The sequence below is a fragment of the Schistocerca cancellata genome, chromosome 8 (genome assembly GCF_023864275.1).
Source record: "Schistocerca cancellata isolate TAMUIC-IGC-003103 chromosome 8, iqSchCanc2.1, whole genome shotgun sequence".
NCBI lineage: Eukaryota > Metazoa > Arthropoda > Insecta > Orthoptera > Acrididae > Schistocerca > Schistocerca cancellata.
The window spans coordinates 220,490,051-220,778,408 of NC_064633.1; the positions used below are offsets into that span (position 1 = coordinate 220,490,051).

The 288,358-nt window shown below is 41.2% G+C and overlaps 1 protein-coding gene and 1 pseudogene across 2 annotated transcripts; both read left to right on the plus strand.

The window, feature by feature from the left end:
• Positions 1–83,467: 83,467 nt before the first annotated feature.
• On the plus strand, positions 83,468–221,224 carry LOC126094719 (multidrug resistance protein homolog 49-like). Of its 2 annotated transcripts, none has more exons than XM_049909259.1 (24): positions 83,468–83,582; positions 139,666–139,751; positions 147,472–147,532; positions 151,628–151,821; positions 152,181–152,325; positions 159,115–159,215; positions 159,312–159,483; positions 165,069–165,193; positions 170,734–170,923; positions 171,540–171,764; positions 177,939–178,064; positions 181,439–181,642; positions 181,790–182,141; positions 185,135–185,286; positions 185,449–185,613; positions 185,719–185,823; positions 190,647–190,808; positions 197,061–197,264; positions 199,820–200,061; positions 204,488–204,650; positions 217,023–217,220; positions 219,588–219,794; positions 219,977–220,123; positions 220,253–221,224. In XM_049909259.1, the coding sequence occupies exons 2-24, from the start codon at positions 139,675–139,677 to the stop codon at positions 220,454–220,456; spliced, it is 3,921 nt and encodes a 1,306-aa protein (XP_049765216.1). In that variant the 5' UTR covers positions 83,468–83,582; positions 139,666–139,674; the 3' UTR covers positions 220,457–221,224. The 2 variants fall into 2 exon arrangements, with proteins under 2 accessions (XP_049765216.1, XP_049765217.1); XM_049909260.1 differs by having other exon boundaries at positions 147,475–147,532.
• On the plus strand, positions 127,433–127,550 carry LOC126095793 (5S ribosomal RNA; annotated as a pseudogene).
• Positions 221,225–288,358: the final 67,134 nt, after the last annotated feature.

The window sequence follows — 288,358 nt, forward strand, 5'->3', positions numbered from 1 at the left end:
TCATAGAATTCCTGTGCTGTGAAAATGAGACAGTGGGAAACATCCACAAGTGGTTGAAAAAGGTGTATGGAGATGCAGCTGTCGATCGCAGTACAGTTAGTCGGTGGGCAAGCAGGTTACGTGATGAAAGCGGGCATGGCAATATTTAGGATTGTCCTCGCAGCGGCAGGCCTCGTACTGCACACACTCCAGACAATGTGCAGAGAGTTAACGAATTGGTGACCGCTGACACATCGGCAAAAGCAGGACGTTTTGCTGTTGCACGACAATGCACGTCCATATGTCAGTCAAAAAACCATGGAAGCGATCACAAAACTCGGATGGACAACAATGAAACACCGGCCTTACAGTCCTGACCTGGCTCCATGTGACTATCATCTCCTCTTGGGAAACTGAAATACTCTCTTTGTGGAACAAGGTTTGAAGATGATGACTCCCTTGTGCACGCTGCCAAACAGTGGCTCCAAGTTGGTCCAGAATTTTACTGTGCGGGTGTACAGGCGCTGGTTCCAAGATGGCGTAAGGCAGTTGAGAGGGATGGAAATTATCTGGAGAAATGAAAATATTGTTCCTACGGGATGTATCTACACACTGTAAAACTTTCAAACATGTAGAATAAAAGATGGATTTTTAGAAAAATAGTGTGCATTTCTTTTGGAGTGACCCTCGTATGTTTGTTACTAGTTTCTAACTGAAGCGTTGTCATTAAAACAGTGCTGATCGCATCTCCCAACTTCTAAAATAACCCAATATTTCAAAGCAATGGAAATTTTACGAATAAACGTCACTCGTTTCTAAAAACAAGTTTTATTTAAAAAACCAAAATTTTTAGCACTGCACAGATGAGCTGGTTTTTTATCCGGTTATTAGTAAAAAGTGAAAAAAAGTCATAATCGATACCAAAGAAGTATCGAAAAATACTGGCTATTCAGAACTAAAATACCGGTATCGGTTTTAACTGGTCGGTTTATTCCATCTCTAGCATACGACGAAGAGGGTCGAATCACATAAGCAATCTTGAGCAAAGCATTTGGACATCCTCAGTTTACGGACACACCTAAACTTGCTCGATATAATCTTCGATATTTGTAACGCTACAGACAACGTGAAGATAGCAATAATTGATCACTCGAAGAAGAAAATTGCAACATCCTCTGCTGAAAGTGGCTCTGAACTTTATAGGAGTGATGACTGTGATACTGACACACGTCTGACCGATCTTGTTGAAAACATTTCTGGCTGTGAACATGCAGGTGATGACAACATCCACCAGTAGTTTAAATAGCGATGCCTGTTAACCGGGATTTGAGCGGGTAAGTGATGCACGTTGTGAACAAAGTGTGTTCATTGGAGAAAGAGAGCAAAGACGAGGCAATCGAGGAATCCGTCATTGTATACACCGATACTCTAAAATACATTAACCCACTAACGCATGATCGGGACTTTTCCGTTTATCCTGAGTTTGCCTCCCGCCTGCTTCCCTTCATGCAATATCTACTTCATTGTTCATTGTACGGTAAGGTTGCTATCAACGGGCCGGCTCCATCGATGGCCCCGCTCAATTTCCCTGTGGAAACTGACATTAGGTGTATGACAGCAGTCATTAAGTGTACCGTATGCTGCCAAAGATTCGCTTACCTAGTGGTGAGTTGATCCACGATGTCAAAAAGCAACAGCGTAAAATACGCTGTTGTATTGTTAAGTGTTGCAGTGCGAGTTGCGCTGAATGGACCACCACGATCCTTGTCTGATCTTAGGCCTAAGTAGGTCAGTATGAACAAAATTTAAGTACTGGTTTCATTATACTGTATGTCTTCTAGTAGTTTGTGTTTTGATAATCGACCTTTTTTTTTTCTTCGAAGGTGACATTTCTATTTTTAGCCTCGGTAATGCATTGATACTTATTTAGATGTGTGTAATATTTACGAGCTATTACACCATAGCCTATAAACGGAAACTGTGGTGTCACCGCCAGACACCACACTTGCTAGGTGGTAGCCTTAAATCGGCCGGGGTCCGTTAGTATACGTCGGACCCGCGTGTCGCCACTATCAGTGATTGCAGACCGAGCGCCGCCACACGGCGGGTCTAGTCTAGAGAGACTCCCTAGCACTCGCCCCAGTTGTACAGCCGACTTTGCTGGCGATGGTTCACTGTCTACATACGCTCTCATTTGCAGGGACGACGGTTTAGCATAGCCTTCAGCTACGTCATTTGCTACGACCTAGCAAGGCGTCATATTCAGTTACTATAATTACTTCAAGAATGTATTCTGAACAGATAATATTGTGTATCATATTCAGTCAAGAATGTATTCTGAACAGATAATATTGTGTATCATATTCCGTCAAGAGCGACGTTCATCATTAATGGATTAAAGTTAAGTATGAAACTAATTACGTCTGCTTTCTGAATTCTCATTCCTTGTCATGTTCCAGACCTCACGTCAGTATGGTTCTTCCCTCCTCACGCCAGCCTGCGTGAGCTAACGCGTGCATTTCGGCCTCCACTCGCAACACGGTGTTGGCTCTTCTGCTAACACCAAAGAAACTGCCTAGGCCAATGAAGTAAATCAGTCGCCTTAATTGGGCCGATGAACATTTTTCAAATATTTCATTAACCCATTAAGTCCCAAATTAATTTTTTTTAATTGAATTTTTTATTCCTTAATTATAATGTACATACTGTATGAACCACAATAAGTACAAAAATAGCCAAAGAATATTTATACATGCTGATATAATGGACGTCCTCAAAATAGGACGCTGGGATCTAACAGTATCGTATAGCATACTAAACTGTATTCAAGTCTTAACTATTTATTTCCTGTGAAATGGTACAAAACACTTCACACACAGTGTTACACGGCATTTAACACAATATGTTTGTCAATCATACGAGCAATTCCATCAAACCTGATGTCTGGTATCACTCTCAACTGACTTGATGGGTATTCCATTGGACGTCCAATATTTGGTCTTCCAATGTCCAATTTCAGGTATGTAACTGTAACAGCACGTCTGAAATCCAGTAAATCCAGTACATTTTTCCCATGTACTAGTTTGTAGAAGAGCCAGGCATTTACGAGGGCCATTTTCGGCAGACGTGTAAATAGGACTCAGTACCATTTATTCCCTCTAATTACCGTCACACATTTTCCAACTAACCAGTAATGGTGGTCAACACCGCCCATGTACGCGTTATACAACTTCAAAACGGCAGGTTGTTGGACTTGTGTCTTCTTACTTGCTTGTATACTGTATCGCGTAGCTGCTCCCAAAGGTTCAACTTTTTCAAAATTTGTACCAATTGTAACGCATCTGTTGTCGTGCCATCGAACAAATAACACTTCACCATTCCTGTCGAACTGGTAGTCATAGTTTCCTCGAACTGTCTTTTTCAGTTCGTTGCTGCTCAGTAGTGGACAGTCACCAACTCGATTCTCTCTGACAGTCCCAGTTGCACGAAAACCCAAATTTCTTAGATGAATCAGAATATCTCTCCTAGTGAAGAAATTGTCAAAGTACACACAGTGATTCTCGGGTTTTTCAATGCAGTCCAGTATGTGTAGGACTACTCTTGATCCCAATAGTAGGTCATCCCTTGCAGTATCTTCTGGATCCTTTCCACAGTATAAATCAAATTTGAAACAGTAGTCACTTTGTCCACAAAGAGACCACAACTTATAGCCAAATCTAATAGGCTTGTCTCAGATAAACTGTTTCAGCCTATTTCGTCCATAGTGTTTGACTATCATTTCGTCAGTTGACGAATTTTCCTTAAATATTCCAAATTTTTGAAAATTCATTTATCATTTTTAAGAGAGGTCTAATTTTGAATCCGCGATCGTGTTTGTTTTCATTGGCGAAGTCATTATCTTGAAAATGAAACAATGTTTTCAACTTCTGATATTTATTCCTTGGCATAGCTGTCTTTATAATTGGTATGCCAACATCTTCATCTTCAGACCAGTATAGCTTTTCAGCAGGGAGCTTATGGTAGCCAGCAAAAAGAAGAAATCCGACAAAGACCTTCACTTCTTCAACTGTGAAGATAAAATCCTGCATATTCTTCATATTTACTGCATATCTCACAGTTTCTTTCACTATGAACTCGTATATGTTTTCGTTCATCAGTTCTTCAAACATCTCCTTCAGAGTCAAGGAAGAAAGTTGTTCCTTCAATTCCTCTCTCTTTGTGCTGATGTCATGCTCACTAGTTTGAGACAGCTTTGCATAAACTGGAGGTGTCTTTTTCCAATTGCTTTTCTCATCAGTAAGATGTCTCTTCCTCGATTTACTTCTGGAAACTTGGTATGTACTTGGCAGTGAAGTTTTACATACAGTTTCTTCGTTATTCTCTGATGCAACATAATGTAATTCAATAGCCCCTGGCACATCTGAGACTTCCACGGTTCCAGTAACATCGTCTGGACCTTATTCTTCGTTGGTCATACAGTCTACTTCAGGAGGACATATGGTGATATTGATATGGTCCTGATCATCTGACACATTATAGAATGCGTCACTGTTTATTATTTCCTCTATTTCTTCCTTAGTGAGGTATCTATCTCGTCTGAAGGCCATTATGTTGTTGTTGTTGTGGTCTTCAGTCCTGAGACTGGTTTGATGCAGCTCTCCATGCTACTCTATCCTGTGCAAGCTTCTTCATCTCCCAGTACCTACTGCAACCTACATCCTTCTGATCTGCTTAGTGTATTGATCTCTTGGTCTCCCTCTACGATTTTTACCCTCCACGCTGCCCTCCAATGCTAAATTTGTGATCCCTCGATGCCTCAGAACATGTCCTACCAACCGATCCCTTCTTCTAGTCAAGTTGTGCCACAAACTTCTCTTCTCCCCAATCCTATTCAATACCTCCTCATTAGTTACGTGATCTACCCATCTTATCTTCAGCATTCTTCTGTAGCACCACATTTCGAAAGCTTCTATTCTCTTCTTGTCCAAACTAGTTATCGTCCATGTCTCACTTCCATACATGGCTACACTCCATACAAATACTTTCAGAAACGACTTCCTGACACCTAAATCTATATTCGATGTTAACAAATTTCTCTTCTTGACAAACGCTTTCCTTGCCATTGCCAGTCTACATTTTATATCCTCTCTACTTCGACCATCATCGGTTATTTTACTCCCTAAATAGCAAAACTCCTTTACTACTTTAAGTGTCTCATTTCCTAATCTAATTCCCTCAGCATCACCCGACTTAATTTGACAACATTCCATTATCCTCGTTTTGCTTTTGTTGATGTTCATCTTATATCCTCCTTTCAAGACACTGTCCATTTCGTTCAACTGCTCTTCCAAGTCCTTTGCTGTCTCTGACAGAATTACAATGTCATCGGCGAACCTCAAAGTTTTTACTTCTTCTCCATGAATTTTAATACCTACTCCGAATTTTTCTTTTGTTTCCTTTACTGCTTGCTCAATATACAGATTTAATAACATCGGGGAGAGGCTACAACCCTGTCTCACTCCTTTCCCAACCACTGCTTCCCTTTCATGCCCCTCGACTCTTATAACTGCCATCTGGTTTCTGTACAAATTGTAAATAGCCTTTCGCTCCCTGTATTTTACCCCTGCCACCTTCAGAATTTGAAAGAGAGTATTCCAGTCAACATTGTCAAAAGCTTTCTCTAAGTCTACAAATGCTAGAAACGTAGGTTTGCCTTTTCTTAATCTTTCTTCCAAGATAAGTCGTAAGGTCAGTATTGCCTCACGTGTTCCAACATTTCTACGGAATCCAAACTGATCTTCCCCGAGTTCGGCTTCTACCAGTTTTTCCATTCGTCTGTAAAGAATTCGCGTTAGTATTTTGCAGCTGTGACTTATTAAACTGATAGTTCGGTAACTTTCACATCTGTCAACACCTGCTTTCTTTGGGATTGGAATTATTATATTCTTCTTAAAGTCGGAGGGTATTTCACCTGTCTCATACATCGTGCTCACCAGATGGTAGAGTTTTGTCATGACTGGCTCTCCTGAGGCCATCAGTAGTTCTAATGGAATGATGTCTACTCCCGGGGCCTTGTTTTGACTCAGGTCTTTCAGTGCTCTGTCAAACTCTTCACGCAGTATCGTATCTCCCATTTCATCTTCATCTACATCCTCTTCCATTTCCATAATATTGTCCTCAAGTACATCGCCCTTGTATAAACCCTCTATATACTCCTTCCACCTTTCTGCTTTCCCTTCTTTGCTTAGAACTGGGTTGCCATCTGAGCTCTTGATATTCATACAAGTGGTTCTCTTCTCTCCAAAGGTCTCTTTAATTTTCCTGTAGGCAGTATCTATCTTACCCCTAGTGAGACAAGCCTCTACATCCTTACATTTGTCCTCTAGCCATCCCTGCTTAGCCATTTTGCACTTCCTGTCGATTTCATTTTTGAGACGTTTATATTCCTTTTTGCCTGCTTCATTTACTGCATTTTTATATTTTCTCCTTTCATCAATTAAATTCAATATTTCTTCTGTTACCCAAGGATTTCTATTAGCCCGCGTCTTTTTACCTACTTGATCGTCTGCTGCCTTCACCACTTCATCCCTCAGAGCTACCCATTCTTCTTCTACTGTATTTCTTTCCCCCATTCCTGTCAATTGTTCCCTAATGCTCACCCTGAAACTCTCTACAACCTCTGGTTCTTTCAGTTTATCCAGGTCCCATCTCCTTAAATTCCCACCTTTTTGCAGTTTCTTCAGTTTCAATCTGCAGTTCATAACCAATAGATTGTGGTCAGAATCTACATCTGCCCCAGGAAATGTCTTACAATTTAAAACCTGGTTCCTAAATCTCTGTCTTACCATTATATAATCTATCTGAAACCTGTCAGTATCTCCAGGCTTCTTCCATGTATACAGCCTCCTTTCATGATTCTTGAACCAAGTGTTAGCTATGATTAAGTTATGCTCTGTGCAAAATTCTACAAGGCGGCTTCCTCTTTCATTCCTTCCCCCCAATCCATATTCACCTACTATGTTTCCTTCTCTCCCTTTTCCTACTGACGAATTCCAGTCACCCATCACTATTAAATTTTCGTCTCCCTTCACTACCTGAATAATTTCTTTTATCTCGTCATACATTTCATCTATTTCTTCATCATCTGCAGAGCTAGTTGGCATATAAACTTGTACTACTGTAGTAGGCATGGGGTTTGTGTCTATCTTGGCCACAATAATGCGTTCACTATGCTGTTTGTAGTAGCTAACCCGCACTCCTATTTTTTTATTCATTATTAAACCTACTCCTGCATTACCCCTATTTGATTTTGTATTTATAACCCTGTAATCACCTGACCAAAAGTCTTGTTCCTCCTGCCACCGAACTTCACTAATTCCCACTATATCTAAATTTAACCTATCCATCTCCCTTTTTAAATTTTCTAACCTACCTGCCCGATTAAGTGATCTGACATTCCACGCTCCGATCCGTAGAACGCCAGTTTTCTTTCTCCTGATAACGACGTCCTCTTGAGTAGTCCCCGCCCGGAGATCCGAATGGGGGACTATTTTACCTCCGGAATATTTTACCCAAGAGGACGCCATCATCATTTAATCATACAGTAGAGCTGCATGTCCTCGGGAAAAATTACGGCTGTAGTTTCCCCTTGCTTTCAGCCGTTCGCAGTACCAGCACAGCAAGGCCGTTTTGGTTAATGTTACAAGGCCAGATCAGTCAATCATCCAGACTGTTGCCCCTGCAACTACTGAAAAGGCTGCTGCCCCTATAATCTATATAAAATGAAACAAAATGTAATAAAATAAAGTGAAATGAAAGAATAATACATTAGCACAAACTACAGAAAAGGGAATGTGTAAATACCTTTGTCCATCTGGAAATGTATTATTTACTAATATATATATATAACAGTAGTAGAGTTTCATGTTCGAACGTGCAGCGATACAAATAACTGAAATGATAACACCAAGTCCCAGTGTCCTATTTCGAGTACACCAAATTTTATAACAATGGAAAACAATGAATATAACTCCAATTGAGCTAACAATGCAAGTAGTTTAAAAGACACATTGTTGACTATAAATAATCACAAAAAGATCTTTGCCACATATTTGAAATATTACTAAATTGTCGATAAAGTAAATACCTGTAATAACGAAAAGTGTGCCTTAGTATTCAATAATCAATTAATGGTAGGATTTATTGCTTTTAATTTCCTGTAAGCATACATTTGTTATAAAAAGCATCAACAAATGACATAGAACAGTAATAGTTGCAAATTAATAATTTATTGTGTATTTATAAATAACTATGTGCTCTGTGCTCAAACTAGGAAACTGGCACTTAATGGGTTAACATTGCATATTTATAACTTCTGTCTACTATAGTGAAACACAAAACATTACATTCAAATTATAGTGAAAATAAAATATTTATTACAATATCCGAGAATTTTACTACACATTTTCTTTAGGTGGCTCATCGATAGCAACCTCCCCCTACTTACAGTCAGAAACCTCAACCGTTTGCAGTTCAGCTTTCCTTTTTTTCTTGTTTCACATTCAAAGAAGATTTAAACGAGTGAACTGCAGTTCGGAGGTCATTCCAGCAAAATATTGTATTTTATCTGATTTATTTAATCGTAAGTCTCAATACTGCAATAGTATAGTTATATTTTTGGGCCTAACTGCGAAACTTGTATGGCGGAACCTTATTTGAAGAAACAGGTTATTTTCAAATATATTAGAGGCACCAATTTTGTTGAAGGAACGCCAGACGACAACGCAAAAGTTCCAAAACTCAGCTTACCCTAGATCACATATCATAATAAATTAAAAATTCAAACTATGAAAATACTAAACCAGTGGCCTTTTGAAACGTATTTTAACAAATAAGCATTAACATCATTCACACAGGGACGAAGAGAGCCGGAATCTCGCAGCAGACGGTAGCATTGAAAATACGTGACAGTTATTGACGGCCAAATTGGTGGTGTAATCATCGCGGACTTGACTTAACGGAGAGAGGATTCGAGGAGATGCCGATTCTGACACCACTTCCTTGAGTGAATCTGACATTTCGGCACATACTGAGGAAATATAGATGCTACTAACGGACAAATATTTAATTCTGCTGCGTCTGGTTATCAGACTTTCTGCTGATGAGGCGTCGCGCAGAAGATGACTGAACATGAGAGTCTGATAAGCCTGGTAAATTTCAATGAGAGAATGGAACGCTTCTGTTGTGCCTTCGTAGTTGGTAACCTTGATTATCCCAAGGACAGTATAAGGAATTTCAACAATGTACAGCCGTCTGAGTTGGTCAGTATGTCGACTGCGATTTAAAACCGAGAAAATAGAGTTCCGTGCTGTTATTAAACATTTTCATTTGGGGGGGTTGGACAGCTGCACAAATGAAAGTAGAATTGGACGATGCGATTTTGTCATATGATGACATGATGGAGACAGTGGCTGTTGTTTGAAGACAAATGTTGATAGTGTTAGGACAGCAACCAGCCACAAATTTACTTTCAGTTCCTTTATTCAAAGGAAACCGTTACCGGTTTCGAATCATTGTGATTCATCCTCAGACGGTTTACACGCTTTCGACATTTAGTGTGTTTTTACAGATTAATTGTCGTGAAACGTCGGTTTCGAGTGTTTGTTTTCATAACATTCGTCCAACAGATGTAAATGCATTCCCACTGCATCCTCGTTGTGGAACACGTAAATAGTTCTCACTGTACACTTTAGATTTGTCGCTGAGATCATTTCAACCACGCACCACATGTTTTGATACATACAAAGAGCTTAAAAACATATTCATATGATGAGCACGATATGATCATCACGACAAAATAAGGAAAATCAGGGCTCGCACAGAAAACTTTAAGGGCTTTTTACTGCGCGCTGTTCGAGAGTGGAACGGTTGAGAGACAGCTTGAAGGTGGTTCATTGAACCCTCTGCCAGGCACTTAATTGTGAATAGCAGAGTAATCTCGTAGATGTAGACGTAGAACAGAGTTATTGCCCAAGCGCATATGCACAAGAAGATATGATTCGCAGTTCAAGATTTGATTTCTAAATCTTCATATGACCATAATATAGTCCAGCTGATATCCCCCTGTCTCTCCCGCTCATTTCGAAACGAAGTTAGTTATTCCTTGATGTACAGTTATATACAGTTTTGTGATTTAACGTGGACGATTTCAAAGATACGGCAAAGAGTTAGCTGGCAGATTCCAATTCTACTTCGACCATAGCACCAAGGTGCTTATCGTCGATAACCCAAACACCGAGCATGCGGCGCCTTCCAAAACTAATAACTCGCTCAAGTTATTGCCAAAAGGTAGTTTTTGGAAGGCGATACAGCACGTTCCGCTAAGCGCTCTGTTTTTCGACCTTTGAGAAGCATACTGTTGCCACAGGACAAGTTGTATTGGCGGCTACTAGCTTATCCTTTGTCATGTGGTTGTAATTATCCACGTTTAATTGCTCGAATATGAAGGATGAATCCACCGATACTGGTAGCAATCAACAAAGAATTCTGTGGCAGAACAGTTGTTATTTAGCGTAAAATGGGCAGTCGCGTCTCAGTTGCAGAAGCAACGAAAAATGCATGACAAGTTTAAAAGAAAGGAAAATCTCCAAGACTGACGAAGTTTTACAGAAGCTTGAGCAGACTTCAACGCGAGATGCTTTTAATAATTTCCACGAGGAAACTCTGTCTCGAAATCTGGCAGAAAATTCAAAGAGATTTTGGTCGTATGTAAAGTACATCGTCGGCAAGGGACAATAAATACCTTCACTACGCAGCAGTCATGGTAATATTACCGATGACACTGCCAGGGGTTGTTCCGAAATTTTTTCACCAAAGGACGCGAAGTAAATTTCCAGAATTCGAATCAAGAACAGCTACCGATATAAGTAACTTAGGAATAGATATCCTCGGTGTAGCGAAGAAACTCAGATTGCTTAACAAAGGCAAGTCTTCGGTCCAGACTGTATCCCAGTTAGGTTCCTTACAGAGTACGCTGATACAATATCTGCAGACTTTACAGTTATATACAACCGCTCGACTGAAGACCCGCACCTAAAGATTGGAAACTTGCACAGTTCACACCAATTGTCAAGAAAGGAAATAGGAGTAATCCGCTGAATTACAGACTCACATCAAATGGCTCTGAGCACTATGGGACTTCTGAGGTCATCAGTCCCCTAGAACTTAGAACTACTTAAACCTAACTAACCTAAGGACATCACACACATCCATGCCCGAGGCAGGATTCGAACCTGCAACCGTAGCAGTCTCGCGGTTCCGGACTGAAGCGCCTAGAACCGTTCGGTCACAGCGGCCGGCAGACTCACATCACTGACGTCGATTCGCAGTAGGATTCTGAAACATATACCGAGTTTCAACAGTACGAATTAACTCGAAGAAAACTATCTATTGACACACACCCAGCACGGATTGAGAAATTATCGTTTTTTGTGCAACACAAGGAGCTCTTTATTGTCATGAAGGGCAATCGATAGGGGATGTCAAATGGATTCCATATTTCTAGATTTCCAGAAGGCTTTTGATACCGTTTCTCACAGGGGCTTTGTAATTAAGTTGCGTGCCTATGGAGTATCGTCTCAGTTGTGCGACTGGATTCGTGATTTCCCATCAGAAATGTCAGAGTTCGTAGTGAATGACGGAAAGCCATCGAATAAAACGGAAGTGATATCTGGCGTTCCCCAAGGAGAGAGTTATAGGCCCTCTGCTGTACCTAACACATATAAACAATTTAGGAGGCAATCTGAGCAGCCCTCTTCGATTGTTTGCAAATGATGCTGTCATTTACTGTCTCATAAGTCATCAGAAGATCAAAACCAATTGCAAAATGACTAGACAAGATATTTGTAAGGTGCGAAGAGTGGCAATTGTCCCTAAATAATGAAAAGTGTGTGGTCATCAACATTTCGCTTCCACGAGAAGTCATACACATGTAAAGTATGTCAACTCAACTAAATACCTGGGGATTACATTTACGAACAATTTAAATTCGAACGATCACATACAAAATGTTGTGGGTAAGGCGAACCAAAGACTGCATTTTATTGGGAGAACACTTAGAAGAGGCAACAAATCCACTACAGAGACTGCCTACACTACGGTTGTCCGTCCTGAGCTACGACAGCGTTTCTCAACCTTCTTTGCTTTAGCACACTAAACACTAAAATAATTTCCAAACTTCCGTGACACCTGTACATGTGATTTTTTCGTAGGTGCAAAAAAGCAAACACATTAAGTACACACAATACTTTTTTTTTACTATGGAACGACTATGAGATACGAATCTTACAAATTAATTACGTAACACTCTTGAATAGGAACACCTATATAGGGAGAAATTATCATCGCAATAAAATACGAGAAATCAGAGATTTCACGGAAAGATTTTAGTGTTAGTTTTTTCCTGTGCGCTGTTAGAAAATGGAACGGCAGAGAAATAGTGTTAAAGTGGTTCGATGAACCCTCTGCCAGGTATTTAAGTGTGAATTGCAGAGAAGTCACATAGATGTAATTTAGCGAGCAACTTGTCTGACTACTGTATGAGGGGCCCGGTTTCGAGTCCTGGCACTACAAAGGAAGTATCGTTGATGGGAGGATCGGAAAGGGATTTTCTCTGCCTCCTAAGACCCATTGAGGGTCAGGCAGCAGCAGCAGCCGGCCGAGACACAAGCTGCATCTGGGTAGTACCTGATTTTGTGACTGTTACGAATTCCTAACCAGAAGCGAATCATACAGTTTCATCTGTGTGCTTTCGTTTTTGAAATTCTGCTTGTTAATTTAATATGTAATAATCTAGTTCTCACGTTTTCATTTGTGTCAGAAAGTAAACTGATGTTTTGTCATATCACAAGTCCCTAAGCAGGAGCGAATTATTTAGTCTCACATGTGTTCTTTGGTACTTTAGTCTTTGAATCTCTACATGTTAATCTAATTTAACTGACACACTTATTGCTTTTTCGTCAGTGTCTACAGGAGAGTTCTGTAACGCATGTCGATAGTCGTTTGTTTGTCTGTGTAGTGTAGTTTTCCATGTTCTTTAGTGTGGGTAGGGACTGTGACTGCTGTGTGCAGATGCAAGCAGAGCTGGTGACACTTAGCTCTCAGCTCCAGGCTGTGATGGCTTCGGCTACACAGCTTGTAGGTGCAGTGGATGGGCATCACTGTGTCCTGGCTGTGGGGATGCAGCAGACGTCCATGACGAATGGTTCAAATGGCTCTGAGCACTATGGGACTTAACATCTATGGTCATCAGTCCCCTAGAACTTAGAACTACTTAAACCTAACTAACCTAAGAACAGCACACAAACAACCAGTCATCACAAGGCAGAGAAAATCCCTGACCCCCCCCGGGAATCAAACCCGGGAAGTCCATGACGACTCACGAGTCTGACGATCAGTCTGCACCAGTGACCAGCCGAGTTACTGCTCGCCCTGAGGTTGACCCCTCACCTGTGGTCGAGTGGGAGGTCGCCTCGGCACGTGGCAGGCTGCTAAAGACTTCCTGGAGGGCAAGACGAAAGGCCTTCCTGGTTAGCCTGACAAACAGGTTCCAGGTGCTGTTTGTGGCTGACACTATCCCTCAATCAGAGGCAGTCACTTGTCCTGTTTTAGAGGAAACCTCTCAGTCTGCAAGATCCGAACAGTCACAGAGGGTAGGATTATTGGTAGTTGGTACCTCCAATCATAGGCGCGTTATGGGGCTCTTTAGGGACGTGGCGGCCAAGAAGGGGAAGAAAGCCAATGTTCACTCCGCATTCATACTGGGTGGAGTCATTCCAGATGTGGAGCGGGTTCTTCTGAATGCTGTGAAGGGGACAGGGCGCAGCCAACTACAGAAGGTGGCTCATGTCGGTACCAATGATGCGTGTCGCTTTAGATCAGAAGAGATTCTCTCTCGTTTCGAGAGGCTATCACAAGTGGTAAAGACTGCTAGTCTTGCTTGCGAGAAGCAAAGCTCATCATTTGCAGCGTAGTCGACAGGACGAACTGCGGACCTCTGGTACAGACCGAGTTGGAGGATCTGAATCAGAGGCTCAGACAGATCTGTGACTGTGCACGCTGCAGATTCCTCGACTTGCGCCAGAGGGTGGTGGGATTTCGGATTCCGCGGAATAGGTCAGGAGTACATTACACGCAGGAGGGAGGCTACACGGGTAGCAGGGGCTGTGTAGCGTGGTCTGGGTGTTTTTTTAGGTTAGACGGTCTCGGGGAAACATTGAAAGACCTTCAGTCTCAATGGGTGCAGGTCGAACACAGAAAGTAGATGTGGGAATCATCGGTATAGCAATAGTAAATTGTAGTAACCCTGGTAGGAAAGTACCAGAGCTCCAAGCACTAATAGAAAACACTGTTACTCAAACCGTTATAGGCACTGAAAGCTGGCTAAAGCCGGAGATAAGTTCAGCCGAAATTTTTGCGAAGGACCTAACGATGTTCAGAAAGGATAAGTTACTCACAGTTGGCGGTGGCGTGTTTGTTACTGTTAGAAGTAGTTTATCCTGTAGCGACACTGAAGTAGATAGTTCCTTTGAGTAAGTATGGGTAGAGGTCATTCTTGGCAACCAGCATAAAATAATAATTGGATCCTTTTACGGATCTCCCAACTCAGATGGTACAATTACAGAAAGACTCAAAGAAAACTTTAGTCTAATTTCAAACACGTATCTGACTTATACAATTAATGTTGGTGGTGACTTCAATGTACCGTAGGTATGTTGGCGAAAATACATGTTAAATCCGGAGATACGTATAAAATATCATCCGAAATTGGGTTAAACGCATTCTCTGAAAATTATTTCGAGCAATTAGTTCATGAGCCAACTCAAATAGTAAATGGTTGTACAGACACACTTGATCCTTTGACATCAAATAATGCCGAGCTAAAACGAGCGTCAGAACGAATACAGGGATTAGTGAACACAGGGTTGTAGCTAGACTGAACACCGTAACTCCAAAAACCACCAAAAATAAATGAAAAATATACCTATTCAAAAGGGCACACGAAAATTCGCTTGACACCTTCCTGAGAGACAGTCTCCATGCCTTCCAAATTAACAATGTAACCGTAGACCAGTTCATGAGCCAACTCAAATAGTAATTCAAAGAAGTAGTATCGACAGCAAATGAGAGATTTATACTAAGTAAATAAACTAACGACGGAGCTGATCCCCCGTGGTAAACAAAACAGGTCAGAACACTATAGCAGAAACAACGAAGAAAACATGCCAAATTTAAATGACTGGCTAACTGCTTATAATAGTCTCCACAACGGAATTTTACCTCGAAAACTGGCAGAAAATCCAAACAGATTCTGGTTCCATGTAAAGACATAATTAGTTCCTTCTCTGCGCGATAACAATGGAAATACTGTTGATGACAGTGTTGCTAAAGCTGAAGTACTAAACACAACCTTCCGAATTTCCTTCACCAAAGAAGACGAAATAAATATTCCAACCTGAGTAACTTAGAAGCACATATCCTCGGAGTAGTGAAGCAGCTTAAATTGCTTACCCCCTTTCAGACCTGATTTTTTATTCACTTATAAAAAAAAAATGTCCAACATGATTTTTACATTCAGGTGAGTCTCCTGACAACATTTTTCTAAGAAAAATTTTCATATTTTCTCTAGTCTTCTAGATATTTCATGTACACAATTGTGTTCATCAGGTCTCGAGCTTTATGTCATACATTAAGGAGGTTAACAGTATGGATCAAGTATGCCACTCTTTATTTCACTTTAAAGTAGAAGAAACAATAAAAATATTCCAAATTACAGTTCTTATTTAAACAACAATGGTCAACACACTGAGTTTAAGGTTTAGCATGAAACTGCAAAAAACAATTTCTGTCCTTTAGGAGACACAAATGTACTTTACATTTTCTGCATTGAATTCTAGAACTCCCCGTATATTTTACAAATTTGCAGCGACTACATCATGCAAAGGCAAATGGTCAATGGAATCAAACTGTATCTCTGTAGCTGATCATAATTCTCCTCTTTTTCTTGGTATGACTGTCATGTCTGAAGCCAGTCCTTCATCAGACGGACGCCCCCTCTTCTTTTCAGTCACTTTCTTCTGGCACAGTATCAATCCATCTGCTACCCTGATACGAAAGGAAAGAAGGTCCATTTGCTTCTTCTCTGGGATAGACAGGTTGTTTGCATCTCATCTGTATTCCAACCAACTTTGCATGATGGCAAAGTCAACAGCATGAAAAATTATACGCAAAGGCCATTTTCGAGATCTGATGAAAACTCTGTAGTAGCTTATCAATTGATCTAATAGATCCACACCATCCATTGCATGATTGTATCTTCTTACTATTTCAGGTCTTTCTACTTTCACATATTTATGGTGCTTTTTGTCCCAACGCTCAACTTCATCCACTGAGCCTTTACCAATAAAGTTTGATAACAATACAACTGGCCTATTGTCTAACCACTTACACATGGTAATGTCATCAGCACTAGTGATTTCTTCATAGTAACCTCTGGTTTGTTTTATTATTGTTTTATCATCTGAAAATGGCAAGTTCCTTCCAAATCTGTTTTGACGGACAGTGCCTGCTGCATTGATGCCTTGAGATTTCAGAACTCCCACACAACATAAAGACTTTGATTCCTCATGGACTTGGTTTCCCCTTGACATACTGCTTTGCAGAAAACTTCCCAGTGAAAGGAATGATTCCTTCATCCACACAAACATTCTCTTCTATATGAAGTTCACTGCAGCATTTTCGAATGGCTTTGTAAATTGGCCTGACTTTGTAAAATTTATCTTTATTTACAGGTGGCTTCTCCAAATTGTTCACCTAGTGTAAATTTGTTCGTAATTTAAAAAATCTGTCTCATGGCATGTTCTCCCAACACACATTTACCTTCAGGCTTGTATCCCAATACATTCGTAATCTAGGAAATTTCAAAGTGCCAGTCAATATATGCAAACCAAATAGCACCTCTAGTTCTTGAGGAGTTGTCTGCTTGAATGAGGATTTGCCTTGTTGTAATGCATAATTATTAGTATGTGCTGCCATGCTAGTGTAAAAACCATCTGGTATATATCTTTTGAAGTATTGTATTGGTGAACACAAGACAGATTCTTAAAAATTTGGAGCTTTGTATGTTTCCCCCATGGTACTTAGAGACTTGCGTTTCCATTTTATGGATTTTTAAGTGTCATCAATATGTTGTCACACAGGCTATTCAATTCTGGGTTGTTTTCATTGTATAAAAAATTCATTTCCGCATCCACCACCTCTCCATCATCATCAGATATGGTGTCTCTACACACATCATTCACGCCCAATTTATCTGCTCCAACACGTTCCACTATTTGTGGAGCTTGCCTTTCAATAAGTGGTACACTGTCATCCTCAGCTCCACTCAAATTAATATCAGAAACGTCACTACTTTCAGTTATGTCCGTAATCAAGTCCCAATCATTCTCCACAGAAAGCTATTCCTTATCCATACTTGTAAGTGAAAAGCCAGCAATATAAAATAAAATCATATGTACAGGTCAAGTTATTCTCCTCCTTGCACCTGGTACTGAAATTACTGAAAAAAATACCACATATAACTACCATAGCCATGCAAATACAGCTGAGGCACATTTTAGGTTACGTTTCCTAATATACAGCATTAAGGACCTGTTGTACACAAATGTGTACATCAAACTTACTTGATACATAACACAAATATGAACTGAATAAAATTGCTGAAAATTCCACTGAAAGAATGTCTAATGTTTCCAAAAGAAGAAAACCACACAAAACATTCATTAACAAAACCCGCAACGTGACTATTATAGCAATAAAGTCAATGAGTAATGGCTTCCCATCGAGAAACAACACCAGAGAGTATATTTTACCATGTGGTTCACAGACTGCTCACATGAGAGCAGCAGCTACTGGAGCACGGCTAAAAGAAACATACACATATGTGCACTGCGAGTTTGGATGCACCTGACATTTCTTGTCAGCAAAATATTAGTGAACAAACTTAATATACACAATTGCGACCACCAGGTCTGAAAGGGTTAATAAAGGGAAGTCTTCCGATCCATACTGTATACCAGTTAGGTTCCTTTCAGAGTATGCTGATTCAGTAGCTCCATACTAAACAATCATATACAACCGACGAAAGATCCGTACCCAAAGACTGGAAAGTTGCAAATATCACACAAATATTCAAGAAAGGCAATAGGAGTAATCCACTAAATTACAGGCCCGTATCATTAACGTTGATATGCAGCAAGATTTTGGAATATTGTGTTCGAACATTATGAATTACCACAAAGAGAACGGTGTATTGGCACAGAGATTTAAAAAACCTCGTTCTTGTGAAATACAACTAGCTTTTAACTCACACGAAATGTTGAGTGCTATTGACAAGGGATTTCAAAGTGATTCTGTATTTCTAGATTTCCAAAAGGCTTTCGACACTCTGCCTCACAAGCGGCTTGTACTCAAATTGAGTGCTTATGGAAAACCGCTTCAGTTATGCGACTGTATTCGTTATTTCCTGTCAGAGAGGTCGTCTCTTGTACTAACTGACGGAAAGTCATCGAGTAAAACAGAAGTGATTTCTGGCGTTGCTCAAGGTAGTGTTACAATGCTGTTTCTTATCTATATAAACGATTCAGGAGGTAATGTGACCAGCCGCATTAGGCTGTTCGCAGATGTTGCTGTCGTTTATCGCCTAGTAAAGTCATCAGAAGATCAAAACCAATTGCAAAACGATTTAGATAAGATATCCGTATGGTGCGAAAACTGTCAATTGACTCGAAACAACGAAAAATGTGAGGTCATTCACATAAATGCTAAAAGGAATCCATTAAACTTCGGTAACACGAGAAATCAGTCAAATCTAAAGGTCATAAATTCAACTAAATAACTATGAATAACAATTACAGACCAAAGACTGCGATTCATTGGTGGAACACTTAGAAAATGCAACTGATCTACTGAAGAGACTGCTTACATTATGCTTGTTCGTCTTCTTTTGGAGTACTGCTGCGCGGGGTGGGAATTTTACCAAATAGGACTAACGGAGTACATCAAGAAAGTTCAAAGAAGAGCAGCACGTTTTGTACTATCGAAAAGTAGGGGAGAGAGTCTCACGAACATTATACAGGATTTGGGGTGGATGTTATTAAAACAAAAGCGTTTCTCGTTGCGGTGGGATCTTCTCAGGAAATTTCATTCACCAACTTTCTCCTCCGAATGCGAAAATATAGGGAGAAACGGTCATCATAATAAAATAAGGGAAATCAGAGCTCGCACTGAAGGATTGGAACATGTACGTTTGAAATATGATTGAAATGAACAGATTGATTGGCGTCATTGTTCAATGGTGGGTGGCCGTTCAATCGCGTGCATTTCTTACAAAAAAATATTGCGTAATGCAATGAAAATGATGGGTGGAAATATCTCACGAGTGTTATAGCTTCCTTTAAGGAATCAGTTAAGGAAAGAATGTGAATAGTGTTCGGTCATTCACGCCGAACAATCCGCCTGCAACCTCCCTTATTTTGCCGCTGAAAAATACATCCAAAACGCAATAGTTATTTGTATTACAAGGAGGTAGGATAGCGATCACGTTAAAAATAATTAACATGGCTAAATAAAGTAAATAAGATAATTATTGAGCCAAAAGTTACAGACAGGGTAAAGTTACATGTTGTCAGCACAAGCTCAAACAGAAGACAAAAGTAAGGAGGCCCGAAGAAGACAAGCAAACTGACATTTATCGCCTGTCTTCAGAGACATAAACTCCCTTCGTAGGCAGTGCTGGTAATTTCGTTAAACATAAACGTCCACCATGGTCATAAAACTGTTCGCCACCATGGTCATAAAACTGTTCGCTGATTTCTTAAGAAACAGCAATCCAGTAAAATATTTCAGCGAATATATTCAGGAACAAATTGTCTTTTCTTTATACAAAATCAGTTTGAACATCAGTTAAACAAAAAATAAAAGGTATCGCTTTACGGACCGTGATTCGGAAATCTGACAAAGGCTGGGAAAGCTGTGTGCTAACCACATGCCCTTCCATACATCATTCAATGACACCGTAAAGAAAGGGGGTGAGGCGTTGGTAGGTAGGGCTAGTGACGCGCAGTCGTCAGGGCCTGCGTGAATTTTATTTGATGGCACCAATGATCATAAAAACCGCAGGATGGGGCAAATATAAGTGGTCCGGAAATTTTGAAGCCTTTTTGGCATCATTAACGGAGGAGGAAAAGACCTACAGTTACTGCCAGAAGGATGGAGCGACTGCCCATACAGACGGCCGAACCTTGGAGCACGTTTACACAATCGTCACGCCTGACAGAGTTGTTAGCAGAGGTCAGTCTGGTGGCAGCCATTGCTAGTCACCCAGGTCACTTGATATTTCAGCGTGCGATTACTTTGTATGGGGAGCCCTCAAGTCTGAGGTGTATCGTAAAGAACCTCGTAATCTTAAAGAACTGCAGCACAACATTTCGGATGAGACTGCAATAATTCCAGCAGTCCAGCTTCAATCCGCCTTCAGCAACTTGCTGACCGTGGCGCCAAGAGATGAATAACGGTCACTTTCAACATCTGCTATAGTCAGTTTAGTCCTGTATTTTCTTTCCTCTGCTGTGTTTCTTTGTAACCTGGAACTCTGTTAACCGACCCACTTTTATTTTCCCTATCCTGTATAACTAGTCCACCATATTCCGCGCCAGGATAATGCACAGTGAGAGACGGGTAATCCTCAAATAGCAATCAGCAACCTATATGCGTCCACTGTACTCCCACCAGGTACATAGTGGTTGGTCACTCAGCATGGTGTTCTGCGGTTGTTCTAGAGAACAACTCGACACCGCTGTAACCGGCAACGAAAATTCAGTCTCGTGATGCTGGTTACTGTTCTGCTGTTAACCTACGGAATCAAAGTGCAGACGTCTGTCGCATCCTGACGTCAGTTGAAAGTGTGTCGCAGTAGCCTCTGACGTTGCATGCCGGTTTCTCTTTTCCTCGTGTCGAAGGCATCGATTATATTTGCCAATGCTTTTGACACCTAACGTTGAGGATGAACATCAGCGCTTACCTGTAATTAATGAACGTGATATTTGTCTGAATGCTTACGAGCAAGTTATGCAAATTATTGGTCATTACAAGAACGGCTCTTCCAAAGGCCCTCAGCTCTCTTTGTGTGTCCATTTCGTCCGCTGTAGGGCGTAAACATTCCTAACGAACAAGCGTGGCTGCATGCACTGTGTCTACGAATACATCCGAAACGTTTTCCAAACACTGTACTTCAGTGTTTGCGGCTCCCTTCGTGCGTCTATTTCGTCCGCTTCAGAGCGTAAACACTTCTAACAAACAAGTGTTGCTGTATACAACGTGCATACGAACACTTTACAAGACGCTTTCAAACACCGTGCAACGGCATTTCTCAAGTAGTTTACTTAATCTCTTACGATTCGTTACCGATTGCTCCTACGCTGAAAAACATGCAGATTTTGACTTTAAAAGTAAATGCTACTCAATAAGCTTAGAAGATTGTAATGTCATCTATGCAGGTGTAGATAACCTAAGGTTACAAAAAAAATTGTATGAGGTTCATAGGACAATATAGTAACATTTGTTTACATTACAGTTTAATATCCGTTCTGCTGCTGAACAGAACTCGTAGTTTACGCAAGCTGTTCAAAATGTCACAGTCAGCCATCACGATCACAGTAACACGTCACAGGCTGTTGAAGTTCTATAGTGATCTACATCTTTTCTGTGTTTTGCGTACAGACGACGCAAGCAGCACGCTACGAGACTGGGGTAAACTTCTGACAGTGTGACGATCCCAACGAAGTATTTTGCTTGAGTCGCCTGAGTATCGTAAAACGAGGTCTTCAGAAGTGCCCCATGTAATATAGATGACTGAGCTGGCTCTTGGACAGAACCACGGCACAAAGCGAACAAAATGCAAATACTCTGTTATGAATCATTGGAGATCATGGACTTCTTACGTCAAACAACTCAACCGACATCAGTCGAAGCTAGCTGAAAATTTGGAAATTTGTGGTAAGTTCCTATGGGACCAAACCGCTCAGGTCATCGGTCCGTAGGCTTACACACTACTTAATCTAACTTAAACTAACTTAACGCTAAGCACAACACACACACCCATGCCCGAGGGAGGACTCGAACCACCGACGGGGGGAGCCGCGCGAACCTTGGAAAGATTAGATTAGATTAATTATTCATTCAATAAACCCACAAAAGAGGGGATCCTCCTGTGTGTGCAACATATCAGATAAACACATTACAAAAATGTAGTAAGAAAAACTTGAGATTCATTAATTTTAATGATCCTCAGTCAACAAACATTAAAATTATGTACATGAATTAAAATTAAACTTCTAATATTTACAGGTGTAATGCTCACATCTGCTTTCATTAAATCCATCATCCACACAGTAGCTAGTTACTTGGCTATTACAACCAAGTATTGTCAAAAATTAAAGTAAATTATTCATTTCAATGATCCTCAGTTAAGAACAGTCAAATTATGTACAAGATTTAAAATTAAACTTCCTCTATTTACAGACTTAAGACTTACATCTGCTTTCCATACATCCATCATTCACACACTAGGTAGTTACTTGGCTGTTACAACCAAGTATTGTCAAAAAATAAATTATAATACATTTTCATTGAAATGGTCTACTGCACTTGTTGAGAAATTCATGGATGGAAAAGAAGGAGTTGGCCACCAAAAATTCTTTTAAATTATGTTTAAATTGTGCCTTGTCTGAAATGAAACTCTTAATGGTTGGTGGTAACTTATTGAAACTATGCGTTGGTGAATACTGGACTCCTTTCTGGGCAAGAGTAAGTGATTTTAAATCTTTATGTATATTGCTCTTATTCCTAGTATTGATACTGTGTACTAAGCAGTTAGTTGGAAATTAGAGACGTATTATTTATAACAAACTTCATTAAGGAATAAATATACTGAGAAGCTGTGATTAGTATGTCCAATTCTTTGGACAGGTTTCGACATGGTGTTCTTGGATTTAGACTACACATTACTCTTATTATACGCTTCTGTACTCTAAAAATTTTTTCTCGGTTTGTGGAGTTACCCCAAAATATTGTACCATATGACATAATGGAGAGAAAATAAGCAAAATATGTCAGTTTTTTATATTTACATCTCCTATGTCTGACATCATTTGCATTGCAAACACAGACTTCTTTAGGAGCTTTAGCAGTTCGTTAGTATGTCGCTCGCAACTGAATTTATTATCAAGTTGTAATCCCAAGAATTTTACACTCCCAACTTCTCCTATTTCCATGTCATCATATGTTATACACACACTAGAAGGAAATCTCTTGGAAGTTCTAAAATGTATATAGTGGGTCTTTTCAAAGTTTAATGGCAGCGAATTGGCTATGAACCACTTATTAATGTCAGTAAAAATTTGATTAGCTGCCCTTTCTAAATTTATAATTGATTTACTATTTATTTCAATGTTTGTATCATCTGAAAATAGGATAAACTTGGTATCTGGTAATGTAACAGATGACAGGTCATTAATATACACAAGAAAAAGTAGTGGACCTAGTATGGAACTTTGGGGAACACCAGATGTAATTTCTTTCCAGTCAGATGAAGTTAAAAAGTATATCGGCTCAACCACTTGTTTATAGTGTAAAACACTAAGATTGACGCGTTTCGGAAGTCAAGCTTCCATCATCAGAATAATAAAAAGTAAAAGAACCTGTTAAAACTCGCTAAAATGGAACATGCACCAGGCACAATAAAACTGATAATAAAATTAAAACATCGTGGCTACTTCCCTTGTTCCAGCCGTGTCTTCCAACAAGGGAAGTAGCCACGATGTTTTAATTTTATTATCAGTTTTATTGTGCCTGGTGCATGTTCCATTTTAGCGAGTTTTAACAGGTTCTTTTACTTTTTATTATTCTGATGATGAAAGCTTGACTTTCGAAACGCGTCAACCTTAGTGTTTTACAGCATAAACAAGTGGTTGAGCCGATATATTTTTTAACATTGACATTCACAACTACGACCTCTTATCCAGTATGGATAAAATCACAGTCAGATGATGTCTCATTGCCTACTGCTGAAATGTTACGTAACGACAACCTTTGTTTTCTATTACTGAGATATGACTGCAACCACTTTGCAGCACTACCAGTGATGCCATAATATTTTAATTTACTTAAAAGAATGCTGTGATTCACAAAGTCAAAAGCCTTTGACAGGTCACAGAATATGCCAGTTGTCTCTAATTGTTTGTCTAATGAATTAAGGACATTTTCACTGTAAGTGCCTCAGGAAGCTAGCAGAGCTCACAGATACCCCTACAGGCCCTAGAAAATCGTTTCTGATCTTTAACCTCCTCACTCGTTAAGTAACATATGTGCTACATGCAAGTTTTATTATTTTCTAGACCAGGGAATAAACTAAACTCGCTGTACCTGACTGTAGCAAATAACTTACACCAGGTGCTTTCAGTGAATCACTTGTTTCCGTTTCTGTATGTTCCCAGTAAGTGACAGCATCTGCTTAAAGGAAGCTGCTCATCACAGCGTCGCATGTCTTCGAGAAATAAAGTAGTTTCTCTTTGTTTTTAGTAATTTTGGACTAGAGTGTGTCAGGAACATGCCGTAATACGCTAATATACCCTGCATTGTCAAATAAGTGATTTTTTTAGTTTATCATAGCAATACAGCGACACACTACCCATCGCATTAAAGTGACCAGCTGTCAAAAGCCTGAATAACCGCATTTTGCACCACGGATCGCTGCGAGACGTGCAGGAAGGGATTCAGTGAGGTTCTGGAAGGTATTGACAAGGATGTGGAGCCATGTCGCCTCCATTGCTGAGGCCAGCTGCGCTAGGTTAGTCGGTTGAGGATACATGGCCCGAACAGCTCGGTCGAAGTCGTCCCAAAGATTCTCGATTGGGTTTAAATCTCGAGAGTTTGATGGCCATCGGAGAACGGTAAACCCATCCCGGTGCTCTTCGACCCACCCACGTACACACATTGCATTGTGCTGCCGGTATGGGCCATCGTGCCTAGGAAAAGCAAACTGCATGTAGGATAGATGCATACTTCTGCTGATCCATTGTGCGTTCCAGAATAGCAAAATCACCCAGGGAACGCCACGAAGACATTCCCCAGACCATAACTCTCCCTCCACCATCCTGGACCCTTCCGATGTTTGTTGCAGGGTGTTTGCTTTCAGACGTTTCACGCCTTAGGCGCGAATGGCCATACGTCCGATGGACCTTAAAACGTGATTCACCTGGAAAGGTCACATGTCGCCACTCAGAGGACGTACAGTTGCTGTATTGGCGTGCAAATTCCAGCCTTCGTCGCCAATGAACAGAAGTCAGCACGCGTGCATGAATCAAGACACCTGCTGCACAGGCCCATAAGCAGTAATGGTCGTTGAGGAGCCACTGTTGGCAGCTCCTTGGTTCATCTGGGCATTCTGTTGATCAATGTCCGAAAGAGCAGACACCAAATCCATATAAGTATATCGTTCTGGCAATACCGGCCGTGACCTTCTTCTGTGCGGATGAACACACATTACGCAAACTCTTACGGGACTTGGTAAGAATGTCTTCCACGAGTAATGAGTGTGTTGGGTTGGGACACTACGAATGTAGTGTGTGGACATATAAGGTGAGAACGTGGGTCTCGCGGGAGGCGTGAGCGAGATATGGCTCTGAGCACTATAGCACTTAACTTCTGAGGTCATCAGTCCCCTAGAACTTAGAACTACTTAAACTTAACTAGCGTAAGGAAATCACACACATCCATGCCCGAGGCAGGATTCGAACCTGCGACCGTAACGGTCCCGCGGTTCCAGATGCGCGAGATAGTCCCTGCAGTCGCACTATTCTCTGTGCCCTCGTTGGCTAAGACGGACGCCGGCACGGTAGCTCAGCGTGTTCGGTCAGAGAGCTGGTTGGCCTCTCTCATAAAAAAAAAAAAAAAAAAAAAAAACGGAGTGAAAGGATCAACAACGAAATGAACGGATGTCACGTGACGTCCGCAACGATCAAACACAACGTTCAACAACGGAAAAAAAAGTCGGCGTGGTAGCTCAGCGTGCTCGGTCAGAGGGTTAGCTCCCCTCTGCAATAATTAAAAAGAAACTAAAAAAAAGGATGGATAGAGCGTCTGCCGTGTAAGCAAGAGGTCCCGGGTTCGAGTCCCGGTTGGTGCGCACATTTTCACCTGTCCCCGTTGATATATATCAACGACCGTCAGCAGCTGAAGGTATTAATATATAATTCTAATTTTGTCCTATCATCTATGGCCCAGCACCATAACTGCCACGACGCCGATTTTATCCACGGTATACTTTAACCACCACTACGTGCGATCAGTTTACAAACTTAGCCGATTCGGAAATGCTTTCAGGCTTGGCTTGAGAGCCACTGATCATGCCCTTTTGGAGATCAGATAAATCGCTCCGTTTTCCTATTACGACAACGACTGCACTGTATTCCGCGCCCTCCCGACACGCTTTTAATACCCTCCACTGCTAGTGCTGTTACCAGTCGTCTGTGAGTGGTTGTTATACGATGACGTCGAACATAGGCGGTGCTCACTTAACGTGACTGGACCGTGTGTGTTTTACCGGTGTAACACTGTGTAAGTAGGCTGTTTATGTTTTCTTTATGTAAGTAAGCTGCTTATGTTTCCTTATGGACAACGTTACGTAGCGCTCTGTATGAAAATCACTGGCTGTGCTGTGTGCAGTCTGTGACTTGTTTGCATTGTTGTCTGCCATTGTAGTGTTGGGCAGCGGCAGCTGGATGTGAACAGCGCGTAGCGTTGCACAGTTGGAGGTGAGCCGCCAGCAGTGGTGGATGTGGGGAGAGAGATGGCGGAGTCTTGAAATTTCTAATACTGGATATTATGAACTGCTATGTATATTATGGTTTTTCAACACTATTAAGGTAAATACATTGTTTGTTCTCTATTAAAATCTTTCATTTGCTAACTATGCCTACTAGTAGTTAGTGCCTTCCGTAGTTTGAATCTGTTATTTAGCTGGCAGTAGTGGCGCTCGCTGTATTGCAGTAGTTCGAGTAACGAAGATTTTTGGTGAGGTAAGTGATTTGTGAAAGGTATAGATTAATGTTAGTCAGGGCCATTCCTTTGTAGGGATATCTGAAAGTCAGATTGCGTCGCGCTAAAAAAATATTGTGTGTCAGATTAAGCACAGTCATGTATAAATTGTTCAAAGGGGACGTTTCAACTGGAACTACATTAAGCGACAACCTATACTTTCATATTCCAGTTGTATTTTTTCATAATTTTTTATGTTTAATATGGGTTTTCTGATATTGCAGATATTTCAGATATCTTATACAGTAAATAATATTCACTTTAACGTGTTCTAAAATTTTGCTGACTCATGCCAGGTCTTTAAATTTAGTAATTTAATCTGGTATTGTCTGATAACAATGCACTGACTACAAATAGAAACTTTTCATTCTAAAATCTAAGCTCAGGACAGAAGATTTTCTTTATTTAGCATATGGCTCATAACATCACACTAAAAATTACAGAAACAACATGATTTTAAAAAAATCACATATGTATAAACAGAACAATAAATAACAGTTTGTATATAAGGACACCGACAATTGTATATTTACACTCACAGAAGAGCAATCACAAACAAACGTCCAGCTTAGATAATATATAGTCGATTGCCTCTTGGGTCGCCATTAGGAAATCCTGTGGGTCACCCTCATATGCCCTTGGTAGGCATTCCTGCACGATGTGTGTGACCGTCTGTCTCTCAGCGCCACAGTCGCAAGCGGCCGAAGGAAGTTTACCCCATCTGTGTAAGGAGTCGGCGCATCTCCCACAGTTGGTTCTGATGCGATTAGGAGTTGACCAAACTTTGCGAAGGCAATCAAATCCTTTTGGTTTACTAAAGATGCATGGCATACTGTGGCAGTTTACTGCTGTTCTGCTCTACCATTCCTCTTTCCATCGGTCTTTTATTTTAAAGTTGGTTTGGTGCAGCGCCTGTGCGGTCTTTAGTGGAGGATGCCTCGACCGGAGATTAAGGGATACGGAAACTAAAACTTGACGATCGTGCGGATTATGCAAATTGATGTATTCACATGATCTATTTGTCAGTGAAGGTGTTATCAGTCATGGCCTATTTATAATCATAATTAGAATGCTTCACTCTCACGCACTCTGACTGATCAAGATGTAGCTAAATTCAGAAATACACCATGTGATCAAAAGTATCCGGACACCCCCAAAAACATACGTTTTTCATATTAGGTGCCTTTTTTCTGCCACCTTCTGCCAGGTACTCCGCATCAGCGACCTCAGTAGTCACTAGACATCATGAGAGAGCAGAATGGGGCGCTCCGCGGAACTCACGGACTTCGAACGTGGTCAGGTGATTGGGTGTCACTTGTGTCATACGTCTGTACGCGAGATTTCCGCACTCCTAAACGTCCCTAGCTCCACTGTTTTAGATGTGACAGTGAAGTGGAAACGTCAAGGGACACGTACAGCACAAAAGCGTACAGGCCGACCTCGTCTGTTGACTGACAGAGATCACCGACAGCTGAAGAGCGTCGTAATATGTAATAGGCAGACATCTATCCAGATCATCACACAGGAATTCCAAACTGCATCAGGATTCACTACAAGTACTATGACAGTTAGGCGGGAGATGAGAAAACATGGATTTCATGGACGAGCGGCTGCTCATAAACCACACATCACGCCAGTAAATGCCAAACGACGCCTCGCTTGAAGCATTGGACAAATGAACAGTGGAAAAACGTTGTGTGGAGTGACGAATCACGGTACACAATATGGCGATCCGATGGCAGGGTGTGGGTATGGTGAATGCCCGGTGAACGTCATCTGCCTGTGTGTGTAGTGCCAACAGTAAAATTCGGAGGCGTGGTGTTATGATGTGGTCGTGTTTTTCATGGAGGGGGGCTTGCACCGCTTGTTGTTTTGCGTGGCACTAACACAGCACAGGCCTACAGTGATGTTTTAAGCACCTTCTTGCTTCCCACTGTTGAAGAGCAATGCAGAGATGGCGATTGCATCTTTCAACACGATCGAGCACCTTTTCACAATGCACAGTCTGTGGCGGAGTGGTTACACGACAATAACATCCCTGTAATGGACTCGCCTGCACAGAGTCCTGACCTGAATCCTATGGAACACCTTCGGGATATTTTGGAACGCCGACTTCGTGCCAGGCCCCACCGACTGACATCGATATCTCGCCTCAGTGCAGCACTCCGTGAAGAATGGTCTGCCATTCCCCAAGAAACCTTCGAGCGCCTAATTGAACGTATGCCTGCGAGAGTGGAAGCTGTCATCAGGGCTAAGGGTGTGCCAACACCATATTGAATTCCAGAATTACCGATGGAGAGAGCCACGAAGTTGTAAGTCATTTTCAGCCAGGTGTCCGGATACTTTTGATAACATAGTGTATTAAGGCTGATTGGAAAACTGTTCTGGACTAGCCATTGGAAATTATTCTTTATAATTCTGTCAATTCATTTATGGTCTTAAAATCACTGGATGGAGGAATTTACTTGTGGGAAATGAAATTCTTTACGTAGCTCGTGTAGAAAATAACTTTTCAGTAGTGCCTAGACCTACTACACCTAGAATCTTTGATATTTATGGATAGAGATGTTCTACAGAAGACCACATATTGCATGTTCTATCCTTATTTACTTCGCTATGGAGGGTGCTCGTTCTCCTCATGTTTCATCCACTGACAACAGCTCGTCATGGGTTGCTAAAAGACTGGCATACCATCATTCGCCAGCCGCTACGATTGAAGAAGTCTGGTATAGCGTTACAGGGGCATGGAATGACTTATCTGTCACCTCACATCTTAGCTCGTTTTGGCTCGATACCACGTCGCGTCAGAGCCGTTGTTGCTGTCATAGATGGCACCTATGTGTACTAGATTTTGCTGCACGAATATCCCCATCCCCCCAAATCATTTATATATTTAGTCATGTATTCTTCCTGCTGTGCTGTATACCCACAATAAGTGAAATTTCATTCTTATCTGCTCCTCCTTGTGTTTCAGTTGCACCGAACGAGGTGGCGCAGTAATTAGCACATTTGACTCGCATTCGGGAGGACGACAGTTCAAACTCGCGTCCGGCCATACAATTTAGGTTTTCCGTCAGTTCCCTAAATCGCTCGAGGTAAATGCCGGGATGATTCCTTTGAAAGCGCACGGCCGACTTCCTTCCCCATCCTTGACCCAATCTGAGCTTGTGCTCCGTCTGTAAAGACCTGAATGTCGACGGGACGATAAACCCAATCTTCCTTCCTTCCAGTTGCAATGGCCAACAGTTTACAGGTTCACGTCAAATATTACTCCAGAATTACACAAAGTAAGAAAATAAAGTATGCAGCTGAGAACCTCACCTGGACTGCAAACTCTCCAATATATGAAGGGCGTTCAATAAGCAGTTCAACCCTTTTTTTCTCGACTAATTTCGGTTGGAAAAATTCGTAATTTGTTGTGGGACTTTCGTGTAATATTTCCGCTTCAACCCCTATAGTTTCATGACGTTTCGATGGGTGCCGGCGCTAAACGTAGCCTTCAAAGTGGCGTCTGTAACGGAGGTGCGGTCCAAGCAGGGAGCTGTCATTGAGTTTCTTTTGGCGAAAAATCAGAACATCGCAGGTATCCATAGGCGCTTGCAGAATGCCTACTGACAACTGGCAGTGAACAAAAGCACGGTGAGTAGTTGGACGAGGCGTCTGTCATCAGCGCAACAATGTCACGCAAACCTGTCCCAATCTCCCGTGTGCCGGCCGGACGCACACAGCTGTGACTCGTGCAGTGGAACCCTCAGGAAACTGAGGAAACGACTTCAGCGTGTTCGCCACAAAAAAGCAATCGAAATCCTCCATTCTCCGTGACAACGCAAGGCCTCACACAAGTCTGCGCACACGAGAGGAGCTCACAAAACTTCGTCATCCACCCTACAGCGCGGATCTCGCAGCTTCCGACTTCCAGCTGTTTGGCCCAATGAAGGATGCACTCCGCGGGAGACAGTACATGAATGATGGGGAGGTTATTCATACAGCAAGACGTTTCCTCCAACGTCGGCCACTGGAGTGCTACCATACGGACATACAGGTCCTTCCAGTAAGGTGGCGTACAGCCAACGCATTGAACGGAGGTTATGTTGAAAAAGAGGGTTTTGTAGCCAAAAGAGTGGGGTATGATATGGTGTATTGGAATCCCGAAAAAAAACAATATGCTTTCAGAACAAAAGTGTTGCATTACTTATTGAATGTCTCTCGTACAACAGACTTTGAGACTGTTCTCAGGCGATGCAGTTTATTGCCACAGTGAACACAGCCCTTCAAAATTGTCGGGAAGTGTAGAAACAGTAGTAAACATTCAGCAATGAATTTTTTTGTTTTATTTAATTAGTCAGTCTAGTTCAGTTCCTGGCTAATATCAATGAACTGTGACTGATCAAATTTGAATGTATGTAAGCCAGTGTGACAGTCATTTCACGTGTCATTTACTGAATCGAAATCGAAGTTGAGAAAATGTATCGTATAGGTTTTCTTTGTTTTTGTCCACTTTAACATTTCGGAGTTGGAGAAAAACATGGGCCGGTCGGAGTGACCGTGCGGTTCTAGGCGCTACAGTCTGGAGCCGAGCGACCGCTACGGTCGCAGGTTCGAATCCTGCCTCGGGAATGGATGTGTGTGATGTCCTTAGGTTAGTTAGGTTTAATTAGTTCTAAATTCTAGGCGACTGATGACCTCAGAATTTAAGTCGCATAGTGCTCAGAGCGATTTGAACCATTTGAACAAAAACATGGAAACAGCTCGAGAAATGCATGTTTGAAAAACAAATGAATATGTTAGCCAAGCCAGCAAGTTGTGTTATTGTTCTGACCTTGAACGACACCTGTGTAACTGTCAGTCGTGGCCAGAACAGAGTTCTGTGCAGTTATGAGTACATTATGTCGGAGATGAGTGACTTTGAACGTGGGCATATTGATAGTGTTCGTATGGTGGGTGCCGATGTGTTTGGTGTTTCAAGAGGTACTGTATCGAGTATTTACACCGCATGTAGGGTTCAAAATGGTTCAAATGGCTCTGAGCACTGTGGGACTTAACTGCTGAGGTCATCAGTCCCCTAGAACTTAGAACTACTTAAACCTAACTAACCTAAGGACGTCACACACATCCATGCCCGAGGCAGGATTCGAACCTGCGATCGTAGCGGTCGCGCGGTTCCAGACTGTAGTGCCTAGAACCGCTCGGCCACCCAGGCCGGCTCGCATGTAGGGAAAGCGGAAAAACATAATCCGCTAAATCGCAATGCGGACGAAGGTTTGTATTGAGTGATCGTGACAGATAGTCAATGACGATAATTGCGACGAAAAATAAGAGGACGAAAACTTCAAAAGTCACTGCAGAACAGAATATCGCACTCACGAACTACGTCAGCACAAAAACAACACGAAGGGAGCGCCGTAAGCAGGGAACTGCATGGCGATCTAGGATTCCAAAAAACTCATAAATTATGCAAAAGACCGTAACAGGAAAACATGGTGCTGAAGGCATTAAACACGAACTATGGGACAATGGAAGAAAGTCATTTGTTCGGATGAGTCTTTTTTTACACTATTTCCAACTTCTAGCCAAGTTGACGTCCCAGGAGCGAAAACATGGCGGCGGTTCGGTGGTGATTTGGGCATCCATATCGTCGTACTCGATAGGCTCCATGGGTACTCTAAAGGCCACATAACTACCAAGCATTATGTGATGGATGATTAGGTCCATACTATGGTACAATGTTCGTTTCTCAGTGGTGTTGCTGTGCTCCAAGACGACGGGGCCCCAGTTGACAAGCTCGCATCGTCTAGTTCTGGTTTGTGAGAACGAGGATGAATTGTCGCGTGGCCACCACAAGCACCAGATCTCAATATTACTGAGCCTTTGTGGTCTACTTTGGAGGGACGGGTGTATGATCGCTGTCCACCTCCATAATGGTTACGTGAACTTTCCACTATTTTGCAGATGTCGTTGAAAACTATATAGGAGCTGTATTTTCCATTCCGAGAGGACTTCAAACTCTTTTAAATGCCAACGTGTTTCCTACGCAGTACCACGAATGGTAATGTGTGCTTTTGATGTTACTATATTTTTGTCCAAACGCTGTATGTGCTACTCTGACATTGTTCCAATTCTCAGTCGGATGACCCTTTCTGACACAGAAATAAAGCAATAGGTTTTCGCTATGTTCACTCTGTTTCAACTTATGTTACTACTACACTCCTGGAAATGGAAAAAAGAACACATTGACACCGGTGTGTCAGACCCACCATACTTGCTCCGGACACTGCGAGAGGGCTGTACAAGCAATGATCACACGCACGGCACAGCGGACACACCAGGAACCGCGGTGTTGGCCGTCGAATGGCGCTAGCTGCGCAGCATTTGTGCACCGCCGCCGTCAGTGTCAGCCAGTTTGCCGTGGCATACGGAGCTCCATCGCAGTCTTTAACACTGGTAGCATGCCGCGACAGCGTGGACGTGAACAGTATGTGCAGTTGACGGACTTTGAGCGAGGGCGTATAGTGGGCATGCGGGAGGCCGGGTGGACGTACCGCCGAACTGCTCAACACGTGGGGCGTGAGGTCTCCACAGTACATCGATGTTGTCGCCAGTGGTCGGCGGAAGGTGCACGTGCCCGTCGATCTGGGACCGGACCGCAGCGACGCACGGATGCACGCCAAGACCGTAGGATCCTACGCAGTGCCGTAGGGGACCGCACCGCCACTTCCCAGCAAATTAGGGACACTGTTGTTCCTGGGGTATCGGCGAGGACCATTCGCAACCGTCTCCATGAAGCTGGGCTACGGTCCCGCACACCGTTAGGCCGTCTTCCGCTCACGCCCCAACATCGTGCAGCCCGCCTCCAGTGGTGTCGCGACAGGCGTGAATGGAGGGACGAATGGAGACGTGTCGTCTTCAGCGATGAGAGTCGCTTCTGCCTTGGTGCCAATGATGGTCGTATGCGTGTTTGGCGCCGTGCAGGTGAGCGCCACAATCAGGACTGCATACGACCGAGGCACACAGGGCCAACACCCGGCATCATGGTGTGGGGAGCGATCTCCTACACTGGCCGTACACCACTGGTGATCGTCGAGGGGACACTGAACAGTGCACGGTACATCCAAACCGTCATCGAACCCATCGTTCTACCATTCCTATACCGGCAAGGGAACTTGCTGTTCCAACAGGACAATGCACGTCCGCATGTATCCCGTGCCACCCAACGTGCTCCAGAAGGTGTAAGTCAACTACCCTGAGCATTTTTGGGACTGGATGAAGCGTCGTCTCACGCGGTCTGCACGTCCAGCACGAACGCTGGTCCAACTGAGGCGCCAGGTGGAAATGGCATGGCAAGCCGTTCCACAGGACTACATCCAGCATCTGTACGATCGTCTCCATGGGAGAATAGCAGCCTGCATTGCTGCGAAAGGTGGATATACACTGTACTAGTGCCGACATTGTGCATGCTCTGTTGCCTGTGTCTATGTGCCTGTGGTTCTGTCAGTGTGATCATGTGATGTATCTGACCCCAGGAATGTGTCAATAAAGTTTCCCCTTCCTGGGACAATGAATTCACGGTGTTCTTATTTCAATTTCCAGGAGTGTATTTTCGTCGCCTGCTTGTTATAGCTTCTATTACAACAACAATATTTACAACCACATAGTGTTACCGCAACAATAACCACTACTCTGAATTTTGAAACTTTCTTGGGTATTTAGCCGGGTGGCGTCATCCAAATGGTACATTTCGACAAGGTAACTTGTTGACATCTTCAGGCAGGCCTCAGTCATCAGGATAGCCTGAGGATGGTAACAAGTCAGCTTGCCGAAATTTACCATTTGTATGACGCCATCCGGCTGAATATCCGAGAACATTTCAAAATCATCATACATCGGAAAATCGTAAAATGACACAACAATTACTATTACAAATATTTGTCGGCCCTCTTACTACTACCTCAGCCTCGACTAAGCAACAGGAATTAATACACTAAAACGTATGCTACTGTTCCTAATACGAATACTTGTACTATGCTTCTAAAACCGAAACTGCTGACAATGCTTCACTCAGTGGACCTCAGAGCACAGTTAAGAAATATATTTTCTCGTATCACTGCATTCATTGCCTCTTCACTAGTACATGAGATGGACGAACACACTTAATTTATACTCTATTGTACCTAGTTTCAAATGGCTCTGAGCATTATGGGACTTAATATCTGAGGCCATCAGTCTTCTAGAACTTATAACTACTTAAACCTAACTAACCTAATGACATCACACACATCCATGCTCGAGGCAGGATTCGAACCTGAGACCGTAGCGGTCGCGCGGTTCCTGACTGAAGCGTCTAGAACCGCTCGGCCACACCGGCTGGCGTACCTAGTTTCCAAGTTTTCTTTGTGCGTTCTGTATAAGACTGACCGCACTGCCGGGTCCACCTGCAACTTACTGCCTCCAGATCGCATGACGGTGGAACAGAACGGATCACTTATCTTTACACGGAGGGCAGAAGATTCTTCTCGGGTACTCCTGTGCCTGCTGTAATATTACTTAGTAGGTGATAAAACTTTTGTGAAAAAGGTCATTCTAAAAATTTGTAAGAAGAAGCGCATGTTAACTAAAGAAACATAACTGAAACTTTATGTAACACAGTCTAATCACTTAAAATGTCAGAGAATCATTAATGGAAAAGGAAAAGTGAGTCTTTATGATCTTTTCTTGTTATCTTCTCGAGATAGTTTGAGCTATGCAAAACTCTTGATTTGTAAGAGAAAATGGAATAGTATTTTATAGACGGCCGAGGTGGCCGAGCGGTTCTAGGCGCTTCAGTCTGGAAACGCGTGACCGCTACGGTCGCAGGTTCGAATCCTGCCTCGGGCATGGATGTGTGTGATGTCCTTAGGTTAGTTAGGTTTAAGTAGTTCTAAGTTCTAGGGGACTGATGACCTCAGATGTTAATTCCCATAGTGCTCGGTGCCATTTTGAATTTTGTATAGTTTACATAAAAAATATACAGTATAAAATATACAAATGTTGGTGAATTGGGGTGAAATACACAGAACTACCGAGTTTGCGGTACTGTTGAAACGCGTGTTGTGCACCAAGATCCACTGCACTCGCCGTATGTGACTCTGTGGTGTGGATTCACAAGCACCTTTATTCTCGGCCAGTTCTTTGAAGAGAATACACCCGGAGGCCCAGTCTGATGAACCGCAACGCCTCCATGTTACGTTGACCTACTTGTAGAGCATTTGATTCCTGCTTTGGGAGAGTCCAACTGAGTGGAAACAACTTTATTCATGCAAGGTGGGGCAACATCTCACGTCGCTCGCCCAGTGAAAGATCTACTTAATGCAACTTTACACGAACGTGTCGTCTCCAGATATGCATGGCCTGCAAGACCGCCTGATCTCAATCCATGTGAAGTTTGGCTCTGGGGGTATCTAAAAGAACGACTTTTCCGGGGACACAGTTCGGTCTCTACCTGATCTGAAGGACAGTATACAGTAATATGTTACTCTGATTCCTTTGGAACTGCTGTGAGCAACTGTTGACCACGTCGTTTTACGGATGCAGCATCTCGTCGACCTCTCCGGTGTTCGTACTGAACAAATTGTGTAAGCGGCTGTTAATAATAAAAAACAACATTACGCCTTTTTCACTAGTTTGATCTTCTTTTCCCGGGTCCCGTTCCTAATCCATTACATATGGAAACATTTCTAGACGTCTTTCTTCCATTCACAGCGCCACGTTTGCATCTGGCCGTCAAAATTGGTACCAATTTTTTGCCAGCGTACCATTAGCATATCTGCCAAGTTTCGCTGCCGTACGTTAATTACAGCCCATACTGGACTTCCGAGAGTAGCTGCACCTTAAATGTAACCACCCAGTACTTTATACGTACGACCGTCACACTCACCTACACTCTTAAAACGCACAAGTGACGCACCTCTCACATACCCACAAGGAAGCGGGCAATGTGAGCCGAGGAAGAACACCCTTTCCGATATGCGGCTGAACTCAACCGTAGGATATCCCAGTCAACAATACAATACATTATTCATATCTTACTTCCGAATATATCGGCAGGATGCCATCACACTACCGCCGCACACTCTCATAAATAAGAGATATTGAAAACGAACACCTGAAATTGAAAGGCAATTAAGACTACTCAAAATGAACAAAACATTAGATTTTATATTGAATACGTTGCAGAATTAGCTATTTTCCTTGCACATGACTATCAAGGATCTCTCGCTTACAAGAGGAACGTATGGACTTTCCCTGACCGTTTGATTCATATTGACAGGGTGTGTTGGGCACGACTAGGACTTCGATATATGTAATCAGTCAGACGCAAATGTCAATCGTTTTCCAGAAAATCCAGTCTGAAAATTTTAGGCATCTTTCTATACTTCGTATGGTCGCTAGTATTCAAGGAACCGAGGGTGTAAGCGCTTAGTTTCGTAAGCGCGAGTTCTTCGTATAGATCGAATACGCTGCCAGTACACTTTGTCTTTCCACACCCACGTAGTTCTAACAACAGATACGCGTGGTTCACCATAAAAATGTGTGGTATCCGAAAACCTTTTGTGAATGTAAGCCAAGTTTGTTTTGCAATAGATACATTGAGAAAAAAGATGCATCCTGATTCGTGCAGTGCTCCATACGTTGCACATTATACTTGTCACAGATACAGGTGCAATACTATAAATAAAATGACTGTACTTGTTTGACAGAAAGTTCTCTTGTATCCTTTTCTTATTTCCAGTCTCTTTAGGAAATTTTTTTATTAATTTTTTCAGGATAAATGTAGTAAGTGAACCATTAAATATTGATAATCGGCACAGTCATAATAAATCTGTAGTTAGAATTATTCCGGAATAAAGAAAAGAAGTGACAGTAGGGCGATTCGATCCAAAGATCTCTCGCTTTTGAAAATAAGCGCTTACTAGCTCAGCCGGTGACTCCTTTAATACTAGCGACCATGCGAAGTGTATATATGAGCATACGTTGCATTTTCAAGCTCTATTTACTCGGAAACGGTTGAGAGTCGCGTCTTGCTGTTTACATACGTTGAAGTGCTAGTCGTGCCCTACACAGCCTGTCAATGTCAGTCTACCAGGTGTAGAAGTATGAAACTGGAATTTACCTATAGATGGTGATAGCCGCCAATGTAGAACCCGTGATGTATGAAACCGGAATTTACCTACAGATAGTTCTAGCCGCCAGTGTAGGGCCCGTGAGACCGCGTCTGCTGCGCCATCTGCTTCCTGTAAAGCCCGTCTCACACGGAGCAAGATTCGCTGTAAGTTTCCTTGCTGGCTCGCGCGACGGCTACCTTGCGGGCTCCGTTGTCTGCTAGCGGGCTACCTTGCTGGGAACCTTGTAAGATTTCCAGGATAGGTCCGGTGCTATTTTTCTTGTAAGGTTCCCTGCGTGCCACCTGCGTTGGCCAATCATGAGACGTTTCGTTTGTGACGTCAGTCGCGGAAAGCTTGGGCGGAAAGCCTTTGTTGATAGTCGCTTTTCTGCTGTTGTGAGGTGCGGTAGGAAGTTCGTATAATTATTAAATAAGGGCACCGCAGTGATCCAAGGAAGCGATTGAAGCATTGATATGTACTTATAGGGAAGAACAGTGTCCGTACGTCATGTAAAGCGCAAACTATTATAATAAACACTTGCGTGCTGAAGCACTCGGAAGAGTTGCAAGTGACGTGTGTTCTTCGACCATATCCATACGTATAAAATTTGCAAAGGATGTACGATCTTCTATCCTATAAAATAAAGTCGTATATAACAGTCATTATTGGTATATTTTTAAAGTCAAACAGTAATGGAATGGTGATACTTTTCAAACAAAAGTAGGTGTTATGCGAACTAACCTCAACTCTTTATGAAGCATGGAGAGCACACCTTTTCCAGCGTTTCTCCTCTTAATACAGTTTTTCGTCAATTCTTTCTTTCTTCTTCTCTCATTAGCATGCATTTCTGCATCGTTTAGCACCAAAACAGCTAATAACGGCAGTTTGCTCTGAACATCTGTACCTGAAGCAGCCGTCTTCGTTCGATACAACATGCAGCGGATCACAACACAACTAGCTGACGATCTTGCACCGTGAGAGAGCTTCGGAATGGGAGACAGCCGGCTCCCTTCCCTGCAAGCCGGCGAGCATGCACGCCATCTCGCAAACTTGCGGCGAACCTTGCTCCGTGTGAGACGGGCTTAACGGCTGACGACGAATGTTAATACACAGTAACCCAAGTTCCATACTTTGGTATTTGTCCCAACCCTGTAAACATAACGAGTTTCGTGCCTACGAACTACGATTTGCGGACAGCATTGATTTTCTGTTGTCATTTGAAGAAAACTGTTGCAGAATCGCATCGAATGCTTGTCGAAGCTTTCGGCGGAAGTTTTCGTGGGAACACACAGAGTTTCGAGTGGTTCAAAAAATTCAAAAGTGGTGATTTTGACTTGAGAAACGACGAGCACGGGAAACCATCGAAAAAGTTCGAAGGCTTACTGGATGAAGATGACACTCAGACTCAACAGGAACTCGCGGAAAAATTGAATGTGACATAGGAAGCCGTTTCCCTTCAGTTGAAAGCTATGGGAAAGGTGCAGAAAGTGGGAAAATGGGTTCCACATGGACTGAATGAAAGAAAGCAAGCAAATCGAAAGACCCTGTGTGAAATGCTGCTCGCTAGATACAAAAGATAGTCGTTTCTATGGGTGAATCCAGGCAAACCATCGACATCCTCTGCAAGACCAAATCGCTTTGGAAAGAAGACAATGCTCTGTGTTTGGTGGGATCAGAAGGGTGTCACCTACTATGAGCTGAAACTTGGTGAAACCGTTAACACTGATCGCGAGCAACAGCAAATGATCGATTTAAATCGAACATTACGTGAAAAACGGCCAGAATATGGAGAAAAGCAACACACAGTCATATTGCTCTATGAAAACGCCCAATGACACACAGCAAAACGGGCCAGGGAAAAGATCGAAGGCGTTCAGTTGGGAAATACTAGGGCATTCGGCTTATTCTCCAGACTTGGCTGCGTCCGATTATCATCTATTTGCATCACTAGGGCACGCTCTCGCTGAAAAACAGTTTCATTCGTATGAAAATGTACGAAAATGGCTCGTTGACTGATTAGTTTCAAAAGAAGAACAGTTTTATTGGCGTGATATTCATAGCCTGCCGGAGAGGTGGAAGAAATGTATAAACAGCAATGGAAATTATTTTGAAGAAAATATTGTTTATCAGTTTCAAACAACAGACGTGTAATTATTGCAACCAAGTCCCGGTTTCATACTTCTACACCTTAATCGTCGAGGGGAAGTCTGTAAGGTACCTTTGTTAGCAAGATTAGTCCCGCGCGATTGGGAAACAGTGTAGACCATCCTTGTTTACAAAAATAAAATAAAACCGATGCACATAATTATACCTCAACACGGCTGACGTCAGTCACTTACAAGTTCCTTGAGCATATGTTAATCTCTAGCGTTATGACGTTCCTGGAGGAAAAGAAGTCTCTCTCCGCAAATCTGGCTTGGAAATACCACCAGTGTGAAGGACAGCTTGCTATATTCACGCACGATCCAGAATTTGCAAATCACTGACTTTTGCCCCATTGATACAGTATGGTATCACATCATGCAGCTTTTGGGCATATCATCTCTGTTGTAATGTTCGTCTTCCGATTAGTATCGAATAACCTAATAAAAATTTAAAGTAATGATGAAAAACTACTATTCAAGGTTCCATGTGATGCGTTCAGCTGTGAAGGGTACAGGAAAAGAATGAGCTAAGACCATTTTTTTCATTTTTTGAGTTTTCACCAGTATATGAAAGTATGGAGCAGAACCAATATTTTCTAATGTACTAAGTAGGCAAAACCAAGTTCAGTCATACTGTAAATGGGGTTTGAAAAAATGCAGTACAGGGAAAGAAAGAGCTCCGTCCATATGAAACAGGGAAATAAAAGGCTTAGTCCATTAAGTGCTGGTCTTCAAATAATATGGCTTGCAGCTCTGATAAACAGCTTGTTCTAATTATGTGAAGTGTTGGTACATTAAACAGGTGCAGGTCTTTGTATAGTGCACTAAATGTCTGCATATTTGAGAAAATACGGATATGGAACGTGAGTCATTAAGTGATGCCTGTAGTGAAAGTATGGCAGGAGGTCAGCAAGTAACGAAGAAAAGAAAAAAAGATCGTCACTTATCTGAGGTAAATAAAAAGATTAATTTAATGTCTCATGAGATGAGATGTAGCCAACAGTACTATGACAACGTGCCTGAAGAGACAAACAGAATATTTCAAAAGAATCCAACTTGATAAAATCTGTAGATCTGCAGAATGCTTATGTGGTCTCATTGCTGTACTTCCAATAAACGTAGAAGGCCAAACAAAGACGAATGTGAAGCAGGATTTAATAATGCACCTTACAAGTACAGAGTTTGAGGACAAATAGGGGATGGGGTAAAGAAGTTGTAGTTTGTCGTAAGGCATTTATGGCAATGCACGGCATCTCAAGAAGTAAGAACCAATATTTAGTGTCTAGTTTTCGAACTGCTGGGAATGCCACTATAGATAAGAGAGGGAAACACGGGAACAGGCCTTGGAAATTAAGTGATGAAACAGTTAATACCATTAAGCAGCATATTGCTTCCTTTCCGAGTAGACATAATCATTATGGGCTAAAAGATACAAGTAAGGTATACCTCTCTCAAGAACCAAACATAAGTAAAATACTCAGTTTATTCAAAGAGGCTTACCCCGTAGTTAAGGGATCTTATGAAACACGTAGACACATATTTAATACGAACTTCAATCTTTCCTTTGGATATCCCATTACAGATACACGTAGTACCTGTGACGAATATACAACCAAAGTGAAATGCCTGGAACTGGGAAAACAAAAGCGCATTGAAGAAGTAGAAGTAAAAGATATTGAGACTCAATTGAAGAATTTGAAAACTTTATACGATTATCACAAAATGTAAGCCAACACATTTTGTGACAGGAAGAAAAAAGCTAAGAAGGAAAGTCGAAAGGCCGTGGAAAAGGAAGCCATATGTATGGATTTTGGAAAGACTCTGCCTCTGCCTAACATTACAACTAACGTCGTGTAGTATAAACGGCAATTATCTATGTATGCTTTCAACATATACTGTTTATCAAATGCAGAGAGTACATTTTTCCTGTACCCTGAATGTGTTGCCGAAAAAGGTAGTAATGAAGTCTGATCAATAATTCATACATGTTGTTACAATTACCTTGGCATGACCGTGAAATATCTGGTCATATTTTGTGATTCATTTTCTGGCCAAAATAAGAACTACACACTTATTCGATTTTTGCACAATTTAGTTACAGTTGAGAAAGGATTTGATATTGTAAAAGTAACGTTTCCAATAACAGGGCATCCTTATTTTGAATGTGATAAAACCAAGGCACTTATAAACAAGAGCTCATACAGAAGTTCCCAAAGATTGGACAGAGATAATAGTATCAGCTCGGTGAAAGCCTTCACCATTTAAGAGAACTCAAACAGAAGTTCCAAGGATTGGACATAGATGTTCGTATCAGCTCGGACAAAGCCTTCATCTTTTAATATTGTTGAACTACATGTGGAACTTTTCGCCAGTGGACAGCATTCCTGAAGTCCTTGTACAAGCAGAAGTGTCCTTTTTGTACACGTCCAGTTAAAGAATTCGTCATAGGCAGAACTCACCCAAGGCTTGTAAAATTCAGGTCGACATATAATGGAGCATGGGGGGATTGCTGCTCTGAAATCGGCTCATCCAGCTTAAGGATCCAATGGACAAGAGTTTGAGTTGCCTGAGTTTTCTTATACCGGTAAGACTGTGAGATAATCTCCAAACCTTGTTGATGTTTTTACTATGGTATAGTTTCAAATTATAAAATGTTCTACTATGTATTTGCAGACCAACTACCTATCTCTTATGATAAATACCGGTATTTGCAAGGTTTGGAAAATATCTGTGGGTCAGAAGCACAAGAATATTATGACAGTCTTCCTGTTGCTTGAAGTTCTCACATTCAGAACGGGCAATCTTGAATTGCTTTCTAAATATAGTTTGATTCTTACTTCAAGTACTAAAGGAATAAGCAATGCTTATGCTACCTTGAATTCATGGACTCAGCCCCTTCTTTTATTGAATAAGTTACTCTTACTCAACTTCTTAACATGTAGCAACGACAGGTTGAATAAATATGTTATGATATTGTTATACATTTACAGAATATTGCTAAAGGTCTGTAATTCTGTAAAATAAGTGTATAGTGTTACAGAACTATAACATCAAGAACAAATTTAAAACAGAAATAGGCCTATTAATGTCCTGTAAAATTTATAAAACTGGACTTAGCTCATTCTTATGTTGGACCCTTCATATGCGAAGGTATTTTAACAAATAAAGCAACAAACTCACCATGTACAGGGTGTTTCAAAAATGACCGGTATATTTGAAACGGCAATAAAAACTAAACGAGCAGCGATAGAAATACACCGTTTGTTGCAATATGCTTGGAACAACAGTATATTTTCAGGCAGACAAACTTTCGAAATTACAGTAGTTACAATTTTGAACAACAGATGGCGCTGCGGTCTGGGAAACTCTATAGTACGATATTTTCCACATATCCACCATGCGTAGCAATAATATGGCGTAGTCTCTGAATGAAATTACCCGAAACCTTTGACAACGTGTCTGGCGGAATGGCTTCACATGCAGATGAGATGTACTGCTTCAGCTGTTCAATTGTTTCTGGATTCTGGCGGTACACCTGGTCTTTCAAGTGTCCCCACAGAAAGAAGTCACAGGGGCTCATGTCTGGCGAATAGGGAGGCCAATCCACGCAGCCTCCTGTATGTTCCGGATAGCCCAAAGCAATCACACGATCATCGAAATATTCATTCAGGAAATTAAAGACGTCGGCCGTGCGATGTGGCCGGGCACCATCTTGCATAAACCACGAGGTGTTCGCAGTGTCGTCTAAGGCAGTTTGTACCGCCACAAATTCACGAAGAATGTCCAGATAGCGTGATGCAGTAATCGTTTCGGATCTGAAAAATGGGCCAACGATTCCTTTGGAAGAAATGGCGGCCCAGACCAGTACTTTTTGAGGATGCAGGGACGATGGGACTGCAACATGGCGCTTTTCGGTTCCCCATATGCGCCAGTTCTGTTTATTGACGAAGCCGTCCAGGTAAAAATAAGCTTCGTCAGTAAACCAAATGCTGCCCACATGCATATCGCCGTCATCAATCCTGTGTACTATATCGTTAGCGAATGTCTCTCGTGCAGCAATGGTAGCGGCGCTGAGGTGTTGCCGCGTTTGAATTTTGTATGGATAGAGGTGTAAACTCTGGCGCATGAGACGATACGTGGACGTTGGCGTCATTTGGACCGCAGCTGCAACACGGCGAACGGAAACCCGAGGCCGCTGTTGGATCACCTGCTGCACTAGCTGCGCGTTGCCCTCTGTGGTTGCCGTACGCGATCGCCCTACCTTTCCAGCACGTTCATCCGTCACGTTCCCAGTCCGTTGAAATTTTTCAAACAGATCCTTTATTGTATAGCTTTTCGGTCCTTTGGTTACATTAAACCTCCGTTGAAAACTTCGTCTTGTTGCAACAACACTGTGTTCTAGGCGGTGGAATTCCAACACCAGAAAAATCCTCTGTTCTAAGGAATAAACCATGTTGTCTACAGCACACTTGCACGTTGTGAACAGCATACGCTTACAGCAGAAAGACGACGTACAGAATGGCGCACCCACAGACTGCGTTGTCTTCTATATCTTTCACATCACTTGCAGCGCCATCTGTTGTTGAAAATTGTAACTACTGTAATTTCGAAAGTTTGTCCGCCTGAAAATGTACTGTTGTCTCAAGCATATTGCAACAAACGGTGTATTTCTATCGCTGCTCGTTTAGTTTTTATTGCCGTTTCAAATATACCGGTCATTTTTGAAACACCCTGTATCTTTCGTCGTGTTCACCTGCAATAATATGTTTCACTGCTTGGAATTTTAGGAAGCTGAATATTCTTCTGGTAATCCTTAAATATGCTTCCTTGATAACAGATATTCTGGACTTCAAACATTCGGAGCCTATAATCGCGTAAAATTTGTCTGCTGTCCTCTTATGTACGACAGCGTGCTGAGAAGTAATGTCTCCGAAATTTTTATTCTGTTCTCAATATCGGTTGTGGTATTACAGGTCATGCATATTACTCGGTCGACTTTCCCACTTCGCTGGCGCAAGTTGCAACACACTGTCGGTACAAGCCTCCGAATTGTAATGTGTAACATGGAGGTGTGTAGGTGTGTAATGCCCATACGGCAGAAACAGCGTGCTGTAACAGAGATTCGGATTCGAGGAGCTCGTTCAAATACGAAGCACCCTCTCCTCCATCATCACAATGACAGACCACACACAATCGCTGCGACATCTGCAACGACACGACGCCTTTGTTCACCGCCACCGATCAACCTCCATACAGTCCCGACTTGGCCCCACCCGATTTTCATCTGTTTCCAGAACTTAAAGAACACCCCGAGGACTTCACTTTGACAGTGTTGAATCGCCGCAAGCAGAGATGATGTTGTGGCTCCATCAACAAAGTCAAACAGTCTACAGCGACTGCAACAAACTGGTCTCTCGTTGGAAGAAATGTATTCGTTGCCAGGGTTACTGCGTCAAAAAATAAATATTTAGACACGAAGAATAAAGATGTATAATTTTAGTAATTTTTTATTTAAAAAGCTTTAAAAGTTTTCACGTAAAAAGATTCTGAGACATTACTTTTCAATACGCTCCCCTAGAGCATTTGAAGTCGTTAGATGTTGTTTCTACGAGGGTAATCCCAAAAGTAAGGTCTCCTATTTTTTTATAAGTGCAGAACTCTGTGTGGCAGTCGGTCACACTGTTATGAAGAGTACTTCACGCGCTGTATGTAAACATGCGCACACCGCGCTTGGCGCTTGGCAGCCGTTGAGAATCGAGCTCCCATTGGATGTTACCGCCAAGTGCGAATTGCGCGCAGTTATTCGGTTTTTGAACGCAAATGGCACTGCGCCGACTGAAATCCATCGCCAATTGACGGCACTGTATGGTGAGTCGTGCATGGATGTCAGAAATATTCGTAAGTGGTGTAGACAGTTTGCAGTCTGCTGGTAAAGTCATGTCAACCGTTGTTTGGGATCGGAAAGGGGTATTTTTGGTCGAATTTATGCCCACTGGGTCCACAATTAACTCTGAAATGTACTGTGAGACTCTGAAAAAACTTAAACGGGCAATTCAGAACCGGAGAAGAGGAATGTTGAGCAAGGGCGTACACATTCTCCATGAGAACGTGTAACCTCCCCACAAAATTCTTTCTGATTTAATCTACCCACAAAATTCTTTTCACATTAACCTCCACACAAAATTCTTTCACACTTAGCCTCCCCACAAAATTCATTCACATTTAACCTCCGCACAAAATTCTTTTCTCATTTAATGTCCCCACAAAATTCATTCACATTTACCGTAACCTCAAAACACAAAAATTCCTAAACTTCTCAACAGTAAAAATTATAATTATGTCGTTCACATTCAGTGTAACGTCCCAACAAAAAATAAATTCAGTAACGTGGTGATAATACAATGTAACTAACCTCTCAATTAAATTGTCACTCACTTATGACTTTTCAATAATTGACTGTGAATTTAACCTGGTAAATTTTGGACGTCAGCAGTGCTGCATCATGGCCCTGAAAGATCATTCTGAATTAAAAAAAAAAAGAAAAATTCTTATCTCAATGAAGTCGCCGGATAACGCATATATATCTGCTCTTAAAATAATGTTTTCTGGCACAACCCTGTGCAATGCTGGCCGATAGATTTGTCATTTATGAAAAGGAAACAACTGATTTTTCTTCCTGGCAGATTAAAACTGTGTGCCCGACCGAGACTCGAACTCGGGACCTTTGCCTTTCGCGGGCAAGTGCTCTACCATCTGAGCTACCGAAGCACGACTCACGCCCGGTCCTCACAGCTTTACTTCTGCCAGTATCTCGTCTCCTACCTTCCAAACTTTACAGAAGCTCTCCTGCGAACCTTGCAGAACTAGCACTCCTGAAAGAAAGGATATTGCGGAGACATGGCTTAGCCACAGCCTGGGGGATGTTTCCAGAATGAGATTTTCACTCTGCAGCGGAGTGTGCGCTGATATGAAACTTCCTGGCAGATTAAAACTGTGTGCCCGACCGAGACTCGAACTCGGGACCTTTGCCTAACGCGGGCAAGTGCTCTACCATCTGAGCTACCGAAGCACGACTCACGCCCGGTCCTCACAGCTTTACTTCTGCCAGTATCTCGTCTCCTACCTTCCAAAGGTCCCGAGTTCGAGTCTCGGTCGGGCACACAGTTTTAATCTGCCAGGAAGTTTCATATCAGCGCACACTCCGCTGCAGAGTGAAAATCTCATTCTGGGAACTGATTTTTCTTTTGCAACATTCGGGATGATCATGGATGGGAGAAATTAGAAAATTCTTTAAATTGAAATGAATGGTTGTTAAAAGTTACTTTTTATGAGAAAGATTATTATTACGATATTTTTAAACCATTTACATGGGACTTGAGATTACATTACTACATATGCGCGAGGCTGCTTTTTACCTTGTACAATAATACTCAGGCTCCGTCATCGCTGCACCGCGACCGGCCCAGCCAACGCGATACACCAGACCAGACCAGAGCAGACAGCTCACTAGCAACAACGTACTGCTACAGCTACACAGTTCCTACTGCAGTCAACACTGCTCTCTGGTCAGAGATTCTCTTATACCTTGCATATCGTAGGCAGCGCATGAGCAATACATCGAAATTACATCTGCTCGGACCTCTTACAAACGCTCGCCCGCACTTCGCTCGGCAAACCGCTCCTCTCCTGCAACTATTTCAATGGAACATTATCACCCACCCACCCTATACTCCTGCCTTGGCGCCCAGTGACTATCACCTGCTCCCTAGGCTAAAAGACCATTTTGCCGGAAAGCGATTCAGCTCGGACGACGAGGTGAAAGAAGAGGTTCATAATTTTCTGAACAGCATGGTGGCGAGCTGGTATGACATGGAAATACAAAAACTGCCACAACGTCTACAAAAATGCATCGACAGAAATGGTGATTATGTCTAAAAACAGCTAAATGTTCAAGCTGTAAACTGATGTAAACGATTGTAGAGATAAACAGGTCTATGTACTTATAAAAAATAGGACACCTTACTTTTGGAACTACCCTCGTACTTATTCAGAGTCTGTACCTGAGTTGCATCTTTCTCGTTGTTTATCTGTAAATCAAGTTTAGAAAAGTAGCATCTAAATTTGTCTCACACTGAGCATGTGTCGCCGGCCGGAGTGGCCGAGCGGTTCGAGGCGCTACAGCCAGGAACCGCGCGACCGCTACGGTCGCAGGTTCGAATCCTGCCTCGGGTGATGTCCTTAGGTTAGATAGGTTTAAGTAGTTCTAAGTTCAGGGGCCTGATGACCTCAGAAGTTAAGTCCAATAGTGCTCAGAGCAATTCTGAACATGTGTCATTTCTGAGGTGCCCGAAAATTGTGTTGTAGTCAGTTGCAAAAATCCGTCGATTTTGTTCGTATGACACGCGATTTTTAAGCATGACACGCAGTTTTAAGAATTTTTCTCTACTTGTAACAGGAATACCTTACGAATGTTAAGTTCTTCTGGTAAATACAAAGTCCAGTCACATTAATATGACCACAATCTATTTTCGACGTCAACATTCAATAACCACTTCCACACGGCAGGTGGACGATTTATATTACGTCCAAAAGGGCATGATCATTGGCTTTCGGACCAAGGGTGGAGGCATTTCCGAAACGGATACGTTCATAAACTGTTCGCGTACCGCCGTGCTTAAATTACACCGTGCAAGGCAAAATGGCGCTATCCAAAACACGCGCCAACAGCTGTGATACACCACGGGCCATAGATGACAAGTAGGAGGATGGTGGCAGAGATGTGTACGGGCGATCAGACGTGCAGCTGTTGAGCACCCAGAAGAAACAAGGGGCTACCACCAAGAGTGTTTTCTCAATAACCGTTCAGCGAACGTTGCTACATATGGGCCCCCGCAGCAGGCACCTGGTTCAAGCGTCAATTTTGACTGCTATTCGTCGGCGACGAGGGCTGGACGTCCACTGACAGGCGACAGGTAACCTTTTTAGTTGAATCACGTTTTATGCTCCATCGGGCAGAAGGCCGTTGGCGTGTACGGCGTGGGCCAGCCGGAGTGGCCGAGAGGTTCGAGGCGCTACAGTCTGGAACCGCGCGACCGCTACGGTCGCAGGTTCGAATCCTGCCTCGGGCATGGATGTTTGTGATGTCCTTAGGTTAGTTAGGTTTAAGTAGCTCTAAGTTCTAGGGGACTGATGACCTCAGAAGTTAAGTCCCATAGTGCTCAAAGCCAAGCCGTGTACGGCGTGAACGTTTGAAAGCAAACACCCTGCAACAAACCTCGTCACGGTCCAGGCCGGAGGAGGGAGCGTTATGGTCTGGGGATTGTTTTTTGGCATTCCCAGGGTGATCTCGCCATTCTGGAAGGCTCAATGGATAAACAAAAGCATGCATCTATCCTTGCGGACCATGTCCAGGCTAGATGCAATATGTTTTCCTCGGCACGATGCCATCTACCAGCAGAACAATGCGACGTGTCACACAGCTCTCGGTGTACGTGCGTGATGCGAAGATCACCAGGATGTGTTTACCGTTTTCCCCCGAATTTAAATCCAATCGAAATTCTATGAGACTTCCCCGATGGGACTGTTCGCGCAATGGATCCTCAACCGAGAAACCTAGTGCAGCCCGTCACGGCACTGGAATCGGCATGGCTCCACATACATGTCGGTACCTTCTAGAATCTCACTGAATATCTTTCTGCACGTATCGCGGTGCAGAAGTTGGTTATTCAGGGATTTGACAGGTGGTCACATTAATGTGGCTGGACTGTGGATAACCATCTGCTGTCGTTGTTGTTGTTGTTGTGGTCTTCAGTCCTGAGACTGGTTTGATGCAGCTCTCCATGCTACTCTATCCTGTGCAAGCTTCTTCATCTCCCAGTACCTACTGCAGCCTACATCCTTCTGAATCTGCTTAGTGTACTCATCTCTTGGTCTCCCTCTACGATTTTTACCCTCCACGCTGCCCTCCAGAACTAAATTGGTGATCCCTTGATGCCTTAGAACATGTCCTACCAAACGATCCCTTCTTCTGGTCAAGTGCCACAAACTCCTCTTCTCCCCAATTCTATTCAATACCTCCTCATTAGTTATGAGATCTACCCATCTAATCTTCAGCATTCTTCTGTAGCACCACATTTCGAAAGCTACTATTCTCTTTTTGTCTAAACTATTTAACGTCTATGTTTCACTCCATACAAATACTTTCAGAAACGACTTCCTGACACTTAAGTCTATACTCGATGTTAACAAATTTCTCTTCTTCAGAAATGCTTTCCTTGCCACTGCCAGTCTAAATTTTATATCCTTTCTCTTCGATCATCATCAGTTATTTTGCTCCCCAAATAGCAAAACTCCTTTACTACTTTAAGTGTCTCATTTCCTAATCTAATTCCCTCAGCATCACCCGACGTAATTCGACTACATTCCATTATCCTCGTTTTGCTTTTGTTGATGTTCATCTTATATCCTCCTTTCAAGGCACTGTCCATTCCGTTCAACTGCTCTTCCAAGTCCTTTGTTGTCTCTGACAGAATTACAATGTCATCGGCGAACCTCAAAGTTTTTATTTCTTCTCCATGGATTTTAATACCTACTCCGAACCTTTCTTTTGTTTCCTTTACTGCTTGCTCAATATACAGATTGAATAGCATCGGGGAGAGGCTACAACCCTGCCTCACTCCCTTACCAACCACTGCTTTCCTTTCATGTCCCTCGACTCTTATAACTACCATCTGGGTTCTGTACAAATTGTAAATAGCCTTTCGCTCCCTGCATTTTACCCCTGCCACCTTCAGAATTTGAAATAGAGTATTCCAGTCAACATTGTCAAAAGCTTTCTATAAGTCTAGATATGCTATAAACGTAGGTTTGCCTTTCCTTAATATATTTTCTAAGATAAGTCTTAGGGTCAGTACTGCCTCAGGTATTTTGCAGCTGTGACTTATTAAACTGATAGTTCGGTAATTTTCACATCTGTCAACACCTGCTTTCTTTGGGATTGGAATTATTATACTCTTCTTGAAGTCTGAGGGAATTTCGTCTGTCTCATACATCTTGCTCACCAGATGGTAGAGTTTTGTCAGGACTGGCTTTCCCAAGGCTGTAAGTAGTTCTAATGGAATGTTGTCTACTCCCGGGGCCTTGTTTCGACTTAGGTCTTTCAGTGCCCAGTCAAACTCTTCACGTAGTATCATATCTCCCGTTTCATCTTCATCTACCTCCTCTTTCATTTCCATAATATTGTCCTCAAGAACATCGCCCCTGTATAGACTCTTTATATACTCCTTCCACCTGTCTGCTTTCCCTTTGAAACACGTATGTATTCAGTGTATTCATTGACAGCGATGGCGAGGCATGACAGAATCTCTGACCAGAGAGTTATTTATCGTGGCTAGTCTGCGCTTGACCGCGCGAGAGTTGTTGCGTGTAGACAGTCGGATACAGTAGTAGCATGTTGCGAGTCGGCAAGAGCAGTTGCGAGTTGCACTCTGTCGGCAGTAGTTGTAGCGAGTGGACGGTTGTACTGAGCGGGCGTCGCCATGCGTCGGCGGCGTGCTCTCCCTCCATCTCTGGTCACGGTTCGGGACGAGGTATTTTGTTATAGAAGGTAATGAAGCAGCAGTGCGCTCAGCTAATAACATATGTTAATTGTAATTAATTTGTTCAAGAATTGCCCCAATAATAAATTTTTATAAAGTAAATCTTTTAAAGAAAAGTAATCATTTCAATTTAAAGAATTTTTCCACCCTTTTAAGAAGAAGATTCATTTCAATTCAAAGAATATTTCCTATGCATTTTCTCCAAGAATCAGAATTAAATATACGCAAGCATTGCACGAAGCTGTGCCAAAAATAAGAGCAGATGGAGTTTTACTGAAGTAAGAATTTATCAGGTTTAATTATTTCACAGGGCCGTAGGTCAGCGCTGCTGTACCTATAAAATTTGTCAGGTTTAATTATTTGTGTTGAGATGTTACAGTCAGTTCATGGTTCATTATCTAATTAACATTATTGTGGGTTTAATGAGTAATTTTCATTTCTTAACGTTAATTTTGTGGGGAGTTGACATTTGGGCCATTATATTCATTAATTTTGCAAGGAGGTTACGCTTGGCTCATTTTTATTATTCAGTTTTGTGGGAAGTCAACATTTGGCACACGTTTTCATTATCATTGACATTTAATTACACACGGGGACGTTACACCTTCTTTGCTTAGAACTGGGTTTCCATCTAAGCTCTTGATATTCATGCAAGTGGTCCTCTTTTCCCCAAAGGTCTCTTTAATTTTCCTGTAGGCAATATCTATCTTACCCCTCGTGAGATAAGCCTCTACATCCTTACATTTGTCCTCTAGCCGTCCCTGCCTAGCCATTTTGCACTTCCTGTCAATCTCATTTTTGAGACGTTTGTATTCCTTTTTGCCTGCTTCACTTACTGCATTTTTTATTTTCTCCTTTCATCAATTAAATTCAGTATCTCTTCTGTTACCCAAGGATTTCTACTAGCGCTCGTCTTTTTACCTACTTGATCCTCTGCTGCCTTCACTATTTCATTCCTCAAAGCTACCCATTCTTCTTCTACTGTATTTCTTTCCCCCATTCCTGTCAATTGTTCCCTTATGCTCTCCCTGAAACTCTGTACAACCTCTGGTTCTTTCAATTTATCCAGGTCCCATCTCCTTAAAATCTCCTTAAATTTCCACCTTTTTGCAGTTTCTTCAGTTTTAATCTACCATCTGCTGTCACGAATGTTATAATGTGCTATGCTACCTCTCAGTGACTGTGTATACTGATGCACTTTAGAGACGGTTTTTTCTTCAAGCTAGTTTTGCCTTTTGGTATGTTTTCCTCTGGTCTCTGCAAATGCTTTCCCAGTAGCAGCCGGTGCCTTTTTAAGAGTAATAAAATATATGTTGGTGATGCCATGCAGGGCCAAGAATGCTGGTTGACATATCTGAGGATCCTGTATTCTCTATCTCTATTAACTGCACATTATATACAAAAGAAAAATCATGACTTGCAGCTTCATCTGGACTTTCCTTGATCTTCTTCGCATCACAGGATTTACACTGATAAGTCCTGTCAGTTAAGAGTTTTGTGTATCATGGGAAGTATTTGACTGAATTCTGTCTTAATGTATTCCTTTCTATAAACAGAATGTTCTGAATACATCTGTCTCGTAAGCACATAACGTGACTGTTGGCCCGGAAACGTCTTGAAGAATCAGAAAAACGCCCCATTAGTTTTCCTTGCATTCTACGCAAGACTGGAATGTTGATCATTCTCCGTCATTTTTTATGCCTTCATTTCACTTCAGAAATAGCGTTATGCACAATTTCGGTAACTGTAAAACAGGATTTTTATGCTCAACTTACCGAGAAAAACTCTTTTTCTAGCCTACTTTGGATGCACAATGTGGCGCAATTTTATAATGGTCTTTGCTTTATTACTCAACAATGTAACCGTTCAAATTTTGTTTACCATGCTTGAGCGACTGGCAAGTATTGTTGGTATGCCAGTAACATGGAATTACATCTTATAAAGACAAAAAACAAACGGAGAGGAACTAAGCTCTAAGTAGAAAATGGATCATGATCGCTCTTACTCAACACCGAGTGCACCCTTATCGTTTTTTTCAAGTACATCAAAACATTATCGAGCATCTTTATCGTTTTTACAAAAAAAAGGAATCTTACCACACTACAGTACTTCCATTCCTCAATATAAGATGGCATTATGACTAGATTTTAAATTTTGATGGATTTTAATCGTTATTCCCGTATACCCTCAATATAGAATACAACAATGGCTGTTATGGATCAGGGTTGAAATTGTTGAAGGCAACAGCTGGTACACGACAGATTTCCAAACGATGGATGTGTGTGTAAGTGTGTGCGTGCGGCGGGGGGGGGATGCCGCTGACTATTGTCAGTGAGTACAGGTTCACTTCACTTCTCGAGCACCGTGGCAAATGCACACGCATGCAGTGTGCGTCGCATATTTCGTTGAAAGGAAAACGTTTAGATTTGATGATGTGGGTTGTCCCTGTAGTAGATTAGCATATGATTTGAATAATATCCATGTTTCTTAACGGTATGAAAGTACAATAAATATAGAGCAAATTTAGGAGTATGACCTGTGAGTCATTACTTTTGTGATAAAAGGAAAAAGAAAGTAGTATCCCTCCATACCTCGGTGTTAGCTTCGGTGCCGCCAAGAAGACAGTGATCAGGAAATTCCGCTCTCCAAAATCCCCCAAAGGCTTTCGATATTTATCTCATTGGCAGCTTATAATAAATATATTAGCGTGCAAAACTTCACTATGAAAGTAACTTTCACACGACGTCCACGACAAAAGTAGCTTGCACACGACGTCTCACTGACAAGCAACATAGCTCGATGTAACTTCGATCACGTAGAGAAAGAAGTGCTACAATATACTACAGAAGGTAACTGAAAGAAATTCGCATGAGACCAACAGAAATAATACTTTTATTCGGAGAATAATTACGCTGAAGTGACCGCGATTTATGGTGGACTTCTGGACATTATAAATGGTGGGACGTGTTTCTTAATAGGCTGTGCGATCACCACGGACGGCCATGCATGCCCAGCGACGTGCTCCACGCTGCCCACAAAGTTTGTAAAGAGGTCTAGGAATAGGGCGTTCCATTATTCCACCAGCGAGACTGACGGTCGTTGGTGCATGTGGATGTGCTACAGTACGTCTTCCTAACGCACTCCACACGTGTTCGATGAGATTTAAATGGGAGGAACGGGTAGGCCATTCCATCCGCCGAATATCCTCTCATTCCAAGTGCGCCTCCCCATGCGCTGTTTTATGCGGTCGCAAATCGTCATCTATAAAGAAAGTGGACAAGTGTGAGTAGGACTAGAAATTGGACAAGTGTGAGTAGGACTGGCGCCCTGATGGTTTATTATGCATGTACACTACTGGCCATTAAAATTGCTACACCAAGAAGAAATGCAGATGATAAACGGGTATTCATTGGACAAATATATTATACTGGAACTGACATGTGATTACATTTTCATGCAATTTGACTGTACAGATCCTGAGAAATCAGTACCCAGAACAACCACTTCTGGCCGTAATAACGGCCTTGATACGCCTGGGCATTGAGTCAAACAGAGCTTGGATGGCGTGTACAGGTACAGCTGCTCATGCAGCTTCAACACGATACCACAGTTTATCGAGAGTAGTGACTGGCATATTGTGACGAGCAAGCTGCTCGGCCACCATTGACCAGACGTTTTCAGTTGGTGAGAGATCTGGAGAATGAGCTAGTCAGGGCAGCAGTCGAACATTTTCTGTATCCAGAAAGGCCCGTACAGGACCTGAAACATACGGTCGTGCATTATCCTGCTGAAATGTAGGGTTTTGCAAGGACCGAATGAAGGGTAGAGCCACGGATCGTATCACATCTGAAATGTAACGCCTACTGTTCAAAGTGCCGTCTAGGCGAGCAAGAGGTGACCGAGATGTGTAACCAATGGCACCCCATACCATCACGCCGGGTGATACGCCAGTATGGCGATGACGAATACACGCTTCCAATGTGCGTTCACCGCGATGTCGCCAAACACGGATGCGACCATCATGATGCTGTAAACAGAACTTGGATTCATCCTAAAAAATTACGTTTTGCCATTCGTGCACCCAGGTTCGTCGTTGAGTTCACTATCGCAGTAGCTCCTGTCTGTGATGCAGCGTCAAGGGTAACCGCAGCCATGGTCTCTGAGCTGATAGTCCGTGCTGCTGAAAACGTCGTCGAACTGTTCGTGCAGATGGTTGTTGACTTGCAAACGTCCCCATCTGTTGACTCAGGGATCGAGACGTGGCTGCACGATCCGTTACAGCCATGCGGATAAGATGCCTGTCATCTCGACTGCTAGTGATACGAGGCCGCTGGGACCCAGCACGGCGTTCCGTATTACCCTCCTGAATCCACCGATTCCATTTTCTGCTAATAGTCATTGGATCTCGACCAATGCAAGCAGCAATGTCGCGATACGATAAACCGCAATCGCGATAGGCTACAAACCGACCTTTATCAAAGTCGTAAACGTGATGGTACGCGTTTCTCCTCTTTACACGAGGCATCACAACAACGTTTCACCAGGCAACGCCGGTCAACTGATGTTTGTGTATGAGAAATCGGTTGGAAACTTTCTTCATGTCAGCACGTTGTAGGTGTCGCCACTGGCGCCAACCTTGTGTGAATGCTCTGAAAAGCTAATCATTTGCATATCACAGCATCTTCTTCCTGTCGGTTAAATTTCGCGTCTGTAGCACGTCATCTTCGTGGTGTAGCAATTTTAATGGTCAGTAGTGTAGAAACAGTTCACCTGCAGGTTTCGACGAGTGAGCTTGTATCAAAATATGTGACATTAATGGGAATATCTTTTGATTTCATTGAGTTCTAGCTTAGAGTTTTTACCCTTCTCCCATCCTCCTCCCAAGGAACCTTCGATTTTACTATTTGACATAAATTTCAACTTGATACCTCTACGCGTTCCTGAGAAAAAGGGGTCTTAACAGACGGACAGCAAGGTGATCCTATGAGAGTTTCGTTTTTTACAGATTGAAGTACGGAATCCAAAAAATGAAACAAGGACCGAATGCACCCCTGTAAAGACGCTCTGCGTAAGGAGCAAAGTGTCACAATAACGTTGATCGGTGAGTGTGCCATATTCAAAGATTTGGAGGTCAACACGCTCATGCAACATTATGCCTCCACACCACCAAAACGATCTTGTTCTACAATGTTTCAAGGTGCATTATGTGCCCCACTTCTTGCCGTATGAGAGTACGTAATGCACACAGGAACATTATTGCACATGATCGTTTTAGTGGTGTGGAGGCATTATGTTGCATGAGCGTATGGACCTCCTAAACTTTGAACACACTACACTCACCGGTCAACTTCATTGTGACACCTTTTTCCGTTCATATGTGCGTGTTTTCAGGGGTGCATTGGGCCTGACTTCATTTTTGTGGGTGACAACACGTGACCGCGACGAACAGCACAGGTGGAGGTGCTCTCGGAACGAAAGGATATTCGGCGAATGGACTGGCTTGCCTTCTTCCCCGATTTAACTCCCATCGAGCACGTTTGGGATGGTTCGGGAGTCGTATTGTGACAGCTCCACATGCACTAACAATCACCCAGCAGTTGTCAACCACCCCCATGTTAACAACTCCTTACCAAAGTTGTGGCCAGCATGGGAGCGCGTTGCAGAGCGTTCAATATCGTCCGTAATGTTCAAGCTCACTATTAAGAACCACATGCCGCCCTTTTTAATGACCAAGAGACTATCATTAATCGCGGTGACTTCAGAGTAATTATTGTCTTTGAATGAAAGTGTCATTTCTGTTCGTTCCACTGCGCATTTCTTTCAGTTAGCTTGTGTACTGTATTGTAGCAGTTCTTTCTACGTATGGTCCAAGTTTCATCGAGCTATGTTACTTGGCAGTGAGAAACCATGCGAAAGTTATTTTCCTCCTTCAGTTCTACACACCAATGTATGTGACGGAACATAGTGTCCCCGCACACATGCGACTGCCTGGAAGAATTTTCGACTAACCAACGCAGTGTATTTCACTAAATGGTGAACGTTCAACAAAAATAACACAGGATATACGCCATGGAAACGGAATAGGACTGCAAATGTTCTCAATATATAGACTTGAGATTCTTCGCCGATTATGCTCTTTTCTACGGAAAAATATTACTGGAACAATCGTTATTAACATTCTACATATTTATTTCTCAACATATAAATAACACAGGATATACGCCATGGAAACGGAATAGGACTGCAAATGTTCTCAATATATAGACTTGAGATTCTTCGCCGATTATGCTCTTTTCTACGGAAAAATATTACTGGAACAATCGTTATTAACATTCTACATATTTATTTCTCAACATAGTCACCCTGGCGACGAACGCATTTGTCACAAGGAGAGACCAGTTTGTTGATGCTGTCATTGTACAACGTTTGGCTTCGTTCACGCAGCGAAAACCTCACCTCTGTATTCACCACTTCATCACTATCACTATCAAAGTAAAGTCCTCGAAGGTGTTCATTAAGTGTGGTGTGGACTGTCATGCTAAAGGAAATGGTGTTCCATGTGTGGAGGAGCTCTTCGAATTCGAAACTCATTTACAGCAAAATAATTATGAAAAATCCGCCTCAATTGCACAAACTACCTGGTGTCTACCTAGGTTTCAGCGTGGGTAACCACGCCTTCTTCACAACAAATTTAAAACAGCTTGCCTAAATAGGCATAGTCATTTTTTTTTTTTTTTTTTTTTTTTTTTTTACAAATACACGGTACACATGTACCAAGTCAATAATATTACTTATTTCAACCCTGTGTGTGCTGCCTCGCCCCAGCCAACGTACGATGGTCACAGGCTCTCCACCGAACTGAGGCACCGCAGGCTGCTCACATGCGCGGCTATCGAAATCACTGCGCATGCACGCGGCCAGCAAACGCTCTTCTTACGCATGGGAGCGTGATTACAAAGTTAAAACGGATCGGGACCTAACTGATTGCCAAAAGTTGGCGTACAAGTAGCAAATTGAGCAAATGATAAAAGCGATGATGCGGGAATTAAGACATATTAATTAGCAACGCACGACAAACTTTGTGCACGGATGGTAAATCAGCTACAAGCTAATATGGAGGCCCTAGAATTAGGTAGAAATTACAACTAAACTAAAAAGATAGCTATGCTAACGATGTTATTGTTAGCGGATGAAACCGCACTAATAATATCTGCAGAAGAAACAACCATAGTCGCTACATCGCCATAATACTAAGCGGCCGACCAGGCCGTAATCATAAGACGTTAAAGGTTTATAACATACCTTGGCTCCATGATCTTATAATTACATAGAAGCCAACGAAAATACATAAAATACTTCCCAAAAGCGCGCAGCAATAAGAAAATACAAATGGTGTTCTTCTTGGCTATCCAAACCCTCAACACACGTTGGCTTCTATGTAATTATAAGAAGTCGGACGTAGTAGGCTGCGCAGATTGGTAAAACACAACAGGCGGCGCACTGCTGTGAAACTAACATCAGACTTCAATGTTGGACAGAGTACAAGTGTGACTGAACACTCAGTGCACCGAACACTCCTAACGATGGGCCTCCACAGCTGACAACACATGTTATGCGCCAATGTTAACACCAAGCCATCGGCAACTATGACTGGAATGGGCATGACCTTCGGCCCTGGCAGAGCGTTGCATGATCTGATGAATCCCGGTACCTTCTTCGTCATGTCGATGGGTGTTCGTGAATCCGTCGTCTTCCAGGGCAACAGCTTCTTGACACCTCTACTGCAGACGGAGAAAAGCTGGCGGCGGCTCCATTATGCTCTGGGGAACATTCACGTGGGCACGCGTAGGTCTAATGGAGCTCATGCAAGGCACCATGACGGTCAAGGTGTATCGTACGCTGGTTTCAGACCATCATGTTTCATCATCAGACGATCATGTTTCCCGACAGCAGTGGCATTTTTCAACATGATGATGCATCATGTCACAAACCCAAGAGAGTGTTGGAGTGGTTCAAGGAACACAGTGGCCAGTTCCAATTGATGTGCTGCCCCCCTCCCCCCTCCACCAACTCGCCAAATCTGAATCTGACTGAATACATCTGGGATGTAATTGAATGTGGCGTCAGAGCTCATCGCCCCTATCCCCAGAATTTATGAGGATTAGGTGACTTGTGTGTGCAGATGTGGTGCACACTCCCTCCAGCGATCTACCAAGACCTCACTGCTTCCATGCCATGATGTGTCACTGCTGCTACCCATGCCAAAGGTGGACATCTGGAAATTAGACAGAATAGAAGAAGTTCTCCAGAAGAAATATTTTTAAATTATATTTAAAACTTGCGTCGCCTGTAAAACCATCAGTCCCATAAAACTTGAGTTTAACTGAAAGAGTAACACGTACACAATCAAACATCTTATTATTTAATGCTTGTACTATTTGATGAGTGAATATATAAATGTGAGTAGCAATCGTAGTCGAGGAATCCTTGTGGAATCCAGACTATGAGTTCCTAAGTAAATAGATTCTACTTAAGTGTGATACTACTTAACTTAGAAAATATGCATTCGAGGAAAACTGCGGCAATGTTCGATTACCTTCATCGAATGCATTGTATTGGGATCGTGAGAATAGTTTAAGTTCGGTTAGAACACACACTTAATGTGTAGACAATCATATTGTGAAATACTGTGATGAGCCAAACCCCTATGACCACTGCCCCCTGCAAGACTGAACGCCGCGTGGTAGCGTGGTGCGGACACGTGAAGTGTTAAGGAATATAAGTAAGCGGAGCAGAGACGAATGAGGAATCATTCTAGCGACGATACAGGACGGAAAAAAGGAAACACGTTAACAGAAGCGACTTTGACAAAGGGCATATTATTATGGACCAGGGCCGAAAATAACATCGGGAATGGCGAAGCTGCTCGGCTGTTCGTTTGCTATTGTGACGAGTGTCTATGGACTGTGGCTGAAGGACGTTGAAATCACAGGTAGGTGAAAAAGTATTGAGCGTCACGACCCAACACAAAACGTGGAGTTCTGAGGCTTGCCCTCTCTGCGAGGCATGGCAGACGGCAACTGTGGCAGATCTGACGAGAGAGTGTAATGCTGGTGCAAAGATAAGTGGTTCGGACGACAGTTTTTTCAACAGCGAAAAAATCAGTTCCACCGGAAAAGAAAATTTTCTGGATGTTATTTGGTACATGGAAGGAAAACAAGATACAAAGAGAGTTAAAAAAAAGTGTCGAATAATTTGAGAGATGGTAGTACTCATTGACACAAGAAATATAAGTCCAGTAAACATGGGTCCGAAAATAATACTTTCTGGGATAAACACGTGTTTACAGGAGGTGTTCAAGGTGGCGTCCATTCATGGCAGTTCACCTTTCTGTCCTCCGGCGTAAGGAGTGACTCGCCGTTTGAAGAATGCCCGGTGATTGTTGTACCTTCTTGCACGCTTTGATGACGCGACTCTGTAGTGTTCAGACATCGTTTACAGGCGTGGCTTAGACCAATTACCCAATGTGCCCCCATAACCAGGAGTCTAGGGGACTGAGGTCTGGGGAACGAACAGACCAAGATTTGCTCACCTCTCCTGCCACCCCTTCCCCAATGCAGCGGTCCTAAAACGCTTGCGTCAGATGTTCGCGCACATGCATCATGCATGAACCACATTTGTATTCGTTGTTGCAATGGCACAGCCTCCAGCAAGGTAGGCAATACATTAATGAGAAAGTCCAGATAAAATGCCCCAGTTAACCTTTGTGGTAGCACCTATGGCCCTAATAATCTATAGTCAAGTACGCCTGCCAATACTTTGAGAATCGATGTTGATGCCCTCTTTTCTGAATAGTCGGGGGATTGGCATCTCTCCACACATGTTGGTTATGAAAATTCAAAACACCTCTTGTGAACCCTGCATTATCGGTAAATAAAACCTTGGATGTAAACAGAACCGCCATCTGCCATGCTGGTCGTGAACGGGCTGTAGATGATGTGGGTACATCAATTGTTCAGGAAGTACTCTCCAGATACGACAGTGAGACACGCCTTCTGCTGCTGCTAACAGCCGCACCCTAATCTCACAGGTTTCTTCCACCGAACGTAGCGCACCCTCCAAGTCAAGTGTGAGTTCTGTGCAGGGCCTTCCACTGTCTGTCTTCTGAGGTGCAAGGGTACGTGTGTTCCTCAAACGCTGGAAAATTCTGCCGAACAGCTTATTAGAGGGTACCCAGTGCTGTGGATATTTTTCAGCCTAGAGGGCACTGGCTCACAGGCTACGTCCATTTGCTAAACCACAGCAGATTATCATATTCGTCATTTCACTTCTTCATTGCTAACAAGTGGTGGAAGAGATAAAATGCAAATGTCCTACACAATTTGTACGTTCAAATAGCGAAATAACAGTAAACACTTAAATGAATCCGCGTTTGAAAGAAGGTAATAAGCATCATGATACGTACCCAGGGTTGACAGTATTGTACAATAAGGCACACAAACACGACGAAAACTAACGTAGCTTACAACACGACTCGAACTACACAACTGACTGCAAACTACCTAACGGTAGGTAGATTACTGTGAGTAGGACATCATAATTGTCGACATATGTGACGGAGCGTCAATGAAACCTCTGTGCTAATATGCGCACCCAAGCGTCACGCAGACCTTCCTATAAACCCGTGTTTGGAAAATATTTGTCTCTGGACCCTTGTTTACTGGACTAATTTTTCTTATTTCGATGAGTACTATCACCTCTCAAAGGATTCGACACTTTTTTTTGAAGACCCTATATATATATGCAAGGGCGATGTACTTGAGAACAATATTATGGAAATGGAAGAGGATGTAGATGAAGATGAAATGGGAGATACGATACTGCGTGAAAAGTTTGACAGAGCACTGAAAGACCTGAGTCGAAACAAGGCCCCAGGAGTAGACGACATTCCATTAGAACTACTGACGGCCTTGGGAGAGCCAGCCCCGACAAAACTCTACCATCTGGTGAGCAAGATGTATGAGGCAGGCGAAATACCCTCAGACTTCAAGAAGAATATATTAATTCCAATCTCAAAGAAAGCAAGTGTTGACGTATGTGTAAATTACCGAACTTGCAGTTTAATAAGCCACGACTGCAAAATACTAACGCCAATTCTTTACATACGAATGGAAAAACTGGTAGAACCCGACCTCGGGGAAGATCAGTTTGGATTCCGTAGAAATATTGGAACACGTGAGGCAATACTGACCTTACGACTTATCTTAGAAGAAAGATTAAGGGCCAGCCGGGGTGGCCAAGCGGTTCTAGTCGCTACAGTTTGGAACCGCGCCACCGCTACGGTCGCAGGCTCGAATCCTGCCTCGGGCATAGATGTGTGTGATGTACTTAGGTTGGTTAGGTTTAAGTAGTTCTAAGTTCTAAGGGACTGATGACCTCAGAAGTTAGGTCCCATAGTTGTCAAGAGCCATTTTTTGAAAGATTAAGGAAAGGCAAACCTACGTTCCTAGCAATTGTAGACTTACAGAAAGCTTTTGACAATGTTGACTGGAATATTCTATTTCAAATTTTGAAGGTGGCAGGGGTAAAATACAGGGAGCGAAAGACTATTTACAATTTGTACAGAAACCAGATGGCAGTTATAAGAGTCGAGGCGCATGAAAGGGAAGCAGTGGTTGGGAAGGGTGTGAGACAGGGTTGTAGCCTCTCCCCGATGTTATTCAATCTGTATATTGAGCAAGCAGTAAAGGAAACAAAAGAAAAGTTCGGAGTAGGTATTAAAATCCATGGAGAAGAAATAAAATCTTTGAGATTCGCCGATGAGATTGTAATTCTTTCAGAGACAGCAAAGGACTTGGAAGAGCAGTTGAACGGAATGGATAGCGTCTTGAAAGGAGGATATAAGATGAACGTCAACAAAAGCAAAATGAGGATAATGGAATGTAGTCTAATTAAGACGGGTGATGCTGAGGGAATTAGATTAGGAAATGAGACACTTATAGTAGTAAAAGAGTTTTGCTATTTGGGGAGCAAAATAACAGATGATGGTTGAAGTAGAGAGGATATAAAATGTAGACTGGCAATAGCAAGGAAAGCGTTTCTGAAGAAGAGAAATTTGTTAACATCGAGTATAGATTTAAGTGTCAGGAAGTCGGTTCTGAAAGTATTTGTATGGAGCGTAGCCATGTATGGAAGCGAAACATGGACGATAAATAGTTTGGACAAGAAGAGAATAGAAGCTTTCGAAATGTGGTGCTACAGAAGAATGCTGAAGATTAGATGGGTAGATCACATAACTAATGAGGAGGTATTGAATAGACTTGGGGAGAAGAGGAGTTTGTGGCACAACTTGACAAGAAGAAGGGACCGGTTGGTAGGACATGTTCTGAGGCATCAAGGGATCACAAATTTAGCACTGGAGGGCAGCGTGGAGGGTAAAAATCGTAGAGGGAGACCAACAGAGGAATATACTAAACAGATTCAGAAGGATGTAGGTTGCAGTAAGTACTGGGTGATGAAGAAGCTTGCACTGGATAGGGTAGCATGGAGAGCTGCATTAAACCAGTCTCAGGACTGAAGACCACAACAACAACAACAACAACATATATTGACATCTGCACTGCCCGACTTGACGAAGTGAAGCACCCAGAAGAGGAAACCAAGTCAAACTTCACGAGCTGAGAGCTCTGTGATGTTATTTCAGTGATTACAAAGTCGAGTCAAATTTACAAAGAACTTGGGAGTTTGAGACTACTCATTAGTGTGATTCTGCACCATCTAGAACCTCGATGCATATACTGATTCGATTGGGAAGGGTGTCATAAAGCCGCTGTATCATCACCTGAGGCAAGGTGGACCACAACTGTTCTAACTAATCCTGAATATCCTGGATACTGACACTAGTATGGAGTTGACTATTAATCTGGTTTCACACATGTTCTGTCGAGGATAGATCTTGGGATATTGCTGACCGAGGAGGTACCTAAACATCACGCAGACAGTTCACGGAGACAAGTCCCATGTGTGGGCATGTACTATCCTGTTGAAAAATGGCACCGTGATACTGTCGCATGAGAGGTGACACATGAGGGCGCAGGATACCAGTGACGTACCATTGCGACGTCAGAGTTTCCTCAATAACCAGCCGCGACCTGGAAGTCGTCACCGACGACTCCCCCCTCTCCAAAACATTATAAGAATGGGACATGCCACATGTTGTTGCCATACTCGCCGGCGATGGTCATCGGGGGTAGTAAAGAACCACGGTTCATCACTGTATATAATGCGACGGTATTCATCAGCATTCTTTGCTCTCCTGTAACACTGCTCATACAGGGTGGTGCACGAAATGTGTTACCATTTTGTTTTCGACTATAAACTTTATTGTCAATACAACCTGAAAGGAACATAAACTGCAATGAAGAGCCGTCCATGGAGATTTGTTCTAACTCAACACATGCTCAATATGTCCACCATTTCGTTTCCTAACTTCCTTCAAACGAACACTGAAGTTAGTGATTACCCTACGGCACATGTCTTCCGTAATTTCACTGTAATCTTGAAGAATAAGTCTTCTGAGCTCCATTAAATCATGTGGACGTTTCGGGAAAATTTTTTCTTTTAGGTAACCCCAAAGAAAAAAGTCACATGGATTGAGGTCTGGACTATTGGGGGGGGGCCAACTTTGTCCGTCATTGAAGCGACCTGGAAACCTGAGTGAAATGATCCGCATGTTGAAATGCTCGTGTAAAAACTCCAACACAGTGTTTGCAGTATGTGGCCTTGCTCCATCTTGCATGCACCACTGCGTGTTGATGGGCAAGGCAGTAGCAAGAAGCTGTTGAATGAAGCTATTGCGAAGCATGCTCAAATAACGCTCACTGTTCACGGTTTCTTCAAAGAAAAAGGGTCCAGTAAGTCCGTGACTGGAAATTGCTGCACACGCTGTGATCCTCGAAGCATAATCTCGTCGTTCATGAAGCACTTGTGGGTGTTCAGTGGCCCAAAAGCGCACATTTTGTTTGTTAATCCCACCGTCTAAATGAAAATGCGCCTCGTCTGAAAACCAAACGTTGCTGAGATTTTCTTCCCTATCCTCCGCCCACTGACCAAACAGTAGTCTCAGCTGCTTGTGTTCTTCAGTGAGCTTCTGTGCACATGTCATCTTGTATGGGTACATATGGAGGTCACTTTTAAGAATGCGTTGAACGGAGCGTCTGGATATTCCCAGTAGCACTGCTGCCTTTCTGCACGATTTCCCGGGACTTCTTCGTACAGCAACTCGTACCGCTTCAATATTCTCCGGCGAACAAACAGGCTTTAGGCCGAGGTCGCTTCGCTTCTAATACTGTTCCTTCCTGTACAAATTTATCGTACAATCTGTGGATGGTCTTCTTGCAAGGGACGCATCGTGTGATAAACTGTTGTCGAAAACGACTCTGAGTCACAACAAGGCTTTTCGTTTCATCAAAAAGTAACACAATTGCCAACCGTTGCTGTGTCGTCAGTCTTCCATTGTCAGCCATTGCTGCTTACTAGTCTCCTAGCGGCAGTATCGTGAATTACACGTCATTTCGTAACTCATTTGTTTTTCCAAGCTCTGCTGGTACTGCTGTAGAGATCCCAGCGGGATATCTGATGTGCATCGTAAATTGTGAAAGAAACAATTGGTAACACATTTCGTGCGCCACCCTGTATGTTAAGTTTTGAATTCGTATCTTTTAGTAACAATGACACAGTTCCTGGTTTATTCCCCATAGTTGTCACAACAAAGCGAAGGGTCATTTGAATGACGAAAACAAACATTTCCCTTACTCCTGGCGCACCTGACGAAAGAAAACTAATTGTTTTCAGGCACGTTTTACTTAGAATTGCAGTGGAGTAAGAAATGGTCCTGGCCGTTGCTCTGCATTATGCACTGCTTAGCGATCATACTTAGAGGAGTTTGTAAAATTTGCCGATGCAAACTGATGATGCACAAATGGCTGAAATTTAAGTGTATTGTTCTACTGATAAATATCAAATGACACGCAGCTATCGGATTATATTGTCCAACAATTTCCTTAAAAATACTTTCTACAGTCGAAAAAATTCTTTATCGAGATTTACGTTGGCTGTTCCGCGTGGAATCAGAATTATATGAATTGTCTTTCCGTCGTCCTGAAAGACAGAGGTATCGTTATGTCGAGGCCAAGATCCATCAAAAGCAATAAATTGACATCTGCAACTGATTGCAAGCCGTTTCGAACGAAATGTTAATAATTCTTTCCTGTTTTTCCATATGACCTGAGACCCCTGAATATAAAGTCCCGGAATTAGTAATCCACTCATACTTATCACCGTCATTGTTGTCTATGAACAGTCATAGCATCAATCGATTGCGCAACAGATTCTGTCTTTTTTCGCCTCGAAATGATAAAGTGCGGTTTGCTCCCGATTCTTTCACGAAACTTGACTCATCGTCACTAGACGCAGTAAATGTGGGGATGACAGTAAAATTCATCTTCACGTAATCTACGATTTAATGGCATCTCCTCTACACTTTTACTTGAAGTAAACTTCGTTGTTTTGCCACTTCTTATGTTGTATGATTCCTTGAATGTACTTAACCAGATCGAAGACTTGAAGTAAGCATGAAGAACTGTTATTCACGTTATTTATTCAAGTTTTAGGAGTTTATGTTGGTTGTTTATGGGGGTAACAGTACTTGGTGGCCGCACTGTACAATAAACCTTTCGTATAGTTTTTGTTTCACAGTTTTGTGGTTTCATTTTGGCGCGCGTTTATTACTTCGTATTAGCGTTTCTTTCATTTATACACTCCACGGTCAGATTTTACAAAGCAGTCCCCTACAGTTTCGGTAGGAGTGGACGTTTCTACAGCCGTGTAGCGAGCCATGAATCTGGTTTTGCAACTATTTTTTTTTTAATACTTGCAGTGTGTCTTCGCAGCCAAAATTTAACACAGTCTCGCTTTCGCTGTATAAAAAATTTCATGGTATGTTTTGACATGGCAGATTGGACCATTACCTTTTCACTTTGCCGGAGTTACTCTGTCCAGTATATTTCACACTACTGGCCATTAAAATTTCTACACCAAGAAGAAATACAGATGATAAACGGGTATTCATTGCACAAATATATTATACTAGAACTGACATATGATTACATTTTCACGCAATTTGGGTGCATAGATCCTGAGAAATTAGTATCCAGAACAACCACCTTTGGCCGTAATAAAAGCCTTGATACGCATGGGCATTGAGTCAAACAGAGCTTGGATGGCATGTACAGGTACAGCTTCCCATGCAGCTTCAACACGATACCACAGTTCATCAAGAGTAGCAACTGGCGTATTGTGACGAGCTAGTTGCTCGGCCACCATTGACCAGACGTTTTCAATTGGTGAGAGATCTGGAGAATGTGGTTTCGCAGGGATCGAATGAAGGGTAGAGCCACGGGTTGTAACACATCTGAAATGTAACGTCCACTGTTCAAAGCGCCGTCAATGCGAACAAGAGGTGACCGAGACGTGTATCCAATGGTACCCCATACCATCACGCCGGGTGATACGCCAGTATGGCGATGACGAATACACGCTTCCAATGTGCGTTCACCGCGATGTCGCCAAACACGGATGCGACCATCATGATGCTGTAAACACAACCTGGATTCATCTGAAAAAATGACGTTTTGCCATTCGTGCACCCAGGTTCGTCGTTGAGTACACCATCGCAGGCGCACCTGTCTGTGATGCAGCGTCAGGGGTAACCGCAGCCATGGTCTCTGGCCTGATAGTCCATGCTGCTGCAAACGTCGTCGAACTGTTCGTGCAGAAGGTTGTTGTCTTGCAAACGTCCCCATCTGTTGACTCAGGGATCGAGACGTGGTTGCACGATCCGTTACAGTCATGCGGATAAGATGCCTGTCATCTCGACTGCTAGTGATACGAGGCCGTTGGGATCCAGGACGGCGTTCCGTATCACCCTCCTGAACCCACCGATTCCATATTCTGCTAACAGTCATTGGATCTCGACCAACGCGAGCAGCAATGTCGCGATACGATAAACCGTAATCGCGATAGGCTACAATTCGACCTTTATCAAAGTCGTAAACGTGATGCTACGCATTTCTCCTCCTTACGCGAGGCATCACAACAACCTTTCACCAGGCAACGTCGGTCGACTGCTGTTTGTGTATGAGAAATCGGTTGGAAACTTTCCTCATGTCAGCACGTAGTAGGAGTCGCCACCGGCGCCAACCTTGTGTGAATGCTCTGGGAAGCTAATCATTTACATATCACAGCATCTTCTTCCTGTAGGTTAAATTTCGCGTCTGTAGCACATCATCTTCATGGTGTAGCAATTGTAATGGCCAGTAGTGTATGTGCACAAACAAAAGCAGACTAGAAGTAAAATGTCTACTACTGGCAAGACGAGAAGGCGACAGCCATGTGTGTTAGGGATGTGTGACGATTTTGTGAAAAGCTCTATGGGATAGAAGGTGCATGTATGGGATATGAGTGGCTTCATGGATGGCATTGAGTTTTTACACTGCACAGATAAAATATCCTACGTTTGCGACAGGTTTTTCTGTTGCTCTTTCACTCCTATAGCTTTCGCTTTTTGTCTGGTCTCATGTGAAGTGTGTTGAGTTGATGGATAGTAATAAATGAGCTACACAACTGCTCTCGAAGGAGACCAGCGTATGAGACTTGATGGATAATAAACGACGAAGTAATAGCTGTGACTTTCCTGTTAATTTCACAAAATATTGTTCAATAAACTTATAGGTCACGAGTTCCAATCTGCAACAGCATGAATAATAAATTGTATATGAGAAAATCACTGTTTATAGAGCCTCTGAAGGTGTGGTTGGATTTTTAAGTATTAGCTATGCTACTGTCTAGGGGCCAAACAATGCATCCGTCAAATAAATGCAAGCAAGTATTTTCGTTAAAAGTAATGTTCACTATTAATAGCGTTTTAAATTTTACAACTGAGTTTATTTCCAATAGAGTAACGCTTACCACAGTTAATAACAGTTCATCAATGAAATAATTATCGTCTGAGCGAGGGCTTCAATGAAACGGAACAATACGTCACGTTCGTGTAAACTTCCGGGAAGTAATCAAAGTTCCTTTAGCATAAGTCTAACGTTAAAGTGGCACAACTACGTAGTAACTATATTCTGAGTGCAGATCACCCCAGAAATAACTGAACTATACTGAAGTTCAGACTAGATAGCCTAACGCGAAATAGTTTGAAAAGGTTTTGGAGCATTCTACTATCTACGACACAACCATTTCACCTGATGCGAATCATTCTGAGTCTCAAACTTGAAAATATCTCAGCGTGTTCACTATCGACATGCGTAAATATTAAAATTCCACGACTCAATACTTAGAAATATTGCAACTCACGCGGAAGCTGACCTGTTGTTGTTGTCTTCAGTCCTGAGACTGGTTTGATGCAGCTCTCCATGCTACTCTATCCTGTGCAAGCTTCATCATCTCCCAGTACTTACTGCAACCTACATCCTTCTGAATCTGCTTAGTGTATTCATCTCTTGGTCTCCCTCTACGATTTTTACCCTCCACGCTGCCCTCCAATGCTAAATTTGTGATCCCTTGATGCCTCAGAACATGTCCTACCAACCGGTCCCTTCTTCTTGTCAAGTTGTGCCACAAACTCCTCTTCTCCCCAAGTCTGTTCAATACCTCCTCAATAGTTATGTGATCTACCCATCTAATCTACAGTGTTCTTCTGTAGCACCACATTTCGAAAGCTTCTATTCTCTTCTTGTCCAAACTATTTATCGTCCATGTTTCGCTTCCATACATGTCTACGCTCCGTAAAAATACTTTCAGAACCGACTTCCTGACACTTAAATCTATACTCGATGTTAACAAATTTCTCTTCTTCAGAAACGCTTTCCTTGACATTGCCAGTCTACATTTTATATCCTCTCTACTTCAACCATCATCTGTTATTTTGCTCCCCAAATAGCAAAACTCTTTTACTACTATAAGTGTCTCATTTCCTAATCTAATTCCCTCAGCATCACCCGTCTTAATTGGACTACATTCCATTATCCTCGTTTTGCTTTTGTTGGTGTTCATCTTATATCCTCCTTTCAAGACACTGTCCATTCCGTTCAACTGCTCTTCCAAGTCCTTTGCTGTCTCTGACAGAATTACAATGTCATCGGCGAACCTCAACGTTTTTATTTCTGACCTACTGCCGCTCATATGTAAAGAGCCTCGCGCAAAAATGGCCGCCGCTACGTAAATCCTTCCATTGATGTCAGTCAGACTCACACACTTCTGACTTCCGAAACATAATTAAAAACTATAAATTTAATGTTGTTGAGTATGACTAGATTAGTGAACAAGTAACACAGCAAACTGAAGATTTACTTAACTTTTATTTCTCGAAACAAGTGACACAGCAAACAGAAGATTTACTTAACCTGTATGTCTCCAAACGTACGAAGACTCATGGCAAATAGTGCAGCAAGAAACAGAGTCCAGCTATTGCAATGTGAACGAGAATGAAGAACGAACGAAGGTGTCATAGTGTAGTGGCTCTAATTGCAAGTGGGGTAAGCGGCTGCAGCCAACAATGATATACATTGAAGCGCCAAAGAAACTGGCATGTTTATTCAAATACAGAGATATGTTAACAAGCTGAATACGGCGCTACGTGCGACAACGCCGATCAGTGTTGCCAAGTTAGCGGAATTTCCGCTATATTTGACGGATTTTACACACTATCAGCAGGTTCAATTTTGCATTTCGCGGTCAACGGATCTTTTAACGGATTTGTGGATTGATGTCTGCAACAATATTTTTCCGTTTAATTCAGTCTTTCCAATATACTATTTTAAATTACATTTAGCGTAAAAAATCCTAGTGCTCGGAGCCATTTGAACAGAAAAGTTCCTCATCTTGTCTTAATTCCTTGTGTCTGCCATTCCGTGCAGCTGGCGGTGTCTTCTGCCGCAGCTGAAACTTTGCCCCGGAATTTGGAATTTTTGTTGTCAGAAACGTATTCTTGGTTTTCCAAGTCTTCATCTCGTCAGATTGCTTAAAGAAATTCATTTAGTGCAATAAATGACGGAGCTAATCCACTGAAAATAGTTCAGAAGTGCAATAAACGTCGGATGTCTATTTTAGAGGCTGTTTCTCGTGCTTTGTCTCGGTAGCTTGATCTAAAAACCCACTTTGAGATAGCAGCGCTTCAGTAGAAGTGCTATACAGCCAAGTCCTCCATAATATCTACAGCGATGACGTAAACAAAATTTATCTTACTTTTCTGAAACATTATTTGGAAGGGATTAGCCGAGCGGTCTCAGGTGCTGCAGTCATGGACTGAGCGGCTGATCCCGGCGGGCATGAGTGTGTGTGTTTGTCCTTAGGATAATTTAGGTTAAGTAGTGTGTAAGCTTAGTGACTGATGACCTTAGCAGTTAAGTCCCATAAGATTTCACACACATTTGAACATTATTTGGAAGAGTGTCAATTGGTAAATAAGGAATTTCAGTCAAATTCTGCAGACCAATCACGGCTTCTAAACGATGTTGTTTTACTAATCAGTGGGGTCATAAGGAAAACTGTTGTCCCAAGATGTAGAGGAGATCTTTTAACAGCAATTTTCGCAGATATAAGTCGCCAAGAATATGCTTCGGACATGAAGTCGCAGTCTTACTGCAGGATATGAAGAATTTCAACAAAATTTCATATGAGGTTGAGAATGCCATAAGGAAAAGATGTGAACATTTTCTTGTTTCCCTTGCTTCTGAGCTGCAACGCTGCGTGCTCCCAAAAGTAAAAGTGTTGCAAAAAGTATCCTTAATTGCTCCAAGAGAATGCTTGAGAGTGATAAAAGAACCAACAATATCGCTGGCTAAAGAAATGTGCTTGTCAGACAGTACAGTGACAAAAATTGATTTTCAGTGGTCCAAGCCCACTTCTGTTCAATGGAAACAAATCAACAATGCTACGGTGTTCTGGAGCGAAATTACACTCCTGGAAATGGAAAAAAGAACACATTGACACCGGTGTGTCAGACCCACCATACTTGCTCCGGACACTGCGAGAGGGCTGTACAAGCAATGATCACACGCACGGCACAGCGGACACACCAGGAACCGCGGTGTTGGCCGTCGAATGGCGCTAGCTGCGCAGCATTTGTGCACCGCCGCCGTCAGTGTCAGCCAGTTTGCCGTGGCATACGGAGCTCCATCGCAGTCTTTAACACTGGTAGCATGCCGCGACAGCGTGGACGTGAACCGTATGTGCAGTTGACGGACTTTGAGCGAGGGCGTATAGTAGGCATGCGGGAGGCCGGGTGGACGTACCGCCGAATTCCTCAACACGTGGGGCGTGAGGTCTCCACAGTACATCGATGTTGTCGCCAGTGGTCGGCGGAAGGTGCACGTGCCCGTCGACCTGGGACCGGACCGCAGCGACGCACGGATGCACGCCAAGACCGTAGGATCCTACGCAGTGCCGTAGGGGACCGCACCGCCACTTCCCAGCAAATTAGGGACACTGTTGCTCCTGGGGTATCGGCGAGGACCATTCGCAACCGTCTCGATGAAGCTGGGCTACGGTCCCGCACACCGTTAGGCCGTCTTCCGCTCACGCCCCAACATCGTGCAGCCCGCCTCCAGTGGTGTCGCGACAGGCGTGAATGGAGGGACGAACGGAGACGTGTCGTCTTCAGCGATGAGAGTCGCTTCTGCCTTGGTGCCAATGATGGTCGTATGCGTGTTTGGCGCCGTGCAGGTGAGCGCCACAATCAGGACTGCATACGACCGAGGCACACAGGGCCAACACCCGGCATCATGGTGTGGGGAGCGATCTCCTACACTGGCCGTACACCACTGGTGATCGTCGAGGGGACACTGAATAGTGCACGGTACATCCAAACCGTCATCGAACCCATCGTTCTACCATTCCTAGACCGGCAAGGGAACTTGCTGTTCCAACAGGACAATGCACGTCCGCATGTATCCCGTGCCACCCAACGTGCTCTAGAAGGTGTAAGTCAACTACCCTGGCCAGCAAGATCTCCGGATCTGTCCCCCATTGAGCATGTTTGGGACTGGATGAAGCGTCGTCTCACGCGGTCTGCACGTCCAGCACGAACGCTGGTCCAACTGAGGCGCCAGGTGGAAATGGCATGGCAAGCCGTTCCACAGGACTACATCCAGCATCTCTACGATCGTCTCCATGGGAGAATAGCAGCCTGCATTGCTGCGAAAGGTGGATATACACTGTACTAGTGCCGACATTGTGCATGCTCTGTTGCCTGTGTCTATGTGCCTGTGGTTCTGTCAGTGTGATCATGTGATGTATCTGACCCCAGGAATGCGTCAATAAAGTTTCCCCTTCCTGGGACAATGAATTCACGGTGTTCTTATTTCAATTTCCAGGAGTGTAGAATATACAGAGATGCCAGCGACTTAAATCCTTCCCGAGAACTCTCAGATCTGGCTATTATGCTTTTAGTTTTACCGTGGTCCAATGCAGAGGTGGAAAGGGCCTTTAGCCAACTAAATTTGATAAAAACGTCTCTCCGGAGCAGACTAACTACTATTATGGTGAACGCAATAATTACAGTAACAGTTGGTCTTAATCGTGTTGGTAAGTGCTTTCACGACTACGAGCTCCCAGAGAATGTTCTCCAAGAAATCGACACCATGAGACCATAGGCCCCAGGAAAATCTTCACTCGGTCCCAGTGCTTCAGCAGTGGACACGGAAGACAATCTACTGCAGGATAAGGAGGAAAATGAAATACTGTGGCTTGAAATACATTAATGTGGTCCAGTGCTTCAGCAGTGGACACGGAAGACAATCTACTGCAGGATAAGGAGGAAAATGAAATACTGTGGCTTGAAATACATTAATGTGGTGAGTGGAATCTGAAATTAGTAAACTTCCTTTTAGTAATAATAATAAATAATAATACTAATAATAAAATGCCATGACGATGACAAAAAATTTCTTTGTAAGTTATCAGTGCAATGAAATTTCGTTTTTAGGTGGGTAAATAACAATAATTAGCATTTAGCGGAATTTTAACTTCAGTTTAGCGGAATAAATTTTTCTGTGTTGGCAACGCTGACGCCGATATAAGACGACAAGTGTCTGGCGCAGTTGTTAGATCGGATACTGCTGCCACAATTGCAGGTTATAGAGATTTAAGTGAGTTTGAACGTGGTGTTATAATCGGCGGACGATCGATGGGACATAGCATCTCCGAGGTAGTGGTGAGTAGGGATTTTCACGTAAGACCATTTCACGAATGTACTGTAAATATCAGGAACCCGGTAAAAGATCAAATCTCCGACATCGCTGCTGATGGAAAAACATCCTGCAAGAACGGGACCAACGACGACTGAAGAGAATTGTTCAACATGACAGAAGTGCAACCCTTCCGCAAATTGCTGCAGATTTCAATGCTGGGCCAACAAGAAGTGTCAGTGCGCGAATCATTCAAAGAAACACCATCGATATGGGATTTCGGAGTCGAAGGTCCACTCGTGTACCCTTGATGACTGCATGACACGACATTTGGCTGTTGGCTGGTAACATTTTGCCTGGTCGGACGAGTCTCGTTTCAAATTGTATCGAGTAGATGGGGATGTACGGGCATGGAGACAACGTCATGAATTCATGACCCTGGCCGGCCGGGGTCGCCGAGCGGTTCTAGGCGCTACAGTCTGGAACCGCGTGACCGCTACGGTCGCAGGTTAGAATCCTGCCTCGGGCATGGATGCGTGTGATGTCCTTTGGTTAGTTAGGTTTAAGTAGTTCTAAGTTCCAGGGACTGATGACCTCAGAAGTTAAGTCCCATAGTGCTCAGAGCCATTTGAACCATTTTTTTCATGGACACAACATGTCAGCAGGGGACCGTTCAAGTTGTTGGAGGTTCTGTAATGGTGGGGGTCGTGTGCAGTTGGAGTGATATGGGACCCCTGATACGTCTAGATACGACTCTGACATGTGACACGTACGTAAGCATCCTGTCTGTGTGCTTTCCGATGGACTTGGACATTTTCAGCAGGACAATGCGACACCCCAAACGTCCGGAATTGCTACAGAGTGGCTCTAGGAACACTCCTCTGAGTTTAAACGCTTCGGCTGGCCACCAAACTCCCCAGACGTTAACATGATTGAGCATATCCGGGATGCCTTGCAATGTGCTGTTCAGAAGAAAGCTCCACCACCTCGTATCCTTACGGATTTATGGACAGCCCTGCAGTATTCGTGGTGTCAATTCCCTCCAGCACTGCTTCAAACATTAGTCGAGTCAATGTTGCTACGTCGTGTTGCGGCAGTTCTGCGTATTCAGGGAGGGGGGGGGGGGGGGGGGGTTCTGCACGGTGTTAGACTGTGTACTAATTTCTTTGGCTCTTCAGTGTATATATAAATGTACAGTAAAATGTGCGATACGTAATACCTCAACGAAGGTAAGAACAAAATAAAAATATCGGAGGCATTAATTTTCAACGCGTCCTTGTTTGTTTCCTTAAGAGTCAAACGGCTCAAATGCCTCTAAGCACTATGGGACTCAACATCTGAGGTCATCAGCCCCCTAGACTTAAAACTACTTAAACCTAACTAACCTAAGGACATCACACACATCCTTGCCCGAGACAGGATTCGAACCCGCGGACTGAAGCGCCTAGAACCGCTCGACCAAAGCGGCCGGTCCTTACGATTCTTCCAGTGAATGTTAGCATGGAAATTGCTTCTACGATTTATTTCATGTGGTGATTCCACTTTGGATCTCTCCATACAGTCTCTCCAAGCCATTTTACGGAAGACACTTTTTCCATTGTTTTGTCGCAAATAGTGCAATTGTACAGCAGTGGATTACTGCGCCTATTTGTGCCCCAAACGATAAATTTATTTACGATCACTTTCAACTATCAGTCACCCCACGATTCTCTGCAGATCTTCCTGCAATTCGCTAATGTTTTGGCGTTGGTACCTCCTTACCGACAACTGCAGCATCTGCGAACAGCGTTATGGAACGTCCGACATTCTCACTAGAGCATTTATATATTTTGTAAACAGTAATGGTCTCATCACACTTCCTTGCGGTATTGCCGGCCGTAGTGGCCGAGCGGTTCTAGGCGCTACAGTCTGGAGCCGCGCGACCGCTACGGTCGCAGGTTCGAATCCTGCTTCGGGCATGGATGTGTGTGATGTCCTTAGGTTAGTTAGGTTTAAGTAGTTCTAAGTTCTAGGGGGCTGATGACCTCTGCAGTTAAGTCCCATAGTGCTCAGACCCATTTGAACCTTGTGGTATTCCTGAAGTTCCTTTACATATGTCGGTTTTAGCCCGTTAAAAGTGACGTGTTGATTTCTATCTGCAAGGAAGTCTTGAATCCAGCCACAAATCTCGTCCTATACTGGGGAAGTTCACATTTTTTTTTCACGAAATGACAGTGTGGATCTGCATCGAATGCCTTCTTGAAGTCAAAGAACACAGCATTACCTGGGGCGCTGTTGTCTACAGCGCTATGGATCTCAAGGAGAAACAGGGCGAGGTGATGTCGCAAGATCTCTGTTTGCAGAATTCATGACGTCAGCGATATAGACCTAAGACGGGGCCGACCTGCGCGTTTTATTTCCAGTCGTTACTATGCCAATGCTAGTAGAGCAGCATATTCTATCGTCCAGTCACTGTAGAACCTGACAGATATCTTGTTCGGTACCGATACCTTTCCATTATCATGGGAGAGTCGCGAAGTATCGTCCGGCTTCAGTTTTTTGTCTTTACCGTGTAACTGTGTTGGTTAGTCGGATGGCTATTCTCTTACCTCAAGCCATGTTCCTCGAGTAGCACAGTGTAATGATTTTTATTTGTTATTTATAGCATTTAATTACATTCACAAGGCTTTTGCAGTAACGACCATTTTCTTTCCTGTGATAGGTAATATTGGTTGTTAATGATAAATTGTACTGATACTTATTTAATAATAATAGAACACATAAGCCTGGGAACTTGTTGTTGCTGTTTCAGCTCAATTCACCGATATTTATCTCGCTGTTGTACAGAGATCGCAAATAAAACACAAAATACTATCCTCATCCACACATCCAACATATTCCCACCCTCTACTCATGGTACACAGCACCCAGTCTTCTCCAATTGACTCCAAACATTTAATGCACATTTCATTCTCTTCTATTGATACATTATTTCTGTAAATTCCATTTTTCTTCGCCGCTTTCTAACTGGCTTTCCATGGCACCCTTTTGCCTGTTTATTCTATTTTGGAACACCTGACTTAAGTTCGGCTTTATTTAGGTATCTTTCAGACTATTTTTTCTGATTTTATTCTCTTCTCTTCGGTGGCAATCTTTTTCTTTTCTAATTGTTCAAAACGCTTCAGTTACATGCATCGCGGTCATTTTGTTAGAGATAACCATTCACTGGAACCGCGGGACTGCTACGGTCGCAGGTTCGAATCCTGCCTCGGGCATGGGTGTGTGTGATGTCCTTAGGTTAGTTAGGCTTAAGTAGTTCTAAGTTCTAGAGGACTTATGACCTAAGATGTTGAGTCCCATAGTGCTCAGAGCCATTTGAACCATTTTAACCATTCACTCTTCATTCCATTTTCCTCCTACTTCACTCTAACTTTCCACCACTTAAATCTGGGAAGCACTAGGAGGAAATATAATTTAAAAATTGAAATTACGAAGCCTGTCTAAAAAGTATCCGACGTTTGGCCAGAAAAAATAATTCGAATACCGGACGGGGTTGGGACCCTAATCCACTTCAAATTAGGCCCCTTGTGCTTGCACACACTTAGCCCACCGATCCTTCCAGTGCTGGAACACCTCTGGAAGTCTTCTTTTGGAATGATGTTCACCTCCGTCGTCGTGTTTCGCATTATCTCTTCTCTACTGTCAAAACTGGATCCTTTCAGTGGCGTCTTCAATTTCGGAAACAACCAGAAGTCGCAAGGAGCCATGTCTGGAGAGTAGGGAGGTTGGCGAACGGCTGTAATTCCATTCTTGGCCAAAACTTTTTGGATCAAGTGGATTAATGTGGGGGGGGGGGAGGTGCATTGTTGTGATGCAGTTGCCAGCTTTTCGCCGTCCACATGTCTGATCTTTTGCGCCGAACTGCGTCACGGAGTCGCCGGAGAACATCTTGATAGTACTCTTTTGTCACTGTTTGTCCTTCCGGTGCGTATTCGTGATGCACAATTCCACGGACATCAAGAAGACAGTTAGTATCACCTTGGTTTTGCTTCGCACCTGCCACACTTTCCTCGGCCTTGGAGACTCGGTATGCTTCCATTGTGACGACTGTCTTTTTGTTTCTGGGTCGTACCATCTCCAGTTATCACGGTGTTCAGAAACCCAGGATCAGTGTTGCTGGTGTCCAGAAGGTCCTGTGCAACGTCAAAACGGAGGTCTTTTTGCTCCGGCGACAACAACTTGGGCATGAATTTCGCAGCCACTCGGTGCATGTTCAAATCATCACGAAAAATTGCATGTGCAGAATCTTTACTCATTCCAACCTTTTGGGGAATCTCCCGCACGGTCAAACGACGATCTGCCACCATCAAATTTTGCACCGTCTCAACAACAGCTGCACTCCGTGCAGTTTGGTGCCTGCTAGAACGTTGGTGACTCTCCGCTAACTGCGCCCATTTTTGAATCGGTTGAACCACTCCTTAATTTGTGCTACACCCATCACATCTTCTCCAAACACCAGCTGAATCTTACGAATTGTTTCGCTTTGAGAGTCACCAAGCTTTTGACAAAATTTGATGCAGTATCTGTGCTGAACACGTTCAGTCATCTTGAGAAATCGGTAATCCGACGAACACGTTGTGTAGCACCTCACTCAGCGACCGACAGGCAGCGACTGATACGCTGGAGGGCGGGGACAAAATTCACGCACGCGTAAAAAGGTCTCTTCCTTTACTGTGTACAGTGGCGCCGCGCTATCGTCTCTATTTTGCGCGGGAAAATCAAAGGTCGGATACTTTTTAAGCCAACCTCGTACTTCTGGTCAATACTGAAAGACAATCTTGTGGCTAAAGTGCGCGTCATTTACAACGGCGGCCGAGTAGGTTCGTTCTGCGCATCTGACGTCACAAAGCACAGTCAGCCAATGAACAGAGAACGACGTTGCCAGAGCTCGACTGCAGTGCAGAGCATGGACAAGTGTCTTCAGTTTTAAAACGTTCAGTCATAAATAAAGTAATAGAACAAAAGCAATGTCTTGATAGCAGACTTTCTTTTATAGAAAGTTTGGAAAAAGTATTCTTTATACCAATTGCTTCATATTCTATTAATTAATTAAACCAAACAAGCAATAAGCCTCCTAATTCTGGCGACAGCAAGGAAAGGTGTTTGTATCATTCTCACGAACCGCTTTTTCGCAATAAAGAACAGCGGTAATTGTTTATTTCCTATTGTACTTCGACAAAACGTGAGTAATCCATGGTCATACCAACAGTGTTTGTTAGTATTTTGCGTGATATTTTAGAGTCCTCCAGGAGCCCCATTGAAAGACGAGCTGCGTTAGCGTAATGGTGAAGGTGATTGGCTGCTAAGTGAAATGTACTGAGTTTGAACCTTATTCGGTCCTTAATATTTTCTTCATTTAAAAACAATATCGAAGTGTCTTACTTCATGAATTTTATTCGTTTGAATGTAATTTTTTGAAATTTCTAGTGCTTTGTCTCTTCATTATAACCATAACAAGTTTTCGGTTTTTCTAATTTTGTCCAACAATATTCTTTTCACAGCAATTAAAAACAATGAAAAGGCACACATACAATATTTATGTTACCTGTTTTGTTTGTATATCTTCTCTTCCGCAGTCGCTGTTTTACTATTCATATTGAGATATATTCTTTTGTGACAGAATTAAAAGTATTATTTAGAGTAGAATTTGAAATATATTCCTCTTCTGCAACTGTAATAAGTGTTTTATTGAGACCAGACGCGTTTTTCTCCTTTGAAGCATCTTCAGTGGACAGTATTTTGTTTCCTCCATTGCCAAGTCACCTTTCGCAGTTTTGTGCTGCGGTAACAATATTCAACGTTTGTGTCGGCTGATCAGTGTTTTAGCAAATAAATAAGATATCAGAAATAGAGCAACGAAATTAATCACATACCTTAAAAACGGGTACTACAGGCCTCAAAATACCTTCCGTGCGCTAAGAGATACAGCATCATCAAGCACTCAGAGCAGAGAAAGTACTGAAGAGAGGAAGATATCCGGACCCCCAGTGCACATAGATAAAAAGCCTTCCTTCTGGTTATCGTTTAATTCTGCCATTTGGACGCGCTAAGAGAAGTGAACTGCCGACTCTTCCCTAAGCGGCTGTAGTTGCTTTTCTATTCCTTGATCACTAATCTCAATATCCGCTGTTTCGGTGTTCGAGCGATGACTGAAAGAAGGAAGCGTATTACAATCTTCCGCGGTGAAGATTTCGGTAGGCGAAATACAGTATTTCGGCCTTCTGTCTGCCATATAGCGTTTCGATACCAATATCATCAGTCTGATGTACCGTAGGTCTCTAGAAGAGCGTAGCGTTCCAAAGGATTGGAAAAGGGCACAGGTCATCCCCGTTTTCAAGAAGGGACGTCGAACAGATGTGCAGAACTATAGACCTATGTCTCTAACGTCGATCAATTGTAGAATTTTGGAACACGTATTATGTTCGAGTATAATGACTTTTCTGGAGACTAGAAATCTACTCTGTAGGAATCAGCATGGGTTTCGAAAAAGACGATCGGGTGAAACCCAGCTCGCGCTATTCGCCCGCGAGACTCAGAGGACCATAGAGACTGGATCCCAGGTAGATGCCATGTTTCTTGACTTCCGCAAGGCGTTCGATACAGTTCCCCACAGTCATTTAATGAACAAAGTAAGAGCATATGGACTATCAGACCAATTGTGTGATTGGATTGAAGAGTTCGTAGATAACAGAACGCAGCATGTCATTCTCAATGGAGAGAAGTCTTCCGAAGTAAGAGTGATTTCAGGTGTGCCGCAGGGGAGTGTCGTAGGACCGTTGCTGTTCACAATATACATAAATGACCTAGTGGATGACATCGGAAGTTCACTGAGGCTTTTTGCGGATGATGCTGTGGTATATCGAGAGGTTGTAACAATGGAAAATTGTACTGAAACGCAGGAGGATCTGCAGCGAATTGACGCATGGTGCAGGGAATGGCAATTGAATCTCAATGTAGACAAGTGTAATGTGCTGCGAATACATAGAAAGAAAGATCCCTTATCATTTAGCTACAATATAGCAGGTCAGCAACTGGAAGCAGTTAATTCCATAAATTATCTGGGAGTACGCATTAGGAGTGATTTAAAATGGAATAATCATATAAAATTGATCGTCGGTAAAGCAGTTGCCAGACTGAGATTCATTGGAAGAATCCTAAGGAAATGCAATCTGAAAACAAAGGAAGTAGGTTACAGTACGCTTGTTCGCCCACTGCTTGAATACTGCTCAGCAGTGTGGGATCCGTACCAGATGGGGTTGATAGAGGAGATAGAGAAGATCCAACGGAGAGCAGCGCGCTTCGTTACAGGATCATTTAGTAATCGCGAAAGCGTTACGGAGATGATAGATAAACTCCAGTGGAAGACTATGCAGGAGAGACGCTCAGTAACTCGGTACGGGCTTTTGTTGAAATTTCGAGAACATACCTTCACCGAGGAGTCAAGCAGTATATTGCTCCCTCCTACGTATATCTCGCGAAGAGACCATGAGGATAAAATCAGAGAGATTAGAGCCCACACAGAGGCATACCGACAATCCTTCTTTTCACCAACGATACGAGACTGGAATAGAAGGGAGAACCGATAGAGGTACTCAAGGTACCCTCCGCCACACACCGTCAGGTGGCTTGCGGAGTATGGATGTAGATGTAGATGTAGATGATTGTCTGCGTGGCCTTTACGGCGATGTCAGAGGTTACAGCACAAACGGACCATAATACTCGTACGTACGCCAGTATATTCGGCAGGGTTTTACTTACGTTCCGGGGGGACTCAGATTCCAATGAGGTAACAACAAACGCGGAGAAATATGCAGCGCAGTGTTATTTCCGTGTTAAACTACGATGAGCAGTGTCGATGGAGACAGGGAAGTCGCCCGAGAAAGGCGCTTTGGGGTAATCGACAGTGCGTAGGTGCCCCGTTACGCAGGCTTTTCGAGACGGTGCGTGCGTCACAGCAGTGAAGGCGCGTGGGGTGGTTCCCGGCGGCTACGCATTCCGAGATTCTGTGGCCGAGTCTGTTGTCGCCCTCTCCCCGCCTCCCCTCCCCACCTCTCCCACTACTCTCACAGCTGGCTACTCGCACGCTTGGTCCCATAAGTAGCAGAGAAGCGGCTGCCCCTGGTCATTCCGTATCTCATCACCTGCATCGCTGCCGGTGCAACAACAGCCCCGCCACTCACCACAACATCCGCCAGTCTCCACTGCTGCCATCTCCCGTAACAGGTAGGCATATGTCTCTGTTGCCAAACTCGATATCAACAACAGTGTCGCATCCTCCATCCTTAATAGTGGGAGATGTTCCAATGTGGCGTCCAACGCTGTGTGAATGTCGTCTTAAAAGTTAAAATGCGGTACCATGGACGGAGTGTTACAAACAGGTACGAAGCTGTTTTCTGTAGTGGCTCAGTGTAATATATCAGCGGTACCGATCTTCTCCGTGCCATTAAACTGGACAGGAAGTATTTAACAATAATTCATCCATTTTACTAGTTGTTGAGTTTCGTGGCTGTGGATTATATTATTTTAAGAAATACAAGCAGCCACCTTTCTTGTACTTTTTGTTTAAGCTAATCCGCATTTCGGGCTTTCACCCATCATCACTTAGCTTAATACATATTTGAGTGTTCTGTTGGTACATCTTTACAACAACGACAGAAGGATGTTGTAGTTGTCCCGTGCAAAATAACAATTCTGTTTAGCTACTCCACTTCGCGTATTGATATTTACGATATATTTAGGGTGACCAGACGTCCGGATTAATCCGGACATGTCCTCCTTTTTAGCTCTTTGTCCGGGGTCCGGGCGGATTTTTAGTGTCCGGATTTTTCGCATAGTTGAGCGTAATACAGTTAAATTTACAATTCGCCCCGTTCTATTGCTCTTTTCTTAAATACTTGAACTATTGGCACGGCCTTCGTGACAAACACACACGAAGGCGGCGTTAGTAAGTAGCACCAGGATCGTCGATGACATCGTTGAGCTACCTATAAGCGAATGCAAATATCGATTATTTAAAATTTTCGTTTCGTATCTTCGCTTTGTATTGGCTTGGTTTCCTGTAGCGCACGTGTGATTTGTGAGTATAATTTTTAACCGAGTGAGTTACGTAAAATATTTGGCTATGCCTAAACGAAAGTATACATTTTCTGATGTCCTTTCCTGCAAATATCCGACTTTAAGAAAGGGAGAAATGAATTTGAAGCGGAATGTAAGATATGTGGAGCTGGAACGTATGTCTCAGTGGCCAATGAAGGTAAGAAATAACTCGACAGATTAACTGTCATGGCTTTATTTCATTGTTTCATAGTCATTCAGTTTATTTGCATTCGGAAGGTTAAAGTGCAGTTTACATATCGTCAGCTGCTGCTTGAATTGTAGTTGTTGGTAGCGGTGCGTCGAATGAAGGGAGGTGAATGGTCTTACGTTTTTCGCTTTGCAAGCAATTCCGTGTTGTTGACATAAAAAACAATTGACGCCACACTGTCACCACAATCAAGGTTTTTAATTTTTTTTATATTGCTTAGTTAACCACCACCTGACCATCAGTAACAATTAACTACCAGTTTTACCGGTGAAACCCGGCAATCACGTGACTTGACCAAAGCTGACGGGTGGTATCCTCATCTGCAGTTCACCCGTTTGATGCGTCCTCTTTTTTCTTCCTTTGCCCTCCTTTTTCAAGCTGTTTGCCCTCCTTTTTGAACAATTATATCTGGTCACCCTAGATGTATTGCTGTTTAGCTATACTTACTTTCTACCCTGCTGCTCTCCGATTTTCGAGTCTATACATGTTACTCTACTTCTATCTTGCAAACTTGTGTGTGCCACATCTATAAACGCGAAAATCGGACAACAAGCAGAATAGACCATATGTACAACTAAACAGCAATGTATCGTAAATATACAATTCGTGAAATATAGTAGCTAAACAGAATTGTTATTTTGCGCAGGGCACCTGCAGCATTATTAACTGCTGTCGATGTTGTAACGATGTACTGACTGAACGTTCAAATATGTATTACGCTAAGTGAAGGTGGGTGAAAGCCCGAAACGCGTATTAGCTTAAAATGATTCAAATAGCTCTGAGCACTATGGGACTTAACATCTGAGGTCATCAGTCCCCTAGACTTGAAACTACTTAAACCTAACTAGCCTAAGGACAGCACACACATCCATGCCCGAGGCAGGACTCGAACCTGCGACCGTAGCAGCAGCGCGGTTCCGGACTGAAGCGCCTAGAACCGCTCGGCCACAACAGCATTAGCTTAAACAAAAACACATAAAAAAGTGGCTGGTTGCTGTATTTCGTAAAACTGCAAGAAGTATTTATTTGGTTAGAGATCACTTAGACAGGCCACCGCAAATTTATCCAGAACGGGATAACACTAGGTGAAATGTTCGCAAAGTTATAGCGGACTATGTGGCGATGGTCTGACGTACTAAGTACTTTGCAACGTTTGTAGCTATCGAAATATGATGCTGATTTATTTGCCTGTAGCGCTGGAAATAACCTTCGAAGAGCACTTCAATGACGTATCTGCGGAACTTGATTAAATAGTAACTAGATAACAACGCCGCAAACCGCTGTACCGATTTTAAGCAAATAGTAACTCCGGTACGGTTCGTGTGTTTATTATTATGACTTTCATACCATATGCTCAAAATGTTGACTTGAAGCGTTGATAGGCTGTAACGCGATTCAAGACAGATATTACTACACGTTGAATTTTATCTGGTCTTCGCAGTACAGGCCCGTGTTAATCGAAATTCCGTTTTCCACTTTGGCTCTTATACAAACACTGTCGATCACATTACTACCCACAATTTTCGACAGTTTGCCATTTTCAAGTGTGTAGGCCTACCGTCGTAATTTTGCACCGTCACCCTGCGTGGGTGTATAGAAAAGTGCGTCGTCTATCATTATAATACGTAACCGTTGTCGTAGTAAACACTAGCGAGAACAACATTCCACATTCATCAACGTTTTAAAATAACGTTATTGGCATGGTAGCATACATACGTAAACTTAAAAACTCATAATACTCGTATATCGCACAGAACATTGCTCTACCCGGGTTGATTCGACAGTGCGAATGTTATTCTCATTTCTAGTATTGATTCTGTGAAATGAGCTGTTGCTTTGAACAACAGTTGGTTTGAACAACAAATATATAATTTATAGTAAAATTTCCCTAAGGAATAAACGTACTGGGGTATATAGACCCCCAGGCCCTTGAACTAACCTCTACAGTAAATTCTTAAGTGAACCCCAGAGATAACTTATGTTACTTGCTTTTGGACTCGGCAAACTTTAGCTTCGCTTGATGAGTTGCCCCATAAAATAATACTGAGCGGTATTATGGAAAAAATTACGCGAGGAATGTTAGCTATGCGTGGCAATATCCGTTTGGCCAATAAAGATTTATTTAGTCGCTTCAGTGTTTTTGTAGTATGCTCCTCTCAGAAGAATTTGTAACAAAGTTGTAACCTCAAGACTTTAATAATGTCAACCACTTCTGTCTGCCTGTTGTCATATTTTAAACATATAACTACTGGGAGGAAACATCTTACAAGTTCTGAACTGCACGCTGTGCATCTTTTCAACATTTAGCGACAAAGAGTTGGCTAGGAATTGTTTATTAACGTACATATCGTCGTTGGTGTTGATACCTCTAAAAAAATACACACAGTCGTTAGTCTTGTAACAGTAATTCATTTGCGAGACGTTTCGAGCCACTGTTGCTCATCATCAGTCTTCGAGGCATAAAAAATACTCAAATATTATTTACGTTGCTAAGACTATAAATTAGATTATGGCTAGTTGAGATGCCAGCGTCTTCATTAGGTTCAGATCGTGTGTCTCCTACATGTACATAAATGTGCAGAGTTACAGCGTCACATAGGAAGGGTATTTGGCCTTACCTACCACTAACATTGCCAAATCCAATACCTAACAAGCCGACGCGGTAAGATAAGGTATAAAGATCAGGAAAATAAGAAGGACGCCAATGTTCCTATTCCACGTTGAAATAGCACACTTACCTAAGATACTACTGGGTTTCTTGGGACTAAGCCAAAGACATACCAGTTCAGATAAGAGGAGCGGATATCCGAAGTATCTATAGTCGTGAGGCTGGAAAGCGTTTATAAGTCTGCTGTGAACATCATTTGATAAAACTGGTGGCCAGCTTACGTCGAATTTTAACCTAGCATGAAAATACTACCTTTGACACGAGCAAATTTTATTCGTAAAAATAGAAACTGATAAATTACCATTTATTCAGTTTTCAACATGGTCTCTCTCTCTCTCTCTCTCTCTCTCCCTCCCTCTCTCTCTATACACACTATATAAAACACCATAAGGATTGTCACAATTTCACTAGGAAGTCAAGCGATTCAAGTTACAAGAGACGAAAAATAATCTTCATTCAAAAAGACTATACGGATAGTACCCATGTCCTGATCCGCTCTGTCCAAGGTCTTCGGGAAGTTTCCCTTGGTTATCAGCCAAATGTCTGAACCGGCAGTCCGTTCCGAAATATTCCCGGTTGGAAACCCTTTGTTGCACTCCTGCTCCAGTGGAGAATTTCGCTGAAAGGAGCAAACTTCTGCATTAGCTCGCTCAGATCTCATGAGTAAGAAATGGGAGATGAAAAAAAAAAACTTTGTTGCACGAATTGCGAAAAAGCAATGGCTGTTTACAAGGCAATGGCGTCGTCGTCGTTATTACCTAGTACGTAAGTCTTTGAAGGACGTGGTATATCTTTGAAGGGTTTTCCTGCTCATAAACCTATTACCGAAGCACCTCGCGTTTTTCGAGAATGTCATTTCGGCTTTTCTGTATTCATAAAGAGTGCGTTTAGGGGTAATACGTGGCTGTCCGTAGCTGTTGTAACTGGTTCGCAAGCTGAGTATGTCGGTTTGGACGTTTTGACTCGTAATGAAATTTATCTTGGATGGGATTTTCTGAGGTAAGAGATACCTAGAACTATTTTCTATACTTTTTAATAAAACCATTTTAGAGAATTATTCGCAGTTGTCGATAGCTATTGCGTACCAAAACCAGCAGAGTAATTATTCTATAAGAATCAGTAATCCTGACGTAATTTAAAAAATTCTTTATAATGTACCTCGTCGAAACTGATGGCAAAGTTAGTTCAAAACGTAATCGATCGTTACGGAGGTTTGTCGAATGTAGTAACGACGCTAGGGCTACCATAATGAGTTTGTAAGGGGAATGAAAATTTAGTTCAGTTTCTCCATGAGAAATCGAGAGGTCAAGTCATTTAAAAGAAAGTCATTCATCGTATGCAACTGTTCAGATTGGAAAATACGTAAACAGATCCTAGTAACCAATGTTTCTTTGAAAATAATCACGCATTTCAAACTTTCAGACCAGGTAACGGGTGCTGAGTACGGAGAAAGTTGAATCCGATCTGACCCAGACCTCCTGAGTCATGCTTCCAGTCGCTTCGCGGAATCCCTCAAGGTGACAGTCACGGCTGGTCCTCAGTCGAGGCCACGGTCCTTCTGACGCCCCAGCGGATGCCACAGAGTCCACTCTGCGTTGATTTCGTCTCGATGCAATGTTGGTTGCTGAAATAGCTACCATCCACAAGTGGACTCTGAACTAGTATTTGTGAGGGACGCGGTTTGAAACCCCAACCGGCCAAACTGTTTAAGACTTTCTGTTGTTTACCTAAATCGTATTTTCGACACGCTCACGTCCGATTTACTTTCCCGTATCTTAACAAGTAAAACCTTTGTCGCCAATGACCTTGACGTTGGCGCCAAGTAAAGATGCAACTTTCCTTTCTGTCTTTCCTTCGTGTATTGCGAATAAGTCTCATGACAACAGTTACAGAGAGAAGGTCGGATTCGGACGCATGCAGCTACATTTTCTTCTTCACTCTATGTACGAATGGAACAAAGAGGGAAGACTGTAATTAATCTAAGACGTACTTTCTCGCTGCGTATACACACTAGCTCCCATTGTACAGAGTGTCAAAAATGTTCCTGTACTCCAAGATAAAAACAAAATACATTACATCAGAGCACTTACGTATAAAAACTGTGTATCCGGTGGACGTGCACCGTCGTTCCTTACACAGAGATCTATGTGTGTCATTGTCTTCCTTGACATTTTACGGAGCATCTCAGGATTTATACTTCGAAAGGAGTCCTCAATACTTCTGAATAATGTTTCTTTAGTCTTTTAGCGACGTCGAGTCGCAAGTGATTTCAGTAATCCACGTAATGAGTTTTGTAGAGTTGTAAGATCCGGGCTTCGTCGTGGCCATGTCAGTGGGGCTGGAGATGTTGCTGAACCACCCACCCAATCCAGTGGCCCCTCAATTGCTCGTCAAGGATCTCGACAACTGAACTGGCAAATGTGCAGTAGTTCCGTCCTGCTGTACCCATGATTCCTATGCATTTGAGCTGGGGTTTAAACTATTTTTGCAACATGTCCAAATAAGAATTTCCATTCTCGTAATTTTCTTGAAATATAATTGGTATCATGATGACAATTCAGTATCATGATGACATCTCAGGTCATACCAAAACATGAGAAGTTCCGTTTTCTCTCTTCCTTATAGTGGAAATTTTTCCTAGACAAGAAAATCTCATTCCTCCAGTGTGAACTGTGATATATAGCACATGTTTCAAAAACTAACACTCTTGAGCCAGACTTAGCATTTGGAAACTGTTCTAATGGAGAGCGATAGGCTGCAATTTGCTGCTCTTTTGCGACTTACAATAATGACAACAATGATACTTTTCATCGGCATCAAAGCAGTGACACCAGTAAAACAACTATGTATTTCCCCAAAGAAAGTCAAGAGGAGTAAGAGAAATTCTCGGACACCTGTATATGTTGTGGTGGTGTTCAGTCCAAAGACTGGTTTGATGCAGCCCTCCATGCTACGCTATGCTGTACAAGCCTCTTCATCTCCAAGTACCTACTGCAACCAGCACCTTCTGAACCTGATTACTGTATGAATCTCTTAGTCACCCTCTACGATTTTTAACCCCCCCCCCCAACCAACTCCACCCCCACCCCACGCTTCCCTTCAGTACTGAATTGGTGATCTCTTGGTGCCTCAGAATGTGTTCTACCAGCCAATCTCTTCTTCTAGTTAGGTTGTAACACAAATTTCTCTTCTCCCCAATTCTGTTCAATACCTTCTCATTAACTACGTGATCTACCCATGTAACTTCAGCATTCTTGTGTAGGGCCGCGCGGGGTAGCCGTGCGGTCTTGGGCGCCTTGCCACGGTTCGCGCGGCTGCCCCCGTCGGAGGTTCAAGTCCTCCCTCGGTCATGGGTGGGTGTGTTGTCCTTAACGCAAGTTAGTTTAAGATAGATTAAGTAGTGTGTAAGCCTAGGGACCGATGACCTTAGCAATTTGGTCGCATAGGAACTTACCACCACCATTCTTCTGTAGCACTACATTTCAGGTGCTTCTATTCTCTTCTTGTTTGAACTGGTTATCAACCACGTTTCGCTTCCATACATGGCTACACTCCATACAAATACTTTTAGAACGGACTTGCTGACACTTAAATCTATACTCGATGTTAAGAAACTTCTCTTCTTCAGAAACGCTTTTCTTGCCACTGTCAGTGTGCATTTTATATTCTCCCTATTTCGACCATCATCAGTTATTTTGCTTCCCAAACAGCAAAACTCACCTACTACTTTAAGTGTCTCATTTCCTAATCCAATTCCCTCAGCATCACCTGAATTAGTTGGACTACTCTCCATTATCCTCGTTTTGCTTTTGTTGATATATGTATATATGTAACAGAAATTATGTTATAAACAGTCTTGCGTTTATTAGACTTAAATACGACGAAATAATGTACAGCAATCATGTTATGGATGTCTGAAGCCCCAACGGACGATTCACATATAACTTTAAGGATGATTACCACCCAACAGAAGCACACGCACATTCCATAAAATGCTGTAGCAACGACTGTTAATATCTGTATCTTTAACGATTTCGTGATAAACAGGTCTTTTTCATTATACACGGTGGTTGTTTAAACATGAGACAACTAAATATCTCGACAACACCGCACCGTACGGAAAAAACGCTCTAGGAGAAAATATTAGCAAAGGGGACATCCATCTGTGCTACAACTGGCCACCGCCTAACCAAACCTCCTGCGTGGGCGGGGTCAACTTTGCCTGTTTTTGGAATTAAGGATCGACGCATTGGATTTAACTTTACTTTACTTTTGCAAATTTGATTATACAGTGCAGCATGGTTAGCCGTTTCAATGTCTAGTTAGAAATTACGTTTAGCGTGATGCAGGGACAATGACGTGGTTGTATTAGTTTTCTGTTCCCATTGGGATGCTTGATTTTGGTGAATCCCCTTGACTGTCACTTGGTGTGCTTGATTTCGGTGAGTATGCATGGCAGTTCGCGTGTCAATATCACTTAATGGACATTTCACCTTATTAGAATGGTTGTGTTTCATTTTTCGCCGGTATACGCGTAACGGTAAGAGCAGGAGTTACAGCGGTTGGAACAAAACCATGTCGAAATAAGTGGACCGAAGTAAGTATTCTGATGGTTTGGGAACTCACCATAATCAATCCCTTCGGGAACAAAAAATCATGTTACCATAATACAAGTAATTTATTTGTCAGAAATGTCAATGTCTAGCCTTATTATCTGTATTGTACGATCACATTTACAACGCTCGAGTAACGTTTGAACATCAGTATTTACATCGTTAACGAAATGTGGAATCAAATTCGTCGGTTCTTAATTGCAAGAAGAAATGCACTTGAAATTTGCGATTACAGCGTCATCCACCACGAATGGGAAACAATAGTTTGAGTAAATCGTACGTATTTTTGGCGTAGAATCCAAATGTATAATAAAATGGAAGGTTTTTGTTTTTAAAATAAAAGTTGACCCAGCCCACGGGAGGTGCGGTTAGAAGATGGCCAGTTGTATCACAGACAGATGTCCCCCAACTAAGATTGACATTCCACTTTGAACATTTTTTTCGTAAGATGCCTCGTCTTCGAGATACTTAGTTGCCTCAAGTCAAAAACATACACTCTGTAGGAACAAGGCCTTATTAGTTTATGGATGAAGCATAGACTTGACGGCTGTGCCTAACGTCCAGCAAACATTCACGAGGACGCTGAAAGCTACGCTGCGCCATTGACGAGATACGAAGAGATAAATGTCTGAATGTACGATATTGGCTACCCTTTCCTCACGCCATATCCAGTCAATAGGCCTCGGCTTCTAACGACTTCAACAGGATATTACCCACAGTGCGTGTAACGGAATACCGCGACTGGTAATGGCATTAGTACTTACGCTCAAACTTAGGGCTAAAAGCATCCGGTACTGCCAGCTGAATAATACAGACATCGTTACGTTGCTTACAGTATGGAAGGTTGCCTGAATAATACAGACATCGTTACGCTGCTTACAGTATGAAAAATACGGATAGCATCTATAGTAGCGACAGCATGACAAAAGATATCTTGGACCCTTTTCTGGACTTAGTCTGCAGAACATGGCCAGATGGTCAGAGGACACAGCTGTAATAAGTGAGTGCGAAAGATTTACCAAATATACTGAGATTAAATGTTTCAGATCTCACAGTACGATGGAAGCATTACAAACCTCAGCATCCAGAAGGGAGCAAGAAGACTGGTCAGCCTCATTTCCAGAAGTGGATGGACGATGAAAAATCGTTTCTGGCAAACCACCACTCCTCTATCGACACCATCGTTATAGAATTCCGAATAATGTGACTGTTTTCCTAACATCAGGTACTGCTTTGTGTGAATACAGGATACTGAATTTCATGGTCGAATAAAAGTACGCACAAGCCACGCTGAATACTGACAGTTCCAGGGGCATTGATTTAATTATGTTCCCGCGTAAACAAACGTGCACTCCAAGACAAAAAGAAAGACAAATCACAAAGGAATTATCTGAATGGGACGGAAATCAGTAGATCTGATTTACATGTACAGACTAACAAATCAGTACACAATTTCAGAAAAATTGGAGATTTATTCAAGAGAAAGAGCTTCACAAATTGAGCAAGTCAATAACATTAGGGTTTTCTGCAAGAATTATGCATAGAGATACTGGATGACATTCTGAGGTATATCGTGCCAAATTCTGTCCAATTGGGTCAATGGATCATCGAAATCTGGAACTGGTTGGAGAGCACTGCCCATATGCTCCAAACGTGAGATTGGGCGACCTTGTTGGCCAATGTAGGGTTAACAAGCTCGAAGACAAGCAGTAGAAACTCGTGCCGTGTGCGGGTGAGCATTATCTTGCTGAAATGTAAGCCCAGAATGGATTGCCATGAAAGGCAACAAAACGGGGCGTAGAATATCGTCAGCGTACCGCTGTGTTTTTGGGTGATGCAGGTGGCAGGCAAGGGGTCCTGCTATGAAAACAAATGGCGCCGCAGGCCATCACCTCTGGTTGTCGACCCCTATAGCAGGCGACATACAGGTTGGTATCCCACCGTTGTCTGGGGCGTCTACAGACACGTCGTCACTGGTCATCGGACTCAGTCCGAAGCGAGACTCATCACTGAAGACAATTATACTCCAGTCGTTGACATTCGAGGCCACAGATGTGTCTGGAGGCAACTCTGACGTCGGTGAGATACCAACCTGACTGTCGCCAGCCATACGGACCGCCAGCCAGGAGTGATGGGCTAGGGTGTCATTTATTTCAATAGCAGAACCTGTTGGTTGTCATCCGCAGCACCCTGGCAGCACAAAAGTACGTCGATGATATTCTACGCTCTTTTGTTGTCCTTGGTGGCAAGCCATCCTGAATTTACATTTCAGCAAGATAATGCCCGCCTGCACACGGCAAGAACTTCTATTGCTTGTCTTCGTGCTTGCCTAACACTACGTCGACCAAGTCGACCAACAAGTTCGCTGGATCTCTCCCCAACTGAGAACATTTGGAACATTGCGGGCAGGACCCTCCAACCAGCTCGGGAGTGAGACGATATAACGCGCTGTTGAATAAAATATGGCATGACATCCAACATCTCTGTCAGCCAATGCCAAGCCGATTAACTGCTTGGATAAGGGCTAGAGGTGGACCAACACATTATTGACTCGTTCAATTTGTGAAACTCTTTCTCTAGGTAAATCGTCCAATTTTTATGAAATAGTAATAATTTTTTTTGTCTGTACGCATACATCACAACTACCGATTTATGTCCCATTCGGATAATTCCTTCGTTCGTCGATGTTTTCCTTTTTCTTCTCTTAGAGTTATGTTTGGTTCTTGCACTGCCACATGTTTCTCATCCTCATCCTGATGTCATGTTCATGATTGGAATATCCGCTACAGCTGCACAGTTCTTTATTGATTGAAGTCCTTATACTATCGGGTTTCAGGATTCGGCCCTAACTGCAGGTATATCTATAAATAGAAAGTGGAATCGCCCATGCCAAAGCTAGATTAAAAAGAAAAACATCTGGTGTACATGGTTTATCAAACTGAACACCCAAAGCTACCCGCGCCACGAGCAACGCTAGTCATCATACTTATCCTGAAAACGCCTGCGAGAGGGCACGGAGTGAACCGAGGCCTTTCTCTCGGGCCTCGGAGTGAACGGACCAACCGATAAAACGTTTATATAGCGTTGTTATTGGAAGCCAGCACTTGTACAGTGCGCCAGTGAGTTCCATCTGCGTTATCTGCATCCCGCCTTCTAATGTCAACGCTATACAAGAATTTGATCGCTTGGTCCTTTACTCTGTGCCCTCTAGCCGGCACTTTCAGGATGAGGGTGGTTTACGTCAGTTACATGAGAAAGGTGCTTGTTACGCGGTCAGATTTGGGTAATCAATCTGATAAGCCATGTACGGCAGATGTGTTGCCTTGTAAGTTAACTTTGACATGGACGCTTCGACCTAATATACGAAGGCCTGCTGAAAAGTAATGCCTCCGAATTTTTAATGTAAAAACACATAAGGCTTTTTAAATAAAACAAACATTAACAACATTCTGCACCTTTATTCTTCATGTCTACATATTTATTCCTCAACATACTCACCCTGGTAACGAAGACATTTCTCCCACAGAGAAACCAGTTTGTTGATACCGTCACTGTAGAATGACGTTGTTGATGGAGCTCACCTCTACTTGCACCACTTCTTCACTATCAAAATCAAATCATCAAAGGTGTTCTTTAAGCTTTGGAAGCAGATGAAAGTAGGAAGAGGCCGAGTTGGAACTGCATATGAATGATCGATGATAGTTACCCAAAGCGTCAGATTGTTGCAGATGTCGCAGCGCTCGTGTGTTGTCTGGCAATGTCGTGCTAAAAAATAAAAAAATAAAACGTTCTCCATGTGTCAACACATTCGTAGAATGCTCGAATGCTAGACTCTATTATAGCACGCTGTTTCTCAGGCATAGACATAGTTACGTTACACACCGACATGTCAAACTCTTCAATTCCGAGCACTATAGCGGCAGAGGGCTGCAGACATGTAGACATGAATAATAAAGGTGTAGAATGTTGTTAATGTTTGTTTTATATAAAAAGCCTTAAGTGATTTTACATAAATAATTCGGAGACATTACTTTTCAGCACGCCCTCGAATTTACAGATACCCCTGAAGATGGGGCTGAGTCCCTGAAACCTCGTAGTGTAAAGACGTCAGTCAGTAACTAACTGTACAACTGTAGCGGAAGTTTTAATCACGAACATTCTTATGTCTATCTCACAAAAGCCAAGATCCTGACCATATCACAAATTTCAGCTGCAAATTGTTCGTCATATTTGCACAGGTGCCTGACTTTCGTGAGATACAGAACTGAAAGTAAGACAGTCTCTAACGTGAAGGTTTGGGTACTAGAGAAGTGGTATGTTATCAGGAACAGTAGTGATGAGTTTCAGCCGCGCGGTTGGCCGCGTGGTTAGAGGCGCCATGTCACGGATTGCGCGGCCCCTCCCGCCGGAGATTCGAGTCCTCCCTCGGGCATGTGTGTGCGTGTTGTTCTTAGCATAAGTTAGTTTAAGTAGTGTGTAAGTCTAGGGACCGATGACCTCAGCAGTTTGGTCACATAGAAATTCACACACATTTAAACATTTGATGAGTTTCTGTAGAGGTAGACAAAACTATTTATTACTCCCCAGGTGAGCCTCAGCGATTGTAGCAGTACATAGGGCTCTGACCTAGGATGTGTTGCAGCGGTCAGTGCGCCAACGGAATGTCTTCGCGGAACAGAATCTCGTCTCACCAGTTATGTAGGAAACTTTGCTGAAGCGATGACGTAGTTCGAGGCCCGCAGGGAGAACCGAAGTGAGAAATACTTTATTTACACAGTGGCTGTACTGTCTGCTGGGTTCTCCGCTGCTCATGGATCTTTCTACAGAGAAGAATTTCATGTCGTAACATTCTTTCATTAAATTATTCTGCCAGCTTTACGTTAGTAACTAGCATTACCGAACATACTATTGTAGGCTCGCTGGACCTGTTATTAGTGATCCCCCTTAAAATAGCAGACTGGTCGCTTTGAAGCGCTGTAGATGACAGATAACTGGTAAATTTGTGTTTCGTAAATTCTGTCTTACGCAAAATACAGTTTCTTACTTTTTATTCACCTAGATATGTTTCGGCACATATGTGTCATCTAATGTGGGTCAAATTTATTTCTGTATAATATAATAAAAAGTTATATTAGAACAAATAAGCCCTCGGTCACAAATACTAAGTCAAAATTGACCAGGTTTCGACGCTACTATGAGCGTCGTCTTCAGAATCAAACTAACTGTTCTAACATATTAGGTATATAATACATTAATAAAATTAAAGTTTGTACTGACTGGAAGGAGATGCAGTACTTACAAGTCACATTTAAAAAAAATCTAAGCCGGAAAGGCGACGTCATGAATAGTTGTAAATAAGATGGCGAGCCGCTAAGGGCTGCTCGTACTTGAGTGAACAAGGGTTGCAACAAGACTGAGGTGCCCACGTTAGAAAGCGTAGGCAAGTAAACATGGTGTTGCTACGAGCGCCATCTAGTAGCCGCAGAAACAACTAGGCTACTGTACATTCAAATTTAGACACATGAAATCGTGATGCAGCTGATTCAGGCATAACGTAAGCACTAATAATAATAGGATGAAGTTACATATTTATCTGCTTTAAACAGAGATACATTTTGTAACGTAAAAAAAAGTCAGTTATGACATACAAGAAAACAGCAAAGATGTAACAGGAAAACAACATTTCGATAAACTGCATGAGAAAATCTGAATCAAAGATCAAGCAATGGCTTTATACAGTCGAAAAAGTTTTTATTTCGCAGCTGCAGCTGTTCGTTGAGAATGAGGCCATCATGATGAGAGAGATGTTTGAAAATCTCAAATTCCTCTAAAACATCTAACCTACGCCCCTTCTTTTCGGTATGTAGAATATTTCTATCGCCTATGGCTTTAGGCACGTGTCCAGTAATTAAGAGATGATCGGCAAAGGATGAATTTAAGGGACGGGTGCCGTTCTTTCTCAAAAGATGATCTTTATATCTAATGATGAAAGCACGTCCAGTTTGCCCTATATAATAGGAGGAGCAGATATCACAGATGATCTTATAAACGCCAGAAATTTCTGTAGGGGAGAGAATGGATTTCAAATTATGAATGAAGTTTCTCTTCAGATTATTATTAGTAGAAAAGGCAACATTGCAGTTGTATTTGTTGCGAAGCATGCGCTGAATCTGATAGGAAATGGGTCCTATGAAAGGAATAGAAAAACGTTTTTTTGGGTTAATTTCAGTGCATGAGGTGTTGAGCGTGGTAGTTCTTGCAGTTTTCTTTTTTAGGATATCGTCCATTATGTTAGGCGTATATTCATTATTGACTGCTATGGTTTTAAGTGAATTAATCTCCTCATTAAACTTTTCTGTTGAAAGTGGTATAGAGGTGGCTCGGTGGACGGCAGAGTGAAAAAAGGCCATTTTTTGAGACTGTGGATGAAAAGAGGAAGCAGGCACTATTTGGTCAGTATACGTTTCTTTTCGAAAAATATTGAAAGTGATGTTATTGTCTTCTATTGTAAACGTCAAGTCTAAATAATGTAATTGGCGGTTTTCGTTTTCGAGTTCAATAATGAAAGAAATTTTTTCATGGAGGTCGCTAAAAAGTTTATATTAGTTCATATACTACTGAAGGCATAAAAGATATTAAAACGTGCATTTTGTTCGGTTTATTTCGTTGTTCACCTGAAAATTATATGGTCCAGTCACATTAATGTGATCACCGCCTGTGTTCGACGTCAACATGCAATAACCACTCACAGACGGCAGGAGGAAGCACTAACAGTAGAGGAGGGTACGTAAAGTATGCCGGGGGGACGCGAAAAACAGTGCAATCGTTGTCAGAAACGTAGCGAGCTATCTGATGTCCAGAAGAGCATGATCATTAGCTTTCTGGCCAATTGTGGAACATTTCCGAAACGGTTAAACTGTAAACAGTTCGCGTACCGCCGTGGTTAAAGTATGGCAAAATGGCGCTATCCAAAACCGTTGCCGAGGCAACTGTGGTGCACCACGGGCCTTAGGGATGAACGACGGCTGCGGAGAAGTGTACAGTGAAAAGACGCGTAACTGACCACCAGGCGAACCAAGGGGCTACCAACAGTGTCTCCTCAACGACCGTTCAGCAAACTTTGTTGCGTATGGTCCTCTGCCTCAGGCGCCTTGTTCATGCACCCATGCTATTCACTGGCGACGAAAGCTGGAATTTGCACGTCAGTAGCGCAACTGGACGCCCACTGAATGGCGACAGGTGATCTTTTCAGATGAATCACGTTTTATGCTCTGTCGGACGCATGACCGTTGGCGTGTATTGCCCTGCAACGATCGTCGGGGAGGTCCAGGCCGGAGGAGGAAGTGTTTTGGTCTTGGGGATGTTTTCGTGGCACTTTCTGGGTGACCTCATTCTGGAAGGCACGGTGGATCATCACAAGTATGCATTTGTCTTTGGGGGCCTTGTCCACCCCTATATGCATTTTGTTTTTCCTCAGCACGATGACCAGCAGGACAATGCAATGTGTCACACATCTCGCAGTGTACGTGCGTGGCTCGAAGAGCACCAGGGTGAGTTTACTGTACTCCCCTAACCACCGAACTCCTCTGATTAAAACCCAATCGAGAACATATGGGACCACCTCGAGCGGGCTGCTCGGGCCATGCATCCTCAGCCGAGACATCTAGCGCAGCTGGCCACGACGCTGGAGTCGGCATGGCTCCACATTCCTGTCGGTATCTTCCAGAACCACATCGACTCTCTTCCTACACGTCTCGCAGAGGTCTCCGCTGCAAGTGGTTATTCAGGTGTTTGACAGGTTGTCACATTGTCACATTAATGTCACTAGACAGTGTATAACTCAGAGCTCGCACGGAAGGATTTACGAATTCATTATTCCCACGTGCTGTTCGAGAGTTAAACAGTCGGTCAAGAAGGCTAGGAGAGTATTCTCACTAGAAAGAGCAGATAAGCAGTTGTTAGCATCCCACTTAGTAAATGAATCGACTTCATTTACTTCCGGTACGATGGACGTGGAAGAATTATGGGCAGATTTTAAACACATTGTAAATCACGCATTGGACAAGTATGTGCCGATGAAGTGGGTTACGGACGGAAAAGACCCACCGTGGTTTAACAGCGCAATTCGGAGAATGCTCAGGAAGCAAAGGCAGTTGCACTCGCGGTACAAGATAGATCGGGAGAATGACAGGCAAAAGTTAGAGATTCGTGCTGCTGTAAAAAGTGTAAAAAGAGCGATGCGCGAAGCATTCAACCACTACCACCGTCATACCTTAGCAAAAGATCTTGCTGAAAACCCAAGGAAATTATGGTCTTATGTAAAATCGGTAAGCGGGTCGAAGGCTTCCATCCAGTCACTCACTGATCGGTCTGCCCTGGCAACGGAAGACAGCAAAACGAAAGCTGAAATTTTAAATTTAGCATTTGATAAATCTTTCACGCAGGAGGATCGTACAAACATGCCGCCATTTGAGTCTCGTACAGATTCCCGTGTGGAGGACATAGTGATAGACATCCCTGGTGTTGTGAAGCAGCTGATTGGGTTGAAAAATAAATAAATCGCCAGGTCCTGATGGGATCCCAATTTGGTGTTACAGAGAGTACTCTACTGCATTGGCTCCTTACTTTGCTTGCATTTATCGCGAATCTCTTGCTCAACATAAAGTCCCGAGCGACTGAAAAAAGCGCAGGTGACGCCTGTATATGAGAAGGGTAGAAGGACGGATCCTCAAAATTACACACCAATATCCTTAACATCGGTTTGTTGCAGGATTCTCGAACATATTCTCAGTTCGAATATAATGAATTTCCTCGAGACAGAGAAGTTGCTGTCCATGCATCAGCACGGCTTTAGAAAGCATCGCTCCTGCGAAACGCAACTCGCCCTTTTTTCGCCTGATATCTTGCGAACCATGGATGAAGGGTATCAGACGAATGCCATATTCCTTGACTTCCGGAAAGCGTTTGACTCGGTGCCCCACATAAATGATCTTTTGGATAGGGTGGATAGCAATGTGTGGCTGTTTGCTGACGATGCTGTGGTGTACGGGAAGGTGTCGTCGTTGAGTGACTGTAGGAGGATACAAGACGACTTGGACAGGATTTGTGATTGGTGTAAAGAATGGCAGCTAATTCTAAATATAGATAAATGTAAATTAATGCAGATGAATAGGAAAAAGAATCCTGTAATTTTTGAATACTCCATTAGCAGTGTAACGCTTGACACAGTCACGTCGATGAAATATTTGGGCGTAACATTGCAGAGCGATATGAAGTGGGACAAGCATGTAATGGCAGTTGTGGGGAAGGCGGATAGTCGTCTTCGGTTCATTGGTAGAATTTTGGGAAGATGTGGTTCATGTGTAAAGGAGACCGCTTATAAAACACTAATACAACCTATTCTTGAGTACTGCTCGAGCGTTTGGGATCCCTATCAGGTCGGATTGAGGGAGGACATAGAAGCAGTTCAGAGGCGGGCTGCTAGATTTGTCACTCGTAGGTTTGATCATCACGCGAGTGTTACGGAAATGCTTCAGAAACTCGGGTGGGAGTCTCTAGAGGAAAGGAGGCGTTCTTATCGTGAATCGCTACTGAGGAAATTTAGAGAACCAGCATTTGAGGCTGACTGCAGTACAATTTTACTGCCGCCAACTTACATTTCGCGGAAAGACCACAAAGATAAGATAAGAGAGATTAGGGCTCGTACAGAGGCATATAGGCAGTCATTTTTCCCTCGTTCTGTTTGGGAGTGGAACAGGGAGAGAAGATGCTAGTTGTGGAACGAGGTACCCTCCACCACGCACCGTATGGTGGATTGAGGAGTATGTATGTAGATGTAGATGCAGAGAGTGGAAAGGTAGACAAATGTCTAAAAGCGATTCTATGCACCCTCCGCCTAACATCTAAGTGTGAATCGCAGAGGAGGTAACCATGTAGAAGTATCACTGTTGAAATGACGCGCCATCCAGCACTGAACTCTGCAGACGCACTTCTTGCCATCGCTTGGGTCGTGACTCGCGTTGGAAAAGGTGCAGAAAAACAAATGAAGGGCAGACAACGCTTGCTGGCCATTGTCTCGTTTCTTGCCACTGCAGGTGTAGCAGAACGATGCTTTGTTAGCGCCGATTTGCAGACCCAGGGCCTCCAGATCCGGTGCATCCAACGCCTTCACCACTGGGCAGAGTCTAATAAGACTATTTTAAATACAGAGTGCACCACTGTCGAGGCTCTGTAAGTGAACGTGCAATGTTGAACATTTTTTATGTGGCGATTCCATTTTAATTTGTTCGTAATTGCAATTCCTAGGTTCTTAGTTGGACTGACGACTCTTAAATTTGTGCTTTATCGAGTAGCCGAAATTTAACGGCGTTTACTTAGTACTCATGACCTTTCTGACAGGAAATCACGCATAAGGCGCACAACTAAGACCCTACTCTATAGGCCTACGCACGAGTTTTAATTAGAAGCCGCTTTCGAGGCTCGGTCTCAAGAGCCTATGGACAATCGTAATCTACAGTATGGGCTTTGCAACGACTCTTCGTTGCGCAAAGAATGAGGTAGAGAAACATGTCTAACGTGCCCGATGTCGACCTATTTTCGTGCTGTCGGAAAAGAGTCTTCCGTTCACAGAAATCTATCTGGAAAATGAACTCATCGCTCTTAAGACACAACCCAGACAGAAGCTACATAATGTTTTTCTCACTCGTGCTGTCATCTGGGTTGGTTGAGTACATTCTCACAGAATGTCTACCATCGTAATCGTGTATTCTACGTTGTTGAAGGCGTGTTGTACATGAGTGTTCAATTCTTTATCTCGAGAAATGGCAACGCTTCATTGCAAAATTTTGACTCCTTCTTCTTCTTCTAATTGTTTTAGGAGGTGTAATAGGATTCCTGCCTTTTAATATTTCTTAGCCTAGTTCATTTTGAATTAAAAATCGACGCTATCAACTGCATACTTTTCGAGAAAAAATATTTAGTACCCAAAATCACCGACGTGACGTTTTTGTTCGATTCTATAAACTACGCACTGCCAATTATTATGCGTTGTTGGTAGCACTTATTGTATGTGCCGCTGCAGTGTAGATGTGAAACTGTAAGTGTGGCATCTTTACCACCAGTTAGTTCACTTGCCAATGAAGAGACGAAAGCTCATGATGGAACAAAATGGGACATAGTTCCTACTAATATTAGAATTCCTAGAAAGCGTGGACAGCAAAATGTTCTTCGGGAGAATTTTGGTCCTCCGTACAGGAATAGGTGTGATATTAGTGATTTTCTCTCGAATCTTTGGTGTTTGTTTATTCATAAACTCATTTGCAAACAAATACAAAAATGTACTGAACTATAGGCGCGCATTGTGGTGAGATGAAGAATGGTCATTACCGTTATAAAAGCTTAACGTCATTAGGCGTGGCGTCATTAGGAATACGGGAAGCGAGAAGCGGGAGACAAGATCACTACGCGTGCGTTGTTAATGCAAGCAAGTTGCCAAATCCATGTGTTTAAATAAATATAATACAGTTGTTTATCAGCTATTTTTCCTTCTGATCGTTTTGTAGTACTATGAGCAAAATTAGAAATCACTGTGCTATTACTGAATGCAAAAATGCTCCATATAAATCTGCGAATGTCGTTTACCACCGATTTCAGAAAGACAGGACAGCTATAGGGCAAACAGGTCTCACGCTGAAGAAGAACTGATCCTATTAATGTGAATAATGCTTGATTTGACGACATAATTGCCTTCCTGAAGAATGTGAATGGGACTTAAAATATGAGCTTTTGGGGTTTCCTTTGAAAAGTACTTATGTTAGAATAAAAAATGAGAAACGAGTTGAAATTGTTGTATTAGAGGAGTACAAAATTGTAATTTATGAAAATTAATGCAGATTAATCTGGAATACCAATTAGGTACAATTTAAGGAACACAATTTATGAAAACATTGAATCACAAATGGGCTTATGTAATGTAAGAATACTTTCCGCCGAGGAAAGGGATTAAATATGAACCTACCTTATAGCAGATATTACCATTTTCTTCCTGTACGCTGCAACGCAAGAAATTTCCGTGATATTTACAATCACTGTAATAATAATAAAAAGTGTCTGTTTCCTGAGACATGGATGCATGCATGCATGTCCACCGGGCGAGGTTCCGCAGTGGTTAGCACACTGGACTCGCATTCGGCAGGACGACGGTTCAAACCCGCGTCCGGCCATCCTGATTTACGTTTTTCGTCATTTCCCTAAATCATTTCGGCCAAATGGCGGGATGGTTCCTTGCCCATGCTTCCCTAATTCGTTGGGACCGATGACCTCGCCGGTTGGTTCCCCCCTCCCAAACTAACCAACCAACCATGCATTTCCGAAGGATATTTTAATGTAAAACACAGATACTGTATATACACAGACATTGTAACAATCAATTACATTAAAAATTACTTTCAGCTACCTTATGTACGAAAAGTTTCAAAACTCAGAATGTGACGCTCTTCTTGAATGACCCGTGCACGCCTGCCAATAGTAACATGCATTGACACTGTTCTTGCCGTGGCGAATCATGCACGAACCCACAACAAAACTGACAGAACTGCCCTGACATGAACAAACTGTCAGATAGAGATGTGACTTTTTCGCACACGTTGGGGCACCTCTCACGTATTTTTCAGTGGCAAAAGCTAAAAATTGCCGTTTTTTTTTTTAACTTGTATCGCTTTTCTTTCCCGGGTGCGATATGAAATCACTGAATGAGAAGACATAAAATATATCAACAATTTGTTTCTCTCCAAGATGTGGGTTAACTAGGTCGTTTCAAGAGTTCCAAGACATGTTTTTCAGTTTAAATTTTCAATCAAAAATTTTGCGATTTTGGAATTTCAACTTGGAAGCATAGGAAATCTCAAGGAAATATTTTGATGAAACTCTGTGTAAGTTGTTTCTCTTTTGTATTGGTTCATTTGTTTCAAGTGCGTAGTTGAAGTATTATTGGTACATATGGCCCATATTGTAGAACTTACTTTTGAAATTATAGTACATATTTTCGCCCTCTGCCCATAATCCTAGGCAAAAAGGATGTTTCTGCCATCATTTCTTGACCTGCAGTTGCCACAAGTGGAATGCTACTTCGCAATACTTCCAGTAGTTACTGGGCAGCGCCGCGAGAACTAACAGCTGGTGTCGTCACTGATATGTACCTTGAGTCGTAGTTGGAAACACTGAGTTGTTCTCAGAAACGGCAGCGATGTTAATTCACTGCTACCACGTGTGGCAGGGATCGAGTGCATGTTAGGGTTTACCAGTCGCCAGGTTGTTCCCCCAACGCGGGACAGCATACCGATGCGTCGCCCGCTCACCTCGCAGTTTGCAGTAGCTGCCCACGACTTATTGTGTGGCCGCAGAGAGCCGCACCTCTGACCGGGTATTCCCCGGGATCGGCCTTGGCTTCACTTCTTGTTCTCTTGACGTCATCGTTGGAATGAATCAATTTTTGTGACCGTTACTACTGCTACGGCAGAGCTCAGGCGCTTCCATTGTTCCTCTTCTGCCTTGTCATGCTGTGGAAGTTTATTATCAACTACTCGCAAAAAGAGCTTTGCAATAGTCCCTATCTGGGATGGAGTTTGGGCTTAGATTCAACGGCAGCAGAGAATGAAAGGCTAAGCCTTGAGAAACTAAGAAAGATATTTACACTGAACAAAAACAAAACGGTAAACAAAAATAAAGGCAGTTAGTTCAAGAGTGCACGTTTGTGAAATTAAAATGTGCAGCTGGGTAACAGTATCCTGTTGCTACACCCCATGCATAGCCTGGAGACATACCATTAGACTTTCGGGAAATATCACCCACACAATTGCGAAGACAGCAAGAGCAGATACGTGCGAGAACTATGGCACAATCAGCTTAACGGTCATTCGTCTAAGTTGCTGACAAGAGAATACAGAGGAAGAAGTACAGAATACAGAAGAATAGAAAAGAAAATTGACGATCTGTTAGGTAACTACCAGTCTGCCTTTCGGAAGGTTGGATGGGTTGTTTGGGGGAATAGACCAAACTGCGAGGTCATCGGTCTCGTCGGATTAGGGAAGGATGGGGAAGGAAATCGGCCGTGCCCTTTCAAACGAACCATCCCGGCATTTGCCTAAAGCGATTTAGGGAAATCACGGAAAACCTAAATCAGGATGGCCGGACGCGGGATTGAACCGTCGTCCTCCCAAATGCGAGTCCAGTGTGCTAACCACCTTTCGGAAGGGTAAGGATACCAGTGAGGCAGTTGCTGTGGACCTCCCTCCTTGCTAGGGAGCTTGTGCTGTGTGCTGCGTTTATTGTGATGCAAATACGGCAGAAAAAGAAAAACTTTTCACTGTAGCTAAAGAAGTATCTAAATAACAGAGGTAGGAGAAATGCAGTCACAACGACGTTTTGTTTGCAAATCGCAGAAGAAATTCACAACGAGATTTTAGATTATCAGCTCGGGAATCTGCAGCCATAAGGCGTGCAATAGTATTTCGTTAGCTGGCAAGCGGCGACGCATTTACCAGTTTGAACTATTTATTTCGCGTTTCACAACAACCTATTTCAGCGATTATTTGTGAAACAGCGAAATACTTAAGCGAGGTTCTTAATCTTCATATGAAGGTTTAACTAATCTTCAATGCCTAATTTGTATTTTATTTTACAGAAAAAGTTGTTTACACAATTGTTATCTCGAAATATTACAAGCTATGTAGATTAACATCTTCAGCCTCGACAAATTTGCTAATGGCATAGACGACAGAATCCACTCGGACGGAGGTTGTATTTTCCAATTTTGTATTCTTTTGCGTCATCAGTGTCCTTCATTTTTATTTCTAGTTGTTTGTTGAGGAGCTACACATACTCCATCATTTGTTTTGTTCAGATGTCAGGCTCGTCAGTTTTTCTATTAAGTCGCCATAGCGTGAATATTCGTCCACAGTTTTCGTAAATTTCTGGCTTATTCTTCCCTGTGTTCCTACTTCGAAACTTAACGATGTTCTGTTCTTTCAAGTAATATGATCCGAGACTTTTTATCCTATACTTGACGCTCTGAGCATCACATCTAAAAATTTTATTCAAACAATCTTTTAGCGACGGTATTCCATACGACTGTAACCATCCATAAATTTAAGCGTGCTTCCTTTGGAGGCAATAAATATTACTACATGGAAATCGCTTCATAGCATAACCTCAGCATACACAACGAAACACACAAGGGCCACAGCTGCCTGTCTGCTAAAATGCGCAAGGATTCCCACCGAAGCTGGGAAGCAATGCGCTATGCGCACGGCCTCCATTTCTAGTTGAACAGAAAAAAGGCATCGTGTGGGCGCACCTACACGGTCAGCAGGGATTCACCTTCGATTCGCTACCTCGTCATTAGTCACTCAATCTATCCATCTAATTTTAAGCATTCTTCTGTAGCACCACATTTCAAAAGCTTCTACTTCCTTCTTTTCTGAACTGTTTATCTTCATGTTTCACTTCCATGCGAAGCTACCCTCCAGGTAATTACCTACAGAAAAAAACAGTTCTTAAAGTTTGTAAATTCATGTTCAGTGTTAACAAATTTCTGTAATTTCAGAAAAGCTTTCTTTGCAATTGACGAGTGTATTTTATATCCCCTTTACTTAGACTATCTTCAGTAGCTTATTTTACTGCCCGAGTAATGATACACGTCGACTATTTTGAGTGCCTCTTTTCCAAATCTAATTCCTTCGGCACCGCCTCATTGAGTTCGACCACATCCCATTACCCTTGTTTTACTTTTGTTGATTTTCATCTTGTAACCTGTTTCAAGAAGGAATGTTCAGTTGCTCGTCCAACAACCTTGCCTTCTCTGACAGAATTACAATGTTACCGGCAAACTTCGAAGTTTTTTTCTTCTGCTTCAGTTAATTTTCGGCAATTTATCCTTGATTTCAGCCGGCAGCTGTGGCCGAGCGGTACTAGGCGCTTCAGACCGGAACTGCGCTGCTGCTACGGTCGCAGGTTCGAATCCTGCCTAGGGCACGGATGTGTGTGATGTTCTTAGGTTAGTTAGGTTTAAGTAGTTCTACGTCTAGGGGACTGATGACCACAGATGTTAAGTCCCATAGTGCTTAGAGCCATTTGAACATTTTTTCTTGATTTATTTTTTGCTTGTTCAATGCACAGATAGAGTAGCATGGTAGATAGGCTTCAATTCCGTCTCTCGCTCTCTTCTCAACTACTGTCTTCCTTTCATGTAATTCGACTACTGTGACTAAGTATGATTTTCGTACAAGATGTGGATAACCTTTCGCTTCCTGTATACAGGGTTATTACAAATGATTGAAGCGATTTCACAGTTCTACAATAACTTTATTATTTGAGATATTTTCACAATGCTTTGCACACACATACAAAAACTCAAAAAGTTTTTTTAGGCATTCACAAATGTTCGATATGTGTCCCTTTAGTGATTCGGCAGACATCAAGCCGATAATCAAGTTCCTCCCACACTCGGCGCAGCATGTCCCCATCAATGAGTTCGAAAGCATCGTTGATGCGAGCTCGCAGTTCTGGCACGTTTCTTGGTAGAGGAGGTTTAAACACTGAATCTTTTACATAACCCCACAGAAAGAAATCGCATGGGGTTAAGTCGGGAGAGCGTGGAGGCCATGACATGAATTGCTGATCATGATCTCTACCACGACCGATCCATCGGTTTTCCAATCTCCTGTTTAAGAAATGCCGAACATCATGATGGAAGTGCGGTGGAGAACCATCCTGTTGACAGATGAAGTCGGCGCTGTCGGTCTCCAGTTGTGGCATGAGCCAATTTTCCAGCATGTCCAGATACACGTGTCCTGTAACGTTTTTTTCGCAGAAGAAAAAGGGGCCGCAAACTTTAAACCGTAAGATTGCACAAAACACGTTAACTTTTGGTGAATTGCGAATTTTCTGCACGAATGCGTGAGGATTCTCTACCGCCCAGATTCGCACATTGTGTCTGTTCACTTCACCATTAAGAAAAAAAATGTTGCTTCATCACTGAAAACAAGTTTCGCACTGAACGCATCCTCTTCCATGAGCTGTTGCAACCGCGCCGAAAATTCAAAGCGTTTGACTTTGTCATCGGGTGTCAGGGCTTGTAGCAATTGTAAACGGTAAGGCTTCTGCTTTAGTCTTTTCCGTAAGATTTTCCAAACCGTCGGCTGTGGTACGTTTAGCTCCCTGCTTGCTTTATTCGTCGACTTCCGCCGGCTACGCGTGAAACTTGCCCGCACGCGTTCAACCGTTTCTTCGCTCACTGCAGGCCGACCCGTTGACTTCCCCTTACAGAGGCATCCGGAAGCTTTAAACTGCGCATACCATCGCCGAATGGAGTTAGCAGTTGGTGGATCTTTGTTGAACTTCGTCCTGAAGTGTCGTTGCACTGTTATGACTGACTGATGTGAGTGCATTTCAAGCACGACATACGCTTTCTCGGCTCCTGTCGCCATTTTGTCTCACTGCGCTCTCGAGGCAGAAACCTGAAGTGCGGCTTCAGCCGAACAAAACTTTATGAGTTTTTCTACGTATCTGTAGTGTGTCGTGACCATATGTCAATGAATGGAGCTACAGTGAATTTATGAAATCGCTTCAATCATTTTTCATAGCCCTGTATTATTCTACCTATCTTCGGTATTTCACCCCCTGCGTTTTATCTACATGTACGTCTATATACATACTCCGAATGGGACTGTAAGGTACATGCCGGAGGGTATCCTGTACCACTACTAGTTGCTTCCGTCTCTGTTCCACTCGCAAATAAGGCGAGGGAAAAACGACTATCTACATACAGTACCTCCATACGAGCCCTACTTCCTCTTATCTTCGTGATCCTTATGTGAAGTGTACGTTTGCGGCAATAGAATCATTCTGCAGTCAGCTTCAAATGCAGGTTCTCTAGATTTACTCAATAATGTTCCTCAAAAAGAACGTCGTCTTCCCTCCAGGGATTCCCATTTGAGTTTCCGAAGCAACTCCGAAATACTTGCATGTTGCTCCAACCTACCAGTAACAAATCTAGCAGCCCGTTCCCGAACAGCTTCGATGTCTTCCTTCAATCCGACCTGGTGGGGATCCCAAACACTCAAACAGTGTTCACGAATTGGTCGTACTACTGTCCTATATGCTCTCTTCTTTACAGATGAACCACACTTTCCTAAAATTCTCCCAGTAGACCAAAGATGACCATTCGCCTCCTTACTGTCGGCCTTATGTGCTCGTTCCATTTCATATCGCTTTACAACGTTACACCTGGATATAAAATCGACGTGACTGTGTCAAGCAGTGCGCTACTATTGCTGTATTCTGACATTACCGGATTGTTTTTCGTACTCATCTGCATTAACTTACGTTTTTATACATTTAGAGCTAGCTCCTGTTCATCACACCCAGTAGAAATTTTGTGACCCCGTATACCACAGAATCTTCAGCAAACAACCACAGATTGATGCTTACCTTGTCTGTCAGATCATTTATGTATACAGAGAAAAACAGCGATCCTATCACGCTTTCCTGGTGCACTCCTGACTATACCCTTATATCTGATGAACGTTCGCTGTCGAACAAGGTAATGCGTTCTGTTACTTTGGAAGTCTCCGAGCCACTCACATATCTGCGAACCTACTCTATATATTCATACCTTCGTTAAGAGTCTGCAGTGTGGCACCTTGTTAAACTCGTTTCAGAAGTCTAGGAATATGGCATCTACTACTTTCAGAAATTTAAAGAGTGCACTTCAATCAACATCATCAAATTCTTTCTCCAGATCTACAAATCCTATAAACGCAGAGTGGCCTTTCTTTCATCTGTTGTTGTGGTCTTCAGTCCAGAGGCTGGTTTGGTGCAGCTCTCCATGCTACTCTATCCTGTGCAAGCTTCATCTCCCAGTGCCTACTGCAACCTACATCCTTCTGAATCTGCTTTGTGTATTCATCTCTTGGTCTCCCTCTACGATTTTTACCCTCCACGCTGCCCTCCAATACTAAATTGGTGATCCCTTGATGCCTCAGAATATGTCCTACCAATCGATCCCTTCTTCTAGCCAAGTTGTGCCACAAATTTCTCTTCTCCCCAATTCTATTCAGTACCTCCTCATTAGTTATGTGATCTACCCATCTAATCTTCAGCATTCTTCTGTAGCATCACATTTCGAAAGCTTCTATTCTCTCCTTGTCCAAACTATTTATCGTCCATGTTTCACTTCCATACATGGCTACACTCCATACAAATACTTTCAGAAAAGACTTCCTGACACTTAAATCTATAGTCGATGTTAACAAATTTCTCTTCTTGAGAAACGCTTTCCTTACCATTGCTAGTCTACATTTTATTTCCTCTCTACTTCGACCATGATTAGTTATTTTGTTCCCCAAATAACAAAACTCTTTTACTACTTTATGCGTCTCATTTCCTAATGTAATACCTCAGCATCACCCGATTTAATTCGACTACATTCCATTATCCTCGTTTTGCTTTTGTTGATGTTCATCTTATATCCTCGTTCCAAAACACTGTCCATTCCGTTCAGCTGCTCTTCCAGGTCCTTTGCTGTCTCTGACAGAATTACAATGTCATCGGCGAAGCTCAAAGTTTTAATTTCTTCTCCATGGATTTTAATTCCTACTCCAAATGTTTCTTCTGTTTCCTTTACTGCTTGCTCAATATAGAGATTGAATAACATCGGGGAGAGGCTACAACCCTGTCTCACTCCCTTTCCAACCACTTCCCTTTCATGCCCCTCGACTCTTATAACTGCTATCTGGTTTCTGTACAAATTGTAAATGGCCTTTCGCTCCCTGTATTTTATCCCTGCCACCTTCAGAATTTGAAAGAGAGTATTCCAATCAACATTGTCAAAAGCTATCTCTAAGTCTACAAATGCTTTCATCTATCTTCTGGTATAAGTCGTAGGATCAGTACTGCGAATATAAAAAGTGTAATTAGGAGGCGAATGAACAAGCAGTAATTTGTTGGTTAGCCGAGATAGATTGTTTGAGGTCAGCCTTGGGTTTTTCCCAGGCCGGTAGCCGTTTCGTGGGAGAGCTATCCACTGGGTGACGCTGCAGTATACAGCAGCGGTAGGCTTTCCCGTGAGGTAAACGGAACACGGGAGTCAAAAGAGGCTGCTACCTTCAACTGGGGCAACTGGAAGCAGTTAATTGCTTCCCAAGAATCCACTAACGGCTAGAGGCTCTGAACAGGCCGCCGGGCTACGAACAAACACGCGTCACTACGCATGCGTCACGCCGCAAGGTCGACAGCCGCAGGCTATGTGCAGGCGCCGGACACAGTGACGGACCGGGCAATCACGTGACTGATACATTAGGTGTGCGATGTCTTTCACAACAGCCGACCCACACTTGAAGAGCAGGTATTCCTAGTATGCGCTACGATCAAACGTATCCGGACATGCCTACGTAAGGAGAAACTGACCACTAGATGTCACGACAGGTGGACCCGCCAGTATAAAATGTGGCTGGGAATAATGTATTGTCAATATTCAGCAGAATGGTTTCGTCAGAAGAGGTCAGTTACCTCGAACGTTAAGTAGCCATTCATTGCCACCTGAGTAACAACTCTATCAGGGACAATTCAACCCTTCTAAAGCTGCCTAAGTCGACTGCTAACGTTCGCAGCTCGTGGTCTAGTGGCTAGCGTTGCTGCCTCTGGATCACGAGGTCCCGGGTTCGATTTCCGGCCGGCTCGGAGACTGGGTGTTTGTGTTGACCTCTTCATTTCATCATCATTCATGAAAATGGCGAGATTGGACAGAGTAAAGATTGGGAATTTGTACAGGCGCTGATAACCGCTCAGTTGAGCACCCCACAAACCAAACATCATCATCGGCTGTTAATAATGTGATTGTGAAATAGCAACGCGAAGGAACGAACACAGATAATACGTAAATCGAAGGTGGGAGGGGGGGGGGGAGAAAGGAATGGAAAGGGAAGGAATTACTAATGTCAGCCGCATTGGGACATTACGCGGTATCAGCGGCGATAAGTGAAAATATGTGCCGGACCGAGATTCGAACCCAGTACCACCTGCTTGTTAGGCAGGTGCATTAACCACAGCGCCACCCGGGTACAGTGTTCATCACAATTGCTCGAACTACCTCGACACGCCTCACGGCTGACCCACATTCCCACCGAGCGCTACCTATCTGTTGTCCCTGTCCATTTCCTCCATGCTCCCTACTCTGAGATTCCCGCAGGAAGTCGGACGTACTTGTGCATCCGCACTGAAGAAGGTGGGTCCATTGCTCATCTAGGCAAATCAGGTATATGAGTGCGTAACGTCTATTCTTTCGGACATGTGGGCAATCTATTCATTTTCTTCACAGCTGATGCACAAGTACGTCCGACCTCCTGCGAGAATTTCAGAGTAGCGAGCGTGGAGGAAATCGACAGGGACTGCGGATAGGTGACGCTCGATGGGAATGTGGGTCGGCCTTGAGGCGTGTCGAGATAGTCCGTGCAGTAGTCTCGACAGGCTCTGGACGATCCTGCATTTGTCGACATCCAAAGCGTACTGGTAGATGATTCTCCTTGCATCATCTTCTGACGAACAAACAACATTCCGGTTGCTATTTCTCAATGAGAAATCCGCCGCGCAATGTTTTCTTGTAAACTGCCGGTAGGTTTTTTTTCCTATCTACTTTGTGCTGTTACGCTGAAATTCTAATCTGCTGCACATCCAAGCATGCAGCACACTTCGTTTGTTGCATACCGCGCCTTGATGGTATTGAAATTTTAATGGGCAACGATGTAGTCTCAAAGACTGAGAACCACTGGTGTAATACAATTTGCCGGAAGGTATGTTCGAACATGATACTAAAACATCCTCATTTAAGTATTCTCTTGGGCACACATATACTAACTAATCAAAGGAAAGGAAAGGGAAGGATTACAGAATCAGAAGCAAAAAGTGAAAATGTGTGTCAGACCAGAATTCGAACTCGGGGTCTCCTGCTTACTAAGGCAGGTGCGTTAATCACTTGTACCGGTACAAGGTACCCTCCGCCCCGCACCGTACGGTAGGTTGCAGAGGATGTACGTAAATGTAGATTTAAAAAACTACTACTTAAGAGAGCAAATAATCATCAGCGATAGACATTAATATAACTCTTTTTTTTTTAATGCGTTCTCTGTCAGTCTGCTTCTGTTACCTGGCACAAGAAAGTTAATTAAGGAAGCCACACTTTCGGACGAAACAAAAGAGCCTTAGTATATTAAGTATTTTTGAGCAATTTTTGACGAAGTAGTTGTGAAATGACGACTATCTATCCAGAACCTTACAGAATCATTTGTGGTTGATCGAGGTATTATTTGAGCTCTCTGGGCACAGACTCAGTGATTGGAATTTCTTGTGTGACTCAGCATTGAAACAACAGCTTTTCATGTCGTGATCAAACTGAAGGCTTGTTAGAGTCTTCTTGTGTTACAAGTGAAGTTCTGTGTTCAGGAGACAATTGACCCATCCGCCTATGCTCGGAACGAATTTCCTTAGTTATTTTCGCTATAGCAGTTGACACTGCAAGGGAGAGTCAAAGTAAATGCGCTTGATCCGGGATCTCCAGAATTTTAGCTGTGGCCAGATGGGTATTTGTTTCCAGAGGAAGTAGTCTGTCTAATACTCTTGTGAGTGGAGAACTTTTTACAGACGCCTCTAAATCAGTTGAAGGAGTTGTATGCTCCATTCTTGTCGGAGCAGGTTTGTTATAGGAATGTCTAAGCTTGCAGTCACGTAGTTAGTGCCACCGTTCTTGCGATTACTGTTCGTGCTAGACATGCCTGACATACAACGGGTCAGAAGCGAAATGGCCGACTCGAGAGAAGTCTTGGGAGTGAAAAGTTTGTAATATGTGTTCTGAGCACGAAATATTGTACTTATGATTAAAATTTTAGACAACAGAGCCAATTTTCCGTTAAATACCAGTGCAGTAGTGTGTGTGATTTTTGTGTCGAGTCTACGTTGCTTTTACAGTGCATCCATCTTCTTTTGATTTAGGCAGTTAAGGGGTGAGGGGAGCGCATGTTCTGCCTCAAAGTCGGGAGCAGTGAGTGGTAATTTCCACCATTCTCATACAGCGTTACCACCAAACGTGCATTTTGCACCTCGTACCTATCATTTGGAATGGGGAAATGAGACACGGAAGTAAGAAGCTTTCATGAATATGCAGTAGGCTATAGATTCCATTCATGTTCAAACTGGAGCTCATTTTTAGCACTGAATATGAAATTAAATTTAGCCCATTGTAAGGCAGTTACTGTCGGGTTACAAAGATTGCTAGTTAGTAGCTGGAATAGATACGAAATCTGCCGAAATCTGCCTATAATTCAAGAAGAGACAGACAATAAAAAATATAGCCTTCGAGATTCAGTATTTAATTCAAATAACCGATGTATCGATTATTTAAATATCGATAAAGAGTATATATCAATATTAATATGGGAAGGTAGCGATATTTCGATATTTTTGCCCGTGCCTGGCTAGGAATGATGTACTCGTACCTACCATCCAATTTCGGTTGGTCTCGAAACCCAGCCAGGTAAGAGCGGTTGTTTCTGTCTGAGATGGCAGCCTCGTGTGCTAAATTTAGGACTCGGACTACCCCCGAATACCCTACAAATTTGAACATCTATTTTTTCTACCACACTATATACATGCACAATAAGCAAAATTGCGATAATTGCTATCCTTCCTGTGTAGCAGTTCTAACAGGCGACAGTTATCACAGCTGATCGATATCAGTATCAGATTAATTAATTAAAATACTGAATACTGTTATTTTCAGAAAAATACAATATGGTCAAATAAATACAAGTAGTATTCGGATGTTTTGGAATCAAGAAATAATGTCAGTGACACCGGTGGTATTGCCTACGTTTTGCAATTTTTGAATTCGGACTGGTCTCAGACAATAAAAATCTTAAGTCGAGTTCATAGTTCATACGGTTCTTCACTTGTTTGTGTTCGCTGTAACCGCAATGCGCTCTAAACTGTGGCAAAATGAGTTAGCATTCTTCGGACGACAGTATTTCCAGACGTCAGGTATCATCTCTCGCTGTACAAACTGCAGCCAGCAACGTGGATCGATGATTTCTTAGTAGGGAGGACGCAGCATGTTATCTTGGATGGACAGTCATCAATACATGTACGTGTAAATTCCGCTGTATATTAATGACCGGACATATAGTTTTAATAGTAACTTCAGCCCTTTTGCACGTGATCACCTATCTGAAAACACTTGTTTGTGTTCGCTGTAACCGCAATGCGCTCTAAACTGTGGCAATATGAGTTAGCATTCTTCGGACGACAGTATTTCCAGACGTCAGGTATCATCTCTCGCTGTACAAACTGCAGCCAGCAACGTGGATCGATGATTTCTTAGTAGGGAGGACGCAGCATGTTATCTTGGATGGACAGTCATCAATACATGTACGTGTAAATTCCGCTGTATATTAATGACCGGACATATAGTTTTTGCACGTGATCACCTATCTGAAAACACTTGAACAAATATTCACTCAGATCTCAATAAGATTTCAAAATGGTGCAGACAATCACAATTGCTTTAAATGTTAAGAGATGTAAATTTTTGTATACAGATACCAGGAGTCATTTGGACTCAGTCACTCATACAAATACGTGATTATTTTAATGTTGGATCTTGTGAACTCCATGGCTGTTAATGACAACTGGTGAATGACGCAATCAGCCACAAATTCTTTTCAAATATTTTATTTTAGTGACATAAGCGGTTAAGCGGTTTCGGGCTATCGTAGCCATCTTCAGATGGATAAAATTTTTCTGCGGTTAATTTATGAACTGCAGTGATAATCAAATATCTGTATGTATAAATTTGTGTACACGTGTCTACTTTATAATATGCAGTCGGTTGGCTTTGAAGTATTTCGTCAATAATTTCCACTGACAGAAAAAAAGGTACTGTCTTTTAATAATAAGTTTATGCTTAAGGTGCAAACATTTTTCTGTTATTAACATGTTACATTTTGCTCATCCCACACATCATCTTTGCTCTGCTTACATCCTTGGTCAATATTTAATGAATAATATCTATGTATCTTTGCTTAATGATAACTTTGCATTGTAAATAAAAACATTAAGTGTATAACACATGTGCGATGCTTAACACGTATTTTAAGAATATTAATATATTAGTAACATTTACAATAAGTGTGTTGTGGTGGAATTCAAGAACATATACATCGAGCTAGAAAACCACATGGACCACAACAAAATAAATTTCCATCTACTGGAACGTATGCAAGTGAACACAACCATTAGTGTATTTTTATTAATGAAACAACAGATAAGTGGCACTAAACACTCAAATATTCTTTCGCAGTGTGGAGCAGACGACATGATGTTGATAAAAACATCTATGTAAGGAAAATATTAGATATCTGAAGATGGGCATGGTAGCCCGAAACCGATTTTGACACTAAAATAAAACATTTAGAACGTATTTGTGGCTGGCTGTATCATTCACCAACAAAAATACGTGATTGTAACAGTTTGCAAAGTTATAATAATAATATAAACAATAAACATAATATTTATTATTATTATTATTATTATTATTATTATTGTTATTAGCAGTAGTTGTTGTTCTCTTAGTAGTAGCAGTAGTATTGCGTGTGGCTCGATGACCAGGTGCAAGTCTTACAACTGGACGCTCCTCCGGCGATTCGAGTGTCCAGTTATCCAACTGGGGAAAGCAGACCTACAGTTTAACATGGAATCTGAACCACGAATCGTTCCTGGCGATTCCTTACATAGTTCAAAGGTGAAGGCAAGATTAAAGGTACACTGAAAACTTCCGAGTTCCGACCGGGATTTGATCCCGCGACCCGTCGGTTTCTAGACGTGCGCTTTAGACAACTATATCCGACCGAAAGGACTGTGAAGACTTCAAATACGCATCTATAAATTTGTGTAATACACTACTATTGACTTCTGTGTCACTCTTCCTGTCTCAATAATAAAATACTCTACTGCGAACTTCAGGGGAACTGTTCGGAGACGATGTTTGCTTTACTCAGCATGACAATGCACCCAGTCACAAAGGAGACAATAATTTGTGGACTATAACATCGCCGAAATGGACTGGCCTACCCACAGTCCCGATCCAGTGGAATAAAGTTTGGGTGAGTTAGAACGTCGACTTTACTGCAGACCCCAGCGTTTCTCACTATCTTTTCTCGTTTCGGTTCACGAGGAAGAATGGGCTGCCATTCTTCGACGGAGATACAGACTCCTCACTGAAAGTGTCCCAAGAAAAGTTCACACCGTCATAAAGGCGAAAGGTGGACACTAATAGATGTCCGGATACTTCTGATCACATACCATATACATATCGGTGCAACGATGTATGAAGAAGGCAAGATTGATCGTTTGCAGCAGTCAACTTTTCCACAGAATACCGGCAAGGCAAGCAAACATGAGACGGGATGATATCTGTTCCTTACCGAAAACACTTTTTTCCATGGTCCGGTCAAAACGTAAACCCTATAAAACTTCCTAGTAAAAAACTGTATGCATGAGTGGAGTCGAACTCAGAACCTAGCCTTTTGCGGTCAATGGTCTTACCGATTAAGCTATCCACTCACGGCTCACGACACTTTGTTGCTGCTTCGCTTCTCCCAGTACCTCTCTCTTTCGTTTCCAATCCTTACAGAAACTGTCCTGCACTCTTTTCTGCCAGGAATGCTGGTCCACCAAGGTAGGCGCGAAGTTCCTGTAAGTTTAAAACCAGGAGAGAGGAGCCGCAGCCCAGCCCACAGTTAAAATCTACCAGGGAATTTCAAACCGCTCATACTCCGCTGCGGAACGAAAAATTCGTTCTGGGATATTACAGTAAGCCATATGAGATCGCATCAGCTTTGTTGCCGAGGTCAGAATGTGCGTCATTTCTTTACCTTCCCAAAAGTGATATCAGTAGGCATCTACAGGATCTCCTTGAGAACAATCGTCCCAAGAAGGCGAAGCGTGGAGTCTCCGAGGGAAACAGGAAGTAAAAATCCATCGAAATAACGGATTTTTTAGTGTCTTAAGTTATACCCAAGTCCTTCCTGAAGTAGAATATGTATATTTTTTCTCTGTTTGGTATATATTGATATGAAAGAGAGAGAATATTCCAAACGACACGCTTTCTTTCCTCAATTCAGCTGTGTTTATCCCGGTTGTAGTACACTTTCTCTGTCTTCACTGTATTTATTCTTTGAGCACTGCTTTCCAAGCTGGTCGCCCAGGTGCTAAGTGAATGACGGTAACACGTAAAAAACGGTTCAGCGTTCTATTTATTTATTAGTCGTCGTAGTGATTTGAAGGTGATGCTTGATTTCAAGAAGTAATCGTATTGTGTGTAGAGTTATATTAGCATAACTCCCGCTGTTTTACTCGCGTAGACTGTATTGCCTGCAGAGATTTTTTTATTTTTATTTAATCGAATTTTTATGTTGTTCACAAACTGCGACACCTTCTAAGCTTTTCACGCTAATTAAAGCCGTTTAAGCATGGTCTTTCCCGAATGTACTCCTGATCAAAAGTCGGTTTTGGTAACTGGAGTCCAAAGTTTTTATTATTCGTGCCTTTTGCAGTGGAGTCTTTTCCATAGCATCTTTCACCCTCTAAAAATATTTCTTTACATCTAACCGCGAAGTGAAATACCAATGTTCATAAATTTAGCTTTAAAATTTTTTAATGTAGCGAAATATTTTCTTAAAATATATTAGCCCGTATTGTACCCTCTTAGAGCTGGATTTCCAGAGACACTGAAGCAGTTTCTTGTTTTTTTGTTTTGTTTTTGTTTCTAACCGAGAAGTCAAATACCAGTTGTCATAGATGCAGCCTTAAAAATCGTTTAGCAGTTCTTTAGTAATCATTTATTAAAAAAAAACTTTCACCCACTATTTTACCCCCTTAGTGGTTGAATTTCCAAAAATGCTGAAACAAGCATTTTTAATTTTCTGATTGAAAAATCAAATACCAGTTTTCGTAGTTCTAGCTTCAAAATTCCCTTTATAGCGACAAGCTTTCCTACAAAGCCTTTCATCACCTATTTCACCCACTTAGGAGTGGAATTTCGGCCAATCCCTTCTTAAACGATTCCTACAGTATAAGATCCACACTTTCTCCATACTTCAAGTTTCTGTCCTTTGGGCTGGGCGATGATGAGTCGGTGAATCAGTCTGACACTATTTCACCCCCTCAGGGGTTGAATTTCTAAAAACAGTGAAACACGTATTTTTTTAATCTTTAACCGAGAAGCTTTGAAAATACTTGCACAATGAAATATTTTCATAAAACGCTCGACCCCCTATTTCACCCCCATAGGGGTTCAGTTTCCAAAAACACTGAAACACGTACTTTTTTTATTTGTAACGGAAAAGTCAAATACCGATGTACATAGATGGAGCTTTAAAATACTTTAGTAATTCTTCTAAATTTCCAGAAATGCTGAAACACTCATTTCTTTATTTCTAATCGAGAAACTAAATACCAATTTTCGTAGGTCTAGCTTCAAAATTGCCTCGCTAAAGACATTTTTCAGAAAAAAATCCTTCATCCCCTATTTCACCACCTTAGGGTTGGAATTTCGGAAAATCCCTTCATAACCGACGCCTACAGTATAAGATCCGCACCTCCGCCAAATTTCAAGTTCCTATCCTTGGCGGTTCGGGCTAGCTGATGATGAGTTAATCAGTCAATCAGGACATTGCCTTTTATATACAGAGATCTTGTCCGTGTAGGCTGTATGCACAGAATAAACGGAGAAATACTAATAATTTAGGAAAAATGAGAAAAGCTGTGTGGGCCACCTTCTCTCACAGCACTGCTATCTGCCCAACGGACCCCGACTCACTGTGTAAATATCAAGGAGGTAGTGTAAATGGTGATGTATAAAGATACAAACATCCTCTTATCAATGTCAATAGTAAATGTTATAAAACCTGTCTATAGAGACTTAGACAACAAATGTTGTAAAACCTACCTACAGAGACTTAGCTATCACACATTGGCGAGATAAATGCATTCATGGGAGAACGTTTGCCCGAAACAGAATTTGTGGGCCTCTGAACTATACAAAATGGTGTCATGGACACAGTGTTGTGTTTCAGTGATGTGTCAGTCAGCAGGCTGAAAGTTTTCACTGAGATAGACATAGAACATGCGGTGAACATGAAGAATGCTCTGCTGTCAAGCGACCATCTGAAGGTAGGGAAAGCTGAGAAAAGTACCCTACAAATGACAAAAGAGGCCAGCGTTCGAAACAGGGCCTCCAAAGGTAAGCTGGAGGGTACAGAAACCCGCAACAACGCCAGCTAAGGATCTCGCGTGTTTTAACTTCGAATGTAGATTGAACAGATCTTTTCAAAAACGTTATCTGCATTTTCCCGATTGTATTACATTTTTAGCTTTAGCTACATTTTTTTCTGAAAATAATACATCTACGCCAATGAAGCTTGTCACATAATTTAATCATATCTCTTTCATTGAGATGTACTAGAATTAGGGCAACCAAAAGAAAGACGTGTCAAATATTTAGATATTATCTTTTTAACTTCGAATTTTTTAGGTCACATACTTTCAAGTGAATTTCTAATGTGATAGCAATACTACCGTCATGTAAGTCATCTACTTTGAAGGATATATGACAAATTATGCACGTTTCAAACTTGGCTTGATTTAAGCAAATAGTTTTTGATAAATGTGTACCGACGTTAGCACGATCAATCATAGGAAATACGCTCACGATCAAGTCTCCTTAAGAGGTTACAGACGATGCACAAGTGTAAACGCCGTAAATTAGAATCTATAAGAAGTTGTCAGGGTACTTTTACGTTTTCGGAAGCGCAGCATTTGACATTACTCATTGAAAGCCTTCTGGGCGATCTGCACAGACATCTACTGTTGCAAGAATTGACTTTTTTTCACTTTAATAATGTGTAAATTCGGATATATGTGGAGGGTTAGTGGCAGGTTGAAACTTCGAGTCAGCTCATCAGCTAGTGGTCAAAGCTCCCGACAAGAAAATCTTCCACTGTGTGCCACTGGTTTTCCCAGATAAGGCCACCACACGCACAATAACATCAGTCTGCCGTAATGAGGCAACTCGGCTCTCTTGTGCGCGGATCGACATGTTGAGACACGCAAAGGAAACCGCGTTTGCCATTATACGAGGGGACTTCAAAAAGTAAGTTACGCCTTTATGGCAGGCCAAGTAACTTTTACTGAATACTACACTACACTTCAAAGTGACACATATGCATGACACTAGTTTTCGACATAGTCACCAGGTCTCGCTAAAAAACGCTCGGAACGTTCGACTAATCGTTCAGTTCCGCGACGGAAGAAATCCGCTCCTTGCTCACGAAACCATTCCGGAAGCGGAACGCCCCCCGCGTTGAAAAATCTATTATTGCTGCATATCAGTGTCTTGATTCTCTGGACATTGTTGTCGGTGGTCAATGGGTTTCCAACATCAATAAAGCCGATAGCGATCGGTAGAGCGCCATGGTGACCACATGCCCCTCCGTACCGATACCAGTGGCGCAATTGCCGGAGGATGAAACGGCGGTCGGTCGGAATCGATTTGTCCGCCTAGGGCAGTGGTCGTCAAACTGCGGACCGCGAGCCGCATGCGGCCCTAATCAGGTATTCGTATGGCCCTCGGTTGTCAGCCCTAATTTATAATAATATGCATCTAGCAACGAACAGCCGAATCCAAACACGTCAACTAATTTAGAGGTGTAATTTTCCTGTTCAGTAACAAACAGAAATACACCCATGTTCAGAAGAAACGGAACATCTTGAATGACCAGAGGTGGGACGTTCATATTCACAGGACATGTACATTAGTATGAGAAGATTAGCATTTGAACCATGTCGGCCCGCGGATTCAAGTCAGCATCGATATAGTGGCGGAACACCACCTACCGGTAATATGTGCCTGCGGTAACGGATCAGTGGGACTTCAGCAGAAGTGCAGATTGCGCCGCAGATGTATATGTGATCAGTAATATTAAATCATTGAGCTTGAAAGTGGGCGCATTATTGGCATGAGAGAATGTGATGCATCCATCCGGGAAATTGCTGCTCGTGTAGGACGAAGTGTATCGGCAGTGCAACTGGTGTATGCAGAATGGTACATGGAAGGCCGTAGAACACGACGCACCACCCAGACACCCCCCCCCCCCCCCCCACGCCGAGAAGATTGTAACATCATCCCTATGGTGTTGCAAGACAGATCTGAAGCCTCCTCAACGTTGGCGCAACAGTGCAACAGTGTATCACATCGTACACTGTAAGGGGTGACAGTCCGTCCCCATTTATTACGGCGTAGGTTACGTGCGCGTCTTCCGCTTTACCGCTTACATTTGACGAATGTGCCAAAACATGCTAGAGGCAATAGTGTATGGAACGGCGTCATAGGGGACAGGAATGGCGCCAGATAGTGTTTTCAGGCAAATGCGTTGCATTATGGTTCGCCGCAGACAGGAGGAGCGGCATCACAGTGACGGCAAAAAATGCCGTGTGAAATCTTATGGCAGTTAACTGCTAAGGTCATCAGTCCCTAAGCTTACACCCTACTTAACCTAAATTATCCTAAGGACAACCACACACACCCATGCCTGAAGGAGGACTCGAACCTCCGCCGGGACCAGCCGCATAGTCCATGACTGCAGCGCCCTAGACCGCTCGGCTAATCCCGCGCGGCCAGTGACGGCATTTGCTCAAGAGATACAGCACCAACTCGAGGCCTTATGGTGTGGGGTGCTGTTGGCTACAACCACAAATCACGGTTGATGTGAGTCCAGGGCACTGTGACTAGTGTGACCTACGTGAATGACATCCTGCAACCTGTAGCACTTTCTGCACAACACCCCGGACCGGACGCCATTTTTCATCAAGATAATGCACGGCAACATGTTGCAGTACAAATACGTGCCTTCTCGGTGTCACAGGACGTCAGCCTTTTGGTTCAAATGGCTCTGAGCACTATGGGACTTAACATCTGTGGTCATCAGTCCCCTAGAACTTAGAACTACTTAAACCTAACTAACCTAAGGACACCACACACATCCATGCCCGAGGCAGGATTCGAACCTGCGACCGTAGCAGTCCCGCGGTTCCGGACTGAGCGCCTAGAACCGCTAGACCACCGCGGCCGGCGTCAGCCTTTTGCCCTCGCCCCCCAAATCACCGGACTTGTCACCAGTCGATAATATGTGGGCTATGATTAAAATGACGAGTGCAACGCTATGACCCAATGCCAACCACCACAGGTGAACTTTGGAACCAGGTGAATGCAACATGAAAGGTTATGCCACAGGACGCCATTCGTGCCTTATACGGATCGATGCCATCACGTATGGAACAAGTTATCAGGGCCAATGGCGGACCCTGTGCCAAATAAGTAACAGGGCACATGCTGAACCGAGGTGGCTGAAATGCTGATCATTTCTGCAGAACATACTAATGTACATATCCTGCGAATATGAACGTCTTATCTCTAGTCATTCAAGGTGTTTTTCTGAACATGATCGTACTTACAGAGACAGTAGCATCTTAAGATATGTTTAATTGTAACTGAAGTTGGTGAATCCGGCCGTGAGCTACGTGAAGTTGGCCTAACCTCAGGGGCAGAGGGGTTGCAATCGCATAAATTTTGACACAGAAGCAACATGGATTCGTGAATGTGCATTACGGAGGCGGTCACCTTCAAATGCGATACATATTTTTAGCAATGAATATGAAAGTAAATTAAGTCTGTTGTAATGCAACGCACTGAGTGGAAGAGTAATTACATTCATAGCATTTAGAAATTATTTGTGACCGTGATTCACATTGCATAAAGCCTTTAAATAAAAGTGTAATATCACTGTTACTAAACAATTAATCATTAGCTCATACAGGCAAAACAACAGCACTTCGTCAGGCAATTACAGCGTCACAACTTTCTGGTCACTGAAGGGGGCAGCAATCCGAAACAGAGGACAGTCGACGCGAAGTTGGTTGGTTGGGTTGAGGAAGGAGACCAGACAGCGTGGTCATCGGTCTCATCGGATTAGGGAAGGATTGGGAAGGAAGTCGGCCGTGCCCTTTCAGAGGAACCATCCCGGCATTTGCCTGGAGTGATTTAGGGAAATCACGGAAAACCTAAATCAGGATGGCCGGACGCGGGATTGAACCGTCGTCCTCCCGAATGCGAGTCCAGTGTCTAACCACTGCGCCACCCCGCTCGGTTCGACGCGAAGTGTTCCGAATGATGCAGACTCTTAACGGCCAGCCGTTACTACAGCTAGTCTGTTGTGGGCTCACTCATTTAAATATGTTACCAATTAATAATAAAATCGATACACTTGCTGCCCGAGGTACTACTCCACATCAGTATTGGTTCTTTGACGGACACTGGTCTACGGCCAGAAGGCGGAACTTGATATTTACATACCTATCGATATATTTGTTTATGAAATGGTGTCCAGTTTAGCTTCTTGCCTATGGAAAAGTCCGCTGAGCTATTAGACCGGGAGTAAAAATATTACATTAGTAAGGAACTTTGTACAGCCATTTAAGAGTGTAAGTAAACAACTACTCCGTGATCTTCGGAAAACCGACCTGAAAATTGCACTGAAACTACTCCACAAATCTTTTCGTTTTCAGAAGCAAAGCCCCGTAACAGGCAATAAGTTGTCCCAGAACAAAATATGTGCAACTGCAGGACTCTTGGTGGAGAAGATTTCTTGTTCCCACTATGTTCGCTTCTCTTCCTGCTCGCTGCAACCGAACAGTAGGATCGTACGTGAATCGTCAGTGATTTTAATTCCCCTGATTTCCTTTCTCTTGACGTATAGAGACGTTCGATACAGTTCCGCTATGTCTCATAATGTGCAAAATACGGTCGTACGAAATATCAGACTACCTTTGTGACTTGATGGAAGAGCAGACAGAGCACAGCGTGGAGTTCTTAACGGAAAGAAATCTTAAGACGTTGGCGTAACTTCGGACGTATCCCTCGGGAGAGTCATAGGACCATCATTTTTTTGCAACACTTAATACCTGAAGTGCCAAAGAAACGGGTATAGGCATGCGTATTAAAAGACCGATACACGTAGATAGACAGAATACCGCGTTGCAGTAGGTAAACACCAATCTAAGACAAGTGTCTGACGCAGTTGTTACATCGGTTACTCCTGATACAATGGCAGGTTATCAAGATTTAAGTGAGTCTGAACGTAGTGTTACAGTCGGCGCACAAGCGATGGGACAGAGCATCTCCGAGGTAGCGATGAAGTGGGGATTATCCCATACGACCATTTCACAAGTGTACCGTGAATATCAGGAATCCGGTAAAACATCAAATCTCCGACATCGCTGCGGCCGGAAAAAGATCCTGTAAGAACGGGACCAACGACGACGGAAGAAAATCGCTCAGCGTGACAGAAGTACAATCCTTTTGCAGATTGCTGCAGATTTAAATGCTGGGCCACCAGCAAGTGCTAGCGTGTGAACCATTCAATGAAACGTCATCATATGGGCTTTCGGAGCCGAAGGCTCACTTTTGTACCCTAGGTGACTGCACGACACAATGCTTTACTCCTCGCCTAGGCCAATCAACACCGACATTGGACCGTTGATGACTGTAAACATGATGCCTGGTTGTATAGAGCGGCTGGGCGTGTACAAGTATGGAGATAACCTCTTCAATCCATAGACCCTGCATGTCAGCATGGGACTGTGCACACAATATAAATCTCTAACACTATAGCAATTAGCAGATAACATAACAAATTTGATATTGTCCAATGCAAAGAAAAATTTAGTTTTCGTATCCAAGCTATTCATGAATCAATGACTGTACTCGCTCCAGATCGATTGTCCATTTTTGTCTGCCAAAGCAACCTGGGAATATAATGTTGGTAAGATCATCTACGTTCATAAAACGCCTTCACATTTGATTGATTACAGATGCGCAAGGCGTATTATGTACGCAAATGATCTCACCAACACTGTATTCACAGGCGACCTGAGAATGGCAATGAAAGCCGAAACAGATCTGTCGTGAAATAAAGATTGGTAATTACATTGCAGGTATTCTGCATCTTCCTTAAAATAATATCATTGTCTGACGTATGGTAAGTTACACACCCAAATGAAAAAATAAAAAAAATGTTGCAGGGTTAGATGCCTGTAATGCAGGGAGAGATGGAGAAAGGGTTTGTTCTGAGCCAAGTTGCTGAACGAATGACATCGTTCACCGCATTCATGAAATGATAAGTATTTGAATTGGGAGGAGAGGTGATGAGGAAACTGGTTACTAAAATGAGGAACACGGAGTGTGTGAAAATCAGGACGCCTGTTCGGTCGCATTTATGACTAGCACGAGTCTTCTGGTAGAGTATATATTTGTCTCGCGTTGTGCTGCGTCGCCAACGCCCATGCCGCAGTGATAACACCGGTTCCCGTCAGATCACCGAAGTTAAGCGCTGTCGGGCTGGGCTAGCACTTGGATGGGTGACCATCCGGCCTGCCGAGCACTGTTGGCAAGCGGCGTGCACTCAGCCCTTGTGAGGCAAACTGAGGAGCTTCTTGACTGAGAAGCAGCGACTCCGGTCTCGGAAACTGATATACGGACGGGAGAGCGGTGTGCTGACCACATGCCCCTCCATATCCGCATCCAATGACGCCTGTGGGCTGAGGATGGCGCGGTGGCCAGTCGGTACCGTTGGGCCGTCATGGCCTGTTCGGGAGGAGTTGTGCTGCGTCACATAGTAAAGATTAACCAGAACGAGAGCACAGCAGTAAAGATTCAGGAGGACTAAGTACTAAGTACTGGTCTAGACTTTATTTTACTTTATTCAGCAGTCATTTTCAAACTTCATGCGGTATTCCCCAACGGTCTCCGGCAAAACATTCTCGTTCCAATGGAAGCAGCAGACCAATCGAGTCTGCGCCGAGTTTTGCTGCTTCATTGTTTTCGTCAGTGTGTTCGGTAGCCGGGTGGCCCCGTGTAGACGCTTTGGCCGCGCCTATCATCGCAGCACCATTCGACACCTCTTGCAGACTCCCCCCTCCACCACAGAATGCCGGAAGTCACACAGCTGGGCTACGATGGGGCACGGTTCCAGGAGCAGGGGCGTAGGATTGCTCATTGTTTATTCTCTGCGTTTGCGATTGTTATCGTGTGTTACTTATTCAATTTCGCATTTAAGAAACGATGATGGGTGTCAGTTTTACTCCTGACCGTCGTAGTCATCGAAAGCTCGGGTATCGTATCCGACATGTTGCGACTTAGCTTTCAGAATGACTTTTATCATTATCTTAGTTCAGCGGTTACCAACGTTTCTGAGACCATTACGCCTGAATCTCATCAGATATTATACAAAATACAGCTACAATGCCGCACGCCGCGCCTCCATCAACATCAACATTCCTCTAAAGCGACCTCTAGACGGTCAATAAAATCGACAATATTCTTCGGATGTGCAATAATATTGACAGTGTAGGAATGAGACTCAGAGGTTGCGTACTAATATTGAGAATATTAAAAAGTTCGGAAATATACTGCACTGTCTGTAAATATTGTGCTATCTGTGGGCAGTATACAATTAGCACTTCTAATAAGCTTTATTTTACTGTACTGGAACAAGTATGGGGTGGGAAGGTGGAAGAATCAGCAATGATCAACGGCACGAGGATACACAAGGTCAAGGAAACCACGACATTAAAGACACATAATGTGTATCCACAGGACGTGTGGCCTGTACTTGAAAAAGTGTCATGATGATCTCTCCATTGGTAAAAGATTACGGCATAGTCCCCCACTGGTATCTCCGGGAGGGGCCTGCCAATGGGGAAGTGACAATGATCTTTTTCGATCAAGTAACCAACAAAAGGATAACGCTCTACGAGTTGGGTCGCGGGAATATCAGAAGTTTGAACGTGACAGGGAAGCTAAAAAATATAGAAAGGAAAATGCAAAGGCTTAATCTAGACATAGTGGGGATCAGTGAAGTGAAATGGAAAGAAGAAGGATTTCTAATCAAATGAGTATTGGGTAATCTCGATAGCAGCAGAAAATGATATAACGGGAGTAGCATTCGTTATGAATAAGAAGGTAGGGCGAGAGGGTGTTACTGGTTCAAATGGCTCTGAGCACTATGGGACTTAACATCTGAGGTCATCAGTCCCCTAGAACGTAGAACTACTTAAACCTAACTAACCTAAGGACATCACACACATCCATGCCCGAGGCAGGATTCGAACCTGCGACCGTAGCAGTCGCGCGGTTCCGGACTGCAGCGTCTAAACCGCGTGGCCACCGCGGTCGGCAGAGTGTTACTGTGAACAGTTTAGTGATAAGGTTGTTCTCATCAGAATCGACAGTAAACCATCACTGACGACAACAATTCAGGTATACATGCCAACGTTGTAAGGAGAACATGAATGATAGAGAAAGTATATGAGGATATTGAACGAGTAATTCAGTGTGAAAAGGGAGGTGAAAACCTAATAGTCATGGATGATTGGAAAGCGGTTGCAGAGGAAGGAGTAGAAGAAAGGTTTCCAGGAGAATACGAGCTTGGTAATAAGAATGAGAGAGGAGAAAGTCTAATCGAGTTCTGAAATGGCAGTAGATATGAGAGAGGAGAAAGTCTAATTGAGTTCTGAAATAGGTAGTAGGTATGAGAGAGGAGAAAGTCTAATTGAGTTCTGCAATAAATTTCAATTAGTAAAGTCTGCTAAAGAATCACAAGAGGAGGAGGTGTACTTGGAAAATGCCGGGAGATACGAGAAGATTTCAATTAGATTACATCATGGTCAGGCAGATACTGGATTCTAAGGCGTACCGAGGACTAGATATAGACTCGGATTACAATTTAATAGAGATGAAGAAAAGGCTGAAGTTTAAGAGAGTAGCCAGGAAGAATAAAACCGTGAAGAGAGACGCTTGAAGTTTTCTAAGACTATAGATACTGCGTTATGGACTAGCTCATTAGGCATTTCAGTTGAAGAGGAATGGACATCTGTAAATAGGGCAATCACAGAAGTTGGAAAGAAAAGCAAAGATACAAAAATGGGTAACTGCGAAGAAACAGTGGACAACAAAAAAAGGATGGAAGATTGGAAAAAGGAAGTGCAAAAATGTTCAGGCATATAGAAATAAAAGTTGCTCAGAAATGAAATCAGTGGGAAGCGCAGGGAAACTACGACGAAATGGCTACACGAAAAATGTGAAGAAATTGAAAAGAAATTATTGTTGGAAGGACTGACTCAGCATATAGAAAAGTCCAATCAACCTTAGGTGCAATTAAAAGCAAGGGTGGTAACATTAAGCGTGCAATGACAATTTCACTGTTAAATGCATAGGAGAAAGTGGATAGATGGAAAGAGTATATTGAATGCCTCTATGAGGGGGAAGGTTTACCTGATGTGATAGAAGAAGAAATAGGAGTCGAAATAGAAGAGATAGGGGATCCAGTAATAGAATCAGATTTTAAAAGAGCTTTGGAAGACTTCAGATCAAATAACGCAGAAGGGATAGATAACACTCCATCAAAATTTCTAAAATCATTGGGGGAAGTGGCAACAAAACAATGCATGAGTCTGGCTACATACCATCTGACTTTCGGGAAAATGTCATCCACACAATTCCGAAAATCTCATTCTGGAGCCATGAACTTCTTAAAAGTTCATTGTTTGTTGTCCCTATACTCAAAGGATAAAGCAAAAGGCTGGGAGGTGAGGGGTGTCGGATACTTTGAACGGAATAACAATTTCATCCGAACAGCTGGTAGGGTATGTAAAATGGAAAAAAAAATTAATAAAGATAACTTCACGAACAGCATGTACCAATATGTCCACCACTGTAACTGAGTGGAGCTGGTACATTGTGTTTAGTCAGAGAACTGGCCAATCTCTGTAATAGTAATTAGAAAACTGAGTTACGTATTCATAGGTGGAGTCTGAGAGGTTTCATACGTTAACTGCACAGAACTGCCGACGAAAAATAGCTATGAAACAGACCAAAAAATATGGGGTTTGCGCGGCTGACTGCCATGCGGAGAACGCGGGTTCGATTCCCGGTAGTGCTAGCGATTTTTTTCTCGCTGGTAATATTGGAATGGTGCCAGTTGTGGAACTACTTCATCGAGCAGTAGTGGCTCCGGGTCACGAAAACACAAAGACCGGGAAGGCGGTGTGCTGAGGCCGCGCTCCACCGTACTGCATCAAATGACGCCATTGGCGGAGAGTGACGCAGCGGTCGGTTAGGACGTTGACCTTCTCCGTTGTTAAGTGGTTAACAACGGACCCACCATTGCCTGTGGATGGGGTTTATATTTATGTAATTTTGTGCAGCGTTTTACACTGAGGTCACAAAAGTCGTTGGTTCAAATGGCTCTGAGCACTATGGGACTTAACTTCTGAGGTCATCAGTCCCCTAGAACGTAGAACTACTTAAACGTAACTAACCTAAGGACATCACACACATCCATGCCCGAGGCAGGATTCGAACCTGCGACCGTAGCGGTCGCGCGGGTCCAGACCGTAGCGCCTAGAACCGCAAGACCACCACGGCCGGCTCACAAAAGTCGTGGGGTAACGATATGCACATTTACAGATGACGGTAGTATCGCGAACACAAGATACAAAAGGGCAGTGCATTGGCGGAGCTGTCATTTCGACTCAATTGATTCGTGCGATAAGGTTTCCGACGTGATGATGGCCGCACGACAGGAATTAACGGACACTGAAAGCGCAATGTTACTTGGAGCTAGACGCATGGGACATTCCATTTAGGAAATCGTTAGGGAACTCAATATTCCGAGATCCACAGAGTCAAGAGTGTGCCGAGAATACTAAACTTCAGGCATTACCCCTCACCACAGAAGCCAAAGTGGCCGACGGCCTTCACTTAATGACCGAGAGCAGCTGCGTTTGCGTAGTGTTGTCAGTGCTAACAGACAAGCAACCTTGTGTGAAATAACGTAGAAATGAATGTGGGACATACGGCGAATGTATCCATCGGGACAGTGCGGCAAAATTTGGCGTTAATGGGCTGTGGCAGCAGACGATCGATGCGAGTGCCTTTGGTAACAGCACGACATCGCCTGCACTGCCTCTCCTGGGCTCGTTACCATATCGATTGGACCCTAGACAACTGGAAAACCGTAACCTGGTCAGATGAGTCCCGATTTCAGTTGTTAAGAGCTCATGGTACGATTTGAGTATGGTGCAGACTCCACGAAGCCATGGATCGACGTTGTCTACAACGCACTGTACAAGCTACTGGAAATGATTATGTTCGGTTACTAGGAGACCATTTGCAGCCATTCATGGATTTAATGTTCCGAAACAACGATGGAAGTTTTATGGATGACAATGCGCCATGTCACCGGGCCAGAATTGTCTGTGATTGGTTTGAAGAACACTCTGGACAATTCAAGCGAATGATTTGGTCACCCAGATCGCCCGGCATGAGTACCGTCGATCATTTATGGGGCATAATAGAAGTCAATTCGCACACAAAATCCTGCATTCGCAACACTTTCGTAATTATGGGCGGCTATAGAGGCAGCATGACTCAGTATTTCTGCTGGGGACGTCCAGTCCATGCCATTTCGAGTTGCTGCACTACACCAGGCAAGGATACGATAGCCTATCAGGAAGTATCCCATGACTTTTTTGACATCATTGTATATTTTGCGCTCCCAGTCTGGAACACACACGTTCAGTTTTAAATGAAGGTGACGCTTTGGTGTAAGTGTAAAGTTTCAAGAGTTTGGCAGGTTGTTTCTGGTATTGTAGCTTTTTCAGCGGACGCTATAAACGAGGAAGTCTTCTACTGCTGGCTCTTAAAAGAACATTCGGACTTTTTTTCAAGTAAGCTAGATAACAACATGACATGCGAGTTGCTTGAGTTACACGAATTTCCCTTATCGTAGACATGTTTATGCAACAAAGCAATAATTCTTAATGATTTGTTACAACTTACGGAAAACTTACGAAAGTACGAAAGTTGTATACACAGGAAACATAAAGTCTTCGCCACCCGCATGTACTGTACTTTAAGCAGTAAGAATTCAACACCTGTGTTCGCGAGTTTTTGTCGCTAGTGTACTATGGAGTTGCCAGACGTCACATTCGAGAAGTTTTATTAGAGCAGAAATAGTTTATTTAAGGCGCCTGTTTACATAGACATTAGATTTGGAAGAGGAAACAGTTTATCGACGAGGTGTGTGTTTTGGAGGAATATGAGGGAGAGGAGAGGCTCTTAACTTCCTGACAATTGATAACGTTTGTCAGGTCAAACTTAGCTGTTACAAAAACACAGTTAAAGAGGAGCGTAACGGATTTATTCGTTGTTAATTCCTTCTCTTCTACTGAAGAATTTCCTAGCAACACCAACTGATGTAAATATTATTAACTAGCGGTACATCACACATACTGTAACATGAATGTTATGTAATACTGTACTTAACTTCGGTACAGCATCACTGCAGTCATACGATCTGCGTAAGTAAACCTTGATAGCTGTTTTTGTTTTGACGTTACTTAGTCATAATAACCTAGGATTTATGTAATGCAAGTTAGTATGTTACCGGTACATTAAAGTTTGTACAGTAAGTTTTTTAATTAACGTATAAACTAAAAATATATCAAATTTTTACCGTATTCTTGAAGGCTATTTCACTCAGAGTCTGTTGACGAAACATTAATGTATGTGCTCTTATCTAAAGTTAGATTCTGAATTTCTATTTTTATGACTCGTTCTGCATTCTAGGGAATCTTCTTATTAACGGTCTACGTAGTAAACAATATATCTGACCTAATACCTAGCTGTCATTTCGAGAATAAAAGATTGGTATAGTAAGTCCTGAAACTTAAAATTTCCAAGACTTCACGTGCTCAAAAACTAATAATCACATATATGCAGTATTTGTATTTTTTTTACCAAGGATTGTAATTCAAATGAATAAGTAATTCAAAAACTGATACTCTCTCGCGCGCATCAATAATTAAAGACAGCAGGAAAAGAATTAATGAATTTCATTAATTGTTCCATACCAATGACAAAAGTTTCGATATCAGTCAGGAGGGTCTGAGTTAAGAGCACGTTAGCACCTACCTCACCGTAATGAAACATGTGTTTCTTTTAACTTCTCAAGCTGTCATAGGAGAGGCAATGGCTAGTTCTCATTAAAAAAAAACAGTGAGTGATGGCCAAGGCCGGATATACGCAGAAGTCAAGGAGATCCAACTCACACAGACGCGGCGGGGCCCAGACGTCTGGCGAGGACGTGACGCTGTTTCATGGCCCCTCCACGCTAATAAATGAAGCAATGCCCATAGAGATGTGGCGGAGACGTGTCGGTTCGTGGTCTGCGCCACATCCATTTGTTGCCACGAAGTGCCCCGTTGCGGACACGTTCAAGTAGCACGTTGCCGTTTCCACTAATCTGAACCGTCAAAATGAGAGATGATTTAAAGCTTAACATAAAGTCTTATAGGATAACAGAAAACTATCCTCAATTATACGATCATAATCGTGCAGACTATTGCGATCCCAACGCGCTAGACAAAGCAAGGCAGAACAGCGTTGGAGAATTAAATGAAACAGGTTAACCAATAAATTTCATTAATAACAATATTTTACGTGATGATGCATACCTGAGTCTTCCATTCGAACAACACTGGAACTTACCTATTTGCGCCTTCTTGACGCTAGCAGTGTAGGGCAAATATGACGTAAAACGCCATTCCGCATATCTTTGTAATAATTATTACGGAACTGGTTATATTATCTTTGAAAAAAGGCACTATTTTTGATTTTCCAGAACGAACAACGTAGTGTATCCGCTGTTGTAACGTTGCACTGCCGAAACACACCGGTTTTTCTGTGTTACTTACTGCAGAAATAGAAAGCGTATTTTGAGAAAGTGTAACAAGGCAGGCAAACCACACAGTGTCTAATGTAATACCAATCCGCACAGGTAGCAGAAAAAATTTCGGAAAAATTTGACACTATTCTTATTGTAGTTACACTAAAGATGTAGAGTCTAGTAGTCACAGACAGAAGTTGCGTTTTTCATCTGTGATGTACTGCGACACATCAAGCAAGGCTGCCATCTTGGCACATTTTACTGGCAGAAGTTTATCGCGCAAATTAGCAAAAACTGAAATGTTATCTGGCAGATTTCTTTTCCCGGTACTTCTCGGCGTCTTTACAATGCTTTGACAAACCCACGGTTGCAGGATATTATCACTGTTTCTTCCCTTTAGCTTGGTAGGGTCATCGTATGAAGTTTGTAGCCAGACATACACAATTACGAGTATTTTGATTGTGCCTCTGTGCAGTTCGTGGTCTAGAGGGCAAGACCTCTGAAATTCTCTGGTTTCGTCTTGCAGAAAAGGAATCCATTGTCCTCGGCATTAGCAGTGACTGTAATCAGAGTTGAATCCAGGATTTTAGTCTTGGCGGACCGCCTCCAAAATCAGTTTTTTTGAACCGCGAGGACGTACTGCTGAGCAGTGCCTCCGAATCTTTTGTATTGAAACTCTTAAAGCTTTTTAAATAAAACAAAATTTACTAACATTCTATATCTTTATTCTTCGTGGCTACATATTTATTTCTCAATGTAGTCACTCCGGAGACGAACATATTTCTTGAAATGAGAGACCAGTGTGTTTATACCGTCACTGCAGAATGTCTGACACTGTTGACAGCGCCACAACCTCACCGCTGTTTGCACCGCTTCATCACTACCAAAGTGAAACCCTCGAAGCTATTCTTTAAATTTTGGTAACAGATGAAAATCGGATGCGACCAAGTCGGGACTGTATGGAAGATGATCGATGACAGTGAACCCATGACGTCGGAATGTTGCAAATTTCGCAGCGCTCGAGTATGGTCAGGTATTGTCATGCTAAAGGAGAGCGTGTTCCATTTGTGTACGAACTCTTCGAATTCGGAACTCGATTACAGCATGCTGTTTTTCACGCACCGACATAGTTACGTTACATACCGCCATGTTGCACGGTAAAATTGGGAGCCCTCTATCGACAGAGGCCTGCAAATATGTAGACATCGAGAATAAAGATGAAGAATGTTAATAACTTGTGTTTTATTTAAAATGATTTTAGAATTAGTCTCTTTTTTTCTGGTGGAATGGCCTTTCTCATAGCAGCGTCTTTTCTTCGAATCATGTTACTGATTCCAATAAAATTTCTTGAAACGAGTTGTTCTGCATACGAAAATAAGAAAAAAATTGTCATCATTATATTGTATATCATCTAAAAATGTATGAAAGGGTCCACGATTGCATCTTTTTACAACCAGTGGACGAACCCAGAATCTTCTTCTAATTCGGTGATTCCTGCGAATCAGAAGCATAGCCAGAATGAAATCAGCTTCCATGTCCATGCGACAGATTTTACGCACGGTGAGCAGAATTTGAGGCCTCACTAACTTTCGTTTGCTGTGCCACTAAGGCGCGTTTGGAGCGCCACATAGCTTTCCTGTCTGAAAGATCACAGTTCTTAGTAAAAAAAAATGGTTCAAATGGCTCTGAGCACTATGGGACTCAACTGCTGTGGTCATCAGTCCCCTAGAACTTAGAACTACTTAAACCTAACTAACCTAAGGATATCACACACACCCATGCCCGAGGCAGGATTCGAACCTGCGACCGTAGCAGCAGCGCGGCTCCGGACTGGAGCGCCTAGAACCGCACGACCACCGCGGCCGGCAGTTCTTAGTAATAGATGGAAAGTCACTGAGTAAAACAAAAGTAATATATCGCGTTCCCCAAGGAAGTGCCATAGGCCATCTGCTCTTCCCCATCTACATAAGGGATTTAGGAGACAATCTGAGCAGTTCTCTTAGACTATTCGCACATGATCCTGTCATTTGGCGTCATGTAAATCCTCAGATTGTCAAAACGAATTGCAAAATGATTTAGACAAGATATCTGCATGACGAAAAAAGTAGCAGCTGACTCTAAATCACGAAAAGTGTGAAGTCATTCAAATGAGCAATAAAGAGAATCCGTTAAATATCTGTTTCACGATAAATTGCACAAACCTAAAAGCTTTAAACTCAACTAAATACTTAGGGATTAAAATTACGAATAATTTAAACTGGAACCAACACATAGATAATTTTGTGGGGTAGGCCAACCAAAGAATGCAATTTATTGGCAGAACACTAAAATGTAAATGTCGTGTGACTAACAATAAGGCTTCCCATCGGGTAGACCGTTCGCCGGTTGCATGTCTTTCGATTTGACGCCACTTCCGCGATTTGCGCGTCGATGAGGATGAAATGATGAGGATTAGGACAACACAACACCCAGTCCCTGAGCGGAGAAAATCTCCGACCCAGCCGGGAATCGAACCCGCGCCCTTAGTATTGACATTCTGTTGCCCTGACCACTTCTTCTTCTTTTTTTTTCTTCATTTTGTTCGGTATTGTTCGTTGCGTTTGGTCTGGGCGGACGTCGCAAGACATCCGTTCAAGGTGATCGTTGCTTCCTTTACCGAGCTACCGTGCCGGCAAATCCACTCAGCTACCGGGGGTGGACGGCAGAACACTTACATTAGAAGATGCAACACGTCTCCTACAGAGACTGCCTATACTACGCTTGTCCGCCCTCTTCTGGAGTGCTGCTGTGCAAGTGTGGGATTCGCAACTGATAGAACTGACGGAGGACATGGAAAAAGTTCAAAGAAAGGCAGCTCGTTTTGTATTATCGCGAAATAGGGGAGAAAATGCCACGCATGTGATAAACGAACTGGGGTGGCATCATTAAAACAGAGACGTTTTTCGCAGCAGCAGGGCCTTTCATGAAATCCCAGTCTTCAGCTTTCTCCTCGGATTGAGAAAATATTTTGTTTGCGTCCACCTACGTAGGGAGAAATGATCATCATAATAAAATAAGAGAAATCAGAGCTCGCACAGAAAGATTTAGGTTTTCGTTTTTCCCGCGCGCTGTTCGAGAGTGGAACGGTAGAGATGTAGCTTATGGTGGTTCGATGAATCCTCTGGTGCCAGGCACTTCATTGTGAACTGCAGAGTACTCTCATGTAGATGTAGCAGCGCCACAAATCAGCGGAAGCACAGTTAGCGAACCACTGACCGACCAGCACTGTGAAGTGGCCCCCTGTGAAGTTGCCCTTCCGTTACTCAAACGCTTTTACATTCAGCTTGTTGTTTGCCGCAATAAAGCATTTTTTGGTTCGAGAATGGTAACGCGGCCGGTGTGCGTGTGTCTGCCATCGCCACTTCAGTGTTAATTGCTTACGTCTCGCCCACGTCACGTCTGTGCCTCGTCGCTGCCAGGTGTCCGCGCCACGCCAGTTCTGCGTGCATTGCGCCGAAGGCTTACGCATCGGGCGCCGAAATGGAAAGAGGTGCCACGTCCTTCACCGGCGCTTTACTTTCGGTGGACATCCTGTTGAAAACAAAACAATGTCACTAACGTAGCGTTTGGTTCATTGTTGAACTGAGTTGTACGGCGATTGTGTCTTTAGTCGCATCTACCGTATAGTTATTCCTCCTTTCGATCCGTGTGTAAGTTAACGTTGCTTTGGTTATTAGTTGCCATTATTGGATGCGTTAGCTATTATTCTGTATTAAAACGAAGTCTGTGTACTATGTATGTTCATTTTAAATCATTCTATTATTGATTACATATTTACAAAATATGCATGAAAACAGAAAACTTCGAAAGTCCCAAAAATGTGATGCACAACAAACAAGTCCACCAGTAAAAAAGGCTGATGTCAATAAATTACTTCAGAGCTGCTAACCTGGTTGAAAGTAAATTCACTGTCAATCAACCTGAGAAAAAGTAATTACATCCAGTTCAGCTCCGATCACACAATCCCATTGGAGATACGTTTTGCACATGAAAATCAGCAAATACAACGGGTACTCTGCACCAAATTCTTAGGGCTCCACAGAACTGGGAACATCATGTCCTCCACATCATAAAAATGTCCTCAAGTACTTTTTCCATTCAGATTGGAGACATTGCTGTTACAGTCTTCTTTCTTTGGGCACTTTCACTGTGTTGTGTTCTATAGAATTATATACTGGGGCAACTAATCCACATCAATGAAAGTTATCTTTCTGCAGAGGAAGATTGTCCGAAATTACGTGCAGGGTACCCCTGAGAATCGCCAGTTCCCAATATATTTACTCCATTATGAGTCTTTCTCTAGAGACATCAATGTCGATAGCATATTAAACCCTAATTTCCTTCCCTTCATTAAGGGCAGTACAAACCAATGAAATGTATCATGATCACAATACAAGAAGGACAGCTGACCCCCCATTGTGATGTCAAAAATCTAACTCATGCACAGAAAGCTGTACAGTCTTCCTGAATTAAAATACTTAATTCATTACCAATCGCATCACTGGCCTACGCATTAACAGTGCGTTACTTAAAAACATAACAGGAATGCGTTTACTTTTTATTCATTAGATGAATTCTTTAACAGGTAGCTTATAGACCTTTCATGCATGTATTTCAACTGTTTGTTTGTTATGTTTTCCACTTTGCTTCAGTTTTGTTCTAGTTTTATGTTTTTATTTTCCTTGCAACTGTGTATGTCTGTTTACTGGTTCAGCATGAATGTTTTTAAACATTACAGGAAAACCCAATGAAGATGCGAAAGTACACAGTGACACAGCTGGGAGGGACCGTAAGTCCAACCAAAAAAACTGGAATTTTCCCTGTGTGAGTATATTGCCTTGTAGAAAAAGTTATTCTATTTGTGCCAAAAAATACCCCCACTAACATGTTTCCCACTGCCTCTACTTATATTTTCCCATCCGTATTCTGTCCACACCACTCCTTCCCCCTCCAAATTGTATACTGTCTTCTCCCACTACTCTTCCCCCCCCCCATTCTCTCTCTCTCCCCCCTTTCTCTCACCACTCTCTCTTTCTCTACTCCTCTCTCTTTCCATTTCTCCTCCTTTTACCATTCCTCTCTGTTTCTTACTCCTCTCCCTGGTCTTCCTCTTCATCTCCACCTTCCTCTTCTTCCCCTCCCCCCTTTCTCTTATGTGTTCTAACCTCTGACATCCTTTACTGCATTGTGTAGCTACTGAATCATCTGTTCAAAGACATGTCCTGCTCCATACCACTAACCCTTCCTTCTCTTGTGCACCCTTCCCTGTTCCCTTCCTACATCTGTCAGCTCTCAGACAACTTCTTACAATAATTGATAATCAGTAACCAGTCTTGCCATGGCTGCAGGAGTGAATGTTTTGGTGTTTGTGTGTACTTTTATTGGAACAACAGCAACCTCATAAGCTAGTGTGTACCTATTGTTTTCTGTAGTTTTTTCTGTGCTCCACGCAGCAGTCTGCTATTGGTGAGTGGTTGCCTTTCCCTTATTTTATGTAAATGCTCAGTAAGAATCATTTGTGTGAAAGTGAAACAAAGAAACAGGTAATTTGACATGATAACTGAGTTCTAACATTGCTTGCATTTCATTAGTCCCACAATTTTTTTTACAATAATTTATTTAAATTTTGGCAAATCTATTCATTGAAGATTATTTTTTATATGTGTGATAACTCTTCATTGATATCTTGCCACAACTTGTATAAGATATCATAACCATAGATACCGTTCTTGTTTCAACTAACAAAAGAACCATCTTTGGTGTATTTTTTTCAACAATTCACACTTCTGGTACAAATCTTCCATTGTGGTCAGGTCTAACATTAAACACTGAAAAATTAGTATGATTCAGTTCATGGCATACAGAAAGCCATTCAGCACCACACACTTCTTTCACTGCAGCCATCTTCCTTACAACCACAGGAAAACATTAAATTTTGTGGATCAATTTTTCAAATCAATATTGTTTTGGATACTTTACTTGCTTTCCTATTCCCATACATTTTTAGTCCTAGAAGGCCTGCTCAAATGATCATCTCTGACTGCAACCCACAATTCACATGAAATATATTCAAATACTGTGAAACAAAAATAGCTCCCACTAGAGGTGTTTACTCACGCCTGGAGATATTTAATCATTCCACTGTCAAGGTGGTTGGTAGAGGTAGCACCTTTGCTTGGGGTTGACTCAGTACTGGTCCTCACCACCCCAGGGATGAGCTGAGGAGGTATGCAAGACCTTTGCCTCCGAGGAAGCTACGTCCAAGACCGTCCGTGCGTGGTGAAGAGCCACATCCTACACGAGGTGACCCTGTTAACGCAGAACACGGCGGATCTATAGGAGAAAACCTTGAAAAAAAATCTCACATTCCAAATCCTCAATGCGTCTGTACTCGAGTCGAGCGGCAGCGAGGTCAGCGTCTGTCCATCTAGTAGGTGCGGCTGTATTATATGCTCCAGGAACTGACAATCCCTGGTTCTAAACACCCAGTGGAAACACTGGACCAAAACTTACAAGCTATCATGATTCGTGAGAGTAATGACAGAATTACCCCAGGTGGTAACCAATCCACTCGTCGACAGACGACAACTGGGTTTTCGGATTCTGGCGAACCCAGGCCATCACGATCAGAGTTCTCAAGCAAACTTCGTCCCAAGGTTCCCATGTACATTGGTACCTTTAACATTCAGACCCTAATTCAACCTGGAAAATTACACAACTTAGTAACAGAGCTAGACCAACAAAAAATTAAGATCTTAGCGTTACAAGAAACTAGATTCACGGATGAAAATACAATAGACTATGGAAACTATCGCATCTTCAAGAGCAAGACTGACAAACGAATTGCCAATGGTACGCCACTCCTGGGCATGGCATTTGCGGTGCACAGAAATATATTAGGCTCAATTAGAGAGGTCTCTTCCATAAATAATCGCCTCATGACCATGCGTATCCAGTGCGCCAACAAGAAATACACATTGATAAATGTTCATGCACCCACAAACATAGACAACAAAAAACGCCAACTACAAACTGAAAAATTCTGGACTAAACTTGAAGATGTCATGGCCAAAATTCCCCGGGATGATATCAAAATCTTAATGGGAGATTTCAATGCACAAATTGGCAGAGAGAAAGAACACCAAAAAACTGTAGGAAAATATCCAGCACACAGATTCACCAACAGAAACGGTCTAAGATTTATTGAACTATGCCAACAAAATAATCTAAAAATAATGTCTACATCTTTGAGAAAAAAACCTAGAAAACAAAAGACCTGGAGGTCCCCCATACAAGAGATCGGCGAATATCAGATTGACCACATTACCATCTCCTATTTCGTACAGAAAGAGATACATGATGTCCAAGTCCGCAGAGGGGCGAACATTGACTCAGACCACTACTTAACATGCATTAAAGTGAAATTCACCCCAAAAAAATTCTATCCGAAGAAAACACACATGATGAAACTTGACACACGAACAAGCAAAGAAACCAATCTGAAGGAGGAGTGGGAAAAGGAACCAGCTGACTCTTGGGAAAAATTTCGAACAAAAATTACAAAGAAGGCAAAAGAACTGATCCCATTGAAAAAGAACACAAAACACCCCTGGTGGGACTCTGGATGTGAAAAAGCGCTGGAAGAAAGAAAGAAAGCCTTTCTAAAGTATAACAGTAAAAAATCCCCAGAAAATCTAGATCACTTCCACAACACCAGAAGACAAGTGGCAAAAACAATCAGACAAGTCAAGAGGAAGTACCTCAAGGAACAGTGTGAGTCTATTGAAGAAAATTTCCGTAACTATAATGTACGAGACTTCTATAAGACCTTTGCTGGGAGAATCAATGGATACGGCTCACAAAATCTATGTTTCAGAAAACCAGATGGAAAACTAGCGCTCACAAATCGGGAAAATTGTGAGGAGCTGGCAAGATACTTTTCCGGACTCCTCAATTGCCCTGAACCTTCTTCAAGATTCCCTCAAGAAACTGCTATCTACACAAATCCAGAATCCCCACCACCTACACTAGAGGAGATCCAAAGACATATTCATAGACTGAAAAACAACAAGGCATTCGGAGAAGATAATATCACTGCAGAACTACTTAAAAATCTTGGACCAAATTCCCTCAAAGAACTCACTCAAATCATCACAGACATTTGGCAGACAGAAGATTGGAAATGCGCCCTAATTCATCCACTGCATAAAAAGGGAGACATGGCAGATATAAACAACTATCGAGGAATCTCCCTTCTCCAAGTCACTTATAAAATCCTCTCAGCTTGTCTTCTTCAACGAACACAAGAACAACTCGAACACAGTATTGGTGAATACCAAGCTGGCTTTCGCCCTCACCGATCCTGTGCAGAACAAATTTTCAATTTGAAGACAACACTAAAATACAAAGCAGTCAGAAACAGCCCGATCATTTGTTCCTTTGTTGATTTCGCAAAGGCTTATGATTCAGTCGATAGGCAATCTCTCTTTATTATCCTTGAGGAGCTAGGACTCGATCAGAAAACCCTAAACCTTATCAAAGAAACGCTCACAAACACAACTTCTAAGATAAAATTCCTGGGTGAAATATCAGAGCCCTTCCAGATCAAAACCGGCGTCAGACAAGGTGACGGCTTGTCTCCACTCCTCTTCAACCTTGTCTTAGACAAAGTCATCCGAGAATGGGAAAAAGAACTGAAGAATCAAAATTACTGGAAGCCTATACAACTAGGAAGATCTAAAGATGGTATTAAAATTTCATGCTTGGCATTTGCAGATGACGTGGCCATTCTAGCAGAAAACGAGACCACAGCAATTAAACAGATAGACATTCTCAAAGAATGCGCCGAAAAAGTTGGGCTACAAATTTCCTTCCAAAAAACCAAATTCATCTGCTCAAAATTTGAAACTCAAAAACTGACTACAAAATATGGACAAATTGAGAGAGTTCCATTCTTTAAATACTTAGGCGAGGTCCTAGAACCCACAGGGGGAGAGAAAACTGCACAAAAAGTTCGACTGCAAAAACTGAAAAGAGCATACTGGAAAACCCACAACATCTACAATAAAAAGTGTCTCTCCATTCACTCAAAAATACGACACTACAATACAGTAATCAAGCCCGAAGCACTATATGCCAGCGAAAAACTCACACTCCATAGAAAAGGCAACCTGGAAGGCATCCTGAAAGAGGAACGCAAAATTATCAGAAAGATTCTTGGCCCAAAAAGAACGGAAGATGGATACAGGTTACAGTCTCGGAAAACTACAGAAAAATTATCTAACCTCGCCGCAGACATCCGGAAAAGAAGACTAAAATTTTACGGTGATATCCACAGACTCCCAACACCCAGACTCTCCCACAAAATTTTAATATACATTGAAAAATTGAAAACCATACCCTGGATACAAGAAACCAAAACAGATCTAGCAAATGCACAAATAAATTCTTCAGAAGTTATAAACAGAAATGTATACAGGCAAAAAATCAATAGTTGGAAAGTACAACCCGAGAATGAAGTTTGCAAGAGATAGGGGACAAAATGGACAGAGGAAAGAAAGAGAATTCATGGGGAAAGAATGAGAGAAGTTTGGAGAATTAAAAAATTGAATCGGAAAAGCTTTGCGTGATCCGTATGGGTCCAATCGCACATAATAATAATAATCATTCCACTGTCAGAGAAATGTGAAGTAGTGTGCTCAATGAAAATATTTACAGAAAGATCAGTGAAGTTGCTGCATGGCAAATGCTGCTCTCTCTTCCATGTGCATGCCTTGCATGAAAGTCTGAAGGATATCCATGTTTTCTGAGTATGTCCCCAAAGAGGGACAAACCATCTTCCAGGTGCCAGGTTAAATACCCTGCATGTTAGAGGCCATGAACAGTGACCTCATTTAAGCTGTGAATGCTAGGGATGGTGGTATCCAGGGCCAATACAGTGAACTGTTTTTTCATGCTCCCACTAGCACTACTGGCACCATCTTGTTCAGGAGGTACAACTCCAGCATTCCACTGCTTGCACTGCAGCTCACAGACCTGAGATCCTTGCATCAGTCATGTGGGCACCTGGGTTCAGAAAGACTTCAGGGGCATCACAACCATTACCATCAGGTTCCCACTTTTCTGCCACGTAGAGGACTGTTGACACGTAGTGAGTAACCCAGTTACATTAGTTTGTACAGACACAGACACATTCTATGTTGACATGACATGACATGTGTGATGATGCTACCAGATGACAATAAATGGACACTGTTGCATGCTTCCATGATGAACAACTGGACATTTTTCAGGGAGAGGTAGGAGGGAGGCCTTACATGTATGATATGATATATGGCCCCATATGACAAGATATATGGCCCAAGATGACAAGATATATGGCCCCAATGCCCACTGTACTCAACACAGACAATCTTGTCACACATGGATTATCACTTGGACTATGACTCTTCATGTAGCCATTCCATAAAGAATTACAGATCACCTCACTTTAGTTTGAATACAGTCTTTATGGACTGTCAGATGGCTCTATTTATGACAAACCATTGCAGTTTTTGGACTTTGCCTTCAGACTCTCTTCAGCCTGCTAGTGGCCATGCTGCTGTTGCTTCAGACTGTCCGTAGGCTACAGTGAAGCAATGTTGTTTTCAGAGCTCAGAAGTTTCCTGACAAACTTTATGTTAAGGTCTGAGAACAATTGCTCTAGGCCAGATTTTTTTGTAGCGTCTTCTGTTCATGATAGTTCAGAGTTTCATTGTGGATGCAGCAGACTCCGGATGGGACCATGAATAACTAGAGGAATGTGATAGTCCCAGACTAGTCCTGTTTCAGTTTGCAGAATATTTCTCATTTCTCAAACGCATTGAGCACAAGAGGATATGCAAGTAAATCACTTCTGTGGCAATGAGGAGATATTATATTGGATGAGTGTATAACACTTCATTTCTTAGTTGTCATCAGTGACAGGAGGAATACTACTATTGCCTAGAGGAACACTGTAGAGACGAGTTTTGCATCCACATGTGACCTTCCAGGTGTGCAGTTCATCGAGACTTCCTCTTCACACATCACGATACTTGTGAATGTCGAGCCACACTGCTGGATGAATGTTTTGTGTGCAGTAGCCAGTGATGTGTCTGTTTGTGAATAATAGAGAGTATGCATGGGTCATTTGAGGGATGAACTGCAGCCCTTCAATTGTCACCAATGACTCTTCCAGACTTCCTCACAGCTCTGTTCCAACAGTAGGAACAGCTTCTCTGTTTCAGGAATAGAACTGATTGCCAGTAGAGCTCCTGAACCAACTCATAGAGAGTGATACTATTTCACAGCTTTTCTTACATATAAGAAAGCATTTTTTACATATAAGAAATGTGCTCAGATTTATTGAGTTTGCTTCGTTATTGAATAGTAATTTATATGGAGTGACTAAAACATCAGTGCCAGTATATAGTTTGTCAGAAATAAGATCAGGTAGAAAGGCTTTCACATTCATACTATAGTTAGGTGTCCTGTGTAGCTTGTCTCAGCCTATACACAATCTTTGTTTCTGTAATGCCATATGTTTAAAGTTAATACCTCCCTCATACCAATTCAAAGCACTGCAGGCACAAAAATTCCTGTTTACCATTTCATTTTATTGCAACAGTCATATTGTTTGAAAGTTTTGTGTCAGAATTCTGTTGTCCGTGTCTATCACACAGACCAGATAGCCATGCACGTTAATGCGCCACTTCTGGGCTGGAGAGATGCTGGCCCCACATCAAAGCTGCCTGGCAGATTAACGATGAGGCTTGGTATGCTGGCCACCCTGGACTTTTTTTTATGCATTTTCACACACCCGGTTAAGTGAATATCGGACTGGCATGCAAGTCCTACCTCAGTTTTATGACTCGCAAGCATTTAGAAAACTTTCCCACAGTTTCCAAATGACACTACACACAAGCAGTTGTTGGGGTACAAACAATTCATCTTGGAAGTGGGAGGGGAAGGGCAATGGGGTGGAGACAGGAACAGCATCCAGTCACCTCTTAAATTGACAGTCCAAATCCATTAATCACCATATCGACCATGCACAATTGTGGGACAAGGGCACAAGAAAATGAAGAAGGCTCTGTTGTCTGGGTCTAATCCTCTGAGATAGTATACTCTGAGTAACATGATGATGTTGTGATGGGTAAAGTTAATAACTTTGCCTGTCTGTCAGGACAGAAAACTAATGTAAATATCGTGGTCACATTGGCAGTCACTAGCAGAACCCATTATTTTTTAACTGGGCTGCCCTAGGATATGTATTTCATATTCTTTTTAGGTTGAGATCTATCATCAAAATGTAAAGTTAAGCCATCAGTTGGCTTACTAAAAATGTTACAGAAATATAAGGAAAGGATGACAGTACTTTATCTTTGTTTACATGTGCTATGACCATTTAAACTCCACAATTTAGTGAAAAATGCTCATTACAATCTTTCAGGACCTAAGTAAATTGTTTAATAGAAGCTATTGAGATTGACAGTATCATTAACAAACTTATTTTTTTTTCCAGAAGCTTCACCCCACCTAAAGAAAAGCAGGAGACGTATACACCACTAAAATATTACCAGCTGGTAAGTTGTATCTGTTTTAAGATTTTTGTGTTCTACTCCTGGTGTAAGACAAGCAATAGAAACAGGAGACAAAGAAGTTTAAAGTTAAAAGTAGATCAGAGAGAGAAACGGAAAGAGATTGATGGATGGATGGATGGAGAGAGAGAGAGAGAGAGAGAGAGAGAGAGACTTTCCAGAGCTGACTTAAGGCCCAAGTGACACAGGTGTTGACTTGGGGTGCTGGAGGTATCCTTAGGACACAGGTGACTGCAGTAAACATGGGTCCGCAAACAAACTGTTTGCGAGATAATTCCAGATGTGTGGAAATGAGTTGCTACTGACATCAGTATCAAATATTGTCCTGGTTAATACAAATGTATTTGCAATGTAAACTTTTCTGTAAGTCCCCATCTAATTGGATTGAAGTCTCACTAATGGCCTATCTTACCTTGCAAAATGTAGGGGAATATGGTACATGGATGAGATTTCACTGAATACAATTGATATTAAAATGTCTTAAAGAGTAAGCCATCTGGTTTCTTACATTGGTATTTCTGCCACATATTGCTCTATGTTATCATGAATCACAAAAACTTCAATTTGGTTGACCAATGCGGACAGTTTAACAACTGAGTCCAGCACATTTCTGCCAGTGATACATGTTACTTCTCAGGAGTCACTATCAGTTGTTAAGACTTAAAGAATAAATACCAACATCTCATTAAAACACACACACACACACACACACACACACACACACACACACATACATGAGTGTGTGTGTGAGAGAGAGAGACAGCACATTGCCTACAGTAGAATACTGTTTCATATTTCCATAGTGTGACTTGCCCACTACTTCTCAATTTGACTTCCATGAAGAATTATGCACCAGAAAAACATTGAGCTCTCAAAGGAGTTACTGAAAATAGGGGTTTTTATTTTTAATTGAGTACTCTGTAAAATTCTGTTTGCAAAAATAAAATGTTATGGAGTGAATGGCACACCTCATTGGGCAGCAAGGGCACCCATACAACAGTTTGCACGAGGGGCGAGGGGGGTACCATATGTAGACATTAATAGCCATACATTGAAGGAAACAGTATTTTAAAAATTCCTTTGGGTGCAACTGGCTAAGAAGATAAAATGCTATAAACCCATAGACAAACTAAAAAAGATGCTGCTTAAAAGATCATGGCATTCTTATTCTGAATTCCTATTATACTTACTCTAAAAATAATGTTTTTGTGCTAATAAAATGGAATCTGTTTCAGTTGAATTTTGATTTGCACATCCACAGTTCAAGACAGAAATATAATTTCCATAAGGTTAAGAGTATGGCTCTATATTTTGGGATAAAGATCTTCAGCAAACTTCACCTTACATGAGACAAGAAATTGAGATCTCTGTTAAGTTCAAAAGAAAATAAACATCACACTTTATTAACCACTCCTTCTACAAATTACCTGATCATCTAGATTCAAGGATCAGAGAACAATTGTTCACTGATTGAAAAAGTTAGAGAGTATGATTTTGTCAAAGGGTTTCAAATTCACTTGAACTCAAAATTGACTTGGAGTACACACATGAAGCCGTGTGTACCAAACCCTCCAGAGTGTCATTCCTGTTGCATAATTTAAAAGACATAGGTAATGAACATCAGCTGATTTCCTATTCCTATGTATTCATCCATCCAAATTTGGTGTATGGAGTTATCATATGGAGTGACTGGTCTGTTGCACAGGTGTTGTTCTTAGGACAAAAGAAAACACTCAGGACAACAACATGTATTCATGCTTTGTGGGATCTTGTCTGCTATTTTTCAAAGAAATGATTCTATTAATTATACTTTTACTGTACGCTAAAGCCTGCTTTCCTTCATTATAAAAGCAGGCACAGAACTTACCACACAGAGGCACTGTCTGTGAGTGCCATTCTAGAAATAAAAATAACAAAGACATCAGACTGCCCAAATGCATAAACAGCATTAAATATATTGGCATAAAATCATACACAATGTACCACTGCGTATGAAAATATTTTAAGGAATCTGAAAAGAATTTGTACAGGTGTTGTCACTGAACAAAAGTATGTATGAAACAGAATAATTTTAGCAAATTTATCAGTGTGCATGATGTAGAAATACTTTCGTGTTTGTAAGAATTATTATTGTACTCATTAAATGTGTATATTTACTCTGTAAACTCATCTGCATTTTAAAGAGAAGTTGTACCGACTGCTAAAAATTTTAATTGCAAATTTGATGCTTCCTCTTTCAACAAGAGTTGGCTAATGAGAATGACAAATAATGACATTCTATTCTGTTCTTGTGCAAAATAAGTAACAGTCATTCTAAATGAGTTAGTCAGTTTTCAGATGTGCCAAGCCAAAAGAACTAAATTTTTTAGCTGACACAAAAGAACATTATATAATGAATCAAATCTCAGTACTTTAAATTCCAAATGGCATTGGGGGGGGGGGGGGGGGGGGGGGGAGGCAAGTGCCCTCTTTTGCAGATGCCTATAGCCATTCTATCATATAGATATTAAGCTATCAACAGGAAATAAGGAATTGTTATTTGATGTAACCTCTTTTTGCAGAGTCAGGAAATATCTATTAATTTTACTACATTAATATAGTTTCATTACTCACAAATAGTTTATAGAATCAAACAGTGGGGAACCCAGGATGGAGTGTAACAATAGTATATAAAATAATGAATGGAGCTTAACAGTAGTTACAAAATTGCAGGGACACAGAAAGTCTGGTATAGTTACCTTAAGAACATGAAATTCTAAGAACTACCTATAAGCACATATAAAAGAAAAAGAAAATTATCTTAGCTTTCAGAACTGTTAGTTCCTCAGGAGGATGTTAGAAGGGAGGGGCAGGACACTCAGAATCTGGGTTGAGTGGGATCCACCTGTTGTGAGGATGAGAAGAGGCAAAGAAAAGTGAATTTATGGAAGTATCCTCTCATCCTCTAACAGATGGATCTGTCTCAACCTGGCATCTTTGTGACCTATTCCTCTTTTCAAATCTTTCACAATCCATCCCTCTTTTTCTTGCTAAGGGAGAAACTACAGGTACAACAATAGTTACATACTATGGCAGTATTTAATAGCTGCTCATTTATGGACTTTAACCTCAGTCCATTTTATCACCACAGATCTTCTGCTTCATCAAGGGAACACTGGAATGAGGTATGATGTAATGCCTGAAAAGTATATAATTTTATTTGCATATGGTGACTATTAAAACAAATAATTTCATTGTCACAATTTTCCTCCATACAGAAACTAGAACATCTTTGAGTCAATAGAGCAGTTAGACACCGTTTGGGGTGATGCATAATGTATTTTTCATTGAGCTTATGGAGGACTTACTTGTTAGGTCTTATGATTTCTGTGTCCTTGCAAGTGGGAGAGGTGCATATGTTTTATTGCTGGTGAAATTTTGATATTGCGTATGTCTGAAGTTACAGCAACATCACATTTGTTTACTAACTAAACAATATTAATTAAGGACAAGTGAATTAACTGAAAAAAATCATATAATGAACCTTCTCAGGTACAGATAGTATAATGATTATTGATTTTGTGCCTTGAGGTGATATCATTAATGCTGATGCACATTCTGATTGCAATATGAGTTCAGTGTATTGTGTGTAAGAAAGTAAGAAATGAAATGTATTTTCTGATGTGTAACTTGTAACTGTTGATGTTAGCATGTGAGACACCGACTTTTATTAGAGTTCGTAGCTCCATGCCCCATGCAAGATTTTCCTTTATGCTAAGGAACAAAGTACATCTTTAAGGTTTGTGTCAATATATGTACATGGAATGAAAGTGTGAGAAAACACAAAGAAACAAGGACATACAGAGATTACATTTTTTGAATTTATGTTGTTGATCAAATGTGCTCATTGTGGGCATGGTTTTGAAGCAAACATCTTTAGACATGATATTGTCGACATAAAATGTAGCATAGTAATATGTTATAAATGTCATATAAATAGACATAACAATTTTTCATCCCATTATTGTAGTTATGATTATTAATCATATTTTTTTGCACAAATTACAATTGTTGAATATATACTTTTCTAAATTTTTGCAGTTTAGGTACTCAACATGCTTTGAAAAGTTCCTGATATTCCTTGGTGTGATGTTTGGAGTCCTCTCAGGTGTATGTATGCCTGGTTTCATTGTACTTTATGGAGAATTCACAGCTGTCCTTGTTGAATGGTCAATGTCAAATTCAACAATAACACGTACAGCTTTGCTGAACTGGTTTGGTGGTGGTGAAACAATGTGAGTTTTTAGAACTTAGTATTTTCCTCTGTTTGAACTTATAACTCAGATACTTTAAAAACAATGACAATTATACCGACTATCATTATTAAGGAGTAGAAATGTGAGAATTTCACTTTAACTGATAAACTTTCATGAGACCCAAACCTATTTGCTCATGGAATGAGTCCCTATGTAATTCACAGAAATATGACAGTTCAAAAATGAGAACAGGAAGACTAGAAAATTTTACAAACAAAAGAATTTCCTTTAAAATAGGCCAATATAATAAACAATCATTTAAAATTATATGTATACAAATTCAGTACTTTGAATCTTGCATATTTAGCAAAAACATTACTCACTGATTAATGTTTCAGCATTAATGGAACAAAGGAAGAGGTAGATAATGCATTACTTCAAGATGCTGGTGCTTTTGGAGTTGGATTAACATCCATATCTGCAATTCAGTTCATTTTAGATGTGCTGTGTGTTACTTGTCTCAACAGTGCAGCACAGAAACAGGTGAGGCACTTTTAAAATGTGATCATATTAATGAAATAGACTATGTGTTGCAATGCTGCATAAAACTGAAGTAGTGTTTCGTTCATGATTCCACACTGGAATGATTGGTGTAAAAATTATTGTATGGAACATTACAACAGAATGTGTTTTATACTGTGACAAGATGTTGTTAACAATTTTAATGGATGTTGTACTCTTTCTTTTTTCGTGGTGATTATGTGAATGTCGTTGTATGTGCAATTTTACTCATTATTTTTTCAGTCTCATGGTCTAGTTATTACTCTGATGGGCTTACCGAGACTTTGTAAGTTACTATATCATTGTTATCCACTCCAGGCATTGTATTACTGATCCTTCAATACTCTTCCAGAAACAATGGTTAATGATATTAATCACTCAGTAGCTGCCCACATTTATCAATAATGAAAATAGCTGTCATGAGACATTGTCATACTGTATCAAATAAATAGCAAAATCAGGCTGTGCAGAGTGTGCTTGACAGCTGACAATGAACACTAATTCTTGTTATGTACATAATAATAATTTTCAGTTATTGAAACTAAATAATCAAATAATTTGCAAAAGGAATGGGTACTGAAATTTTTAAAAATATTATTTTGAGCTGTTGGGGGTTGGTTTGCTGCTCTATTAGATGGGAGTTTGTTGATTACCTTTGCACCAGAGTAAGTAGGTAACACCACTCTGGACTCTAGTGATGTATACAAAGTCTACATGAACTTTTTTGTCTTGTGTTATGACTTTGCTGATAACAAATCAGTTGAAACTGAAATTTATAACAGCAGTAAATGCCATTAAGGAGTAAATGTACAGGGCAGGAGTGTAAGAATTCTGGGATCCCTAACAAAGCCTGTGCAAGATGCATAACTGACTGCTTTACACAATATTCTTTCAGTCTGCTTCTGCTGAATTGTTGTCCAATTGGACCACAATGAATTTTACATACAATTTCTCATTTGGTGTGTGACTTTAATATCTGCTTTCGGTGCTAGGAGGTCTTGCATTTAGTATGAGTCTTTTGTGGTTCAGAGTTAAGCTCCACAATGAAATTTTCACTCTGCATTGAAGTGTGTGCTGATATGAAACTTCCTGGCAGATTAAAACTGTGTGCCAGACCGAGACTCAAACCCGGGACCTTTGCCTTTTGTGGACAAGTGCTCTAGCAACTGAGCTACCCAAGTACGATTCATGCCCATTCTCACAGCTTTGCTTCCGCCAGTACCTCATCTCCTGTCTCGGTCCAGCACACAGTTTTAATCTACCAGGAAGTTTCAAGAGTTAAACTGTTTCCTTTTAACCAGTTGAAAGTATGTTTAGTTGCCGTCTGAACTGTGGTAAGGATACAGTTTTCAAAGCATCCTTTAAAATAGTTAGATTATCATTCACATAGGTTAAGAACAGATCAGAATAAATTCTGAAATCAGTTTCAATCATTTGATGCAACTATGAGATCTCTGTTGTAAAAGGTGTTTCCAGCTGTGGTAATCAGGTGAAAATTATGATATTCCATTAATTAAACTGTCAGCTCTAAAACTCTTATTTATTTATAAAATAAGCAATATCAGTCTTGGTCAACAAATACAGATTTTTGCATTGAAATAACACACATAGGGCAGAGCAGAACAATGCTGAACTGCCAATTTACTGCCCAGATTGTTTATATTTACTTCTGCATGTAGTCTTGTGCTTCCACTGCTTATCTCAGGAAGATGATCTGTAACAATATTGTCATTTTATATGTGGTGATTTGTCCATTACCACCTTTGACTAGCTTTTATTGGTTTTTATACTATATTACTTGCCAGCAGTAGCATCTAAAATTGTTACACCAGACATGGGGATGTCTGGCAATATTGCTATTTCTCCTAGCTGTTGAAAATTCGCAATGAAATGGAATACCCCTAAGTTATTGTCTCCTCTTCTTACCACATATTTTCTTGTATTTTATGAGTGCTATTGACTCATAAAGACTATGCAGCACCCCAATTGGATCTATTTTCATCTGGATCTTACTTAGAATCTTTCATCAATTTAAATGCACTTCTCTACCACTCAGACACTCCGTTGTATGTTCAGTGCTTGGTGCTTAAGTGAGCAGATCTGTTGGACAACTGTGATTGTATCCTTCAGGCAGACTTCTCTCATATTCTTGATATCCATACAGTTCTTATCATTGTTGGTTTTTTGTTTATCCATGTACGATCATATCATGGAGATGGCTCATGCTGGAAATGATACTTTTTCACATGTACATGGCCCAACTATTTTCCTCTTTCATTTCCCCATCCAGCTGCTTGACTCACAGTTTTATCTAGCAGTGAATAAATGTTTTCAGTACCTCTGAATAAATGTTTTCAGCATCTCTATGTTGATTCATTGTCAGTTTTTTTCTGACTGCTATGGACAATCACAAACTTAAAATCGCCATGAGGCCTACATCTTTTATTGGGTTCTTGAGACTTTTTACATGCCACTTTTACATGTGTTTAATAACATTGAGTTAACTGTCTATCATCTGGTTTTTGACCAGTAGTGCTGCAATATAACTTCTTCAAATTCTTGACAGTTATTACAACCTCCTGCATCTCTGATACTCCATGTATTTGCTTTCTCTCACAGTCCTTAATTTTTTTCAATCAATTTGGGAAGGCACTGCAAAATTGTTTCACGAATGCACCAGGGTGAATGTTACCCAATGGCTAGAACTGTCACACATGACAGTAATTTGCAGCTGTTCTCACACTGAATGCTGCAATGACTTACTAGTCTTCACTCATTCATGTACACCTCATACAAAGGTGCTTCGGGTTTCCATCACTCACTTGGTAATATCCTAGGCTGCTTGCATTATTGTCATCTGTCATAGGTGCTATATATGAGGTCCCTATCTAAATAGGTATTTGTAACATTCATTGTAAATCATGTGTGCATTGTAATGTGTTCGTTAATTAAACAATAAGTTAGAAAACTTACTTTTAGTTAAAAATGTAAGGTAGAAACCAAAGTCAATTATCATCTTCCAGTACTTTTCAGAGAAAACTGCTGTGTGACAAACTCACTTTGTCAGTTGTGACCAGTTTCTTTTGCATTTAAATGCTACCTTGACAACCTTCTGAACATCTCTATGCTATAACATTAATTACATCTGTGCGATGATCTCTTACAATCAACAAAATTCCACACCAGGCCAACAAAAATGCTAATGATACTCCAATGAATAATATTTCCACCCTGTGTTATTTGGATGATAGATAAACATGTTTATTAGTGACATAACCTATATTTAAAATTAATAACTCAGGCTAAAACATCATAATATCCTACTGGTTATAAGTCAAAATTTTGATTTCTGTGAATACATTAAAAGTAACATCACATATTTTTTCTGAAAAATAATAGACATTGAGTTAATTGTCAGATTCTTGCCATATTGTGACTTCTCATGTTGTTATAACAGGTGCAGGGATTGAAAAGAGGCAGATGGAAGTGAGAAGAGTGACTAGTGAATAGTGAGACTGGATAGTCTGAATCGCTGACTTATGTCTGTGGAACACTTCTTATGTTTGTAATTCAGAGCTGCAACTGGTATTGAGGAGGGGTGGGGCCACTACTGATATTTGTTACATTGTGCTGAGCAATGCTCTGCAACAACAGGGCCAAGTTTGCACTTGGATAGTGTGTGGCAATGACCTTTGACTACACTGACCTTTTACTACACTGTTTACACACATGATATAGGATAAGAATAAACATAATTAATTTAGGACTGCAGCAGTCATTGTGGCTACATGATCAACACAGTTGAACTGCATAACAATATAAAGTGACACACTACACTGCTTCTGCATTTGATAACAGTAGTTGTTAAGTGAGACTACATGATAAACCCAATGTAAATTATAGTCTGAAGTGACATAATGCATAATTAACATTATTTGGTAAATGAGGTTTACTTATTAATATGTTCCAGAAATTCATATGCTTGTTTTTCATAGTTATGTTTTGATAGATTTTCTTTTTTTAAGATAGTGGTTTTTCTTTTTTTATTATTTCATGTATATACAAATGAGGCAGAGGCAGTATTTTCAGACTTTTAAAGATGTCTGCAGGAATCACAGCATTTAGCATTCATTATCACCCTGATAATCTTTTTATGTATTTTAAACATTTAAAAAAATGTGGAATTCCCTCCAAAAAATTACCACACTCAATAGTGACTGTTTAGTAGCAAGATACATAGTCACCACTTATGAGTAGCTTGTATTTTGAGTGAGAATCGCAACAGCGTACTTCAGTGTATTCAGTTTTTTTATTTAGATTAATAAGGTGCATCTCTCATTTCAAATTCTCTTGAATACATTTGCCTAAAAATTCTGCATAATTGACATTTGAGACATTTTCTCCTTCAGTGGTGAAAGCATGGTTTGCAGGATGGAGGTTTCGTGTGGTGTGAAAGTTAACTGTTACAATTTTTTTTAGAATATGTGATGAGCCGACTGGCCCTAAACCACTGTGCTAAGCTATGCATAAACTGGTGTTGTAGTTTCCTGCAGGTTTTCCTCACTATGTGATTTAATTACAATATTAGTGTCACCTGTGAAGAATACTGTGGTTCATCATGCATTTTAGTAGTCAAGTCATTTACATACATCAGAAATGGGGCAGGTTCCAGAACTAACCCTTGCAGGACTACATACTTGTTTTCTATCCATTACCGCAAAAACTAGAAATTTTTTGTGTTTTGTTGTCTTTGTATTTTATTTCTGTAATTTGTTGATGGTTATTGAAGTATGATTAGATCCACCTTGCAGACTGGATTCTAATTCCATAATTACTTGACTTATGCAAGAAAATATGATGGTCAGTGACATTAAAGGCTTTACCAAAATCAAGAAATATTCCAGATACATGCTGTGTATCATCCACTGATTTCAATATTTCATTTACAAAGGAAAAATTGCTGGCTGGGTGGACTTCCCCACTCTGAACCCTGCTGTGAGTCATTTATCAGCCTTTATTTGTTTAAGAATCCTGTTGCTCTTTCAAAGAACATTTTTCCATAAATTTGATGAAGCCTGACAAAACTGAAACTAGCCTATAATTAGAAATTTTGCATTTTGCACCCTTCATTTGCAGAGATGTTACTTTGAAGCTTTAAGACTATTTGGAAACACACCACTCTCAGATTATGAATTTCCTATGTCTGCTAATAGTTCCACAACGAATGTTCCACTAGCTTTGATGATAGCATCTGGAATCTCATCAACAGCCACAGAATATTTATTAGTCAATCCTTTAATGATTTTACAATACCTCAGGTGTCAATGGATACATAAATGATATATTTGCATGAATTTTTTGATCTGACTACACTCTCCTACTATCTGGCTGTGTGTCATGCTCTGTATTTATCAAATGCTGTACTACTGTTTGAGGAATAATGGCTGAATCCACTAACCATTTGTCTGAGGTCAGTTAGTTTATTGTTATTCATAATCAGCTGTATATTAATGTGATTAACTGATCTGGCACCCATTTCAAATATTATATTTGCTGGTTTTTTTAGTTTTATTCTTGGAATTACACATTATTTCATCAATTTTTTAATTTTTTGCTTTTGAAATAACTTGTGTTGCATCTGTTGAAATAGGTAGTAAAATCAGGACAGTACTTTGCTTGGAATATTCATAAAATGTCCTCTTATTTTGACATGATATCCTTATCCCTTTTGTGAATCACTTGTTTGTTTTCTGAACAGAATTAAATGTTATTGTTTTCTTCAGGAATGCTTAAATGTTGCCATAAACTTATATTTTTCATTTGTATCATTACAGTTGTATACATCACTCCAATTTTCACCCTCCAGAAGAAAACAAAAATATTCCACACTTTTTTGTATTGCAATTCCTTACAGTGTGTCTCATTCCATCGAGTGTTGAGTTTCTTGCAACACTCATTGTAAGAATTTGAGCATAGTGGGCACCAAAACCCATGTTTACCACTTGTATGCTATAGGCAGATTTGCATGTATTTATCTAAATCTGCTCACTGACAGATGCAGGGGTTGCTGTTTTTTGAGTTGGTCCAGTTACAGTTGAGCTTAAGTTTGATGACTGCAGTAAATTTATATCATCTTTGAATTTATTGGATTTTGAGAAATCAATATTGAAGTCACCACACACAATTACATTTTCCTTGGGAGAAAAAATTTCTTCCAAAAGTTCCTCCATACATTTACAAAACACGTTTTTGTCTCCACCTGGTGACCTGTACACACAAATAATAATTGTATTTTGCTTTGGTAATTCAACTAAAGAGAGTTCTGTATCTTTTTTGTTGTATAGATTATGGTGTCAGGATTTAGTTACACTTTTGAATTCAGTATTTTTGTTAACATATGTACAGCAGCCCCCATTACTTGATATTTTTCTACAAAACACGCTTGCAAGTTTGAACTGAGTGCGGTATGTTATCTCTAACATATCTTATTTAAGCCAATGTTCAGTAAAGTGTTGGGCAGAAATATCATTCACATCATTAAATATTATTTCTAATTTCATTAAGTTTATTGTACAATGTTTGAATATTCTGTTTGGTGTTTCATGTTTAAACCTTAAAGGAAATATTTTGCTTTCCAGAAGTCATTCAATACCTTCAGAATAACTGCTATATTCTTGTAACTTATTTGTAAACTTCAGAGGAGTCAGTCTCATTTATTCGTGAATATAGAAATGTATGACACAAAAAACTAAATAATTTCACTATTCTCAGATCACAAGAGTGAGGTGTCTCTTCCTGAGGTCAATTATGCGGCAAGACATGGCATGGTTTGACACAACAAACTCAGCTAATTTTGCTAGCCGTATTACTGGGTGAGTATCGGGATGTGTTAATTTAAGTTCTTGAAGTTTTTAATATCCGCACAGAAATATTTTAAGTTATGTAATCAAAATAATTTATTATTACAGGGATTTGGATAAACTTCAAGATGGAATTGGTGAGAAACTCGGAATTTTTATTTACCAGATGGTGAGCTTCACTGCTGCTGTGGTAATATCATTCCTTCATGGTTGGAAACTGACTTTGGTGGTTTTCACTTGTGCACCAATAATCATTATTTCAACAGCTCTTGTTTCAAAGGTAATAGACTAGCTCAATTAGCCAAAAATTGTGTGTGGTGCCTAAAAATGCATTGTGTATTTTTCACTATGATTTTCCTTGTGATACCTGGACTGGACAAGGAATAATGCACGATAAAATATTATTTAATAGTATGTAGTGATGTGCTATTACACTTACATGGGTCATTAGGTTATCCTAGAGAACTAAATCACTAACTGCAAGACCATGAAGGCTACTGCTGGAAAATTTTCGGATGTGCGGTACTGATCACTGGGTCTATTATTTGATAACAAGTTGACAGGGCCATCCATCATGCATATGACTGCTGTTAAACAAACTGTATAGCAAAACTAAATTCTCTGCAGTTCTATCAGTTTTAGAACTGTTTGAACCCATTTGTCAAAATGATTAATGAAGTATACAGTAATGATTTGTTAGATGCCTGATTCTTTACATCACTTAGTTCTTTTCAATAACCAGCAGTATAGGGTATCTACAAAAAACCCCAGAGCTAGCAAGCAAGCTGAGTGGTGAATGTAATTTTTTAGAAATGATTTCCAGCTTCCTCTATCAGTTTGCATACACACATCCCATCCTCAGGTGTCTCATAGAACTGTAATTTATCTTGATCTATTTAGTTGACCAAAGAATACAGATTTTGCCATCTTCTGAAACTGTTTCCTTCTGTCCTTAACAAATACTCCAGCACTCTCAAGTTCATGGCCATCACCTGGGCTTTGTAAAACATCAGAATTCAGGAAACAATAATTTCTTATTGTGCTGTGACTCAGTAAGGTGTTTCCAACCTGGCTCCCAAGCCTCATACTGATGACATTATAACCCCCACATAATCCTTACCCCTCCCCCCCCCCCCCAAAAAAAAAACCTTGGCATCACTATAACATAATCACAAATCTTGAATCTCCAAATAATTGCTACCAATTTTGATCACCAATGCTGCATGGAGAGGTTCCTTTTGAGGCTCCTAGAAATATATTGTTATACTATGCACACTAAATGTCTTGTCACACCAGGCTCATTCACAACTTTATTTTAAGACAAGAGGAATCATTACAGTGTGAGCTTGTGCTACCCTGATAGTAACCTGTATACTAACAAAGTTTACCATCTTGACCAGTGTGAGAAACGCATTGACATTGCACCTTTCCCTTGCCCTCATATTCAATTAAAATAACTGCTTACGGTAGCATGAGATTCATCAGGGCAAGTGGACTTTCTGATGAAATTCCTTCTAATCTATGTTAATGTCATGGTGGACACAGGAAGAGAGCCTTTCCCTGCAGTATCAGCCTGGAGAAGGCATCATGCCAAGTTCTTCCCTCACAGTCATTTAAACTTTTTAGCACTTAATGAACTGGCATTGAATTTACTAGAGTATATTAAACCAGTCAGATTTAACTTGAGGCATTAATTTGTCATGGCATATCTTTGATACTGAGAAAGGCCACTGCTTATCTTGTTCTGTCATTATCAGTGGAACATTTGAGGCTGTAATGACCAATGCCCACATAGTCTTGTCCCTTACAGGAACAATCAACACTGCCAGTGCTCCATCTCCAATGACCTTACTGTTAGCAAGATTTTGGTATATGTAATATGTTTATTTGTAAATTATAAAACATTTTCTTCCCATCTGTTAAGCACTGTGTGTGTTTAAGATTGCTGATTTAATGGTATTTGTGAATGAACTAGCTCGAAGGCCATAAAAAATCATTTTAATTATGGGATCTGTTTACATAATTTCACTGTGCTAAGACTGTACAACTACACTGATGACTTCTATGCATTTGTTGGCACCATTATATCAAACTGTCATATTTTGTTATTTAAAAATGACCTTTGTTCTCTTATGACATAAACTGTAATGCAGCATCTTTACATCATGTTTATTGCCAGCTACCTGAGCATGCAGTGCCATCTGGAAAAAAATGAATACAGAACAGCTTTCAGATTGGTGTATTAAAAGAAAGTTGCTTTTACAAAGCTCAACCTAAGACTATTTCATAAGGTTATTAGTGTTCATTTTGATAATAGCCTTATTGTTATCTTTATCAGTCATAACTTCTCTTTGATGTTCAAACTACCATTTCCTTTGTTACTGGTGTTATTCACAGTTTTTATAATAGACACATAATTATTTCAAACACCAGTAGCTGAAAGAATGTGTCTCCATTTTGTCCCAGTCTTGCCCCATGCACCATAATCGAGATATTCATTGTTTATTTTATTGTGGTGTGATTTCACTGCAGTAAATGTCACATACATTGCCTCACTGCTGATAAATTGCAGATTCATATTTTATGGATTTCTGTCCCCTTGAATTAGTCACATATACATACGACAATGTACTTTATATATAACCATCGTGATTTTTCCCCTTGAATTAGTCACATATACATATGACAATGTACTTTATATATAACCATCGTGATTTTGGAGCTGGCCATGAATATTAAAAGAACTAAATTAAGTAGTAAATGTGTTACCAACAAGCTAATTTTTATCTTGAAATAAATTTGGCGTTATACCCAATGAATCCTCCCCCCATGAACCATGGACCTTGCCGTTGGTGGGGAGGCTTGCGTGCCTCAGCGATACAGTGGCCGTACCGTAGGTGCAACCACAATGGAGGGGTATCTATTGAGAGGCCAGACAAACGTGTGGTTCCTGAAGCGGGGCAGCAGCCTTTTCAGTAGTTGCAGGGGCAACAGTCTGAATGATTGACTGATCTGGCCTTGTAACACTACGGTAACCAAAATGGCCTTGCTGTTCTGGTACTGCGAATGGCTGAAAGCAAGGGGAAACTACAGCCATAATTTTTCCCGAGGGCATGCAGTTTTACTGTCTGGTTAAATGATGATGGCGTCCTCTTGGGTAAAATATTCCGGAGGTAAAATAGTCCCCCATTCAGATCTCCGGGCGGGGACTACTCAAGAGGACGTCATTATCAGGAGAAAGAAAACTGGCGTTCTACGGATCAGAGTGTGGAATGTCAGATCCCTCAATCGGGCAGGTAGGTTAGAAAATTTAAAAAGGGAAATGGATAGGTTAAAGTTAGATATAGTGGGAATTAGTGAAGTTCGGTGGCAGGAGGAACAAGACTTTGGTTAGGTGAATACAGGGTTATAAATACAAAATCAAATGGGGGTAATGCAGGAGTAGGTTTAATAATGAATAAAAAAATAGGAGTGCAGGTAAGCTACTACAAACAGCATAGTGAACGCATTATTGTGGCCAAGATGGATACGAAGCCCATGCCTACCACAGTAGTAGAAGTTTATATGCCAACTAACTCTGTAGATGATGAAGAAATTGATGAAATGTATGATGAAATAAAAGAAATTATTCAGGTAGTGAAGGGAGACGAAAATTTAATAGTCATGGGTGACTGGAATTCGAGAGTGGGAAAAGGGAGAGAGGGAAACATAGTGGGTGAATATGGATTGGGGGAGAGAAATGAAAGAGGAAGCCGTCTGGTAGAATTTTGCACAGAGCATAACTTAATCAAGAATCATAAAAGAAGGTTGTATACATGGAAGAATCCTGGAGATAATAGAAGGTATCAGATAGATTATATAATGGTAAAGCAGAGATTTAGGAACCAGGTTTTAAGTTGTAAGACATTTCCAGGGGCAGATGTGGACTCTGACCACAATCTATTGGTTACGACCTGTAGATATTGCGTGAAGAGTTTGACAGAGCACTGAAAGACCTGAGTCGAAACAAGGCCCTGGGAGTAGACAACATTCCATTGGAACTACTGACGGCCTTGGGAGAGCCAGTCCTGACAAAACTCTACCATCTGGTGAGCAAGATGTATGAGACAGGTTAATTGCCCTCAGACTTCAAGAAGAATATAATAATTCCAATCCCAAAGAAAGCAGGTGTTGACAGGTGTGAAAATTACCGAACAATTAGTTTAATAAGTCACAGCTGCAAAATACTAACGCGAATTCTTTACAGACGAATGGAAAAACTGGTAGAAGACAACCTCGGGGAAGATCAGTTTGGATTCCGTAGAAATGTTGGAACACGTGAGGCAATACTGACCCTATGACTTATCTTAGAAGTATGATTAAGGAAAGGCAAACCTACGTTTCTAGCATTTGTAGACTTAGAGAAAGCTTTTGACAATGTTGACTGGAATACTCTCTTTCAAATTCTAAAGGTGGCAGGGGTAAAATACAGGGAGCGAAAGGCCATTTTCAATTTGTACAGAAACCAGATGGCAGTTATAAGAGTCGAGGTGCATGAAAGGGAAGCAGCGGTTGGGAAGGGAGTGAGACAGGGTTGTAGCCTGTCCCCGACGTTATTCAATCTGTATATTGAGCAAGCAGTAAAGGAAACAAAAGAAAAATTCGGAGTAGCTATTAAAATCCATGGAGAAGAAATAAAAACATTGAGGTTCGCCGATGACATGGTAATTCTCTCAGAGACAGCAAAGGACTTGGAAGAGCAGTTGAACGGAATGGACAGTGTCTTGAAAGGAGGATACAAGATGAACATCAACAAAAGCAAAACGAGGATAATGGAATGTAGTCGAATTAAGTCGGGTGATGTTGAGAGTATTAGATTAGGAAATGAGACACTTAAAGTAGTAAAGGAGTTTTGCTATTTTGGGGAGCAAAATAACTGATGATGGTCGAAGTAGAGAAGATATAAAAAGTAGACTGGCAATGGCAAGGACAATTTGTTAATATCGAGTATAGATTTAAGTGTCAGGAAGCCGTTTCTGAAAGTATTTGTATGGAGTGTAGCCATGTATGGAAGTGAAACATGGACGATAAATAGTTTAGACAAGAAGAGAATAGAAGCTTTCGAAATGTGGTGCTACAGAAGAATGCTGAAGATTAGATGGGTAGATCACATAACTAATGAGGAGGTATTGAATAGGATTGGGGAGAAGAGGAGTTTATGGCACAACTTCACAAGAAGAAGGGACCAGTTGGTAGGACATGTTCTGAGGCATCAAGGGATCACAAATTTGGCATTGGAGGGCAGCGTGGAGGGTAAAACTCGTAGAGGGCGACCAAGAGATGAATACACTAAACAGATTCAGAAGGATGTAGGTTGCAGTAAGTACTGGGAGATGAAGAAGCTCGCACAGGATAGAGTAGCATGGAGAGCTGCATCAAACCAGTCTCAGGACTGAAGGCCACAACAACAACACAACCCAATGAATGGAAGTTCATTTGAAAACAATAAATATAGATTTTAAAATGTTAGATATGTGAAACTTTTATGGTAACAAACATAGCTTGTCTGTACTGTTACTATAACTTGTTAGATGATAATGATATTTGATGTTGTGTCATAAACATACTCATCAAGAGGACAGCCAAATCTGCATTAAGTAATTTGATTCCAGTTTTGGAAAAAGAAATATAGCTCTGTCACAGTACTGCCCTTAGTTGACCAGTGCAGCCAGTCCATTATAGTCAGTGTTTAGATAATGCAGTAATCAGTATCAGAAAACTTTTCCTATTGTCTTCATATTGCTGACAGTTGATACTGTTGTTGGACATTTTAGCTTTCTGGATTTTATTTTTGATGTGAAGCTTAGCATTAAACTTCTCATGCAGGTACAAAGTTCCCTGACAGCCCAGGAGCAGAATTCATATGGAAGTGCTGGAGCTGTTGTTGAGGAAGTTCTTAGTGCCATTCGCACAGTTGTTGCTTTTGCTGGACAACAGAAAGAAGTGGAAAGGTTAGTATCAAATATTAACATTAAATATCAACACACACACACATTTTGGATTGACCAGTTTGGTACCACATTCCACAAAGCAAGTAGGCAGTATATTAAGACACTAAAAGTATTGTTTTTCCATCCTGGACTTCCCATTATTAAGATACTAATTTACAGTAGATCAGTATGTGGCAGTTTATGTCCTCATCTAAATGCATGTACATACAAACTCATGGTTACATTATATCCATTTACCACTGATTTCTTCAAGGTGACTTAACACATGCCATTCCTCACATCTTTTCAATGCTGTGTCTGAAGGCCCCATTTTTGATTATGCATTAAATCATAAAATAAAAGATTCTTTGCACCATATTTCTACCAACTGTAGAAAAATTTCTGTGAAATGAGTAGTGAAAAGTGACATTTTTAATTTATTTGTGACATCAGAACAAAATAGATGGAAAAGCAATCAACAGAATTTTGATGCCTGTGCTTTCAGCTACATTTATACTCTGCACACCACTGCATTTTTTTTCTTTTATATATACAGGTTACCTGGTACGAGGATAGTTCCTATTTTTTTATAAGTACATAGACCTGTTTATTTCTACAATGGTTTACATCAGTTTACAGCTTGAACATTTACTGTAGCTATTTTTCAACATAATCACCATTTCTGCCAATGCATTTTTGTAGACGCTGTGGCAGTTTTTGTATGCCCATGTCATACCAGCTCGCTGCCATGCTGTTCAGAAGTTACGAACCTCTTCTTTCACCTCATCGTCGGAACTGAATTGCTTTCTGGCCAAATGTTCTTTTAACCTAGGGAACAGGTGATAGTCACTGGGCGCCAAGTCAGTGAGTGGGTGGTTATGTTCCACTGAAACTGTTGCAGGAGAGCAATGGTTTGCCAAGCGATGTGTGAGCAAGCGTTCTCATGGAGAATGTGTACGCCCTTGCACAATATTCCTCTTCACCGGTTCTAAATCGCCCATTTGAGCTTTTTCAGAGTCTCACAGTACCTGTCAGCGTTAATTGTGGTCCAAGCGATTCAGCTTCGATGACGAGGTGAAAGAAGAGGTTCATAACTTTCTGAACAGCATGGCGGTGAGCTGGTATGACATGGGCATACAAAAACTGCCACAGCGTCTACAAAAATGCATCGACAGAAATGGTGATTATGTTGAAAAATAGCTAAATGTTCAAGCTGTAAACTGATGTACGCGATTGTAGAAATAAACAGGTCTATGTACTTATCAAAAATAGGAGACATTACTTTTGGGATTACCCTCATACTACTGTACTTGTCTCTGTTTGCATTCCAGTCATGGATGGTGCTTTGGGACATGGGGAAAAAAAGAAAACTTTATATACTATATTGTGCTTGTCTTTATTTCTCCAAATTTGAACACTATAGTTATTGCACAATATACACGGGAGACTTTTTATATACCCTATATAAAGTCTTTGGACCTTTAAAAGTACCACGGCCTTTAGTGTAATACATAATGCCTTTTGGAACTTTATTTTGAAGCTTACTCAGCATCTATATAATGCTCACATAGAAATTTGTAAACTATTTCTTGAACTTGTTCAACTTCTTTAGTCGTTCTGGGATGCTACAGCTCTTAGAGAGATGAACTATACTATATATAGTCACACATCTTGATTAATTGTCTTGAGAGCTACTTCTGCTGTAGAGTAATTCTTCCCCACAGTCCTACAAATTGTAATCTGGAGTAGGACTTGTTGTTGTTGTTGTTGTTGTTATTGTGGTCTTCAGTCCTGAGACTGGTTTGATGCAACTCTCCATGCTACTCTATCCTGTGCAAGCTGCTTCATCTCCCAGTACCTACTGCAGCCTACATCCTTCTGAATCTGCTTAGTGTATTCATCTCTTGGTCTCCCTCTACGATTTTTACCCTCCACGCTGCCCTCCAATACTAAATTGGTGATCCCTCGATGTCTCAGAACATGTCCTACCAACCGATCCCTTCTTCTAGTCAAGTTGAGCCACAAGCTCCTCTTCTCCCCAGTTCTATTCAATACCTCCTCATTAGTTATGTGATCTACCCATCTAATCTTCAGCATTCTTCTGTAGCACCACATTTCGAAAGCTTCTGTTCTCTTCTTGTCCAAACTATTTATCATCCATGTTTCGCTTCCATACATGGCTACACTCTATACAAATACTTTCAGAACCGACTTCCTGACACTTAAATCTATACTTGATGTTAACAAATTTCTCTTCTTCAGAAACGCTTTCCTTGCCATTGCCAGTCTACATTTTAAATCCTCTCTACTTCGACCATCATCAGTTATTTTGCTCCCCAAATAGCAAAACTCCTTTACTACTTTAAGTGTCTCATTTCCTAATCTAATTCCCTCAGCATCACCTGACTTAATTCGACTACATTCCATCACCTGACTTCATTCGACTACATTCCATTATCCTCATTTTGATTTTGTTGATGTTCATCTTATACCCTCCTTTCAAGACACTGTCCATTCCGTTCAACTGCTCTTCCAAGTCCTTTGCTGTCTCTGAGAGAATTAATGTCATCACCAAACCTCAAAGTTTTTATTTCTTCTCCAAGGATTTTATTACCTACTCCGTACTTTTCTTTTGTTTCCTTTATTGCTTGCTCAATATACAGACTGAATAACATTGGGGATAGGCTACAACCCTGTCTCACTCCCTTCCCAACCACTGCTTCCCTTTCATACCCCTCGACTCGTATGACTGCCATCCGGTTTCCGTACAAATTGTAAATAGCCTTTCACTCCCTGTCTTTTATCCCTGCCACCTTCAGAATTTGAAAGAGAGTATTCCAATCAACATTATCAAAAACTTTCTCTAAGTCTACAAGTACTAGAAACGTAGGTTTGCCTTTCCTTAATCATACTTCTAAGATAAGTCGTAGGTTCAGTATTGCCTCACGTGTTCCAAACTGATCTTCCCCAAAGTCGGCTTCTATCATTTTTGCCATTCATCTGTAAAGAATTTGCATTAGTATTTTGCACCTGTGACTTATTAAACTAATTGTTCGGTAATTTTCACATCTGTCAACACCTACTTTCTTTGGCATTGGAATTATTATATTCTTCTTGAAGTCTGAGGGCAATTAACCTGTTTCAAACATCTTGCTCACCAGATGGTAGAGTTTTGTCAGGACTGGCTCTCCCAAGGCCGTCAGTAGTTCCAATGGAATGTTGTCTACTCCCAGGGCCTTGTTTCGACTCAGGTCTTTCAGTGCTCTGTCAAACTCTTCACGCAATATCGTATCTCCCATTTCATCTTCATCTACATCCTCTTCCATTCCCATAATATTGTCCTCAAGTACATCGCCCTTGTATAGACCCTCTATATACTCCTTCCACCTTTCTGCTTTCCCTTCTTTGTTAATAACTGGGTTTCCATCTGAGCTCTTGATATTCATACAAGTGGCTCTCTTTCCTCCAAAGGTCTCTTTAATTTTCCTGTAGGCAGTATCTATCTTGCCCCTAGTGAGATAAGCCTCTACATCCTTACATTTGTCCTCTAGCCATCCCTGCTTAGCCATTTTGCACTTCCTGTCGATCTCTTTTTTGAGACGTTTGTATTCCTTTTTGCCTACTTCTTTTACTGCATTTTTATATTTTCTCCTTTCATCAATTAAATTCAATATTTCTTCTGTTACCCAAGGATTTCTACTAGCCCTCGTCTTTTTACCTACTTGATCCTCTGCTGCCTTCACTACTTCATCCCTCAGAGCTACCCATTTTTCTTCTACTGTATTTCTTTCTCCCATTCCTGTCAATTGTTCCCTTATGCTCTCCCTGTAACTCTGTACAACCTCTGGTTTAGACAGTTTATCCAGGTCCCATCTCCTTAAATTCCCACCTTTTTGCAGTTTCTTCAGTTTTAATCTACAGTTCATAAACAATAGATTGTGGTCAGAGTCCACATCTGCCCCTGGAAATGTCTTACAATTTAAAACCTGGTTCCTAAATCTCTGTCTTACCATTATATAATCTATCTGAAACCTTCTAGTATCTCCAGGGTTCTTCCATGTATACAACCTTCTTTCCTGATTTTTGAACCAAGTGTTAGCTATGATTAAGTTATGCTTTGTGCAAAATTCTATCAGGCGGTTTCCTCTTTCATTTCTTACCTCTACTCCATATTCACATACTACGTTTCCTTCTCTTCCTTTTCCTACTGTTGAATTCAAGTCACCCATGACTATTAAATTTTCGTCTCCCTTCACTACCTGAATAATTTCTTTTATCTCATCATACATTTCATCAATTTCTTCATCATCTGCAGAGCTAGTTGGCATATAAACTTGTACTACTGTTGTAGGCATGGGCTTTGTGTCTATCTTGGCCACACTAATGTGTTCACTATGCTGTTTGTAGTAGCTTACCTGCACTCCTATTTCTTTTATTCATTATTAAACCTACTTCTGCATTACCCCTATTTGATTTTGTGTTTAGAACCCTGTGTTCACCTGACCAAAAGTCTTGTTCCTCCTGCCACCGAACTTCACTAATTCCCACTATATCTAACTTTAACCTATCCATTTCCCTTTTTAAATTTTCTAACCTACCTGCCCGATTGAGGGATCTGACATTCCACGCTCTGATCCGTAGAACGCCAGTTTTCTTTCTCCTGATAAATACGTCCTCCTGAGTAGTCCCCACCCGGAGATCCGAATGGGGGACTATTTTACCTCTGGAATATTTTACCCAAGAGGACGCCATCACCATTTAATCATACAGTAAAGCTGCATGCCCTCGGGAAAAATTATGGCTGTAGTTTCCCCTTGCTTTCAGCCATTCGCAGTACCAGAACAGCAAGGCCATTTTGGTTACCGTAGTGTTACAAGGCCAGATCAGTCAATCATTCAGACTGTTGCCCCTGCAACTACTGAAAAGGCTGCTGCCCCTCTTCAGGAACCACACGTTTGTCTGGTCTCCCAACAGATACCCCTCCGTTGTGGTTGCACCTACGGTACGGCTATCTGTATCGCTGAGGCACGCAAGCCTCCCCACCAACGGCAAGGTCCATGGTTCATGGGGGGAGTAGGACTTATCCACTATTATAAGGTCATTCAATTCTACAGCACTCAAAGTTATCATAGGAAGCTGTTTGAACTATACCATCAACTCTGGTGATTTTTCTAACACTACAAACGACAAGAACACATGAGACTATTCTGTACTTTATGCCAGTACTCTGCTGTACTTACATTGGAATGTGCACTTTTAACTGTAAAAATTGAGTAACTGTAAAAAAAGAAAAGCTGCTTTAGAACTTATAAGTCCTGCTTACTGCTTATTGCCATGTGTGCATGTGTGTCACATATCAAATGCATTTGAGTTGTAACCTATACTCATTTTAGTTTCTGACCTATATTTAAAGTGATCTGGCATTTGCTACACCAAACACAGATTGATATAATCCTCTTGCATGATAAGTGGCCATGGGAAAGTAAATGAACATATATTTTGTAAACAATCTTGTATAGCGGCTGATACTATGTTTTCCTTAAGGATTATTTTTGTTGCAGATACAAAGAAAAATTAGTTGTGGCAGAAGCAATGGGAATCAAAAGGGGAAAATTCTCTGGTATTGGTACAGCCATGATGTGGTTCATTACATACTGCAGCTATGCACTTGCATTTTGGTATGGAGTAGTACTCATAATAGATTCAAGAGTTGTGGGAGACTTCGAGTACACTCCAGCTGTTCTTGTGATAGTAAGTATGCTGTTTCAAAATCTGGAAGCAAATTGCTGACATTTGTGAAATGAAGATAAGTACTGTATTGTCGAAGTTATGAGGTTGATGATTATACTGAAGAAAGGCCATAAAAATCTGTCAGTGTAGAGGGAATGCAGAAATGTGACATATCACAGTGTCTCTTAGACACCAGGCACTACAGAATTAGTAAATTAGGACACTGAATCACAATCTTTATAAATAAAAGACACAATATAACTGTTATTTATGAATAAAGACACTCATGCTCTTTGTATAACATTTGTAACATGGGTCATAAAAACATACCACTGATCCAGTGATAACCGATGTCAAATAAAAACTCATTTATGAAAAACATGGTTTGGATAGTAAAATTAAAAAGAAAAGAAGTTTTGCAGATAAGGAGGAACTTGATCCAAGCAAAGTCATCTATATTGATTTGTTACTTATTTCTTCATCTTTCAGTTCTATCTTAACACTATGTTTATCAATTTAAACTCCTTGTAAATTTTTATGAGATATTTCACTGGTTTTCTAATTATAACTATAGTTGGAACAAACTATTTTGCAGAATGCTCAGTCCAATTAATTACTGTTTAAACCTTTTATATAGGTTCTTTTTGGTATGCTTGGTGGAGCATTCAATATGGGAATGGCACTTCCTCATCTAGAAGCATTTGGTGTGGCATGTGGTTCTGCAGCTGCGGTATTTTCAGTAATTGAAAGAGAGCCTCAGATTGACAGTCTCAGTGAGTCAGGGAAAAGACCAGATCAAGTTGTGGGAGACATACAGCTGACAGATGTTTATTTTCATTATCCTTCAAGGCCTGATGTTAAGGTAAGTGTATACATTAAAAATTAAGTACTTTTATAAAGGCCTCACAAATCGAGGTGGCATTGTGGTTAAGATGCAGTACTCATATATGGGAGAAGCAGAGTTCAAATCCCCATCTGGTTATTATGATTTGAATTTTCTCCAGTTGTCTTCAGCTATGTCTTAATGTTGACATAGTTTCTTTGGAATCATCATAACCAGTCACTGCCCTATCCTCGTTTGATCCATGGCTCTGAATCAATTGTAATGTTTATGTTATGGGACATTAGACAATAGCCATCTTTCCTTTATACATGTAGTAATGTGAATCATTTAGAAATGTAGAGATGGAGGGGGGGGGGGGGGGGGGAGAGAGTGAACCTGTTGGACTGTGGCTTGATTTTGTTGGAGACTGAATAATATGGTGGGAGATAGAAAGCTAAAAATTTGAAAATAAATTTGTGCTACAGAGACAAATATGAGGTTTACAACTCCAATAAAAACAGAAAAAAGTCATGTTTTCACAGTTTCCTCTATTATCTGCATAACATGCTACAATTCATTTGGCATCATCTGTGATGCTGATTGCCTTGAAAAGCAATAAAAACTAGCCATGACAGTTCCAGATCCTGCCAAGTCCATGCAGTGACTACATTCCCACATGTGAAACGGAGAAACAACTAGTGAAATTAAGCACTAAATTACTTCCATTTATCATGAAAATGTTACAGATAGATGGAACCATGGTGGTATATTTTGTATCCCATGATGTGAGTGGTGCGCACTACAAGAAGAGAGATGTACCGACATAACTAAAACAATACAACTTTACTATTGACACAGAAAATACACTCTAATGATATGTTCTGGGTAGCAACTGAGCAGCTTCTGAATGAATGCAGATGAAAGATCATCGTGAACTGATCAGTAACTAGATTACTCGATAACAGTTCTCGAAGGTTCAGTTGAGTACACAGTCTGTCACAGTAAGGAAACACTGCCTTAGGCAAAGTACATATCTGCTACACTATTATTCAGACTGGCATGCGCTACGCCGCACTGACAAATGGCACTTGGTTAGCGTTGATGTCTAACTTGTGAACTGAACTGGAACTCACACACTTGCAGATTGGTGAGCTGCTGGACAATGTCTTATTAATCTGTCTGGGGGAGGAATACTAGGAAGTCGTGCTTGTATCATGTGGAACAACAGCACTGTAGTGCACCCCCCCCCCCCCCCCCCCCCACACACACACACAAATGCTGCAGTGTCTATCATAGGCAGGATGAGCTGCAGTTGGGTTTTGGAACCTTGACATGGTGGCAATCCATGGCTTTCTGCTGTGTGGCTGGTGGCTGGATTGTAAGGTGCCAGCCATGGATACCACAGTAAAGAGTAATGCATGTTCATTACAAAACAATGAGTGTAAAACCAGGTATTGAATGAGGAGTTAGCACAGTGCATAAAGCATTTTTATTTATTTATTTATTTATTGTTCTGTGGGACCAAATTAAGGAGAAGTCTCCATGGTCATGGAACGAGTCAATACATGAAATTATAACATGATATTAGAAACAGATAAAATGAAATATAAAAAAACATATTCAGGTGACAAGTCGTAAGTTTAAAGAAGAAAATCAACAACGGAACACTGGAATTTGCTTAATTTTGTAGCTCTTCCAGGAGCTCCTCGACAGAATAGAAGGAGTGAGCTATGAGGAAACTCTTCAGTTTAGACTTAAAAGAGTTTGGGCTACTGCTAAGATTTTTGAGTTCTTGTGGTAGCTTATTGAAAATGGATGCAGCAGAATACTGCACTCCTTTCTGCACAAGAGTCAAGGAAGTGCATTCTACATGCAGATTTGATTTCTGCCTAGTATTAACTGAGTGAAAGCTGCTAACTCTTGGGAATAGGCTAATATTGCTAACAACAAACGACATTAAAGAAAAAATATACTGTGAGGGCAATGTCAGAATTCCCAGATTTTTGAATAGGGGTCGACAAGAGGTTCTCGAACTTACACCACATATAGCTCAAACAGCCCCTTTCTGAGCCCAAAATACCCTTTTTGAATCAGAAGAATTACCCCAAAAAATAAAACCATACGACATAAGCGTATGAAAATATGCGAAGTAGACTACTTTTCGTGTTGAAGTGTCACTTATTTGAGATACTGTTCTAATGGTAAATAAAGCAGCATTTAGCTTCTGAATAAGATCCTGGACATGGGCTTTCCACAACAGCTTACTATCCATCCGAACACCTAGGAATTTGAACTGTTCCGTCTCGCTTATAATATGCCCATTCTGTCTGATCAAAATATCGGTTCTTGTTGAATTGTGAGTTAGAAACTGTAAAAACTGAGTCTTACTGTGATTTAGCATCAAATTATTTTCCACAAGCCATGAACTTATTTCATGAACTACATTATTTGTTACTGTTTCAATATTACACACAAGATCCTTCACTATCAAGCTGGTGTCATCAGCAAACAGAAATATTTTTGAATCACCTGTAATACTAGAAGGCATATCATTTATATAAACAAGAAACAGCAGTGGCCCCAGCACCGAACCTTGGGGAACGCCCCACTTAACAGTGCTCCATTGGGACTGAACATCACTACCACTCTCAATATTGCGGAGAATTACCCTCTGCTTTCTGTTCTTAAAGTAAGAGGCGAACCAATTGTAAGCTACTCCCATTACTCCATAATGGTCCAACTTCTGCAGTAATATTTTGTGGTCAACACAGTCAAAAGCCTTCGTTAAATCAAAGAAAACACCTAGCGTTCACAACCTTTTATTTAATCCATCCAAAACCTCACAGAGAAAAGAGAATATAGCATTTTCAGTTGTTAAACCATTTCTAAAACCAAACTGAACATTTGACAGCAAATTATGTGAATTTAAATGCTCCAGTAACCTTGTATATACAACCTTCTCGATAACTTTAGCAAACACCGATGGCATAGAAATAGGTCTAAAATTGTCAACATTATCAATGTTTCCCTTTTTATAAAGTGGCTTCACTACCGAGTACTTTAATCGGTCAGGAAACCGACCACTCCTAAAGGAAAAGTTACAGATATGGCTGAGAACTGGGCTAACATACATAGAACAATACTTCAGTATTCTGCTAGATACCCCGTCATATCCATGAGAGTTCTTGGTCTTTAGTGATTTAATTATTAACTCAATCTCCCTCTTGTCAATACCATGGAGGAGCATTTCAGGTAACAGTCTCGGAACACTTTTTTCTAAGAGCGCTATATGATTCCCTGTTGGGACTAGGTTTCTATTTCGTTCATCTGCTATATTCAGAAAGCGATTATTAAATACTGTACATATATGCGACTTATCAGTAACACGGACATTCCCACTACGCACTGATTCTATATCCTCGACCTGTCTCTGCAGACCAGCAACTTCCTTTACGACTGACCATATGGTTTTAATTTTATCCTGAGACTTAGCTATTCTATCTGCATACCACATACTTTTTGCCTTCCTAATAACATTTTTAAGCACCTTACAATACTGTTTGTAATGGGCTGCTGCATTTAGATTTTGACTGTTTCTAACGTTTTGATATAATTGCCACTTTGTTCTACAAGATATTCTTATCCCTCTAGTCAGCCACCCAGGCTGCCTGTTTGTGCTAGTACCCTGTTTTAAACGTTCTAACGGAAAGCAACTTTCAAAGAGCATGAGAAAAGTCTTGAGAAAAGCATTATATTTATCGTCTACTGTATCAGCGCTATAAACATCTTGCCACTCTTGTTCCTTTATAAGGTTTACAAAGGTCTCTACAGCAACTGGATCAGCTTTCCTGAACAGCTGATGACTATATTTAACACGTGTTGCAGCATAAAAATCTTTTAAAGTTAAAATTTGTGCATCATGATCTGAAAGGCCATTCACCTTTTTGCTAACAGAATGCCCTTCTAGTAATGAGGAATGAACAAAAATGTTGTCTATGGTTGTTCTACTGTTCCCTTGCACTCTTGTTGGAAAGAATACGGTTTGCATAAGATTATATGAATTAAAGAGGTCTACCAGCATCCTCTTCCTTGCACAATCACTTATACAATTAATATTGAAGTCATCACATATAACTAACTTTGAATTTAGATTTGAGAGAATCAGGGCTCAAAGCTCTGTATTATTCTCTACATTTAGGCTTTTCATACACTCCACAAATCAGATCATGTGGATGGTAGGATTGTTCCTTTGAACAGGCTATGGCAGTTTTCTGCCTCAGTGTTATTCAGTGCTACCAACTTTGGTCGAAATGGGACATTAAATACTAATATTCCTTCCTTTTGGAAGGTCACACTTAATTTGCTTGGTTTTTGGTTTGTTATTGTGGAAATATAAGAGCTTTGAGGTCCCCTATAGCATCAGATAAAACACCTTAGCATTTTACAGCATAAATATTGTATTTGTACCTGTCAAGAGGCAACACATAAGAGGTATAAAAAATTATTTATATTATGACTACAGTAATTATTTTTTAGGTGGTAATAACTGTGATACAGAATTAAAAGTGCTAAGAGGAAGATAGGAGTAAAAAGAGAAAATAAGAAACAAAAAGAGTAAGAGAAAAAGGAAGCAGGAAGTTAAGCAATGTCCAAGACTTCAGTGAACTGAGATTACAGATCAAGGTGTGTATGGGTTTGGGGATAAGTAAAAGGATTTTTGAAACTGAGAAAATATGTAACTTCTTTTATGTTAAATCTGTGTTATTCCAAATAAAGTACTTGTATGTGATCGGCTATCTCATGAATTTTATCGGTTCATACTTAAAAGTAGATAGAGGAACCTACAGGTTTTTGAAAGTATTTGTTTTAGTAGATAATACAGCTATAATATCTGCATTAATTCCCTCAATTATTCACACATCGTCTTCCATAAATCACATACTGGAGCACTTTCAGGCATGTGGAATGAGTCAAGTTGAATATTAACAGCCATAGGGGCTACTTCTCATAAAGTACACTAACAGCAAGTTGTGGTAGTGTTAGGCCTAGTGATAGTTGTGGGAATGACTTCAAAATCAGTTTATATGTATTAGGGGAAACATAGTTGTTTTGGAAGTAATGCCACTGTACCTCCTTAAACTACTCAGCTGTTTTTTTTTTTTTTTTTTTTTAATTTTATTTTACAATATTACGAAAAGAATAGATCACTACTCACCAAACAGCGGAGATGCTGAGTCACAGGCAGGCACAACAAAAAGACTACTAAACTTGTAAGCTTTCAGCCAGAAGGTCTTCTTCCAAAATAGACAACATACACATACACATTCACACACATGCAGCTCACACACAAAGGACTACTGTCTTGGGCTGCCAATGCCAGATTCTGAGCCTGGCCTCGGCAGCCAAAGGCAGTGGTCATGTGTGGGTGAGCTGCATTTGTGTGAAAGCGTATTTGTATGTTGACTTTTGGAAGAAGGTCTTCTGGCTGAAAGCTTACATATTTAGAAGTCTTTTTGTTGTGCCTGTCTGCAACTCAACGTCTTCACTATATGGCGAGTAGGAATCTATCCTTACTCCGTCCTGGATTTTCCAGCTGTTCTTTTACTTGACACTTCAGACAAAGCATTTATGTTACTTCACACATAATATTATGAGTTGTCATTATGTTGGTAAAGTCAAGATCTGTATAATGCAAAACATAACATCTAAACAGAATTTACTATGTTCATGTTAAGGCCATCATTCCCTGCTGCAACAGATTTTATCCCCATTGGAATTTTTTTGATTGTATTACCTGTGATATTTTGTAGAAACTTCCCACACATGTTACATTTACGGCAGGTATAGTAATGCTTACAGACAGGTCAGGTTATAGATATACTTTAGGTATAAATGAATACTGACTGCTGACCACTAACAAAACTGATTACCTTTCTATGTTCAGACACATCTGACATGTTACGAAGAACAGTGATATAATCTTCTTCACTGAATTGTGGCCTATAGTGAAACTTGGGCAAGTTATTTGATACCCAGTGCCATGTCTCATGCTGTTTAAAATGTTTGCCAAGATTAAATATAAAATTGTACATACGTGGCTGAAAATGTAAATTTCTAGAAAAATTATTTACTCCATATGAAGAATGCTATTTATAATTCCACTTCACAGTGTCTTTATTAATAATGTTCTAACATCTGAAAATTCTTGTTTAGATACTTCAAGGACTAAATCTGAAAATTAAACATGGAGAAACAGTTGCATTAGTTGGGAGTTCAGGCTGTGGAAAGTCAACAGTTATTCAACTAATTCAACGATTATATGACCCCATTAAAGGCAATGTAAGTCAATAATTTTCACAATTATAGATGTGTAATCATTATAGTAATCAATATCATGCCATTCACATTTGAATATAGTTTAAAAACAATGGCTATGTGTCAATGATCTAATCAACAGGGGTGGTAAGTCTCTTATTAAATTCTGTGATGGTGAATTTGAAACTTGGAATATGCCTACTGATGTTTCTGTGAAGCATATAATTTGACAGTGTGCCTGCAACAGGAACTGTGGAATAGAAGAAAATTCAGAGTGTAATTTTGTTATTTTTGTGTTTGAAGTTTCTCACTTTTGTCACAAGTTATTCAGTAAAAGCAAATATACTACTTGTCACTTTATCAGGATTCAAGACACTCTAAATGTGCAACAAAAATTTACATATTTAGTAAAACCTGCAATCTACTTAATCTTGCAACTCTGGGGCTGAAATTTATCATCAAAGAGTTGCAGAAACCTTTTTATTTTACTCACTGTTTATAATTCATTAGGAAGGCTGTTAGTGGTTCTCTTGGAATAATCATGAAACACGGGTAAAGGTAATGATATCTGTGTCATTTGGTAAGCCACACATGCTGCCTGGGTCATGCCACATGGCAGACACCTCAGGGAACTCAGATTCTGGTTAGATATGAGTGAGACAAATTGTGGTTCCTGAATTAGGGAACTGGAGAGTGTCACCAGTCCTCTGGAACTTATGTTCTGTGCATACTTCATTGATCACCATGGAGTGTTGTAGCGGAATATTGTGTGTCATTGACGGTGGTGGTTATATATACCCTTAACCTTAAAGTGTGTTATGTCCGATGAGGTGGAAAGCAGCAGCCTCTGGAGAACTTACCGCACCCCAGTTGTAAAATGCTTACTCAATGACGTGGGGGGTTTGTCTGGGTGGACCTTTCACATCAATCCAAAAATTCTCCACAATGTTGAGTGGACTGCAGGTTGTACATACCACCCAACCACAAAACAGAGCTCAAAAGGCTAGTTCTCCGAAGCAATCAAGGACAAACATTAAAATTATGAGGAGTAGCAGAATGTTTTTTGTGGTGTCACTGCCAGACACCACACTTGCTAAGTGGTAGCCTTTAAATCGGCCGCGGTCCGTTAGTATACGTCGGACCCGCATTTCGCCACTATCAGTTATTGCAGACCAAGCACTCCCACCCGGCAGGTCTAGTCTAGAGAGACTCCCTAGCACTCACCCCAGTTGTACAGCCGACTTTGCTAGCATGTTTCACTGTCCACATACGCTCTCATTTGCAGAGACGACAGTTTAGCATAGCCTTCAGCTACGTCATTTGCTACGACCAAGCAAGGTGCCATATTCAGTTACTATAACTACTTCAAGATTGTATTCTGAACAGATAATATTGCGAATCATGTACCGTCAAGTTAATTAATTAATGGATTAAAGTTAAGTATCAAACTAATTACATCCGCTTTCTGAATTCTCATTCCTTGTCATGTTCCAGAAATCACGTCAGTATAGTTCTTCCCTCCTCATGCTAGCCTGCTTGAGCTAAAACGCGTGCATTTCGGACTCCACTCGTAACACGGTGTTGGCTCTTCTGCTAACCCAAAATTTTTATTATGGCTAAAAGAGAAGAACGTATTTGACAAGGCATCACCATTTTATGTTCATAGTTCCCTGGAGTGCATGCCTGCACCATTAAAAATCAATGAAATGACTTAGACATGATGTGCTCAGTGGAAAAACATAAATCACTGAACTCAAGCCAAAAGCATGGTCTCCTGCCACCAGATTTCTGTGCCCGTGTCTACAAGCAGTTCATTTTAGTATATTCCTAATGGAAGGTAACCTGAAGTTCATTTTAAGTCTAATGGCCCTACTCCAAGCCACAGAAAGTACCGTATTTACTCAAATCTAAGCCGCACTCGAATCTAAGCCGCACCTGAAAAATGAGACTCGAAATCAAGGAAAAAAATTTTTCCCGAATCTAAGCCGCACCTGAAATTTGAGACTCGAAATTCAAGGGGAGAGAAAAGCTTTAGGCATAGAGTTGGGCATATTGACAAACATCCCAAACAGTCTTGCCAGTCGGATTTTCATAGTACATTGAAATGCTGCTACATTCGAAGATGAACAATACGGAATTTGTATTTACTTCGTTGGATAATGTATGAAAATGCAGTGGTCGAAACTCGGGGCGGAGGAAAAAGCTCGTCTTCCACTTTTTTTTTTTAATTTACTTACTGACACAGAGGTTTTGGCGCCAGTATTTATCTTTGTGCCTGCAAAGCATGCCTGTGTAGCGCTACATATATTCGAGGGCAGAAGTTAGTTGTGGCGGCACCTACCAACATTTTTTAGAACTTCCGTTTGCTTTGCACTCGATTCTAAGCCGCAGGTGGTTTTTTGGATTACAAAAACTGGAAAAAAAGTGCGGCTTAGATTTGAGTAAATACGGCATATAGCTTCCACAGAAAGTCTGCCTTCAGTGGGAAGAGAGCTAAAAGTGATGTGAAAAAATTCGTCTATGGTGAATAACTCCCATCCCTTATATCTGGTTATTCTTAATTAAAATAGGATTTTTTTCTGGACATGCTTCATTCAAAACCTGACTTTGTTACCATTCTGCAGAAAACTTCCAAAATCATATCTTATCAACATCTGCAAAATGTCCCTCTGCCTCCTGCTGGAACAGGTGTGCTCAGCTCTGAATGTTCCTGAGGACCAGTGACATGTAAGGGGTATCATTAACTATGTCATACCACTATCAATAGTGGTACCCCTTACATCATCTCTTCTCTTCAATGCCAATTTGCAGCCAATTGCTGCAATAGCATATCTTTCATACAGGGCAACACTGTGCTTCCTATACCTATCTCTTAATGAATAACAGACAGCACAGTAGGACCTGTTTTTAAATCTGTATTTTAGGGCACTTTAAATGAGCACTACACATATGACAATAATCATGGATGGGTCAAAGCAGGGGACCTTAGGGCTGATTAATGGTTTTCCCTGAATATGCCCTCAAGATTTGTTTACCAATAGAACTTACTGAAGTGTGTTTCGAATTATATAAAATTTTGAGTTCACTAGACCAGATGGGACATTTTCATGCTGAGAAATTCCTCATGTACTCTAACTAAATTTTATTTCTTACTTCCTCACTTTTTTAAAAAAAATCCTTTTAATCGCACATCTTTTCCCAACAAACATACATTTAAAATATTCACAGAAAATTATTATTATTTTATATGTTTCATGGGAGTTTTAATTATGATGTTTCTGTCTGTGAATGGTTGCCATTACATCACATTTGACTTCACAGTTTAATCTTATGCTATGTTATAATAAAACATCTACATTAAAATATAGAGTACAAATGGCACATATCATTGTCTCAAGGTGCTTCTTGATGGAATCGATGTAAAGGAGCTAAATGTCAATTGGCTGAGGAATCAAATTGGAGTAGTTGGTCAAGAACCAGTTCTTTTTGCCACTACTATTGCACAGAACATTAGATATGGCAAAGAAAATGCAACCCAAGAAGAAATTGAAAAAGCTGCCAAAGAAGCAAATGCACATGATTTCATCATAAAATTACCACAGGTAAATGGTGTCTGATGTTACGCAAAACTGTTTGTCATTTTATTCATATAAAATAAATATTTAGTTTTAAGGAAATGAGTATTTTATTGTATATAATGCTGATTTCCATTAGTGTTCTCATGATACTAACTGTTATTGTTTGGATAGGGTTATGATACGATGGTAGGTGATCGTGGAACTCAGCTTTCTGGAGGCCAGAAACAACGAATTGCAATAGCACGAGCCCTGGTGCGGAACCCTCGAGTGTTACTCCTTGATGAAGCAACATCAGCTCTTGATTTAGCAAGTGAAGCAAAAGTGCAAGAAGCACTGGATCATGCTAGCCACGGACGTACCACAATTGTAGTGGCTCACCGCTTATCCACAGTGCGTGGAGCTGACAGAATAATTTGTTTGGAATCAGGCCGTGTTGTTGAGCAGGGAACACACACAGAGCTCATGGAACAAAATGGACATTATTTTGAACTTGTACATGCTTCAACAAAAGCTGCAAATACAGGTACAGAGTCAACTTTTATAGACAACACAATAATATGAAAAGAAAAGATTACTACTCACCATATAGCAGTGATGCTGACTCGCATATAGGCATAGCAAACAAGACTGTCAAGTACGTAAGCTTTGAGCCAAGAAGGCCTTCATCAGAATTAGACAAAACACACACACACACACACACACACACACACACACACAGGAATGTGCGTGCGCTCACGCACGCACAGCCATGCAAACTCTGCTCAGAGTCTGGCCTTTGCAGCATGTATTGTCTAATTCTGGTGAAGGCCGTTTTAGCTGAAAGCTTGACAGTCTTTTGTTGTGTCTATCTGTGATTCAGCATCTCCACTACATGGTGAGTAGTAATCAATCTTTTGATATACTACATTATTCCATTTTAATATTTTCCATTGTTTTATTTTTATTGATAATGTAGATTACCTATTATTACACAGTTTCTATTATATCGTTCAAGCATTTGTTTCTCTACTGAAACCATATAGTTCTGTTTATATGCTATGAAACTTAATGTAGAGCCATGTTAATTGAATGCCACTGAGTAGTCCTATTGCTTTATAGTTCATGTAGTGAATTTTAAATTTTACTAAACTGGAAATACTGAATGGGAGAGTTAATGTATCAATTTGCATTCATTGTATTTTGCAGCAATGTATTATAATTACTAGAAGTGGTGTCATGTTGAAGAACTACTGAGAGAAGAACTAAGAGAGCAAATATAATTGTTTCAATTGTTTAGTATTCTCTTACTACTAATATTTTTGTCTGTACCATTCTATAAATTCTTATTGTATTTTGAAAATTATTGAAATGATAGATAGTTTTTGGTCTGATGTGTTTTCTGTCGGCACTTTTCTCGGGATCCTAGGCTCACTGGGACTTTCCTGACATTTTGTCAACAAGAGTGGCTAGCGTTGTTAATGATTCACATTCCATCCTGTCATGCTAATGGTTGTTGCAGTGGGGCAACCCAGGCTCCAAGGCTTTCCTCTTTCTCGTCAAAACTGTTGTTATCCTTGTACATTTTGATGGTTTCCTCAAACAAATGACTGTATTAATTCCTCTTCACGGTAAATTTATTATGAGGCCAGTCAGTCTCACACAGTGCATGCACAATCTCAGCTGGTTTCTCCATCTGTCCAATCCTGTAATGCTGTTTACATTCAGTGATTCAACTATTGACAGACAGTCTGGTCATTCCAACATTAACTTTTCCACATGTACATGGTGTGCTCCCAATATTATGAATGGGTCCCATTTGTCCCAGTCTGAATCCAGTGGAAACCTTTAGGATGAATTAGAATGTCCACTTCACTCAAGACTCTTGTGTCCAACATCACTACCTTCTCGGGTTTCAGCTCTGGACTTCCTCCAGATATTCAGATGCCTCACTGAAAGTGTCAGCAGCAGAGTTCAAGTTGTCACAAAGATGAAGGGTGGACACACCCCATATTACTGTCTTCTAGTAGGTGCCCAGATGATTTTGATCCAGATAGTGTAGATAGAGAGTTGTGAAGACAGATTAAAGGGTGTGAATACATAAGCAAAAGAAGAGATTATGAAAAAAATTTTCACATTGCAGACAAAATGGTCAGACTTAGCCCTTAAAATGATAGTGATGATGAAGATGATAATAGCAGAGAAACATGAAATTAACACAGTACATACAGTAAATGAGAGGAGTATCAACAGCTTTGGAAGAACTTCTGACAATAATGAATAAATATCAAAGTCACCATGTTAAAATCCTTTGGGCTTTACTACACAAGTTACAAACCAACCAATAACTACCACTGTTAGTGCTTATGGAGAACTGATAAAAATGGTAATAGTAAGACCTGAAGTCTATGCTTACCTTTACAAATTACATAGACTTTTCTCCTAAAGATGGATATTAATTAGTTAATTTTTGAAGCTAGTGAAACAAGATCAATAATTGATCTTCTTATTGAAAAAAAAGAGGTAATGGAATTGGAAAATCCCTAATGAAATACAAAAAACAGAAGGGGCAAACATAACGACACACCTGAAGTGAAAACACTGACTTATGGGTTGCTGCTTATGTGGGGTTACAGGGGAGAGGAATTAAGCAAGAGGAACAGGATACAATAATGAGGCAAGAGAGTCTGCCTGCTTAGCTGGGTGGTAACATGCTTGCCTCCCATGCCCTGGGCCAGGGTTCAATTCCCAGCTGGGTCGGAGATTTGGACTGGATGTTGTGTTGTCCTCCTCATCATTTCATCATCATCATTGACCGCAAGTTGCCCAATGTGGCACCAATGAAATAAGACTTGCACTTGGCAGCCGAACCTGAATGGGACATCCCGGCCAACAATGCCATACACTCATTTCATTTCATGGGGCAAGGGAAACTATTATATTAGGTTCCATAGACTTACAAACTAATTCAAGAGCATGTGTGTGTGTGTGTGTTTGTGTGAGTGCACACACTCGCATGTGCGCATGCTCGTGCAAATGTATTTTTTCATATTTTCAGAAGCTGATGTTGTGCAGTACATTATGGAAAAAATTGGATTTTTTGGGGTGAGGGGGATGCTTTGAATCACTTAATAAAATTTTGTGTTTGGCTACATGAAGATACACAAACAAACTCACAGCCTGTCATGGGCACTCACATGGCACCCTCATGCAAAAATGTATACTGAATGAACTGAGGGAAAGATAACCTTTGCTTATTCCAAAGTCTTTTATATCTTCTTTGCCACCTTACTTATACTCACTAAGAATATTGATTTACTGTAGTTAATGTAGCGAACACTTATTAATAATAATCATAAAAATCAAGGACAGACCAATGAACTATACAAGACTACAGTAAAAAATTGGTATGAAACTATATATTTCTTGAAAACTGCTTAAAGCTTATGACATAATTTTTCTAGAGTAATAAAATATACATTAAAATAATCTGTTTTCTTTCGATAATACTGTATTTAATAAAGATTTCTTCACTTGCAGACTCTGTTGGATGCACACCAGATGAAATAGTGCCACAGGAAACAGAACATTTATCAAACTTTTCACGGCAACTGTCAAAGCAATTCTCAAGGCAGTCTTCAAGAGCGAGTAGTATTGGCAAGCAATATGATGTTTCAGCATTTCAGAAAGAGGTCAGCACTTACAAAAAAACAAATATTTTCTCCATTGAGTCTCATGCATTATCAACTTTTCACTACTGATTTGAATACCCATTTACTGTCAGATTTTAAGCTGCTGTATTTTATTATTGTTCATGTTCTCCCTCAAGCCATTGTTATTGTGTATCTCTCTAGGAAGAGGAGAATGTTGACAACAGTACAGTGTATGATGCACCCATCAGTCGCATTCTTGCTCTTAATAAACCTGAATGGGTTTATGTAACTGTTGGGTCCATTGCATCAGCACTTGTGGGAGCAAGTTTTCCACTTTTTGCAGTACTTTTTGGTGAGGTTTATGCGGTGAGTTTGTTAAAGTGATCTAACCATAACATCATGTTAATTTTATAAAAGCATATTGTAAAAATTATTGTTTCTTGTTTGTGTACATGTGTCCTTTGGTTTTAGGTGTTGTCTCTTGAAGATTCTGAATACGTAAAGGCACAGACAAATATTTATGCTCTCTATTTTCTTGGTGTTGGTGTTATTGCTGGTATTGGCAGTTTCTTGCAGGTGAGACTGAAGTTAAACATAAGGAATTGATTAAGAAACTTAGTGTCAGTTTAAGAGATAAAAAATATCCAGCTTACAACAGAATAATGTTAACACTTCGAGGACAGGCAGCTTAGGCACACTCTTGGTCTAGTGGACCAGCCATTTTTAGCGTTTTTTTGGAATGTCACTTGCACGTTTCTATTTACGATACCTTGAAACAGAAAACATATTATGAAAGAACAGTCTTTAAGGTTTCTTTTAAATGTTTATTTTAATTATATTGATTAATGACAACATTAATAACAAACAAACATAAAATGTATAATTTAGGTTTCACAAAAAAATATGTTTTTTTAGTTTTGTGTAAATTTACAGGTAATTAGCTTCCGTGTGGAAGATTTTGAAGCACTTTGGCATGCAGAGTGGTTCATTGCAGTCTGGACACCACCAGCTGGTTTCCTTCCTACATGCTTTATCATTAGATTTTTTTTTGTTTCCTCAGAGCAAACTTTACACCCTCTAGTTGGACGCTCCTACTTCTAAGGGGCTGGAATTTTTTCTGCAGAGTGTAGTCCTAGAAGTCTGTTCCTGTGAGTTTCACTAGAAACATTGTCTAGTACCTTGTCAGTTTTTTGGAAAGAATTTCGTTTGGTAGTTCTTTCCCGTTAGTCATGCACCTACCTACCGCTTTCATTTTATGTTGCCACAGAAAATCGCATACTACTGGTGAACTATAAAATCTGTCCATGTAAACAGTGTGGTCTTTTCCCAGGTAATCTGGTAGCAACCTCTCAAACAATGCTATTATGGAGTTGTCTTGTGTTCCTTTCCCAGCATATACCTCCAATCTAAGAACATAACCAGTTTTGGAATTGCACATAATAAACAGTCAAGTGGGGGGGTGTCCCAGGGATCAGTGTTGGGCCACTCCTTTTCCTTATTTATATAAATGATATGCCCTGTAGTATTATGGGTAACTCTAAAATATTTCTGTTTGCTGATGACACTAGCTTGGTAGTAAAGGATGTTGTGTGCAACATTGGCTCGGTTTCAAATAGTGGCTCCGTTTCAAATAGTGCAGCACATGACCTCAGTTCATGGCTTGTAGAAAATAAACTAATGTTAAATCACAGTAAGACTCAATTTTTACAGTTTCTAACACATAATTCAACAAAACCTGACATTTTAATTTCACAGAACGGGCATATGATTAGTGAAACTGAACAGTACAAATATCTAGGTGTTCAGGTAGATAGTAAGCTGCCGTGGAAAGCCCACGTTCAGGATCTTGTTCAAATACTTAATACTACCATTTTTACTATTTGAACAGTGTCAGAAGTCAGTGATCGTTCGACATGAAAATTAGTCTACTTTGCTTATTTTCATTCGTTTATGTTGTATGGTATTATATTTTGGGGTAACTCTTCCTATTCTAAAAGGATTTTTTGGCTCAGAAATGGGCGGTTCGAGCAATAAGTGGTGTGAGTTCATGAACCTCTTGTCGATCTCTGTTCACGAGTCTGGGTATTTTGACATTGGCCTCTCAATATGTATATTCCTTATTGTCGTTTCTTGTTACCAGTATTAGTTTATTCCCAAGAATAAGCAGTTTTCACTCGTTTAATACTCGGCAGAAATCAAACCTGCATTTGGATCGGACTTCCTTAACTTTTGTGCAAAAAGGTGTGCAGTATACTGCTGCATCCATTTTCAGTAAGCTGCCACTCGAATTCAAAAATCTTAGCAGTAATCCATATGCTTTCAAATTGAAACTGAAGAGTTTCCTCATGGGTCACTCCTTCTACTCTGTCAAGGAGTTCCTAGAAAAATTAAGCTGATTCTTATTGTATTGCTTATGGACTGACTTTTATCAGGTTCATGAACATTTATTTTTATCTGTTATTACTTTTATGTTGTAATTTCATGTACTGACATGTTCCATGACCTTGGAGATTTGCTCCTCACTTTAGTCCTACAGAATTTGACGTCTGAATAATAATAATAATAATAATAATAATAAATCTCGATTCCATACTTGTCAAGTTTATTTTTTATGTAAACTCGAAATACCACTCCTCCACAAAAATCACACGACTTCATCAACAGTGAGGTTTTCTGATGGGTATAATGATTTTTGTGATTCTAATAAGAGATGATCCATGGGCATAGGGTCATGCTGAGGTTGACTTTTCGGAACGTAAGTTCCATTGTCATTCAAATGCAGGTTTGATAATATTGCCTTGAATCTGTTTCTGGGTGTAACAGAACCAGGGAAAGGGGTTGAAATAAAATTCTTGGTAGACCAGTAATCTGTCAGTTTTGGTTTTTTCACAAGACACATGTGTACAAATATGCCAAAAAACAAATACATTTTGTGCAGCTTTACTCCCACCCACGAATTACAAAAACTATGAGGCTTTACCCTGGAAGCTGCTTTGAGTTTGTCATAAACAGACTTTGCATATCTGTTTGTTTCATATTTTATGTATTTCATTATGGAAACAGGGAAAAAGATCAAAAACACATCAAGAGGAGTGGAATTCTCACTTTTCTCTACAAATTGTGGCACAGTAGGCTGATCGTCAGCAGATTTCCAGCTTAATTTGGCACCAATGGGTTTTTTCTGTGAAATTCATTGCCTCTTTGTTGGAGGCCCAGACAGCTGTGTTGCAGCTGACCCCTGTGTCGCAGAGGATGTACTTTGTTCAGTAAACACTGGCTGCACAGATGCAGGCTCACCAGATTCCTCTGCAAGATAGACAAGATGAACAGGAATAAATTTTCTGCTAACTGAAGCAACTCAAGCAATATAAGTCATAATAATAATACTGAAGAAAAACTGCACTAGACATCTTCTTAGCTGTATCTGACTCCTCTTCATTCTCTTCACATTCAGACATTTCCCACTCAGAACCAGAATCGTCAGATTCTTCTAAGGCTTCTAAAATTTCTTTCTCACTCAGAAAATGAGACATATTTGAGAGAAAAATTAACAAGAAACAGCAAACAGTAATGAGAACGTTTGAAACTCATGGCTATGGCACCAGCATGTCTCGGAAGCTGCTATGTGTGTCTTGCCGTTTCTTCTGATGTAGTTCTAAAACCAGAACACAGAGGGGAGCAGCAGTCAAGGGACATATAAGCAGGTGTTCCACAAACACTACCATTGTAGCTGGCCTGCTTCCAGATGGCTAATACGCTGTGAGCAGCATGCAACAGCCACCCGGCCTATACTGAGGTGTGGTCATTTCGAGGCAGTTCTGTGTCCCCACCTATGCTCGGGCTTGGTTGCCAAAGTGTTAATTAGGTCATGTATGACACAATAATGCTGTGGTTATCTTTTGTGAATGAGATACTGTCCTAAAGGCATTTTTTTGATTTTGTAATACTTGTTTTATTGCTATATTACTGCTTCATGATATTTTACACTTTTACACTGTTGAAACTGAACAACAAGCTCAGGCATAAATATACAGAGAATGTGATAAAATCTTATGCTCACATAACTCTGCTAATCTGACACAATAATTCCACTGTATGTCCAAGATAATTTACCCACCAGAGACAGTCATTTATCAGGATGGTAGAAGCATTTTTGAGGGATGAATATCTTTAACAAAACATTTTTACATCCTAGCATTTAACAGATCTATTGCACATATTTTAGGACTAGCAAACAGCATATGCTATGTTTCATTCAAAAGCTGTTGAATAATTGGTATTATTGTGTAAACAGAAGAATTTCATTATTGCAACATACAGGGTCAGCACAAAGTCTTGCCCTGATTATAAAAATTTATAACAGAATAACCGCTTGACATAATAAGTTACATTTGATGCTGTTACATAGGTTAGTGTTACTAGTTTTTTTCAGACCATTTACGTTAGTAAACCTCAATGTGTGCTCCCTTGGTAGCTCAAACAATGTCAAGGCGGTATTCCAGTTTCCGCCAGCTGTTTCGTAACATGCGTTCTGTCACAGCAGCTCATATCCTAGCCTTCAGTTCATCAACGTCACCAACTGGTGTGATGAAGACTCTGTTCTTCATATAGCCTCAGAAAAAAAGTCAAGGGGCGTAATGTCTGGAGAGCCGGGTGGGCCAGGGTGTTGGACTGTTCCTTCCAGTCTACTGATCTGGACATTACTTCCCTCTCCAGACATTACGCCCCCTGACCTTTTTTTCTGGGGCTATATCAAGGACAGAGTCTTGCAAAATTTTATATTTTTAGAGTAAAGTGTTCACCCTCAGGTGTAATAATCATGTCATGTCACCCTCACCTCTCAATCCCCCACCTCTCACTACACCTCCAGACACCTTTCTCCCCTTTCTCAGCTCTGTTCATATTCTCACTAACTTCATAAGAAATAATTTAATGCTTCAAAAGGGGGAGGGAGATCTAGTGCTCTGAGCATGTGCACTGGTAATATAATACTGTCATCCTACATTTTATAACAGTATATTGGAGTGGAAAAAATTCTTGAAATGCTGCAGACAGAAAGAAACATGATCTAGCATGTGATGATTTCACTGCAATTTAATTAGTATTCTGATTACATTCTCAATGACTCACTGTGACTGAATGCTGTTTCACAAAAGTAAGACTTTTTGACCATTTCTAATAGTAGCATATTGTTGAAACTTTTGTAAGTAAGCTAAATTGGATGCTGACATTCTATGTCTTTCTTGAATGTAATTCCAGATGATGTCTATTTCTATGAATTATAAGCAGGTCATTTGCAAAACTTTCAGAATACCCCCTGCTGTAGTTTGAAGACTGAAAATAAAAGTGTTGTTATTGTTCACAAATATACAAACACTACTTTTCAAAATTTGTTGCAGAACTACATGTTTGGAATTGCTGGAGTGAGACTTACAAGCCGCCTTCGTGTCAACACTTTTCATTCCATGCTTAATCAAGAAATTGCTTGGTATGATGATGAGAAGAACAGAGTGGGAATATTGTCAGCAAGATTATCTGGTGATGCTTCTAGTGTTCAAGGGGTAAGTGTATAAGCTTTACATACATCACATGTATGGCAGTTAAAATAAATTAATGGTTGGTTGCTGGAAAATGGGGAAAGTGTTACTGAGAGACAGCATACAGTCTGCTAATATCAGTTTATTTTTGGAGTCACATGTTTCTAAGAAAAAGAAAGCACACAGTATATATGTAATCCAAAAAAACACCAGTGTCTGAATTTTAGCCTTTTCACTACTTCAGTTGATACATTTAAGCACAACTGCAAAGCTATTGTAATCCAACAATGATTACACAAGATGCTTCAAAACAACAGACAGCATTTATAGGATTGTGGGTCTGCATTGATGTAAAACACTTTGTTTAATATCTTCCCCAAACTAGTTTCAGTAAAATACTGCTATCATCAGTGGTTCCTTTTTTCTAAAATGTGCAAAATTAGTGTCATTACAAAATATTGCGCAAAACCTTATTACATGTGTACTATTTAGTTCCAGATACTATATTGTGTGAATAGTTTTATAATACCATTTTACTTTTAAGTCACTACACGACGTCCACCTCCTTACCTGAGTGGTCAGTATTTCTGACTGCTTTGCAGTGGGCCCAGGTTCGATTCCTGATTGCATTGGAAGTTTTCTCTGCTCGGGGACTTGGTGTTGTGTTGTCATCATCATTCTTGACACACAAATTGTCCATGTTGCAGTTGCATCAACTGAAAAGACTTGCAACTCGGTGGCAGAACTTCGCTGGGTGGGGATTCCTGGTCATCAGTACCAATCATTTCATTTCTCTGCATGATTTCTATGTTTGCTGCCATTTTTTTGGGCACACAAGATGTTATCTGCAATGGTATGAGTGGCTGTTATTGACAAATATGAAAACGGGGATGTACATACATCATTGTTATACTACTGGGAATTGTACTAGTGTTGTGAATACAGTTTCAGTGGGCACTAGGTTGTAATGTAATCTCTCATGTACTCACATTGATTGGTCAGCTTCTAGTTGCTCTAAAAACATTAGCGGGAGTTCTGTCGACTGCTGTTCCTTACTTAAGTCTTGATGAGGGAATGATTTGAGTGTGTGTGTGTGTGTTTTATTTGTATTCTGTGTCAGTTCATGTAATGCAGTAAAGAGCGTGTCATTGTGAAGGATTGTGTTTTTATTTATTACATTTTTGCCTTCCACTTTCGTTAATTTATGGTATAAACTGTTTTGCTGGTTTCAGGATGTGTAGACCAGTTCTGGTATTTGTGGAGTGGTGGTTTTTATTTGTTAATGTTCTGTGGAATGTGTGCTGTCATTTTCAGGGCTGTCACATTCTCTGTGTACCTTATGTGGAAGTGTCAGCTTGTTTGTCCTATGTACTGGGATTGGCAGGAGTTGCATGTGAGTTGGTATATTCTTGCACAGCTGAATTTGTCTGGAGTTATTTTGTCAGGTCTTAGTCTTTGTTGTACCCTGTTATTTGTTCTGGATGCTACTAGAATCCCTTGCATCTTCAATATATTTCCAATTCTGTGTACTATTTTGTTATTGTATGTTAGTTTGTACCATTTGTTTGTTTTTCTGATGTGGTGTGATCTGCAGTGCTGTCTGTACATTTTCAGACCCTGTGGTTGTGCACTTGAGTTGGTGTCAACTATCATTGTCTGTCATTTTTATCTTGTTGTTGAGCTTGTTTATGGTGTTTAGTTTGTTTTCATTTTCAGCATCAATTTGCTTGATTATATTTAGTTCATGTGCATAGTTTTGAAGCTTAAGAGGTGTTCAGTTTATCCTGGGGAGCATGTGTGTGCACTGGCGTATATATGGGCTGTCGGGTGATTGGATGAGCTGCGGATAACAGTGCTTGAGTATGTAGATTTTCTGTAGATGGAAAATTAATGGTGTTTGTTGTTGCTTTTTATTGTAAGTTTCAGGAAATTTATTTTCTTGTTTTCTTCAGTTACTATGTAACTCTTGTTTCCTACTTTAGAGTGTCATCTATGAGACAGATTATGTCATCTGCATATTGGCACCGGTATATTATTTTGTGCCTTTCTTGTTTCATTATGTTGTCTGTATATCATGTTCTCTGTATGATGGAAGAAAATGTTGGCTGAGGTTCCACTGAAGTTGTTGAAAGTAAAATAATTTTGTTCTGTAGTTAGTCTTAAGATGGATGAGATTTCATTTATTTGTATGTCTGGAAACTTCTGGCTTTTCAGTTATTGTCCTATGATGCTTATAGTTTCTTCTGTATGTGTATATACGTGTACATGGATGTAATGTCAAAAGATACCAGTGTTGCTGTTGGCGGGATGTTTATATTCTTGATTTTTTCTATTATGTCTGATATGTTTTTGAGGCTTCTGTTGTTTGAATATGTGCCTGTTTTCTGTAGGAATGTGTGCATGTGTCTCCCTAGTAAGTAAGATGGGGCTTTTCTGAAATTAAACACAAGTCTGACTGGAATATGAAATGGAAGACTTGTTAAGATCAGAGCTTTCAGATTCTTTTGTGTTATTCTTTTCGCCTGGTTTTGTGAGAGATTGTCTGTGATGCTTTTTAAGAGTATCTAGCGGTTTCTTTGGTATCTTTGTGTTGGGTCATTGAATAAGTTGGTTATATTATTTTCTTATAAGAACTTTTCTGTTTTCTCACAGTATTCTGTCTCTGTTATTAAGATAAATGAGTTCCCTTTGTCATCCTTAGTGATGAGTGCATTACATTGTTTTAGTGTTTTGTGTATACTTTTATGGTTTCCTCATCAGATGTTTTTGTGTTTCTATTTTTGGATTGTTTATTCTTTCTGAGTATTTGTTTTGTTGCTCTATGATGTATTCGCTCATAGTGGTAAGATTTTCTAGTCATAAATTTTATGTGAACATTCCAGTTGCATTTAGGGCCTTTTCCAAATAACTGCTGTTCTTGTTTTGTGAGTGTTGTGTCATTAAAGTTAATCAGACATTCATGGAATGTGTGTGTGTGTGTGTGTGTGTGTGTGTGTGTGTGTGTCAGTTTCAGAAGTGTTTTTGTTCATGAGTTTGTTCAGTTTCTGCTCCTGTTTTTGCCATTTCTTTCTCATTACCAGTTCTGTGCATTGATCTATTCTTTTTACTGTGTCATATGAGGAAATTGCAGTTTGGTTTGCTAGTTCTAAGAGCAATTCCTCATTCACCTCTTCATTTACCACAATGTGCTGCAGGCAACACATTGTTTACATTAATTTGGTAAGTCAATAATATTATGAAAAGGGCAGATTGCTATTCACTGTAAAGAAGACATACTGAATTGAATACGGACATGATGAAAAGATTGTTACATGTAAGCTTTCGACCAACACATTCACACAACCAAGCACACCCTAAACACACATGACTGCTACCTCTAGCCAGACTGAACAGAAATGTCTGTTGCAGTCTGGCACAAGTGGCTGAAAGTAGCGGACAGGTGTGTGTGAGGTGTGGTTCCTTATGTGAAAGTGTGTGTGTTTCTCTTTTCTGAAGAAGGCTTTGGTCAAAAGCTTATATGTAATAGTCTTTTCATCATGCCAGTCCGCAAGTCAGTGTGCCATCTTCACGATGAGTTGCAATCTACCCTTTTCATAATATTGTTAAACTCAAACCTGGACTTTCCGTTGTTTAATTTTGTTATAATTAGGAATTATATCACTGGCTGGGCAGATTTTTATGAACATAAGGTTCATGTTTGTTTGATGTAGTTTCACCCTTGTTTTCTTAAATTTATTGAAGGGCTTTGCAGAGAATGCCTGATATGGTGTAGAAACATTCACTGTAACTTGAAAACTTTTCTGTTGGTCTGTGTCTGTGTATGTGATTGTGCGCCCACCTTGATGCAAAACACTTTCGTTTAATTTCTTCTCCAAACTACTTTTAGCTAAATGTCACTATCGGTGGGTTTCTTTAACCCAAAACATGCAAAATCAGCATTGTTACATGACAGATTACATTACAGCCTAGTGACCACCAAAATTGTATTCACAGCACTATTGCAATTCCCAATAGTGTACCACTGACATAAGCAAATTCCCATTTTTGTATTTACTGATAGCAGCTGCTCATAAAAAGGGCTCATAAAAAGGTATTATAAAACTATTCACACAACTCAGTATCTGGGATCAAACAGTACATGTGTAATAACATTTTTCATAATGTTTTGTTATGATTCTAATGTTTCAAATGTCGGAAAAAGAAAAAACATTGATGCTGGTGATATTTCACTAAAACTAGTCTGGGGAAGAAACTGAACAAAAATGTTTTGCATCAAGGTGGACCCACAATCTCACATTGTTTTATACAGCCATTGACTAACAGAGGAGTTTTCAAGTTACAATAACAGACAGCATGTTGTGAAAGACAGTAAATCCAACAGGTTTCTCAAGGAGAACCCCTGTTTGGAAATGCATAGCTTCAACACTCTGGTAAATGGAAGTCTGAATTAAATTTATATTGGTCTTTAAGAAACTCAACAAATGCAGTAAACAAAAAAATAAGATTCTAAATTTTGACATCTAATTTCATTTCAGAATGTACATCACTGCTGCAAGTGTGTGTGTGTGTGTGTGTGTGTGTGTGTGTTGTGTGGCGATACAGAAAAAAAAGGGTGCAATGATCATTAGCAGTTCTCCTCATTCTGTTTTACAAATCTATATATAGCATCTAGATGGCACTGCATATTTGCAACAAAGTGATTTGAAGTTCATTGTCTAACAGTCATATTATCTGTGGAACCTATTGTGGCATATGGTCAACAGTGTAAACAGACTATTGAACAAAAAAGGAAGGTAGTCTGTTCCTTGTAATATGATTGTTAATTCATAGTCCATGGCAATTCTGTCAAATACCCTAGTTGGAAATTACACTACCTAGTCAACTGCTAATAATATGCAAACACAAAATAAGGAATGCATAAATTGTACCTATATAAACCATTTTCAAGCTGTGGTGGCTAAACAATACATTTTGAACATAACTTTTCCCTTGATTTTTTTGCTTTCCTGAACAACAAAATAAATGTTTAAAAATCAAATTGCTATCTGTAACCAATTATAAATCATTTCACTAGTACTAACCCTCACCTTCAGGTTGGCATTTTACAGCGGACCTACAATTTCTGCAATGGTGTACATTTATGTGATGTCATTTTGGTGTTATGACATGACAGGAGACACTTGTTCTTCATAGTGACAGACACATAATAACCTTACTTTAGATTTCCATTCTCACAACACTTTCAAGCAAAAATTATGATTCTAAGTGTTGCTGATTTTGTTTTGATATAGGGCCTTATAAGTTCGCAAAATGAAAATTAAGCAATTAGAAACTAAAACTGCAATAAGGGAGACCAAGTGCATATAGTAGCAAATTGTGAGAACAGAAAAAAGTTATGTAGCAGTGACAAAGCCAAAATGTTGAAAATGTTAAGCACTAAGAATTTTTGAACTGGAAGTTATTTTTCTGTGAATGATAAAATATGGTAAATGAAGAAATTTGGAGTAAGTAATGGAGAGCAGTTAGAAAAAGAACAGCAAGCTAGTCAAGAGAAACTGAACATAATAGCAACATTGATCTGCCTTATTTTTGGCACTAATCACTATATGTCCACATCCAATTTTGATCAGGTGAGATGTCACAGCGGTTAAGACACTGGACCCATTTTTGGGAAAAGTGGGGTTAAAACTCTTGACTGACAATTCTGATTTTGATTTGTCGTGGTTGCAGTAAATAGCTTTATGCAAATGCTGGGATAATTTCTTTGAAAAATGTATGGCCAATTACCTTTTCCCTCATGAGCATGAGCTAGGTCTCCAAAGACCTCATCATCAACAGGACCTGAAACTTTAAGCTCCCTTTTTTCACTCACACCTAGTTTTTACTCTTTGTGTATGATGGTAGGCTGTTTCCATTATTGAAAACAATCATTTACATGACCATGTATGTAATGTTACACGTAGTACATGTGCCGGCCTGTGTTATTTCTTTAATATATCAGTATATATGTAGTATGTAGTTTTGTATCATCTCCTGAGATACACCAGTCATTTTTTACTTTGAATGGAGCATCTAATGTTAGTCTGGTTAGTTATCTATTATGCATAGTTTCCTGATCATCTTACTGAAGTAGTAAAGGTGAAGGTATCACAGATGCAGTTAAAGTCCAGTTACTTGCACTTTCAATAAAAGTCACTCTAGTACAATTATGCAACTGGAGTGAGACTTCTGTTTCTTTACAAAGGTTTCATTTACAAAATTATTATTTTTCAACAGGCAACAGGACCACGGATTGGCAGTATGGTGCAGGCATTCTCCACTTTATTCCTTGGAGCAGTGATTGCATGTGCATACACATGGAAACTTGCCCTAGTAGCACTGGCAGCAGTTCCATTTGTATTCGGATCAACATTTATGGAGGCTAAAGTTGTACAAGCGAGTGGCTTAGATGAGAAGAAGCAACTTGAGGGTGCAACGAAGGTGAGCTCTGTCTTCGAATACAAACTATCTCTTTTTTGCAGTTTGTTACTGCGTTTTAAAAACTAGTAGAGATTTTTAATTGCAGCTTCTACTTCCATTACATGTTTTTTATTGTTAGTGGTCCATTTCTGTGATTGTGTATGTTTCATTAAAAGTTTTCTTTTCAGTGTTGCATGATGCTCATAAATTGTCTTAACAAAAACATTCCATTCTATAATGTTCCAAGTTTGGTTTTGACTAAGGTGTCTTCATGCATTTCTTTGATTTATTGCATTTTCTGCTAATTCTAGAACATTTCTTTTAAATAAATAGCTTCTGCCTATCAGACCTTGACAAGATTTCAAAGTGGTGCAATGATTGGCACCTTGTTTTAAATGGTCAGGAATGTACAATTGGACATTCACAAAATGAAAAAATGCAGTATGCTTTGACTGTAATATCAATGAGTCACTGTTGGAATCTACCTCATACAAATACCTGGGTGTAACACTTAGTAGGGATAAGAAATGGAATGATCACATAGGCTTAGTTGTGGGAAAAGCAGGTGGTAGACTTCGCTTTATTGGTAGAATACTGGGGAAGTGCAGTCAGTCTACAAAGGCGATTGCTGACAAATGACTCGTGCAACCAGTTCTAGAATATTGCTCAAGTGACTGTGACCCATACCAAATAGGGTTAACAGGGGATACTGCATACAGTGAAGGGCAACACCAACAGACACAGATTTGTTTGGTCTGTGGGAGAGTGTCATAGAGATAGTCAAGGAACTGAACTGGTCTCTTGAAGATAGACGTAAACAATCCAGAGGAAGTCTGTTAGCAAAGTTTCAAGAACTGGATTTAAATTATGACTCTAGGAATATGCTACAACCCCTTCATATTGCTGACATAGGGATCGTTAGGATAGGATTAGAATAATTACTGTCCACACAGAGACATTCAAACAATCATTCTTCGCGCACTCCATACGTGAATGGAATGGGAAGAAACACTAGTACAATGGGACATACTCTCTTCCATGCAGCTCACAGTTTTTTGCAGAGTATAGATGTAGCTATAGAAGCAGATGTAGATATTCCTGCCCATGAAAGTTAACCTCACATTGAAAGTCAAACACAGGTTACCATCGAGCTACAGACATCTTTTAAATGAGAAGTTGGAAAACCTTTACTATGGATTGTACCTCCTTTTATGACTTCTTTCAGTAAGGTTTCTAACTATATAACTGTTTGAAAACTTGATGTAGCACATTCTTGATTAATCACAAACCATGTGCCCTTGGTATTTTAGGTTACTGTGTTAACATTACTCTATGTCTGCAAGTGAAAGAATAAAGAGGGAACAAAAGAAACAAATCACTCTATTAGAATTTAATCAGACATTTACTGATAGCAATCAAATTAGGTAGCATTAAAAAGTAGAGAATTTTACAATATGAGTTTACCTTAGCCACAATGGTTTAATGGGCATGGCCCTAATATGGAAGCAGTACGCTTATCAGCACACGCAAGAGGAGCACTCAGTAAATTACAATCCTTATGAACACTTGACACAACTAAAGTTACATGACACTTAGCCATGACCTGACTCTATGTTAAAAAACACAGCATTATGTGGAAATGAAGTCTAGAAACAAAGCACAAATATAAAAAAATTGTGAAGCAGACCTAGAAAAATACCCGAAAAGGAAATGCTATTGTCATGCAGAAGATTTCTTGGGGGTAAACCATGGATAATTGCATCTGTTACTATGTGTTCATATAACATGCAGTGACGTTATCTATTTTGCGGCAAGTGGACTGGTTGTGAAGAAGGTGGTGTTGGGTGGAGTGCTCCTTAGTTAATCACATCTGAAACTTAATGTTGGCTATCTGCAAGCTTAGATTAATTTTTTCAAAGTGTATATCATCTTGTAATTGATGAATTTTATATGTGACAGTCTCTGTGAATATAGGAGGCATGTAAAATGATAAAGACTCCATTTGACCTGTTGTATAGAATGGATTTTCTTTCACTCTCTTCATGCTTGCAACATCTTTTGCTGTTGTGCGGTATTGTTTTAAATAGTTGTCCCTTTTATCTATGATTATCAACTGGCTGTTTTGTTAATGTGCTCTAATTCACTGTACATAAAAAAACCTCATAATTAACTTTCTTCATGTCCTTCTAATTTCCTAACATGCAGAGCACACATAGACGAAGTCTATGATCACTTGAAATTGTAAAGTGGTTTAAGTTTTATAAAACATTGTTAATTCCACTTTTAGCTCCATTTATGTTTACAAATACAGTTACTGCTTCCTTTTTGTTTTTGTTAATGCTATATATATTTTCAATCAAACTGCATTTTATTTTGTGTATATATAACTAAACATTGGCAATGATGAATATGGCAACAATATTATTCAAGTAGTACTGAGACATTCACAATATTAAAACATCACACACACGCACACACACACACACACACACACACACACACACACACACACACACAAATGCTTGAAAATGAGATGAGTGTTATCTGCTATTTTCAGTTTCTTCATTATCTTACAGGTAGCAGTAGAAGCCATTTCAAATATCCGCACCGTGGCCAGCTTGGGTCAAGAACAATCATTCATTGATCACTACAACCTGTCTCTGCACTTGGCTGCTAAAGCAATGATGAGAAGAATGCGACTAAGAGGAGTAGTCTTTGCAACAGGCCAGACAGCACCATTCTTTGGTTATGCTCTTGCATTGTATTATGGAGGATATCTTGCTGTTACTGAGGGACTTCACTATAAAAATATAGTAATGTAAGTTTCTATAATGCTTTTAATGAATACCATTCATCTTTTGTTTGGGGCAGAAGCAGTACAACTATAAAAATTACAGATTATCAGATTATTAATTTCATCTATAATGTTCACATAGATGCAAACCACAGAATAAAAGTTTTGTATGACATATAGTTTTTACTGCAGTTGTGTGTGTGTGTGTGTGTCATCTATTGTTCACAAAGACCTTAACGGCCAAAAGCTTTAATTGTGGGAGGTGAATTGACTTCACCTAATGTACTGTATTTTATGGGCTATAAGAAGCTAATTTAAAGAAAAATACATCTTTACCATTCCTATTATTAGACTGCAAATTCAGAATAAAAAAAATTCTTACTCTCACCCTAGACCATGACTATCTTATCCACTGACACACTTGTTTGATTGCAGGATGTAAAGCTCCCTTCGGTGTGAATCCATTTTGGGTTTTGATCCATCATCCATTTGTTCCAATCCTCCCTCATATACACTTTAAATGGTTTATTTATTGAGTCATCAAGAGGTTGCAATTGTGAAGTAAGTCCTCCTGGAATAACAAGCTCTGAATTTCCCTATCCTGGTTTCTCTTTCACAGAATTTTTCAAATGACTACTAAATTTATCCAGCACAAGAAGAGTACTCTTCTTCAAATAAAGTACTTCTCCTCTCCCACACTCTGTTAATCCATAATTTCATACCAGCCTCATCCATCCAACCTGGGTAATGTACATGAACAATGACACCTGCAGTATTTCAGAAGGTCTTCGCATTGTTTTGCACTTGAAACTGATCACTGGATTAAGTTTAGTGCCATCAGCACAGTATGAAGGGGCAACAGTGTAGTGCATTTTTTTATCCACTTGTTTTTATAGCTACAGTTTTAGCACCTTTCATGGTAACAGTTCTGTTACTTGACATTATCAAATGTCAGAGGAGTTTCGCCCATATTTGCTATATGGTTTAATACCACACTAGTTTTCTTTCAGTGTTGAATAATAACATAATGGAAAGATAATTATGATACTCCTGTGGCATTTTCTGGGATATTTTGGTTTTGGTTCACAAGCTAGGTGTTGGGTATTGCCCACTCGTCTTGTACAGAGGGTGCCTAAGGGATGCTGAGTTCTTGGAATGTTATACAACAATCCAAGCAAATAACATTAGTAGTTTTATTTCAATAAAGCAGATTTACAAAGCCCACGACCTTCACAAACCTGTAGCACCCACCAACTCCACCCTTAAAATCTGTTAAGTTCCATTGTCGCACTAGCATGAATTAATTCCAGAGTCATTTCTGATGGTGTTCAATACATCATCATCATCTACATTTGGCCACTTGGCATTTAGTCCTCTATTTGTGCATTTAGTATTCCTCATTTTCACGAATGGTTTCTTCTGTTGGTGGATGGCCGAAACGCCCCTCAGCTCCTATGTTTCCATGTTCTTGTCCATATGCTGCTATTACTCCCAGTTTATAGACCACATCATATGAAAACCTTTTATTTTTTTCCATTATGAAACTAGCTACTAACAAAAACATTGTACTGTTACTGATAACACAAATCACTTTTAGTTCAAGTTCACTGGCACTGTAGACTGCAATGATGCATTATAAGCTAAGCAATGTTCTGGATTTGCGATGGCAGGGTGGGAGAGAGACAATGTTAGCAAGCTTGTAAATCCCAGAAACTTATGTTTGCCACATCAGTGCACTGCTGTTGCCGGTTGAATCCAGTGTTGCCAGATACGGCTAGGTTTCCCATGGTGTTGAATATATGGCCATTTTTAAGACTGGTGGGAATTTTATATCAAACACTGGACATTTTAATTTCAAGTATAAGACACACCTGAATTTTGGAGGCAGTTTTTCAAAGAAAAAAGTGTGTCTTGTGATCTGTAAAATACGGTATTAGCATTTTTAATCCAAAGGAGCACAAGCAATAGTATTTCCTCTCTTTCTGAAGTAGTTCTACTCCAAAGTTCCAAGGAGCAAATAGCTTGGAAATATTCTTCACTAGTTAAATAAATACTGTTTACCTTTACCATAGTTCTGGACCAATGTTTACTTCCATCTGTTCTAAATGTCCCCTTTTTGTTTGACTCCCCCTTATATACGACATCATATTAATTTTTTCTCAAGTAAATAAAAAAAAATCCTAGCTTCACTGTACAGGACTGGCACTAGCAGCTGTCAAGATATTAAATTTGTGACTTCTGATGCTCAATTCTAACAACTCTGGTTGCCAGAGGTTGTGGAAGTGTAAAATAAATAATCTATATACCAACAAAAATAAGTTTTACAAGCTTAACTTCTCATTCCATCTGGTAAATCTCCCCGGACATGGGGGGTTCTGGGTGACTTTCCTGAACTGTACCACTTTCCCTGAACCGCTCCAGTCCTTTTCCTTCACCCCTCTTCCTTCCTCTTGAACTCTTCTGCCAGAAGATGGAGCCACTGGCTCTAAAATCTTGTGAGAGTTAAACCTTTTTGTGTGTGTGTTCTCCTGCTGCTGCTTGGTGAGTAGATTTTTTATCTATCCATTTACATTGCATTGTCAAAAATGAAAAATCTGAACCACTTGCAGTTGCGAATACTTGCCTAATCACAATGAGCAATATTTCATTGAGGAAACCATGTCACTCACTTCTATTTAAATGCTTTCATTTTTGTGGTCTAAATAGTCTATTCCCAGAACTATTCTCTCACAACTTAAAAGGTACAAATTTCACACTAGCTTTCATATCAAGGAAGAGACTTGGTATCTGGTGTGTTTTTGGATTTGTCTAAAGCTTTTGACCCATCTCCCAGTCAGCAATAACTGAAAAACTTGAAAGCTATGGCAAACATGAACATGCAGCTCTGAAATCAGGGATATTAAGTATGTTGTATCTCAAGTATATGTACTTGGCCTACTTTCGTTCAACCTATTTATAAGCTATATTGACGTCAGTGAGAGCAATAACAAAGTACTGTATGCTGATGACATGACATAAGTAAATGTAAAAGAAATCTGGAAACACCGGACATAAGTGTGTTTATTTCAACAAATAACACAGTAAGTGGTTTATACAGAATGAATTGATTATAAATAGATTATATCAATAAAAGATAATGTTCATGATATTCATGAACAGAGAAAAGGAAGAGCACAGATATATTCATGGATGAAACAAGACTGGAGGAAGTTACCTCCATAAAATTTTTGGGAATCACATTTGACAATAAGCTCCAATGGAGGCAACATATAGTGTCTGCAGCAAATTAAGCACTGTAATATCTATTATGAAACAGCTTGCACATTAAACTAACAAACAACTCTCACGCACAGTGTACCATGCACTTTTTGAACCATACTTACAGTATGGAATCACTGTTTGGGGACACTCCTGCAGCAAAAAAACAAAAAGAATTTTTATATTGCAAAAATGCTGTTAGGACCATTCTCAATAAAAAAAAACAAACAATCATGCAAACCTGCCTTCTGCAATCTAAAAATACTGACCCTTCCATCCACGTACATACACAGATAATAGTTTCATTAATCAAAGTAATACATTACTAGAAAAAAATGCTGATGTTCACTCATATGACACAACAAATAAAGGCCAGCTGAGAAATGTACCATACAGCCCAAGGGATGTTGAAGGAGATCCTTGATACTCAAATATACAACTATTAACACATCGTCCTAAGAGCCTACAGGACAATGTGAGTGAAAACAGCAATTCAGAAAAGGATTATTGAATGGAAAAAGAATTTTATAGTGAAGCTGAGTACAAGTAACAATGAGGAATGCTAGTTTGGCCTGTATGTGTGTACTGTAGTCAGGAACATGTTGTAGGCACTATATGTTTTTGTTATTTCCATTTTTTTGCCACCTGAGGTGAAGTTATTACCAATTTGATGTTTTATATTGTAATATGTAAATTAAATATTTTATGACATCAGATGAAGTTGACTTGTCCTATATTACAAGTACACACTCTATACACAATATAATTACATGAGACCAAATAAAACTCAAACAGCTACTCCCCTATTTCCTCAAAATCCACTCTGCCACTGTCACAGTAACTAAAGCTATAGTAAGACTGAAAGTTATATAACTCCTGAATGAATTTTTACTCTGCAATGGAGTGTGTGCTGATTACTTCTATTTGATTTTTAATACTGATAACACTGTATTCATCTGATCACAAATCCTGCTTTTCCTCCCACCACAATGCTAACTATATTTAACTTCTAACAACCCATGTCCCTTTTCAAATTCTTTAACCTGCCTACCCACTTAAGGGATACAACATTCCACACTCCAACCCAAAGAACTCCAGATTTGTTTTTCCTGATGAAAGCATCCACCTTCTGCAGAATTACAGATTATATCAAAACAGCAGAGAAAAAATTAAGATTGCAATTGTGTTTCAGGGTAGCAGAAGCTTTGATTTTTTCGACATGGATGCTGGGACAATCAATGGCATTTGCCCCAAACTTTGGAGCTGCAAAACTAGCTGCAGGTCGTCTCTTTCAGCTACTCGACAGGAAACCACAAATTGAATCTGGCCCAGATACTGGCGAGGGCCTCATTTCAGTGAGTCAAACATGTTTAATTGCCTGTTAATTTAATAGTTAATTAATTCCTTGATGCTTTAATTATATACCCTCAGTTATCTTTCTAATGCTGTAGTCAAAGCTACACAGCTTTGAAGATATCAAATAGAATTGCAATTTCATTAAATATTATATTAGGTATTCGCCCCTTAAGTCTTTCAAGTAAGGTATCAAGAGTTCAGAGGACTAAACTATCAAGCATCTTAAATTTTCATATGTAAGCTGTGCATTAGATTAATAAGTTAAAAATTGTTCAAAAGAAAACAATTAATAGGTAGGGACTTAGTGTGTAGAAGTTTTCAACACATTTCTAGCACAACAACTTAAGGGAAAGGGCATTTTGCAAAATAGTGCTCTAGGTATTTGCAAAATTAAATAAAAAAACAGAAACTATAAATCAAAATACTGACAGTAGTGATGAAATAAATTATGAGATATTTGTAACAGCCTAAAAGATACAACTACCACACCTGAATATATCTTGCAGGTCATTAATTAATTAACACAGGCAGGTTGAGTGAAACTTTTTCTCAAAATATAATAGTAACCTCAGGCTTTTCACAGGTGATGGAGTTATCTATAATGAAATTCTGGCTGAAGAAAACTGTACATATTCATTTGGATCTTGATAAGATCTCAAAGTGGTGCAAAAACTGGCCACTTGCTTTAAATGTTCAGCAATGTAAAACTGTGCACTCCAAAAAACAAAAAATACAGTGTTCTATATGGCTAAGTTATCAGTGAGCCACAGCTGAAAATGGCTAACTAACAAAAATACCTGAATTTAACAATTTGTAGATATATGAAATGTAACACTCACATAAACTTAGTTGTAGGTAAATCAGCTGACTTTGGTCAGTTTGTCTAGAAAAATGCAGTCTGTCTACAAAGGAAATAGCCCACAAAGCACCTGTGCAACCCATCCTAGAATACTGCCCAATTGTTTGGAAACCATATGATATAGGACTTACAGGGGATGTTGAATGTATACACACACAGAGGCTTTCAAGCCATCATTCTTCCTGTGCTCCATATGAGAATGCAACAGAAAAAAGCACTGGGAAGTACTCTCTGCCACACAAATCAAAGTGGTTTGCAGAGTGCAGATGTAGATGTCTTATGGAATCATCTTCCATGGCAGAGGTAACCATACAAATTGCTGAAGCCATTTTAAAGATCTTGGAATTCTTGTACTCATTTCTCAATAGATTTATTCCTTAATAGTTTTTGTTGCTGATAATAAAAACGAATTTTAGCTGAACTGGGATTTACAGTCACAATACAAGACAAAAATAATTTTTGTGTAGATTTTGCCTCCTTGTCTAGGGTTCAGAATTAAGCTATGTACTCTGATGGTAACATCCAACACAGAGCAAGAAATTGCAAGTTCCTACCAGTTCGAAAGAAAATTAAAAACATATATTACCCATTCGTTCTCAGGATTACCTGCATTCAGGGACTGAAAAGTTCTTTTAGCCATAGGATAAGTATTAGTGCTTGTTTCAAAGTTACATGACAAGTAGTAATTGTACTGTAAATGGGATTCATTGTTTACAGTTGTAGGTACACATCTTTTTGAAAAATACCAATCTGATGAAGTAAATATTAAGCTACAGATAAACAGCATCTGAGGTGGCAGCAGCCTTTACAAATCAGCAGCTTACTTACTGATTTTTGATTAAATTTATGACATAAGCACAAGTAGCATAAGCAGTAGTGTGATAGTTATAAAAACATCATACACACACTAAGGGGACAAAAGTTATAGGATACTGATATGTACACATGTAGATGGTGGTAGTATTGCGTCAAGATATGAAAGAGTAGTGCATTGGTGAAGCTGTTATTTGTACTCAGGTGATTCATATGAAAAGGTTTTCAACATGATTATGGCCACGCTATGGGAATTAACAGACTTCAAACATGGAATGCTAGTTGGAGCTAGATGCATGGGACAGTCGACTTTGGAAACTGTTAGACAATTCAATATTCCAAGATCCACAGTGTCAAGAGTGTGCCGACAATACCAAATTTCAGGCATTACCTCTCACCACGGACAATGCTGTGACTGATGGCCTTTAAGTAATAACTGAGAGCAGTGGTGTTTGCCCTAGATGACTATAAAATTGTGGCCTGGTCAGATGACTCAAAATTTCAGTTGGTAAGAGCTGATGGTATGGTTTGAGTGTGGTGCAGACCCAATAAAGCCATGGGTCCAAGTTTACAGCAAGGCACTGTGCAAGCTGCTGGTGGCTCCATAATCCTGTGGGGTGTGTTTCCATGGGAAGGACTAGGTCCTCTGGTACAACTCAACTGATCATTGACCAGAAATGGTTATGTTTGGCTATTTGGAGACCATATTTCATGGACTTTATGATCCCAAACAACGTTATCAGGCCACAACTGTTTGCAATTTGTTCGAAGAACATTCTGGAAAATTCGAGTGAATGATTTAGCACCCTAATTGTCTAACATGAATCTCACTGATCATTTAAGGGACATAATTGACAGGTCAGTTTGTGCACAGCAGCATGGCTCAATACTTTTGCAGTGGACTTCCAATGACTTGTTGAGTTCATGCCACACTGAAGATATTAAATTCGCTTTTCTGTGGGAACTGGCAAAAACCTTGTCTGCTGCTAAGGATACAGCTACAGGATCAGATGCTATCAGGGTTATTTCAGAAGTTCTGCACATTGTAAAGAAGAAGAAAATAATTTATTTTATAAAATACCTTTGCAGGCCTTGTATATAATCTCCACCCTTTCTTATGACAGCTTCCCAACATTTTGGCAACTTCTCTGTTCCAGATGGGGTGCCTTCATTATTGAGTTAGTCCGATTACTCGGGTCACATCACTGGAAGCTTCATCAGTTGTATTAAAATGTTTTCCATGCAGCTGCTCCTTCAATTTGGGAACCAAATTAAAGTCTGGTGGGGCTATACAAGGACTGTACAGTATTTCTCATCCACATTTGTCGAGCAGTTCTCTCACTGATAGGGTAATATAGGGTCTTGCATCATCGTGGAAAAGGAGGACACTAGCTGCACATGTCAGGCCTTCTTTGACAAGTTTTCAGTTGCTTTAAATGTTCAGCAATGTAAAACTGTGCACTCCAAAAAACAAAAAATACAGTATTCTATATGGCTAAGTTATCAGTGAGCCACAGCTGAAAATGGCTAACTAACAAAAATACCTGAATTTAACAATTTGTAGATATATGAAATGTAACACTCACATAAACTTAGTTGTAGGTAAATCAGCTGACTTTGGTCAGTTTGTCTAGAAAAATGCAGTCTGTCTACAAAGGAAATAGCCCACAAAGCACCTGTGCAACCCATCCTAGAATACTGCCCAATTGTTTGGAAACCATATGATATAGGACTTACAGGGGATGTTGAATGTATACACACACAGAGGCTTTCAAGCCATCATTCTTCCTGTGCTCCATATGAGAATGCAACAGAAAAAAGCACTGGGAAGTACTCTCTGCCACACAAATCAAAGTGGTTTGCAGAGTGCAGATGTAGATGTCTTATGGAATCATCTTCCATGGCAGAGGTAACCATACAAATTGCTGAAGCCATTTTAAAGATCTTGGAATTCTTGTACTCATTTCTCAATAGATTTATTCCTTAATAGTTTTTGTTGCTGATAATAAAAACGAATTTTAGCTGAACTGGGATTTACAGTCACAATACAAGACAAAAATAATTTTTGTGTAGATTTTGCCTCCTTGTCTAGGGTTCAGAATTAAGCTATGTACTCTGATGGTAACATCCAACACAGAGCAAGAAATTGCAAGTTCCTACCAGTTCGAAAGAAAATTAAAAACATATATTACCCATTCGTTCTCAGGATTACCTGCATTCAGGGACTGAAAAGTTCTTTTAGCCATAGGATAAGTATTAGTGCTTGTTTCAAAGTTACATGACAAGTAGTAATTGTACTGTAAATGGGATTCATTGTTTACAGTTGTAGGTACACATCTTTTTGAAAAATACCAATCTGATGAAGTAAATATTAAGCTACAGATAAACAGCATCTGAGGTGGCAGCAGCCTTTACAAATCAGCAGCTTACTTACTGATTTTTGATTAAATTTATGACATAAGCACAAGTAGCATAAGCAGTAGTGTGATAGTTATAAAAACATCATACACACACTAAGGGGACAAAAGTTATAGGATACTGATATGTACACATGTAGATGGTGGTAGTATTGCGTCAAGATATGAAAGAGCAGTGCATTGGTGAAGCTGTTATTTGTACTCAGGTGATTCATATGAAAAGGTTTTCAACATGATTATGGCCACGCTATGGGAATTAACAGACTTCAAACATGGAATGCTAGTTGGAGCTAGATGCATGGGACAGTCGACTTTGGAAACTGTTAGACAATTCAATATTCCAAGATCCACAGTGTCAAGAGTGTGCCGACAATACCAAATTTCAGGCATTACCTCTCACCACGGACAATGCTGTGACTGATGGCCTTTAAGTAATAACTGAGAGCAGTGGTGTTTGCCCTAGATGACTATAAAATTGTGGCCTGGTCAGATGACTCAAAATTTCAGTTGGTAAGAGCTGATGGTATGGTTTGAGTGTGGTGCAGACCCAATAAAGCCATGGGTCCAAGTTTACAGCAAGGCACTGTGCAAGCTGGTGGTGGCTCCATAATCCTGTGGGGTGTGTTTCCATGGGAAGGACTAGGTCCTCTGGTACAACTCAACTGATCATTGACCAGAAATGGTTATGTTTGGCTATTTGGAGACCATATTTCATGGACTTTATGATCCCAAACAACGTTATCAGGCCACAACTGTTTGCAATTTGTTCGAAGAACATTCTGGAAAATTCGAGTGAATGATTTAGCACCCTAATTGTCTAACATGAATCTCACTGATCATTTAAGGGACATAATTGACAGGTCAGTTTGTGCACAGCAGCATGGCTCAATACTTTTGCAGTGGACTTCCAATGACTTGTTGAGTTCATGCCACACTGAAGATATTAAATTCGCTTTTCTGTGGGAACTGGCAAAAACCTTGTCTGCTGCTAAGGATACAGCTACAGGATCAGATGCTATCAGGGTTATTTCAGAAGTTCTGCACATTGTAAAGAAGAAGAAAATAATTTATTTTATAAAATACCTTTGCAGGCCTTGTATATAATCTCCACCCTTTCTTATGACAGCTTCCCAACATTTTGGCAACTTCTCTGTTCCAGATGGGGTGCCTTCATTATTGAGTTAGTCCGATTACACGGGTCACATCACTGGAAGCTTCATCAGTTGTATTAAAATGTTTTCCATGCAGCTGCTCCTTCAATTTGGGAACCAAATTAAAGTCTGGTGGGGCTATACAAGGACTGTACAGTATTTCTCATCCACATTTGTCGAGCAGTTCTCTCACTGATAGGGTAATATAGGGTCTTGCATCATCGTGGAAAAGGAGGACACTAGCTGCACATGTCAGGCCTTCTTTGACAAGTTTTCAGTTGCAAAATATTTTGCAAAAACAGCTTGTAGTATGTGCGCGTCACAGATGTCACCTGGGGTACTCCATTTGTAGCTATGACTCAGTTTCAGCTTCCATTTTAAAACTGAATTACTCATGCCACAGCCATGCGAACTACAACCATCACATCCATAAGTCTTGCTCACAACTGACATTAATTTTAACTTAATCATACCACTGTAACAATCATCCATGTGCAGTGTGCAGGACCTTTGAAGTGACCCTCATATTATGTATAGCATATTGTCAGCTGTGTAAAACCATCATTGATCTCTTCAACTGCAGGGACTATTCCAGATTAATAGAGGAATGACCCCTCCTAAAACCAGAGAAGAATAGTACATCTGCTAGCAATTACCATAAATATTGTTAATATTTGCACCCATTCTTACTCAGTTGTTAATTCAGTTATTTTATCATGTAGATAAGAAAACTTTCCTCTTTTGTAACTGAGTGTTTATTTTGTTTTCTGACAAAACATGTTTTACACATTCATAATAAGCATCATTTCACATGCAGTGTGCTACAGGAAAGGCTATGTGTAGTGAAATGTATAAATGCAACCTACTATCACTTGGAAATCTGTACTGTGTGCATTTAGCGCCTACAGAAGAACGATGGATACATGAAAAACATAGAAAAGGAAAAAAAAGCAGGAAAAATAAAAACCACTGATGATGCCTAGCAAGAATAGGTGAACTATGTTTAGTTTGAAACAAAATAAACATTCAGTTGCCAAAAATTGAATTTTCTTGTCTACATGCTATACTTAGTTGCCATAAAGCAGTGAAGGAATGACCCATTCGAGGATGGGCAACTTCTAGAGAGAAAGTGACCCACTTCCAATTTGGGAAGTATCATTCTATACAAGACAATACAACACTAATGAAAATAGCTCAACAGGAAGATTTACTACATAGAAAGCATCTTATAGGGGCACTCTTTGATACTAAAAAAGCGCAAGACACTACAACACCAGCTTCATATCTAGAGCTTCTGTGAAAAGATGCCAACTCATAGAAATCTTTCTTTGCAAAGCAGTCATAATGTTACCAAATGGGAGACTTTCAAGCACATATATACAATAGAATGGTGTCTCTCGAGGGAACATTTTTAGTGTCAGCCTTTTCACCATCACTACAGAAAGAATCACTGACACAGTGAAGAGTCCAGTGATGACTTCTTTGTTTGTTGACAATTTTAAAATTTGCAAAAATAATTCATCTGTTACAAATGATATTTTACAGACCACAAAATATAGGTTTAAATTTTCAACAGATAAAATATTGTGAGATTATTTTGATCATATTAGTCACATTTTTAATTAAATGGGACTCGCATTTAATGGGACCATTCTGGGTCTTGTAAATGATAAAAGGCTCGCATGACTACCAGGCTTGTAAGACCTTAAGCTTTAGGCATTTTAAATGTCTCAACAGGAAGGTCAGGGTTGCAGACAGATCCAGTCTACAACAATTTTATAAAGTATTAATGTACTCAGGCATTTTAAATGTCTCAACAGGAAGGTCAGGGTTGCAGACAGATCCAGTCTACAACAATTTTATAAAGTATTAATGTGCTTCTGTCTAGCCTACAGATGTGCCATTTATGGTCCAGTCTGAAATTCATACCTAAAGATGCTGAATGCAGTACACTATTTGACCATCAGACTTGCACAGCTAGTGAGCCACCACATTCTTTCCACTAAGAGCTTCTGACTACACAACACATGTTCAAAACTGTCAGCCAAAGACTCTCTGGCTTCCTCTATCATTGCAGAACCTCCCACAGAGTGACTATTTCTAAACTATACATGTCAGAAAGCCACTGGGAATCCAGGTGAAGCAGCTTACAGTACAGAAGCAGCTTATACAGCAAATACCAGGTTTCTTCCCAAGTACTGTTGCAAGAAACCACATTGGCTGACATAGGCTACAGATAAATTTTAAATCACTTGTGCACAAATGAATGCTGCAAATTATCTCAAACACACACATTCTATCTGTTTCAAATAAGCACTGTAATGGCAAAGCGGTTGACACAGATGGCTCCCAGCAAGGGGATATACCTGCCCATTTCACAGTTTTTCAGACAATATCTAAGGTTTTGTCCAGCTGTAGAATTCATTGTCTTTGATGCTGAGTTGTATGCAGTCCTAATGGTTGTCATCAGATAGATGTAGGAAAAACCTATCTGCATCTACTCTGACAAAGGGAGTCCAGAGAATGTACCCAGCAAAGAATTTGATCAGGAAAAATGTAGGAAACCTTTTTTCTCCTACAGAACCAGAATATAGAGATAGCATTGTGTTGGGTATCAAAATGAGTTGGAATTCACAGTATGAGACTACTGCCTCAACAGCCAAGCAGGCTTGTGATAAGAATTCAGTGTTATCATGTAAGGCTCCCCTTTCAGCAGTTATATCACTGTTGTGAAGGACAGCCATGGGTGTGTGTGAATCAGCTTCTGAAAGCCAGAAAATGATTTCCTGCATGAAATTGTTAAATGTGAAGTTACAAGTTTTCTGTTTGTGTCTCAGCTCATAAAAAACTTTTTTAGCCTTATACAGTAATCTTGAAACATTTATATAATTTTTTTTGCAGGTCAGGTGTGTGGGAACCTGTTCTGTAAAGCAATGTGTTTCACAGCAATAGAGGTTTTGAATCTCATCAGTTCAAACAGGTTCCTTCCATATTCTGTCATAATGTGATAGGAATTTGTCCTCATCAAAAAATATGCCTTAGAAAAATTTCTAATCTTTAGGGCACTACCATTTTTAAACATTGGCAAAATAGCCAGTCATGTATTGGTTTCAAATTTGGTTTTTGTTAATTCCTTATGGCAGGGCAAATGTGTGTAGGACCCGATATTAGCTCTACCACACAGCTTTAGCCATCAGACGTCTTTAGGTATCAGTTAACAGTTTAAATATTTTCAATTCAATTGTGGGGCTTAATGATGCCTACTGTAATTTAGGCTGTTTGGGGAAGAATCTTGGTAAGGAATATCATGTAACAATTGGAGGTCAAGGCACCATTTTGGAACACAATCCCAATTATGTAAGTGAGGACATAACTGGGCACATTGCTGAGAATCCTCTTCAGACTAAAGAGAAGATTGAGATTTTGTCACTCTTTGAGAGTACTATGATAATCCTTGCATGAAGTGTTCTGTGGAACATGTTAATGTAGAGCTTGGACATTTGCTGAAAAGATCTGGGAGAGGGAGGGGAGTAGGACAAATATCCATGTAAGAGTGTCACTGATGCATCATCCTATTTAGTTCTCATATGAACATATCAGAAACACCACAAATAAAAATTATGAACTTTCAATATATATACAGAAAAATGAAAAGGCAGGTGGAGTATCAGCTGACATGTTTCTATCAAAACATTAAATGGGAAATCCCTGAAATCAGACAGGTACATCTTGATAAATATAAGCTACGAGAATATCATACTCATCGAGAACCAGTGAGAAGATAAGGAGTATTGCTATATATACACTACAAAGTGGAGTTGAGTTCCAGAGTTCTGAATCAATAAACACTCTAGCTAATAATACTGATAGTTTATAGGCCACTAGCAGGAAAAACAGCTAGAAACAGTTTTTAATACAATGTTATTATAAATGATTGAAGTGATTTTACAGATTTGCTATTTGACATATTGTCACAAGGCTTTGTACAGAAATATAAAAACTCAAAAAGTTTTTTTGACATATTACAAGTCTGTTATATGTGTGCCCCGTTGATTCTTCAGATATCAAGTCAATAATCAACTTCTTCCCACATTTGGTGCAGTATGTCCCTATCAATCTGTACAAAAGCACTATTGATGTAAGCTCACAGTTCTGGTAGGTTCATTGGTAGAGAAGGCATACACCCTGAACTTTCATGTAACCCCACAAAAAAGTCACGTGGGGCGGAGGCCTTGGCACAAATTGTTGATCATCAACTCCACTATGACCGATCCATGAGTTTCTCTGTTTCCTGTTTATGACTTCATGAACATTATAATGAAAATGGGATGGAGCACCATCCTGGTGATACATTAAGACTACACTTCTGCCTCCAGTTGTGACATGAGCCAATTTTCCAGCAAATCTAGATACACATCTTGTAATAAACTTTAAGCTGTGAGACTGCACAGAGCACATTAACTTCCGACGTTGTGGCTGCCAGGTTAGGTTGGGTTGGGACGGGCCGGGCCCTGGACTCGATGTGCTGCATAATAAAATGGGGATTCTCGGTCCCCCAGGTTTGCATACAGTGACTGTTGACTGAGACATTCACAAAAAAATCTTGCTTTATCACTGATGTAAGCTCACAGTTCTGGTAGGTTCATTGGTAGAGAAGGCATACACACTGAACTTTCATGTAACCCCAGAAAAAAGTCACATGAAACTCATTTTCTTCCATAAGCTGTCACAAGTGTGCCAAAAATTCAAAGTATCTAACTTTCTTATTGGGAGTCATGTAGAAATTGCAAGTGGTAAGGCTTCAGCTTCAGTCATTTCCTTAAGATTTCCCAAACAGTCAGTTGTGGTATGTTCAACTCTCTACTCTGCTCATCGACTTTGTGGGCTATGTGTGAAACTTGCCGATGTGTGGTCAACTGTTTCCTCACTCACTGCAGGTCAACCCATTGATTTTCCCTTGCAGAGGCATCTTGAAGCTTTAAATTGCACATATGATTTGTGAGTGGAGTTGGCAGTTGATAAATCTGTTTTGAACATCATTCTGAAGCGTCATTGCACTGTTACGGCTGACTGATGTGAATGTATTTCAAGCACAATCTATACTTTGCTGGCACATGTTGCCATCTCCCCTAACTACTCTGCTGTGCTCTCAAGGCAGAAATCTGAAGTGTGGCTGCAACAATGCAAAACTTTTTGAGCTTTTTATATGAGTTTTGGCAATATGTCAATTAATGTAGCTAAAGTGAATTTATGAAATAGCTTCAATCATTTACAGCAACCTTGTAAGGTTATGTAGCCTTAACTGAAGAAACACAGTTTGTGGAGACTTTATAGTGCAGACTTTCTATCAGATAGTACTCACTGAGTACACCCTCAGTTTGTAAATGCCCCACTTTGCATTATTTGCTATGGTTCAGTTCCCACTGCTATGGTTCAGTTCCCACTATTTTGACCCCACTACTTTCAGTGATTTATATACAACCATGACAGGCTATGGCTTACAGACCATGATGGTCAGTATTAAAAATGATGACTTGATCACAGTACTAAGAGAAAGATTTTTGGAAGAACACAGGGCAGAGATTTATGAAGCAGACAGTGTAGATGGAAAAGTTAATTGTTTCTTAAACATATTTCTGAAGCATCTTTCACTCTTGTCTCTCCCTGTAACAAAGAAGGATAAAATTAAACAGAGATAGGAACAAGGGATGGATATCCCTTGGGATTGAAGTATCTTGTGCACTGCAAGAAGAAAGTACTACAGAGGAGCACCGACTTCCGACGTTGTGGCTGCCAGGTTAGGGTGGGTTGGGACAGGACGGGCCGGGACTCGATTACCACTAGTACTATAAAATCCTCCAATTTACCGGTAAAAAGAACAAATATATAAAGTATGCACAAAAAATAAAACACAACAACAAAAAGCAGCAACAATGTGAATGATTATTACACAGGAAACAAACAAAATTTACCAATGAAAAGTAAACTGGGTTAAGACAACTGGAAGTACAAGTAAGTTCCATATAGACTGTGGGTCCTTACCTATGATTCAAATGGAATTTTATATTGTAACACAAAAGTCATTATCAGGTTGCATTCAGGCATTGGGCAGGAAATTGGAAATCTGTAGTTATTAAAACACGAAGTATAAGAATACCTAATTTTCTTCTCCTTCTGTAATTTATCTGAATATTTAGGGCGAATTCCAGTTGTCACTAATATTTATGTTAAATGGGTCTTAACTTTTCCAGTATACAGACAGCTGGTAGTATCCAAAGAATTAAGACAAAAAGAGAAAGAAACTATATTTGGGCTTGTTCAGTGTCCCTGAAAATACATGCAGAACTTCTGCTAAGTGTATCAGCTCATAAAGCTTGAGGGAGAACATTGAGAATTTGCAAAAGAAAGCACCTGGGGATATGTACACAAAAAAGACTATTTGTGAAAAAAATGTTCAAGAAAAGCAAGGAAAAATGCATTACTTTCTAAAATTATTCTGGCACACTGTTAAAAATCCAATTGCATAGTAGTGTTCTATTTACATGTTGTTACTCTGCTTTTGAGCGTCACATGGCATGGCATGACAAAATATATTAGAAAGCAGCAAGTCCTCAAAATTTTGATGATAACTTAATAACATTCTGCTTCTAATCTGATATGCAGCTCTTCAGTAATTAATAAGCTTTCAGTCAAAGTTAGAATAAGGTATCCAATTTTTTTTAAAGAAATCAAAATTATTTTTATGTGCCTAGTCTTTCTGAACAGGGAAAATTTTCAACAATTTCAAGGTTACCATAATAAATCCCCCCTCCCCACCCAATCCCCAACAAGTTAATTGCTAAACACCATTTTTAATAATGAACAAATATCTTTCAGTGAAGACTTCATTTACTAATTCCTTTCATGCAATTACTGTGTCCCATTAGATAATTTCAAAATTAAAGCTATTACACAAACGGATCACAAGTAGCTTGTGAAGATTGACGTTTCTGAGTTATAAATTTGTCACTAAATGACTCTACAAGGTGCTCCAAGTTGTTTTTTGTGTAAGTTAGAAGATTCACCACATTAATTTACAGATTTGAGTATGTTAATGCTAACAATAACTATTTCATCTACTTCATTCTACAGACTGATGCAGGTGCAAGAGTTGGATATTCAAAAGTGCACTTTCATTACCCAACTAGACCAGAAGTAAAAGTGTTAAGGGGACTGAATCTACTCATACAACCCGGAAAAACAGTAGCACTTCTGGGGTCAAGTGGATGTGGAAAATCAACTTGCATCCAATTGTTGCAGAGGCTCTACGATCCTATGTTTGGAAAGATTGTAAGTATCATTGTCTGTATAGGTTCTGAGAAAATCATTCATTTTTGTTGTTAATAGTCCATTATTTTACTGCATTACATGTTGGCTCTGAAAAAATAGTTTCTCACAAAAGAATACCAGTTTCATTGTAGTGGTATTGTTAACCATGCACATTTCAATAAGCTAAATAACAATAATTTCATGTGGCTCATTGGCCTGGTGCAAGCCTTTCAACAGGATGTGACTTCAGCAACTTGCATGTCCCTAACATACCCTAGTCATCCAACTGGGGAAAGGGGACCTACAGAGTAACATAGAAGCTGAAACACTTGTTGCTTTTGGCAACTCCTCACCTTGTTGAGAGGCGAAGGCTAGGTTAAGACAATGACTGAGAAAGTATCATAGTTGCTCAGGGTTTTCCCCATACCAAAAAGAGTATACATGAGCAACTGCCTCTGGAGTTCCATTAGACCATATATGCAAATTTCAGCCATTCCAAGCATTATAGAATGATAGGCACCATATTCTCATTTATATTTGGCTGTGGACCAAAGCAATGTGATAAGTGTAAAATAATTATTTCCATCTTCATTATTGTTTGTTGTGACACACGTATCTATTTAAGCTTTAAGCCAAATTTCACAGAGAATAACTCACTAGCCTGACACATGGTGGGCAGTGATACAGAATGTTCAGACTGCACTTAATATGAGAGATATACTTTCTGATTTCTTAGACCATAGTGAGGAGGTCTTAAAGTATATAGAACAGGGTATAAAACAAAAATACGTATTTAGTCCTCAACAGTTTGACTTTATGGAAAAGGAGTCAATGGCGGCTGCTGTAAGTGAGGCAGTAACAAAGCAAGAAATACTACAAACAATTTTGTAGCAGCCTTAAATGGTTCATATTGTTGAGTTTGAAACTTCTGATTGTCCACAGTTTTTGATCAACTGAGGAAGTTGCATTGTTCTAAAGCAGTACACCACCATCTGTATGATTACTGCCAGTACAGTGCACTTCTATGTGAACTGTAAAATTATGAATTAATCATACATCTACATCTAAATCCAGGCTCTAAAACTACTGTGAAGTGCACACCAGGGGGTATGTCCAATTGTACCATTGTTTCTTACTTCCAATATTATTCACATTATAAATCCTTCATTATTGACATACATTGTTCTGACTTCCTTTTAGTTCGATCCCATTATTCTGTGATTTATGAAAATCAGTAGTGCAATCCTGATCTGGTTAGTACAGCTTATAATCAAATGTAGAAGATTGGAAGGGAATGAGAAATATAACAATATGAATAATAGTAACATGTAAAGGGGTTTTGGCAGTTTAGGCTACCTGCAGGGCTCATGGCAAAAGTGGAAATAAAGACTAACGTATAGAATATCCATATAGAACCAGTTAAGTATCTTTCAGTTACATAGTTCTAAGAAATATGCTGTATAATCAAGACTTATCTGCATGTAAATGTGTGTATGTGTGCGTGTTTTAGAGTGCTATTTGTTTATTTATTCTGGGTTTACTCTGTCTGCAATATAGTCTCCATTATCACCTATTTCATAAAATTAACTACCAATCCAGACCAGCTAGTAAAATCTGGATAACTGTGCTTCTGCTCTTGTTAGCAGACTTCTTCTCCTTTGCAGTGCCTCGAGTGCTAGAGGCTGAAAGAGAGCTGGAATGCTTCTTGATTTTTCGTATTGACCAAAAATATTTCTTCTTTCAGCATCATCTATTTAAAGCTTCTTTACTATTGTGTAAACTGTTCTCACATGTACGTTTTACAACTGTATCACAGACATTTGGATACAAATATCTTGCACAATGAGATTACATTTTGTCCGGCAAAACAACCAAAAATATTAGACACAATGACAGTTTTGTTCATTCTTCTATGACATCACTTTAGTTATTGTGAGCGCCATTCTTCCACAGCTGCAGCACACCTCAAAGCCGCAACATATAAGAACAGGCAACATACAGCAGGTTGACCTGCTAAACTCATTGTCCTATCTTGCAGATAGGCTGCACCTATGTACCTTGCATTACCTGCACATAATAATAAACAATTTCTCTGAAAATATGCTATCCGAAACTTAACTACTAATGAAAATGTTTATTAAATGTCATATCATCCTTCACTGTTTAGAGGCACTGAAAGTGTAAACATCATTTTCCCTAAAATGACATGTTACAGCCCAGTGTGTGCTTCATAATACTGTTTAACAAGGGGTAATCTAAACTGTAGTTGTTTATAAAAATCTGTTCATTTATCACCACAGCGATGTGCCACTTTGTACTTCAGTTCAGTTTTAAAAAAATTGATTTTTTGCTTCATATCACCAATTAACCTATGAACATGTGTTACAGGCTCTGGATGAACATGACATTAATTCTCTGTCCTTGAATACTCTTCGTGGTCAGCTTGGAATTGTATCACAGGAGCCTACCCTGTTTGATAGAACAATTGCAGAGAACATCGCATATGGTGACAACAGCAGAATTGTGCCAAAAGATGAAATAATAGCTGCTGCAAAGGCTGCAAATATTCACAATTTTATTTCAGCCCTTCCACTGGTGAGTAATACATGTCAAAGATCTGTACACTCCATCCCTTAAGTCTGATTACTGCTACCTCTTGTGATAAATTTACTGCCACTCAAAACATTTTAACATCCATGAAAACTTGTTTGTTCTGAATAACCACTTGATGTGGCAATGGACAGAAAGCTTATTGTTTTAACTATGTTGCACAATAGGGCTACGAGACTGGTCTTGGTGCAAAGGGTGCACAGCTTTCAGGTGGTCAAAAGCAGAGAATTGCTATAGCACGAGCCTTGGTCCGGAATCCAAGAGTATTGTTGCTTGATGAGGCTACATCAGCTCTGGACAACCAGAGTGAGAAGGTCAGTATTATCAGATTCTAGCAATGTATTCAAAATCCTTCACTACAATTCGTGTTACCACTTTTAGTTCTTTTACTGTCAAGAGTTAAATGTGTTGTAAGTAAAAAATTGTTTAACTGTATTCCTTAGGTAGTACAACAGGCCTTGGACCAGGCATCAGAAGGTCGGACCTGTATTACCATAGCACATAGGCTAGCAACAGTGCAGAATGCAGACACCATTTGTGTGCTAAACAATGGAACTATTGCTGAAATGGGAACACATGAGCAGTTACTTGCCAAAAAAGGACTGTACTTCCAAATGCACCAGCAGTCTGCCGGAGAACCTGTGTGACACATTAAAAGAGGTGTCCAGTTCTGTCATGGCAGAGCCATAATGTGTTCTCTTGTCGTCGTGAGAGACAAATGGCTGGCATTTCATTTTCAGCACTTTGGGATTTGGCTGTGCAACTGTGGCAGTTATCTAAGTATGATGTGACCTATAAACACATCATCAGACACTATCTGAATCCCAGATGGTGTAATACAATATCAAAACTCCAAGTTGTACTACTGTGGCCATTGAGTAAACTTCTGTAAGCCATGTAACTGCACTGTAATTGTTGTTCTTAAGCTGTGATACATGAAAGATGTTATTGTTTGTAGGTCAGTAACATTGCACTTTTAAAAAGTCTGAAGCAACAATAACTGCAGAGATGAGCAACCAAAAGTGACTTTGTATAATATGAGCCCTTCAGTTTGTCTTTCTTGCGCAGAGGAATTGTAATATTGTCTGTACCACATCAGTATTTTTGTGAAAATTAGAGGGTAATAATTTATGTACAAATTTATGCAGCACACAATTAAAAATGTGTGTTGATTTGTTGGTTATTTTTATATTTATTAGTATGGTTTCATTCCATTGTCATTAGAAAGTGAAAATCAGTGAAACTCACATGGAGGAAAGTGCAAGTAGAGTATTAATTCATATCTACTGCATTTGTAAGCCGCACACTGGTCGTTTCTGCGAAATGCGTCATCATCATATTCATGTGTTTGCAGAATTATTTCACACATTAAGTGATGTATATTCTTGCTTATTTAATATATATTTTAGTTTTCACTGGGACACTTACTTAAGCAACATACTCCATAACTGATATGGCAATAATAATGTAAAAGTGATATTGAACTTTTGAGCCTATAAGGCTTAAATTCAATATAAGTGTAAAAATAACAGTGATTAAAATCACATAAATTATTAAAATGTAAAAGGATACAAAATAATTTTGTCATTTTTAAGTAAATAAATGATGTTTTATAATTAACTTTGCAATTAGTCCATATCAGATCGAAATTATTATTGGATGTACAGGCGAATAGTTATAACATGTTTCTTCTTACATGACCTCAGTTTTATATTTGTTGTTGTTTTGGTTCAAGAGAGTGAAGTCTTTTTTCCCCCTAAGGTAAGTCTTTCCACTCCCGGGATTGGAATGACTCCTTACCCTCTCCCTTAAAACCCACATCCTTTCGTCTTTCCCTCTCCTTCCCTCTTTCCTGATGAAGCAACCTTAGGTTGCAAAAGCTTGAAATTTGTGTGTGTTTGTGTGTTTTTTATTGTGTCTACCTACCAGCGCTTTCTTGTTTGGTAAGTTACAGCATCTTTGTTTTATATATCGACACTCATCACATGGTTTTACATATAAGTATCAGTTCGAGTACAAATCAAATAACTCTAAACACAAACACAATACAAAGAGAAAGCTTGATCTACAGTAAACTGAAGAACCTTTGCAGAAAGGAGGGCATTATGCCAGCACAAGAAAATTCAATGCTCTTCCTCAAAATATTAAGCTCACTGTAAATGGATCTTTAAAATTTAAACAGCTTCTTGAGCACCGGGGCACCTGCAGGTTTTTGTGTCAGTAGTGGCAAAACAATCTTCCCACACATGTGACATTTAGACATTTTGAGGACATTATTATCTACTCATTATTTTCTACTACTGATTTCTCAGTGCACTTTTACTGCTAAGTCAATATTATAAAAATAAACAAGCCAGGAGTACAATTACAGTAAAACTTTTTTTTTGCATTTCCTCATTTTTATTTTTGCATTACATTATTTTCTATAGGTTCTGTCATAAGCTCTGTTCTCTCAATTGTTTTCCTGCCCTTAAAAATTCATATGAGTAACATTTACCATATTTTGCACAACTGAACCATTCCCACAAGCTCTAACATCAATTTTCAAATTGATTTATGTGGAAAGTACATTGTTTTTCTGCTCATATTTAACCTAAAGGACAATGCATAGCATAAAACTGTACAGTTTGTTTCAGAATCTAAATCATTTTGGGTTCTAGGAGGACTGTAGGCAGCATTTCAGGAGCACTTTAAAAATGTTTCTGCAATGTTTTATCATCTGTCTGTACTATAAACTAAAATAAATAATCAAAAGCATCATTTCAATTTGTTATTCCTCATAAAGCCAAGTCATATAATGCACAAAACAATACACAAGAGAAAACCGATTTCAACTTAGCATGATCAGTTTGTCCTAACTACATAAGATTATCACTGATGCACTCTTCTGCATCCAGTTTGTCACAGGGCTGGTTTTAGGACTAAGCAACTCAAGTGGTGGCTTGGGGCACCAGTCCAAGTGCAAAATCAATATACATGGTGTATCATAATTAGGAACAAAAACTGACACAGCTGAAACCATACTATAATAAAAGCAGAAAAATTTCCATTAACTTGCATTTGGAAATAAGCAGTTTGCAAGATAACTGTGAGTACATGGCTATGAGCCATCACTGGCTTTGATATAAAATACTGTCATAATTAGTATATATGTATTTGAAATGTAAACTTTTCAATTCAGTCTCCATCTAACTAGACTCAAATTTCACCCAAGGCCTACATTAACATAAAATACAATAGCGTTTCAGCATGTTCACATGTTACAATTCACTGTACATCTGTACCTATTAAAGAAGGTATTGAACGTTTCATACCCACATTTGGTGGCAATACTGCACTCTTCTCTGCAGTAAGTTACCAGCTCTTTCAAACACCCCTGGATCATCTCGTAAATCTTGAGCAAGACTGTGCAACTTGCTGCTTCAGTTCTTCATACATATCAACGGGAGTGCTGTGCCTTTCGTCTCAGACAGAAAAACTCAAGAGGATTGAAGTAGGCTGACTTTGGAGGACAAGTCACAAGCTGTGCTCAGTCTATCCATCTTGAACCATACTGTCATGTTAGATCTCATCTTACATCAGCAGCAGATCATGCTTGTGCCTCATCACACGTGTACCACATTCTCCTACGCTAAGCAAGGTAAGTCAGGTCACACTATGCAAGGTAAGTTAGGTCATGGGTGAAATTTAAGCACAATTATATTGGAAACTTTTTTTATTTATGTTAGGGATTGAAAAACACCCATGAAGTCAACATTATATATGAAATATTATTTATTTGGATGGATTACTAAGTACATCTAACAATGTTGGCACTTCAGATCTAAGATATAAAACAGATTTTTTTCTCATACGAGGATTGGAACTTTAATAGAGCAACTATTTATTTACAGCTCGTACAAAATAACCTTGGGTAACAGAAGAAATATTGAATTTAATTGATGAAAGGAGAAAATATAAAAATGAAGCAGGCAAAAAGGAATACAAACGACTCAAAAATGAGATCGACAGGAAGTGCAAAATGGGTAAGCAGGGATGGCTAGAGGACAAATGTAAGGATGTAGAGGCTTATCTCACTAGGGGTAAGATAGATACTGCCTACAGGAAAATTAAAGAGACCTTTGGAGATAAGAGAACCACTTGTATGAACATCAAGAGCTCAGATGGAAACACAGTTCTAAGCAAAGAAGGGAAAGCAGAAAGGTGGAAGGAGTATATAGAGGGTCTATACAAGAGCGATGTACTTGAGGACAATATTATGGAAATGGAAGAGGATGTAGATGAAGATGAAATGGGAGATATGATACTGCTTGAAGAGTTTGACAGAGCACTGAAAGACCTGAGTCGGAACAAGGCCCCCGGAGTAGACAACATTCCATTGGAACTACTGACGGCCTTGGGAGAGCCAGTCCTGTCAAAACTCTACCATCTGGTGAGCAAGATGTATGAATCAGGCGAAATACCCTCAGACTTCAAGAAGAATATAATAATTCCAATCCCAAAGAAAGCAGGTGTTGACAGATGTGAAAATTACCGAAAAATCAGTTTAATAAGCCACACCTGCAAGATACCAACACGAATTCTTTACAGACGAATGGAAAAACTAGTAGAAGCTGACCTCGGGGAAGATCAGTTTGGATTCCGTAGAAACACTGGAACACGTGGGGCAATACTGACCTTACGACTTATCTTAGAAGAAAGATTAAGCAAAGGCAAACCTACGTTTCTAGCATTTGTAGACTTAGAGAAAGCTTTTGACAATGTTGACTGGAATACTCTATCAAATTCTAAAGGTGGCAGGGGTAAAATACAGGGAGCGAAAGGCTATTTACAATTTGTACAGAAACCAGATGGCAGTTATAAGAGTCAAGGGGCATGAAAGGGAAGCAGTGGTTGGGAAGGGAGTAAGACAGGGTTGTAGCCTCTCCCCGATGTTATTCAATCTGTATATTGAGCAAGCAGTAAAGGAAACAAAAGAAAAATTCGGAGTAGGTGTTAAAATCCATGGAGAAGAAATAAAGACTTACAGCAAAGGACTTGGAAGAGCAGTTGAACGGAATGGACAGTGCCTTGAAAGGAGGGAATAAGATGAACATCAACAAAAGCAAAATTAGGATAATGGAATGTAGTCGAATGAAGTCAGGTGATGGAATGTAGTCTAATTAAGTCAGGTGATGCTGATGGAATTAAATTAGGAAATGAGACACTTAAAGTAGTAAAGGAGTTTTGCTATTTGGGGAGCAAAATAACTGATTATGGTCGAAGTAGAGAGGATATAAAATGTAGACTGGCAATGGCAAAGAAAGCGTTTCTGAAGAAGAGAAATTTGTTAACATCGAGTATAGATTTAAGTGTCATTTCTGAAAGTATTTGTATGGAGTGTAGCAATGTATGGAAGTGAAACATGGACGATAAATAGTTTGGACAAGAAGAGAATAGAAGCTTTCGAAATGTGGTGCTACAGAAGAATGCTAAAGATTAAATGGGTAGACCACATAACTAATGAGGAAGTATTCAATAGGATTGGGGAGAAGAGAAGTTTGTGGCACAACTTGACCAGAAGAAGGGATCGGTTGGTAGGACATGTTCTGAGGCATCAAGGGATCACCAATTTAGTATTGGAGGGCAGCGTGGAGGGTAAAGATCGTAGAGGGAGACCAAGAGATGAATACACTAAGCAGATTCAGAAGGATGTAGGTTGCAACAGGGAAAGGAAAATAGGGAGCCCTCTGACAACCATGCCTCCATCCTTGCTACCCTCCCTATTTTCCTTTCCCTGTTGCTTCATAGCCCGGGTTGTGAGTAACTGAATCTCCTTTCCCTTCTTCCCTTTCTTTCCCCTCTCTCCTCCCTGATGAAGGAACATTTGTTCCGAAAGCTAGGAATGTAAATTTTCGGTTCTGTTTTATGTGTATCTATCGGCTGTACTGAGCTGAGGTAAGTACTGGCCAGCCCCTCTATCTCTTTGTTGGTATTTGTTTCACATCTTTATATGAGATTTTCCATTAATCATTTAGATCACCTATATGGTCCACATCCTTCATTGTTTTGTCCCTTTTGTTAGCTATCACTTACGTCTGTCATCTTAACACTTTCTCTTCTTCAGTGTTTTATATATACATAAATAAATATTTTCGTCACCAACTGTGCTAGTTTCATCTTCCTCCTATTATCTTGTTCCGTTTATAGTCCTCTTTTTTATGTATTGATTTATTTATTCGACATTCCATAGTTTTAACGTTCGTTATTCGCTGTTTCCCAGCCAACAATCACTGCCAACAATCTCTTCCACACCTACCAGTATCATCCATTTCCGTCGATTAAGAAAATTTTTTGGGACATTTCTGCGCCACCCGCGATCTTTTTTGCGTCACTCGCTATCTTTTTTGCAGCACGCGCGATCTTTTTTGCGGCACGCGCGATCTTTTTTGCGGCACGCGCGATCTTTTTTGCGGCACGCGCGATCGCTTTTGCGGCTCGCGCGATCGCTTTTGCGGCACGCGCGATCTTTTTTCGCCACTCGCTATCTCTGTTTTTGAGTAACGTGTGTCCTTTTCCCCTGATCTGGACATACTTGCTTGGTCTGGTCAACTTTTTCCGTATTTTTCTTATTTAGTGGTCTTCCTTTGGTATTGAACATTACCAACACAATTTCTTTCTTTCTCGTCCTTCCCTCCCCGTTTTATTCCTTCTTATGAATACTATTTCAACTTTAGTTATTTAATTTCCCTACCCACCAGTTACCCACTATGTACCCTAATCCTATACCACATTATTTACAGTCATTCCGGAAACATGCATTCACCATAGCCAAACTGCAATCCCACATACTTTTCCTCCGGTCCTGCTTAACCTTTGGAATTATCCCTAAAGGGCTTACCTTAAAAGTTCCCATCTCCGGGTGCAATTCCTCCTTCCACCAGTCTCTCCTGGACTTCCAGAACCTTCAATCCTTAGCCCTTACCCAACTTGTCCTGAATCTATACACTACTTCATGTAACCACCACTCCCAACAGCTCCTATCTCTCTTCAAAGTCCTTCACCTCTCAAACCCTTGCTAAAAAAAAAGGGCTTCCCTCTGACAACCATGCCTCCATCCTTGCTACCCTCCCTGTTTTCCTTTCCCTGTTGCTTCATAGCCCGGGTTGTGAGTAACTGAATCTCCTTTCCCTTCTTCCCTTTCTTTCCCCTCTCTCCTCCCTGATGAAGGAACATTTGTTCCGAAAGCTAGGAATGTAAATTTTCGGTTCTGTTTTATGTGTATCTATCGGCTGTACTGAGCTGAGGTAAGTACTGGCCAGCCCCTCTATCTCTTTGTTAGTATTTGTTTCACATCTTTATATGAGATTTTCCATTAATCATTAAGATAGAATTTCTAAGAGTATTGCCCAATGCGGCAGTAAGTTATGACCTAAGTGTTATAACTTCAAGTTGAACAAATATATTTCAAGGAAGATGCAATACATGAAAGTCACAGATCACGTAAACAGAGTAAGACGTGTGTACACTTTAACAGTCAAATCATAACTGAGTCTGAGTCTAGCGGCTGCTGGCTGGCTGGCCGCTTAGGTGGCACTGCTGCTGCATGGCTGGCAGACAGCGCCGCATGTAGAGGACGCGCATAACTGCGCGGCGGCACTTTTAAGATCGGCGAGTCACAACACTTTTCCCCCCTTTGAAGTTTTTGCACAGGTCTTGATGGAGGTGGCCTGTAGATTGCTAACGTCCATAGGTGTTGTTTGACTGGCCTTAAAGTCTCGAGGAGGAGGCTTCCCGTACGGATGGAAGTGTCCCCCGATGATAATGGGTCGAGATGACAGGAGACAGGGGGGGGGGGGGGCGAATCTGCTGGGGCCCCGGTCACCAATCTGCCCGTTGCGGCAAGCCCTGTTGTTATAACAGGGGACATGGGCGATGTGTCCGCGTCCGTAAGAGAAGGAGGCGAGTAGAGTTGCTCCGACTGATGATGGTCATCTGGTTCCTGCATGGGCATGTCTCCTGGTGGCGTCAGTTCTTGTGCTGGCACTGATATGATGGTGAGAGGACTGCGTTGTGAGTAATGAGAGATTCCAGGATCCCAAGCATCAGGTAGAGCCAAAGGTCGTGTAGCGGCATCCGGAACAGGCGTTGGTGGCACACGAGGCCGAAGCTGGTCCGAATGATGCACTGCAACACCCGTGTCCATCTGGATTTCATACAGGCGGTGGCCATGGTGTCGTAAGATGCGGCCAGGACTCCATTTTGGCCACCTGCCATATCCCCGTACCTATACAAGGTCGCCGGCGGTCAACCGGCCAAGCGAAGGCACCCGCGGCCGTGAGGTGGAAGGCCACAGAAGATGAAGTAGCGTGCGGGGCTGTCGGCCATGTAAGAGCTCAGCCGGGCTGTGGTCGCCCATGGGGGTGAAACAGTAAGAAGCCAGAAATTGGAAATATGTGCGAAAAGATGTAATGTCTCTGTCATAATATGACTCCAAACCATCAAGAGGTTTCTCTTTTCCTCTCACTATAGCTAAAGTCATCCATGAATTACCAGTCACAACTTCATTTGTGGTGCAGGAGAAATTAATCTTACACCCTACAAAAGTAAGAGGGACAGTAAGAAGTTCTGTAAGAGGGACAGTAAGAAGTTCTTGTTGAGAAACAAGCAGCAGCAGCAGAAGAAGTCAGGAGTTTCCTCATCTGAGCCTTAAATGTGCGGACCAGTCATTCAGCCTCACCGTTTGACTGTGGATGGAACGGAGGGGCCATGACATACATGACACCGTGATGGGCACAAAAATCCACAAAATCGGAAGAGGCAAATTACGGACCATTATCAGTAACAAGAGTAGAGGGAAGGCCTTCCAAAGAGAAAATGTGAGCTAGAGCATTGATGGTTGCTGCGGTGGTAGGCGATGTGCAACGGACAATGAAAGGAAAGTTAGAGTTGGCATCAATAACGAGAAGCCAAGAAGTACCAAAAAAGGTCCTGTGAAGTCAGCATCAATATGCTCCCAAGGCTTCTCAGGCGAAGGCCATGATGGCAAAGATGACTTCAGGGCGGCGGCCTGTGACGCACAGGGCCGCAGGCAGCGACCATGTGTGCGATTTCAGAGTCGATGCCAGGCCAGTACACATGACGGCGCACCAGGGATTTTGTGCGAGAGACACCCCAGTGCCATTGGTGAAGGAGGAGCAAGACCGAAGCACGAAAAGACGCAGGTACCACAACACGCAGCGAAGCATTTTCGGTGGAAAGGAGGATAACACCATCCCTAGCTGTGAGGCGGTAACACAAAACGTAGTAAGCCCGCAACGGATCAGAAGTCTTAGTGGATGGATGATCTGACCAACCCTTCTGAATACAGCGTAAAACCAGGGAGAGGGTAGGGTCAGAACCCGTAGCAGCTGCCAGCCAGTCCCCAGTGATGGGGAACCCGTCCACAACCCGCTGCTTGGCAACATCCAGGTGGAAACACAAAAGTTCGCCCCTATCCATATCAGGACCCATGGGAAGGCGAGACAGTGCATCAGCATTTGCATGTTGAGCCATCGGCTGGAAATGAATCTCATAATTGAAATGAGTCAAGTAAAGAGTCCGACACTGGAGGTGGTGTGCAGCCTTGTCGGGAAGTGATGTTGATGGCTGAAACAAGGAAACAAGTGGTTTGTGATCCGTAACAAGATGAAATTTGGATCCATAGAGAAAAACACCAAACTTATGAAGAGCATAAATAATGGCCAAAGCTTCTTCTTCAATTTGAGAATACTTTTGTTGGGCATCCGTGAGCGTTTTGGAGGCATAAGCAATGGGTTGTTCAGAACCATCAGAAGAATGGTGCGCAAGGACTGCACCAACCCCGTATTGAGAGGCGCCCACAGCAAGAACAAGATGTTGGTCAGGTTGATAAGTAGCCAGGCACGGGGCCTGTTTCAGCATAGTCTTCAATTTCTGGAAAGCCTGATCGCATGACGCGGACCAGTGAAAAGGCACGTTTTTATGCAACAGGCGATGCAACGGCTGAGCTACCGAACCAGCAGATGGTAAAAACTTGTGATAGTATGCTATTTTCCTCAAGAAGGCCTGCAGTTCCTTAACAGATGTAGGGCGAGGAAGGGCATTGACTGCAGTGACAGTTTGCTGAAGCGGACGAATACCATCCCAAGAGAGTTGAAACCCCAAGTACATGATAAATGCCTGAAAAAATTTTGATTTCTTAAGATTACACTTAAGACCGGTAGTCTGTAAGACACAAAAAAATGTGCCAAGATTTTGAAGATGTTCATCAGCGGTGGTGCTAGTGATAACATGTCGTCCTGGTAATTTATACACCCAGGTACAGTGAGCAATAATTGTTCCAAGAATTGCTGAAAGAGAGAAGGGGCGCTGGCAACCCCGAATGGCAATCGTTCGTATTGATAGAGGCCGAAAGGCGTGTTAAGGACCAGAAACTGCCGGGAAGCAGTGTTGAGAGGAAGTTGATGATAAGCTTTTGACAGGTCAAGTTTAGAAAAATACTGGCCTCCAGAAAGTTCTTCTTCAGGTCAAGGCATAGGTAAGCGTCGATAAGGCATTGAGCATTTACAGTGGTTTTGGAATGGCCACAGAGACGAATATCACCATTTGGCTTAGCAACGACAATGAAAGGAGAGGACCACTCAATGGAAGTGACAGGAAGCAAGACCCCTGAAGCAGTGAGACGATCCAGCTCCCATTTGACCTGATCACAAAAGGCCACAGGAATGGGCCGAGCCCGAAAAAACTTAGGCCGAGCAGGGGGTTTGAGTGTGGTATGAGCTTCAAAGTAGTTTGCACAGCCTAACCCAGGAGAAAAAGGGACAAAAATGTTGTCAACAAGGAATCCAATTGAGCGTAAGGAATAGCATCAGAGATGATATTGACAGAGTCATCTATGGAGAACCCAAAAACGCAAAAGGCATCGAAACCAAAAAGATTCTCCGCATTACTATGGTCGGCCACAAACATGGCAACAGTGCAAACGCCAGATTTATAAGATACCTCAGCATCAAATTGTCCCAAGAGAGAAATCTTCTGTTTATTGTAAGTCCGTAATTGCCTAGTGACAGGTGACAGGATTGGAGAACCCAACTGAAGATATGTCTGAGAACTGATAGTGGCAGCAGAACCAGTATCCACCTGCATGCGAACATGTCAACCAAGTATTTGGACAGTGAGGAATAACTTCCCTGAAAGGGAAGTAATACAATCGACAGACAACACAGAATCAGAATCAGCGTCATGTTCATGAACATCATGTATGTGGTCGAATTTGCAAACGGATGACACATTACCATTTTTTTGCATTTGTGACACACGGCCCGATGTTGTGGACAATCTTCTCGTGAATGTTTCGTAAAACATTGCGGACATGAAGGAAGTTGCCGTGGGTTTCTTAGAGGTTTGTTTACGGTTAGGCCGAGGCTGTGCTTGGGAGCGTACTGCGGCCATGTCAGCCGGCGGGGACATGACACATGCTTCGTCAACATCGCACAGAGGTTGTATTTCCCTGACGTTGCCCCTTGCCTCTATTTTCACTCCAGTGGCGCGAAAAATTTCAAAAGACTGAGCGATGGATAGGACTTCATCTAGAGCCAGATTTGCCAACTGAAGGGCACGTTGCCTAACTTCTTTGTCGGGCACCGATCGGATAATAGCATCCCGTACCATGGAATCGATGTAGGATTCTTTGTGAACTTCAGTAACAAATTGACACTTTCTACTGAGGCCATGAAGTTCAACAGCCCAAGTGCAATAAGATTGATTCGGTTGTTTTTGACAACGATAAAGGGCAACACGAGAGGCTACCACATGCATTTGCTTTTGAAAATAGATGGACAGAAGTGAGCACATTTCAGCAAAGGACAAAGACGCAGGATATTTCAAAGGAGCCAATCGCGACAACAACCGATACATTTGAGGTGAAATCCATGAAAGGAACAGAGACTTACATGTTTGTTCATCTGCAACATGAAATGCCAAGAAGTGTTGTCGAAGACATTTTTCGTAATCAGACCAGTATTCCGCCGTCTCGTCGTAAGGAGGTAGAGACAATGACAAGAGACGCCCCGCATTTGATGCCGTGACAAAATCATGAATCGCATTTGTGAGAAGCGTTTGCTGTTCTAAGAGACCCTGCAATAGTTGCTCTAAAGTAGCCATGGAAACATGTGGGCCAACGATGGAAAACAAAAATCCCATCCTCGTTGCCAATTGTTATAACTTCAAGTTGAACAAATATATTTCAATGAAGACGCAATACATAAAAGCCACAGATCAAGTAAACAGAGTAAGACGTGTGTACACTTTAACAGTCAAATCATAACTGAGTCTGAGTCTAGCGGCTGCTGCTGACTGGCTGGCTGCTTAGGTGGCACTAAGGTATAACTAATGTGTTTTAGGCTCAACCTACCTGAATTGAGGTCTCATTTTGTGTGCTGGTAAGATATTTCCTTATTCCATCACATTTACTCAAACTGCACTTTTTCCTTCTCTTTACACTTTCACAATCACTGACACTATCACTTTCACTCATTGTAAACAAAAGTATTATATAATCCTACGATGAAGCACTGTCAACTGTCTACGCAAACATATGCAAGGCACACAGCGTTTGCAGTAATCATCGTTTGACCTAACAGCTGGTGAATTCGGAAGGGCCATATCACAGGAAATATGGCTCTTTCTCTGGAACATGAAATACAGATCGTGAAATATTGCCCATAGGACTAAGAGGATACGGCCTTTTCAGAGGTAACGTGCATTTCTTTGAGAACTTCCAGAGTTTAAACTAAATTGGAAATGTGATGGGGATGGACATATGGCATTTTCAAAATGACTGATTCAGTTTTATGTAATACTTTATCACAACGATAGTTTACACCAATGGATTGCTGCCCTTAGCCACTGTCCCAAAATATTTTTAGTTTTATTATGTCTACACAACAAACAGAATTATAAGCCATTCACTGTATGTTGCTATTATAAGAAAAGAGTCTGTTTTATATCTCAGATCTGAAGACGGCTAGATTGTTAGCCAATACTAGTAATTCATCAAAATAAAGATGTATTTCGTGTATGATCTTGAGTTTATGGTTTTTCAGTCCCTAACATAAATAAATAATTTATAACAGATCACATATCTCCTGGTTGACAATGTCAACAAACTTGATAGGGACTTGATTGAAAAATCTATATTTCAAACAATGGAAACTCCAGATGGGAATATCAACAATGTAGGAAAAGACAGACTGCTACTCACCATAAAGATTTCACATTAAGTTGCAGATATTAAAAGACACTTACACAAAGCTTTCAGTCACAGCCTTCACCAACAAAAGAGAAACACACACCATTCATGCACACAAGCAAATACACCTCACACACACACACACACATCTGCCACCTTGGGCCAGAATGCAACTATCATGTGGGATGGAAGCACCAATCTGGAGGGGGTGGGGAAGGGGAAAGGATAGTAGCGTACATGTGGGGGGAGAGAGAAACACTGTCCAGTGGAATGTGCAGGACTAGAATGCCAACAGGTGCAAAGCAGAACTGCAAAAGTGCAAGTGGTGCCTCACTGGCCAGTCCAAATTACATATCTGCTGTTGCATTCTGCACTGTGTTCACATTTTTCTTTCTCATTTCTGGGCATAAATTCCAACAAACACTGGCACGGTAGATGCTCTTTACACTACTACTATTTAAAGTCTTTATTTTTTACATTCACACCTTTCATTGGTCTAGTGAAAGGTAAGTGAGATGTGTTGCTATGCTTTATAGCAACATGTACCACTACAGGTTGTGAAGGAATGAAGATAGGGTGACCTGGTACCGAACACACATCATGAAAATATCATGAACAAACCTGAACCAGACTAGGGGCTTGGTGTTTTGAGAGGCTAGGGAGGTCTTCTTTAGATGGCCCATGAATAGGTTCACATGGAGGGTGCCCAACCTGTGCCATGGATTTCTTTGTATACCTTCCCCTCAAAGGAGAAGTAGTTGTGGTTGTGGGTTAGGGAAGGGAAGATATACAAACAAATTTATGGCACAACCATGGACACCCGCATGGCACCCTCCTGTGCCAACCTGTTTATGGGCCAATGCCAAAATCCTAGTCTGTTTCAGATAAATTGATATCTTCATGATCTGGACTCAGGGCCAAGACACCCTACCTTCATTCCTTCACAGCCTCAACACCTTCTCTCCCATCCGCTTCACCTGGCCCTCCTCAACCCAGTGTACCACCTTCCTAGACATTGGCGTCCTCCTCTCCGATGGCTCCACCAGCACCTTTGTCCACATTAAACTCACCAACAACCAACAGTACCTGCATTTTGAAAGTTGTCATCCCTTTCACACCAAAAAATCCCTCTCACACAACTTGGTCATCCAGGGATGGCATATCTGCACTGACAAAAGCTCCCTCGCCCAGTGTGCTAAGGGTATCACCAAGGCCTTCACAGACAGCCACTGTTCATCCACAACTAGTGTGCAAACAGATATCCCGTGTCATTTCCCCTAACGCCCTACATCCTTCCAGCACCTTCAAGAACCAGGTATGATTATGTATCCTCATTCTGTGAAATGAGTGACATCCTACCTGAGATCCTTCCTACCCCTCCTAAACGGATGTTCTGTCCCCCACCCAATTATCACAAAATCGTAGTCCATCCCTATGCCACTCTCAGTCCCAGCCCTTTACCACAGAGATCGTATCCCTGTGGAAGACACATGTGGAAGACCTGCCCAATCCACTCATTCAGCATTTTTTATTCCATCCTACCACTGGCGTATCATACCCCATCAGTGGCCAGGCCACCTGTGAAAGCAGCCATGTCATTTATCAGCTATGCTGCCATCACTGCACAGCTTTATAGTGGTATGACTACCAACCAGCTGTCCACCAGGATCAACGGCCACCACCATACTGTGGCCAAGAGCAAAGTAGACCACCCCATGGCACAACATATAGTTGAGCATAACATGCTTAATTTCAATGATTGCTTCACTACCCAAGCCATCTGGATCCTCCTCTCCACCACCAGTTTTTCTGAACTGCACAGATGGGCGTTACTCTTACAACACATTCTCCACTCTCATAATTATCCTGGCCTCAATCTTCAGTAACTTACTGCCCCCACACCCTCCAACCAATAGTTTCGACCCTCTCTGTCCTACCATCTCCTCCCCATTCACGTGTACCACCCTCTTGGTTTGCTACCCTCTACTAATGCACCTGCCCACCTTTCCCCACACCTCTCCTTTTTTTTTTTAGTATCTCCTTGTCCCACAACTTCCTGACACACACTTGTTGGCATTCTAGCCCCTGCACATTTTGCCATTCTAGTCCCTGCACATTCCACCAGACAGCATTCCTCTCTCCTCCCACCCATACACTACTATCCCCTCCCCTTCCCAACCACTCCAGCTTGCTGCTTCCATTCCATTTGGTAGTTGCACTCTGGTCCGAGCTGCCTAGTTGGGAGTCATGTGTGCTTGTGATTTGCTTGCCTGTGTGTACTAATGCTGTGTGTTTCTCTTTTGCTGATGAAGGCTGTGGCCAAAAGCTTTGTGTAAGTATCTTCTGGTAAACCTTCTGGGATGTAAGGTTGTGGTCCATGAAACTCTTCAGCTCCTAACGTTTCATCCAGAGCTGCGCTGGACATCTTCAGAGGGGTGTTTCTCCTCCGGTGAGTCTTGCCGACTGACGGGTCGGACGTCTGAGAGTGACTTATGTATCGTAGAAAGTGGGCGTGGCCAGAGTTACATGTGATGTGCAGAGATAATCTTTATCAGAGATAAAACTTAACTATCGATCGTAATCTCGTCACGGATAAAACTGTCTAGCAATTCTGTAGTGCTACTGTCCAAATATCACCAAGTTTCATGCTCTCTTCTTTCCGATTAAAATTATCCCTATGTTTATATATTTCAATTGCTTCTCTACAAAGCCAAGGTTAATAGTTCGTCGTCGTAGATAAAATTTTTGTTTCGAAAAACTTCACTTGATGATTTCCTGACTGAAAAGCGTGTGAAAGCCTTCATACTTTGTGTAAGTGTCTTTTAATTGTGCCTCTTTGCAATTTAATGTGTCATCTTTACAGTAAGTCCATACTTCAAACACGTTTGTACTAACAGACAATATTTCATAATGAAGTCAGTGGTGGCTTGCACTCACACATTCAGACTTATCTCACCATCAGCTTATTTGCTGACCCATGTTGAATGGGAAGTTTTTGCTTCTATTTCACATATATTCACAGGCATGAGTTTTTGCTCCTAATTTATAACAAAAAAAGTTTTATTATAATGTTTACAGATAAATAAGTAATAAACCTCATGTCATTCTCAGCATTTCACAAATATTTTCATCCACTGTTATTTCAGTGAGGGGCGTGTCAGTTTAAATTGATTCTGTCACAACAACCGAACATGTCTACCACATGAAACACATGGAGATTACCATTCTGTTATAAAGGGGGACTGTTATATTTATGACATGATTAAAAGCCCAAGAGAAGGCAGCTAATGTGAGGGTGAAAGGGGGGGGGGGGGGACACAAAATGATATTTCACTTGTGTGGAAAAGTGTTTGTGAACTGACCCTGGTTTGTCTTTATGTTAACAAAATTACTCGACTTTTCAATTGCATATTTATGCCATTTAGAATTCATATTCATTTTTACAGATTTAAGGAGATGATTGGAAATTGGTGAATGGGTGGCTTATGAATACACCATGATGCCTGTCATGCTTTAACATGGCTGGATCCAAAGTGAACCTTTTAACTGTTGTAGATTAAATCAATCATGGATACAATGACAACCACTCAAATCAAAATCTTCTCTTTATGCCTTCAACTTCATTACTGAAATTATACTTTTTGTTAGGAGACCATGAATTCAATGAAATATTATACTTAAGGGAATTGTCAATCTCCTTTCTTTTCAGCATAATTTCCTGCATCAGAAATACTGGGCAGGATACTACTACTATTCTTTTTACCAACGCACTTGAAGCTAGCAGAGGTACTGGCCAGATCTATATTTTCTCCATCAGTACAGTTACTGATATTCTTAACAGAGATTCTTGAGTTCGACTTACTCTTATACTGAGATATTTCATCACAGATAGTAGATTTTTTGATTTCTTCATTTTTGGTTTTGATTCATTTATGAGGTATAAAATACTTGTAAACATTGCTCACTTATTTACTCTGTTCACTATGTTCTTACACCTCACCATACTGCACAAAATTTTAAGTAAACCATATTCATGTTCCACTGCTCACTTACAGCACATTGCTGACTATGGAAAAACTGAGAAATAACTTAATCACTACTGAAAACAGTCTCACACTCATCAACTGAGTTCAGTGACAGAATGTTACAGAGACTTTCATGCTCAAATGTTTCTTACTGAATGCCACTAGACAGCGTAGGTCAACAGTAGTTTGAATGACGACGACTTCCTAATACACTGATAAGTAACAATCATTAATGAGACAGTACAAATGAACACCCTTGCAGCAAAAGAAAAGAAATGTAACATAATATGCTACTCCAGATCCACAAGTGTACACCTAGGTTAGTACATCCTTGGAGTTTTTTGTCTGTTATTGCGTATGCACCATCACACATACACATCCTCCTGCCATCAATGCAAATTCAGAATTGAGTGAGATCTAGTAGAGGACAGATGTTTGAATTTGTGAGGCACTGTTGTTTAATTAATTTGACAGAAATATTTTTCAAAATGTCACTGTGGCCCTGGAGCACTCATTATGTAACTGTTCTGTAGTTGAGTGTGAAGTACTTTTATGTGAAAATGACAATAGTAATGACATTTTACTATGGAACATACTACTCGGGAAGCATGGTTAGAACTTTTATGATGAAAGTGATGTAAGTGACTTTTATGATGAAAGTGATTCCGAAGTTGATGCTCCTGCTGCAGTTATGTACAAAGTCAAAACTGATCTCTCTGCTGAATCTTTAGACAGCGATAAATAAAATGCAGTAATTCACAGTAAAAATGGTCATTGTTGTCCTTTATAGAAGAGGATGGCCAATTACCAATAACTCTGTGGCCAATTCCAGGTGTTCAAGCCAATGTGAAGAATGTGAAGTCACAAAAAGGAGCATATAATTTACTAATAGATCACCAATTGTACAAAAAATTGTCACATTTGCTAATCAGAATATTCAAGATATGAGTCTACTTGGTCTTGGTCAAACCTTTATTCATGTGGTGAATCAGGATGAGGTTATTGCTATCAAATGCTTACATTATGTTTGCCAAAATAAACAAAAAGAATTTAGAAGATTTATGATCTGACAATTCTGGGATTGCATTGTTTCATGCAACAATGAGACTCAGGTGCTTCAAGTTTCTAACAGCTTGCCTACAGTTCGGTGATAAAAATTCAAGGGCAGAAAGATGAGAACTACATAAACTGGTTCCTATTAGAGATGTTTGGAATACTTTTGTAAGCTACTGTAAAACATTATACAGTCCGCATGCTTGCTGTATTATGGATGAGCAGCTTGTTTGTTTCTGGGGCTGTTGGCCTTTCAAGGTCAATGTGCCACAGAAACAAAATAAATATGGCTTGAGAATCGTAATGATAAATGCTACCAGGACACACTATATGATAAATGCTGAAGTTCCTACCAGTGCAATACAGAAAGAAACAGCTGAATCTGTACCATGATACTATATAAGAAAACTTTCTGAGCCTATACATGTAAAAAAGCAAAATCTGACCACAGACAATTAGTTAATGAGTGTATCAATAGGGGATTGTATGCTCGCATCTTACAAATTACCAATTTTGGGTACATTCAGAAAAAAACAAACACAAGATACCATTTTAACTTGTTTCTAGAAAACCTGAGGGAACATGTCTTTATGGTTTTAACCTATCTTGTACACCAAGAAAGAGTAACGTAGTCTTTCTTTTGTTGACCATGCCTACGGACATCACTACTGAAGAAGAAAACCATGGTGGTTATGTATAACAAGACCACAGGAGGAACTGTTACCTTTGATGAGTTATGCAACACTTCTTCCGTTGCAAGCCAAACAAGATGCTGCCTGCTTCACCTGTGGTTCACCATAATGATTCTGGCAGTTATCAGTACAATGGTTCTGTATAGAATGGCCAACTCTAATTGTAAAGATCCAAGACGGCAGTTTCTGAAGAATCCCTGTCTAGCTCCTCGCAAATCATCAATGGAAAATAGTGTCTCAACTCCAGGTATGCAAGTAAATGTGGAGGGAATAATTTCTCAAGTTCTTCAAAAGTGTCTGGTTGTGGACGTGCATGGAACTTCACATTTTGTGACTTCAAAGTGCAAGGGGTTTTGCATATGCCCATATTCAAAGGACAGGAAAACACCACTGGTCAAGTCATACTTCCATCAACACAGTGCTAAATTACGCCAAGAGTATGAAAATAATGACGAATGGATTTATGAATAATTGAATACATCTCAAAATATTTATGTAATATGTGTGTTTCATTAAATGAATAGCATCTTCATTTAATTAAACTATATACAGAATCTTTAGATCCAGACCGATTTCACCACTGAAAAGCTTCCATGACATTTTTTTCCTCAAATTCTGGATGCATTAATACTTATATATATTTAAAAGTACATGACAGGGTTGAAATAATATGCATTTTGTATATGAGAGTTCAATTTCATTATAAAATATTGTATATTCAGGCAATTTCCCCAACAAACAATTGAGGGACACAGTGAACTAGTGTATAATAGTTCATGCACAGAACTTCTACTCACTATGGGCCAGGTGCCAATTGCAGAGGTGTACACTTACAGAGCTAAATTAGAGCCTGACAGTTGTTAACCTTTACTTTAATTTTAAAGGAGTATGCTTTTGTTGAGTGTGTTTTGCCATGCAACTGTCTTGTCACACCAAGTGCCATTTGAGGTTTATGAAGATGTTCACACCTAGTGTTGTGGGAACTGGGGAGGTGACCTTTTTTCCCTTAGAAGGCAACATGTCTGAGAAGGAACCCTCGCCAGAGATATCCTTCTTAATGGGACCATGTACACATGTAGTATTTGTCGTAACCATCTTTGTGAAGTGATGCTATTTGTCAAGCATGTGCACACAATTTACAAAACTTGTACTGAAGAAGCATTATAGCGTGCAGCCTACCAAGCATTCCATTTGAGACCATACATGAACAGAAGTGAAATATAGCTAAAAGTACAAAAGAGTTGTAAAAATGGTGCGACACTGATATCTGTCTTCTATCACAAGTAAATGCAGATCATGAAACAACATCAATGCCACAATCACAAGCTGACGGATTTCACACTGCTTTAGTGTACTGTCAAACATTGCAGGAGGCAAAAACGAATTACTAGCCATAAGAGGATCCTCATGTGACTTTAGTGATCCATATTCAGAAAACTCCAAATATATAGGAATTTTTCCCTCAGTAACAACCAATTACACTGGAGAATCATTTGGTATGGTTTACTGTAGCCCACATTTTATATCACACAAACAATAAATTCTTGTTACTTTCTTGTGACATTGCACAAAAAGATCCACCCAAGTTATTCCTGCCTCTTCTTTCTTAAATGTATGTCGTTGACTATTCTTTGTTGCTAACTGGTAAGCCATGTGGAGCCATGCAATTTCTCTTCTATGTGAAATGGATAAGATACTAGCTTCTTTTCCTATTCTGCAGTCAGTACACATTTTCTTTCAATTTTCTGTGAATTTAATTTCAAAGGAAAATCTTCAGCACTGCTAAATGCTTCTGACATCAATTGTGACATGTTAAATATTTTTGCAGCCTTCAGTAACCATATTATAGTTTTATTTTTGACAGCACCAATCGCTTTGGTAATATTTTGATTGTTCTATTCCTCTATTTTTCCCTACAAGATTATTTTGGCTTTATTCTCAGCATTCTAGAACAAAAAACACACAGGTTAGTCATTTACAAAATCATCTAAAATCTGGCTGCAGCCCAAATTTAGGCCATAGGTAACAGCCTGCATTTAGACCATTAGTACTATGGTACATAATTTTTATATTAACTACAAAACAATGAAAAATAGAAGCTGTTAAAACAAGAGATATCCTCAAAGATAAGGTTACACTTAACAAGATGCACTAGATGGAAGACTATTCATAAACAGAGAAACTGTATGAAAAAACATAGAGTGCATACTTGCAAATGTTTTAAGCTGGTTGAAACTGAGTGGCCTGACTGCATGTGATAATGAACCGACATCGCCATTTTACAGACTACCTGACGTGGTCTGCGAGACTTTTCACTGTTACCAAATTTTCTTTATTGCCTAAATTACATGCTACCATGCAGGGATATATGTGTACAGCATAACTAAACTGATATGAGTGTTGTTCCAATGGCTGGCTGGAATAAATCAGAGGCAACTCCAGCCTTCAATAACAGAGGTGCTGTGATGGTCAGAATATCAGAATGGCGAACGTGTCATACCGGGTGGCCTCTGTCCTCACATCACCTCTTCTGACCATAGCCTGCCCACTCTGAACATTCAAATTCAAATAAGCGTGGTGTGCTTGAGTGAGTATGCGTGAGCAAAATTCCCAAACTGCAGATCTCTAATCTGTATCTTTGGGGCATGCAAGCCACCTCAACTTGGCAAGGTTGGGGGTTCACGGGGGTAAACATATCCTCATCACCATATACCTTCTTTACCTGGCTCATAAGTCAGTCTTCATTAGGACTCAGACCTTAGTAATGGAATCAACAGAATGAAGAGACCAAAACGTGGGCAAATGTTGTGGCCAAGTCTATGGTCAAGCAACTGCCATGAGTGTGTGACACATGGTGGTGGATGCTCCCCAACTCGTACATTTATGATCCCTACTAATAATTTTTTTTATTTTCTCTAATTATCTGCTTTATTTTCAATACCACTATAGAAGTAATGTGCGATGTATTTACTGATATTCCAAAAGTATAATAAAGCTTCATCCATTTAAATTCATTGTTCAATTTATTCTTCTCAATGTTCTGATTCAGGAATAATGTTAGATTGGCTACAGAACATGTTAATTAATACCTACAGTCAATAATGCAAACACTATAGGTCAATATGTGAAAAACTTTGTGAGCTGATCACTGTAATTCCATAAAATGCCCCACACCATCAAGAAAGTTAAGCATTCTGGCTTTCCAGTAAAGTTCTCTACATTATCAGAAATTAATTAATTGGAGAGATAATTATCATTCAAGTTCACGAACAGCCCTACTTTCTATCAGATTTTGTCACAGCCACTGCTAGATTCCGAACTTTGACACACACTTTTTGTCTTAATTTTTCTGTACAAAATGACATACAGCATTGACTAATTAACTCAATACTCAATAAGTTCACATAGGGTTGAGGCCCCAGTTTAGGCCACATTAAGGGCAATTCGAGATACATCACATTTTTAGTATAGGAAGAAAGTATACAAATTACTTCAAAAAATCGTATCTATTGCTTCAAAGTCTACACATTACAACCATGTAAAAACAAATATTCTAAGTTGTATAACAAAAGCAGAAAAAAATATTGAAAAATAAATGGCGCATTTCCCCAGTTTTGGCCATGTTAACACTACCTATGGCCAGTTGTTTCCCCACTTATGGCCACTTCATATTATAATAAAGCTATGGCTAAAATAATTGTCAGTCCATGTGCCAGAAAGTAATTTGTGCTTTATACAAGTATAGAAGACAAAAAACATACATCAAATAGGTAAAAGGTACATAAACTGAATGAACAGAGAAAAAAAAAATCATTAGGCAAAGTATTGTCCCAGTAATTATTAAATCAACTTCCATACAAGTTTATTTCTCACGAGTATCAATCGAACCAGGGAACTTTGTTTTTAATGAATGTCCTTCTTGCATCAAGACTGGATCTGGCAGTTTCCCTATAATATCTTCATCCGTTATAGTCGGAACATCATTTTCAATGTATCCGAAACAAGTTTTCTGAACATTTGAACTTTTTAGGCACTGAATTTCATATTCAGAGTCAGAGTCAGAAAGCACTTTCAAAATTACAGATACATACTTAAAAATTGCAGGTCTTGTTCTTATATTTCCTGTTAAACTAAATTTTACCAAAATAATGTCCCCTACTTTCAAATTCTCACTGAAAGATAGTTTCACATTTTCTGGTATTTCATCTTCATCTCCTTCTACGTAGTCATCTAAACTGCTTCCACTGGCCATCCATTCTTCTTCCTCGGAAGAACTTGTTAGCCTATCACTTAACTCTTGTCTGTTTCTTGTCTTCCCCTTTTTACGTGAGATAATGCCAAGTGCTGCTCTTTGGACTTTAACTCCTTCATAGCTTTTCTCTTCCTTTTTTCCTGCTCCTTCTCCTGCTTCTCTTTTTCCTTCAGTTCATGATATTCCACCCACTTGTCACTAGTCACAACAGTGGGTGTATGTTCTTTCTTTCTCTTTGTGCCTCGTTGTTTGGGTTCTGGCCAAGTGATGACACTTTCAAAAATTGTCGGTAATGATTTTGGTGGTGTCACTTGGATACGCACTGAAGATGGACTATGGTTGAATGTTGGAGTACCTGAACTATGTGAAATACTGTTGGGGGTTGTTGATATATCTGCAGGAATAAGACTGTTGGTGGGTGTTGAAGGAATATCTGAACTCTGTAAAATGCTGCTGCATGTTGAAGATATGTCTATATTATCAACATTTTGAATGGATGAAGGATTAAGTCTGTCTGTGTTTTGTGAAACATTCTCTGTTTGATTATCTTCAGAGGGAGGCGCTATGCTATCTGTCAGAATGTCATCAGTGTTACCACTAGCACCATGCATTTCAACCTCATCAGCTATTTTTCTCCAGAACTTGAAAAGTAATAATGCTTCTTGATTTCCTTCCCACTCATTATTCCTTCTCTTGGTTGCTCTGAACTCATCTAGAAGGACAGGATCAATCTGCTTTTCTATATATGAGAAATTTCTCTGAAGTTCCTCACTTGTCTGAACTGTGGTTGACGCTGGTATACTATGAACAACTATCTTGCTATAATCTACATTGTTCACGTTAAATGGAAACAGACCAGTTGCCCTGAAACCAGCACGAATATTTGCCGCCATTTTAGGTTCTGTAATAATTTGTGACAGAACAGAAGGTACATCAGATTTTGAAATTTCAGTGCCATTATTTTCAAAATGCCATTTCTGAACAATCTTCTTCCACATTTTTTTCACAGGTCCAAAGACAGCTACATCTAATGGTTGCAAGATGTGTGTAGAATTGGGATGGAGAGCAACTAGAATGATCTGATTTTCCCTACAATATCTGCTCAAATGAAGTGTCAAATGTGAGCAGGCCGGGGAATTTCAGCTTCTTTCAAGAACGGATCAAATACATTTGTTATATACTCAAAAAAACTTTCACCTGTCATCCACCCATTTCCTGTTTTTCCAATGCCCCAGTTTGGAGGAGCTGCTTTCACCAATGATGCTGGAATCCTTGCATATTTGAACAGTGTTAAGGGAGGAGCAAATTTTCCAGCAGCATTCACTGCAAACAATGTAGTAACGTTATCTTTGTCAGAGTTACATGACTCATCATAAGCATGATGACCACAAGGACCTATGATTAATTCCCCTTTAGGAGCCAGAAAAAAAGAAGTTTCATCCATATTAAAAATTCTGTTTGGGTCATTTAACGCATCCATATCATTTAAAGTGATGGATACTTTGTGAAACCAGTTTCTTATTTTCTCTTCTGTAACAGAACCTCTAGCCCTATTGACATATTCTGCATGTTTTTGTGACAGAACCTAGTGTCTCTTAAGAAATCCATAATACTACTTTTTTCGAGGTCGATTGTTAGTAAATGTAGCCTTACAACTTCCCATACCTGCACTCTCAATAAGTTTTTGCACAGATGCACAGAGATTTTCTTTAGTAACTGGAAATCCCATGCTAGAACAGTCCAAAACCCAGTCGACCAATTTTTTTTCAATTTGTTCACCTAAGACAGAATGTGGACCACAGTGCCCTGTAGATTCTTTTGGAGATACACCAGAAATTTTGTTTCTTAATGTTGTCCTTGGAACTTTGTACAACTTGCTTGCAGTAGCAACCTTCATTCCCTCATCAATAGCCTTTAGAGCGTCTTTAACTTTGCTGGAAGAATACTGAAACTTCTTATTCTTTGGTTGACTCATTTTTCCTATAAATAATGCACAAAGATGGAGTTAAAGAATGTTGCATATTTGAATAGTGCCTATTGCATATTTTGTATCTTATAAGCATAGGTAAATTAGTATGATATGCCAAGAAAATACTAACAATGAGGTATATATTGATATAAAAATACTAAAAATATTTTAATAAGCCTATTTAAATAAAATTAGCCTAGTGTAATGTAGGACAGAACACTAATATTGATGTTTTTGTATCAGTTTTTAGAAGTGGCCAAAACAGGTTACATATATGTCTCCACTTACGGCCACATGCATGGCCATAACACGGAACCAGGGCTAAATATGGATCTGTTAATGGCCACATACTTTTGATAGCATGTTTTTAGGTTGAGCGATATAAAACTTAAAAGAAATGAAAATATAATGTCTTATCTTACCTCTGAACAGATTAAGTTTCTTATGATGTTTTATTTAAACATGTAAAATACAAAAAAACAGATCATGTGTTGCTTAAAGAAAACTTCTGCAAAACCCAGCTTTTGCAACACTGGTCATTTCACAAAATGGTGTCTCCAAACAAAAACAGACAAAAGAATGATTATGTAGACAAATGAATAGAGCCTTTCACAAAGTTTATAATAATCTATAGTAGAACTGGCTGGTATTCCAGAGAAGCTTAAAAATTAACCTTTGACATCAAGGTGGCCATAAGTGGGGTAGTGGCCAAAACTAGAGCCTTCACCCTATCTTACCCTAATTTGCAGCACTGTGCTTATACATGTAGACAAGGGGATCCACACCATGACGAATAATGGTGCCCAATTATTTTCTAAATTTCAGACCAGCGACAATTTATGTAAGCCAAAACACAATCAAAAACAGTCCATTTTCAAAGTATTGTGTACTTTACAAAGTAACAATTTATTCTTAAGTCCATCTACAAATAGTTGGACATCACCAAAAATTGGCAGTTCATGGTTAAAAAGCTCAAGAGTAAGATCTTAAGTCGGGTACACTATCGATGTCGGCTCATGCCACAGTCCGTACATGAAAAGATGTGCACCAACATCTGCGAAAGTCAAGACCTTTCATGTGTAATGACTTTCGAGTGATTTCTGTAAGCCAAGTTAAGGAACATTTTAACTGAACTGTGTTATGATTACCAAGAGTGTGGAATGTCATTGTCATTGAAACTAGTGATGGTTGAACATGGTGATTCTCAGTATGGACTGGATTAAATAAAATACTAAAGTGTAACTCCCTACAATAAGTTACCACTGAGCAGTACAAAGTGCAAAATCTGGCATTTTTCCATGAATGTGAACTGTGGTTTTGTAATTGGAGCTGCTGATCTCGTTCCACGTGCTAAGATATACTTCATCTGTCACAAACTGGTCACCATTACTAAAGTCAAACTTAGTGAAGAACAAATGAACATGTTAGTTCAGTAGAAATTGTGGCGTCATGTAAATCTTTGAGCAAATACCATCTCATATTCATTTCCACTTCCATCTTTGTGGTGCTCAAAGTTGTACTACCAAGGAGAGACTTTAAAAACCAGGTCAGTACCTCTATATGTGGTGCCCCCCATGTTTTGGAGCACATTGCAGAAGCACCATCAAAAAGTGAAATCATAAAATACTAAATGACAGTGAACTACTTACGTAAAGTGGTGAAGTGACTGCTGAAAAGTGAATTAGGCCCATATTTTTGTGTGGCACAGAGGACCTTTGCATCGTACTTACGAACAACAAAAGAACTGCAATATCATATTAGTTTGCTGACACTGGGCATATGACTTTAAAATATAATGTCTCCCATGTACGAGAATATACATAATGAATATGTGAGTGTAGGTTGTGTGCGTGTTTGGTGCTTACATGTGCTCAATGGCAAAGTTGTCAGCATCCTAGTGTAGGTTGTAGACACATGGGTGACAATGAATGGAAGTTTGGGAGTAGTTATGAGACATGCTTGGATAGTGTAAGGGTAAGGTGACCATTTGCGAAAAGTGGGAAATCTGGGTTCAAGTCAAATTCTGGCCCAAATTTTCATTGTCATCTTTCCATTATACAGCTGATGGTTGTTCATATTTACAACCATGAATACATTTCATGTATATAATTAAATACAGTGGATCAAGTTTACCACGTGCATCAATGCACTTCATATTCTCTATCCCAGCACAATGTGCCAACATTTATAATTTTTTCACAACATTCTAATTCCTGAATGTGAGCTCCCTACTTCTTGATAGCCCTTTGATGAGTGATCATTTGTGTACCCATCAGAAGAATGGGCATACTGTAGCTATCCTACAGTAAATGGTCAATATTTAAACAGTAGGGTCTACACATTTTCTCTAGCCCAGGCAAACTGTGCTAATCGGTTGGTTCTTTTGCATTGGTGTTGTCTAGGGAGGGCCTTAGGCGCTTTATAAAAGCACCATAAAAGCATCCCAGGAATCCTGTTGTGTGGTGTTAAACTTAGATAGGATAGAGTCATAATTATAATTTGTATAAATATTATAGTAAGCTAATAATAAGAAAAAAAGTTATATCTGTAGAATAAAAATAACGCTCCACTTCAACATTATCTGTACCGGGGAATTTAGAAGGAAGACTCGGCACGGAAATTCATAGAAGATTGCGTAATTTGTAGTGATCCATTTTCCCGTAATTACAAGATTTATAACGTTCAGGCTTCTCCAACACAAACTGCTACAGGCAATCCGTTTCAAACAATGGGGATAAATTATTTGTAAAATCAGATTATCCTGAATATAACTTCCATGTCGAAAATCTCGATACTGATTATACAAGCATTCCTTTAAGAATATGTTTTAAGTGCGTCTGCGGAACAGTTCAGACTATTAGACGCCTGCGGTCGCCACGGATTGGTAGCATCTATTTGTTTGATGGTGGCTTACCTTTTGACTGCAGTGTTTGCAGGTTTTCTGAATATTTTGCTCCTTGCGGATGGACGCATTACTGATGCTCGCCATTTGAATCGTCTCAAACTGATGCTAAGCAACGGTGTGGTATGCTGCAGGGATCGCTGTATTGTTGACAACTGCGTCACATCGCAAATCGTGGTTTACTCTTAGAGAACGTGAAAATAATCACCGTATAAGAGAGAAAAATTATATACCGAATGTATCAATGCGTAACTACACTACCGCAACCGGGACAAAGCGAGCGAAGGAGAGAAAGGGCAAATTAAAACGGAACACAGAAATGGAAAAAGAGCGGTAAAATTAATGTGACCATTTTGTCTAGCCTCAAGTTTGGAACACATTCAAAGGCTCGTTATTCCAATAAAAAAAATCTTAACTAATCATAAATGCAAAATACAACTTCATACATATTTAATGGTAACCGTAGTATCTCCTTGGTAAACAGTTTCGCCAACTTAATAAAAACTAATAATAAAGTCACCAACACGAAAAAGAAAAATTAATTCTTTAATAATTGTTAAATCTGGAACAAACAGGTGTTGAATTATCACCGTTGCAAAAGTTAGGGTCACGGCAAAAAAAGGGATGGGGGTGGGGGGTGGGGGGACGGATGGTCACCTTCAGTAAAATCGCACAGTCCAGTGAACTTTTTCGCTCTATGGTTCTTGAAAGCCTTCAGAGGTAAAGTTACAGTATACGAGTCATTTGCCTCCTTAGTAAGAGTGTAAAATAAGATGCTCTACCAGTCATAACTAAAGGTGATTTCAGGGCTTATTTTCGGCCGGCGCCTCCCAGAGAATTTTTTTAACACACGGGAACAAGAAGGCACCGGCTATTTAAATTAGTATTCTTGTATTAAATCGCAACATAACTATAATTTGCCGCTGTGACGGCACCAATGAACTTATCTAGTGGTGAGCAATATGATGCGACGGGCAAGGGGTTGGTGTGACACAGTGTGTGTGTGTGTGTGTGTGTGTGTGTGTACTATAGGCGCCCATGCGATAGTTTGTAGGAGGGGGTGGGGGTTAGACCTGGAGTTATGATGTATTTTTAATGTTTTGTAAGACAAATGGCGACTTGTTAGTAGCCATAAAGTTCTAAACCTGCCCCTGTTAGAAACCTGCCTAACGTCGACTTCCAAACCTTTCTTTGAAAGAAAAACGTCCGATTACGCTAAAACTAGATGCATGGGGCATTCCATTTCGCAAAACGTTAGGAAATTTGATGTTCCGTGATCCACAGTTTCAAGAGTGTGCTGAGAATAAAAAATTTCAGACATTACTTTTAACAACGTACAACGCAGTGGTCGATGTTGCTCATTTAATGACCGAAAGCAATGGCGTTTGCGGAGAGTTGTCAGTACCATCAGACAAGCGACACTACGTGAAATAACCGCAAAAATCAATGTTAAGACAGTACGGCGAAATTTGGAGTTAATGAGCTATGGTAGCAGACATATTACAGAATTTAAATTATCAGAACGCATTTCGCGTATTTCCCATACGGTTTTAATTAATGGTGGTGAACATTTTTGGAACTGTTGATATGTGATATCAAGCGATGTTTTTCGAACAGGTAGTAGCTAGTCTTAAGGCTGCGTCTTGAAATGCCGCTACAGCTTTATGGAGCAGATTTATGGGGGCGTGGCTTCCTCGGAGTACAGCTCTTAAAGGGCCTCTCGAGAACTCTGATTTTTCAGTCTCAGGGTGTCCTACTACATAATTTCCACTTTCCACTGCTTACATCAAAAGGGAATGAAAAGAGATGTTGAAACTTCGTTACTGAATCCCTGTCTCAGTATATCTATATTATGCTTAATTGCGTCATTAATCGACGTTTGGTATTATTGTTTTTACACTGTTCTAAACAGTATTTTTCTTCTTTCCATTGGCTATTCTATCCACTTTTGAAGCAGGTATGCAAATTTCACGCCAGAGTGCACTAGAGAACAGTAACGTAAGCGTAGACCATGGATAATATTGACCGCGCACCTACCAGTCTCTGCCGTGTTGACGTTTGAAACCAACATTAAGTTGCATGACTCGGGGCAGCAAGCGCTATGCGAAGTGGAGCTGACAGTTTTCTTCATTTATACCTGGAATCAATAAAGAATAAAATGATCTGTCGTATTGCCGTTATACGTCATGTACTAGTACAATTAACTAAGTTTCTCCGAAATTCCTAATATTAATGCTATGATTATCGTTATTACACGTCGCCATTTGAAAAGTATTTACAGTTCTTTCCACAAACGACAGAGTTACATTTATTTGGTGAATGCCTGATTTTGTTGCATTGTTAGTCATAACTCACCGCGTCAACGGGAGCAGAAGACGAACTATCGGTTTGGCAGGCAGCGATAGTTTTCCGACGATTCCTCAACATTATGTACGAAATGTTTTATTACACTTTTATAAAAATGAAATCCATTTATCCCATAATATCCGTCTTATCCAATAATAAGCGTTTATAAACACACCAAAAAAAGTTTTGCATATCCCGGTTCCCAGAACTCCTGAAGACAGACGTTGACTGTGGATACTGTATCATCGACACAGTCCCTTTGACTGTTCAGAGATGTCACTAGACCCGCCCTAAGATGTAAACAACCATGCATGAGCAGCGCCTATTAGACGGAGGGGGTCCGATAGCCGATCAGTTACAGTCATTCCACCAGGAAGGAGATACACGGCTCGTGTTGTCTGTAGGTCAACCATGCCTAGGCTCTGTAATGGTGTGTGGAGTGTGCAGTTGAGGTGATATGGGATCCCTGATACGTCTAGATACGACTCTTGACAGGTGACACATACGTTAGCATCCTGTCTGATCACCTGCATCCATTCATGTCCTCTGTGCATTCCGACGGACTTGGGCAATTCCAGCAGGACAATGCGACACCCCACACGCCGAGAGTTGCTACAGCGTGGCTCTAGGAACACTCTTCTGAGTTTAAACACCACCAAGCTCCCCCGACATGAACATTACTGAGCATATCTGGGATGCCTTGCTACGTGCTGTTCAGAAGAGATCTCCACTCCCTCGTACTCTTACGGATTTATGGACAGCCCTGCAGGATTCATGGTGTCAATTCCCTTCAGCACTACTTCAGACATTAGTCAAGTCCATGCCTCGTCGTGTTGCGGCACTTCTGAGTGCTCGCGAGGGCCCTACACGAAATTAGTCAGGTGTATCAGTTTCTTTGGTTCTTCATTATAAAGCTTTAAGAGTTTTCACACAAAAAACTCTGAAACATTACTTTTGTGCATGCCCTCGTATGACCAAAACCAAGATACGCTGAGCTTCATTCAGAAGCTGTGGTCGGTACATATCGCCCTTTACGACTGCCAGCAACCTCAGCGACGCAGTAGCATGGCGACTTCTCGTTTATATATCTCAATGAAAATAAATAACGTGTAAAGTGTTTGAACACGAGCTTCTGTATAATGTGCTTTCACAGTATCTTGTTTCTTCCGTGTCTACTCATACCATAAATGCCGATCAACTGCGCGCAAGGCGCATGCGTCGCTACAAGAAGTTAGCAGCCTTTCCAGCCGATACGTAAATATCCTTTTCCTTCGCTCGTGGGGCTCAAGATTGTAAGAAATTTTAAAGACTAGAATTCTAGAAAAGTATTTTGTAAAAAATGATTTCTCATTGCAAATTTTATCACAAGTTATCAAAAATAGAAACTTGACATTTTTATGGGGTGGTGGGGATGGGGAGGGGGAAATTGTATTACTGAAGAGCTGCGTTCCGGTAACTAAAATTTTAGAAAGGAAGCACTGGATGATTTATTTAAGACACGACCAGTTTCGAGCTTGCAGCATCTTCAGGCGTATATACTTTTATTTTCATGTTTCCACAATCAATCTTGCAGTCCAGTGTAGCTGCAACACCATAACTGTACATTTGTCATACTTTATACAAACATATTTCGATTTTCGCACATTAACTGCACATTGTTTTAATAGCTGTATTATGTTTTTAATACAGTAACGACAGTTTATATGTTAATAACTGTAAATAAAACGCGCAACATCCAACGTGTTTACACTGGAATACAGAGGTTACGGTAAACAAAAATCCGTATATCTCTCTATTCCAATGTAAACACGTTGAATGTTGCGAGTTCAGGTCTTATTCACAATTATTAACATCGAATTTGCCATTATTATGTTGAAAGCGTTAAGTTGCCAGTTCAGTTAATTGCAATGGTCACAAATGTGCATTACTATTTGAAAATCGAAATGTGTCCGTGAAAAATGTGGCAAATATGCAGCTACGCTTTGGATACTGTAGCTATATCGAACTCTAACAATGATTATGGCAATATGAAAATGAATGTATAATCAGCTGAAACCGGTCGTGTCTTAAGTCACCTTCAGTATTGTCACTGGTAGCGGATTTTATTCTATACCCTTTAAAGGAATAGACACGAAGCTGAGCAGCATCCACCACGAATAAAATTCAGTAACTCTTTTACCCTGGTCAAAGATCAGTCTGCCTCAGGACTCATCAGTTAACTGAATCTACAGAATGAAATGGTCAAGATATGAGCAAACCTTGCGGTCAATGTTATGATGGATCATTCGTTATGAGTGACATTCACATTGGTGGGCAAATAAGAATCAAGTCAAAATTGAAATTTAGTTCTTAAAGGTACCGCTGAGGCTAATCTGTAATTCGAAATACACTCCTGGAAATGGAAAAAAGAACACATTGACACCGGTGTGTCAGACCCACCATACTTGCTCCGGACACTGCGAGAGGGCTGTACAAGCAATGATCACACGCACGGCACAGCGGACACACCAGGAACCGCGGTGTTGGCCGTCGAATGGCGCTAGCTGCGCAGCATTTGTGCACCGCCGCCGTCAGTGTCAGCGAGTTTGCCGTGGCATACGGAGCTCTATCGCAGTCTTTACCACTGGTAGCATGCCGCGACAGCGTGGACGTGAACCGTATGTGCAGTTGACGGACTTTGAGCGAGGGCGTATAGTGGGCATGCGGGAGGCCGGGTGGACGTACCGCCGAATTGCTCAACACGTGGGGCGTGAGGTCTCCACAGTACATCGATGTTGTCGCCAGTGGTCGGCGGAAGGTGCACGTGCCCGTCGACCTGGGACCGGACCGCAGCGACGCACGGATGCACGCCAAGACCGTAGGATCCTACGCAGTGTCGTAGGGGACCGCACCGCCACTTCCCAGCAAATTAGGGACACTGTTGCTCCTGGGGTATCGGCGAGGACCATTCGCAACCGTCTCCATGAAGCTGGGCTACGGTCCCGCACACCGTTAGGCCGTCCTCCGCTCACGCCCCAACATCGTGCAGCCCGCCTCCAGTGGTGTCGCGACAGGTGTGAATGGAGGGACGAATGGAGACGTGTCGTCTTCAGCGATGAGAGTCGCTTCTGCCTTGGTGCCAATGATGGTCGTAAGCGTGTTTGGCGCCGTGCAGGTGAGCGCCACAATCAGGACGGCATACGACCGAGGCACACAGGGCCAACACCCGGCATCATGGTGTGGGGAGCGATCTCCTACACTGGCCGTACGCCACTGGTGATCGTCGAGGGGACACTGAATAGTGCACGGTACATCCAAACCGTCATCGAACCCATCGTTCTACCATTCCTAGACCGGCAAGGGAACTTGCTGTTCCAACAGGACAATGCACGTCCGCATGTATCCCGTGCCACCCAACGTGCTCTAGAAGGTGTAAGTCAACTACCCTGGCCAGCAAGATCTCCGGATCTGTCCCCCATTGAGCATGTTTGGGACTGGATGAAGCGTCGTCTCACGCGGTCTGCACGTCCAGCACGAACGCTGGTCCAACTGAGGCGCCAGGTGGAAATGGCATGGCAAGCCGTTCCACAGGACTACATCCAGCATCTCTACGATCGTCTCCATGGGAGAATAGCAGCCTGCATTGCTGCGAAAGGTGGATATACACTGTACTAGTGCCGACATTGTGCATGCTCTGTTGCCTGTGTCTATGTGCCTGTGGTACTGTCAGTGTGATCATGTGATGTATCTGACCCCAGGAATGTGTCAATAAAGTTTCCCCTTCCTGGGACAATGAATTCACGGTGTTCTTATTTCAATTTCCAGGAGTGTAGTTGACAATTTGTTTTGGCATCAGCATGCTGCGACGGTACGATTTAAAAAATGTGTTCTGTCAGTACTTCGAAGTTAACGCTAAAGGCATAAACTCCATGCCGTGGGCCGGCAAATTTAACCTTTAAATTCGGAATATAAGGCTGTTGAAAAGTTCCTTGTAAATCGAGGCATGATTTTGAACAGGCGTCCAGTAGCCGTTGCAGTTAGCGGAGAATTCAGTCGATTGTAGACATAACTGTTCTTAGAGCTATAGTAGGAAAGGCGTGAACGGAAACCGACTATTTCTGTAACTCGTCCGCAATTCACACGGGTGCGATGGTGTATTACATCTCTCAACAATCTCAATATATTTGAAAAGGAAAGTACAGATATATGACTCAGTAATCAGAAATTTGCAGAATGGAGAGCAAATTTAGACGCGTAAATATCCACGAAGAAGCAAAGTAAAATGCAATTTAAGGGCCGTTTTCAAATACACATTGCATTTATCCTACGAAGGCAACGGCCTTGCCGCAGTGGATACACCAGTTCCCGTGAGATAACCGAAGTTAGGCGCTGTCGGGCGTGGTCGTCACTTGATGCCATGCGCTGTTGCCATTTTTCGGGGTGCACTCAGCCTCGTGATGCCAATTGAGGAGCTACTCGACCGAACAGTAGCGGCTTCGGTCAAGAATACCATCATAACGACCGGGAGAGCAGTGTGCTGACCCCACACCCCTCATATCCGCATCCTCCACTGAGGATGACACGGCGGCCGGATGGTCCCGGTAGGCCACTCGTGGCCTGAAGACGGAGTATTTATCCTACGAAACCGATTGTCTTTCTCCTACCGTAAACTGTAGTATGTGAACCAGAGCTGGGCCACAACACAAAAAAATGTTCAAATGTGTGTGAAATCTTATGGGACTTAACTGCTAAGGTCATCAGTCCCTAAGCTTACACACTACTTAACCTAAATTATCCTAAGGACAAACACACACACCCATGCTCGAGGGAGGACTCGAACTTCCGCCGGGATCAGCCGCACAGTCCATGACTGCAGTCACATCACAGTATGAGTTAGAATACACTCAGCGTTTTGTATCAGGCAAAAGCGCACTGATCATACGCATCCGTTCCACATTTAGAATAATGCTGTAGTTTACGAGATCAAAATACACTCCTGGAAATTGAAATAAGAACACCGTGAATTCATTGTCCCAGGAAGGGGAAACTTTATTGACACATTCCTGGGGTCAGATACATCACATGATCACACTGACAGAACCACAGGCACATAGACACAGGCAACAGAGCATGCACAATGTCGGCACTAGTACAGTGTATATCCACCTTTCGCAGCAATGCAGGCTGCTATTCTCCCATGGAGACGATCGTAGAGATGCTGGATGTAGTCCTGTGGAACGGCTTGCCATGCCATTTCCACCTGGCGCCTCAGTTGGACCAGCGTTCGTGCTGGACGTGCAGACCGCGTGAGACGACGCTTCATCCAGTCCCAAACATGCTCAATGGGGGACAGATCCGGAGATCTTGCTGGCCAGGGTAGTTGACTTACACCTTCTAGAGCACGTTGGGTGGCACGGGATACATGCGGACGTGCATTGTCCTGTTGGAACAGCAAGTTCCCTTGCCGGTCTAGGAATGGTAGAACGATGGGTTCGATGACGGTTTGGATGTACCGTGCACTATTCAGTGTCCCCTCGACGATCACCAGTGGTGTACAGCCAGTGTAGGAGATCGCTCCCCACACCATGATGCCGGGTATTGGCCCTGTGTGCCTCGGTCGTATGCAGTCCTGATTGTGGCGCTCACCTGCACGGCGCCAAACAAGCATACGACCATCATTGGCACCAAGGCAGAAGCGACTCTCATCGCTGAAGACGACACGTCTCCATTCGTCCCTCCATTCACGCCTGTCGCGACACCTCTGGAGGCGGGCTGCACGATGTTGGGGCGTGAGCGGAAGACGGCCTAACGGTGTGCGGGACCGTAGCCCAGCTTCATGGAGACGGTTGCGAATGGTCCTCGCCGATACCCCAGGAGCAACAGTGTCCCTAATTTGCTGGGAAATGGCGGTGCGGTCCCCTACGGCACTGCGTAGGATCCTACGGTCTTGGCGTGCATCCGTGCGTCGCTGCGGTCCGGTCCCAGGTCGACGGGCACGTGCACCTTCCGCCGACCACTGGCGACAACATCGATGTACTGTGGAGACCTCACGCCCCACGTGTTGAGCAATTCGGCGGTACGTCCACCCGGCCTCCCGCATGCCCACTATACGCCCTCGCTCAAAGTCCGTCAAGTGCACATACGGTTCACGTCCACGCTGTCGCGGCATGCTACCAGTGTTAAAGACTGCGATGGAGCTCCGTATGCCACGGCAAACTGGCTGACACTGACGGCGGCGGTGCACAAATGCTGCGCAGCTAGCGCCATTCGACGGCCAACACCGCGGTTCCTGGTGTGTCCGCTGTGCCGTGCGTGTGATCATTGCTTGTACAGCCCTCTCGCAGTGTCCGGAGCAAGTATGGTGGGTCTGACACACCGGTGTCAATGTGTTCTTTTTTCCATTTCCAAGAGTGTAGCTTGCGGTTTGTTGCGTATAGAGTATCGCTGATTAAATTTTGTTACGAAACCTATCAGAAAATGAATGCAAAGGCAATAAGTGAAAAAGGGAGAATCATGGCTAACGTACGGCACTGTAAAACTTGTGCTATACAGTTGAGGTTCAGACAAAGTAAACAGTTACTCGTTCTTGGTGTCTTGGATCGTATTGCCTCACATTATTCTATACCAGTTGGTGTCAAATAAAACACTCCCGTCAATGCACAACAACCGGAAACCATGCTGAGGTAGTCCTCACTTTACTAATCTTATGGATACTCATTTATTTAAATTACTAGCGTATTACTTGGCGTTACCTGCTCCCTTGTTTAAACTTGGGCTTAAATGTCACCAGACAGCCCTAAAAACTGTGGATTCAACACTTACATAGATTGTTTTAAGTAAGTCTGTTTTTTTCATTTCCACCTCTTTCCCACCCCGCCCCCTTTTACAGTGATGAAATAACATCGAGATGTGCGTCAATCAACCTAGAACCCCAAACCCTAGAAGTATTATATTGACAGTAATACTGAAGGTTTCCCGTTACATTGGCCGAGAAAAGAAATTCGAGCACTCAGAAGGGAAGAAGGAATAGTAATTAAATTTCATGGATGGAGAGGTTATGTGATGTTATTTCAATGACTACAAAATGAAGTCAAATTTACAAATGCGTAAATTTAACCTCACAGTTTTGTGAATTCGTTTAACGGCATAAAACTAACAATTAAATCGTATTATTTGTCTGGCCTTCTTACTACGGAACTGCTGTACTTGTAAGGATTAAGGTTAGATCGAATGTAAACATGATTAGTTTTGGCATAATATATTTTTTCTTTCATTATTCTCACGGGAATGTTTAAATTAGAAGTATTACCGCAATAGACGACCAATTGTAAGTCGATTTCGTAGTAGTCCTGTCAATGTAGGCCAAAAAAGTTGGTCAAGTGCGATTAAGACTCGCGCACTGACAGTTCCGTGCAAACTTAATTATGTATGTATATAGTTCATCCATCCTGGGAATCGAGAATCTCAACAATTTTTGCCTGTTTTCGATATAGATACTGACAAGATACTGGTAACGGGAATTCCAAAACCTTGTCAAACTCTCTTCAGTACGTAGTTCCTCAGACTAGCCAGGTCATAGAAAAAGAAGCGAGCAGGGAATAGCAGTTTATTTAAGTAGATATAGAAGATTTAAGGAAATAATTTTAATTTAGCTACTAAAATACATGTTGGTATGCGGTAAAATTCGTTTATTATGCTTTTGATAGATGTTTAAATGCAATGTATGCTCGAATGGGAAAAATATATTTTTTTCGTGACATAATTACAGTGTAAAAGTTTTCAGATTCTGTATTTCATTTGTACTATGAAGCTTTGCTTCTTACCAAATTTCATGGTTCTACGCCAACGGGAAGTACACTATAGGTTTTGCTTAGTAAGTTGCGAGTATAAAAATATGTGACGTACATTGCTGTATCTTTTGAGTGCATTGACTTAGAAGCTTGAAATTTTTACATCGTCAAGGGACTGTAGACTTTAGTATGTGACATATAAATGATTGTGATACGCCAACCGACTCAAGAGGTGAAGGGGACTTAACAGACGGACAGGCAGGCAGAAGGATGAAAAATTGCAAAAAAAGTGTTTTTTTTCGTGTTATGTACTTAAAAATTAACAATTTTCGGATTTTTCCTTTACTTTTACTGTGAAACATTGCTTCTTGCCAAATTTCAATTATTCTAAGCCAACAGGAAGTATCCTGTAGGTTTTGATGAATGAGTTTTCGAGTTTCAAAATATGTGACATAAATGGACGTATCTTTTTATTGTATTGACTTAGAATCTTAAAATTTTTACACCAGAAGGGACCATAAACTTTAGTAGGTGACATAAAATTGTATTTGATGCGCCTACCTGTTCAGGAGATAAAGGGATCTTAACAGACGGACAGACAGACGGACAAAGAAAAATGACAAAAAAGTAATAACTGATTGATCGTTCTCGGATTTATTCCTTTACTTGTACCGTGTAATCTTGCTTCTTGCCAAATTTCATGGTCCTATAGGTTTTTGATAAGCGAGTTTCCGAGTCTCAAAATATGTGACATAAATGGCCGTAGCCTTTGATTGCATTGACTTATAAGCTTAAAATGTGTACACCGGCAAGGAACAATAGACTTTTTTTAGTATGTGACATAAGGCTGAATGTGGTACGCCCACCTGTTCAAGAGAAAAAGGAGTCTTGACAGACCGATGAAAAACGACAAAAAAGTATTTTTTGTGTTATATAATTACAAATTAATAAATTTCGGATTTTTTCCTTTACTTGTACTGTGAAACCTTGCTTTTTGCCAAATTTCATGATTTTAGGTCAATGGGAAGTACAAAAAGGATTCTGACGAGTGAATTTTCGGTTATCAAAATATGTGACATAAATGCCCCTGTCTTTTGATGGCGTTAACTTGGATACCTAAAATTGTTTCACCTGCAAGGGACTTATATATGTGACAGAAATTTCAACATGATGCGTCTCCCTGCTCCTGAGAAAAGGAGTCTTAACAATCTGACAGACAGATGGAAGGGCGGACAACAAAGCGTTCCTAAAACGATTCAGTTTGTATAGATTGTGGCACGGAACCCTAAAAAGATCGACAGTGAGAAATAATGCAATTAGTCGTCAATTTTAGTACGGTGGTGGGAGGGAGTGTCATGAACAACACACTAAAAATCCGGACCGGTGGTCGGTGAGTATTGCGGTGGGACTGCGTTTGTAGGTCACTTCTGTACGCTTTTCTTTAATAACTCGAAACCAATGGCCTGTAGCCACACAAGTGATGGTCAGTAATTCACGCACAAGTAAGTACAGGCCAAAGGTAGTTAAAACATTGGTCCGAAAATAAACCGTTGCTGAGGTATCGCACTAACTCAGCTAAGGAAACAAGTATAAACACCCCAAGATTCCGCGGTATTTGGGATGGTATCGCAAGGTTTGGGATCGACCATCTGTTTCTTCATGCATGCGCAACTACTTCCCTTTCGCCTTTCATGCACTGCCCCACACCGGCCTCACAATCAGTTACGAACGAGAAGGCACCATGGGCAGAGGTTACACATTCACTTTATGTATGGCAAAGCGAATGGCAGTGCCCTTGAGGCTGCACAATGAAGAAGCTTTTGATCTCCACAGACAGCCCGACGGACCTAAGTTTAGCCGGTTACATCAGCACCTTAGAGAAACCGCGAGTTTCGCGCATCATGTACGACCCAGATCTATTACACCCGATGTTGAGGAAAGGGTGTTACGCATTGTACACGAACGTCCAAGTGCTTCAACAAGGTGGACTGCTATCCATGAGCATGCCCTGGGTCATTGCAATGTGTGGCGAATATTACATCGGCAAGTACTCTATCGATATCATCTCCAGCGAGTGCAATCCCTCCAACAATGCAGACTTCCCTCCAAGAGAGAATTTCTGCCAGTGGATGCAACAACAGTGTACCCTGAATTCCCTGTCTGTAAGCAGTATTCTATTCACGAATGAAGCTGGATTTACCACTTGACAATATTTTTAACTACCATAACTGTCACATTTGGGCCAATGTCAATCCTAATGCAATACACGTACAACGATATCAGCAGCGTTGTTCGTCGAACGTCTTGGCAGGACTGCTTGGAGATCGCATAATTTGACCACACTTCCTACCACGGAGACTAACTGGACAGCAGCACATGCAGTTTCTGCCGACTGTACTTCCAGATGTGCATGATGATGTCCCACTGACCCAACGCTTGAACATGTGGTTCATGCTTGACGGTGCTCCAGCACATTTTCATTTGCGAGTGCACCTGCTTCTAACTCGGACGTATGGTCAACATTGACAAGGTAGAGGAGAGCCTGTTTAATGGCCTCCAAGGTCTCTGCCTTTAAATGCCATGGATTTCTACGTGTGGGGTCACGTCAGATGCCCGGTCTACGCTATCGAGGTCAATTCTCTTTAGGAATTACGCTTTCAGATTGAAACAGTCTTCCAGCATTTACAGGACTGCCCAGACTGATTCGCAATCATTTCAGAGACGAGTTCAGTGTTGCACTCAAACGCATGGACAACGTTTCGAACCATTCGAGTCAGGCAGCAGCAGCTGGCCTAGACAGATGCAGCAACAGGGAAGTAACCGATTTTGTGACTTTTACGAGTGCCTAACAATGAACGGATTGTATAACATCATCTGTGTCCTTTAATGGTTTAGTTTCTTAAGTTTCTGTGAGTTAATTTATATCTAATTACCACAGTTCTCGCGTTTTCCTTTGCGTCGGAAAGTAAACCGATTTTGTGACATATTACAAGTTCCTAACCAGGGGCGAATTGTTTAGTTTCACCTGAGTGCATCGGTAGTTTGGTTTTTGAATCTCTGCGCATTAACCTAATTTATTGGACACAGTTTCTGCGTTTTCGTCAGTGTCTGGAGTACATTTCCGAAGCACGTGCCGATAGTCCATTTATCTGGGTAGTTTAGTTTTCCACATTCTTTAGTACGGATAGGGACTGAGATTGTTGTGTGCGGACGCGAACCGAGTTGATGACACTTCGCTCTCAGTTCTAGGTTGTGATGGCTTCGGTTACATAGCTTGAAGCTGCAGTGGATGGGCACCACTGTTGCAGACTGGCCGTGGGGATCCAACGGACGGCCAGCACGTCCGAGTCCTCTGATCAGTCCTCACTGGTGGCCAGCCCAGTTACTGCTCGCACTGGGGCTGCCCCTCAGCGCTGGTCGAGCTGGAGGTCGCCCCGGGGCGCAGAAGGCGGCCAAAGACTTCCCAGGAGGTCGCACGTAAGGCCTCCCCAGTTAGTCTGACAAATAGGTTCCAGGTGCTGTCTATGGCTGACACTGTCGCTCAGCCGGCCGGGGTGGCCGAGCGGTTCTAGGCGCTACAGTCTGGAACCGCGCGACCGCTACGGTCGCAGGTTCGAATCCTGCCTCGGGCGTGGATGTGTGTGATGTCCTTAGGTTAGTTAGGTTTAAATAGTTCTAAGTTCTAGGGGACTGATAACCTTAGAAGTTAAGTCCCATAGCGCTCAGAGCCATTTGAACCATTTTTGAACTGTCGCTCAGCCAGATGCCGCCACCTGCCCTGTTTCAGAGGAAACTTTTCAGTCTGCAAGATCTGGGCAATCACAGAGGGTGGAATTATTGATAGTTGGAAGCTCCAACGTTAAGGTGCGATTCCGAGCACGGCGACAGCGACCGACCGCGGCTGCAGGCAGGGTGCAGCCATCTGCAGGTGGTGACTCACGTTGATACCAATGATGTGTGTCACTTTGGATCAGAAGAGATTCTCTCTGGTCTCAAGTGGCTAACGGAAGTGGTAAAGGCTGCCAGTCTTGCTTGCGAGATGAAAGCAGAGCTGACCATTTGCAGCATAGTAGACAGGACCGATTGCGTACCTCTGGTACAGAACCCAGTAGAGGCTCAGACGGTTCTGCGACCGTGTAGGCTGCAGATTCCTCGACTTGCGCCATAGGGTGGTTGGGTTTTGGGTTCCGCTGAATAGGTCAGGAGCCCACTATATGCAGGAGGCGGCTACACGGGTAGCAGAGGCTGTGTGGCGTGGACTGGGCGGTTTTTTAGGTTAGAGGGTCTCGGGAAAAAGGACTTCAGTCACATAGGGTGCAGGCTGAACACAGGAAGATCGTAGATACAGGAACCATCGGTATAACAGTTCTAAATTGTCGTATCTGTGTTAGGAAAGTAACAGAACTCCAAGAGCTAATAGAAAGTAGTGATGCTCAAATCGTTATAGGCACTGAAAGCTGGCTAAAACTGGAGCTAAGCTCAGCGTAAATTTTTGCGAAGAACCTAAAGGTGTTCCGAAAGGAGAGGCTAAACACGGTTGGCGGTGCCGTGTTTGTTGCTATTAGAAGTAGTTTATCTTGTCGCGAAATTTAAGTAGATACTTCCTGCGAGTTAGTATAGACAGAGGTCATTTCTGGCAACCAGAATAAAATAATAATTGGATCCTTTTACCGACCTCATAATTCAGATAATACAATTGCTGAAAGGTTCAAAGAGAGTTTGATTGCAAACATGTACCCGATTCATACGAATATAGTTGGTGGTGACTTTGATTTACTCTCGATATGTTGGCGAAAATACGTGTTTAATTCCGGAGATACGCATAAAATATCATCCGAAATTGTGCTAAACGTATTCTCTGAAAATTATTTCGAGCAGTTGGTTCATGTGCCCACGCGAATAATAAACGGTTGTGAAAACACACTCAATCTCTTAGCAACAAATAGTCCTGAGTTAATAACGAGCATCAAAACGGATACAGAGATTAGTGAACACAGAGTAGTCGTAGCGAGACTGAATATTGTAAATAAACGGAAAATACACTTATTCAAAAAAGCAGATAAAAATTCACTTGACGCCTGCCTGAGAGACAATCTCCACTCCTTCCAAATTAACAATGTAAGTGTAGACCAGATGTAGCTTGAACTCAAAGAAATAATATCGGCAGCATTTGAGAGATTCATACCAAATAAATTAACAAACGACAGAAGTGATCCTCCTTGGTACACAAAACGTGTCAGAAAACTGTTACAAAAACAATGAAAAAAACATGCCAAATTTAAACAGACGCAAAAGCCCCAACGTTGGCGATCTTTTACAGAATCTCCAAATTTAGCGCGAACTTCAATGCGAGATGCTTATGATAGTTTCCACAACGAAACTTTTTCGCGAAACCTGGCAGAAAATCCAAAGAGATTCTGGTTGTATGTGTGCATGGCAAGACACAATCGATCCCTTTTCCGCGCAATAGCAATGGAGATACTATAGAAGTCAGTGTTGCCAGAGTAGATTTACTAAACACAGCCTTCGGAAGTGCCTTCACAAAAGAAGTCGAAGTAAACCAGAATTCGAATCAAGAGCAACGGTCAACATGAGTGACGTAGAAGTAGATATCCTCGGAGTAGTGAAGCAACTTAAATCATTTAATAAAAGGTCTTCTGTTCCAGATTGTATACCAACTAGGTTCCTTTCAGAGTATACTGAGCAATAGCCCCATACTTAACAATCATATACAACCATTCGCTCGTCGAAAAGGTCCGTACCCGAAGACTGGAGAGTTGCACAGGTCACACCAATATTCAGGAAAAGTAGTAGGAGTAATCCACTAAATTACAGGCCCATATGATTAACGTCGATATGCAGCAGGATTTTGGAACATATATTGCGTTCGAACATTATGAATTACCTCGAAGAAAACGGTCTATTGACACACAGTCAACACGGATTTAGAAAACATCGTTCTTCTGAAACACAACTACCTCTTTACTCGCATGAAGGGTTGAGTGCTATCAACAACGTATTTCAAATTGATTCCGTATTTCTGGATTTCCGGAAGACTTTTGACACTGTACCACACAAGCGCCTTCTAGTGAAATTTCGTGCTTATGGAAAATCGTCTCAGTTATGTGACTGGATTCGTGATTTCATGTCAGAGAGGTCTTAGTTCGCAGTAATTGACGGAAAGTCAACGAATAAAACAGAAGTGATTTCTTGCTAGAGGCAAGCCCCAGGCTGTGGCTAATCCATGTCTCCGCAGTATCCTTTCTTTCAGGAGTGCTAGTTCTGCAAGTTTCGCAGGAGAGCTTCTGTAAAGTTTGGAAGGTAGGAGACGAGATATAGTCGTCTCTCAGCCGTGGCAGCGTGCAGACGGCCCCGCGCGCCGGCCAGTGCTCCGCTGCAGGCGTTGTTTACTTCCGCGTCGTAGCTTTAAGCCTTGTGTCCGTCCACCGTCAACAACATGTCGAGCGCTTACCACCGTGCGACCCTTAAAGTTTCCTTCCCAGCTGAACATGCGCGACCTCGTGCACATGAAGTTGAAACGTTCATACGTGAAGAAGTTCGTTTAGATTCTAACCACGTTATCGGAATCCATTTTTCGATCATGAGTAGTGTCGTTTATATTAAAATGACAAACACCGATGTGTGTGAACATGTTATTCGCCGCCATGCCAATGGACTTAAGTTCAAATACTCTGATGGTCACGTCGGAGCTGTAACACTTGAACTCGCAGAGTACGGTCAACGCACGATTAGGGTGTTTGAACTACCTTTTGAAGTGCCGAAGTACGAAGTTGTCTCTGCGTTACAACCATACGGTAACGTCATCGGTTACGTAGAGGAAAAATGGCAAACCTTCACGACCTACCATGTCCTTAATGGTGTGCGTCAGGTCAAAATTGAACTAAAAAAACATATACCATCATACCTGACAATTGGTGGGGTGCGAGCCATTGTCATGTACGACGGCCAACCCCGAATATGTGCGGGTTGTGGACAAGAAGGCCACGTCAGATCCGCCTGCATGCGACGCCGCCTGATCCAGACGCCGGGCCGGCCGCGGTGGTCTAGCGGTTCTAGGCGCTCAGTCCGGAACCGCGCGACTGCTACGGTCGCAGGTTCGAATCCTGCCTCGGGCATGGATGTGTGTGATGTCCTTAGGTTAGTTAGGTTTAAGTAGTTCTAAGTTCTAGGGGACTGATGACCACAGATGTTAAGTCCCATAGTGCTCAGAACCATTTTTGAACCAGACGCCCGTCGGCGAGGAAGCATCCCCAGCGGTGATTACTCAGATCCCTGTCACATATGCCAAGGTTGCCAAAGAAGGTAGCACCTCTACACAGGGTCTTCCGGCTCCGCTGACGTCGTCTGATCAGGTGGATGCAACCGCTACTGAGATTCCTTCTGAGGTGCCACAGACGCCAGATCCTGACCTGCCGAATCTGCGCGGCACTGTGACTGAAACTGCTACTGAGATGGACGTTGATTCGGGAGTGGTACCTACTTCTGCTTTCCTTCAGACTAGTCCGGAGTCAGACGAAAGCCACCCGCAATCAGACTCTGAACGACATGTTCGAAAACAAGGGTCGACACGAAAGAGAAAGAAACGTAGCCGTACACCCCCTGATGAATCCATTATACGGATGGATACCAGGGATGCAGACCCGAAGATGGACGACAAACCGCTCTTTGATGACTAAAAGTCTGATGCGAACGACCCGCCACAGGCGACCACTGGCAACGAACACCCCTCCTTAATGGCGCCGTCGCCCCCACAGGTCGACGTTGAAGAGGGCCTATCCGCTGAGCCGAAAACTACGTCTCCTCTCCACGTGGATGATGTGCACAGCCGATGCCCCACCGCAGTATCAGTCTCCTGGGCAGACGACGTGGAGATCGAAGGGACTGGGGTGGACGGTGCTGATGATGGGGCGCCCCCATGGGTTGCGCCCGCGCCCGCAAACTCTCCACAATAGCAACCTCTTCAGCGGACCGGCACGATCGACGACCTCTCGCTCCTGAAGAAGGAGCGCCACCTGTGCCTGTGGGACTCCAACACCAGCATTATCGTGTCGCAACGATTAACCTCGCGACCTTTCGTGCGCCCCACAAACTAGCGCTGCTCCGCGATATGATTTATGATGCGGACGTAGATATCGCGCTTTTTCAGGAAGTGCATGTCGCCGATTTTTCACCACCACATGGCTTCACGGCGCATCTTTCTCCCGCTTCGGACACCGGTAGTAGTGTTGCCATCATCTTACGAGAAGATCTTCCTGCCGAAGATGTCCTATACCTCCCCAACGGCAGAGGGGAGCATCGTCAACATTTATGCGCCGTCGGGCTCCAGCTACCGTCGTGAACGCAATGCCTTCTTCGCGAATGAAGTTACACCCCTTTTTATGGGACCACACGATTGACTGGGTCTTGGGTGGAGACTTCAACTGCACCCAGCGGCCTCAGGATCAATTGCCGCGTCGCTCACCATGCGCAGCTCTGGAAACAGTCGTCACGCGGCTACAATTTGTCGACACATGGAGACATGTTCACGGTGATCTTATGGGCTTTACGTACTACACTGCGCACTCCTCTAGCCGACTGGATCGCATCTACATCTCGCGATCCCTAATTCAACACACTCGACAGGCTGAAATTTGGCCTGTTGCTTTCTCAGATCATGAGGCTTACTTCTGTGATGTTGTTCTCACAAGACAGGCAGTATGGCACGGACGTGTTTTATGGAAACTGAACACGGCACTTCTTAATTCACCTGACTGTCGACTTCTAATAGAAGATACTTGAATCACATGTAATAGACGCCGTCCCACGTATCCGTCTACCATATCCTGGTGGATCCAGTGTGCAAAACCTGCTCTTCGAAAAACTTTGATCCGGTATTGCAAAGATGTTGTAGCCTGGAGGAAGAGCACTATGGACTTTTACTACAGGATCCTACGAGAATGCTCCACGATGCCAGCCTCCCCTGAGCGCCATACAAGGATGAACCATGCTAAGGCACAAATCTCCAATCTCATGCGGAGGCATTTGGAAGGAGCGATAGTACGATCTCGTACTGCTGATCGCATGCCTCATGAACATCCGTCAATGCACCATATCATCCAAGAACGCCAAAATCGACGCCGAAAATTGATTCACGTCCTAACAGACCAAGCAGGGCGTCGATACGTAACCCAATCTGCAATAAGGAATGTGCTTCACGCCCACTACCAGCAGCTCTACGCCGCAATTCCACATTCCCCAGAGTTGATCGAGGAAGTCTCACAGCTCAACTTCGGTGGTATCCCAGGAGATGCGGCGATTGACTTGATGTCAGAGGTGACTGATGATGAAGTCCCCGATGCGATCCGGGCAGGAACCATCAATTGCTCCCCAGGACCCGACGGTCTTCCCCTCGAATTTTATCGCACCTTCCGTGATTTGTTAGAGTCCACCTTCACCTCCATCTGTCGGGAACTGATGTCTCGGGAAGTACCTGTGCCGGACGCTTTCATGGAAGGAATTATTATTCCTGTACATAAACCGCATGGTGGCAACAATATCAGTGATTATCGGCCCATCACCCTCCTTAACAGTGATATGAAAATCTTCACTCACCTTTTGGCGGCACGACTTAAAAACGTTGCCCGATATGTTGTGTCGCCAGACCAAGCATCTTTGGGAGGGGATAATAATATCCGCACGGCTTTATGCCGCTACAGGGATATGATCGCCGTTACCCAGGCATAACTCCTGTCTGGGGCACTTGCGTCTTTGGACTTTAGTCAAGCTTTTGATAGAGTTGACCATTCGTTCCTTACCATATGGGTTTCCCAGTCGCCGTTATGACGGTAGTGATGCGCCTTCTGCGGGGTGCCTCATCCAGGATTATGTACAATGGCAGACTCACTCCTCCGATAAAAATAGGTCGATCCATACGTCAAGGTTGCCCTCTATCAGCGATTTTGTACGCCTTTTCCTTGGAATCGTTGTTATGCGGACTAAGACAACGTTTGGTAGGGTTGTCCATAGATCGCTACCGATTCTGTTGCACGGCCTATGCTGACGATGTAGTCATCTGTTTACGTAATGCCGACGAGGTTCGAGCTGTTTTGACGTGGGTAGCGACTTATGGTGAGGCGTCGGGTAGCTCTTTAAACGTACGTAAGTCACAAGTTATGTTCATTGGCACGGGACTTCCCGTGGAATGCGTTACACCTCTCACCACCATTGATACCATTCGCTGTTTGGGAATAGATTTTTCATCTGATCCCCGGCGTTCAGACACCATCAACTGCCGACGCCTTCTTTTAATGATCAGAGCAGGTCTTATGGACCATCGCCTTCGATCCCTAGATATTCTCCATCGAGCTCGATTTGTAAATATATATATCGCATCCCGAGTTCCCCATGTAGCACAAGTTCTACCTTTTCCGCTTACTGTAGCACGTCGCATGTTGGCAGCGATGGCATCTTTCGTCAGCTCTGGGCCGTTGTTCAAAGTTAACTATGCAATCCTTACTCTTCCCTGTGAATGAGGTTGGATAGGTCTGTTTCACGTGCCGGATAGAGCTCGCGCCCTATTTGTCAGCTCCCAGATGACGGCATGGACACGTTGCCCAACGAGCCTCACTGGTCTCCTCCTGTCGGCATATTCGCCGGTCTCACTGTCAGCCCCAGTGATGGTCTCGGATGTTCCGGCCCAGTTCCATTATATACGATACTTCTTTCTTGAACTCAGTTATCTACGCCTCACCTTACCAAGACAACTTTTACTCAAGACAAAGGCAGTATACAATGTCCTCCAATTAGGTCGTCCAGCTAACCCGATTGAACAAAAGTTCCCCCAGGTTGACTGGCATCATGTATGGCGCGCGGTGTTCGCCTGTTACCTTGACACGAATGTTCAATCTGTCTGGTACCTAACTGTCAATGGTAAGCAAATCAACCAATTTCGCCTTCATCGTATCCACCTCGCCCAATCACCTCTATGTTCCACGTGTGGAGTGCCACACAATGATGAACATCGGTTTGTTTGCGGACCGGCGGCGGAGGTTTGGCACTTGGTTCGTCGTATTGTGGCTTTTATAACGCGGGACATTCCGGATCGGATTACTCCCCTTTCATTATTATTTCCGGAAAGTGACTATTTTCCTCGGACAAAGACCAATGCTGTGAATTCGATTCGCGGACATGCCATTCACTACCTATTTGGACAAACTGTAGACTCTGTACTCGATTTTTGGACATACCTCAATGACCGTCATTATGTCGTTGTCCGTCACCCAAAATACAGACAATTTTTCTCAAACTTCCTTGGGAGTGCTTTCCACGACCCGCCTCGCAGCTGGAATGTGTTAAGCCAAGAGAGAAGAAGGTTTCCTGTTTGAACCAATGAACATTCCTGAACAATTTAACGGAACACATCAATTTCGAGAAGACGTGACTCGACATATTACCAGCGGGGCGCAGAAGGCCTCTCATCAATTACACAACAAAAAGAAAAAAAAAGAACAAGAAAGGAAAATAAAAAATAAAAATAAAAACAATAAAAATAAAAATAAAATTCAGAAAAATGAAGATTTTGTTTTGTTTGTAAGGATAGCCCTAACCTTGATTTCCCATATTTCCCCTGGTATATAGGTAGCTCTCTGGACTCTCTGGAGTAGGTTTAGTCAGGAGCCAATGCCTGAAGTGGACCAGATTTTTTTCTTTTTTCCTTTTTTTTCTTTTTTTCCTTTTCTTTTTTTTAGGATGAAAAGTGGCAGTGGCACTTAGGGTTTTTTGGTAGTTCCAAAAAAAGACAAAAAAACTACAAATTAAGTTGAAAAAAAAGATGGTAGAGCACTTGCCCGCGAAAGGCAAAGGTCCCGAGTTCGAGTCTCGGTCGGGCACACAGTTTTAATTTGCCAGGAGGTTTCATATCAGCGCACACTCCGCTGCAGAGTGAAAATCTCATTCTGGAAACATCCCCCAGGCTGTGGCTAAGCCATGTCTCCGCAATATCCTTTCTTTCAGGAGTGCTAGTTCTGCAAGTTTCGCAGGAGAGCTTCTGTAAAGTTTGGAAGGTAGGAGACGAGATACTGGCAGAAGTAAAGCTGTGAGGACCGGGCGTGAGTCGTGCTTCGGTAGCTCAGATGGTAGAGCACTTGCCCGCGAAAGGCAAAGGTCCCGAGTTCGAGTCTCGGTCGGACACACAGTTTTAATCTGCCAGGAAGTTTCATAGTGTTATAGTCCCTTTGCTGTTACGTATCTATATAAATGGTTTGGGAGACAATCTGAGCAGCCGTCTTAGGTTGTTTGCAGATGACTCTGTCGTTTATCGACTAGTAAAGACATCAGAAGATCAAGACAAACAACAAAACGATTTATGGTGCGAAAATTGGCAATTGACCGTAAATAACGAAAAGTGTGAGGTCATTCACATGAGTGTTAAAAGGAAACCGTTAAACTTCGGTTACACGGTAATCAATCAAATCCATAGGCCGTAAATTCAACTAAATATCTAGGAATTACAAAATACGATCACCTTAAACTGGAAGGAACACATGGAAAACGTTGTGGGAATGACTAACCAAAGACTGCATCTTATTGGCAGGACACTTAGAAAATGTAACAGATGTACTAAGGAGACCGCCTACACTACGCTTGTCCGTCCTCTTTTAGAATACTGGTTCTCGGTGTGGGATCCTTACCAGATAGGATTGACAGAGTACATCGAAAAAGTTGAAAGAAGGGCAGTACGTTTTGCATTATTGCGAAATAGGGGAGAGAGTGTAACTGAAATGATACAGAATTTGAGGCGGACATAATTAAAACAAAGGCGTTTTTCGTTGCGGAGGAATCTTATCACGAAATTCCAATCACCAACTTTCTTCTCCGAATGCGCAAATATTTTGTTGACACCGACCTACATAGGGAGAAACGATCACCATGATAAAATAAGGGAAATCAGAGCTCGAACGGAAAGATATAGGTGTTCATTCTTTCCGCGCGCTACATGAAATTGCAATAAGAGAGAATTGTGAAGGCGGTTCGATGAACCCTCTGCCAGGCACTTAAATGTGGTCTGCAGAGAATCCATGTAGATGTAGTTGTAGACCTACTTTAACGTTTAGAGATGCCATGTGTTCCTAGACACTGATGAACCACAACAGGAAACCTGTTTAAACTCGACAACGGACGTTTTGCGGAGCCGGCCGCGGTGGTCTAGCGGTTCTGGCGCTGCAGTCCGGAACCGCGGGACTGCTACGGTCGCAGGTTCGAATCCTGCCTCGGGCATGGGTGTGTGTGATGTCCTTAGGTTAGTTAGGTTAAGTAGTTCTAAGTTCTAGGGGACTTATGACCTAAGATGTTGAGTCCCATAGTGCTCAGAGCCATTTGAACCATTTGAACGTTTTGCGGACACTTGTTTATACGAGCATTTTAGCTTATTTCGGTGTGTAGTTTCCATGTGTTAAATACCTGTATTGACCATCATTCTGTATCACCCTGTATGCGCTGAACAAAATTACTTTACGACTGACACTACGGCAGGAGCACGTAGAGGCACGGAACACGCGTAGAGGGGCCTGCACACATTCAATATTTATTGACAATACTAGGTCCTCAAACCTTCAGTACATTGAAGCGGCTTCACACCATCAGCAATAGTGACAAAAATCGTCAGCTGACATCGCAGTTTTAGAAGGCTAAAATGTCGGACACCCAAAAGAAAGAATGTGGGATACGTTAGTATGAGAGGCAATCGTAATCAGTGAGAGATTGGAATAACTTCATCATTTCTGGCGACATGCAGGTGATTCGAATGATCGAAGTCTAGTTCTGTAATGCCAGCATACACAATTACAAAAATTCTATGGAAACCTGTGAAGCAATTATATCCGCCTGGCAAGTGTATGTTCAGGCAACTGACGTTTTGTAACAATTTGGTGAAACTGACATGCATTTCGCATACCTCTTACTACTCATTGCAGATATACGACGTATTTTTCGAAGTAGAAGAGTCCCAAACTGCTATGTAATTCCCCAACCTGTACTATACTAAAGTAAGCACTCTCACAGAGAATCCTCCGTTGACCATCTTAAAATAGCATGTACAATGATTACCCTCGCGTAGGTCTATTAAAATTGTTTCATGTGAAAAGCCCATTTGAAAAATTGAATCTGAGGTGTGGTATGAACAAAGGTGAGTTGAAAGCAAACACTGCACACTAACGCAATGTGGCTGATGAGTGAGTCTGTCAGCATCTGATTGGTGAATATTGGCAAACCGTCAATACCTGACTTCACACGTTCAATATAATATTGACAAAAGAATATTTTAAAGTCCACCAATACTGCTCGTCAATATTTCTAGTACTAACAATACGTCAATACGCGCCATCAGACGGTCATTATATTGACGGTTTGATAATATTATTCAACGTGTGATGGTCCCTTAATACACTTAATTTAACTCGCGCAAACAGGCAAACTATTCACTTTATAAATATGGGAATTGCATGAATGTGTTCTGGAAGAGTTACAGTACGTTTTGATTTTAGTTCTATCTGCGACGACTTATCATTGGGACGTTATCAGGACGGTTTACGAAAGTGCATTGTCGCACAACATTACCGAATTTTCGGCATGCGTAAAACTTTTTTGTTATTGAAGTTAGAGGCTTACACTATGCGAATGAAATCCTAAGAATACGCCATATTTCCACATGTTCGAAAGCAGAACTCTGCCGGAGGTTTCTAATGCGAGATCATTTGAGTTAAATACGACGCACAGTGGCCCGCTTGTGAGTTAACGAGCATTTCGCTCTCATTTAAGTATATGGCCGAATGAGTCAGCCTTCAGGAATTCTGAAACGAACCCTGTCGTCCAGGACCGAATGCCACAAAGGACGCAGATTCACCACGAGTTGGGGAAACTCACAGGCGTCTCTCGTCTATTGAGGCGTAAGCGCTGTAGTTTGCGAGTGAGACATGAGAACCTACGTCCTAGGGAAACTCAGTAGAAGCCTTTTGTGGCCAAGGAGACGTAGCAGTGTTAATTATGGCGGACGTAAGATCGGCCATGAAGGGAAACATTTATGAGAACTATTTAATTCTGTAGTAATGCAGGGAATCAAGCCACAGTAATTTTAATCTACCATCCTTCATAAATTTTCATGGTGGTCGGAATAAAACTTGAATATTTATCATGTCTATAATAGTTTAGGATTTACTGCTAAAGTGAAGTTAAGAAGTTTAGTAACAAAGACCTGAATGCTAAAATCTAAACGCTTTGGTCGATCTTAACAATCGACATTTCATATAGAAGCGCATCATTAAAATGACAAACATTGTAAATATCAACCCTGTAACTTTATTTGTTTAAAAGATACAGTAAATTTAAATTATCAGTATTTACAGTTAAGCATCAGATCATCATTTCCTCCACACAAAACACATTTAACAATGACAGCATGGCACCTTATTGAATCATTAGGTAATAGAATATTTTTTGTAAAGTTTAGTGCATAATAGTTACTTTTGTTCTTTATTTATTTATCAGAAAGCACATTGGTGAAAGGCTACTGGTCGTGACATTCAAAGTTAAGAGGGAAGTTCTATTGGTTTTGCGTAAAAGGATTTAACGTTTATTATGTAATGGATATTATTGTTACTTTATTTAGAACGTGAAAGTGGTCAAGCTTTGATTATTTAAATATGTTAAAATGTAAAGTAATGTAGAATAAGCTGCATCTAATCATATGGACGGCTTCAGTAAAGAGAACTGCCCTAGTCAGTTGAGTGACGATGTTCGGCGCGCGGGAAAACGTGGCTGGAGACTGGCAGAGGGACAGTTCTGGTCGAGACACCAAAGGGGACAATCGGATTGAGACGCGAAAGTGGAGTATAGGCAGCTAGGAAATGAAAATTTCGCGTTGTGTGGTATCGCGGGACTTAGTCTCCGAGTGGTGAGCACCCGCGCGCCTCGTGTGAACTCGTAACTTTTCGCGTAGATAACTTATATTTCGCGATGAGACTGAATGATCGAACTGTATCAAATCGATATGCGCTCGAGAGTAACAGTAACTCTAAATACGACCACTTTCGCTATTAGTTTACTTTCTGAATAAACATTATTCTAACAAAATCGCAGTTGTTGGCCTACACCATTTATGGGTCGTTAATTTAGTTCCCGATATTATTATTACTGTTCTTATATGTTATGTTAACTTTGTATTTCGCAAACTTGCCATCAGCCAGACAATTCAACCAAAGGGTTACAAGTGTCTAATTTAGGACGTGTAATGTGACACGTGCGGTTCAACCCATAGACGAGTTTGAGCCAAGACATTTCGACGAAAAGGAACCGCATGTGAGCCCCAACATCTTAGGAATGTTAACTCGCACGCTCCAGCGTCAGCTGCTACTAATCGGATGCCCGTACAGTTTCGACAAGAGAAACAGATCGCTATGTTTTTATAATGAAACTGTTACTTCTTTTTCTCGTCTACCTAGTTAATTCTAACACAACAAAAAATTAGATTAAGCGTGTTAATCACGGTGGGAAAACGTACCTTAAATAGGCCAAACTCTACGATTTAGAAAGAAAAAAAACGATACAAATAACAGGCCTCAGCATTACAGCAGCTATATTGTAAACAGTAACATTTATTTTGCGTGATACATATCGAATTCTTGAGATGAACTTCCTTTGGAATTAGTTGCCCTCAAATTAAAATTTCAGACTTACGACTAGATAATTTTGTTTTGTTATGTTGTTACTTACAGATGTAAACTGCGCACGCCAAACATGTAGCTGGATCCGCCAATACTCATTTCTACAGGGATAAGGGAAAAATTCCTGTGTTATCACTCTCGTCACTATGACGGTATCTTGAAGTGCCACTATCACTATCACTGTTGTCATTTAATGAAAGTGTCATTTCCTCTACTGAATTTTCCAAAAGAGCTTCATTCTGCAATCCTCTTTCCATGATGCTCTGCGTATGTTTGACGGCTTTCTTCCAATCTTCACGGTGACATTCCCGACAGCTTCTCTTGTCAATGCTTCGACTGCAAAGAGGATAAATCGATTATTTTTCCTGGCAACGTAACGTTTAATATGGGCCCTATACCAGCCCTATTGGGTCGAAATGACATTGGTAAGGTGGTAGCCTAAGGACTGAATGTCCATGTTCTTTTCTAGTCCGTTGTTTTCGTGTAGGCAACGGTTGTCTTGCCTAGCTGGGACCTCGTCGGGAGAGTCTGAGATGGGGATGTAGAAATGAAGTGCAAAATTTATTGAATACAGTTAACTTTTATTTAGAACACAATTACATGGAACTTGTTGCAGCAGAAGTAATTGGTACACCATATTTTTCGGAAGATTTCACCTCTTTCGGCAGGTCTTTTATCCGTTTTACGTATTTATAATACTCCATGCAAGTCAGCTTGTAGTTAAACTGACACTGTGGCTTTATTCCACAGTCCGTTGCAGCAGTCGATTTCTTTCATCAGTCCACAGGGCCGATATCAACGAACATACTCTTCCCACAGTGGCGTTGTTTTCAGGAATTGAAAACAAATACTTGCGTAATTTTAGCAGCTGGCATTTGCGTTCAGGACTTTTGGTTCCCTTAAGAAAGTAAATCCACGTTTCTTCCACGGAGTGTTTAGACTTCTATTCTTCCCATCGAGCGAGGTGATACAGTGGACTTTCGTCCGGGAGGACGACGGTTCAATTCCGCGTCCGGCCATACTGATTTAGGTTTTCCGTGATTTCCCTAAATCGCTCCAGGCAAATGTCGTGATGGTTCCTTCGAAAGGGCACGGCTGACTTCCTTCCCCGTCCTTCCCTAATCCGATGAGACCGATGACCTCGCTGTTTGGCCTCCTCCCCCTAAACAACCCAACCCATTCTTCCGAGTCACGCTTAGTTTCTCAAAAGCTCTTCCTATACACATATTCCTGAAGGCAATTTTCGCCTGAAATTATCACTCCATTTTTAGCTAGGTAAATAATAGTGTTTTCAATCATCATCCAATCTAGGACTTCAGACAGCATCATCCACTCAAACACTTGATATTTATTAAAAGAAATAGCCCATTTATCTAGGTAATCAAATGCTATGATATAGAAAGACATTCTCTCTTTCTCAGATTTCGAAATAAAATTAATTATTTCTTCCCTAAGGTTCTCATTCTTTAATTTGTTCAAATTTCTCTTGGTTTGCATGCCAATAAAATTGGCAGTCTTCCTTTCATTTGGACATCTTTGAGTGTCGTGACTTTATTCTTCTTCACGCGCTATATCTTTTTTTTTTTTTTTTTTCAAACAGAGCCAAGTTTGACTATAGAAACATGAAGTAAATTTCACTGTCCGGAATACTGAAAAAATATCTGAAATTATTTTAGGTGGCCTATCTTCGGCGTCAAAAAATTGTTTTAATGGAATCCAAAGCTTAAGAATTCTAACTGCAGGCATTAACTACCGCCATCTTGTTTTTGAGTTAGATAGAAGGGTCTGATTACTGACATCAATGTGTAAGTAGAACTCTTTCAGCTTTTCTGTACCTATCGAGTCTATTGAAAAAGAATTAAATATTTTCATGACGACAGTTAACACTCCAGCAGCTCTTCGTATAATATTGTGGAGAATACGGGCAGGACATCCATTTCCTTCGACATTTTTGCCTAGTTCTTCTTTCATTTGGTGAAATACATTCCGCTGGCCGCATCGATGAAGCCCTCCGGAGTTGGTATTGGTTTTGTCTCCACAAAAAGCGATTAATTTATCTAATGGAATATGCAGTTGTCTTACAGTGTCTTGACAAAACTTTGCAGTTGTCTCCGCTGTTTCGTTATTCAGCGAATCAAACTACAACAGCTTCTGCTGGATTCCGTCAGTTTCAGTAAAGTATTGAACAACTAAAGGAATCATTTTTTTTATCTTTGTGGTTCGATGCTTCGGCGCCTATGCAGCAAAGTGAAACTTCTTGCAATTGTTTTATGCATAAGGACACGGAGTGTGGTGCGACAATATTTTTATGAATCGCTGTAGCTTTGGTGCTGGCTGTAGACTGCTTTGCAGCGACTTTGGAGTCAGGATACGTTGCGTTATTCAGTTTTACGGAACAGCCAAGAAAACTGAAAGAATGATGATGCCTGACGACTTTATAAGCTGCAGTTACTTCTGTAGCAGCAATGAGCAATTCTTTCTGGGTATCTTCTTTAATCATGAATGTAGAAATAGGCTTTGATGTCGATACTACCGCGAATCTATTAGTATGATTCTTCGTAGAAATATGAAGCCTCATATCGGGCTTATCTCCGTGAGTTACTGAGATGAAACAGCGACGTGTCACACAACGCTTCCTGATCCGTACGTTATTTCTAGAGGAAAGACACTCTTTTGTACAATCATACGAAAAGGGACAGTTTCCATCTTTTTCATTTTAATAAGATATAGTAAGTTTATTAGGCGCTAAACAGTCGACGATAACACTTTAGTCACCGAAGTGCACGTCGCTACACATCACGCACTATTTACCTGCAGTAATTACTTGAAACATTATTAACTTGTACCTGTTGTTCGTATTACGTTCAGAAAGAATCGTCTTACCAGATCACCATTCAACTGGAAACTGCCCGATTCTTCCGCGTGACGCTGTTTAGACAGTTCCAGCATCGTACTACTGGAGAAGTCTTGTATTTTCTCGAATGTGGGCTCTAGATCTAGAAGGTGATTGCATCATCGATATAGGATATGCAGCATGCAACGCCATCTGTGGGACGATTTCGTCAACTTGAACCTGTTGACATAAATAAAACTGAGGCTGCATTTACATGTTGCGCTAACAGATTGTGTTGCTAGTACTTGAGCCAATCTCGTAAGAGTGTTTTACAAAAATGGTACAAAACTGGATCTTGTCGGGACAAGAATGTCCATAACGGTGACGGTTCTGATATATCGTGGCGGATGGCAACTTAAGTATAAGGGAAACTGTGACTTATGAAGAGATATTTTTTCCATAAGCTCCACCATTTTAAGGCCGTCACTAACATAGACTTTATGACGCTGAAGTGAATCAATCATTTCTTCCTTTCGGTTTGCCGTGGTAGGTGCCTTGTCAACAATAACTGATTGGTATGGAGCATTACCCTGAACAATTGTTGACTATTTTCCAAGATTTGGTATTAGTGAATCTTCCAACCACTTTGTAAACGTAATGTGGTTCATTCCTTCGTGACAATCTCCTGTTTCTTTGATTCAAAAAGCAGGAGACTGGGAAAAATCCTTGTGAGATGCTTGGGTGAAGAAGTGTACGTCTGATTCCCCCCCCCCCCCCCCCCCCTTGCCTGCAGGCATTGTCATTGTTCCTTTACCTGCATTGTCGTTCCAGCCCTGCTTGACATGTAATAAGAATTGACCCACGTTTCATCGAGCCATAGCACTTCTTCGGTATTTATGCTATAGATGTCCGCAGGTCCCTTAAAAACTGGCATCGCCATGCACCTACATCTACCCGCTCCATCAGCAGCTAACGGCCACACAAGTGAAAGCCAAGGTTGTTAAAAACTGTGGGCAAGTATGTGCCATTGCCTTGGAAAAGGCCTGATTCTTCAAGTGTGACAAGTAATTTCCTGAGAGTCTCATGTTGCTTTCTGCAATAATAATCATGTACGTGACGACGAATCGCATCCTATGCAAACCAATCGATATTGGTCATCCGCTCATCCACACGCCTTTATTTCCATGGGTGTTGAGTTTCGATGGTTCTTCAACTTTCTTTTCTTTGTCGAATTTTTCCTTCCCAATCTTCTCAACATTGTTTTTGTTTATATTCACAGCTGAAGCAGTTCTCAAAGGAGAGCAGTGGGCCATGATTAAGTTTTTTATTCTCAAGATCGGCAGGTAATGCGCAAGCCATTTCTCTTGACCGCCCTCGTATGACAATCCCCTGGCCAAGAGAACGACATCGAACTTTTCCACTATAACTTTCGACGAACGACCCTCTGACATTGTTCAGTACCACACAACGAATAATGGAAACAACGACTGACAGTAAAAGCGAATAACGGAAACAATGAATAATGGAAACTACGAATAACGGTAACAACGTAACGGTAACAACGAATAACAGACTAACAACAAATTAAAGAATAACTCCTACAACCGCAAAAACGAACACTGAAAGTCACAGGAAGAAACTATCACGCGGGACAGCCAGCTGGCTGCACTGAAGCCCACACACAGCAAGCAGGAAGTGTTGTGATGCGGCGTGAAGGTTTGGCAACTTGTGGATTTGCTGCAGTTGCAGACAGCACGGTACTGGCGGAAAGTGGGCCGGGCCTGCAGCGTGGGCTTCACTCCCTCCCACTTCCGTCCTCGCTGTCAATCCTCAAGTAATTTTGGGCAGATGCTTCTTGATGCTCCTTGCAGGCAAATGTGAGGCAGTTTCCCGACTTGATAAGACCACAAGTATCCTAAATCAAATCGTTCGTCATGTCTTCCTCTATACAGTTATCGTTTACATCCTTTGGACAGAGTATGTGACAAGTGTCAACGTCGTGTATTTATTTAATTATGGCATTCTCAACTTCGTGCGAAATCTGGAGATTGCAATGTGTGAATTTAGTGCATTTAGCTCGAGAATAGATTTAGGTCCCCAATCGCATTTGTTAAAGTGGTGACATCTGTCCGCGTTTATTGACTATACAAGGTCAATCACGTATCTCTTGAACCGCACATATTTCGGACATGGGAGACAATATCGATACATGGTTTTCACGGAATTGAATTGTAAGCAAGAGCGCGTATTTGCAGCCAAACTTTTTTGGAAATCTGTGGTAAGTTCCTATGGGGCCAAACTGCTGAGGTCATCGGTCCCTAGCCGGCAGGGGTGGCCGAGCGGTTCTAGGCGCTACAGTCTGGAACCGCGCGACCGCTACTGTCGTAGGTTCGAATCCTGCCTCGGGCATGGGTGTATGTGATGTCCTTAGGTTAGTTAGGTTTAAGTAGTTCTAAGGGACTGATGACCACAGATGTTAAATCCCATAGTGCTCAGAGCCATTTTTGTCGTGGGTGATGGTTCGAATCCTGGTATAAGTAACGGTCTGTGCGCGTGCGTTTTGGTAAAGCGTGTGGCCCAGGCTACCATCTTCTTTCTTGAAAACTAGCACATCAAGAAATCTTAATATTCCGCCTGCCTCCTTCCTCTTGATGAACTGAATCTTCGGATTGATCCCGTTCAGATGTTTGTGAAAACGATCCAGTTTCTCCTTGCGGTGCTGCCACAAAACAAGCGTATCATCTACGTAACGGAATCAAATATTCGGTTTCTTGTTCGCAGTTTCCAATGCCTGCTCCTCGATTTTTTCCATAAAGAGGTTCGTTATAACCGGGCTTAAGCGGCTCCCCATAGCGACACCATCCGTCTGTTCATAGAACTATTCGTTCCATTTGAAATATGTGGTTGTGAGGCAATATTTACACAGCATCGGGAGGAAAAATCCGACTCAGCTGTTGCAACACTTCATTGAGTGGTATCATAGTGAACAGCGACACCTCATCAAAACTAACAAATATGTCTTCCGGCTGTGCCGAATTCTTGATATACGAACCCGATCGACCTACATAGAGTCGTAATAATGTTGTGAAGAACTTGGAAATCGAATAGGTGGCCGAACCAATAACACTCAATATAGGCCTTAGAGGAACATATTGTGTATCTTCGGCAATCCATAAAGTCTTGGTGCTAGCGCAACTGAATTGAACAGACTTTTCTGAACGCTTTGTTCGACAGAGGACTTCTGTATCAACCGCGTAACAGTTCTAAGAACTTTGTCAGTAAAGACTCCACTGACAAAGTTTTATTTTTCGCAGTTTCGGTAAATATTTAAAATTTTTCTTATAGTAGAACATAATTTTATTTTCACTGTGTGAAGGAATCTTACGATTGCAGGTATGTCACGAAAAGGTTTAATGTTAGGTTATGAATTTCGTAAGTCGAAAGCGGAAAATATGTGCAAAATAGTGGAAAATGAACACTGTAAACTTAACACATAATCCAAGGAAAGCTTTTTTAACGTTTTAGTACCGGAAAACATTCTTTTCTCCGTTGTTGTAGTACCCGACAGGAATCGTTCGTGACAGGAATATGCATTTCACCTCATTCAGGAGAAGAAGCAAAACATGTATTAAGACAAATTACACCTGACGACGAACCCACAGGGTCCGAAATGCATCATGTAGTTAATAAAACACGAAAAAGTTGTGACTGAAGGCATTGTTCAATTCATATCTCCAATGTTTTGAATCAGTCTTGTTTTAAGTTGCAAAATATGGATAAAATTAAATGGAATCTTTTCGAGCTTTCATCACGTACGGCCTTTCTCTTTGACTGAGTGAAGCACATATAGGTGGCACAAAAGAAGCCCGATGACATTGGGGGGCTGGCAGTGTGAATGGAATAATCCAGAAACAGCACACCGATTGTTTTTTTTTTTTAATTGCAACTAGTGTGCTATTTCTTCACTTTGGTATTATTCGAAAACAGTTTCTGAAAAGAATGAACAAGAATCTAAATGACAAGATTGATCTTTTTGGTGGGCGGAAACGTCTGAGGAAAATGCTGACGTAATCGGCTCTCGGCGCTACCAACAGAAACTGTAACGTTTAACTTCACTACGCAATTTTGACACTACAGTTGCTAGGTCGGTGGAGTTTGCAGAAATGAAAAAAAATTTGTTTCTCAAGACACCATCTATAGCCCCCCAAGATTGTCGGTATTGTATTGTATTGTATTACTCTGACTTGGTATCCTGAGATTTCCAGCTTCGCAGAATACTACAATGCTTTCGTCACCATCATTACGTAACAACAAAGCTGCCCCATCTGTTGTGTTCACACTTAATGTGATCAGAACTACATGAACCACTAGAACACTAGTAGGTAAGGTAGCCAGAATTTTCCGGCTTGCTTTCTAAACAGATTTACATGAGTTGTCGACTTCTTTAACAGTTATTTCTTCCGTGTGTTCTCTTTTCAGCTGATTATGTATTAGTTTTGACCGTCTCTTACCTAAATCTTCTCTATCTTTCCTCTCCAGACCTCAGTCTGTTTTCTGCCTCTAAATTTTGCCACCAGCTATTTCTGCATGGTTATGGTCATCTTGAGCTAGAATACACCTGTGTCTTCAATAGAGGCAGTTTTAATAACACTTCTGCAACTCTCAATGTTGCACTCCATCGTGCTATACCACCTTTTAACAATTTTTGGAATCCGGAAGCGTAACCTTTCTGAAGTAGAATTTTCCTTTCAATTCCACTTAGCGTAACTGCAATAGCGTCGGAGGCAGTGTTCACCGTGACATGGATCTGCTATAGACTGAAACATGAGCCCACAAACTATTACTCCGAGAGGCTAGGAGGGGTAGGGTCTACTACCTGCTGGTAATTAATAAGACTTGCTCTGGAGGCATCGATCCTGCTACCTGCTGAGTGTACCTGGTTGCGGAAGGCGTGGTTCTTACGCCACCAAGTTGATAAGGCTTCTTGCATCAGCAAGGTCGCTGCTAACCGCTATCTCAGAATGAGTCACTCGCTGTCAACTAGCCATCACCGGCACCTGGGCCGTTGTTGTCGAGGAATGGTGGGTTTCAAGTAATAAAGAATGTAAGAACTTTCAGCATTGCAGCGCGTCAGCAAAAGTATCGAAATAATTATGAAAAATCAAAAAATCCGCCTCGATTGCATAAACTACCTGGTGTTTACCTAGGTTTCAGACTGGGTAACCACGCCTTCTTCAGAACAAATATAAAACAGCTTGCCTAAATAGGCATAGTCAAAGGCTAAATGCAACACCTACAGCGGCGAGACCCTTTTTTTTGACAAATACACAGTACATATGTACCAAGTCAATAATAATATTACTTAGGCTATTTCAACCCTGTGTGTGCTGGGGCTAGGGAGAGGTAGCACACACAGGGTTGAGATAAGAAATATTATTGACTTGGTACATATGTACTGTGTATTTGTAAAAAAAAAATTATGGGGTCTCGCCGCTGTAGGTATTGCATTTAGCCTTTGACTATGCCTATTTAGGCAAGCTGTTTTATATTTGTTCTGAAGAAGGCGTGGTTACCCGCTCTGAAACCTAGGTAAACACCAGGTAGTTTATGCAATCGAGGCGGATTTTTTGATTTTTCATAATTATTTCGATAAAGAATGTATCTGCTGCGGAAACATTCGCGACTCTGCACTCGTCGCTATGTTGGAGAACTCATACCACAGATTCCCGCAGGCGCAACTCTAGCCAACAACAGTAGAGCCAGCAGTGACTGTGTTGCAACATTGGTGTCAGAAAAGCCAGTAGCTAAATCGGGTAATCTGAAAAAGGTTAAACAATTCAAATATCTGAAGAGCCTCAAAGTAATCGACGCTTATTTTACAACAAGAAAATTATGTTGAATTGCAATATCCGAAGTTACATCCACAAAATAAAGATGCCTGGTTACTAGCGAGATTATTACTGAACTGAAGGAACAAAATTACATACGAACTCTGGCACTATACGGGTTAGAACTAAGGCTCTCAAGAAGGGAGCTTTCATCTACTATGCTTGAGAAGGATGCAAAAGACAAAATAAACACGTAAAATAATAAACTAAGAGATGCTAAAACGAGTTTAGAGGAGGAAATCCATTTTGCTTCATAGTAAATCTAACTGGATGTGTCATATTTTGAGACGAAAGCTCTTGCTATAACACATTGACCCTGTAAGAGGAAAACGTGGTTCGGAAAGAATAAGAGTACAATTGATTGACGACTCAAAGATCAATAGAAAATACTGGCAGTTGAAGGAAGAAACTAAAGAGAGTCAAATGGAAGCGGAGAATAAGCGGAATCCCAAAAATAATGGAACAACTCTCCTGTTCCTCTACAGACCCGGCAGTTGGCAGTTTGTTATTGATGGTACTGGTGATGATGTCCAATCATTATGTAGTAATGTGTAGGCTGTACTCAGTGAAGTGACAAAAGTCATGAGATTCCTCTTAACACCGTGCCATACCACCCTTTGACTGACGTGACATGGACTCATCAAGTCGTTGGAAGAAATATCGAGTCATACAGCCGTCCGCAGTTGCGGAAGTGTTGCCGGTGCACGATAATGTGCACGAACAGACCTTTCGATTATGTCTCATAAATGTTCAATGGGATTCATGTCGGGTGGTTTGAGTACCAAATCATTCGTTCGAATTGTCCAGAATCATCTTAAAACCAATCGCAAACAATTGTGGCATGGTGACATGGCGCATTGTCACCCATAAAAATTCCATCATTGTTTGCTGCAAATGGCCTCCAAGTCGCCGAACATAATCATTTCCACTTAACGACTGCGTGGGTTGGACCTGAAGACCCAAGGAAGATTGGGTTTAATGTCCTGTCGACCAGAGCTCACAGTTCATTCCAAGCAAACACAGCCCACACCACTATGCAACCACCACCAGCTTGCAAAGTGCCTTGTTGGGAACCTCTGTCCATGGCTTCGTGAGGTCTGTGCCACACTCGAACCCCACCATCAGCTCTTACCAAGTGAAATCGAGACTTATCGGAGCAGGCCACGGTTTTCCAGTAGTTTAGAGTCCAACCGATATCGTCTTGAGTCGAGGAGAGGCGCATTAGGCGATGTCGTGCTACTAGCAAAAGCACTCGCATTGTTCGTCTGCGGCCATAGACCATTAACACCAAAATTCGTCGCACTGTCCTAACGGATACGTTCGTCGTAGGTCTCATATTGATTTCTGAGGTTATGCCATGCAGTATTGGTTGTCTGTTAGCACAGACTACTCTGCGTAAACACCACTACTCTCGGTCGTTCAGCGAAGTTGTCGGTGGTGAAAAGTGATGCCTGAAATCTGGTATTCTCGGCACACTCTTGACACCGTGCATCTCGGAATATTGAATTCCATAATGATTTCCGAAATGGAACGTGCCATGCGTCTAGCTCCAACTACCATTCCGCGTTCAACGTTTGGTAATTCTCGTCATGCGGCCATAATCATGTCGGAAACCTTTCCACGTGAATCAACTGCCTGAGTACCAATGGCAGCTGCCATTTTACATGTGTACGCGATAGTACCGCCATCATTATATGTGCGTATCGCTATACCATGACTTTCGTTCTCTAAGTACACTACTAGCCATAAATATTTCTACACCACGAAGATGACGTGTTACAGATGCGAAATTTAACCGACAGGAAGAAGATGCTGTGATATGCAAATGATTAGCTTTTCAGAGCATTCACACAAGGTTGGCGCCGGTGGCTACACCTACAACGTGCTGACATGAAGAAAGTTTCCAACCGATTCCTCATACACAAACAGCAGTTGATCGGCGTCGCCTGGTGAAACATTGTCGTGATGCCTCGTGTAAGGAGGAGAAATGCGTACCATCACGTTTCCGACTTTGATAAAGGTCGGAATGTAGCCTATCGCGATTGCGCTTTATCATATCTTGACATTGCTGCTCTCGTTGGTCGATATCCAATGACTGTTAGCAGAATATGGAATCGGTAGGTTCAGGAGGGTAATACTGAACACCGTGCTGGATCCCAACGGCCTCGTATCACTAGCAGTCGAGATCACAGGCATCTTAACCGCATGGCTGTAACGGATCGTGCAGCCACGTCTCGATCCCTGAGTCAACAGATGGGGACGTTTGCAAGACAACAACCATCTGCACGAACAGTTCGACGACGTTTGCAGCAGCATGGACTATTAGCTCGGAGACCATGGCTGCGGTTAACCCTTGACGCTGCATCACAGACAGGAGCGCCTGCGATGGTGTACTCAACGACGAACCTGGGTGCACGAATGGCAAAACGTCATTTTTTCAGATGATTCCAGGTTCTGTTTACAGCATCATGATGGTCGCATCCGTGTTTGGCGACGTCGCGGTGAACACACACTGGAAGCGTGTATTCGTCATCGCCATACTGGCGTATCACCCAGCGTGATGGTATGGGGTGCCATTGGTTACACGTGTCGGTCACCTCTTGTTCGCATTGACAGCACCTCGAACAGTGGACGTTACATTTCAGATGCGTTACGACCCGTGGTTCTATCCTTCTTTCGATCCCTACGAAACCCTACATTTCAGCAGGATAATGCACGACCGCTTGTTGCAGGTCCTGTACGGGCCTTTCTGGATACAGAAATTGTTCGACTGTATACGCCATCCAAGCACTGTTGGACTCAATGCTCAGGCGTATCAAGGCCGTTATTACGGCCAGAGGTGGTAGTTCTGGGTACTGATTTCTCAGGATCTATGCACCCAAATTGCGTGAAAATGTAATCACATGTCAGTCCTAGTATAATATATTTGTCCAATGGATACCCGTTTATCATCTGCATTTCTTCTTGGTGTAGGAATTTTAATGGCCAGTAGTGTATATGATATCTTTTGTACTTACTGAGGTTTAGGCCTAGTGCCTAACGAAAGACTCTCAACGCCGCAAAGGCCACAAAGATACTGAAAAACTATCTGCAATACAGACAGATGAAGAACATAAAATTCTAATTTATCGTGACGTTATTACAAATATTTCTTGCAGTTACTGCCCCGAAAAGAGTGCCGATTTTTGTAGCACGCCGATATTCATTTCTAAGACAATAATACGTTTTACGTAATAGAAGATAAGCAGATGATTTTACTTCTGCGTTATTAACGGATAAAAACAAATGTCTAGTTGACTGTTACTCAGTACTGCACATCGCACGTGGGACCATAACACGACATTGTCCCAAGATAAGGCATCGCAATTCAGAACTGACGTTCACGTTATCTGCTGACACTTCTGAAGACGTTTACTTGTTCATATCGTAGACAAGCATGGGAAAATCCATCTTACCTAAAGATACATTAAAAAATAGTTTTCTTGCTCATCTTATGTTTAGATCGTTGTCACATTGCGCAATAAACTGAAATTTGTGTGAGCTTTCGAACCGGAGACCTGTGAAAAACCACAGGAGAATTTTTAAACACATATTTCCACTCAATTTCGGAATGATGGCAGGAAACAAACGCTTAATGTCAACTACAGGGTGTTACAAAAAGATACGGCCAAACTTTCAGGAAACATTCTTCACACACAAAGAAAGAAAATACGTTATGTGGACATGTGTCCGGAAACGCTTACTTTCCATGTTAGAGCTCATTTTATTACTTCTCTTCAAATCACATTAATCATGGAATGGAAACACACAGCAACAGAACGTACCAGCGTGACTTCAAACACTTTGTTACAGGAAATGTTCAAAATGTCCTCCGTTAGCGCGGATACATGCATCCACCCTCCGTCGCATGGAATCCCTGATGCGCTGATGCAGACCTGGAGAATGACGTATTGTATCACAGCCATCCACAACACGAGCACGAAGAGTCTCTACATTTGGTACCGGGGTTGCGTAGACAAGAGCTTTCAAATGCCCCCATAAATGAAAGTCTAGAGGTTCAAATGGCTCTGAGCACTATGGGACTTTAACATCTATGATCTTCAGTCCCCTAGAACTTAGAACTACTTAAACCTAACTAACCTAAGGAAAGTCAAGAGGATTGAGGACAGGAGAGCGTGGAGGCCATGGAATTGGTCCGCCTCTACCAATCCATCGGTCACCGAATCTGTTGTTGAGAATCGTACGAACACTTCGACTGAAATGTGCAGGAGCTCCATCGTGCATGAACCACATGTTGTGTCGTACTTGTAAAGGCACATGTTCTAGCAGCACAGGTAGAGTATCCCGTATGAAACCATGATAACGTGCTCCATTGAGCGTAGGTGGAAGAACATGGGGTCCAATCGACATCACCAACAATGCCTGCCCAAACTTTCACAGAACACCTGTGTTGATGACGTGATTGCACAATTGCGTGCGGATTCTCGTCAGCCCACACATGTTAACTGTGAAAATTTACAATTTGATCACGTTGGAATGAAGCCTCATCCGTAAAGAGAACATTTGCACTGAAATGAGGATTGACACATTGTTGGATGAACCATTCGCAGAAGTATACCCGTGGAGGCCAATCAGCTGCTGATAGTGCCTGCACACGCTGTACACGGTACGGAAACAACTGGTTCTCCCGTAGCACTCTCCATACAGTGACGTGGTCAACGTTACCTTCTACAGCAGCAACTTCTCTGACGCTGACATTAGGGTTATCGTCAACTGCACGAAGAATTGCCTCGTCCATTGCAGGTGTCCTCGTCGTTCTAGGTCTTCCCCAGTCGCGAGTCATAGGCTGAAATGTT

Coding starts and splice junctions, on each gene's coding strand:
- LOC126094719 (XM_049909259.1), top strand. CDS start 139,675: ATGAAGATGCGAAAGTACACAGTGACACAGCTGGGAGGGACCGTAAGT. Junction 185,824..190,646: donor GTATTGGCAGTTTCTTGCAG/GTGAGACTGAAG, acceptor AATTTGTTGCAG/AACTACATGTTTGGAATTGC. Junction 197,265..199,819: donor AACTTGAGGGTGCAACGAAG/GTGAGCTCTGTC, acceptor ATTATCTTACAG/GTAGCAGTAGAAGCCATTTC.